We start from the raw sequence: 288358 nt of genomic DNA, 5'->3' as shown, positions 1-288358 counted from the left end.
TTGCAGTTATTCTAACTGGACTGCCTTGTTGGCAAACAAGGTTTTGGTTTGCTATGTGGCAGTAGGATGAACCTTTAGGACACTGCTAGGACTTTATCCACTAGGTTTGTCTGTAGTAAACAACAACACAAAAAAATCTTCTTGTGATGAAATCTCCTTCAGCTGCCCTTTATGTGCCATGCTCTCTTCAGGAAAATACATAGTAGAACATGTGAAGATCTTAAGGTATTATGGTTTATATGTTGTATCTTAGGATATTATGGTTTATATGCTGTATGTACAGCTCCAGAATGAACTGGGACTGTGCTTGAAGATGTAGAGATAACTTCACACCTAAAGGACTGTCCCTTTTCTGAGTTCCACTGAGTAGAGCACCTGAGTTGTCAGGCTGAGTGTGGTAGTGTGAAGGTTTAATCCTCCCACCACATAAAGCACAGATAAACTCAGTCAGAGAAGCGAATGAAAAGCTGTATTTTACAAGCAGAATGAAATGCAATGAATATATATGAAATATACAGTATTTACAATATATACAAAAATATACAGGAAAGAACATAACACAGAAAGACCCTCCTGAGGAGAATCCCCCCCTTGGGTTCCCCTCAAAACTCCTCTCCCTCCCCCCTTTCTTGTCCAAGCTAATTGGAGGAAAGAGGAGTAAAAAAGAGAAATGGATATTAAGTGAAAATCATTAGTTCAAAGCAGTTGTTAAGAAAGTTAGTTTTCTTATCTCATATGTTTCAGTCCAAGGTCAGTTACATGCAGGCTGGCCAAGAACAGAAAGAAAAAGACAGAACAGACTGAAGACAGACTGTAAGTTCTTAAAGCTACATTCTACTGATCTACCAATGAAATTTATTTAGAGTTATCTTTGTCTTCCTTTTTACACCTAAACATTCAGCTAGAGAATTCTGTAGCTGTCCTTTTCTTAAAGGTACAGCCTAAAACTGTCACACTGAACAAATTGTTTATGCACATACAGGAATGCACAGGTCTGACATGACTGGTGATCACCAGATGTTTTTCTCAGTTGCACACTAGGAGCTGGAGTGGAATGTGTAACTTGTCAGTGGGACCCATAAATATGCACTGTATGATGAGAGAATTCAGGGAAATCTCGTGACCTGTACTCCACCAGCAGTTGGTTGATCATTGTTGTGGCTTTTACAGTCTGTGCATAGACAATGGCTCTGAAAGTACTAAAAGGGGTGAAATACAGATGAATAACTCCAGTGTAGAAGGTCTTGCTGTTTTCCCACCAAAATAGTGTAAGTCACACCATTTGGAGAATCTCTGAATGGTGGTGTCACAGGGAGCACAAAATCTGTTCCATACCACCCAGCTGCTGCTCTTTTTTTAAATTCTCTTTCATAAAATGAATAAATTGTACTCATGAGTTTCACTTAACATTACCATTTCTTGTCTTCTTCTAAAGTCTTTGATAAGCAGCTTAATACAAAAGTATTGTGGGGTTGAGGTTGTTTTTTCTTTTCTTTAAATTTTTTGAACAGAGGCCCAAAGGAAAGAATTTATAAAGCTTGAAAATCTCACTTTAGTCAGCTGTTCAATTAAATATTTTTTTTCAGTTGCTCAATTTCAAGCAATCTAAGGTGATTTGCAGGAAGAAATAGAAAATGGAAGCACTGTGAATTCTGTTTTAAAAGAAAAGAAGTCATGAAAACAAGCCTCCTAGGAGAGCAATGCCTCCATTCACAATGAAAACTTTTTATCCAAGTTTCTTTTAATGAAAAACATTGAACTTGGTTGTGCATTTGTTACTCTGATAGATGGACAGTTTGAATGCTGTGCAGGACCAATGGGTCTTGTACAAAGCACAGAGTCAGTGCACTTGGCTGCAGGGAGCTGGAACCTGAGTTTTATCATCATTGAAATGTCCTTATCCACTGCATTTGCTTGAACCAGAGAAACACAGGGCAAAATCCAACCAGCAAAACACCTCTTTGTTACCTATAAATAATTAATGTGTCCCCAGATGTTTCTTCTCTAGATCATAATTCCTAATTAGTAAGAAATTACTCTACTAATTATTTCCAAGTGACTGAAATGGCCATTATCTGACTACTATTGAACTGAAAGGAATAAGAGGCTCAGTTCCTGGATCAGCTCTGTTGCTTGGAAAATGGTGAACAAAACAGAAAGAAGGCTTTCTGCCTTCTCATGTCACAGTATAACTTAGGTTGGAAGAGATCTCGAGGATCATCGAGTCCAACCTATCAACACAGACCTCATGACTAGACCATGGCACCAAGTGGTCTGCTGTGTGCAAAATGTGAAAGATTAACTTTTATGCTCTCTCTTCCTTCTCCTAAGTTGTTCAGTCTTTCTTCTCTTGACTTTCTGTGCTGATATAAGATGTGGTAATTGATGGAAAGTTCCATGTCATAGGGGCACAGAGGCACCCAGGCAGGTTCAGGTATAAGCCGCCTTCACCGTCCCACCTTGCTGCTGGAGGTAGGGTTTGTGGGAAGGCAGACAAGGGAACCAGATGCCAGCCTTTCTGGAGAACTGGATATGGCCAGGGGTCCTCCAGACACCTCTGGCCAAATAATCAAAAGCACAACTCCAGGTAGCACATTATCCAATATTTTTGTGAGCAACTTGCTAATTTAACTAATTATTTTTAAAGGCTTTAAATCTTAGCCTCATCCATTGCTTGGCTCTTTTTCTAATCTGAGGTGTCCATCTCTGGAACCAAGTTGGCATTGCAGTTTGGTTTTGCACATATATATATAGATGTGTGTGTGTGTATGTGTATATATATTTCCTGTTTGTTCCTTTTAATTCCAAGTTTCTGATTCTTTGTAGACTGTTATCCTACTGTGTTATTGATACCTTCTGTGTGTAATTAACCTGCCATTGACCAGGCAAATGATCCTGATTAATTAGTTTGGGATAATAATTTTTCCATATTTAATAAATAATATTTTATCTTTCATAATATTCCTAGCTTATTAATATTCATAAACTGTAAACCAGCATGCTGATGGCTCCATACGCAGCAGTGCAGCTGGAAATAAGCCTGTACACAACCTGCCTGCCTAATTCTCTTGTATACCCTGCAGCTTATCCTGCACTGTTCCTGGCACTGTACTCAGCACAGTACCAGGCTGTTTACCCAGTGGTTTATCCATCAAGCCTGCCAGACCAGTCTGAACCAACCATTTGCCGTGGGAAAGGCAAATCAGGGAAAGGGACTGTGGATTCTAAACCTGACAGGAACTCCCTGGCAAATAGTGACACAGACTCAAGCTCAGATGAGAACACAACAAGACAGTGGTATATTCATCTGGTGCTTAAGCAGGAGATCATACAAGGTCACCACGGCAGAACATCCACAGTAACATGTACTTGGCTCTACTCCATCTCAAACCTGACTGAGCTATAGGAAAGGTATGGCCGGCAGATGGATGAAACTGTTACGGATTTTGTGTACAGGGTCTCAACTGCAAGGGGTCACCAAAATTTCCTGAGTGCCCAGGAAGTGAAAGGGGACTGGGGCCATGAGGTTTATTTAAGCCTAGGGCCAGAAAGGAACTATTCTTTGACATCATGAGTTGCTTATTGGGCCAGAGGACTCAATATGCTTGGTAGGCCAGAAGCAAGGGAAGTGACAGTGAGCAACTTGGCCATCAAGAAATTAGAGTGCATACAAGCTATGTATAACAAAGCACTCCTTGCTTCTCTTCTGGATGCTCCAATCAAGCCAAAGCAGCTCAAACTGCTTATCAAGGCCCTGCCAGTAGGTTTGCAAGGATGCACCAGTGAGATAAAAAAGCAGATTGAGGTGGTGACTGAATGAAATCAGGAACAAAAGCAGGATGGGAACACGATTTGAGAGCGTGTCATGACCTGGCAAGAGCTGCTAGTGGACCTATTCCATCATAGCAGACTCGCTGCTCTGACCTTGGTGGATTGTACAAAGACAGCCACATGGCTCCACCATGTGGCAAGAAATGGGAAGTGTAACAAATAACAATCTCAGGCAAGCCCTCATGACAGCCCAGGGCAAAGTCAGTACTATCCTGGAAATCCTTGAGGAATGGACAGTAACTGCAGAAGAGATAATTTTCCCTGTAACCTCAGACAGTCTCATTCAGCAATGGTGAGCTGGTTCCAACAAGAACTGCCAGAACACCTTGCAAGGTGTATGCATAAATGGCAAATTAAAGGCCTAGTGCTTACAGCTTTGAATCAAATTAGGGAATGGAACCAGACTGGAAGCAGCTGTAGTGGGAATCGTAGTGGCAGCTGTGGCAAAAGCAAAGGCCACAACAGTCCCTCCAAAATAGCTTCACCCATTATTCTGACCAATACTTACACACCTCATCACCAGAGCTCCCAAGACCCCCAAAAAAACTAAATGTGGCAGTGACTGACTCAGGTCACTCTTACCGCTTTGTACATGCCTTGCAATGGTGTGATGACTTGGAACCCTTAATCCTGATTCCAACTGGTCCACCCAACACCTGCCATCTGGCCAAGACCAGACTATGGCTTCCAGGAGACAAACATAGCATCATAGTGGAGTTTGCACTAAGTGACTCTCCAGGGAAAAGCTTGGGCTTTGATGTTTTGGCAAGGAAAAGTTAGTGGCTCCCTGATGGTGCATGATAGTATTTTAGCTCCTGCAGGGCAGAAGCTAGCACTGCTCAGGTTAACCTTTTACAGACAGCCCCAGCTTTACCCCAAACCAGCACTACCTGCATCTGCCAGTACCCTGCAGCCAAGCAAGGCATCTCCAAGATAAGAGCGGACATGGAGAAGAGGCAAATCATCACCCAAACACACTCCATATACAACTCTCCACTTTGCCCAGTGAAGAATCCAGATGGGCGATGGAGACTCACCATTGACTACAGATGACTGAATACCAATACAGCTCCTCTCACATTGGCAGTCCCACGCCTGACCTCCATGGTGACAGCCATTCTAGCAGCATCACACACCTGGATGGTGGCAATAGATGTCAAGAACATGTTCTTCATGATCCCACTGCAAGAGGAGGACAAGGCCCAGTGTGCCTTCACCTGGCAAGGTATTCAATACACCTTCAATTGCTTTCCATAGGGATACAAACACACACCTACCACTGCACACAACACCTTGTCAGCTTTACTAGACACTATCACAGTCCTGAAGGGTATCATTGTCTATCAGTATAGACATATCTTAACTGGTGGGGATGACAAGGACCAGGTTGGATTAATTGCAACAGCCATCTAAGGACTGCTAACCAACTGAAAACTGTGAATTGCAAACTAACTGCTAACCAAAAATGGGTTACCTACTAAGTGTCAGGGCCCAAGCCAGGAAGTCAAATTTCTTGGTTCTTGGTGGGTAGCAGGTGCAGTAGCAGTGCCAGAGGATGCTCTGGAATCCATTGAAAAGGGCTAAATACCCAACAACAAGAAAGAATCGAAGAAGTTTTTGGGTACCTTGGGCTACTGGAGAAAGCATATTCCAGGCTTCTCTGTAATAGCCCATCCCCTTTATGTCTCGCTCAAAAAGAATAAAATCTGGGACTGGACACCAAGACATCTTAAAGGATGAGCTCAAAGCTTTTCAGAAATTGGGCCCTTTACACCCACAAGATACCCTCAGGTTTGAATGGGGCTTTTCAGAACACGCCTCTTATTGCGGGATATTCCAAAAGGGACCCAATGGCCCAAAGGATACAGAGCAAAGATACTTGGAGTGGGAAAAGGAACTCCTTTCTCTTACTAGAACTGTTAAAGTGGCAAAGAAGCTGTGCACTACACAAGATGTGCTAGTGCAAGGCCCTTTCCCTCTGTTCAAAGCAATCCTAAAGGGAACTCCCTCACCTGAGGGAGAACCCAGAAGGCCACTGTGAGAAAATGGTATGCTTATTTGTCAGGGATTGGACAGGTCATGTCATTGAAAGAAGGCCTGACCAAAGTTTCCAAATTGCAACAGCCTATCAGTCCAGACATAACTCTGCTAGGCCAACCCTAGAAGCCATCTCCAATTCAGGTAGCACCAGAAGTGACCACAGACACCGGTATCAACAGGCCATTGTTCACGGATGCATCCTTCCACCATGTGGGAGAGAAATGGCATTACAAAGCCACAGTCTTGGAGATTGGCACAGGCTGAACTGTCACCAAAGAGGGTGAGCGGAGTCCTGAATTAGGGTAAGTGCATGCTCTCATGATGGCCACAGAGAATGGTGCAGAGACTATCTACACTGATTCTTACACAACCTTTAAGAGTGCCACTGAGTGGATTTGCCAGTGGGAAGTGAATCAGGGTGAGACAGGCCACACCAAAGTATGGAGGGCTGAAGATTGGCAAAGGCTGCTGGAAATCAGGCACATCAAGGTGTGATGGGTCAAGGGACACTCTAAAAGGGACACTCCTGCTGCTATATGGAATCATCAGGTGGATTATCTGGTCAAAATCAATGTGGTTAGCAATGAGGGGAAAACCTGGGAAAGGTTGGCAAAGTGTCTTCATATTAAAAGAGGGCACTCAGGATTATTGGACCTCTATTATGAGTGTTGATCTCGTGGTTGGTTTGTCTCTATGACAGCATGTGAAGCAGTTATTTCAGCTTGTCTGCAGTGCTGGATAAGATAATCATCCTAACCTTGCCGCAGCTCAACATATCAAGCAGAAGAAGACTCTGTGGAGTACCTGCGCCTCTAAAACCATCCCACAGCAAAAGGTATATACTGCTGGGGATTGAGGTAGTCTCAGGTTTGGCCATGGCTACAGCCACCAGTACTGCTACTAGAGTGCAGATGATAGCCACTCTAAAACACTGGTTCGGCATCCTGCCAATGCCTGAATGCATCCAAAGTGACAACGGGTCACACTTCACTGCCACCTCAGTGCAATATTTGGCCTGAGGTGAAGGGGTCACATGGGTATTTCATACTCCATATTACCCCAAGGCAAATGGTATTGTGTAGCAGGTTGAGAGAGAAGGGCCCACTCTCCTTCCCCCACAAAGAGGGAAAAAACCCACAGCTAACTCAGTCGGAGAAGCAAAGGAATGCTATATTTACAAGCAATATATGGAATGCAGGTTGTACATACACAATATATGCAGTATTTACAATATACATACAGAAATATACAGCAAAGAAAAATACAGGAACAAAACTCCCTCCTCCAGACAGAGGAGGGTTCCCTCCCTGTACCCTGCTCTCTCCCCCTACCTCCCTTTTTTCCCAAAAAGGGTTAGAGAGAGAAAAGGCAGTTATTAAGGGAGAAAGGTCTTAGTAGGCCTCATGCGAATTAATGCTTATCTGTTATCCAAGGTCAGAACTCTGGCTAGTTGCCCAGAAGCAAACAAGCTGGAAAGGGAGAAGGAAAGGAACCGAGGAAAATTCCAACTGCACTAAAACTTAAAGCTGTGTTCTACCAATCTACCAATGAAATTCATTTAGACCTGTCTTTGTTTACAAAATATTCAGCCAGAGTGTCCCAGCATTGTCCCTTTCTTAAAGGCACAGCCTCAAACGGTCACACATTGTGAAGCAGAAAAATGGCCTCAACAAAAAGCATGCAAATGTCTCCAAAAGTGATTGGGACAGTCGATTGGCTCATGAGGTTTTTACAGTTAATAACTGTAATAACTGGGGTAATTATGGAAGCCCCAAAATTAAGGCCTTCTGTCCTACTGAATCAATGATAGATGCTAACCACGTGCCAGATGGATCAAAGGGCAAATCACTATACTCACTGCTACACATCCAGCAAGGCCAACCAGTGCTAGTAAAGTTGCCAACAATTGGTGTTAATTCCCCCAACACTGGCCAAACTGAGAGGGTTATAAGATTGGGAGGCAACAGACAACAAAGACACACCGTATTAGTGCCAGATGGATTGTGCCAGATTATTGATTCAAAAGCCTGGGTTTCACAACTGTGGCCAGTGTGTTTTCCTGCAGGTCCTAGTTCCAGAAGAACAGCAAGTATCTATAAAGGGAAGATCCATGCTTCAGCAATACCAACCTAAGTACAGGTTGGATAGCCAGAAGAGTCATTCAAATGCAGACTGGTTGGATGCGCACAATTGGAGTGCTGCACTGGGGGGTTACAGGCTCTTTAGGAGAGACAGGAGATAGAGAAGAGGGGAAGGGGTGGCTTCATATATTAGGGAGTCACTCTCTGCTACAGAACTTGAGGTATAGGGATTAAGAACCTGTGGGTTAAAATCGGAGGGCAGCCTAACAAATCTGACATCCTGGTTGGAGTCTGTTATAGACGAGTGGCCTCCTGAGCCGGGTGATGGGGTCAGGGAGCAGTGTAATGCCCTGGAAATCCATGAGGAAATAGTTCAGGACCTGCTGAACCACTTGTACACTCACAAGTCCATGGGACCAGATGGGATCCATCCTAGGATGCTGAGAGAGCTGGCAGATGAGCTGGCCAAGCCGCTCTCCATCATTTTCCTCCAGTTCTGGGTCACCAGTGAGGTCCCAGGTGACTCCCCAACCCCATCCCAGGTGACTCCCCAACCCCATCGCCCAACTCAGGAGGCCACTCATCCTGAACTCCTGCCTTGCTGTTAAAAATTGAGGCAAAGAAGGTGTTCAGGACCTCAGCCTTTTTCTCATGTTCAGTAACCGTGTTCCCCTCCAGGTCCAATAAGGAGTGGACCTTTTTTTTAGTGTTAATGTATTTGTAAAAATGCTTTTTATTGTCTTTGACAGAGGTGTTCAGCTTCAGTTCCAACTGGGCCTTTGCCTCCCTAATTTTATTCCTACATAATCTAACAACTTCATTAAACATACCTCAAGAAGCCTTCCCCTCCTTCCAAAGGTGATACAGCCTCTTTTTTTCCCCTTTTCCAGGAGCTGCTTGCTCATCCAGGCCGGTTGCCTTCCCCGCCAACTCGTCTTTCAGCACGTGGGAACTGCCAGTTCCTGTGCCTTCAAGAGCTCCTGTTTGAAGTAGGTCCAACCCTCCTGGACCCCTTGGTTCATGAGGGCTGGTACCCAGGGGACTTTACAAATAAGTTTCTTAAACAGGCTGAAGTTTGCCCTCCGGCAGTCCAAGTTGAAGGTTCTGTTGGTGCTCCTCCCTATCTCCCTGCATATTGAAAACTTCACTATCTCGTGGTCACTGCACCCTAGCCAGCCTCCCACGATCATGTCTCCCACTGGCCCTTCCCTATTGGAGAACAGCAGGTCAAGCAGAGCCTGTCCACTGGTAGGCTCGCTTAACAGCTGTGTCAGGAAGCAGTCCTCCATTCGCTCCAGGAATCTTCTGCACTGCCTCCTCTCTGCTGAATTAAGTTCCCAGCAGATATCTGGGAGGTTGAAGTCACTGACAAGGACAAGATCTGATGATCTTGAGACAGCCTCCAGTTGTTTGTAGAACAATTCATCAGCCTCCTCATCCTGGTTGGGTGGTCTGTAACAGATTCCAACCAGGATGTCAGACTTGTTAGGCTGCCCTTTGATTCTAACCCACAGGCTCTCAATTCCCTCATCTTCCACCTCGAGTTCTGTAGCAGAGAGTGACTCCCTATTATACAGAGCCACCCCTCCTCCTCTTCTCCCTCGCCTGTCTCTCCTAAAGAGCCTGTATCAACCCAGTGTAGCACTCACATTGTGCGTGTTGCCCCACCAAGTTTCTGAGATGGCGACTATATCATAGTCACCCTGATGGATCAGGACCTCCAACTCCTCTTGCTTATTGCCCAGGCTGTGTGCATTGGTGTACATGCATCGCAGCTGGGTTCCTGACTTCTCAATTGACCCTACCTTGTGCCCTGCTCTTTCCTCTGCAGAGGGACCGATATCCTCACCCACCCCATTCAGACCTAGTTTAAAGCCTTCCTAATGAGCCCTGCCAACTCCAGTGCTAGGACTCTCTTACCCCTTCTAGATAAATGCACCCCATCAGGACCCAGCAGGTTGGGTGCAGTGAAAGTTGTCCCATGATCAAAGAAACCAAAGTTCTGCCGCTGACACCATCCCCTAGGCCAATTGTTGATGGTGTGGGTTCTCCCATTCCTCTCAGTGTACACCCCTGCCACTGAGGGAACTGAGCAGAACATCACTTGAGCTCCTGCCCCATCAATCAATTGTCCAAGGGCCCTGAACTCCTTCTTAATTGCCCTGGTGCCCTTCTTGTCAATCTCATCACTCCCAGCCTGTATTACCAGCAGAGGGTAATAGTCAGTGGGCTGGATTAATTTAGGGAGTCTCCTAGCAATGTCCCTAACCCGCACCCTGGGTAGGGAGCAGACCTCCCTGTGGGATGGGTCGGGACGACATACGGGTCCCTCAGTACCCCCCAGGAGAGAGTCCCCAACAACTACAACCCTTCTCCTTTTCTTTGTGGAGCTGGTCATTATAGCTGGTGGGGACCCGCTTGGCCTTAGGCTCCTTCCTGGAGCTGGTCGTTATAGCTGGTGGGGACCGCTTGGCCTTAGGCTCCCCTCTGGATGGCTGCTCCTCAGCCTCAGCCCTCTCTTCCCCACTGCCCTCAGCCTGCAGGGCCTCATACTTATTATGCAAGGGCAGCGGAGGAGGAGGAGATGGTCGGAGTGGATTTCTTTTGCCACCCCTTGCAGGGCCCTGTATCCATCCCTCTCCGTTTCCAGGGACCCTTCCCTCAGCAGGGGAGATCTGCAGAGCCTTCTTCCACAAATCTAACGCCCTTTCACTTTCCCTTATTGTCCTTAGCCTAGATACCTCCTCCTTCAGCTCAGCCACTTCGTCCTTCAGCTCTGCCACCAGGCTGAGGAGAAAGTTCACCTGGTCACACCTGACACAGGTGTCCTCTCCCTCCCCTTCTATTCCAAGTGCCAGGCTGAAGCACTCTCTGCAGCTGGCAGCCTGGACTCCAGCATGCTGGTGAAACAACTCTGTCTGGGTAGATGCTGTTTTTCTACCCTTCATCCGAGTGACAACCATGGTGCAACGTTTGAGTGAAAACAAAACAAAACAAAACAACATATATTTTTTTTTTCCTTTTTGCAAGCAGCCGATTGGCTAGTGAACCAAACTGGCACCGCATGCACAGCCCGCGCGGTATTTAAAACTGCCATGGCTGACGTCAGGCTTCCGTTCCCATGCAGGTTTGCATGAGCATGATCCTGCCGGCTCCCCCCTACCAGGAGTCCTCCCGACCCGCGAAACCCCGAAAGGAAGGCAAAAAAACCCAAGCAGAAACTCACATTTCAAGCGGAGAGGTCCCAAAGCAGTGGTCCTGATTGGCTATTGAACCAAAATGGCCAGAACCTTTAAAAGTGCAATTGTAAATAGTTTGACTGAATTTTTTGGATTATATTTTTATGATGTTTCATATTCATAACTCATGTATTCCATGACAGAGCAAAGTGATGAAAAAGGGCTGCATGAACCATTGAAGATGTTTAAGAATGTAATTTGTACTATCATTTTCCAGAGCTTCTAAAAAGAGTATGGTACATTCCATTAATAAATGCTACCAAAGACTTACCCCAGTATGAAAAAGATACCAAAGATTGATAATTCTTCCTATGTTTTGCATGTCAGAGGAGCAGAATTAGGGCAGTGATTACCCTCCTATACTTGGCACTGGTGTAGCCACACCTTGAATAGTGTTCAGTTTTGGGCCGCTCACTACAAGAAGGACATTGAGGGGCTGGAGTGTGTCCAGAGAAGGGCAATGAAGATGGTGAAAGGTCTAGAGCACAAGCCTTGTGAGGAGCACTTCAGGGAACTGGAGATGATTGGCCTGGAGAAAAGGAGGCTGACCTTTTTGCTCTCCCTGAAAGGAGGTGGGACTGAGGTGGGGATCAGTGCCTTCTACCAGGTGACAAGTTACAGGAAAAGAGGAAATGGCCTCAGTTTGTACCAAGGGACGTCTAGGTTGGGATTTAGGAAAAATTTCATCTCAAGGCCTGGAACAGGCTGCCTCCAAGGAAGTGGTGGAGTTTCAAAGCTGTGCAGAAGAACATGGTTTAGGGGTGACCTGTCAGTATCACAGTATCACAGTATCACTTAGGTTGGAAAGGACCTCGAGGATCATCGAGTCCAACCTGACACCACAGACCCCATGACTAGACCATGGCACCAAGTGCCACGTCCAATCTCCCCTTGAACGCCTCCAGGGTCGATGACTCAACCACCTCCCTGGGCAACCCATTCCAATGCCGAATGACTCGCTCGGTGAAGAACTTCCTCCTCACCTCGAGTCTGAACCTCCCCTGGCGCAGCTTGAGACTGTGTCCCCTTGTTCTGGTGCTGGTTGCCTGGGAGAAGAGGCCAACTCCCTCCTGGCTACAACCACCCTTCAGGTAGTTGTAGAGGGCAATAAGGTCACCTCTGAGCCTCCTCTTCTCCAGGCTAAACAATCCCAGCTCCCTCAGCCTCTCCTCATAGGGCTTGTGTTCAAGGCCTCTCACCAGCCTTGTTGCCCTTCTCTGGACACGCTCAAGTGTCTCAATGTCCTTCTTAAACTGAGGAGCCCAGAACTGGACACAGTACTCAAGGTGCGGCCTAACCAGAGCAGAGTACAGGGGCACTATGACCTCCCTGCTCCTGCTGGCCACACTATTCCTAATGCAGGCCAGAATGCTATTGGCCCTCCTGGCCACCTGAGCACACTGCTGGCTCATATTCAGGTGGCTGTCGATCAGCACACCCAGGTCCCTCTCTGTCTGGGAGCTCTCCAGCCACTCCGACCCCAGCCTATAGCTCTGCATGGGATTGCCGTAGCCAAAGTGCAGCACTCGGCACTTGGACTTGTTGAAAGCCATCCCATTGGACTCTGCCCATCTTTCCAGTCGGTCGAGGTCCCTCTGCAGAGCCTTTCTACCCTCTAATTGACTAACATCTGCCCCTAACTTTGTGTCATCTGCAAACTTGCTGATGACTGACTCTACCCCTTCATCCAGATCATCAACGAATATGTTGAAGAGGACAGGGCCCAGCACTGATCCCTGGGGGACACCACTGGTGACTGGCCTCCAGCTGGATGTGGCACCGTTCACGACCACTCTCTGGGCCCGGCCCTCCAGCCAGTTCCTAACCCAGCACAGAGTGTAGTGGTCCAAGCCACGGGCTGACAGCTTAGTCAGCAGTTTGCTGTGGGGGACGGTGTCAAAGGCCTTGCTGAAGTCTAGGTAGACCACATCCACAGGCCTCCCCACATCCACCAGGCGGGTCACCTGATCATAGAAGGAGATCAGGTTGGAGAGGCAGGATCTGCCCTTCCTGAATCCATGTTGGCTGGACCTGAGCCCTTGGCCATCCTTCAGGTGCGCAGTTATTGCTGCCAGGATAATCTGCTCCATCACTTTCCCTGGCACTGAGGTCAGGCTGACCGGCCTGTAGTTTCCAGGTTCCTCCATCCGACCCTTCTTGTGGATGGGGACCACGTTGGCCAGTTTCCAGTCATCTGGGACCTCGCCAGTGAGCCAGGACTGGAGGAAAATGATGGAGAGTGGCCTAGCTAGCACATCCGCCAGCTCTCTCAGCACCCTAGGATGGATCCCATCTGGTCCCACGGACTTGTGGATATCCAAGTGGCTCAGCAGGTCCCGAACTAACTCCTCATGGATTTCCAGGGTATTACTCTGCTCCCCGACCCCAACGCCCAGCTCCGGAGACCACTCGTCCTGAACTCCTGCCTTGCTGTTAAAAATTGAGGCAAAGAAGGTGTTCAGGACCTCAGCTTTATCCTCATCCTCAGTAACTGTGTTCCCCTCCAGGTCCACTAGGGAGTGCAGGTTCTTCCTGCCCTTCTTCTTATTGTTAATATATTTATAAAAATGCTTTTTATTATCTTTGACTGAGGTGGCCAGCTTCAGTTCCAGCTGGGCCTTAGCCTCCCTAATTTTATTCCTACATAATCTAACAGCTTCCTTGAACATACCTCGAGAAGCCTTCCCCTCCTTCCAAAGGTGATACAGCCTCTTTTTTCCCCTTAAATCCTCCAGGAGCTGCTTGCTCATCCAGGCCGGTCGCCTTCCCCGCCGTCTTGCCTTCCGGCACAGCTTCACAGTACTGAGCTAATGATTGGGCTTGATCTTAAAGGCCTCTTTGAACCAAGCCAATTCTCTGATTCTAGATCTGAAACTAAAACAGTGCTCAGAAGTACCTGATAGGCTGAGTAACAATGAATCACAGAACGCATCTGGTTGGAAGAAATCCCCAAGCTCATTCAGTCCAACCTTTAACCCATCACTGAAGGGGTCAACACTAAACCAGGTCCCTAAATTCCAGCTCCACATGCTGCTTGAACAATCCCAGGGATGGTGACTCCAACACTGCCCTGGGCAGACCATTCCAATGTTTGAGAACCCTTCCAGTGAAGAAGTATCTCCTAGCATCCAGTCTGAACCTCTCCTGGTGAAGCTCAAAACCATTTCCTCTGGTCCTGTCACTTGCCACCAAGGAGCAGAGGCTGCCCCTTCCTCACTCCAATTCCCTGAAGGGAACTTCAGGGAGCAGTATCACAGTATCACAGTATCACAGTATAACTAAGGTTGGAAGAGACCTCAAGGATCATCGAGTCCAACCTGTCACCACAGACCTCATGACTAGACCATGGCACCATGTGCCACATCCAATCCCCTCTTGAACACCTCCAGGGATGGCGACTCCACCACCTCCCTGGGCAGCACATTCCAATGAAGAACGACTCGCTTGGTGAAGAACTTTCTCCTCACCTCGAGCCTAAACTTCCCCTGACACAGCTTGAGACTGTGTCCTCTTGTTCTGGTGCTGGTTGCCTGGGAGGAGAGACCAACCCCTTCCTGGCTACAACCACCTTTCAGGTAGTTGTAGAGGGCAATGAGGTCTCCCCTGAGCCTCCTCTTCTCCAGGCTAAACAATCCCAGCTCCCTCAGCCTCTCCTCATAGGGCTTGTGCTCAAGGCCTCTCCCCAGCCTTTAGAAAGCAATGAGGTCTCCCTTCAGCCTTGTCTTCTCCAGACTGAACACCCCCAGCTCCCTCAGACCCTCTTCACAGCCCAGGTGCTCCAGGCTTGCTGCCCTTCTTTGGACCTGCTCCAGCCCCAAAATGTCCTTCCTGGAGTGAGGAGCCCAGAGCTGAACACAACACTCGAGGTGTGGCCTTCCCAGTACTGATCACCCCTCTGTCCCTGCTGGCCACCCTAACACAATCCAGGATGCCATTGGCTTTCTTGGCCACCTGGGCACTGCTGACTTGTACTTAATCAACTGCCAACCAGAACTGACAGATCCCTCTCCTAGTTGAAGCTTTCCAACCACACATTCCAAAGTCTGTAGCTCACCGTGGGGTTGTTGGGACTCAGATGTAGGACTTGGCACATGGTCTTACTAAGCTTCACACAATTAGCCTCCAAAAAAGCCCCAACACTGCCTACAGATGTATAAATTTTAGTTTATTTATTTGAAAGTATGGTTAATGCAGTTTAGACGTGTATAGCTACAGCTTAACTTCAATAACCTGCTTACATTCTGAAGCCCATTATTCAAATAATTATTCAAATCTGAGAAGAAGCTGTTCTATAAATGGTGTTAGTCCTTTTTCTCCCCTTTTTTTCCTTCCCCGACAGGCATTTTCTACCTGTATCCTTGCAGCTGACAAGATTTTGATCCACGCTTTAATGTGTCAAGGGATAGGCTAATGATGGACAGCTCTTGTGTTCTGAATGGTCTTGTATCCCTTTTCTAAATGCTTCAGGGACACCAGGTAGGTTTATCATCCTTACAGAGCCATGTAATTTATTTTTTTTTTTTGTAGGAAAAGCAGAGTCACTTGCTGGGAATATCCTTGATGGCCCCTAGTTTCATAACTAGATCTGCAAATTTCCTTAACTAGCTGAAGGAATCCTCTCTTGAACATGTAAATCACCTGGTGGTGTGATGATTACATTAAGAACTGAGAAGTGTCTCAACAAAGGTGAGATTATTGTGAACTGATGTATCAGCTCTGTTCACAGAGACAGGACCTGCCTGGGGGGCGTGGTGGACAGTGGATGGCAAAGAGTGGGGGAGGATGCTCAGCACCAGCCCCTGCAGGAAGACCACCTGGAAGTTCACATATGCATTGTTAATATGGGTCATGTGGAACTAGCAATATAAAAACCCTGGTCTATGCTGGCTTACTGTTGGGGAACATTACTGGGGACATCTCAGGCTGTAAGCAGCAGCCCAGGAATGTCTCTCCTCTCCCCCCACCAAAGAAGGACCATGGGGTGGTAATTATCTCTCCTGCTCTCTCTTTCTCCATTCTCTCTCTCACTCTCCCTTTTCTTTCTCTGTTTCATTTGCTCTATTCTCTTTCTTTAATAGTCTAATTTTGATATGTGATCTCATTTGTGTTTTAATTTCACTCACAGGAATGTTCAAAAGAATGGTGTCTCCCTCCCAACTTTTGGATCAACACATGAGTCCAAAGTACCCTGACAGGAGGAACACAGGCAGGAGACAGGGAAAAATATGAAGCTTTCTTGCACTGTTTGGGCAGGGCTCCTGTCACCTTTTTTAGTCTTCCCTGTTTAATTTCTGTCTCTTTCTGTCTTTGCTTCTTCATTACAGGTTCCTTTTCTGTAGGGGAGCTGTAGACCACAATATGAAGTGATTCATGCATTCAGAGTGGAGTGACTGATCTCAGTGGCTACACTGGGAGTTCCAGATTGGGAGAGTTTGTTCTTGTGTCAGTAACTGCAACTGGAGTGGTGTGAATGAGGATGAGGCAGGTTAAGCAGACATGTTTAGCTTTCCCGGAGAAAAGCCCCAAATTAAAGCTTCAATCCAAACCCCTTTGAGTCCTCACTATAAAACATCTTAGTCTCAGTGGGAAAGGTGTATAAAGTCTGCTCCCTGGCAGTGGTGCATGCTGTCAGCATCATTCCTATGTAGAAAAGATTGGATAAATGGGCTGATGGAATGTTAATGTGGGAATAACAAACCCATCATTAAGGGCTGCAGCAAGTGGTTTGTGAATTATGGCACAGCCAAAGGTGCCTTTGGCAGAATGATGAGCTGTAGATGAGGATGTTCAGGTAGGACCCAGTAATCCATCAGCAAGACATGTTTGCTAATCCCCAGTGCCAGGAGGCCTGGCATTGTGCAGCTAGTAAAATGAGAGACAAGTGTATGTGAATGCACACAAAGCAAAGGGTACTGTGCAGAAGGACAGTAAATGATGCTTGTGTGGGGTGGAGTGATGACAAACACCATCTCTGTCACAATGGAGACCAGAGGGTTCATTCTGGGCACCCAGAATAAATTATGTTTTTATGGACTCATTAAATGGTTTGTGTGGAAAGGGACCTTAAAGATCGTCTTGTTCCAACCCCATGCCATGGGCAGGGACACCTTCCACAAGGCCAGGTTGCTCAAAGGTCCATCCAGCCTGGCCTAGAATGCTTCCAGGGATGACACATCCACAACTTCTCTGGGCAACTTGTTCCAGTGCCTCACCACCCTTCTACACAACTCCTTAGATCTTCTTAGCCAATGGCCTCAGGCAATTAAATAAGCCCAAACCTGAGCTTTCCAGAAGCAGTAAAATAGCAACTGTTCACATGCATGCACAAGCAATTGCTTGGTGCTGAAATAAGAAAATTGAATATGAAATATGTTGGCTAGGGAACAAAAGTATATTTTAGTTTCCTAGTCAGTTAGGAACTTTGCTGAGCACAATTTCAAGGTTCATATAAAAGTTGGACAAAGAATAACTTGAACACAGTAAGTTCCATCTAACCATAAGGAGGGGGTTAGTTATGTCTCTGCTCCTCCCTGGGTCACAGCTTCTGAATACCTGTAGAGATTTGAATCTTTAAATGGAAACCTGCTAATCTCAAACCATCCTGCTCTATAATTTATTTTTATTTTTAATGAACCAAAACACTTCATGAAATTTAAAATGCAATTAGATCCCAATAAATTCCATAAAGTGTAGACATCTAGCCGGGTTCCAGTTTGTAATGAAAGGTCTTAAAAGGTCTGGTTCTAGTGAGGTGTGGACCAGTGTTTCAGGAAGAATAATCTTTTTATTTTTTATTTTATTTCCATTATATGGTGATCTCTTCTCACAAGCTAATAAATGATGTTGGCATCCAGAGCATTGTTGTTTCCCACCCCTCCGCACCTTTTCTCAATTGTGATAACGGATGGTATAAAGGTATCTAAAAAAACTTCAAACCTGTAACATGCTGGATCAGCACCTGGTATTTGCATTGACTCACTTCCATGATTACCCATTTGCAACTGGTAATGCGACTTGGTTGGCAGCACATGGTGTTCCCAGCAGGCACATCCACAAACCTTCCTTCCCTTTGGGTTTCATTTTTGGTTCTCATTTTGCCGTTTGGTGCTGGGTTTTTTTTTAGTCTAAAATAAGACTATGAACACAAGTGCATATTTGCTTTTTATACAGAGACAAGGTGTTCTAGTCTGCTGATGAATGTTTTATAAAGTGGTAAGCAAGATACCTTCTAAGTTGTTTTTTAAAGAAAAAATACTTTGAATTATGATCTGTAAGGTTGCAGACTTTGAACTGATGCATAAAATGGCAGGTTCTTGCTGTTCTTCAAACTTGTGTAGTTAGCTGTACTGAAGCATTTGCAGTATTGTTGATTTTGGCAGTGTCAACAAGACACTGCAGAGATGCCGCTGAAGAGATGTGCTGGTGCATTAAAGAACCTTTTCTTCTCAGAGAGTTTAAATTCAGTGATATACAAGGCCCCAAGTGTTTCCCTGGCTCAAACAGCACCACTGAGGGGTAGGGGCGCACATGGTCTGTGGGCACTGCCCTCAGCCTGGGGCCTGCCATGCAGAGGGTGAGGGGGAAATGGTGGAACAACCTGGGAAGCAGGAGGGAGCAGGGGGGTAGATGAAGCTTCAATGCCACTGTTTTGCTCTGCCTACTCTTTGCTCTGCCTACTATTTGCTCTGCCTCTTCCTGGCCCCACAGCTCTCCGCTTCTGCCAGTGCCTGCATGCCTAAAGGCCTCCATGGCCGGCAGCCCCATGACACAGCCCGGCATCCCCATGGCACAGCCCAGCATCCCCATGGCACAGCCCAGTGTCCCTGCTACTCCACTTGGCCCTGCACTGTTAGGCTTCTCCATTGTTGTCTGTGTCTTGGATTCTAGCCATGGGGCACAGTCCTGCTTCAACACTTCGCTCGCTGCTGGTGTCCAGAGACAAGTCACGGGGCACAGTCCTGCTTCATGCTGCCTGTGACCTGGTGTGGTGGGTTAACACCTTTTTCTGAAAACAAAAGAAGAAAGCAGGGTGGAGGGCTTGCGGGTACTTTACACGCCCTGAAGGGCGTCTCCCCCCTGGGAAAGCTGAGTCCGTTCCACTCCCCCCTCCCTGCCCAGCAAGGGTATAAAAAGCAGGACCTCATAGCTGTTGGATCTCCTTTTTGGCTCCTGCCTCTGCTGGATGAGAGTTACTGCAGCTGCTCTCCTGATCCTCAGCCACGTGGCTGGACCTGATCCTTCTCCCTGCTGCCTCTGCGCCTCTTCAGAGACAGACTGGTTTTGTATTACTTTTTTTTTCTATTCCACTCCCATCCATTCTTGTTCCTTGCCCTTGTGAACCTTATTCCCTGTTATTGCTATATATATATATATTTGAAGAAAAAAAAAAATTATTTGCCTCTCTACTTCCAAGCTGACTCCAGATTGTTGATTAGTGGATTTGCTCCTTACTCTTTTTTTTTTCCCTCCTCTCCCTGTTTGGAGGGAGGAGGTGGGGGGGAAGTGGGGAAGAGATTCTCAGCCTTTTCCCCATTTGAGCTTTTAACTCTCAGTTAAGGCTCAAACCACTACAATTTTTGGTGCCTCCAATGTGGGGCTTGGAAATTAATCTTGTATTGGGAAAGCAATACCTTTTCTTTTTTTTCTGAAAAAGGAGCTTGAAGTAGAAATGGCAATTTTAAAGAACCTGATGGCCCAAGCCTTTGCATGGGCTTTTGGCTGGATCTTTTGGACCCACATCTACAAATTAATAACTTACCACGTGGTGTGGTTAATGATAGAGATGCTGATCAAGTGGATAAAAACTTTACCAATTAAGTTAGGCATGTATCTCTTGAATTCATTGAATTTCACTGTCAGTGGTAACTTTTCTAACATAGGAAACTTTCCTGAAGCAAGTTATGAAACCAATGGTGTAGATAAAAGTGCCTGTGATGGAAAATTGCTCTACGTTGCAATATGCTCCATATGCCTAAATGTAACCCTTATAGTGGCATTTGCTGGGACCGTGTTGGGTGGAGGACTAGCTAACCCATTAAGAGCTGTTTGGAGGGTGATAACACACTCCTTTGTGCTCTTTAATGACTGGGGGCGTGTCTGCTGTGGGCATTGTAAGCACTCTGTAGACACAAAGAGGGAGGGGTCGGGTTGTAATGACTGTGCCAGCTCTCAGCCTGAGCCCCAGGCACAAGGGTTTGCCCCACCACCAGCAGTCCCACAGTTGACCCCTGATGCTCCTGCCAATGCAGTCTCTCTAGCACCGGTCACCACACGCAGGAAAAGAAATCAAAAATCATCGCCAAGCACAGATGGTGAGGAAGGAACCTCAGCAGGCCCCAGCAGCTCACAGAACCCAGCGGTGGATGAAGATGATTCAGACCAGGAAATAACTGTTACATCGCTGCCCAGAAAGGAACTAAGGCAAACTCGTCTGGACTACGCCAGGAAAGAGGGTGAGCCAATACTAAGCTGGGCCCTGAGATGCTGGGACGAGGGGGTGGACACAGTGGACCTGGATAAGAGGGAGGCAAAGCTTTTAGGCTCCCTGACTCGTGATGCTGGTCTGGACAAGGAGTTAGCCAAACTTGATGGAACACACACTCTCTGGGCCTGGATTCTCAATGCCATCAAGAGCCGGTACCGCTCAAGAGATGACCTGCCCTGGGCCCCAGTTAGATGGACAACTATGGAACAGGACATTCGGTATCTGAGGCAGATGGCCATGATGGAAATAATTTATGGGGATGGCCAGCTCCCTTCGGACCCAGATGAGGTGCCCATGAGACGGCCCTTCGTAAAGAAACTCACCCAGGGTGCTCCTCAGAAATATGCTCACACATTAGGAGGGATACTCTTGACTGGACAGGATGGAAGTCCTAAAACTGTCTGTGAGTTTGCCAATGATTTAAGGGAATATGAGGACAGCGTAAATCAGAAACCCCTGATCTCAGCCATAGAAACTATGGCTAAAGACATTGTCAAAGAGATCAAGACCTCCATGTCTGAACTGAAAAAGGGGAGCGATGCCTCCTTTTCCCCTTCTCCTTCAGAATGGGTCCAGGTTTCAGCAATCAGGAACAGCCGACCTTCCCCTAGGAGATCACCCCAAGCCAATCGAGGAATGTCAAGGGGGTCTCTGTGGAGGTTCCTTTTAGACCATGGAGAGGACATGGACACCTGGCATGGCCAACCCACCTCTGCCCTCTGGAACAGGGTGCGGGAACTGCAAGGTGGGCACCACGGGGATAACTCATCCAGGAGAAGAGCTGCCCCAGTTTCCTGGAGTGGTCCCTCTCGCTCAAGAGACCCTTCCCCTAGTAACACAGGACCATGTGACAAGTGTGGACATTGCCGGTAGCATTAGAGGTGCCCTACCTCCAGCCAGGTGGAGGCCAGGGATAACAGAGTATACTGGGATGTGTACGTGAAATGGCCTGGCACTTCAGAAGCCCTGAAGTACCAAGCTCTGGTGGACACAGGGGCCCAATGCACCCTGATACCATCGGGGTACAAAGGGGCTGAGTCCATAAGCATTCAAGGAGTCACAGGAGGCTCACAAGACTTGACTGTACTGCAAGCTGAGATAAGCCTGACCGGGAATGAATGGGGAAAGCACGACATAGTGACTGGTCCAGAGGCACCTTGCATTCTTGGCATTGACTTTCTGCGGGAGGGATGCTTCAAGGACCCTAGGGGGCACAAGTGGGCGTTTGGGGTGGCAGCTGTGGAGACTGCAGGCAGAGAACAGCTGTCCACCATGCCCGAGCTTTCAGATGACCCCTCCGTAGTGGGCAGCCATAAGGTGCAGGATTTGAAGTTACCTATTGCCTCTCACATAGTACATCGCAGGCAATACAGGACCAACAGAGACTCTCTGCACCCCATACACTAACTGATTCGACGACTGGAGAGCCAGAGCGTGATCAGCAAGGCTCACTCCCCCTTCAACAGCCCGATATGGCCAGTGCGGAAGGCAAATGGGGAATGGAGACTGACTGTGGACTACCGTGGCCTGAATGAAGTGACTCCTCCGATCAGCGCTGCGGTGCCGGACATGCTGGAGCTCCAGTACGAGCTGGAATCGAAGGCGGCCAAGTGGTATGCCACAATTGACATTGCTAATGCCTTTTTCTCCATTCCCATTGCAGAAGAATGCTGGCCACAGTTTGCTTTCACCTGGAGGGGAGTACAGTATCAATGGAATCGGTTACCTCAGGGCTGGGTCCATAGCTCAACCATCTGCCATGAGGTGATCCAGACTGCCTTGGAAAAAAGTGGAGCTCCTGAGCATCTGCAGTTCATTGATGACATCATTGTATGGGGTGAGACAGCAGAGGAAGTTTACCAGAAGGGTAAGAGGATAATCGACATCCTGCTGGAGGCTGGCTTTGCCATCAAGAGAAGCAAGGCAAAAGGGCCTGCCAGGGAGATCCAGTTCCTGGGTGTTCAATGGCAGGATGGCCGTCGCCACATCCCTCAGGAGGTGGTGAACAGGGTAGCCACTATGGTGCAGCCCACAAACAAGAAAGAGACATAGTCATTTTTGGGGCTTGTGGGCTTCTGGAAAATGCACATTCCCGGGTACAGTCAAATTGTGAAGCCTCTCTTCCATGTAACAAGGAAGAAAAATGATTTTGTGTGGGGACCTGAGCAGCAGGTGGCATTTGACCAGATCAAACGAGAGGTGGTCCATGCTATGGCTCTGGGAACTCTCTGAACTGGGCCAGAGATCAAGAATGTTCTGTACACTGCGGCCGGTGAGAATGGTCCTACATGGAGCTTGTGGCAGAAGGCTCCTGGTGAAACCAGGGGCAGGCCCCTAGGTTTCTGGAGTAAGGGGTACAGAGGCTCTGAGGCCAACTACACCGCGACAGAGAAGGAAATCCTAGCTGCCTATGAGGGTGTCCGGGCTGCCTCTGAGGTAATTGGGACTGAGTCACCTCTATTTCTAGCTCCGAGACTTCCAGTCCTGACCTGGATGTTCAAAGGGAGAGGCTCAACCCCACATCATTCCACAGATGCTACCTGGAGTAAGTGGATGGCCCTGATAACTCAGCGAGCTCGGATGGGGAACTTCAAACACCCTGGCATAGTGGAAGTGATCACCAACTGGCCAGGGGGTGCTGACTTTGGAATGCCACCAGAGCAGACAGTGACCCGTGCTGAGGAGGCTCCCCCATATAACGATCTCCCTGACAACGAGAAGAGCTGTGCTCTATTTACAGATGGGTCCTGCCGGCTTGTAGGAAGCAAGCGGAGATGGAAGGCAGCTGTCTGGAGCCCAACAAGGCAAGTGGCAGAAGCAAGGGATGGAGAAGGTGAATCCAGTCAGTACGCAGAGGTAAAAGCTGTCCAGCTGGCCCTGGATATAGCAGAACGAGAGAACTGGCCAGTGCTGTACCTCTACACTGACTCCTGGATGGTAGCCAATGCCTCGTGGGGGTGGCTGAAGGAATGGAGGAGGAACGGGTGGCAGAGAAAAGGGAAGCCTATTTGGGCCGCTGACCTGTGGCAAGACATCGCTGCCCACCTGGACAGGCTGCCAACCAAGGTACGGCACATCGATGCACACATCCCCAAGAGCAGAGCCACAGAGGAGCACAAGCACAACCACCAAGCAGACCTGGCTGCTAAGATCTCCCAAATAGACTTGGACTGGGAACACAAGGGTGAGCTGTTCTTAGCTCGCTGGGCCCATGACACTTCTGGCCACCAAGGGAGAGATGCCACATACCGGTGGGCTTGGGACAGATCCGTGGACATCTCTATGGAGGCCATCTCACAGGTCATCCATGAGTGTGACATCTGTGCTGCCATCAAGCAGGCCAAGCACATGAAGCCTCTGTGGTATGGGGGAAGATAGTCGAAATATAAATACGGAGAGGCCTGGCAGATCGACTACATCACCCTTCCTCGGTCTCACAGTGGCAAGCAGTACGTACTGACCATGGTGGAGGCAAGTACAGGGTGGCTGGAGACCTACCCAGTACCTCATGCCACTGCTCGCAACACCATCCTGGGCCTAGAGAGACATATCCTGTGGAGACACGGCACCCCCGGGAGGATTGAATCAGACAATGGAACCCACTTCAGGAACCATCTCATAAGGGACTGGGCAAAGGAACATGGGATTGAGTGGATTTACCACATCCCATACCATGCACCAGCTGCAGAGAAGGTCGAGCGCTACAATGGCTTGCTAAAGACCACCCTAAAAGCCATGGGGGGTGGAACCTTCAGGAACTGGGAAAAGCACCTAGCTCAAGCCACTTGGTTAGTGAACAGCAGAGGATCTGTGAACTGAGCTGGTCCTGCCCAGTCCGACCTGCTGCAAACAGTGGATGGAGATGGAGTTCCTGTGATTGCTGAGAAGAACCTGCTGGGGAAGTCAGTGTGGTTTTTTCCTGCTGCTGGTGGGGGCAAACCAACCCGAGGGGTGGTCTTGGCTGAGGGTCCTGGTCACACGTACTGGGTCATGTTAGAAACTGGGGACATTCAGTGTATCCCACAGCAGAACGTGACTCTGGCTGAGAGAGGATGAACTCAGAGGAGGCAACCCTCATCAATGTAATTATGTGAATAGTTATAAGTTGTTCTAAGTTTCTCCATCCTAGTTTAATACCAGCCCAGCATCCAGGACCCAACGTACCCACTGCACACCAACCCAAAGAGCATCATCTCACCTGTACCCGTTCCTGATGTCCCTACAGCAACAGACTGTTCCCTATGTCCATACAGCAACAGACTGTTCCTGACCTTTTCCTTTCCCTTTCAAAGACAGACTGATTCCTGATTCTTCTCCACATGCCTGCCCAGTTCAAGCACCACCTACAGTGACCATCAGCAGAGAGAGAGACTGCCCTGGGAGAGAGCAAGCCGGGATAGCAAGAGACTTGCACCAAGGATTCAAATACCATGTGTCAAAATCACATGAAGGGGCTGTGGCAGGAGAGAGGAAGTGGAACAGAGGGGTGGATTGTGGTGGGTTAACACCTTTTTCTGAAAACAAAAGAAGAAAGCAGGGTGGAGGGCTTGCGGGTACTTTACACTCCCTGAAGGGCGTCTCCCCCCTGGGAAAGCTGAGTCTGTTCCACTCCCCCCTCCCTGCCCAGCAAGGGTATAAAAAGCAGGACCTCATAGCTGTTGGATCTCCTTTTTGGCTCCTGCCTCTGCTGGATGAGAGCTACTGCAGCTGCTCTCCTGATCCTCAGCCACGTGGCTGGACTTGATCCTTCTCCCTGCTGCCTCTGCGCCTCTTCAGAGACAGACTGGTTTTGTATTATTTTTTTTTCTATTCCACTCCCATCCATTCTTGTTCCTTGCCCTTGTGAACCTTATTCCCTGTTATTGCTATATATATATATATTTGAAGAAAAAAAAAATTATTTGCCTCTCTACTTCCAAGCTGACTCCAGATTGTTGATTAGTGGATTTGCTCCTTACCTTTTTTTTTTCCCTCCTCTCCCTGTTTGGAGGGAGGAGGTGGGGGGGAAGTGGGGAAGAGATTCTCAGCCTTTTCCCCATTTGAGCTTTTAACTCTCAGTTAAGGCTCAAACCACTACACCTGGAGAAGAACACGTGGCATGCCCCTGCTCTCCTGCTGCCACCAAGAAACTTGGAACTGACTCTGTGACAATGTCACCATTCTCAAGCCAGGAAAATTGTGATATCCCTTCTCTTTGATCTGGATTTTTCCTTCCCATTTCCCCTCTGCTCTGGTCCAATCTAATAACCCCAGTTCAGCAGCCGTTTGGCATAATTTTTGCCTTCATGTACCTTATCATGGCCACCCCCAGCTTCTGCTGAGCAGGGTTGCTAATGGGAGGACCAGTTCTTAACAGTCAATAACATTTTTTATAAGATGCAATTAAAAGTCAATCAATGATATTCTGTGTACACAGTTGTGGTGGGTTGAAGTTTCCCCCCCAGCTTTTACTTTGCCAGACCAACTGAGTCAGAAGCAAATGAAGCTGTATTTACAAGCAAGAACTACACTCTACAATGGAATGCAATAAATGTGTACAAAATATCCAGGAGTTACAATATTATGCAGGTATTTACAATTAGCAAATGACACAAACCCCCCAAGGTCAGAGACCAGGGAAGCCATTCCGCTGCCCCTATCCTCTACCCCCTGTTCAAGAGAGAAAGAGGAGTGGAGAGAGAAGCAGTAGGTTAGACTTAGCCAAAGCCAGCCAACAAGCAGGTTCTCTCCCCTGAGTGAAGCAAAACAGCAGAGATCAGAAGAGAAGAGAAGAGAGAGAATTGTTATGGTACAGTCTGTATTATTCTAGATATTTATCCAATGAATTTGTTTAGAATAATATTTTGTTTTACTTTTTACACCCAATAGTGATTTATTTATATTTTTCTACTTTTCTGCTCAAAATCTTTTAGGCATAGCCTAAAAGCACCACAACAGTGCTGATTTCTGGAGATGTAAGTAAATGGCTGGTGTATTTAACATGTGAGCAGCTTCCCTTAGCATAGCTGCTTTGTGACTTGCCAACTGCAGAATCAATAAAGATGTTTAATGTGTGTTTCAGAATGTGCAAACCAGCAAAAAGCAGTTAAACACCTAATTTTTACAGCTACTGTACTCCAAGAGCTTGCTGATGTTCACTGAGGTTTTCCTCTCTCTCTGTGTTCCTGAAGGATGCTGTTCTTACAGAGGTGGCTATCTAGGGGAAGGCAAGGTGATGTGTGGGTGTTGTATCACTCTGAGCAGCAATAAGGAAGGGGATTGGAAATAAGCATGAAAGTAACAAAATATTATTGTGGATGGTATATCAATTACTTATCTTCCAACCCAAATGATTCTGAGGTAGTGATAGGACTAGGGGGAATGGAATGAAGCTGGAGGTGGGGAGATTCAGGCTGGATATGAGGAGGAGGTTCTTCCCCATGAGAGTGGTGAAGCCCTGGAATGGGTTGTCCAGGGAGGTGGTTGAGGCCCCATCCCTGGAGGTGTTTAAGCCCAGGCTGGCTGAGGCTCTGGCCAGGCTGATCTAGTGTGGGGTGTCTCTGCCCATGGCAGGGGGGGTGGAACAAGCTGATCCTTGTGGTCCCTTCCAACCCTGACTGATACTATGATACTATACTATACTGAGATTACACAATGACCTTGAGAAAATGTTTTCCCTGTTATGGGCTTGGAGTGATTCCTTGTGTGCATGGCCATGGCTACACTGGAAAACAACTCAATATTGGGGTGTTTGTTTTTGAAGAGTGTTACTATTTTTTGGATACATTTTTTTTAAATTGAGCTGCAGCTCATCAAATGTATGTGGCTGCTGGTGGTCTCCTCTCACTTGTATACTCTGGCACCACTGCACAATGTCACCAAGATGAAATGTAGAGTGACAATTGCAGCCATTACGTTTCCATTCAGTGACCTTAAAATAATTTAAAGCAGCAGTTTCTGCCATTACAGAATGTAGTGTGCTCTGCTACTGGGGAGGAACAGCACATCCACTGAGCACAGCACTATAAAAATCAGTACACAAGTATCCTCATAATAATCCAGAGAATTCTCTTACGTTACCCCTTTTATTTTCCTGCCACAACAATGGAGAACACGCCTTAAATCTCACTGAACTAAAATGCAAAAACTGAGCAACTGTCTTTTTAGTTTGGCTTGCTTCTCTGTAGAATAATTCTTGAGGGAAACCAAAGGGCCACCATGTGGGAAGTATGGAGAGTTCAAGGGCTCCTTTTATGTCTCCTGAAGTTACTGAAGTCTAAATGCACCCTAATTCCATTCAGTCATTTTCACTGTAATGCTATTTTTGAACTATCATACATATGTATGGTGTGCTGCATAGGTGCTGTGAAGGTTAACAGAGCTTCAGGAGGTGTATGGTGCCAGAAGAATAATGCTCCTATATGGGAAAATACATTTGAAACTAATTTTGGTTTATTTTGGTTTCAGCAGCTCTTTTAACTTTTTTTTTTCCTTTTTTCTTTCTTTCTTTCTTTTTTGCTATTCCTCATCTGGTAGGAGTGCTTCTCTGTTGTTATGGTCAAAGGAAGCAAGAGGATGTCTGATAATGTGAGGATATTCAATGTGCTGACATTTGGCATTTAATAAAGAAAAAGAGAAGGAGGAAGAAAAAAGATTTGAAAAGTATTTTCACTTCAAGAAAAAACAGTTTGCTTCAAGAGGCCATGGGTGTGCATTTGAATTGAGGAGCCAAATGCTCTGAAATCACACTCTTGTGCTTTTATGCTATGAGAAGGTAGACAGGAGGTTGTAGACAGGAGGAGGTTGGTCTCTTCTCCCAGTCAACCAGCACCAGAACAAGAGGACACAGTCTCAGGATGCACCAGGGGAGGTTTAGGCTGGAGGTTAGGAGGAAGTTCTACACAGAGAGAGTGATTGCCCATTGGAATGGGTTGCCCGAGGAGGTAGTGGAGTCACCATCATTGGAGGTGTTTAGGAGAAGACTTGATAGGGTGCTTGGTGCCATGGTTTAGTTGATTAGGTGTTGTTGGATGATAGGTTGGATGCAATGATCTTGAAGGTCTCTTCCAACCTGGTCTGGTCTATTCTATTCTATTCTATTCTATTCTATTCTATTCTATTCTATTCTATTCTATTCTAATTGTGCTTTCACAGTGATCTTTTTTTTTATAAACTCCAGTGTTTGTCAGAATAGTTTCTCTGGTTTCCATTGTTTTGCTTAGGAATTCAATGGCATAAAATGGAGAAGAAAAAATGGGGAGGATAAAAATTCTTGGGAAATAACTGATTAAAGATGGCAAACCTTATCCTTGAGAGCAGGAGGTGTCAGTGACACACAGAAGTGATTTTACTCCTCTACTAGTGAAGCTCAGAAGAGGAGGCTCAGATTTTAAGATTCATACTATCTGCCTTGAAAGATTGGGCTCGCCACTGTTAGATTTTACAGGTAGATTTTACCCAATTCCCTAACCCAGACAGGATAAAGAGCTGGACTTTGCTGCTCATGCTTATCTCAATAAGGAAAAAATGGTAAATCAAAATCTTGAGTGTTTTCTAGGAGTTCAAAGAAACAGCAGGTCATTCCTGATCTGCAGAAGAATTCTGACACATAGCAAAAACTTCCTGCTTCATAGCAAAAAGTTTGTTTCTCACCATCTTTGAGAGGCCTAAGAAAATGACACTGAGAATAGTGGGTTTTTTGTTGATGATGTCATTTCATAAAGATAAGACTATTCCTTTTTGACCTGGAGGACAGCATTAGAGATTTTAGATTTCCTTTTAAACTCCCTTTTATTAAAAAATATCGAATGTCTTTCCCTGTTTTTTCCATATGTACAGAAGAGCTTACAAATGCCTAAGTCTCTTGGGGAAACAGCAGCATTTATATGTGAAGAGTAGAAAGATGGATGAAAAATTATTCAACATTTACTGATTTTATTTTTTGTGTGTGTGTGTGAAAACAAAGCCTATTGTGTGGGTTGCTTTCCTATGTCTCTTCTCCTGTGTCCCTGCAAGTGAGATTAATTATGGAGCAATATGTGCTCAAACTTTTAAGTTGTTGCTGACTTCTAAGGAGGGGTCTTTCCAAGGGACTATAGTAAAGCTCCTACTTCTGTAGAGCTCAAGGCAATTCCTCCTTTCATCCACAATGCTTACAGCTTTTGGGTATGAAACCATGTGATTACACTGAGCTCCTCTTTTAAGTGAGATTCAGACATGGAGAAATTACTTTATGGAACATTCAAAGCTTGATTCTAAGTAATTTGCTTTTTCTTTTCTTTGTTTCCAATTGCATTGAAACGTGTGAGGTCTGCAGTCACGACTGAGGTGCTGGAGAAGGGGCTGTTCAGAAGGTGATTTGGATCACCTTGCCTGACAGCCATCTCACAACAGGATTAGTTTGATTCTGCTGCAGCCGAGTGCCCTCTGTTCATTCCTCAATGATATGCCCAACTTGTTGCTATTTTTCCGCTATACCAAAGAAATGTGGGAGTATTTGAGCTCTTTTAGAACACAGCTCAAATGTCTACCTCTGAAATGTATTTGAATAGAAGCATTTCTACATGCTTTCAGGTTGCAATAAATTATTGTGTTCTTAGCTGAGGTGTTCTAAGTCACTTGCTTACCTCAGAAAAGCATGGTATCTAATTAACTATGTCAGTTCTGTCTGCTGTATTTGTCACTTCTTACCACAGAGGGGCCAAAGAGTGGGATATAATGTAGTAGACATCACCCTTTGGGTTTAACTCAACACCTCTGACTTGAGAGATGAGGCGTGACTGTGTGGCACAGGCTGTTTCTCTTGATTATCTCTGGAGAAATTATGTGCTAGTCAAATCGTTAACAAAACCATGGATTTCAGAAGTAGTGGCTGTCACCAATGTAGTGCCAATCAAACAGATAACAAAGACAGGATGAGAGGGAGCACGTAGATGCTGGGAGTGCAGGCAATCAGTCTTTACATCATCTGCTTTATGCCTTTCATGTATCTGGCTTGTCTCTCTGGGATATCAGAAATTAGGTGAAATTAGGTTTCGCCAGAAGCTGTCTACATGCTTAGAGCAGCCTATTATTCAGAATAACCTTTTCAAACAACTTAGTTGCTTTCCATCCTTTGTAAAGAAGTCTGTGGAGACCAGCAGGTGAGCTAAGTTAGGTGCTGAGTGAGTTAGATCGAATCAGTCTGCTTAAAACTATAATGATGCAACTCTGCAAGTGTGGACGAGGAGTCCTTGAGGATGCCATATGCCCAGAGGACTAACAAGAGGTGAAACAGGCCATAGTCAAAGTTTCCCCTTTGGCAATTGTAGTGTGACAGACTGCTTCAGGGACCTTGAAGTCTGTCAGTTGTATTGCAGTTTGTTTGACACAGAACAGCAGAACTGTGGGCTCTGCATGTACTTTATGTTTTGCTTTTAAATTTTGATGTTGGAATGCATGCTGATTTTTGTTAAAGTATCAAAATAGATTGCTGTTTTAATTCTGTATACTGAAAATAACAGAATCTTAGAGTGGTTTGGGTTGTAAAGGACCTTAAAAATCATCTATTTCCAAACCTTTGCCCATGGGCAGGGATGCCTCATACCAGATCAAGTTGCTTAAGCCCCCATCCAACCTGTCTTTGAATATCTCTAGGGCTGGAGACTCCACAACTTCTCTGGGCAAACTGTTCTAGTGCTTCACCAGTCTTGTGGGGAAGAATTTCTACCTAAAGTATTGAAATTTATTCCTAAGGATGATAGAATTTAGAAAGATGAATACTTCTTTAGCATCAGTTTGCTGACAGGTAGTACTTACAAGATTTTTTTCTTTGCGCTTTTTTTTTTTTTTTCCCAAGTGTAATTAAAAAAAAACAAAACAAAACAGAATTGCACTCAGATTCTAAAGCAACTGAACCCAAATGTTATGAAAGCTGAAAATATGATCAACAGACAACCCAAAACTTGTTATACAAAAGTCCCCCAACATATGTCAAAAAATGAAACAACTCTTGTTGATGTTAAACCAGTGTAGGTCACGGCTTCAACTGTTGTTCTGTAAATAAGTTGGATTGCTTTTTGAGAAGGCAAGAAGTGACTGATTCACTCCAATGGCAATAAACAACAGCTACACATAGGGTATCTTTTTGCATGCAGAATAACTTGTGTTAGATGTAAAGGGGCGGGGGGAACCTCCTAAATATGCCACAACCTCAAAAATACTGTCAATCTGATAAGCTGCAGCAGTTTTGCTGTTTGGTTTTATTAAATGCACTTCATTAGGTTCTTCATGACTCGGAGATATGTAAAACAATATATTTGTAGTTTCAGTCTTCTAATTGATTTTTTTTTTCTCCTCGAGAAGTCTTCATTAAAGGGAAACAATTTTGCAGGCAATACCTTATGATCCGTTATAATGCAAATAGCAATTAGCACATCTTGTAGACTGGCTGAAGAATTCCCACAAGCTTCTCAGCAAATGTCATCTTACTTCTGAATCAAGTGAAGCTCTGCGTTCCTTTTGCTTTCCTGCAATTTGTTATGCTTCATACTTGGCTAAAGCTGCCAATTTTGATTGTCCTCACTGACAACAGCCGTCAGTGTGCCATCTATGTCTTCAAAACTCTTGGTGGCAGCATCTTCTAAGTTACAGGACTGAAATACAACCAGAGCAATTTCAAGATGAAGACCTGTGTGACTTTTGTACCATGCTCAGAAATTGCACCACAAAATCCCTTAATTGCCCTTGAAAGGAAGAACACAGCTGGGTGCAATTAGCCAGCAGGTCGCCATTATCTCCTACACTGCTTTGAAGAACATTTACTGACAGTGACAGAGTTAAAATCATTTGGAGGAATGTACGCTGAATCACAGAATCTTAGGATGCTAGGGGTTGGAAGGGATCTCCAGAGATCATTGAGTTCAATCCCTCTGCAAAGCAGGACCACCTAGGGGAGGTCACACAGGAGCACATACAAGCAGGCTTTGAAGATCTCTTGAGAAGAAGTCTCCACAGCCTCTCTGGGAAGCCTGACAGCTGTTAAGGAGCTGGTGAGAGTTTAGTGACAGTATGAAATATTTTCTGGCACTTCTTCTGGCACAGATGCTTTGGTTTGTCTTGTGTGCTAAGAAACCCATGGATAGCTCTTGCTGGTTCTACAGAGAATCATTAGTAGTCCATGTTCTCTTAAACCTATATTTCCATGGGTATTTTTAAAGAAGAGGAAGGGAAAGGGGGGGATTGCACATTAATGTGGCTTGATGGATTTATTATTGGGTGTTCTGGTCCTCCAGAGCTGATTGTGATTATTATTAGATGCTCTGTGCAGAAGAGTTTTATTATGTCTGACCATTATGTTGGCACTCTACACTAAGCTTCCCTTTAGAGACTGAAAAAAGGAGTTATAAAGTGACTATAGCTTGAACCAGTGAACCCCCCCATCAGTGAGACTGGATGCCTGGAGATGGCAGCCCTGAAGCTATTAGCTCAGCCTGCTAGTGATCTTGCTGCAGGGTTGTGATTTAGCAGCACTTTCCTTGGATGAAGAGTTTATAGTGCTGTTGGGCTCCAGTTGCTCTGGGCTACAGGTGCAAATCCACCCTTAGGCAATCTATTTTGTTGTGCAACTTTCTTTTCTGATGAAAGGTATTTGGAGGACTTTCTTTGCCAGTGTAGCTGTGGAGGGTGATGGTCACCAGAATTGGTCACGCATGGTGCAAGGGGTCTGTGGCTCCTGAGAATGGGAGGACCTAGGAAGTGGTGTTGGATTGTATTAAGAAACTATGGGTTTTCCCTGAGCAGGGTAGGTAGCTTTGCTCATAGCCATAGGTACAGAATTCTCCCCATCAGACTGCCTGTAACCTTTCAGAGCTGTCCCTGTGGATTTTGGGTATGGTTTCTAACATGGCAGTGCTGTTTTTGTCAAGTAGTTTGACAGTGGATCTCCCTTTGATCACGTCTGCGTAGCAGAACAGATCTACAATGGGTATCTCTCTAACATCTGCTGCAGAGCTTTCTGACTGTGTCTGTAGGAACACCTTCCCTTCCATGTCCATATAGACATAGCTATATTTCAGTGACTGTCACCTGGGCTAACTTCTAACTCATTACCCAGATGTAGCTTTGCTCAAAATGTTCTGAGAGCTGCTGCTTAGTTGCTTGTTTCCTTCGTTTTGAAGCAGGTTTCAAGCCTTGCTGTTGAAACCTGTTACAAATACCCAAGATAGCAAATTCAGGAGTGCTCAGGTGCTTCCATCCAAACTGCCTGTGGTAACTGCACTCTGAAGTGCTGGTGTACATGATAATAAATGGAACTGTCCTATTGTTGGTGCTTGGGTAAGAGCAGAACTACAGCATTACTTTTTCAGCAATGCAGCAATGAAAAGAATGTGTTTTATCTCTGAGCAGTGTCTGTTAACTGCAGATGATCTGGGGTTTTGTGTGTTTTTAGCAGAGCCTGTTACAACAGGACAGGGGTCCTAGACTGAAAGAGAAGAGACTTGGACTAGATAGCAGGAAGAAATATTTTATGCTGGAGAAACACTGTCACATTCCAGGTCAAGTTGAATGAGGCTCTGAGCAACCTGCTCTAGTTGAAGATGTCCCTGCTCACTAGATGACCTTCTAAGGTCCCTTCCATCATAGAGTGTTCTGTGACCTGTCACCTCAGATGAATATCAGTAGCTCACGTGACAGCATCCTACCCTTCTGCTTTTTGATGCTTCCAGTTTGTCAGCCAAGATGAGAATGACCATGCACTGTTGTTCTTATTCCTGATTCAGGCCACCATTGGGTGATGAATGAAGGCACAAACCTCATTGCTGTATAGCAACAAGATTCCAGAAATATAGAGTACAGAGAGTCTCCGAAGTCCTCTCAGAAGTCCTTTATTGCTGTGTTGTGGAATCCCCAGCATTACACAGTCTCAGAGTCCCACTAACAGCAGAAGTCCTGGAAGCCTTTAAGGGATAAAGCAGCTAACAGAAGTCCTGAGCATATCCCTAGCAGCGACCCTACACTGAAGCCTCAGACAAAAGTGGTGAACTAACAGAAGTTGAAGTCTCTAACCAAAAATCCCTAACCAAAGCGACTCTTGCTCAGAGTGGCTGTTTTTTATACTCTTTGTTATCAATCCCTTAACCAGTAAAATCCAATCACATATATAAGCTAAAATCAGAGATGCCAGCATGTCAAGGAGGTGGCTTCTGCAGTATGTTCCAGTCCAAGGGTGGTAGCATGAGGATGTTTCTCTTGGCACTTTTGCTCTATGCAGCTAAGGAATCAGTCAGATAAGGAATCCTGCACTCTGCATGCAGCCAGCAACTGCCCGCAGAGCAGTGGCTGCAACAATGCACAATCCAGTGCATCAGGTGCAGGCCAAATACAAAGTTACCCAAAATCACTATGTGTCCTCTGTAGCCTTCCATTACTGCTGTTAAAAGAGAGGTGATATCTTCCTTGTCTCAGGGACTGAGGTGACAGGGACTTACTGCCTTGGAATTTGTGTCCTGCTGTGCATCCCAGAGCATATAAATCTCTGGATTTAGCTCTTCTTTCATATGCATTTATGAAGGAGCTTTGCACATTTCTTGGTGGTTTAGTGTAGTTACTCAGGAGGAGTAATTGTTTCCATCAATAGGATTGTGACAGCTGCCACATATTATGGGAATTTTCTTCACTGAAATGTAAACTCCCCCCCCTCCCCCCCCCCCATCTTGTTTGATTCTCATGGCAATACAAAGAATAGTTTAGGAATATAATTGCACTCTCTAGAAGAAAACATAACTAGAGTGGCTGAATCACATTAGAGCACTGGAGCTAGAGTTACCTATAAAATAAAATGAGCAGAAAGGAAATCACAGCTTGAGCAGTTGACATTTGTCAAGAAAGGGGAATCTGTGATGAACCACCACCAACTGGCCACCCAGGAGAACAGTCATTTTGACAGTGATGCCTTGTAGCCTGCCAGCACTGGAAAACTCATGAGGTGGTGCTTTAACAGCAATTACTTCATTATTGAGCACATGGTTGTTGTGAATATGCCCTCAGAAATGAATGGCAGATATATCAATGAAAATATATGTTAAGTTTATTTATATATATATATAGTTTCATAGTTTCATAGTTTCATTCAGGGTTGGAAGGGACCACACGGATCATCTAGTTCCAACCCCCCTGCCATGGGCAGGGACACCCCACACTAGATTAGCCTGGCCAGAGCCTCAGCCAGCCTGCTCTTAAACACCTCCAGGGATGGGGCCTCGACCACCTCCCTTGACAACACATTCCAGGGTTTCAGCACTCTCATGGTGAAGAACCTCCTCCTCACATCTAGCCTGAATCTCCCCACCTCCAGCTTCATTCCATTCCCCCTAGTCCTGTCACTACCTGAGATCCTGAGAAGTCCTTCCCCAGCCTTCCTGTAGGCATCCTTCAGATACTGGAAGGCCACAACTGGGTCACCTCGGAGCCTTCTCTTCTGCAGACTGAACAGCCCCAACTCCTTCAGTCTGCCCTCATAGGAGAGGTGCTCCAGCCCTCTGATCATCCTTGTGGCCCTTCTCTGGACACGTTCCAGCACCTCCACATCCCTCTTGTAATAGGGACTCCAGAACTGGACACAGTACTCCAGGTGGGGTCTCACCAGGGCTGAGTAGAGGGGGAGAATCACCTCCCTTGCCCTGCTAGCCACACTTCTCCTGCTGCAGCCCAGGATCTGATTGGCTTTGCGGGCTGCAAGTGCACACTGAGAGCTCATGTTGAGCTTTTTGTCCACCAGCACCCCCAAGTCTCTCTCCTCAGGGCTACTTTCCAGCCAGTCACTGCCCAGCCTGGATTTGTGCCTGGGATTGCCTCGACCCAGATGCAGGACCTGCACTTGCTCTTCTTGAACTTCATGAGGTTGGCCTGTGCCCACCTCTCCAGCCTGTCAAGGTCCCTCTGGATGGATCCCTTCCCTCCAGCGTGTCTGCTGCACCACACAGCTTGGTGTCATCAGCTGACTTGCTGAGGGTGCACTCAATGCCACTGTCCATGTCCCCCACAAAGATGTTGAATAAGACAGGTCCCAGGACTGATCCCTGAGGGACTCCGCTTATCCCTGGCCTCCACTGGGACATGGAGCCATTGACAGCCACTCTTTGGGTGCGGCCATCAAGCCAGTTCCTTATCCATCTAGTGGTCCACCCATCACACCCATGTGTCACCAGTTTGGAGACCAGGATGTGGTGTGGGACAGTGTCGAAGGCTTTGCTCAGGTCCAGGTAAATGACATCAGTTGCTCGCCCCTCATCTATTAATTTTGTCACCTGCTCATAGAAGGCCACCAGGTTGATCAGGCAGGATTTGCCCTTGGCAAAGCCATGCTGACTGTTCCAAATCACCTCTTCACTATTCTTTTGAGCGAGTAGTGACTCCAGGAGGATCTGCTCCATGATCTTTCCAGGCACAGAGGTGAGACTGACTGGCCTGGAGTTGCCTGGTTCCTCCTTCTTACCCTTTTTGAAGATGGGGGCAATGTTTCCCCTTTTCCAGTCTGTGGGGACTTCCCCAGATTGCCATGACTTTTGAAATAGAATAGAGAGGGGTTTAGCAACCTCATCTGCCAGTTCTCTCAGTACCCGTGGGTGTATCCCGTCTGGTCCCATGGACTTGAACACTTTCAGGTTCTTCAGATGATCACGAACCTGATCTGCACTTACAATGGGCAGTTCTTCCTCCCCATCCCTGGCTTTGACTTCCATGCCATCAGGAGTGTGGCTAGAGGCCCTTGCAGTGAAGACTGAGGTAAAGAAGTTATTAAGTACCTCAGCCTTTTCCTCATCACTTGTGACCATGTCACCATTTTCCTTTCTGAGGGGGCCCACACCTTCCCTAGGCTTCTTCTTCCCATTAATATACCTGTAAAAGTTCTTAGTGTTCCCTTTAATCTCCCTTTTTTTAATCTCCTTTTTATATATATATATATATATATATATACAAACTCTGTAAAGGGGTATTTACAGTCACCCTTCACAGGTATCAATATTCAGTTAGTGGAACTATCTTTACACAATGGTTATGTATGAGCACTTAAATCAAATGATTCACAGAACTTAGAATCAAAACTGATTCAGAAAGCAGCGGGTGAGGGGTTCGTCAGTGACTGGCAACCCTCCACCCGGAGCAATTTAAACGCTACCCTAACTGAAACTCTATAAAGAAGGGCTTGGCTTACTCACGAGCTGAGAACTTCATGAAGTCTTCCCTTAATAATGTTTATAGTCCAGAGAACGTGGCACGGATGTGCCGTGATAAGGAGACAGGAAATGGCGCTGACCACGTGGCTGCACTGCGTGGCTGCTGCTTCTCCCAGGATACAAAGTTTCCCCGCTCGGGAGGGCTGGGGCAGGTCAGCAACGCTGGTTCACACGGGCTACCAGGGTTTCTCCTGCGGCGATGGATCACGCAGCGGTTGATCCCATGGGGTACTGTCCATGCCACCGCATGCAGCTGGGGGATGGTGGCAAAGGACCGCAAGGCCTCTTGGAGCACTGGTTTGAGTCCCGGACAAGGTGGATCACAACAGCACTGGCATGCACACAGACACAGGCTCCCACATGAATGTGGGGGGCTCATTTACCCCTAATTACCATTTGCCCCAGTGAATACTGGTCCAATGAGCATCTGTTGCTAACACAAAGATTAACCAATGAACCGACACCTACTAAATACAGCATAAGTATATGCTATACCCAGGGAAACAAACATATAGCCTGGCCCTTGTGTACCACAGGGGTGAGACCACGCCCAGCCAGGCTGTTTACCTGGACTCAGTGGCACCAGGATCCCCCCCTGCCACCTACAGAAAGGAGGGGGTACAAAGGAGGGTTAACACACAGAGAAGTATATCCTAGAAATGTTTGGGGCACAATCCTGACCATAAGCATCATTCACTACAATGGTGTGTAGTCATACTGCTTCATTTCCTCTGGTATGGGACTGGGTTAACCAGTTGTGCAGGGTACCAATGCACTCAGATTCTCAGTTTGGACCTTGGACAAGCTGGTAGAACTTTTCCTAAACTAAAGAGGCTGACTTGTGAAACATCTGTGCTTGTTGCCAAATAAGAAACCCGGATGCTTGTAAGGGTGGCAGACGAAATACTGGTAGGGTGATAATGCACTCCAGAAAATCTTTGTAAAAGTTCAAGTTACTTTATTTAATGAATGCATGGATTTATGACACAAATCTTTTAATGTCTCATCCTTTCTCAACATTGTGCTTGTTGAGTTGCAGGAATATATATTACACCCTCAGGTATTTTTTATTGTCCTTTTTGGTTTTGCATACATGTAATCGCTATATCTAGTAATAATAGTTTGGAGTTTTTAGTGGGTTTTTTGTTTGTTCAACCTCATAAAAAACTTGTGAGAAATGCTCATTAGCATTTTACTGGATTGAAACACAAACAAGTTCAGTTTTGAATCCTATTCTTCACAAATGCTTTATAAACCTTAAACTTCTAATATTGACTAACCCTCATTAACCCAGCAACTCAGAGAATCATGGAATGGGTTGGGTTGGATGGGACCTTTAAAGGTTAGCTAGTCCAAGCCCTCTGCAGTGAGCAGGGACATCTTCAACTGGATCGGGTTTCTCAGAGTTCTATCGCAACCTGACCTGAAATGGTTCCAAGGGTGGGACATCTACCACCTCTCCAGACAATCTGAGCCAGTGTCTCACCACCCTCAGTATAAAAAGTATCTACCTTCTATCTAGTTTAAATCTTCCTCTTATAGTTTCAAACCCTCACCCCTTGTCCCATCACAATGGGCCCTAGTAAAAAGTCTGTCTCCGTCTAAAAGGCCTTTTTAAGTGCTGAGAGGACACAAGAAAGTCTTTGTGGAGCCTTCCCTTCTCCAGGCTGAATAGGCCCAACTCTCTCAGCCTGGCCTCACAGCAGAGTGGTTCCAGCCCTTGGATCATTTTTGTAGCCACCTCTGGACCCACTCCAACATGTCTCTGTTTTGTTGTGCTGAGGAGTCCAGAGCTGGACACAACACATTTGTGTCTTCATATCTTTCTCCACCCTCCAATGTGCAGAAATCTGATAGTCATATAAGGTGTCTGGGTTTTAGCTTTGTTTTCTTTTCAAAAATATGAGATAAAAATGAATGTCTTCAATATAGGATAGGAGAATTTGGGTGTGGTCATGTTCCAGTATTGCTGCAGGATGCAAATATTAGTTCAGAAATAGGTGTAGATCATCATAAACATTTAAATGCAAACCATATTTTAGACTGAAAAAGGGAGATGTAACCTTCTGATATTTGAGACTGGGATAATTATCTTTTATTAGTATTTAATTGTAGCGCAGGAGCATGGAGACACTGCCTGGAACTAATTGCTGGCTAAAAACAGAGACATGGCTTGTTGAATGCTTTTACATCTGTAAACTGAAAATACTTGGCTTATTGACAAAAAATATTCATTTGCCTATCAAGTAGAACAGAACTTAAATCTTCATCCCTTTAGTAAGTATTGCTTTAAAAATTACTTCAATGTTAGATTTTTTTCCTTGTAAGATTTTGCGTGCATGATCAAACCCTTAATGTTGAAAGGACTACACTGAAAGGATAGCCTCTGCATTTATGTTTATGTCAGGAATATCAATAAGGTTTTCAAATTAAGAAATCCTTTCCTAATTTTGTTTGTCTTGAAATCATTCACACTGTGAGATACAGCTGGTGAGGAGCACTTTTACCATGTTTCACATTTCCACCACCCTGTTGGTGAGCTCTCTAATGCCAAGATGGAGGGGGTGAATTTTTTTTCACCTAAACATCAAGTGAATGTTTTTAACCCAGATAACTGATGTAGAACTTCATGGAGAAGGACAGTTCATGTGGAGCTGTCCCATGCTAAACCCAGCTGCTGCTATTTCTGCTCATATTGGTTCATTGTCATTGTTTTCATGTTTGCTGTAGAGACACTGTGTCTGTGGGTGGGAAAGGTGAGAAAATTTATTATGAGAGGTAGGGAGGTGACCTCATAGCAGCTCATAACCTTGTGGATCATACTGTGGGAGTTTGGGACCATTGGGAAGTGATGATATTACAGAGTGAGAGCAGCCATATTATTTGTAACAATCATACATTTTATGTACCCCAAGAGGCAAAACTAGACATACAGGGTTTGTATGGAGGCGTACTATATTTTTTTTACTGAGAATGGCTGACATGAATACCTTTTATTTCTGTCTGTGTGTGATGATAGAGCTTGATTTATTTGGAGTGAATTACAAGAATCATAAATTCTGTACCTGATCTGAAATGCTGTCATGGCATAGCTTATCTAATTTTCAAACTGTAAATTAAGACTTAAATTAATCATTGCATCATGTAATTATTTTAGGAATTGTATCTTCATGAAGTGCTGAGGCCTTGTCTTAGACAAGTTTGATGATAGCTCCTGTTAAGACAAAGAATGGTGGTTTCAGGCTAGAAGAGGGTAGATTTGGATTAGATATTAAGAGGAAATTCTTTACAATGAGAGTGATGAGACACTGGAACAGGTTGTCCAGGGAGGGTGTAGATGCCTTATCCCTGGAGGTGTTCAAGGCCAGATTGGATGGGGCTTTAAGAAACCTGATCTTGTGGAAAGTGTCCCTGCCCATGGAAGAGTGATTGGAACTATATGATTTTTATGGCCCCTCCAACCTAAACTTCTATGATTCCATGATGATCAATTTTCTTTGACTCTAAAGCACAGAAGCAGGGAGTAGCACGGGTAGAAAGAGGTGACAGTGACATTTCTCTCTGAACCAGTCTCCGTTTGCATGAGATGCAGCAAGCCATGTGTTCACCTCTAACCTCCCCGTATATCAAGGCAAACTTCTCAGGTTTGATCTTTTCTTGGTCAAGTTTGTGCCCTTCACTCTACTGGTGATGCTTAGTTCTGTGTAAGAACTTCTAAGATGTCCTGGGTATGTGGGGTCTGACTCTTTCTCTTTTCAGGCAGAGGCTGGCGAAGGAAGTAGATAAGTGGCTGCATCTCTAAAGTCCATTACAGATGGCACAAATTGTTGGCCTCCAACCTTCTCTTGCCATTGTGGCATACATTGGCAAGTAGTAAAATTGTGTATTTTGTTACCATATGGGGACATGGAATCATGTTCTTTTCAGTGGACTGGGGAAAACCTGGTTTTAAGCTTCTATTAACTCAGGCAGAAGCTATTACACTGCCATCATTGTCACTTAGGGGGCTGGAACATCTCTCTGATAAGGAGACATTGAGACCTGTAGTTGTTGAGGCTGGAGAAAAGCAGACTGAGAAGCAACCTTCTTAAGGCTCACCAGTATCTAAAGGGCAGGGGCCAAGAGAATGGCACCATACTCTTTTCAGTGGTGCCCAGTAACAGTATAAGGGGCAATGAGCACAAACTGGAACACAGGAGATTCCATCTGATCATGATAATTCTGTGTTGTGCGGGTGCTGGAGTCCTGGAGCAGGCTGCTCAGAGAGGTTGTGGAGTCTTTAGCTCTAGAGAGCTTCCAAACACACCTAGCCATTGTGATCCTGGGCAGGCTGCTGTGGGTGACCCTGCTTTAGCAGGAGGGTTGGACTGGATGGTCTCCAGAGGTCCCTTCCAACCCCTACCATTCTGTGGTTGTTGTTCATATTTTATGACTTTTGCAGCCATTTGTTGTTGTTTGTTTGCTTTTAGTTAAAAAGTCTTTAAGAAATACCTAAAACTAACCCTTCCAACCCCTACCATTCTGTGGTTGTTGTTGATATTTTAAGACTGTTGCAACCATTTGTTGTTGTTTGTTTGTTTTTAGTTAAAAAGTATTTAAGAAATACCTAAAACTAAGGTTTTTAATCTAGAAAGCAGGTAAGTAATTTTTAAGAGGTCTTAAGTACTCTCAAATACAGTATGTGATGTTGAAACAGAGCTGGACTGAATTGGCCTGATGTTATTCAAGAAAAGTGATGATGCCCAGAAAGTCACGGTTGGTTTGGTTTTGTTTCATGGTATTTGTTTGTTTAGTTGTTTTTTGTTTTTTTTTTAAAGCCCTGTTACCTGTGTTCAAGTGACACGAAAAGTTCAGTATATTCAAAATCCAGCCTTTTGAAATATGAGTATCATTAAAAGTCAATTTTAAAATTAGGGCAGCTTGTTTTGAAAAATTTACCTTGGAACAAGTGTCAGGAGAAATTAAGTGTCACAAGAAAGCATGCTGAGACACACAGTCACTTTGGGAAACACTTTTCTTTGGTAACACAGAAAATGCAGACACAGAGATAACAGTTGATTGCTCCTCACTGTGGGATAAAGTTTTTCAGATTCCTTGGTAGTTTCAAGCTCCATTAAAGATCTTGAGTGAGAAAATGTGGCTAACAGTGCTTTGGCTCTTAGGTAAGTGGAAGTTGTTAAAACAGTTGTCTTGAAGTTTCTGTAGAAAACAAAAGATATGAATAATTGAGGTTTTATATAATTTAGGGGTTGTAAGGCAATAAATAACTTCTAATTACTAGTCTTGTCAATTATATGCTTCCACATTGTATGGTTCCCAGTTGCATCCTAAAGTCAGGCTGCTTTTGAAATGAGGTTGCTTTCTTTCATTTCCCATTCTGTGGGATGTGTCACTGCAGAAAAACATTTGTGTCCATTGCAGTCACTGCCTTGCTTTTTGGATTGCCATCGACAATAGCTTGAAATAGATGGAGGGCTTTCTACAGCCACCTGGAATATTGCTGTTGTAGGACTGGTTGCAGTTCTTCTAGAGGGAAAAAACCCAGAGAAAATGGATTCCTGGTGCAGTCAGTCTACCAAATTAAATGTTGATTGCTTGTATTTGGCTGAAAGTCTGTCATTGCATTTCCATATTTAAAAAGGGGATTATTGAGAAGTTAAATCTTTGAGGTAATGTTGCTGAAAGATGATTATCCAATGATTTTAGGACCTAGTACACAAAGCTAAATAAATAATAATAAGTTTCCTGAAAATTAAGTTGGGTCTGTTATTTTTATCTAGCCACATGGACCAGTGAATCACCAGAGGAAGAGCGCTGGAGACCACAATTCGGCAAGAGAGCAACTCCAGGACCAGCTCTGGTGGACTCTAGCTGAGTGGTGCTTTATTTTGGTTTATTTCTGGGGCTTTCCCAGGGTGGGTGGACCTGAACAGACAGTGAGGACTGGCAGGGTTTTCCTCTTGTCCCTCTGCTTGGGAAGGTGTTCTAGCTAGGGGCAACCATGAGAAATTTCAATGTGGAAAGAAACAGGAAAAAACACACGACTGCAATTTGGCAAGAGAGCTCTCACTGGAATGCAGCAAGCAACACAGGCTGGGTCAGGTGACAGAGTGCAGAAGCCTCAGCAGTAGCCTGAGTAAAACAGAGAGAGCAGTCAGGCAGGATAAAAAACCAAACCAAACCAAAACCACATGCCCCCCCCCCCCCCCCCCCCCCCGCACTGCTTTTCACCATCTAAGTCAAAATATAATAGTCTCTACCCAGCAGAAGAAGATCATGCTCTTGATGCCATCCAAGATGGAGGTGGGTACCCAGCCAGAGCTCCCACAGGAGGAACTGGGGAGTTGTGCACACTGTGAGCAGATGAAATTTCTGCTCATCCATGCAACACAGCTTCAAAGTGAGGCTGACAGATTGAAAGTTGATAGGCATTAGGGAAACTGAGGATGAGATTGACTGGTGGAGCCAGGCTCTGCCTTGAAGAGTCAAGAACACCTGTTAAAAAGTACTGAAGGGCAAGTACCCCCCCTGCAGCCTTCCCACACTAGACTGAAGGCAGTAACCTAAGGGACAGGAAGGAGTGGAGGCAAGTCCATGGTCAAAGCAGTAAACAAACTCGTGCCTTGCCCACTTCCCCCCTCCCCCTCAACAGGGGCAAGTGGCAACAAGTTCCTGCCCTGCATGGCAGGAGTGTTGCTTCAGCTATTCCCCCAGCCCCTCAGGTGCCTTTGCAGAGAAGGTATGATGTCCTGCAAGTGCAGCAAGCCAATAAGAAAGATGAATCATCTGTCTTGGAAGTATTCCCAAGATTAAGAAAGCCAAGGCCTAGCATACAAACATCTATCAAAAAAAACCAGAAGAGTCATTAATATAGGTGACTCATTTCTGATGGGTCTTTTGCAACTGCTTCTAGATGTAATTGTGTGGCTAAACACATGAAGATGCACTAACAGTGATGACATGCACACACATATATCTACTTTGCTGTGACACAGAGATGGTTATAAGACAGAATTCTCCAAGGGTCTTGCCATTGGTGGTTTTTTTCTTAGAATCCTGGAATCATTAGGATTGCAAAAAAACTCAAGTCCAACCATCAAACCAACACTATTGTGACTGCTAAACCATGTGCCAGACTGGCATGTGTACATGGGTTTTTGAACCTTCAAGCTTCCCTGAGCAGCTTGTTTGAGATTTTTTTTATTATTATTGGAATATCACAAGCATCCAGTTTGAGTTTAACAAAATGTACTGGCATGTTGGAGCACAAAGACATCACACAGAATGACAGGTTGGGAATGACCTCAAGGATCGGCGTGGTCCAACCTTTCTGGGTGATAGTTTATAGTTAAGGAGGTGAGGCTGGTGATAATCCTAGACCAAATATCCTTCAGTATCTTTCAACTATTCTGTTGCCTTATAGTTTGAGTGTAAATACATTCATACCCAAAGAATGAACATCAACTATGAATAAAGGTTGAATAAGGCTTCAGATGGGTTTGAAAGAAAGATAAATCAGAGAAGGGGAGAGGAAATAGAAGCAACCTCATATCTCTGTATTACAATGCTCTTAGATTTCTTTACCTTTCTCTGCAGGTTTCTTGGTTCCCTTTTACTTTTTTTTTTTTTTTTTCCTCACTCCGAATTGTATGTTTATGTTTAATGTGTGCTTTCAGATTTTCCTGAGATACCATTTTAAAAATGAAAGTCCCAGCAGTGGAATGTGGTTCTATATTTCCCCTCTGGAAATGCAACATGAGCCCAGCAACTTGCAACATGCACAGAGGTAATCTCATTAACAGGTGATTTCATGGCTGGGAGACACAGAAGTAGTTTGAGGATGTGATCTTCATGGATGGGAGGTTATGTCCTTGGTTCTGTTCTAAGGAAAGTAGTTTTTATTGGATGCATGAGATCAGGGCATGATGTTTTAACTGAAGGTTGGCTCCACTTATTTTTTCTCAATTTTGTTAGAGTTTTTGAGAAGATTTTTGTTTGATGTTTTTTGCTTGATTGTTTTTTTGTTGTTGTTGTTTTCCCAACCAGAATGCAATCTGATAGAAAAGGTGTCTTTAATATCTAGAAGTATTTCATAGGAAAATAAGTATCAGAATAAAATCAGAGATTAAATAAGTCTTTATTATGTGAACCAGTTCAATACTTTCTAAATAGTTCTTCTAGCACTGAAATAGAGACCTTGATTAATTGACCCATGCTGATTAAATATGTATAAAAGTAGAAACCTCCACCTGACTTAAAACTTGAAAAGCTAGTTTTCTAAAATTAATAAATAAGCATGCATGTATCCTAGAATCACAGAATGCAAAGAGGTATATATTTTATATAATTGATTCTGTTCTCTTTGCATTAAGAAATACCTGGTTCTGCAGTATCGCAAGACAGTAGTAAAGAAGACTACTATCAGGGTTCAAACACAGGACTCTTCTCTCCATGCCATCACAGCTTCTCTAGAATGGCTTTAGCCCTTCACAGATAACTTCTGGGTTTCTTTATAAAATTCATGCTCCTTGTAGGAGCCTTGCTCAGGAACTAGGATGGCCTGGCCTTGGTTTCGTCTTTGTCGGCTGCTACTAAAGAGTGATCATACTGTTTCAGCGGTAAGCTCCACCGGGAACACACCGAGACCAGGAGCCTTGGCAAAGCATGAACTGCTGCCTTTTCAACCTGAGGGACCCATGTGGAATCTCTACGCTCGGCTAGGATCGGCTCTTGCTGTTTCTCCACGTGCTTGGGATCGTTCGGGTCCCTGCGTGCTGCGGCAGCCTAAAAACCCGCGGCAGCTTGTGGGCGGTTCCGTTTCAACCTGGCTTCTCGCTCGGACGCGCGTGCTGCCACACTTTTTTTTGAAACTTTCTCCAGTAGGTCCCATGGGCAGGGCTAGCCATAGTGGTAACTCACAGTATCACAGTATAACTTAGGTTGGAAAGGACCTCGAGGATCATCGAGTCCAACCTATCAACACAGAGCCCATGACTAGACCATGGCACCAAGTGCCACGTCCAGTCCCCTCTTGAACACCTCCAGGGATGGTGACTCAACCACCTCCCTGGGCAGCACATTCCAATGACGAATGACTCGCTTGGTGAAGAACTTCCTCCTCACCTCAAGTCTAAACCTCCCCTGGCGCAGCTTGAGACCGTGTCCCCTTGTTCTGGTGCTGGTCGCCTGGGAGAAGAGACCAACCCCTTCCTGGATACAACCACCTTTCAGGTAGTTGTAGAGGGCAATGAGGTCACCCCTGAGCCTCCTCTTCTCCAGGCTAAACAATCCCAGCTCCCTCAGCCTCTCCTCACAGAGCTTGTGTTCAAGGCCTCTCACCAGCCTTGTTGCCCTTCTCTGGACATGCTGAAGTGTTTCGATGTCCTTCTTAAACTGAGGGGCCCAGCACTGGACACAGTACTCAAGGTGTGGCCTAATCAAAGCAGAGTACAGGGGCACGATGACTTCCCTGCTCCTGCTGGCCACACTATTCCTAATGCAGGCCAGGATGCCATTGGCCCTCTTGGCCACCTGGGCACACTGCTGGCTCATATTCAGGCAGCTGTCAATCAGCACCCCCAGGTCCCTCCCTGTTTGGGAGCTCTCTAGCCACTCCGACCCCAGCCTGTAGCTCTGCATGGGATTGCCGTAGCCAAAGTGCAGCACTCGGCACTTGGGCTTGTTAAATGCCATCATATTGGATTTTGCCCATCTGTCCAGTCTGTCCAGGTCCCTCTGCAGAGCCTTTCCACCCTCTATCTAACTAACATCTGCTCGTAACTTGGTGTCATCTGCAAACTTGCTGATGACTGACTTGACCCCCTCATCCAGATCATCAATGAAGATGTTAAAGAGGACGGGGCCCAGCACTGATCCCTGGGGGATGCCACTGGTGACTGGCCACCAGCTGGATGTGGCACAATTCACCACCACTCTCTGGGCTTGGTCCTCCAACCAGTTCCTAACCCAGCACAGAGTGTAGTGGTCCAAGCCATGAGCTGAAAGCTTAGCCAGCAGTTTGCTGTGGGGGACGGTGTCAAAGGCCTTGCTGAAGTCCAGGTAGACCACATCCACAGGCCTCCCCATGTCCACCAGGTGGGTCACCTGATTATAGAAGGAGATCAGGTTGGAGAGGCAGGACCTGGCCTTCCTAAATCCATGTTGGCTGGACCTGAGCCCTTGCAGAGTTCAGATGCCTTTGAGATGATTTGGCTTTCAGAGTGCTCTCTGCTTTTACATTGTGCCCAGAAATTCAGAATTGATTTGACTTATCATCAGATCCTTACCTCTTCCAGGTGCAATTATATTTCCAGTCTTTGCAAATGCAAGAAAATCCCAAATATTTATCTTTTTTCAATCTTGGAATCAAGCTGCCTTATGCAGCAACAAAACAAACAATCTTGAAAGCCATTGCATTAATCTGACAATCAGGGAAAGGAAATTAAATATGGCTGTTATTATCTGTTTCCCAGATCTTCAATATAAAGATGTGTTTCCAGGGAGGAATACTACTGGCACACAGTCAAGCTCATGCAGTTATTATTTGGGGGTTTGGGGTTTGGTTTGTTTTTTGGTTGGTTGGTTGGTTTGTTTTGGGGTTGTTGTGGGGGTTTTTGGTGCGTTTTTTGGTGGTGGTGTTTTTTGGTTTTTTTTTTTTTTTAATATATATGGGGCTCTTCATTGAGAGCATTGTGTGAATTACAAGCTGTGGATAGTAGCTTGACTACTGCATTAATGGAGCTCTGGAGTTGAGATCTGAAATTTATGGAGAGTGTTAATAAAGGGAAGGGGCCAGCTGTGGAGCAGCTCAGGCATGCGTAAATCCTTTCCTGGGAGGGTCAAGATGTGACCTATGCTGGTAAAAATCCATCTGTGATAGAAGGTCTGAGAGAGGAACAATCTGGAACCATGGAGGTGCCCTGCTTTTTTTTTTTTTTTTTTTTTTTTTTTTTCCACCTGAGTGAGGTAAGCATGGAGGGAACAGATGGATCCAGAAGCAGGAGAGGAAGAAAATTCTCTAATCCCAATGAAGGTTTCTAAGTCCTTTGAAACTGGCAATTTAGGACCTAAGAGCAGTATAGCAGATATTAAGGAAAAGATGGCTGTGACGAGGAATTGTCTTTGTAAACATGAAAAAAATGGAAAAAGTTAACAAAACCAAGCCTAGGGCATTTAAAAGGCTTCAGAGTCTCTTGCAAGATACTACTGGGTTTTGGACAGTGCATCCACATTTGAGAATGTTTAATTTTGCCTCTTCACCAAATGGCAAACACTGCCCATGCTCATTTGAAGAATACTCTGATCAAAGACTAAAAATGACAATAGAACATTTTGTCTTCTCCAAATTTTACAGGACACCAAGATATTTTCACTTAACTACCATGGCTTTTATGTAAGACTGAATCTGCATATGGTTTAAGCAGGATTGTGTTGATGTCTTTTGTGTTGAAATTAATCAATTTCCAACCTCTGGAGACAAAACCCTAATTGTACTGAAACTCCTAAAATGTGGATGCACAATAACAAAATCTAAATGAAGTTGCTATGTTTACAAGGTGCTGGGTATGATGTGGTTACTGCCTGAGATCTGTGGGTCTTTCAATACTAGCAAGAGTAAATGTCTTCCAGTTTTGTGTGCCTTTTTTATTTACATAATTATTTTACTTTAAACCCTGAGAATTAATAAGGTTAACAGAAAAAGCAGTCAGCTAGTGATGTTTTTCTTTTCTAGTCCAATGCATTTTCAGAGAGCACAAACTTTAAGGATAAATATTGTAGTGCCTTAAGAGAATTTGAACAGCTAGCAAGCACAAGAGAGCATTTAGACAATTATTTGGAGTCCTAGAGGAGGGAGTCAGGAAGGAAAGAAGTTCCCCATTCAGTGTTTTGACAGGGATAGGAAGCAGACCTGAGGTCTGAACACAGAATCAACAAACACAAGGTTCATTGGTGCCTGCAACTTAAGTGCTAGAAGGGACAATCTGTTTTAGTCATGCTTTTGCACACACTTTACATCTAATTTTAGCACACAATAAAAATGAATGCTCTGTTTTCCCAATGCATCTTGCTGAGCCTGACTTTCCATACCAGATGGCTTTAAAGCTTAATGTACAATACGCCAATGTTCACTGGATCTGCTGAAAGTGACCTTGTATTTTTTTTCTGTCTGAGCACAAAATATGTTTATTAATTTTGGCATGCAAAAATGTTTGTCTTTCTAGCTTGTTGTCATATTCTGTTTTACCTGGTTTTAAGGGTTTGTTGATTGTTATGGTCAGAAGTGTGTGGTGTTTCTGCGTTAAGGATTGACTCAGGTACAAGAAATAGCATCTTGTAGTATGTATCCATTACTAAATACTGTGCACAAGTCACATGTAGACCTACAGTTATGGCTCTGAATTTTGATTTTTTGAATTTATATCTGGCTGTCGACCATGCTTTATCTTTTGTTTATTTCTGAGCTTCCTGTGCCCATGTGCTTTGTCTTTGCACCTGTGCAAGCTCTGACCTGAAGGCATTGCCACGCTGACATTAAACCAGTGCAGCTATGCTTTTGGGTGGGAGTCAGCTGGTGTCCCTGGAGCTCTGACAGCTTGACCCCTTTTTATTATTTTTTTTTCCTGAAAGATTCTGTGAACAGAAATGTGCCTAAAGTTAGACTGTGAGTAAAGCCTGGGCTCCACCTTACAGGTGAAACCTTGATGAAAAAATGAAATGCCACTGTGTCATAGACATTCGTCTGATTTGGTCCACTTCCTGCACTGAAAACTCTGTGGTCCTGCAGAGCTGTAGCCACAAAGTGTCTTGAAATTGTTCCCTTTTTGGATGTTTTATTTGTATGTGCTTTAAAATGGCAAATGACTATTCAAGATGGATGGCAGCTGTGAATCTCTCTATATTTATTTTCATGGTCCTGTCCTCTAAGTCTTGACCCTTTCCTAAAAGCAGGGTGAGGTCACGAGTATGATAACATGCTAAGGGCAGGAGATGCTTCTGAGCAGATGGGACAATGGAGCTGGTTGTCTTTGCATTCCTTTGTGGCTACCAGAGGCTGGTAACCATCTATTTTACCTGATTCTTAGGCAGTAAATATGCAGTGCAAGGATGAAGTGCTGTGCTGGTTTTCCTTTGATTCTTCTATTACTAGAATCATGTTTCCCACCTACAGATGATGCAGACTACCTGTTGAGTTACCTTGCACTTAATTGGCCTGGCTGCCTATTAATATGAAGCTTTATGTGGTTTCCATCCTCTTTCTTTCTTAGTTATCAACAGTCATTGGTATGTTAATCCTCAGAGCATTTCTGAGAGGTGGAGTAATACTTCATACTAAGGTCTGAAAGATAAAACATCCTCAATTGCCACCAAGTGCAGGGGAATCTGGTGGGAATAGATTACCAAAATTCTAGGATAGTTTCCTAGCCCCTGAATCATCTTTTTTTTCCCCTTCTAGCAGCAGACTATTATGTTATATAGGAATATCATGTACCTAAACCATGTACATTTTAATATTATTTAAGAATTTGGTGTGACCAAAACTTATTATTTCTTTAATGGTCTCTATAAAGATCCCTTTCAAGCCAAAGCATTCTGTGCTTCCATGATTTTTTTTTCAAGTGTTTCTGCACTAAGGCAATGCTTGCTCACAATGAAAGCACTGTGATCATATTTGAGCTACTGAAATGATCCCCTTACCTTAAAAATAATTATATTTTCTAAAATACACTTCTAAGTAGAAGTATCATCCAAAAAAAATGGGGAACAGCTACATGCAGAGACTCATTAAATGTTGTTTCCACACACATTAAACATTTGGACCCAAATGATTAGTTTCCTCCATGTCCTTTTGCAAGTTCCTATGATAGCATTTGCTTTTGCCTTTCCTTGGTGAGCTCCACTGACTGAGCAGGTGAGCTACAGGTGGTCTCCTGACATTAAGCAGAAGTGAAAAAGAGACAGGAGTGATTGAGAGTAGCGGTTTGTTGGCTGGATGTTAGTCATGTTTCACTGATGTCAGTGTCATTTGATAGCTTTGAATGCCTTTTAGCCAGGAACTTTTGTGTTAGTTTTGGCAACAACTTGGCTTTTTCATCTTGCACCTTACTGTGATGGGTTACACACACCCTGAAAGCTGGGGGTGGGAGGGCTTGTGAGAGCCTTCCCAGGGGGTTTTCCCCCTGGGAAACTGAGTTAGTCTGTTCCACTCCCCCTCCCTGTCCAGCAAGCCTATAAAAAGGAAGCCACTGCAGCCATTTGCTCTCTTTCACTTTTGCCTCACAGGAACTAAGAGAGTTGATGCTCACTTCCTGGTTCTATGTGGTTGGGCCTGGTCCTCCTCCTCCCTGCTACATCCACTCTCCAATGGACTTCAAAGGACTGGTTTTATATATATTTTCCCCATCCATCCTTATTCCTTACTGTTGTGAACCCTTCCTGTTATTGTTTTTTAGATATATATATTGTTTAAAGAAATTTTTTACCTCTCTACTTCCAAACCAACTCCAAATTATTTCTCAGTAGATTTGCTCCTTCCCTTTCTTTTTTTCCCTCTCATTGGGAAAGAGGAGGGGGGAGCAGGGGAGGGATTCTCAGCCTTGCCCCCCATCTAAGCTATTAAATCCCAGTTAAGGCTCAAACCACCACACTTACCTATGTTGTGTCACTGTTACTTGTTTAGTAACTTATTTACAGGCTGGCACGCACAGGTACTCTGACTGCTGACATTGCCTGCCATGCCTTAGTCACAGTGATGCACATAGAGGTAGACATCTCTAGTAGTTCCATTTTCTTTTTCTTGTTTTGATCTGTTAAACTGCTTTTAAAATACTGAGAGATGCACAAAGTAGTTTTCTTTGTAAGAAATCCTCACCTTCCTACAGGCCACCTGCTAAGTTACAACAGCAGATACTATAGAAGTTCTTGCTCTTTGAGTGAAAGATGTTGAGCACCCCCCATTGTAAGTCAGGATATGGTAATTCTGTATTTGGACTAATTAAAAAGTTTGTTTCTCTCCATCACATGTGTAAATTTTGTTCCCAAAAATCTTGTCCACACAGCATTCTGACAGAGCAGGAAGAGTGGAATCAGTGACAAGAGACAGTAGGCACAAACTGGAACATAGGTTCCATGTAAACATAAGGAAAAAATTCTTTATGTCAAGGTAGCAGTGCACTGGAACAGGCTTCTCAGAGAGGTTGTGGAGTCTCTGTCTCTGGCAGCATTCAAAACCTGTTTGGACGTGATCCTGTTCTAGCGGAGGGTTGCACTAGAAGATCTTCAGAGGTCCCTTCAAACCTCTACCATCTGTGATTCTGTGAATGGTGGTGCCTATTGAGTGTAAGCCTTTTTAGACTTACAACAACAACAAAAAGAAAGAAACTGCAATTTGTTAGATGATAGCAGTGATCATGTTCAGTTTTAGGCTCAACTTGTTTTTTAAGAAACCTACTGAGTGCAAGTACATTTTGGTAAAAATTATGGCAAAAAGAAAGACAAGGTAAGAGGAAAAAGTGGTTTAACTGGTTTGCAGCATTATTACTAATACATCAGAAAACTATCCAGCAGTAACTCAGCACTAATCCATATCCTGGCAGAGAACTACATTTAGGGTCTTGTCTTCTCTGGACATTATTGATAGAAGCTCACTGAGCATGAGAAGGACCAGAAAGAAAAAGCTCCTGTTTTACAGGCTTTTAGGAACCGTGGGAGTTTTCATTCACCTTCTACAAATGCTGCTTTCTGTTAAGCTTTCCCCAGTGTACCTTGCAGAATCACAGAAAACATCAATTTGGAAAAGAACTCCAAGATCATCCAGTACAACCTTTGACCCAGCACTGGAGGTTCAGCACCAAACCATGTCCCAAAGTGCCAGCTCTACACACTGCTTGAACATCTCCAGGGATGGTGATTCTAGCACTGCCCTGGGCAAACTATTCCAATGGCTGAGAGCCCTCTCTGGGAAGAAATATTTCCTAGCATCCAGCCTGAGCCTCCTCTGGCACAGATTGGAGCCATTTCCTCTGTTCCTGTCTCTTGCCACTAAGGAACAGAGGCTGTCCTCCCTCACTCCAACCTCCCTTCAGGGAGCTGTAGAGAGCAATGAGGTCTCCCTCAGCCTCCTCTTCTCCAGCCTGAACATTCCCAGCTCCCTCAGCCCCTCCTCTAGCCCAGGGGCTCCAGGCCCTTCTCCAGCCTCACTGCCCTGCTCCGGACAGGCTCCAGCCCCTCAATGTCCTTCCTGGAGTGAGGGACCCAGAGCTGAACACAATACTCGAGGTGTGTGCTGAGCACAGGGGCATGGTCACCTCTTGTCCCTGCTGGCCACCCTGTTTCTAACCCAACCCAGGATGTCCTTGGCTTTCTTGGCCACCTGGGCACTGCTGGCTCATACTTAATCAACTGTCAACCAGAACCCCCAGGTCCCTCTCCAAGCTGCACCTTTCCAATTACACATCCCCAAATGTGTGTGTAAATGTTTATGTGCTCAGGAAGATGAGGCTATGTCTGAGACTCAAATATAGAACTATTTCTCTGACTGGTAAAAATGGTTAAAATTGCAAATTTTGGATTATTTTTTCCCCCCAATGGTATTTGTTATTTTCAGTTTTGGAAAGGGAACTGTTGCAGTGTTCTTACACCTGTGTGCCTGGGTGTCTCATTTCAAATGAAACTTGAAGCAATTAACTGGTGTGTTGGAGATCCATATTCTGATGACACTCCAACTGTTCCTCTGTGGTGAAATTAAATGTGATACTGCAGTGTTTTCTGCAGCAGTACTTGGTTTGGTTATTTTCAATCAGTCCCTCTAGAGAAATGTTGTATGTGACAGGGAATCTGCCATTTTGTCAGCTTGCGGCACCTCACTTCTCTTCTGGTTTTGGTCTCACTTATAGAGAGGTGATGGCAAGGTTTTTGTGATTCCATGGAGTAAGAAAACCTGGAGAATGAAATCATCACTCTGTCTCTCTTGCTCCAGTGAGTGGTTGAAAGGGGACAGAGTGAGACCGAGGCCCTGCATCCCCTCCTGATACAGCACAGTCATCCACAAGTGATATCAGAGATGGCTCAGGGCTCCTCAGCAGTGTAATCCAAATGGAGTTTTGATGCCATGTGACTGTGGGGATGTGTCCAGGCTATTTCAGCTGCAGGAAGGAGGGGTAGGGGAAAGATGGATCTGTGATGCATCTTACTGGGAATAACTTCCTGCTGGCTATAGTTGCCTGGGTAGATATGAGGTGTAGCAGCATTGATTGGTGGTGTAGAGATAAACTGCTTCTCCAGCAGTTAACAGTTGCCTGAAGCTATAATTATTTTCAGTGACAGCATCCATGGTCTTCTGGGGGACTGGAGTAGGCAAAGTCACCAACTGAGACATTAGAATTCTGCAGCTGACTGTAAATTGATATCTAGGGCTGCGCTTGGCCCTGCATGGCCAAGTTCTTGCTCTGGGATTTCTGAAAGCCTCCTGGCTGGCACTGGGAGCTTTCCCTGAGGTGTAAGTAGGAGCTAGTCATTCTATTAGCTGAATCCAGCAGACAGAGAAGCTAGAGCAAAAGCTATGCTGTTGTACTCTTAATTGACGTTGGTCTTCATCTGCTTCTTGCAGCCTTAAATAAGCTTCTTGTGGAGGCATTCAACTCTGTCAAGTCTAAATTTAGTCTAAAAGACTCCTGTTAGATACCCTTTGGAAATCTTGTGACAATTCAAGATACATTTAATTTATTCCATTTTTTTCTTGACACAGAAAACCATTTTATTCTATGTTTTTAAGATCAGATGTGGAAGTTTTGACCCTTTTTATAGATTCTTCTGTCACAGAATGGTGTTTTTGACTGCTCTGTATATTCTGATGTGTTTTTTTTTCTTCCTCCTGATACGGGCCTCCATTGGGTGAGGAATGAAGACAGGAACCCTGTTGCCATACAGCAATGAGATTCCAGAAATGCAGAGAGCAGAGAAGCTCAGAAGTCCTCTCAGAAGTCCTTTATTGCTGCGTTGTGGAATCCCCAGCAATACAGAATCTCAGAGTCCCACTAACAGCAGAAGTCCTGGAAGCCCTTAAGAGACAAAGCAGCCAACAGAAGTCCTGAGCATATCCCTTGCAGTTTCTCCACACAGAAGACCCAGCCAGAAATGGCAAACTAACAGAAGTTCCCAGTGGCTCTAAATGAAGCCATTCCTAGCTCAGTCCCTAACCCAAGAGAGAGAATAACTCTGCACAGAGTGGTTGTATTTTATACTCTTTGTTATTGATCCCTTATCCAGTAAAATCCAACAACATAGATAAGCTATAATCTTTTCCCAATCAGAGATGCCGGCATGCCAAGGAGGTGGCTTCTGCAGCCTGTGCCAATCCCAGGGTGCCAGGGTGAGGATGTTGTTCTTGGTGCCCATGGAATGTGATTGTTTTGCTCTAGGCAGCTAGGGAATTGGGCAGCTAAGGAATCCTGGACATTTACTGTGCTTTGTCCATATGGAATGCAGGTTGTGAAAATTCCTATGTGTGGCTGTGAAACATTAAAAAGCCATCTTATTATTGATGTGCTACTATTAATATTGATGTCATAACACCCCCTTGCATCAATTGTAATAAATTGCTCAGATAATGAAAGTAAACAGAAGCTGTTCCCAGTAAAGCAATTCAAAGCTTAGACAGAGTAGCCCTGGCAAGGTCAAGCAAGGAGACTTTACCCTGGTGTTTTACTGAATAACTGAAATGTTATTGACTTACGTTCCACATGATGAAGCATTAAGCAGTCCCCCACACCCTGATTCCTTTCTCAATGTCCATGGGAATGACCTGCAATTCCCATCAAATTTTGGTTCCTCAGTACTGCAGCTCTCACTCTTTGTGTTGCTTTTTAACATGACTGCCTTTTCTTTATTTTCCTCTTTCTTTTTTCTTTTTTTTTCTTTTTTATTCCTCAAGCCCATCTCTAGAGTTAAGGAGTTAAGGATTTTCTTTAGAGGAGGTTTTTTTAATGCATTTTGAAAGACAGAATTTTCACAAGGTTTGCCTCTTTGGAAATGCAAATTTCCTCTGTAACAACTTCATATTGATAACAAAAGGCATCCTTACATCTCAGTAGAAATTTTTACCGCAGACCACACGTTGGAAAGCCTTGATTCATTTCCTCAAACCACGACTGAGCTGAAATGTGACAATATGCTGTGTCTTTAGACTGCACTAGCACTTTGAAAAGGAAACTGCTGATGTGAGGGCTCAGAACTTGTCTTTTAAGTGAGTGTTTTCCAGATTCTTTCATGGTTGTGTGTGGTTATGTAGCATAATGCATTTCCAGCCTCATACTGAGGCACATATGAGTCTGTGCAGACCATCTTATGTTTTTAAGTTTAGGTTGCTCTCACGTGCACTGCAATCACAGAATCACAGAAAATATTCATTTGGAAGAGACCTCCAAGCTCATCCAGACCAACCTTTGACCCAGCACTGAAGGTCAGCACTAAACCATGTCCCTAAGCACCAGCTCCACACACTGCTTGAACGCCTCCAGGGATGGTGACTCCAGCACTGCTCTGGGCAGCCTGTTCCAATGTCTGAGGAGCTTCTCTGTGGAGAAATATTTCCTAGTATCCAGCTTGTCCTTGAAAACAGCATAGTCTGTTTTCAAGCAGGAATAAAATGCTGGTGTCCCAAGCAAGTACTCTGCTTGTTAGGCCCAAACCAAGTGATGGCTTTACTGCCACCATCTTAAAGGGAAATATTTATTATGCAAGCAAGTTCTGTATGTTCAAGAACCCTGCTCTGGTCTTTTGTATGAAAATACAACACAGAAATCTGAAAAACTAGGATTTATGACTGTGAATCACTCCTCTGCCCAGGTGAGGGAAGGATATAATCTGAGGACTTGTTTGGAGGTGGAAACTGTCTCATTGGTGCCTTTTATTTTTTTTCCTAGACATGGACTGAGAGGACTTTCCTTGGAAGGCAGTACTGATGGTATCTAGTATCACACTGCTCCTGGAAGTGAGGACATACAGTCCTGCCCTGAGTCATCCAGTCTCATGGCTAATTACAGCTATGCTAAGGAGCTGCATTCTCTTTATGTATCCGTTCTTCAGCATGCAAACAATGATTTACTTCTCATATGCGTGTTAAAGAAATCATCTTAATATTTTTTGGATTAAACTTGACAAGTTTAGTCTGGCAAATAATCCTTGATTACAACATCAGAAGAAGTTTTGAAAAAATACAAACGTGTTTGCTTCTAACACTGAAGTTTTTTTCATCAATCAGAATTCTTACAGCATGTCTCAGATTCTGGGACTGTAAGAAGTGATGCAGCTGTGTTTTAGCTTCCAGTTTCCCAAAGGAATGAGCTATAAGGTTATGCACTCCTGTACTCTGATGTCAACTAGGGGCCATGTAGAATAATTGCCTTCTGAGCTGCTTCTTCCTTTGTGGAACTTTGCATCTTCTTTGGGCTTCTGGATTGGTATCCATGCTTTCATCCTCAAGTTCCTTGTTCTGGTGTGTTTTGTAATACAGTGATTTATATTCATTTTTTACATCCCTGACTGTTGTTGAAATGACATCTGTCATAGAACATTGGCATTGAGGAAGCCAGATGTGCATATGGGACTCAGGTGATCAATCAAATGAGCTGTAAATTATAATCCTGTTCAGACTGTCAGTGTCCCCAATTTATTTGTCTGGATATTGCCTGTGGAATGGCTGTGGCTAACTTTATTGCAATGGTTAATCAAGCCCTGTGCTGTGCTTGCTACCCTTTTGCTGGGTCAAAATTTTTCCCTAGTAGTCTTAAATCTCTTTATTCTTATGTGATTCTTTTTCTCCCTTCTTACCCTGAAGTTCTGCAATTGCTATTCTCCTTTCTGTGCGCTTCCTCTCTTTTCAAAGTCTTTCCTGTTCTTCAGCGACCTTTTCTACACTTGACATCTGACTTTAGAGGATAGTGCTGATGACTCTTGCAGGGATTTTCTGTTTAACATGCAAGAAATCTATGCTGCAGTTTCTGGAAGCACTTCTGGCCTAGCCAGCTTGCATTGAACTGTTTAATACTTTCCCTGTCAAGAATATCTGAGACATGACAAGGGGGCACTTTCAGAGATTCACTTTTGTGGTCCAAATTTGATACATAAGATATGAACAGGTTGAGAATTCCTTGCTTGAATTGCCCATTCTGAATTAGAGATTTCATCCTTTTAAAGGTGTTTAAAACATTATAATTTGGTTTCCCACAGACTTAATCACAATAAAGTGAGTTAAATTTCCATTGTCTTCTTGCTGCTGAAAAGAATGTTCCTAACACTTAGGAAGTAGTTTAAAGGTGTGGTGGTGAGAGAAAGTTTCTCCCTCCCCCACAAAGAAACCACAGCTAACTCAGTCAGAGAAGCAAAATGGATATGAGCTATATTTACAAACAGGATGAAATGCAGTTAATATATACACAATATACAGTATTTACAATATATATAGAAATATACAGCAAAGAAAGTAATACAGCACAAAACTCCCTCCTCTGGCCAGAGGAGGGTTCCCCCCCTGTACCTCCTCTCTCCCCCTACCTCCCTTTTTTTCCCAAAAAGGGTTAGAGAGAGAGAAAAGGTAATTATTAAGGAAGAAATTCCTGTTAGGCTCAAAGCGCATGCAAGGATTAGTTTTCTTATCTCAAGGTCAACAGGTCCTGCAGCTGTTTGCTCAGAAGCAGACAGGCTGAAAAGACAGAACAGACTGGAACTGAGAGAGACTCAAACTGAACTAAAACTTAAAGTTGCATTTTACCTATCTACCAATGAAATTCATTTAGACTTTATCTTTGTTTTTCATTCTACACCAAAACATTCAGCCAGAGTGTTCCAGTAACTGTCCCTTTCTTAAAGGCACAGCCTAAAACAGTCACAAAAGGTTAAACACAATAGAAGCTGTTGAGTAAACTTTTTTACCTCAGGATAGAAATGATAATATTTCTTCCTGAGTCATCTTATTTGTGAGGAGCCACTCTTTTCACTTAGGCTGTTACATTTTCAAGGACATTTTCTAGAAGCAGCCTGTACTTCTGGAGACAAAATTAGCTTCAGATGTTCTTGCATTATACGATGCAACTGCAAATGGCCAAGCTTCTCTTACAGTTGGCTTCCTGCAAGCATTTGGCCTTAAAACATCCTACCTAGTGCTGGAGTGATTGCCTGAGAGATTTTCCATGCACAGTATGCACAGAGAAGTGTTTGTAAACTGTATGTGTACTGTGAAAACTAGATGCAGTTCCAGTGGAAGATGCAACTTGTAATCACTTACTGGATGCATTCCATGTTTTGAAGTGCTGGAAGCAGAGAATACCACAGCAGGTCTTTAATATTTCCTGTGTTGCTTAATCTTTGTGATGTCATGACAGAAGCATTGAAAAGATTCTATATATCTTCCTTGTTTGTAATTTGTATTAATATCCTTTTGAGACATTCTATTGTCTGTTAATGATAGTAGTCTTGGTAGTTCAATTTAAAGGAGTGATTTACAAAACAAGGACAAGACAGTTTGGTGAATAAATGCGAAAATATGTTCTATGTGCTGAAGATGTCTGAGCTCCTTAGGCCATCAAGATCCCTGTCTTTGCAAGTGCATGTGTTTCAATTTGGGAAGACCAACATTTGCATAGTTTTATTTGCACAGTGTAGTCGGATGACCAATTAATCCCTCAATGCGCAGCAACAATCTTGTCTGTGTAAAAATCGTCTGGTGGTGGTGGCTGTTGCACATCTCCTGTCTTTCGTGTCAGTTCTGTGAAGTTGTGCCTGGCTGTGGTTACAATCTGTGTCAAAAGTAAAGGATTTTTGCAGTTAAGCATTTGCAGTGAGCTAGGTAGACTCTAAAATCTCCAAACAGCAATATATTTAGATTTTATTTAAGTTCATAGATCATAATGTAGCTCTTCTACTTTGGACTTTTCATTAAAAATAACATTGAAAAATTCTATTGAAAAATATAGGCCTGAGATTAAAAATATTTAGAACAAATCTGAGGGTTTGACATTTTCTGTGAAGTGCAAAATCTAGTATCAATGTAAAAAAGCATGTTTTTAAAGTTAACAAGCTGTGCTTTGTCTAATGCTGCCTGCCTATGCCTGTTGCCTCTTTCCATCTCTGCCTGTTGAGAGAAAGTACCCATTTCTGTTGTCAAAAGCTACAGAGGATAATTTTTACGTAGAGGCAGACTTATTTTGGTCATCTCCAAGTTTAGCTTGGATTTTTGTGGTTGAATCCCTAAGAGGACATAGATACATAAACCCCAACTATCACCTTGTGTGCTCAAACTAAATGTAATGACAATCCCCTCCCTGACCTGTGACAAATTAACTTGAAACTCTCCAGTTTTCACCCATGAAGTCCCCTAGGTGTTGAAAGATTAGTTTTGGGGCATGCCAAACTCCGTGGTCTTGATAGTGTAGCAAAAATGGACACTAAGATCATGCAGTTGCAGCAGGAGCCACACAAATATGCCTTGATCTGATAGCATTTCCCAGAAAAGAGAGTTCAGAAAACAAAAAATTGGTGATGCAAGGATGCAGTGGCTTCCTTATGAAGAGCTTGGAAGCCAGAATACAGGAGACAGAAGCTTGTTTCATACCTTCTTGCAGGCATTCAGATTCCTCTTTTCATTGAGAAACTGGGCAGTCTCACAGATGTGGTCAGCTCCTCTATTTGAGAAAATTAACTCTCCAGAAAACAGTAGGGCATTTTGAAGGGAGAGATTTTAGGTGTGTGTCAGAGAGAGACCCAGAGAGCTATTAATCTCATCTGCTTTTTGTGCCAGACAGAAGAACGGCAAAAATAAGCCTGAATTCTTAGCCTAATACAAGAGCAGTCATTGAGGGTGATTAAGTTCTGGAGCCTTCACTAGTGAGGGTGCCAATCATTAGGTGAAGTCATGAAACTGTCATGGGAGCTTTTGTCTTCCCCTCTTGGGTATGGACTTTATCCATCAGGAAAGATTTTTTCCCCCCTGCCTTTGGAAATGAGAACGATCAGGCAAACGATCTATAAAAGACACAATTACTAGCTAGTGGAACATCACAGTTCAGATGGGACAGAAAGATGCTCCTGTCTGAAATGTGACTGCTGGAGGAGGCAGCCACAATGGAATATAAGATTGGATAGTTGTTGATGAAGTTATGAGAGGTCATAGGGAGTTTGTGCGTGTGAATGCTTATGAGAAGCTTGGATTAGTGGGAGCCAGGGTATACCCTGTGCTGAGCCTGGATTTTACAAGCCATATTGAAGCAAACCGAACACATTTATGTGATACAAATTAGAAATGTCCCAGGTTTAGTTTTCTGAATATCTATTTAGTCAGCCTGGCAGGGAGAGTGAGTTCTAACTGAAATGAATTTGACCTACAGATATTGGAAAATGGTTCTGAGGTGTAGGAAGTGTGTGATGTATCAGGAACAAATGTCAGTGCCCCAATGTAGAGAAGGGAACCACCAAAGAAAGACCCTCTTGACTGATTCTCTTCTCACATGAATCACTTCTGGATTAACATTGTTCTCCAGGAAGAGCTTATTACCTTCACTCTGTCAACAGAGTCATGTTCCAGGTCCAGACTGTTATAATGAAAAGTATTAGTTTACATTTCTTTGGGGTGTGTAGTTGGTATTCTCTACCATCACAGCATTTCTGGCAGTTTAATAAATTTAATTTGGATTCATTTTAGCCTTAACCATTTTTGCAAGCTGCAGAACTTGGGTGATACTGTAAGCAATGTGGTGAATTAGAGAGACCATAGGAGGTGTTCTCTCTTGCTTGTAGTAGGCTTGGTTCTCTGTCTTCCCAGCTTCTGGTAGATATTAATTTCCATCAGGTCCACAGGTAGCACATCTGGGGATCTGTACTCTGAAGCCACAGTCTTAGTGTGGCCATCCCTACAAAAAAAAAAAAAAAACAAAGGCAGCTGGAGTAGAGGGTCTGTAAGGACAGGCAGACTTTATTAGAATTATTAATAATATCCATTATAAGGGTCTTTAACATATATTATTAAAAAGTTGACTTCTTCCCTCTCACCCACACTCACCTTCACTGAAAGGTAAATACTACAAGGGGACCTGTACTATTTAATATTTTTATCAGTGCCATAGACAGGGGGATCAAGGCACCATCAGCAGGTTTGTAGATGACCCCAAGCTGAGTGGTGCTGTTGATACACCAGAGGGACAGGATGGCATCCAGAGGAAACTGGACAGGCTGCAGAGGTGGTGCCCAGGTGAACCTCATGAGGTTCAACAAGAGCAAGTGCAGGGTCCTGCACCTGGGCTGGAACAATCCTCACTATCAGTGCAGGCTTGGAGATGAGGGGATAGAAAGCAGCCCTGAGGAAAAGGACTTGGGGGTGCTGGTAGGTGAGAAGCTGGACAGGACCAGACAGTGTGAGCTTGCAGCACAGAAGGCCAAGGGCAGCCTGGGCTGCATCCAAAGCAGTGTGGCCAGAGATGGAGAGAGGGATCCTGCCCCTCTGCTCTGCTGAGACCTCACCTGGAGTACTGTGTCCACTTCTGGAGCTCTCAACACAGGAAGGACCTGTACCTGATGGAGAAGGTCCACAGAAAGCAATGAAAATGATCAGGGGGATGGAGCAGCTCTGCTATGGGGACAGGCTGAGGGAGCTAGGGGTGTTCAGCCTGGAGAAAAGAAGGCTCCAGGGAGACCTAACAGTGACCTTCCAGTACCTCAAGGGGATTACAAGAAGGCTGCAGAGAGACTGCTTATACAGGCCTGCAGTGACAGGACCAGGGGCAATGGCTTCAAACTAGAGCAGAGCAGATTTAGATTGGATGTGAGGAACAAATTCCGCACCAGGAAGCTGCTAGAACACTGGAACAGGTTGCCCAGGGAGGTGGTTGAGGCCTCATCCCTGGAGATATTCAAGGTGAGGCTGGACACGGCTCTGGGCAGCCTTATCTAGTTGAGGGTGTCCCTTCAGACTGTAGAGCGGGTTGGACTGGATGGCCTTTGGAGATCCCTTCCAACCCAGACCATTCTGTGATTTTGAGATCCTGACAGAAAAAGAATATCATGCAGAACATTTTGATACTTCACTTAACCACACAGCCTGCAACACTATGCAGAGCTGCGCCAGCTTAATCAAAAGCAGAATGAGTGACCTCTATTATGGAGATTGTTGGACTAATAATGAAACACAGTTTTTGGATTAATGGTTGTGATCATGGCTATGTGTCTGAAATTAAGATTTCATTAAATATTTGTGTATTCATAGTATCATAGTATCAGTCAGGGTTGGAAGGGACCAAAAGGATCATCTAGTTCCAACCCCCCTGCCATGGGCAGGGACACCCCACACTAGATCAGGCTGGACAGAGCCTTGTCCAGCCTGGTCTTAAACACTTCCAGGGATGGGGCCTCAACCACCTCCCTGGACAACCCATTCCAGTGCTTCACCACTCTTATGGTGAAGAACCTCCTCCTCACGTCCAGCCTGAATCTCCCCACATCCAGCTTCATTCCATTCCCCCTAGTCCTATCACTGCCTGAGATCCTGAGAAGTCCTTCCCCAGCCTTCTTGTAGGCCCCCTTCAGATACTGGAAGCTCACAGGCAATAGACATTTGTTTATTGCTGGCCAATTAACCACAACACAATATATCTACTAATGGCATCTTTTCTCCTGTGTGGTAGCTTTATCCTTTCTCTGCCCTTGATTTTACTTGTCTTTTTAGCCACTCAATAATGTTGTCTGGAGAAAGCAATACTGATACAGGAGAAGCATTTATTTCAATGGGAAGTGGAGAGAACAGAGGGAAGGGAGACATGCTGATAGACTGTGTTGCCTGGCTTTTACTGCAGGCCAAAGCTGAAGAAGATCTTCTAGATTTGCTCCACTCACAACTGGACAGTCTGTGTTTCTAGCTCCATTTTGGTCTTTTCTGCATCTAATTTCCAACATTTTATGAGGGAGAGAAATTGTGTGAAATGCCTATTGCTGGAAGTGTTTAAGAACAGGTGTGATGCATATCTATCAGGAAGGATGTGAATACAGTGATGAGTTTAGATAACCTCCTGATTTCCTGATTTAGTCATTCAACCTCATTTGATGCATACCGAGTCCCATATCACTTGGATACCCTTCAATCACTCCTAAGCAAAGTCTTTGAAGAGAGCAGTTATTATCTGGGATGAAGTTAGATTTCAGCCCAGGGTGCTTGATGAGTTTTAAATATTCTGTCGTGTCCCCCCCCCATGACTGACCATATATCGGTCTTTTTATTTCTGTAATTGTAATTCAATTTGTTACAATGTATATTTTGATATAATGAAGTGCAAGATGTAAAATGTTAATAGGGAAAAAAAATAGAAAAGACCTGTTTATACATGCAGCAAGGTGTTTTTTATCGACGCTTTTCTTTACACAAGAGGAAGATGTTGATTAGAGTTCTCATGGTATCTTGATATACTTAGTTATTCCTCACATGAAGTCAATATCTGATTTGGAGCATCAGACTAGTCTCACAGAGATTTGTTGTGTTCCTGAAGTGAACTTGCTGACTTCAGTGGAAACTCCATAAAAGGTGCTGGATTTCCTCACTGTGCACTTCCAAGAGCAGCATGTGTTTAGAGATTTAGAATAAACTTTATTTAGAATAAACCAAGATGGTAATCAATTAAATAAACACAGCACATGTGCTGGGAAAATGGAATATCTTATTAGTTCAGGGGACAGAGGTTATGAAAACTTCATCCCAGACACCAGTTCACAGCTGGAGTTATATGGCAAGAAGAAGGTGGACAGGCTGTGCCATTCTCTGTACCTCATCCGGACTTGCACACATCCGTAACATCTTGTCCATCAAAGAATGTGTCCTTCATACCGAATATCAAAACATCATTTGCATCGCAAACATGCAGCACTGAACTATTTGAAGGCTGAAATGCAGATGTCTATATGTAGATTGATAAATTAGGTTGAGGTAGGCTGGAGTGGCTGACAATATAAGGGACAACGATGAATGAAAAGAACTTTACCTTGAAACAAAAAGTCTAAACATTGATGGAAGTGACCATGAATTGCCACCAGCAGTTTATTGCTGACAAAATACTGATCCCAAAATTCCTTTGAAAATCTTTCAGCGTTTGACTGATTGTGGGACTGATTGTGGGTGATGCTGCAGTTTTATTGTCAGGGTTGTTCTTGGGCTTGACATAGCCTTTATCAATCTGTTAATGAAGATAATGCTTACGTAAAGTGTTAGAATGAATTCCTGCTTTAGAGCCAGAGATGGTGGCAGTGATGCTCTGTAGTGTAGGATGTTACAGAAAGGTTTTGTTTAGTTTCTTTTGTAAGTGAGCACTGAAGAGTGAAAGATTTGGGCAATAGAGTCATATTTAAAAAACTGTTCTGAAGTAAGTAGTGAATCCACCCAAACTGCCTTTCAGATTTGAAAAACATCAGCATAAAAAAGTGATAAAAAGACCCTAGGAAGGCCAAGTTTGATATAGTGCCACTGCCTTTTTCAAACTGGAGATCCCTTTCTAACATCTTTACAAAATAAATGCGTGTTTGTGTGTCATTGCAGCTCTGCCTGTGCTTGTGAAATCTTTCGGGGAAAGCAAATAAATTGCTGTTAAATTCCTAATCTCTCTTAGTGCTGGTTGTGTTATGCCTCTCAAAATAGGGCAAAGCTTCACATTGCATGCCCACAGGAGCATTATTTCCTGACTACTTCATTTTGTTTGGAATCATAAGTTTAGACAGATTGCAGCAATATTTTGTTTGCTAGTTCTGTAGAAGCTGGAAGGCTGAGAAGAGGCCTGTGCTTGTGCTGCTGTACTCTTTGTCCCTGCTGGGTGATTCCGCAGGTCTTCTTCTGGGAGGTTGCTGCTATATCTCAGCTGCTGTGCAAGCAGGTTGTAAATTGGAAATCTAGGTCATTGTAAATACAAAATAAAGCAGCTGCCAATAAAACTGAAATATAATTCAGTATTCCCTGTACATGCAAGAAAAGAAACAAATCCAAGACATGCGCAGTCACAGCTGACAGTCTCTGCTCAGTTTATGATGTGTTTTTACACTCACTGAACAACGTCAGGTGCTGCAAGGACAAAGATAGAACATGGACAAGGCATAAAAAAGTTTCAGATCCTGTGACGTGTTGTAAAGGCTCTTACTTTGAAGCTAAGCACCTGGCTTCAAGTCAATCTGCTTGCGGGATAAGATGTTGCCAAAAGTGACTAAGGGCATGTAATGGGTTTGGGGCAGACCCCCTCCCCACCACGCGCAGAAATAATGACTCAAACAAACGGATTGCAAAGGTGATGGAAAGTTTAAATAGAACAGTGAGTGCGTGCAGAAAAAAAAAATAAAACTAAAAATACAGTGAGAGAGAGAGAGAGAGAGAGAAAAACAGACCCAGAGAAAACCCATCCCTACCTGAGGGTACACCCGAGACCCCCAGGGCTCCTTCTTCCCCCTCCCATTGCTAGGCTAGTCTCAGCTGGCCAGATCTGAGACTGCCCATCCCCCCGTGGCCTTGGGCCTAGCCAGGCCCAAAGCCAGGAGATCTCTCCCCCATGTTACCGGCTGACGGAGGAGGAAGAAAAAGAGCAAGTGCCAGACCCCGCCACAAAACTTATAGTGGTGCAAGGGATCATGGTAGGAAATAACCTAATTTCCTGTGTCCACCCACTGGGCTGGACTTCTGGACACAGGAAACACCCCTGTAGCAGAAGGCAGCCAGCCCAAACTACGACAGAAGCCACCCCTTTATTTCAAACCATGATGCCTGCACCCAAACACATCATCAAATCAGAAAACTGATGACATGTCCGGCGAAGTCCGTGTCTTCATCTGGGCGTCCACTCAGTCTCTCAGTCATGCTCAAGTGTCTGTCCATTCCAGTTCTTCTTCCTTCATCCAATGGAACCTCCCGGCGATGCAGAACTCATTCTCCTGCGGTGCAAGTTCTCCATGGATCCGTTGGGCATCCTGGTCACCTGGAACAGCCTCACGACTTCTCAGCCAAGCCTCTACTTTTCACGGATCATCACTCGGCGGCATATTCTCCACCCCTGGGGCAGGCCAGTCGAAACCATCCAACCCACGACTGCCTTTTTCAATCCATCCAGGGTGCCGCAATCAACTGCTTCCAACTGCGGTCCAAAACCACACGGATGCTTGTCCAAGGCACTCCGCCCCCCCACTAGGCGTACCCGTACCAAAGCAAGACAGCATCCGGCTGCACACCCCCCCCTTGGAAAGGGAGGGGCTGCACCACAGCTCACTGAGAAGAAGGGAGGTGGAGCCAGGTGCTCGGCACCAGTTTCGGAACTCGTCCGAAAAAGTCGGGGAAGAGACTAGGGCCGGGCCCGCCGCAGCCCGAGCGTACGGCCGGGTCCGCCGGCGCCGCTCGCCCGCAGCAGGGCTCCGCCCACCTCTGCCGCCACGGCGCAGAATCAAAATCACCTCCACCCCTCGGACACTCAAACGGCTTCTCCAGCGAAAGCCATGCGCGCGTTCTCAGAGCCCTTGAAAACGGCTTTCCAGCTGGAGTCCCCGTCGACCCCCGGGGCTTCGGGAGCTGGCTCGCCCGCTCGCAGCGGCTGGCTCTATCCCCGCAGCGAGAACGGACCTGACTCTGATCTGCTCGCCGCTGCCCCTCCCCCACTTCACTGCCCGCCGCGGAGGAGGGGCAGGTTCCGCGTTCTCAAGCGGTACCCCGATGCCGATGGTCGAGAACCACCCCTGCCTGAAATAGCAGAAGGTCCGTGCCACCGGCAGCGCACCAGTCATCCCCCCACAATCCACAAGAGCTTACACGGCCGCCCCGGCAACATCACTTGAGCCCCCAACTGCCAAACCCAAACCGACGCCCAGAACTGAATTTAAACTCTCCATCCTTTGCAATCGATCTGCAGAGTGGGCACAACAGCCAGCCCCACATTGGTGCGCCAAAATGTAATGGGTTGGGGCAGGCCCCCTCCCCACCACGTGCAGAAATAATGACTCAAACAAACGGATTGCAAAGGTGATGGAAAGTTTAAATAGAACAGTGAGTGCGTGCAGAAAAAAAATAAAACTAAAAATACAGTGAGAGAGAGAGAGAGAGAGAAAAACAGACCCAGAGAAAACCCATCCCTACCTGAGGGTACACCCGAGACCCCCAGGGCTCCTTCTTCCCCCTCCCATTGCTAGGCTAGTCTCAGCTGGCCAGATCTGAGACTGCCCATCCCCCCGTGGCCTTGGGCCTAGCCAGGCCCAAAGCCAGGAGATCTCTCCCCCATGTTACCGGCTGACGGAGGAGGAAGAAAAAGAGCAAGTGCCAGACCCCGCCACAAAACTTATAGTGGTGCAAGGGATCATGGTAGGAAATAACCTAATTTCCTGTGTCCACCCACTGGGCTGGACTTCTGGACACAGGAAACACCCCTGTAGCAGAAGGCAGCCAGCCCAAACTACGACAGGGCAGCAAAATTAGCAACTACACTTATTTTGAAAGAGGCACAAGGTTTGCGGTGGTGTTTGGCAGCCGAAGGTACTAACAATGTTGTGAGCTCTGTTAACATCCATGGGATATAAAAGATCAGGTGGGTATTTAGCTTTTAAAAAATGGGTCTCATGACCACTTGCTAGAAGCTGGGGGCAGGAGTTGATCTGCTGGAGGGTAGAGAGGCTTTGCAGAGGGACCTTGACATGCTGGACAGATGGGTAGAGTCCAAGGGCAGGAGATTGAACACATCCAAGTGCCGGGTTCTGCACATTGGCCACAACAACCCCATGCAGTGCTACAGGCTGGGGTCAGAGTGGCTGGAGGGCGGCCAGGCAGAGAGGGACCTGGGGGTACTGGTCTATGGTAGGCTGAACATGAGCCTGTAGTGTGCCCAGGCAGCCAAGAGGGCCGATGGCATCCTGGCCTGCATCAAGAACAGTGTGGCCAGCAGGAGCAGGGAGATCATTCTGCCCCTGTACACTGCACTGGTTAGGCTGCACCTCAAGTACTGTGTCCAGTTCTGGCCCTCCTCAGTTTAGGAAGGATGTTGACTTGCTGGAAGGTGTCCAGAGAAGGGCAACAAAGTTGGAGAGGGGTTTGGAACACAGCCCTGTGAGGAGAGGCTGAGGGAGCTGGGGTTGCTTAGTCTGGAGAGGAGGAGACTCAGGGGTGACCTTATTGCTCTCTACAACTACCTGAAGATAGGTTGTAGCCAGGTGGAGGTTGGTCTCTTCTCCCAGGCAGCCAACACCAGAACAAGAGGACACAGTCTCAGGCTGCACCAGGGACGTTTAGGTTGGATGTCAGGAAGAAGTTCTATACAGAGAGAGTGATTGCCCATTGGAGTGGGCTGCCTGGGGAGGTGGTGGAGTCGCCGTCATTGGAGGTGTTCAGGAGGAGACTTGATAGGGTGCTTGGTGCCATGGTTTAGTTGTTTGGGTGGGTTGGATTGGTTGATGGGTTGGACTTGATGATCTTGAACGTCTCTTCCAACCTGGTTGTTTATTATTATTATTATTATTATTATTATTATTATTATTATTATTATTATTATTATTATTATTATCTGCATTCATTTCACCAGCAGACAAAAATATAAATACACAGGGATTTCAGCAATACTTATGTGGACTAAAATATTTTCTAGACGTAGCTGGTGAAACACACAGAGTACAAATATTTACCTACACCATTGGGCTGGCTTGCAGGTTTTCAAGCTGATTTGAGGTATGGGGGTTTTGTTTTGTTTGTTTGTTTTACAAACCTTCCTGCTCTGCTTCTAGCATCTAAAATTGTAGAAAGGCTCCCTTGCAGGCAGGTTGTTATTTATTTGAAAGAGTGAAAATGTAGAACGAAGGATAGATTGCCCCAAAAATGAACCTACATGTGAAATCTCAGGGATATGTGGGACATCACAGTATCACAGTATCACTTAGGTTGGAAAGGACCTCGAGGATCATCGAGTCCAACCTGACACCACAGACCCCATGACTAGACCATGGCACCAAGTGCCACGTCCAATCTCCCCTTGAACACCTCCAGGGTCGATGACTCAACCACCTCCCTGGGCAACCCATTCCAATGCCGAATGACTCGCTCGGTGAAGAACTTCCTCCTCACCTCGAGTCTGAACCTCTCCTGGCGCAGCTTGAGACTGTGTCCCCTTGTTCTGGTGCTGGTTGCCTGGGAGAAGAGGCCAACTCCCTCCTGGCTACAACCACCCTTCAGGTAGTTGTAGAGGGCAATGAGGTCACCCCTGAGCCTCCTCTTCTCCAGGTTAAACAATCCCAGCTCCCTCAGCCTCTCCTCATAGGGCTTGTGTTCAAGGCCTCTCACCAGCCTTGTTGCCCTTCTCTGGACACGCTCAAGTGTCTCAATGTCCTTCTTAAACTGAGGAGCCCAGAACTGGACACAGTACTCAAGGTGCGGCCTAACCAGAGCAGAGTACAGGGGCACTATGACCTCCCTGCTCCTGCTGGCCACACTATTCCTAATGCAGGCCAGAATGCTATTGGCCCTCCTGGCCACCTGAGCACACTGCTGGCTCATATTCAGGTGGCTGTCGATCAGCACACCCAGGTCCCTCTCTGTCTGGGAGCTCTCCAGCCACTCCGACCCCAGCCTATAGCTCTGCATGGGATTGCCGTAGCCAAAGTGCAGCACTCGGCACTTGGACTTGTTGAAAGCCATCCCATTGGACTCTGCCCATCTTTCCAGTCGGTCGAGGTCCCTCTGCAGAGCCTTTCTACCCTCTAATTGACTAACATCTGCCCCTAACTTTGTGTCATCTGCAAACTTGCTGATGACTGACTCTACCCCTTCATCCAGATCATCAACGAATATGTTGAAGAGGACAGGGCCCAGCACTGATCCCTGGGGGACACCACTGGTGACTGGCCTCCAGCTGGATGCGGCACCATTCACCACCACTCTCTGGGCCCGGCCCTCCAGCCAGTTCCTAACCCAGAACAGAGTGTAGTGGTCCAAGCCACGGGCTGACAGCTTAGTCAGCAGTTTGCTGTGGGGGACGGTGTCAAAGGCCTTGCTGAAGTCTAGGTAGACCACATCCACAGGCCTCCCCACATCCACCAGGCGGGTCACCTGATCATAGAAGGAGATCAGGTTGGAGAGGCAGGATCTGCCCTTCCTGAATCCATGTTGGCTGGACCTGAGCCCTTGGCCATCCTTCAGGTGCGCAGTTATTGCTGCCAGGATAATCTGCTCCATCACTTTCCCTGGCACTGAGGTCAGGCTGACTGGCCTGTAGTTTCCAGGTTCCTCCATCCGACCCTTCTTGTGGATGGGGACCACATTGGCCAGTTTCCAGTCATCTGGGACCTCACCAGTGAGCCAGGACTGGAGGAAAATGATGGAGAGTGGCCTAGCTAGCACATCTGCCAGCTCTCTCAGCACCCTAGGATGGATCCCATCTGGTCCCATGGACTTGTGGATATCCAAGTGGCTCAGCAGGTCCCGAACTAACTCCTCATGGATTTCCAGGGTATTACTCTGCTCCCCGACCCCAACGCCCAGCTCCGGAGACCACTCGTCCTGAACTCCTGCCTTGCTGTTAAAAATTGAGGCAAAGAAGGTGTTCAGGACCTCAGCTTTATCCTCATCCTCAGTAACTATGTTCCCCTCCAGGTCCACTAGGGAGTTCAGGTTCTTCCTGCCCTTCTTCTTATTGTTAATATATTTATAAAAATGCTTTTTATTATCTTTGACTGAGGTGGCCAGCTTCAGTTCCAGCTGGGCCTTAGCCTCCCTAATTTTATTCCTACATAATCTAACAGCTTCCTTGAACAGCTTCCTTGAACAGCTTCCTTGAACATACCTCTGAGGTTGCCCGTTGCCTCTCTGTCCCCATCTACACACAGCACACAAGGAATCACACACATGTACATAAATGTAGCTCTTCACTCTAAAATCAACTTTTTCTGATCTTTGCCTTGAACTGTAATTCAGCCCTAGCTTCTTGTTTCCACAGATGTTGCCTCTACTTTGTCAGTCACACAAACTGTGTCACTAACTGGGACTCTAAATATTTCCCAGTGTCATCAAACATTGTTTAATTGACCCTCCTTGTCCTGGGATTGTGGACAAAGTCAGAATATCAGTGAGGACTGGGGGTATTGGTGGTGGTACAAGCTTGTGCTCTGTCTACCACAGAATAACAATTGCCATGCCATGGTATATTTTGTCCAGCAGGAAATCAGTCTGAATACTGCATTTTGCTGGGTTGATGTTCATGTGCTGGACTGTGCTTTCGACAAACCTAGGGCATGAATTCTCAGACATTTCTCACATAGGCATCTCCTGTCTGTGCCAAATCTGAGATTTGGGGTTATGGTGATCCTCTGTTGTCACAGGAAGTGACATCATTTCCCCACTGCAGTAATGTCAGATTTATAATCTGATTTATAATGGATTCAAAATTTTATTTATGGGTATAGCTTATGGATTTTCTGAGTTTTCTAAGATATGAAATTGAGGATTCACTCTCTCTGATGTTTTCATTGACCTGAATCTTGGCCTGATTCTCGGCCTGATTCTCATTAAAAATGCTGCCTGTGTGAAGTAAATCTTTGCAGTTTTTAGGGATGAGATACAGATTTATCTGTTTTCCTGAGTTTATTTTCACTGTAATATTGAACTGGAAAGAATGAAAGACCTGTTCTGACAGATTATGACAACAACAAAATAATCTGATGACATGTCATGGACTTCACTGGAGTCAGTTCTAGTTGCATTAATCTGAGATAAGACAAACAGAATTTCTGGGTCTTAAAAACACCTGTATATTCTGGGCAGAGTTCCCTGTCTCTTAGTTTTAGTTACTTTACTTGCCAAGTTTCTCTCATAGCTGGATTAAGATAAAGTTTAACAATTTTCTTTCCTACTCTCCCTCAGATCAGTCATGCGCCCGTGGGAGATATACATGGCTTTGGAGCATAGCCTGTATCTGTTCCAACCCAGGCATGGCTCATGTTAATGCTGCTTTGATCAAAACTGCATTCAGGCACAATGGCACAGGCATTTCTAAACCAGTGAAACCCTGACAGTCACAGCCATATACATTTTACACCAGATAAATCCTAGAGTTTGGAAAGGAAGATCATGTAAACAGCCTGAGTCAAAGAAAGCTGGAACATTTCAATTGAAAATAGCCTGAAAGACAAATTATGAGGAAGCTCTAGAAGTGGGGGAAAAACAACCATGAACAGTTTTTTTTTAAATATAGAAAGAGATCCTTTTTATTGTGATTTAAAAAGGTAAACACCTATTTTTTGTTTGTCTCTTTTACTCCAATGTCATCATGTGATGTTCCAGAGGTATACTGAAAAAAACTAAGTGGATCATTAATAAATGAATCCTCTCGAAGACTTGGCTGAAAAGATGTCCTGTTCTGCCTTTTGCACTGTCCCTCATTCAGAAGTGGTTCCAGGCTTCACTGGAGTAAATGCAAGGATTTTTGCTGGCAGTAGTTTGCTTTCTGGTGAGACAATTTATAAGAGACAAAGGTTCAAATCCAATATTGTGAGTGGTATTTTATCACTGGGTTCAGAGAGCTGGAGCATTACTGTAAAGATTTCTCTATATTTCTGCTAACATTGATATTATTTCCACATATGGTTTATTGAAATCAACAAACCCTGTTGTTGTAAATGAAGTTTCGGATATGCAGCTAATCTTAAGTCTATACATATCTGTGTGTCACACCAGGCCAGTCCATAAGTTCACTCTGTTGACGCAGTTATTTTGAGAAAAGAAAAAAAAAAAAAAGATGAAAAAGAAAGGGAAAAAAATCCCCAGGATTTATAAAACAGAGAATGAGATGTCTGATTTCTCTTCCAAACTCTACCAGTGTGACCTTGCACAACCACTTTTCTGTGTTTCAGCACCCACAACTATAAAATGTGAGTAATGAGGTTACAAAGGCATCATTTTTATTGAGTAATGATGCTGCATGGTGCTGTTTTGTTCTTTATTTCTGTTTGCTGTGTAGTTTAATATTTCAGACAAAAAGCATGTAAGTAGCTAATTACATTTCAGAGTGCTCAAACGTCTGTTCATTGAAAATTGTGTATTTATTTGTGTCTGCACAAAGGTGGTATTTATAATTTGAAAATAGCTACAGCCAAGTTAACTAAACCAAGAAAACCAAATATGTAGTGCTTGCAGGCTGCAGGTGCAAGGCAACACCAGAGAATTTAAGTCTAAAGCATTAGAAACTTTTCAGCTCACTTATCCTCTAAAACCCAACATACACATGTCAACCTTCCTGCCTTATACAAATCTGTGCAGTAGAACTAATCTCCTTTCTCTTAAAACAGTTTGCGCACAACTGAAAGCACTTGTTAAGGTTTAGTCTTGCCATACCCAGGGTAGTCTGTTAATTTGTTCCTGTTTCATGTAGTTTCTTTTCTTTCATAGAACCTCAGAAAACATCCATTTGGAAGAAACCTCCAAGTTCATGCAGTGCAACCTCCAACCCAGCCCTGCAGGGTATTATGATCATAAGGAGGTTATTAATATTCAATAGATGGAACAATTAATAAAAATAGTAATAAGTTTATTAATAAAAATTCCAGTGGAAAATATTAATAAAACCTATTTACTGGTTTGAAATATTCAGTTATGGAACAGATCTCTCAACAGCAGAAACACGTAACAAATTAAACAATATGAGCAAAAATCCAGAAGCAACAAACAGCAATTTAAACTGTAAAGAAAAATAAAAAGGGAACATCAGCAACAGAGCCGGAGATTGCCCACAAGGAGGGGGGTGGAGGTACAACTCTAGAATTCTCTAGGGCAACAGACCTTTAACAGATGCTTACAAAAATCAGACTTCATAATTCATCACTGATCGTGGTACCCCATGGTACACGTGGGGATTTAAACAAAACCAAAATGTCATCGACCACGTGAGAGCTGCAAGTATACAGCTTCAGCTTCTGTTGGCTTCTGCAGCTTATTGAGGAGGCACATACAGGATTTATCTCTGAAGGCTTTGTAGTTGAAGGCTTTGTAGCGGAAAGCTTTGTAGCAAAGAGGTTGCTGATGAAGATTGCAGGGCTTGTTGGCTTTGTAGCTTTGCCTATTTGGAAAGGTTCTTCAGCTGCAATCTTTGCAGCAGTGCTCGTTGCTTCTTCCAATAAAACGAAACTGTCCTGGGGACTCTCAACTCTTCCTGGGGGTCATCTCTTGGCCTGGCAAAACGCATCTGCTCTGCTGCAAAGCGGTGACTCTTTGGGCTGGTCTTTATAGATTTCCTGAGACAATAATGGCCAGTGACAACAAAGATTGAAAGATATAAACCTGACACTGTAACCTATAGAATGAGTTTTCTCCAAACATGGCCAAAGGCAAACACACCTGGCCCACTTGGACTCCAGGGCATGTTCAGACAAGCCTGGGTAATGTGGGCATTTTCCTGAAAACCCAGAGCTGCTGGCTTCTGCCCCATTGTCTGATTCAGAGCTTTTTTGGAGCTTTTTGTGCCCTAAGGACACAGGGTCAACAATAAACTGCGCCCCTAAGTGCCAAATCCACAGCTGCTTGAACATCCCTAGGGATGGTGACTCCAGCACTGTCCTGGGCAGACCATTCCAATGGCTGAGAGGCCTCTCTGGGAAGAAATATTTCCTAGCATCCAGCCTGAACCTGCCCTGCTGCAGCTTGGAAACATTTCCTCTATTCCTGTCTCTTGCCACCAAGGAGCAGAAGCTGGCTCCTCCTCAGTCCAACCTCCCTTAAGGGAGCTGTAGAGAGCAATGAGATCTCCCTCAGCCTCCTCTTCTCCAGCCTGAGCACCACCAGCTCCCTCTGCCCCTCCTCTAGCCCAGGGGCTCCAGGCCCTTCTCCAGCCTCGCTGCTCTTCTCTGGACACGCTTCAGCCACGCAGTGTCCCCAGGAAGGAGCTGCTTTGTCTCTGCCTTGTCTCCTGTTATCTATACATTGTCTTCAGATTCTCATTCATCTAAACATTATATTGTTTGACAGCTTTTTTTTCCTGCATGGTAAGCAGGCCCTGAGCTTGCAATTACAAAGTTGAAGATTCTCATATTGCCCTCTTTCAATTCACAAATTAAAAGCACGTTGCGATGTATGGTTGATCTTTCCCTCAAACATCCTGGCTTCCATACACTGGTTTAGTTCCTGTTACTCTGGCTTCCATACATAGATTTGCAATAGGTAAATGTACAATTATTCTAAACAGATTAATATTAACCAAATTAATATAGAAACTCTTCTTCAGTTACCTGGGTCTTCCTTTAACATTCTAACCAAAAGGAAAGCTGCAAGAAGCTTACAGCCTTAGAGATCTGTAGAAATACAGACACTATATTTGTCCAAGCTGAATATGTTATCTAAATGTAAACAAGATCTGCTGGGCCTTTTATAGAATTTTTTTTAAGTGTTGAAGCTTCAATGGAAATTTAAAGTGGCAAAGTGTATTTCAGAGTGATTCTTGTAATGAATGATTTGTGGTGCAGTAATTAAAAAAAAAAATGGGGTTGTCTTTTCTCTCTGTTATAAACTTTGTTAGTGCATTTATCATGAAAACCCTTGACAGTAAATGTAGCTACACTTTCGTATTCCAAATCATAAAATTATTCTGCAATATGTTACAAATATTTAATATAAGTTTCAAATGAAATTGCTTTAATGATAGTTCTAAGACTTTCAGCATATTTCTTGAAAATTGTGCTTCACCTGCCACGTTTATTCATTAAGTGAAGCTGAATGGAAGTATACCTCATGTCAACCTACTGTTAGCAGGGAGTATCCAAAGTCTTTTTTTGTCTCTGTTGCTTGACCTGTGAAGAGAAGTTCATATTTCTTTATAGGAAACAAATAGGTGGATTGTATTTCTCACCAAAAAGAGTTCATGGCTTCTGTCTAAATTACGGGTGCAGCCTTTTTGAAGTGATGCTGGATGTTTAAATATCTCCTTGCTAGTGAGCAGAGTCTGGATCTCTTACTGGCGAACACTGGAAGAGCTTGTCTTAGCATATTTTACAACAATGCAATTTCTGATTCCTAGCTTTAAACTATTCCTTCTCTCTTGTCTATTTTAGTCATTCTTTAACTAAAAGTCTTTGATTTTAGTCACTTAATCACCATTTGCCTCAGGCAAGCAGTGTGTCTTCTTCTGAATGGCCATTTGTTTCTGAACTTCTAATAAGCATCATAATAAGGAAGCCAGAGTTTTAAAACAATTGCAAGATGCCTTTGTAAGGTCTTACAGTGTATGAAATTCCTTCATTTATATAAGTGGGAATGCTCAGTTTTTGAGACTTTGCCATTGATGTATACAATACAGGTAGGCAAATTGAGAGTTAGGAGCTGACAGTGCCCTCAGCACTGCAGCAGTACTGAAAGATACACAAGGGGGTAATATACAACTTTATTAGTTCAGTGGACTCATGTCCATGTATCTGAGATCCAGTACACTTTCTTCCAGCTTTATCAATTAATCTAATATAATTTATCGCCCATGGCCACTTAAAATGAAATTAAGCAACGCCTGCAGCTGCTGCCTCAGGGAGCAGTCACTGCAGTGGTTACAGCCCTGCTGGGAAATGGGAGCAGCTGGTAGGAAGCTGATGGTTCAGTCTCTCAAAAGAGTATTGCTGAAGGATAGGTGGACCTGTGCCACTGGAAGACACTGCCCTGCACAAAAGAGAGCTCCTTTGGGATCTGCTGATGGAGGTGTCTGGTTTGATTTTTTCACCATGCTGAGAAACCTTTTCCAGTTGCTTCCAACAGGTTCTGGATTCAATGCATGGTCTTAATGATGAAGGATGCCACATCCCATTAGCAATCTTCTGAGCCATGCACTTCTCCTGAGAGCCTGTTTCAGTAAGCTGGTTGATGCTTCTGTGTGATGTATACAAAATGTATTTTACAATTAAAGTGTTTTTTCCATTCATCGTTTAAATCAAATTACAAGGCACTTGAACATTGAATAATTTATATTCACCAAAAAAGATGTTAGGATATTAAACAGCAGGAATAATGTTAGGCAGACTGTTGCAAAGAACTCTTTTCTATCTTTGGTACTGGCTCAAACTCTTCACTTCTATCAAATACTTGTTCCTATCTTTGTCTTGATTGCAAGGTTATTTCACAGGATTGGTTTGATTTTTTGTTTAATGTTTACTGGGCAAATCTTTTCTGTTCAGACATTCCCCAGCTGGCTCATCCAGACAGTGAATTCTGCAAAAGAAGGTTCTTCTCGAGATCATGTCCCCATGTGCTCTGCATTTGGAGACAGATGCACAACTTCTCTCCCAGATCTGTATTTTTCTCCCTTGCAAAGGGCTACATATTGTCTCTATGACTGTCTTGGTGATGTGTTAACATATTTATATAAATGGATGGATGGCTCACACTAAAAAGTTTTCAAGAAGAGGAGGCATGCAGTGGGACGTTGAATTGTGTGTGGGTGATTCGTTGGCAAGCCTCAGGTGTGGATGCTGACTATCTGAGAATAACACCAGAAATATCAGGGTTGGGTTTGCTCCTGAATTTCAGCAGGATGATTTCAAGACTCCCCAGGCTGTTTCAAGGCTGAGGCGGTATGCATAAGAATGGGAATTTGCCCTTGAGGGAGTTACATTCATAGATAGAATTGTGTAAACAGTTGTTGCAGTCCAAAAAGAAAATAAGGAAAGAAAATTCCATTGTGATCAGGCAAGTTAATGCTCTGTTTGAGAGAAGAGTTAAAACCCTAATGCAGGGATCATATATAAACCTTCCTTGCCTCAGAACCACTGAGATGAAGAAAAGGAAGCACTTGGAGGATGATAACAAGGATATTATGATGGGTAACACTGCATTTAAGTGCCAATGGAATAGGCAATTCCGTAAGCCCTCAGGAAGACAAGTGGACTTGAAACATGACACTTTATCGAATGAGTTTCCTAACTCACCTGTTCCCATATATTTTCCCCTGCAGTACCACAGTGAATTCTGCCCTGTCTTTTGGCACAAAAATAAAGGGAACAAAATGTCATCCAGCAGCAGGGTGCTGGAGCCCAAAGTCTGTCTTCTCCAATGAAGAGGCTGAAGAAGTGGCTTGCTTGTCTCTGCAGAATATGGATAACTTCTCCCCAGAAGATGGAAGAGCCAGACTGACAAAGGGACTGATGGTAAAGTCTAGCTTGTCTCACTTAAAAAGATTGGAGGTGGTAGTAGGATATATATATATATGGGGGGTTGGGGTGTAATAATCCTCTTACAGAAATTAGATGGGGTAGGGTAGGTTTTATATGGAGGGAAATCAAAGAGGGGGGATAATCAAGGTAGAGAAATAACATGGCTGGATTCATAATGACTTTTAAGTGGACATTCTATTTCTGGATTTCAAATAGTGAAAATGCACACAAAGCAAATTGAAACATAGTTTAATTTTGACCCATCCTGCCCAAACTGTTTTGGTTTATAGCATGATGATATTGGTGGGTTCTGAGTATGAAGGCTGGCATCTGTTCCACTGGTCTCAGTCCATATTAACCAGTGACCACCTAAGTCAGCTGTTTCTCATCTCAACAAATGCCCTGTAGTCATACAGCTGCAGAGCAGAGTATTGAAATAAACAGTAATTAATCCAGTTTAACTGCAGTTTCTACTTACTGTTATATGGCATAGTTTGTCTGTGTCTAGCTGCAGCAGGTGACATCAATACAGAGTCCAGCAGGTGGCCTGTCTAGACACTGTGTACAGGAGACTGAAAATGATGGTGCAAATGAAACACTCCTTCAGGGAGGATAATCAGTTGAGCTGATAAGTGAAAACAGTCTGTACACCCTTCAATAGTACAGGAAACTGGAGCAGCTGGGAGTGAGGGTTTCTGTGTTTCTACAAAGCACTCCTAACTGCTGCCACAGAGGAGTCACACTAAAATGTCATGGGTTGGCCAAACAGCCCCAGTACAAACCCAGACAGACACTAAGGTGTCTATAGACATTGTCCCCCTCTTCCCCCTTGTTCCTGCAGAAAACCAGGGTAATGTGGCAAAAGGAACAAAGGGGACAATACCGTGCATGTCTGGCAAACAACCCTGTACCTATGGTAAGGGCATGTCTGCTGGCCACAGCCTGGCACAACCCCTTCCCATTCGGTAACTGTGCTGGCTTCAGTGCCCTATTGGCCCAATCAGTCTCGGGCAAGATTTATATACAGGCTGATTTCTAGGTGCCTGTGCCTTGATCAATCCTTGCTTAGTCTTGCTGAAGCCTGGTGTGCTTGGACCTTTTCTGGCTTGAAACTGCCTCGAGTTGTGTTGTCTCGAGTTGCCCGGTCCAGTGCCTGGAATAAAGCCACGAGCATACACACTGCAAGCTACAAGACAAGCCACAAGCTTAGGAGTCAGAGCCAAGTCTGCTTCCCATTGTGACCAGGATTTTGCCATGCCTCAGTTTCCCCAGGGCAAAGCCAGCACCTGTTGTGATAGTGTTGTTAACAGCCTGCTGTCCGCTGAAGCCAGACCAGCCATTGAAGACCGCATAGCCTTCCAGCCGGCAACCTACCCTGCCTGGCACATGAGAACTCCCTAAAGTCTCTAATACACAGCAGCAGTTTCACCTACTTTGGGTACAACCAGCTGTGAGTAATTAATTCACTCTCTCTTTGGTTTAACAGTTCTGGTCGAGTTTCGCCCCCAAGTCGTGAACGCCATTTCGCTCCCAGGGTATTCTCTTTCTGTTATATTCCTCCTGGTTTGCATAAAATAGTTAAATTGCTATAGTTGCCCAAATACTATACATTCCCATTGTAAATATATTGTAACCATACATTGAACCTTTTGATATGTTTTGGCAATTTTCATATTAATAAAAGGTTATTAATATTTTGATCAATATTGCCATATACTTTATAGATAAAGGAAATATTTTATCCCTTTTGACATAAACCTATGGGTTTGGGCTGGAAAGGGAAAATGGCACCAATTCAGCTCCAATGAGTTCTGTCTTTTCCTCTGAAATGATGTCTGGATTTAATCACTCAATACAATACATGGTATTTTCTGTGCAGAACCAGTAAATACGAGGGACATTTTTACGGTGTGCTTGAAACCCCCGTTCCCTCTTCTCCATCAGGGGAGGTTTGAAGGGGGAAAGAAAAAGGCATGAAATTGCCTTCCAAGGTGTTAAATTGCCTTCCCCTTTGCCTGGGGACAGGTGATTAGCGCACAGTCTTCCTACCAGGGTGGAAGTTCCTTCCCCGTGGGGGATGTCCACTGGGTTTAGGAGCTATGTTTAACAGGGTGCTCCATGTCCATTGTACATTGGCCTTGGACACTTTGTCTGGAAATTCCTTAAATAGAGTGGCCAGAAAGCAACTGGGGCTCTAGCCATCTTTCTGCTCCTGCTTTCGCTCCTGCTCTCACTCTGGCCTTCATCTTGCTTGCTCCACTCAGACCTGACTCCTGCCCTGACCATGCCTGCCATGGAGCGACCCTGCCTGCCGTGGAGCAACCCTGCCTGCCATGAAACCTGTGGCTTTCTTGGAGTGCTGCTGCTCACAAGTTTCCCCTCGTGGCAGCCGTGTCTATGAACACTTTGATTCTGGGGGTCCTGTTCCTTTGGATCGTGCTGCATTATTCACATGTTGGATTGTAAACCTGCAGTCCCTGTAGCCTGCCACCGAGACCCTAAAGACCATCACCAAATTCCTGCTCTGTGCTGGTGAGTACAACCAGGCATTCTCATCAGCTTTCCCAAGGTTCCTGGCTTACCTCTCTTTATAAGTGGGGTGAAAGTGTTTTGTGGCTTAGCCTTTTTGATTTTCTGAATTCTCTAAATTATACTAAAGTTACCCATAAGCATCCTGGTAGAATTCACAACCAAATAGAACCTGTAAGCAATCAAATCAGTTTTACACTGAATTTTGGGGCAGGGTTGTAGGAAAAAATAAAGATAACTATATTTTTATAATTCCCACCTCTTTAATTCAGCCTCTATCAAATAATATGTGAAGTCTTTCCTGTCTGCAATACAAAGGGAATATCTTGTCTGAACTATAATTGAGACTTGAAATCCTTTGGAAAGAAATGTGGTATTTCTGGATGCTTATCTAAACCAAACAAAAATCTTTGCAAGTTTATACAGCAATATGCAGGAACATTGAGTTAACTCAGGTGATAATCTCTGTTTCTCATTTTTTGCCTAAATATTCTGCTTGTAAATTTTCCAGGGAAATAGAAATGGCTCATCAGAAAATAGCTATTTTTCATCTCAAAATGTTACCAAAAATACCTTCGTTTCAGCAAGCTTCAGACAGACTAGTTGTAATTTATCCTAGGAGAGCTCCTTGGGTGTCTGTGCCCTCTGATGTGATACTAGAGGTGTTGCTATTAGTATTAATTACTCCAGGTTATAGCTTTAGCCACTGCTGATTAATATTTCAGTGGTATGGCTTAAACTAAGGCTAAAATATTTCATGCCCAGTATCTGTAAACTGGTCTAATTTCACTCAGATGAGTAAATGGATGTGGTCACACTGTCACTTTTAGTTCCAGATATAGTCTTCTCTGTGTTTTCAAATTACTAGGGATCTGCTAGCTAGGAAGGAAGAGTTCAGTTTAAAAACGAGATGACGAGAAAGAGGAAGAGGCTGAGAGATCTCATTGTCCTCTGTAACTCCCTGAAGGGAGGTTGGATTGAGGAAGAGGCAGCCTCTTCTTGGTGGCAAGGGACAGGAGCAGAGGAAAGGGTTTCAAGCTGTGCCCGGGGAGGTTCAGGCTGGATGCTAGGAAATATTTCCTTATTGGAAGGGCTGTCAGCCATTGGAATGTTCTGCCCAGAGCAGTGCTGGAGTCACCATCCCTGGAGGTGTTCCAGCAGCTGTGGAGGTGGTGTTTAGGGACATTGTTTGATTTTGACCCTTCAGTGCTGGGTCAAAGGTTGGACTGGATGGAGATCTCTTCCAAACAGATGTTTTCTGTGATTCTGTGCGTAAAAAGAAGTACCTTGTGGAGATGAAAACAGAGAACTATTTACTAGAGTATGAAACAGTGAACCAAGGTAGAAACCCAGCACCTTCACTACTTCACAGTGAGTCAGTTAACCTCTCTATGTTAATGAGTTATTTAATACAATCCATATAATTGCCTGCCTGAAAGAGAAGTTGTAAGTCTAATTAACATTTGCAAAGTGCTGCAGAACAGGAACATGCAGTAGTAAGTGGTGAGAGTTGTTACTACTCTCTTGGAGGCAGACACAGTATGAACAGTATCTGCTGCTGTAAACCGTTGTGGAGGACTCTAGCCTATTTCAGACTTTCCTGCCTGATTTCATTGATTGCCACAGTTATGGTAACCCAAAACATAACAACTTTTACCAGAAAGCTAAACCCTGGAATGCTTTACCCCTACCACTTTTTTCTTGTTCACACTTCCTGTCAGGGATGGTCTCACACAAACTATGTCCTTCATTGCAGGTGCCTAGAAAAAAAGTGTTTCTTCTTATGTTGAGAAAACTTCCATGGAATTTTCCTGTTTCAAATTTTGTCTCAATCACCCACCCTTTCTTTATCCTTTTATTTCTAGCATTTGGTGCTATATGCCAGCAGGTTGCTGCTTCAAAAATTGCAGACAAAGTAAGGCAGATGTGCCAAATGCAAAGATATTAAGAGACCAGTTTCCATAGCAATTGTAACTATGGTCTAAGATCTTCATTCCTAGGTTTGGAGTAATGTTATAACAGCTGAGCAGATAGAAAATGGTACATCATAGAATCATTTAGGTGAAAAAAGACCTTTATGATTGTAAAATCTGACCATTAACTTAATGCTACCAAGTTCACTGCTAACCCATGTCCCAAGGCACCAGGTATACACATTTTTTTCAATGCTTCCAGGGGTGGATTCCACCATTTTCCTGGGCAGCCTGTTCCAGGGCTTAACATCCCTTTATGGGAAGCAATTTTTCTTAATATCCAACCTAAACCTTCCCTGACACAACTCAAGGCCATTTCCTCTAGTCATGTTGCTTGGTACTGGGGAAAACAGTCCAACACCCACCTCGCTACTGTGACCATTTGAGGCTGTGCCTTTAAGAAAGGGACAGTGCTGGGACAATCTGGCTGAATGTTTTGGAATAATAATGAAAACATTGATGTTCTAAACGGATTTCATTGGTAGATTGGTAGAAAGCAACTTTAAGTTTTGAGTTCAGGAGGAACTTTCCTCAATTGTTTGTCCCATTCCTTCCTTCTTCCAGCTTGCCTGCTTCTGGGTTCCTTGCCAGAGCGACCCTGAACAGATAAGCAACTAATTCGCATGAGGTCTACTAAGATTCTGCTTTATTAATTCCTGCCTTTTTCTCTCTTTCTAACCCTCTTTGGGAAAAAAGGGAGGTAGGGGAAGAGAAGGGGGATACAGGGGGGAACCCTCCTCTGTCACGGAGGAGGGAATTTCATTCCTGTATTCTTGTTTTGTTTTTTGTTTACTTTGCTGTATATTTCTGTATATATTGTAAATACTGTGTATTGTGTACATATCTTGCATTTTCCACATTGCTTGTAAAATATAGCATTCCCTTTTGCTTCTCCGGCTGGGTTAGCTGTGGTTTTTCTTCCTCTTTGTGGGGCAGAGAAAGCTTAGGCCTTCTCTCTCAACCCACTACAGCTACATCCTCCTTTTGGGGAGTTGTGGAGAGAGTGAAGGTCTCCCCTGAGCCTGCTTTTCTTCAGGGTGAACAACTCTAGTTCACTCAGCTGCTCCTCATAGAACCTGTTCTCTAAATCTTTCACCAGCTTCCTTGCACCTCAATGTTCTTCTTGTAGTAAGGGGATACTGATGAAACAATAATTGTAAGGTATTTACTGGCTGCCTTCTTGTCCCGGTGGAGATGACCAAGTGCAGAGTTCTGGAATTTCCACTATTTTTTTATATAATTTATTTACATTACAAAGTCTGTGGTACTGACTCTGAAATTGTCTCTATAGAAGTACCCTTGCATACATCCACCTTCTGTCATGGGGATGTTGCATAAATAAAAGTATTAATAGATAAAAGTAACAGCCTCTTCACTGTAGCCAAGTCTGGGAGCAGATGAACTGTTAATGCAAATTAAATTGCTTTTATGAACTTCTTGTTCATTTATATTAATTGCTTGTATTGACCTGACCTAACCTACTTAGGTGGAACTGCAGAAATTAAAGATGCTTCCATTTTGCATGCTCAAAATGCACAGAGAATTACTTACCAAAAGGCACTCCCCTATGCTTGCCACATAAAAACTCATGAAACTCATTGATATTGTGGATCAGTAGGAGCAGATGTATCTTTGAGGTTTCTTTCTATCAAGATTTGGGTTGTACTTCGTAATGGGATGCAGTGGGATGTTATTGCCTTGAGGTTTGATTGTCTGATGGATTCAGAAGCATTCCCATTACTTGTCCCTGGTGTGTTGGAGGAAAGACAGAACTCACAATGTGGTTTATTCAGATTGTCACTTTATTAACTTGGCTCAGTAAGGAGTTGTGCAGCAATAACTCATGCAGGTTTAATTCTCATCCTTCCTCACCTTCATATATTTATTTGAAGGCTTTCATTATTGCTCTCAAATTTGATTCATGCTGTTTGGTGTCATGATACTTCAGGAAGAAGTGTAGCTCTTCAGTATGGTTAGTCTGAGGAGGGAGTGGAAGAATTAGCCAAAGGCACAGAGACTCAATGTATTATAGGAATAACCAAGGCTAAGTCAGGAGCTTGGAAGTATTTATCTCAGCTTCTCCACTTCTCTCTCTCCTTTCTCATTTCTCTAAAGCTGGGGCCATAGTATCCACTTGTTTTACATACCAAGGTTGTATGCTTTTGAGATTTGTAGAAGACAATAAATTCCTTGAGAATGGACTGTCTATAATATACTAGGAAATCCCTAGTGCTACCATGGCAAAATGTGCACAGCATCTTTTACATCCTTTTTGTGATCCAGCAAAGTGAACATAACCTTGTCTCTGTGAGTGTGTGCTTCTGAACTTCTTCAGCCAAAATTTAAACGCTGGGAATCTGGCAATGGAGATATTTCTTCCAGTAATAGTGCTTAACATGACCCAGAGCTCTGGACAGGTTTGCCATAGCTGCCTAGGACATAAAGAATGGGTGGAAACTATCATGTATTTTGCTTGGTTATATAAACTAAAAAAAAATGAAGTTAAGAATATTGTGAGGTACTGAAAGCAGGCAGGAGAGGGAGCACACACTGCAGCAAAGCCCAGCATCCTGAGGAGTTCTGTATTTTCACATCTGCAGTTAGAATTGTTCTTGTTTTTTAACAAGCATAAGTATTATACCAAGCACATGTGTTGTCATTCCTTAATTGTGAATCCAGTCAATTCCATGATAACTTCAAGAGAATAGAGATTGAATGGCTTCTGTAAGTGGGCCAGAAAAAAAATAACAGATATTTTGTATTTTGCTTTTGTATCCTCTCTCTCTTTTGGACCTGTATTCAATGTGAAACTAAAAAGAAGATGTGAAAAATATATACTTGTGTTTCATCAAATATCTCAAAAATACTTGTAAGATCTCAGAATACCTTAAGGCAGCATTTAAGGAACAAAATTGTTATTACTAATGCCTTACTGAGCCATATCCTGAGTGATTGCTGGCTATTTTCTCAAATTGTAGGGCCTCATGCACAGACCCATGAAACACTTTTTTTTTACATTGAAATATACTTCTAGTCATTTTGGCTTCAGAATGGCTGTGGAGGCCTTCATCCCTTGAAGGATCAGAAAGCTTTTTTCCCCCTAAAAATATATTAAGTACAGAAGAGTCTTTTAGTTCCAGGAAACAGACTTCTCAGTTGGAACACGTCATATCCTGTAAGGGGGTTTTCTATTAGTCAGAAAATACTTCAAATTAAGAGCATGATGAGAGAGTTGGGATTACTCAGCCTGGGGAAGAAAAGACTCCAAGAGGACTTTATGATGGAGTTTCAGTATTTAAAGGGGCTTAAAAGTAAGATGGGGACAGACCTTTTAGCAGAGCCTGTTGTGACAAGACAAGGGGTGAGGGTTTGAAACTGAAAGGGGGAGATTCAGACAAGAGATAAGGCATTATTTATTTATTTTTAAACTCTGAGAGTGGTGAAACACTGTGCCAGGTTTCCCAGAGAGGTGGGAGAAGCTCTATCCCTAGAAACATTCAAGATTAGCTTGGATAGGCTCCAAAGAACTACTCTATTTGAAGATGTCTGCTTACTGTAGGGATGTTGGACTAAATGACTTTTAAAGGTCCCTTCCAACCCAAAACATTCTGGGATTCTATGAGGTGCTGAGTTGATAGGGACCTGCTAGAGGGTTGTGGTGGGTTGAGATTTCCCCCAGCATTAACTTTTAAGCCAGGCCAACTCAGTCAGAAGCAAATGAAGCTGTATTTACAAGCAAAAACTACACTCTATAATGGAATGCAATGAATGTGTACAAAATACACAGGCATTACAATATTGTATAGATAATTACAATTATCAAACAACATGGAAACCCCCCTGGTCCAAAAGACCAGGGAAGCTGCTCCACTTCCCTCCCAAACCCCCCTGTACAAAGAGAGAGAGAGAGTTGAGAGAAAGCAGTCAGGCTTATCTCAAGACCAGCCAGAAGCAGCACGTTACCTTCTCTCCAGCGAAGAAAAACAGCCAAGATCAGAAGAGAAGATAGAAGAAATGGGAATGGAAGTGAAGAATTGTTATGATACAGCTTCTCTTATCCCAGATATTTATCCAATGAATTTGGTTAGAATAATCTTTCTGTTTTCCTTTTTACACCCAACAGTGATTTATTTATATTTTTCTACCTCTCTGTTCAAAATCTGCAGCTAAATTTTAAAGACATTGCCTAAAACAATCCCAAGGGTTTAGCAAGCAAAACTGACAGCTCTAAACGCATGTCATCCTTTGTGCTTATGAGCCAGTAGGTGCTCTTAGTATTTTTTTCTGGTAGACACTGTGGTTTTTGATTCTGTTATGAAAGCCCTCTGTTGTGTTTTGTTGCCCTCTGCTTGGGTAACAGCTCTTTGCCATTGTGTCCAGCAGGACAAAGTTGTTCTTCTAAAGCCATCTCCAGAGACTGCTGAGCAGTGTAGAGGAAAGACCATCACTGCACTTTATTCCAGTTACTCAAATGCCTTCAAATAATGCAAATTCTTGGCTGGGATCTGGATTCTAAATAGCAAACCAGCATCAGAGAGTATTTCTTACTCCACAATCTGGAAGGATTTCCAGAGTTTGGCATTTGGGAGTCAGTACCTTGGAAATGGAGAGAGCTCTGCCATGTTGTATAATTGATGAACTCAACAGATCAGGTGCATGCTAATTTGAGGGCTGCTCTTTTCTTTTCATGTAACTCTGGACACAGATAATTAGCCAAAGCATACACTTAAAGACTGCAGTAATCCAAAGGTGTTAGCTGGTTTTGCCTCAGCCAGCAATATAGCAAACTAACAAGTAGATGGCATTCTATCTCTATTTTTAGATTAAGAAACAGCTGTCAGGATGTCATATCTGTGCCTTTCATGTTTGTTACATTACATTCTTAGTCTGAATGAAGAAACACTTATTTAATTTACCAGTTACAGCCTCTGATCCTAAAAATATAATGATCAATATAAACATTGAATTAAAATTGATTCAGTGCAAAATAAATTCACTTTTCTGTTGAAGAACTCTGGTTTTGATAAAGTATCTGACAAGAAATGACCTTGTGTAGGAAATGGCCGTGTAATGAATTACCAATTTCCTGAAAATAAGAAGTATCTGATAGTAATCAGTGGAGCTTTGAACTGAAAAAGAAGGAGAAAAGACCGATCTTTTGGGGTTGTAGTTTGCATCTTCAGGTTTATCAGCAATTAAACAATTTTGAGAGATGTTGAATAAACTCATCACAGGAAATAAGGGAAAGGAAAGAAAAAGAAAGGAAACCAGAATCTTTCTCCTTTCAACAGTCAAGGAAAATGTAAGCTAAAACAAGAACATGAATTGATCAGAAGGCTTCAGTTAACAACAGCTTGTGTCTATTTGTGGCTTGAAATAAATAAGTATTAGAAGAAAAAAAAATGTATTTGAAAAAAATTATTCTTGTGAGTCAGCAAGACATCAAATAGCTACAGTTCGTGGTAAAACTTCAGCAAACCCAAAGTGCAAATGTTCTCTTTCCACTTTCATTGTTCAGATTATTTTCTTCTCTCTTTGGAAATGTTTAGCTCATCAGTTATATTATAATTTTCCAGTCATTTTTCCTTTTTAAAACATTCCATCCCACTGACCATTTGAATGTGTCTTGATTTGTAATAAAGGGCTACTTAAATAAAATTCCATTCTAGTTCCCAAAAGCTACCTGATACATGCACAGATTCTGGTTGCTTCCTTTTTCTTTCCTTTCCCTTATTTCCTGTGATGAGTTTATTCAGCATCTCTCAAGAGGTTACTTCTTTATTCATGATATTTATTCCTATTGTACTGAAACTAGAAATCTTGCATCAGGAGAGAGGGAAAATAAACCTGGAAGTAGAGTAATTGAATGCAGGTGCCTTCAGGTAGGAGTGCCACATGATCCCATTTATTTATCTGCTTAATTTTGTCTTAAAACTCACTCCTCAAACTTTCCCGGCTAATCCTACTTGTAATTTTATCTATTGTTTACCATCATTGCTGACCTGTAAGGATTTTAACTGAGAACTCCTATTTCTTTAGGAAGCTGAACTCATCTTTTTGATCTCTGTCACTTGAGTTATCTTTGTTTCCTGCTGATTTAGCCAGGGAAGCAGCTGCATGTTTTCTTACTAGAAGAGAAAACAGATGAGATATACAAACTGACTGATGTCATCAGTGCAGTTGCCTTAGTGACACAAACTGACATGAGAAGTGACTGTTATGTAGCCTAAAGCACAACTGCCCACACAAGGTGTGACAGATCTGCATGGCTGGCAGCCAAGTGTATTTGTGCAGTATAGACACTTGGAGTGGGTGTGGGGCCAGGTATGCGTTCTATGAACTTTTCATTTTGCATATCTGCTCTTCTGAATCTGATTCTCAAGCATGAGGAATGTTAAATCTCTGAGCAGATCCTGATTGATATTCTTAGAACATGGCATTTCTCTTGAGCATTTGGTCCTAATATTTGGTCCTTAGCATTTTTTTATCTAGTGCAGAGAACACTACCAGAGTCATCACTCTCTGTAACACCAGGATGGACTTTCATGGTTGTATACAGTATCAATCACACAGTAGCTTCTACTTACTCACCAGGAAAGTGAATGGACAATTAGCCCAATTGTGTAATTAATATTTCTATATAGAGATGTTTTGCTTCTCTGAAACCCTTTCTTCTACACAAGTAGCACAGTGGTTAACTCCAAAGGGTTTCTGTGTCTGCTGACTAGGAAAGAACTTTTTATTTTTTTCTTGCCAAGGTTTATGCTCCATTCAAGAAGGTTCAATGTTCCTGGAGTTTGTTTGAACTTTGACGCAAGAAGTAACTTAGATATTGAACTGTGTTACACCAGAGAAATATCTCATGTGCCTTCCACTATTTCATGTTTATGACCAAGAAACAAAACAAAGTCTTTTTTATAAGATTCCTCTTATTGTTGTTTTTTAATCCACTGTTTGTGAAGAAACAGGGAAGAAGAAGATAGTGTGTTGTAGGACTTTAATACTTTGCTTCTCGCTTGCTGCTAACACTATGCTCTCTCTGACACCTTGGAATAAAAACCTGAGAATAAATAATCCCAAATTGTCCTAGATCAAATTCCTGACTTGCCAGAAACGTTTTGTGTGTGTGGTGTGTCCAGGTGTGTGGTGGGTCCAGGACTCGGCTGTGTCTGAGGAGTGCTGCAGTGTTGCTAGATGATGCTGGTTGCTGTTACCAGCTAAGTTTTGAAGAGAACATTTTCATCCTCTAACCAAATCACTTCACCCAAGCCATTTATTTTGGCTTTTCAATAATGGTGTTCTCAGTTTTGTGGAGCTTTTGAGTAGGACTGTGCCTTTTACAACAATGGTTGTAAAAGGGTAGGGTCATCGTGATAGGAGACTCCCTACTGAAGGGAACAGAGGGCCCAATATGCAAGTTTGCTGATGACACCAAGCTGTGTGGTGCAGCAGACACACTGGAGGGAAGGGAGGCCATCCAGAGGGACCTGGACAGACTGGAGAGGTGGGCACAAGCCAACCTCAGGAGGTTCAACAAGACCAAGGGCAGGGTCCTGTATCTGGGTGGAGGCAATCCCAGGCACAAATCCAGGCTGGGCAGTGACTGGCTGGAAAGCAGCCCTGAGGAGAGAGACTTGGGGGTGCTGGTGGACAAGAAGCTCAACAGGAGCAATCAGTGTGCACTTGCAGCCTGGAAAGCCAATCAGATCCTGGGCTGCATCACGAGAAGTGTGGCCAGCAGGTCAAGGGAGGTGATTCTCCCCCTCTACTCAGCCCTGGTGAGATGCCGCCTGGAGTACTGCCTCCAGTTCTGGAGCCCCTATTGCAAGAGGGATCTGGAGGTGCTGGAAGGTGTCCAGAGAAGGGCCAGGAGGATGTTCAGAGGGCTGGCACACCTCTCCTATGAGGACAGACTGAAGGAGTTGGGGCTGTTCAGTCTGGAGAAGAGAAGGCTCCCAGGTGACCTCATTGTGGCCTTCCAGGATCTGAAGGGGGCCTACAGAAAGGCTGGGGAGGGACTGCTCAGGATCTCAGGTAGTGATAGGACTAGGGGGAATGGAATGAAGCTGGAGGTGGGGAGATTCAGGCTGGATGTGAGGAGGAGGTTCTTCACCATAAGAGTGGTGAAACCCTGGAATGGGTTGTGCAGGGAGGTGGTCGAGGCCCTGTCCCTGGAGGTGTTTAAGCCCAGGCTGGATGAGGCTCTGGCCAGGCTGATCTAGTGTGGGGTGTCCCTGCCCATGGCAGGGGGGTTGGAACTAGATGATCCGTGTGGTCCCTTCCAACCCTTACTGATACTATGATTGGTAACTGCAATGGCAAACAAAGAAAACCCCCCACAACGTAAATAAAACTGTTAGGAAAAAAAAACAACCTTAGTCTTAAAAAAGGGGGGGGGGAGGGGAATCAGTTAAATTTTGCTTTTTCATGGTCAAACTTTTCTTGGGTGTTGGTTTGTGGGGTTTTTTTTTTTAAGATTGGCTTGCCAGAAAGAGGACTGCAATTTAAGAGTCTGGCAGCTCTTGCCTGAGAGCTTTTGAGGAACTACCTCACTTTAAAGTTTGTTTTGGAACAGAGGCTAAAAATGTAGCTTAAACTTAATGACTAACAATGGAGTGTTTAAAGGCAAGGTTTCTAAATGAGAAACAAAAATGTTTCTGAACTATAGTCCCATAGTTTCATTCAAATAATATTAGAGATACCTCTCTGAGATTGTCCAGACTACATGAATGTTTGCAACACTGATAGCCATAACTGCATCTCTGAATTTGATTGAAAATCTCTGCCTGGGTACCTATGTGCTACCATGCCCTCTTCGGAAAGGCAGACCCCAGTGTTCAGAAGGGAATGCTGAGGAACTTTCAGCTGCAGCTGAAAGTTGCAAGATGTTTCCCTGCACAGGAGGAAACAGACACTTTTGTGCATTTCATAAAACATGTTCACTGTCCTCCTTTCTAAGCAGTGAGGTTTGTAGAGCAGCAATGGGACTGTAGCATCAATAGGAAGAGAAAGGAGAAAGGTGCAGCACAGTGTTTGGACAGAGAGAGGGTACTTTGCTGAGAAGTCAAACAGCTCCTCAGCCTTTCTGGTAAATGAGAGTACAGATTACTAGCTTTACTAAGACAGCCTTTAATAATATTAAGTGCAAAACTTTTATGAGCTTCACCAGACTATACAGGCCCTGAAGAATGATATTCTTTGCTAGGTGAGATGTTTATCTGTATTGGAACTACAGCTGGAATACTGCACTGTTGGTTTCCATTGTCCAGAGCTTCAGCAAGTGTAAAATGAGGCAGCTCTTCCCTAGGACATGATGTGTAGAAATTTGTGGCAGTCACACAGATCTACAGCTTTCATTGCAGGGAAAAAAAGAAAAATCATCAAAAGGCACACAAAGGGATTACAAAATGCTATATCATTAGTAAACAAAGTGATATATTTCAGTTCATTCCTGCAGCCTGTGTCTGTAAGCAAAATGAGAAAATACTTTTAAAATAAAATTTGCATCCCTATAATGATTTTCAAGTAAGTATAATAAAATGTTCAGTAACCTTCAGAAACGTGATGAATTTTGGATTAAGAAAAGCATGTGGTGGGTGAGTGTCAACATTCTGGCATTGTTAGACAGCAGTCAATTTATTTTAAACTTGTAAATCCTTAGTAGATGTTTACTATTAGCAGTAAGGCAGAGAAATGGTGGCTGCAGGTTTATTAAAGTAACACTTTGATTTATTGCTTCAGTAAATCTCCAAGATCATCAAGATAAATGAAGAAATTAATTAAAACCCACAACAGCTGTATTCCCTGTGATTCTAGCTGTTGTACAGATGAGTGGTGGTACTGACATAAAAGAGCCCACAAGTTGAAGGTTTCAGTACAACTTGTTAGGAAATTAGAATAGAATAGAATAGAATAGAATAGAATAGAATAGAATAGAATAGAATAGAATAGACCAGACCAGGTTGGAAGAGACCTTCAAGGTCATCACGTCCAACCCATCAACCAATCCAACACCACCTAAACAACTAACCCCTGGCACCAAGCACCCCATCAAGTCTCCTCCTGAACACCTCATGTGATGGTGACTCCACCACCTCCCTGGGCAGCCCATTCCAATGGGCAATCACTCTCTCTGTATAGAACTTCTTCCTGAAATCCAGCCTAAACCTCCCCTGGTGCAGCCTGAGACTGTGTTCTCTTGTTCTGGCTGCCTGGTAGAAGAGACCTTTATTCTCCTTTATTCAGATACTTTATTCAGATACTTATCCCAGGGGTTGTTATTTTCTTACACAACTATCAGCAACTATTCTAAAATTAACATTAGCCAACAGCTACACTCATTGCTATCTGAGACGGAAAAAAAGCAGCAGGGTGTTAAATTAAAGGAAGATTAAAACAGCTCAGATCACCTTGCATGATAAAGGCAGAAGAAAAATCTTAGCAATAATGGCTGCACCCACATTAGCAGCGGTCAATATCTCCTCTAGATGGATGTTTTTCCAAATGTTATAACTGCACCAGTGCAACAGGCACAGTTCGATAAGTCAAATAGCACATTACATAAATTCAACAGTTCTGGTTTGTGCTCCAAATGCCGCAACCCAGACTGTGTGTGACCGTTTTAGGCTGTGCCTTTAAGAAAGGGACAGTTGCTAGAACACTCTGGCTGAATGTTTTGGTGGAATGCAAACAAGATATTCTAAACGAATTTCATTGGTAGATAGGTAGAATGCAACTTTAAGTTTTAGTTCAGTTTGAATCTCAGTCAGTTCTGTCTGTCTTTTTCAGCCTGTCTGTTTCAGTCTCTCTCTGAGCAGCAGCTGTGCGGGATGGAGTTAACCTTCAAATAACAGATAAGAAACTAATTCTTGCATATGCTTTGAGCTAACAAAATTTCCTCCTTAATAATTACCTTTTCTCTCTCTCTAACCCTTTTTGGGAAAAAAGGGAGGTAGGGGGACAGAGGGGGTACAGGGAGGGGGACCCTCCTGGCTGGAGGAGGGAGTTTTGTTCTGTATTACTTTCTTTGCTGTGTATTTCTGTATCTATTATAAATACTGTATATTGTGTATATTGTGTTTATATTCACTGCATCTCATCCTGCTTGTAAATATAGCTCATATTAATTTCTGCTTCTCAGACTCAGTTAGCCATGGTTTCTTTGTGTGTGAGGGAGAACTGAACTTTCTCTCACCACCACACTGCGTCCCTGCAGATCCTATCTCTCTGTGCCCGATTTTACCAGACGCTCATGTTGCTGCAGAAATGGGACGGCAGCTTTTGAACTAGTGTACTTCAATGTTTTGACTCTGCTGCTAACTGGCAATTTCTCATGTTTGATCAATTTGTGTTTGACATTTAACAGTCATACAGCAGCTACTCTTTGTGCACATACAAACTCACTCCTAAGGTAACTTCACAGAATCACAGAGTGGTTTGGGTTGGAAGGCACCTCCAAAACTCATCCAGTCCAAGCCCTCTGCAGTCAGCAGGAACATCCTCAGCGAGATCAGGCTGCCTCGAGCCCTGTTGAGCCTTACCTTGAATATCTCCAGGGATGGGGCCTCAACCACCTCCCTGGGCAACCTGTTCCAGTGTTCCAGCGTTCCAGTGTTCCAGAATCCTAAGGGTGCAGAACTTTTTTCTCACATTTAATCTAAATCTTCTCTGATGTAGTTTGAAGCCATTCCCCCTGATCCTGTCCCTGCCGACCTTTTTAAACAGTCTCTCTCCATCCTTCTTGTAGTCCTTTCAAGTACGGACAGGTTGCTATTAGGTCTGCCTGGAGCCTTCTCTTCTTCAGGCTGAACACCCCCAGCTCCCTCAGCCTGTCCTCATAGCAGAGGATCAAGAACAGTGTGGCCAGCAGGAGCAGGGAGGTCATTCTGCCCCTGTACACTGCACTGGTTAGGCTGCACCTCAAGTACTGTGTCCAGTTCTGGGCCCCTCAGTTTAGGAAGGAGGTTGACTTGCTGGAAGGAGTCCAGAGAAGGGCAACGAAATTGGTGAGGGGTTTGGAACACAGCCCTGTGAGGAGAGACTGAGGGAGCTGGGATTGCTTAGCCTGGAGAAGAGGAGACTCAGGGGTGACCTTATCACTCTCTACAACTACCTGAAGGTAGGTTGTAGACAGGCGGATGATAGTCTCTTCTCCCAGGCAGCCAGTACCAGAACAAGAGGACACAGTCTCAGGGTGCACCAGGGGAGGTTCAGGTTGGAGGTTAGGAGGAAATTCTATACAGAGAGAGTGATTGCCCATTGGATTGGGCTGCCTGGGGAGGTGGTGAAGTCGCCGTCATTGGAAGTTTTCAGGAGGAGACTTGATGGAGTGCTTGGTGCCATGGGTTTGTTGTTTAGGGGGGTTGAATTGGTTGATAGGTTGGACATGATGATCTTGAAGGTCTCTTCCAACCTGGTCTGGTCTATTCTATTCTATTCTATTCTATTCTATTCTATTCTATTCTATTCTATTCTATTCTATTCTGAGGTGCTCCAACACCCTGATCCTCCTCTGGACCCACTCCATCAGGTCAATGTCCCTCCTGCACTTTCAAAATAAGTCTTAGCTCATCTCATCTGAGAAGCATGCCCACATGGTCACATCTGCCGCATCTGGATGTGTAAGTCACTGCAGTGTCTGAGCCTTTCTTAGATCACACCTTTGTCATGGTCAGAAACACAATAGCTTCAATATATAATACTTGCTTACTCAAATAGAAATGGAATCAAAGAATGTGAGCCGCATCACTACATGGATCATCAAACATGTTCCTCTGCTGTTTGCTTTCTATGAATTTAAATATAGAAAATATTCTTCATGGAATTATCTATAGAAAATATCTTACTTGGATCTTATAAAGGTCTCAACCAAGTCTAAATCTTGTTAGATTCAGTCTACCTCAATCTGCCTAAAATTACCTGTTTAAGATCAGGCCTGTGGAGCCTACTCAGTGACAAATCACACAGATACCTTTGTCAGGAAATTGAAAGTCACGCCTCATTTCATGGCAACATTAGAACATTGTGATGGTTTAACCCACCCACATCAAACAAAAGCTCGGCTGAAGTCAGTCAATCCCTGACCTTCTTGGAAAACCTGTTCCACTGTCTCACCACCCTCACTGTAAAGAATGTTTTCCTAGTCTCAAGTCTAAATCTCCCCTCCTCAAGCTTTAACCCATTCCCTCTCATCCTGTCACTCCCAGCTCTTGTCAAAAGTTCCAACCCTTCCAGGTATTCTGTAGCCCTTTCAGCTAGTGGAAGGCTGCTTTAAGGTCTCCCTGGAGCCTTCTCTTCTCCATGCTGAACAGCTCCAACTCTCCCAGCCTGTCCCCATAGGGAGATCATCCATAGATCATCTGTAGAACACCAAAATATTTTATATTTCAGCTGGACAAACTGGTTTGAAATTATCTGGGCAAGGTTTCTTGGCCTGCTGTGGAAGTGGGGAGAGTAGAATGCATTATGATATTTCATTTTAGTTTGTGTGTGTGCACGTGTGAGCAGACTTCCATGTGTGCTGAATTTGTAGCCAAGCCGTTCAAGGAAGGGCCAGAGCAGTTAAGGCAGACCATGTTAGTTTTGGCTGTTGTTGGGACAAATATTACTAGATCATTAAAGTCCATCCAGTAACCCAGAAGTTTGGTTTAGATTTCATGATATTTTGGGTGGCATTTACAACAGTAGCACACCAACGCTGTTAGAATCAAATAATTTTTTGTGTTGGAAGGGACCTTTCAAGGTCACCTAGTCCAGTCTCCCCACAACGAGCAGATAAGGCACCTCCCATCTCTCTAGCAACCTGGGCCAGTGTTTCAACACCTTCAGTATAAAAATTCCTTCATATATCTAGTCTTAATCACTCCTCTTTTATTTTATAGCCATGACCCCTTGTCCTGTCACAACAGGCCCTGATAAAAGACTGTCCCTGTCTTTCTTCTAGGTCCCATTTAAGTCCTGAAAGGATGTAGTAAGGCTCCCCTCAAGCCTTCTCTTCTCTGGACTGAACAACCCCATCTCTCTCAGCCTGTCCTCATAGGAGAGATGTTCTAGCCCTTGGAACAATTTTGGATCATTTTTGTGGCCTCCTCTGGACCTGCTCCAACTGCTTAATATCCTTCTTGTGCTGAGTTAGGTAGCCATTTATCCCAAATATGTGCCAAAAGTTTGGGAAGATCAGTTGAGGGTTAGATCATTAAGGCATAGTGCAATGGATCTTTTCATATGCCAATAGATCACTTTTTGCTTTTAATTTTTCTGGTTTATAATCTGTACTTAGATTATATCTGTGTCCTCTCACCTCCTTTTAGATTTGTTTTCTTTGTTTAATATTCTTTGAGCCCTGATCATTAGAGGGACCTGGGGGTGCTGATTGACAGCTGCCTAAACATGAGCCATCAGTGTGCCCAAGTGGCCAAGAAGGCCAATGGCATCCTGGCCAGCATTAGGAATAGTGTGGCCAGCAGGAGCAGGGAAGTCATTGTGCCCCTGTACTCTGCATTGGTTAGGCCGCACCTTGAGTCCTGTGTCCAGTTCTGGGCCCCTCAGTTTAAGAAGGACATCAAGACACTTGAAGGTGTCCAGAGAAGGGGAACAAAGCTGGTGAGAGGCCTTGAGCACAAGCCCTATGAGGTGAGGGTGAGGGAGCTGGGATTGTTTAACCTGGAGAAGAGGAGGCTCAGGGGTGACCTCATTGCCCTCTACAACTACCTGAAGGGGCGTTGTATCCAGGAAGAGGTTGGTCTCTTCTCCCAGGCAACCAGCACCATTACAAGGGGACACAGTCTCAGGCTGAGCCAGGGGAAGTTTAGGCTGGAGGTGAGGAGAAAGTTCTTCACCGAGAGAGTCATTCATCATTGGAATGTGCTGCCCAGGGAGGTGGTAGAGTCACCATCCCTTGAGGTGTTCAAGAGGAGATTGGACGTGGCACTTGGTGCCATGGTCTAGTCTGTGGTGACAGGTTGGACTTGATGATCCTTGAGGTTTTTTCCAACCTTGGCAATACTGTGATATTGTGATCATATTTGTCCCCCATAGGTGAGTGTCTTATTTTCTGGCAGTTAACAATTCAGAGGTTTTAGTACCTATGCAAGCTATGCAGATGCAAGGTTGAGGCCCAAATGTTTCACTTGGCCTGGAGTGGTCCCATAGAATATTTTTTGTTAAATGTTTAGTTATGAACTAGAAAAGGGAAGAAGGAGAAAAACAAAAAAGGTGCAAATGACAAGATCAAGCTAAGTTCAAAGCTATACTGGATTGTCCTGTACTTAAGGTATTTAGGCTGAGGTAAAGCTCCTTTTAATGCAAATTGGAAATGCAGTTTGGTACTTCATCTGCCTAATTGTAGTGGTTTTAGTCTATGCCTTTATAATTTGTTACAGACTTTGAGCAGAAAAGTAGGGAAAATATAAATAAATCACTATTGAGTGTAAAAAGGGAAACTAAAGATTATGCGAAACAATTTCATTGGATGAAATATCTAGTATAAGATTTGCTGCACCAAAAAAAAATCTTTCTTCTTTCTGATCTCTTCTCTGCTTGCTTTGCTTGGGAGAGATTAACCTGCTTTCAGTTGACCTTGACTGCATTATTTTGGTTAAGTTTAACCACTGCTTTCTCTCTGTTCCTTTCTTCCTGTTGTGGGGGTGGGGGAGGTGGGAGCAGAGGAATGTCTTCCCTGGTCTCTGACCAGGGTGGGGGTTTGTGTTGTTTGTTAATTGTAAACATCTATATAATACTGTAAATCCTGGATATTTTGTACATACTCATTGTATTCCATTGGAGAGTGTAGATTTGCTTGTAAATACAGCTTGCATTTGCTTCCCAGCTGAGCTGGCCTGGCAAAGTTAATGTTGGGGAGAAAATCCAACCCACCACACTAATGTAATTTCCTCTATAAGGACTCCTTTGTCCAGGTTATTCTCCTGCTGTACTTTAAGCATGCACACCAGCCTTTTTCTCTTGCTACTTTAGCTATTGTGACTTTATAAAATCCTTTCTAATATCACTTGATACTATGATACTATGATACTTGTTCTTTTCAATCTTGACAGGTGGTCTTCCTTACCCTGTACCCTCTGCATGCTTTGAGTACTGAGAGATGTGCTAGGATTTACCTGGTATATAAAGGAGAGCAAAATCTAACTCCTTGTTATAATTGTTATTGATATTAAGGGCTACAAAATTCTCCAGTCTGTGAGGAGGATTCTTCAACAAGCTGCAGTAAAGTAATGCCTCAAGCCTTGACCCTCTATTTAGAATTTATCAGCACATGTTGCTATTCAGTGCAGACATTCAATCATATTTTGTATTTCAGTAACAGGAAGGTGTAACTTTCTGACCTGAAGATGCCTAGAGTTTTACCTGGAACTCTTTTGGATTTGCTATGAATTTCAGCATGCTGCTCTTCACGCATTTTAATTGCTAACTGAGGTTGCAATGTGCCTCTAACCCCTTTTTGAGCCCTAATAATCATCTTTGAAATGTAAGTCTCTAGAATAGTCAGCTGGTTGCCTGGGCTGCACAGGTAAAAACCTTACCATGGGATTTTTTTATTCACTCCTCTTACAGTGTCTCTGGAAACCTCCATCACTCACTTTGCCTGGCAAGCTTCTAATGTAATAGACTATGCTTGTCAGGATTGTATATCAAACGCTGTAGACAATAAGTTAAGCCCTTAGTCATCTGTCAAATAATGGGGTCTTTGGTGCACTGAGTATAAGCTGACAAAGTAGGGTATGTTGCATTCTGAAGTTTAAACCTAGCCCTGTTTACTCATAATACAAAAAGAGCATTAAGAGATTGATAGTCTGCTTGAAATTCCTTTGAAAATATGTCCCAGACTGGATCTTTTTTGCTGCTTGTCTCTTGTGAGCCTCTTCTTTAAAAATCCTCATTCTTTAGAACCACACTTCTATAAAACCAGACAGCTGTCAGAGTCCTGCTGATCTAATTACAACTTTAAAACTTTTAAGCTTTGGATTTACAGTAAGCTCATTCCAGTTAAATACAAAGGAATCATTTTCTTCAGCTCTCCATTGTTTAACAGTGCATCTAACAGTGTTTCACACCTCTTTTCCCTTCACTGATTTGGAAAACGAAATCATCATAGAATGGTTTGAGACATAAAGGACTTTTAGTGATCATCTAGGTCCAAGTTCCTTCTGTCAGCAGGAACATCTCTCACTAGATCAGGTTTCTCAGAGCCTCATCTAATGTGGCTTTAAACATTTCCAGTGATGGAGTATCTACAACTGCTCTGGCCAGGCTGTTCCAGTGTCTTACCACCCTCATAGTACAGGATTTCTTCCTTATATGTAGTCTAAATTATTACCTCTTTGTTTGAAATTATTATTCCTTGTCCTGTCCCTACAGCCCGTGGTAAAAACCACTCCATTTTTCTTATAGGCAACCTTTAAGTACTGAAAAACCTCAAATGGTCTCAACTTTTTTTTTGTAGGAGCAGTTTTCCAGCCCAAGGATCAGCTTCATGGCCTCCTCTGGACTGTGAGCCACGTGTTGTTCTTCTGTTGAGTTAACCACTGACTGTAGGATAAAAGAAAAAAATGTTTTTCCCTTTGTTTTCACTTTTTTTGCTTTTGTTATGTGAAAACAGCAGTGGGATGCTGGTAAAGACCATGTAGGACTGTGTAGTGCAGCAGACCAATTTTGCTGTAGGTGCTGTTAATATTTCCTTAAGTTTTATTTACATAAGATGCAACTTTGAGACAAAAATATTTAAGATGTCTTAGGCTTGTGCTGCTGTAACTGAGCTATGTCATTAATCTCTCTTTGTATGCTGTCTATAGTTCTCCTAAGAGAATTCCTTGGCTTCCCAGACATGCATGCAGAGGTTTCTTGGTAAGAGAATGCTAGGAAATTCACAGAATCACAGAATCACCAAGGTTGGAAGAGACCTCAAAGATCATCCAGTCCAACCTGTCACTACAGACCTCATGACTAAACCATGGCACCAAGTGCCACGTCCAATCCCTTCTTGAACACCTCCAGGGATGGTGACTCCATCACCTCCCTGGGCACCCCTTTCCAATGGCAAACAACTCTCTCAGTGAAGAACTTTCTCCTCTCCTCGAGCCTAAACTTCCCCTGGTGCAGCTTGAGACTGTGTCCCCTTGAACCTCCTCTTCTCCAAGTTAAACAATCCCAGCTTCTCCAGTCTCAGCCTCTCCTCATAGGGCTGTGCTCAAGGCCTCTCACCAGCCTCGTTGCCTTTCTCTGGACACTTTCAAGTGTCTCAATGTCCTTCTTAAACTGAGGGGCCCAGAACTGGACACAGGACTCAAGGTGTGGCCTAACCAGTGCAGAGTACAGGGGCAGAATGACCTCCCTGCTCCTGCTGGCCACATTATTCTTAATGCATACCAGGATGCCATTGGCCTTCTTGGCCATCTGGGCACACTGCTGGCTTGTGTTCAGCCAGCTCTCAATCAGCACCCCCAGATCCTTTTCTGTTTGGCAGCTCCCCAGCTACTCCGACCCCAGCCTGTAGCATTGCATGGGGTTATTGTGGCTAATGTAGATATTCCATTTTTTTTCCAACACTCCTCAGCCCACCAGGAACTACAGAGCCATGAAGTGTGGAGATGTTGTGAAAGGGTTTCTTTTGGTGAAGTCTGCCGGAGATATTTTTGTGTGAACAGTTAGTCCAGTTGCAGGTAGCTGCCTTTCAAAAGCAATTAAATTTCATTTGGAAAAGTATATGTTTGACTATATCAACCTCCCAGTACCCAAAAAAAAAAAAAAAAAACCAAAAAAGAAAGGAGGGGAAGAGGCTCCAACGTGTGAAATGCTTTGAGATTCTTCAGACATCGGAACTTAGGCTGACTAGAGGTAGCCAGCATCATTATTTCCAAGCAATTCTGTAATCACTGTGGAGAGGCAGTATTTTACAAAGAAAAATCAATAATTTAATGGTATCTTTTTAATCCTTTACAATAGTTCTGTCACATAGCCTGAGATCTAACAGAACTTGTATAATTGGATATATGCACTCACTGAAACTCACAGCTGGGAATTATCTTTGTGCACAGATGCCGCATACTTAAAATGGTATTTTGGATTTCCTGAGTAGTTGTTCTTGATTCTGCAGCAAACTTGTGCAAAGGGTAGGCTTTTTTTTTCTGCTTGATCTCTCAGTGGAAGAGTTGGGACTGAGCATGGAAGGAAAACTTCAGTTCATTACTATAGTTGGTGTGGCTTGGAAAGAATCCTGTCAAGCAGAGAGTAAAAGTGCCTTTTCTTTTAGTGAGTTTTAGATTAGGAATTAGAGGAATTGACTGCAGAAAGTATGCCATGGTTTAGTTGTTTAGGTGGGTTGGATTGGTTGATAGGTTGGATGTGATGATCTTGAAGGTCTCTTCCAACCTGGTCTATTCCTATTCTATTCTATTCTATTCTATTCTATTCTATTCTATTCTAAAGGAGTAATGCTGAGCAAACTTACACAGGTATGTTATGATGACAGAAATGTATTAGATGAACTACCATCACCAGATACACTTCACTATTCATTAGCAAATAACAAGAAATTTCCAAGTAGGGACAGAATTGGCCTTCTTCCTTATGCTGAGTTGTTACAATTACCAAATCTTCAAGAAGGCTGTGATCTCCTTAGCACAGTGCTTAAAATGACATGACTTAAAATGACCAACTTTATAAAAACAAAGGCTAAATCATCCACTTCGATAATCTTAACATTCACTTTGCAATAACAGATTGGGCAGTTACTTGTTGAAAGTGATCATTATTTAATCCAATAATGATCCCTATCAGCCCCTCAATTTGCAAATCTCTTTGCTTGTAATTTAATAAGAATTAAGATTTAAAATGGAACGTTGAAGATAAATATTGCCAGAGATTCTCTGGTGAAGGTTTCTGTCCACGATGCAAAGCTGTGTGTACATAGTTAATGAACGCAATCAGCTAGGATCTTATAACACATTTACCTTCTCTGTTTATACTGAATTTCTGAGAAATGTCATTTTTAGGTACTGAAATATTTTTCTTCTTAACAGTTATGATGATTATTTCCAATTCCAATTTTCTAAAAGATGTTCTGTAAAGGCTTTATGCTGGAAACACTTCTCTGTGTGAATAATTGTCTTGAAATTGATTTAATACACAGAAAATGAAAACAACAAGACCACCCACGTGAATTTCTTTACTCATATTTGTAACATTTTACACATTCAAAGCTGTACTTCCCCTGGTGGCACAGGAGTTGCCCTTTGCCCTGAATTACAGCTGTGCCAGCTGGTTGATCTATGAGGTAAGATAGTGCATAGCTAAAAGTGCACAGCATTTGATTCCCAGATTTAGGAGGCTGAACCCCTATCAAATGTTATATGGTTAAATAAGAGGGGAAATGTCTTAATTCTAAATTTTTACTGAGGCTCAGGCTGGGTCTCAGTAGATGTCCCTCATTACCCCTCAGATATGTTTTTTAAACTTCTATGGGCTGGGCAGTAGGCACTTGTCCTGCTTCTTCGCTTTCAAAGCTCTAGCTGGATAAATCACAGCCCATTCTTTTCTCTCTGCAATACAGCTTTTAGCTTATTTCTGAAAATTAACTTACATTTAGCAAAGGAAAAATGACTGTTCCTGAAGTGATGGAGGAGTGCTCTCACAGATTTCATACCTGCTGTTTATGTGGTTTAGATGTAAATGTCAGCGTGGATTCTTAACGTGTAGAGCATCTGCTCAGTTTCTCTTAAAATATGATGTTGTTCTCCAAAGAAACATTCAGGAAGGTGCTTTTTGCTGCCTCTCATTTATGGAGGTAAATTTAATGAATGAATCCCACAGAGTGATTGTGGCTACTTACCTATAGAGAGTGCCAAAGCTTTAAGTGAAAGGTGTCTGAAGTGACAGCTCCCCCCCGAGCACCAAGGAGGCCTCCATGAAAGGCTGTCTGTACTAATCACTTTTGTGATTGTGGAGAAGCTGCTGACTAACCATCTCTGAATCTCAAGAGTTGTTCTAAAGCTCAAAGTGTTTACTTGACCGATGCATTTTGTTTGTTTGTATTGACATCCATCAGCGGTTATTTTCCTACATTAGACACATCACAGAGGGAACATGGTGTAGTGACAGACTTGGTGGAGTGGGCGAAATGGCTCAGATGCCCTTTCCAGCCTGGATGATTTTGTGATTCTATGATCCTTCCGTCTGGAACAGCCTTTCAGAATCTCCTATATTCCATCTCTTCCATTAAAAGCTATTTAATTTAGTGATTACATTACTATAATCTGTAAAGCTCTTGGAAAGAAAACTGGCCTGTGTTACAATGTAATGCTATATTGCATATTTTACAGGGGAAAATCCCCACATTGCAACTTACTAATCACACACACAAGAAAAGGTTTTTTTAAATTTATTTTTTTAGAGTTTTCTTGAGTAATTGTTGTCTGCTAGTAAAAATGCAAGTAACGTTGACTTTTTAAGGTTATTTGAAGGTGTCTAGGCAATGGTAACAAAAGATGAGGAAAAGCCAGAGGTACTTAACATCTTCTTTACCTCAAATTTTAATGGCAGGATAGGTTGTCTGCAGGACAAGTGGCCCTCTGAGCTGGCAGATGGAGGCAGGGAGCAGTATAGTTCCCCTACGATCCAGGAGGAAGTAGTTAGAGACATCCTTAGTTGCTTGGATCCTCACAAGTCCATGGGACCAGATGGGATCCATCCTAGGGTGCTGAGAGAGCTGGCAGATGAGCTGCCAAGCCACTCTCCATCATTTTCCTCCAGTCCTGGCTCACTGCAGAGGTCTCAGAAGACTGGAAGCTGCCAAGGTGATGCTCATCCACAAGAAGGGCCAGTTGGATGAGCCAGGGAATTATAGGCCTGTCAGCCTGACCTCAGTGCCAGGCAAGATCATGGAACAGGTCATCTTGGGTGCAATCACACAGCCCTTACAGGATGGCCAAGGGATCAGGCCTAGCCAGCATGGATTCAGGGAGGGCAGGTCCTGCCTGACCAACCTGATCTCCTTCCATGCCCAGGTGACTGCCTGGTGGATGTGGGGCAGGCTGTGGATGTGGTCTACCTGGACCTCAGCAAGGCCTTGGACACTGTCCCCCACAGCTAACTCCCGGCCAAGCTGTCAGCCCCTGGCTTGGACGGGGGCACACTGCGATGGGTTAGGAACTGGCTGGATGGCCGAGCCCAGAGAGTGGTGGTGAATGGTGCCACATTCAGCTGGCAGCCAGGCACTAATGGTGTGCCCCAAGGATCAGTGCTGAGCCCCATCCTGTTCAATATCTTCATTGATGATCTGGATGAGGGGATTGAGTCCATCATCAGCAAATTTGCAGATGACACCAAGCTGGAGGCAGGAGTTGATCTGTTAGAGGGCAGGAGAGATCTGCAGAGGGACCTTGCCACACTGGACAGATGGACAGAGTCAATGGCCAGGAGATAGATCACATCTAAGTGCCAGGTTCTACACATTGGCCACAGCAACCCCATGCAGTGCTACAGGCTGGGGTCAGAGTGGCTGGAGAGCAGGCAGGCAGAGAGGGACCTGTGGGAACTGGTTGATAGTAGGCTGAACATGAGCCAGCAGTGTGCCCAGGTGGCCAAGAAGGCCAATGGCATCCTGGCCTGCATCAGGAAGAGTGTGGCCAGCAGGAGCAGGGAGGTCATTGTACCCCTGTACTCCACACTGGTTAGGGCACACCTTGAGTCCTGTGTCCAGTTCTGGGCCCCTCAGTTCAGGAAAGATGTTGAGATTCTAGAAGGTGTCCAGAGAAGGGCAACAAAGCTGGGGAGGGGTCTGGAGCACAGCCCTGTGAGGAGTGGCTGAGGGAGCTGGGGTTGCTTAGCCTGGAGAAGAGGAGGCTCAGGGGAGACCTTCTTGTTCTCTGCAACTACCTGAAGGGAGGTTGTAGACAGGAGGGTGTTGGACTCTTCTCCCAGGCAACCAGCAGCAGAACAAGAGGACACAGTCTCAAGCTGTGAGAGGAGGTTTAGGAGGGATGTTAGGAAGAAGTTAGGAAGAAGTTAGGAAGAAGTTCTTCATAGAGATTGGCCATTGGAATGTGCTGCCCAGGGAGGTGGTGGAGTCACCATCACTGGAGGTGTTTAAGAAGAGACTGGATGGGGTGCTTGGTGCCATGGTTTAGTTGATTAGATGGTGTTGGGTGATAGGTTGGACTTAATCTTGAAGGTCTTTTCCAACCTGACCTGGTTAATTCTATTCTATTCTATTCTATTCTATTCTATTCTATTCTATTCTATTCTATTCTATTCTATTCTATTCTATTCTATTCTATTCTATTCTATTCTATTCTATTCTATTCTATTCTATTCTATTCTATTCTATTCTAAATACATAAGTCTAGTAGAAGGAACATTGGTATTCAAAGACCCATTTATATGGCAGGAGCACAGCAATATATCTGGTGGAACTCTCATACACAAAGGTGTAGCTCAAAAGAATCAAACAATTGGAGAATTGGCAGTGGGGATATCAGATGTATCACTATCTCTTCCATGAATCGTCTCCCTGAAAGCTGAAGGGCTGTGCAAAATTATCCTGTAATGATGTTGATGACTTGGTTACATTCAATTTGATAGTTATCAGAAATGATTGATTGGAGTCCTGCTGCACATGGATATAGTGAGCAAAATATCCTTGCAAATTAGTAATCCCTAAAAGATTTTAACTTCCTAGCACTACAGTTTGCTGGCAAATGCTCTCTTGTTGATGTCAGACTCCTCACTGTTACACACCATGCTGTTTCTTTGTAGCTATGTGATGGGACTACTGGACTATGTTGTGAAAAGCAATTTACAAATCTTCACTTATTGTTTGTTGCCTCTCTTTGAAGCTGTCTTTGTTTACCAGCTTGTGGAAAATGTACTACTGGTAGCCTCAAACCTTTGGAGTGACCTAGTGCCACAAAATTTTCTAGGATAGTTGGACTAGGTGATCTCCTAATGTCCCTTCCAACCCATACCTTCTATGACTTGTCCTTTGTCAAGCTGCACTCAGTTAAGTAAGATAATTACCTATTTTTGTGAAGTCTCAGTTTCCCCCAAGCTCAGAAGGAGACAAGCACATAGATTCTGGTTTGGTTTGTTGCAGTGAGACACCTGAGACAGAAAGCTTAGGTTCCGATTAATTTCCATATCCAAACTTCTTTGAAGCTTCAGGTTTTGGACCCATTATCATAATGCATTATGTTAATGCTATAGATGAAATTTCAATTCCATCTTCTTCTAAGAAAGACTTTGACATGATATATTAACCATCAGATTAGAAGGTGACTGACTAATTATCATTTAATGCAGCTGAATGCCAGGGTTTGTCATTTGATGAGGCTGGCTGGGTGAGGAATATAAATCTGTTCATATCGATGTTGTTATGAGCTTGAGATGGAAGGGAGATTAGGATCCCCTGAATGCAATATTTATTCACAGTCATTGCTCATGGAGTGACATGCCACAATGTTATAAAAATGCTAGCATCTGCCTTTTAATTCATGTGTAATTTTGGAAGAAAGACCAACACAATCCCAGTCTTAGTCTCTATGGACCTACAGGCTGTTCTTTATCAGTAATTCCTGGGCAAATGTGTCTGCATCTTGCAGGTGAGCAGTGGTTCCCTATGACTAGGGCATAAAGAATGACAAAGGAATAAACCCTCTGAGTCATTTAGTCGAGATCCTTGTTACCACAGGGAAATGTAGCCTAAACTCACTGCTCCACACCAGGATGGATGTGGCCTTGAGCAATCTGGTCTATCAGGAGGTGTCCCTACACATGGCAGCAGGATGTTGGAATTAGATGCTATTTAAGGTCCCTTCCAACCCCAACCATTCTCTGATTCAATGACAGATTATGATTTTTCTAACTGCCTAAAAGCCATACATGGCTATCTATATTTGTGGACACTTGTGTCTAAGTTTGTGTACTGTAACATCACCCAGTGGATTAGGTTCTGTCAAAAGAAAAGGAAAGATAAAAATACTGTTATTCACTCAGTGCACAGTGACTTATATTTTCATCAGCCTGCCTTGAACACTTTAATTTCTGGTAATTAGAGTGGTTGAAGTCTTTCAGATTAGAAGGGTTTAGTGTTTATTAAGAAGTTACCTTCTGTGTTGTAAGATGGTTATCAGCATGAGTCCAGTCTGGTATTACCAAAGACATAATATTCAGGGGGATAGCTTCTTTCTACCTCTTGCCTTTTTTAACCTGAAGGAAGAAGTTAGATATGTAAGAACCTCTGATCTTATTCATGCTCTGTTGATCACAGATTTCCTCTACAACTTGAATAAGAACGTAGTGACATATTTTATGGCAACTCAGGCCAGATCACCCCAAATTGGCATTCTCCCTCTTTTAACAAAAAGCAAGCCAGTTCTGGGAAGCAAGCCAGGTTCATGAGGGGATTTCACAAGCTGGGGTGGGGGAGCACAAGGGCTTAACAGAAGGAAGGAAATGGCAGGTTGTGATGTAATCTCTTCTCATAGCATTTTGACAGTGGAAAAATTGAGTATATGAGCTCAAGGTGCCCTCAGGCATCTTGACTTGCCAGTGGTACTTACTCAGCACATCACTGACCTTGGCGTCATTACAGAATCACATTTGTTCACAGATGAACTGCTCTTGAAGAGTTTATCCAAATTCCAAGGCACAAGGTCATCTGGGTGCCTCGCTTTTCCCAACTTCCCAAGCTGATCAGAGTTGACAGTGCTCTGCAGAATATTTGTTTTCAGCAGTCTGGCATTTTACTTTGAAAACCCAGCAGGTACAGAAAACTCACATAGCTTCCAGAACTTGCTGTCTAACTTTACTTGCCTTTTTTAAGGTGGGCTTTGGCAATCAGAGAATTGATTGTAAGGCTCCCAGGCCTAAGGCTGGCTCCCTGTCCATGGGCAGTTTGTCCTATCTTCTCACAACCTTTGGTAGGTTATTTGACTTTAACAACATTACAATGTTCTGAGAAGGACATCTCTTGTGCTTTGGTCCAAAAAAAAACCCCAAACAAATCAAAGAGATTATTTGAAAAGTCCTCTACCTCTAAGCGCATATTTCAGTTATCACTGTGCGGTGGTTTAGGCTGGGTGCTGCTGCACAAGCCACACCTGGGATGTCCCAAAAGGGATCCGGCCCAGTGGGTAGTTACAGGAAGCCAGGTTTTCATTCCATAATGCTCTGCTCCCCTATAAAATATCATTGGGGGGGTCTTCTTTTCCTTTTTCTTCCCGCGCCGCTGCCTAGATAATGGGCTGAGCTGCCTCCCTTGGCCCTGGTCAGGCCCAAGGCTGGGTTGGGGGGGAGTAAAGAGCCCGGGGAGGGGGGGGGGGGGGGGGGGGGGTTGGGTGTACCCCCAAGTGGGGGTGGGATGTTCTTGGGTATGTTTTGGGATATCTCTCTCTTTTGTCACGGTGCTTGTGGTTTTCTGTAAAACTTTCGTTGTTTTTCCATTTAAACTTTCCACCATTATTGCAATCCGTTTGTCTTTCTTTTGCCTGTGGTGGGAGAACTGGTTTCTCAACCTACCACACACTGTAAGGAAACTTCACATTGTTTGATGAGAGGCTGGGAAAGTCCTATGGCTGCTGGTATATGCCAAGTGGTTTAGGACTGACCATGTATGTGCATAGATATTTGACTGCTGCTCAGCATAATGTCTGTGAATTTGATCACTTTTACAGTATCCAAATTTGTGGCTATGGAGTCAGGCAAGAATCTAAAATGCATTTGAAAATATGTGTTTAAAACCAGGATTTGTATTTCTCAAAATCAGTTTTGTTTTTATATCTAAAATATTTTGAAAGCTTGGGATGATACCTGGGCACACTTGTTGACATCCTCATCACTATGGGACTGTTACAATGAGGTCTCTTTAGATGATATTTTAATAGTATATGATGGTAGTACTTTCTGTCTTACATCACCAAAAGCAGACCTCTGTCATTTCAGGTTTCAGAAGATCCAAAACAAGACAGCATCCTAAAAGTATTTTCAAATTGTCCTTTCAGATTCAGTTCCCAAGACCTTTTTCTAATGGTAATTTGTTTCTTCTGTTCTTGCTGCTAAAGTATGATTTTTTTATTTGATGCTGGTTATGATCTGAGAATTCCAGATACATAATATCTAAGACACTGATCTAAAACTACTGAGTGAAGATATGTCCTGCACAGAGCAAGCTAGAGAAGTCTGAGGCACCTCAGGTGCCCCTCCAGCAGGTTTTTTAGACTCACTGCATGCAGAATCTCATCTGTGTGGGCATCCTGCAGGGTTGATGCCATGAGGTCTGTGATTCTAATGGTTGTAAGATGCTACCAAAGCTCTGCTCTTTGTGGTGAAAGTCTTTGTCATTCTTCAGGAAAGAACAAGATGTCTCAAGATTTGTGATGGAGGGGCAGAGTTAACATCAGCCTGTGTTAGCTGACCCCTAAGCCATCATGGCAGATGTTGGTTTATATTTTGAAACAATGAAAAAAACCAGTTGACACAGTAAATTAAGATATTGCTTAGTATTTTAATTTGGTCTCTTAATACTTTAGGTCAACTATTTTTGCTTAAGTCATGATTGCTGCTTAGATTTGGTGGTCTTAGAGGTCTTTTCCAAGGAAAACAATTCTATGATGCTATTTCTCTCCCACCTCCCAGTGGTCTGGGTGCTGTGTCTCTGGTTTATTTCCTTTTCTTTCTCTCTGTTTTCTCTTGTCACAAAGTCAACTGAAATGCTAGATAATATTAAGCATCTCATTAGCATTCAAGAGGCTGTCTCAGCACTCACCTAGGGATTCAATTCCAGGCCAGGAGTCACTGACAATACATTCTCTACAGTCTCCTGACTTACTGCTCCCTTTGTTTCACCTGGCAGCTTTAAACATCTCACGTTTCTGTTCTTTGAATGATATTTGCAGCATCTCAAGCTTTTGCCATGCATAATGTTCCATTCCCCATCTCTGTGCTTTAGTATGAAAATGTTTCTTGGGTCACAGTTGGCTTTTTAGTTAAGGAGTGAGTAAACTGCTTTAGGAAGAAAACAGTGTCAGGTTGAACCAGCTGAAATCAAAGTGGGGAATGAGCCGTTTCAAAGAAAGGTAGAGAAAATATATGTAAGCTTTGAAATAAAGCAGTGAGCTCACAGGAGGTCCATGCTTTTGGTCAGTCATCCATGCTGCTGAAGAAGAGATACCCAGTGAATGGTGCCTGTTTGTCTGAATGCACTGCAGTATTTTGATTTTCCCAGTGGACCTTTGTCCAGAAAAATGCCTCTTGCCTGTCTAATTACCGAGGTTGGCATCCGAAGAGGTAGATGCAGGCTTCTAAAAAGTGAGACTCTTCTTAATCATCTGTACATATTTTTATTCCTTGAGTATCTGTCATTGCTATTTTTTAAATTCTTTCAAGTCTCCTTCTCTTTGCTATCCATTTAGATAGCAAACCTCCAAGTGTGGCATGTTGAACAGTGAGGATCCAATGTACCAGGAATGCCAACATGCTTGCCGGATCCTGTCTGGGGTCTTAGTCTGACATCAGAAGAGCCTAGTCAGGGACTCTGGGAGTCTACCAGATTTCTCCTAGCTACTGAACTGCATCCTAAGAGACACAGGTAAGAGTTAACCCAGGAATTGTCAAATTGGATGGGGAATTGAGCTGCCTTTGCACAACCAATTGGCTTTTTTTATTATTGGTATTTTTATATTTGTAATAACTTTTTTTTCCCTGTTTTTGTTTCAGGTTTTCTCTGTGTCCTTAATATGAATGTGGAATTCTTCCTGATGGACTGTAGTTTTTGTGTACATTTTCTGCCCAGATGAATATGTTATAAAAATGATGTATTCAGTATCAGCACATACACTTTTATTGGGACAAGTGTCTGTAGGGAGATTCCTGCATGGCATTCAGCATTGTCAATTCCATTCTGAGTGATGTGTGTGATTACAGGCACTGTGTATATGCAGTGTCTGCCTGCATCTGACACCCTGGGCACTATGTTTGCTAGTGAATTAAGTGTCCTGTTCCTTAGAATGATGTGATACAGTGCAGAAGATCTGTCTGATAGTGATGGGCTCTCATATTAACCAGTATGTTATGGCAACTGGGCTTTGCTAACCCTCCACAGTATTTCATTACTGTTGTTGCTGTTTAGGTGTGCCCAATCTTTACTGGTGGGAGCTTTGCAGAATAGCTTTAGAGAATTGTTCTAATTGTTCTCTACTAATAAGTTCCAGAAAATATTGCAAGTCCAAAGCACAGAAGTTAAGAACTTAAGGTTTTATGTTTGCAGAACTTGTAAGCTCAGAGTAAGGATCCTGTGAACAGAAACATTATCAGTTTTTCTTCTGCACATCTGTCCATTGGGTGTTTAAATAGGTGCCAGAAATATTTACTCTTTTATTAGAATAAACCTTTGTTAGAATAAACCAAACCAGGTTGGAAGAGACCTTCAAGATCATCGTGTCCAACCCATCAACCAACCCAACCCACCCAAACAGCTAACATTTCCAGCTTCAACATTTACTGTTTATTTTTCTCTGGAAGTACAAAAACATTGACAGCGATAATATCACTTGCTAAGCAGATCTGGAGGCTCAGTGCATTACAAAAATAAAATAAAATAAAATAAAAAATCCAAAACAGAAAAAGGAGAAATTATTTTAAGAAACTTTCTTTATAACTGTCAGTCTTCTGTCTTCCCTGTAGGCCTGATGTTTTCAAAGCTTAGGAATGCAGGGTCATTACTGATGTCATCAGATTAGATATTAATAAGTTAGAGGATCTGTTCTCTGCTATCAGCCACAACATGAAAGAAAGAGAAAAATCCATCTTTTATTTTCTCCAAATCTAATTGTTAACACCTCCGGATCCATAACATCATAGAATGGCTTAGGCTGGTGTTAAGATTATGATTTAGAAATAAAATAAATAAATAAACAATTTTAAGCAAAATGGAAAAATAACTGGGAAACTCTGGTGCAATATGGTGCTTGACCACTAGGGGAGCATCGAGAAGACCCTGGCCACAACAGCGATTCAGACACATAGAACCATTAAGAAAGAGTCAAGGTAAACTAATTACTCACTAAATCATTTCTCCAGAATTCTCTCCAGAGTTGCAATATAGTCCAGATTGCACAGAACAACAGGAGGGGTGGAGGGGTGCTGCTGCTGTGTGTTAGCCAGCAAGGCTTTCGAGGTATTCTCAGGCATCTGGCACAGCAAGAGCCTGGTGTTGGTTGCTGGCAGGGATGCCCGGCTGCCTCAATGGCAGAAATCTATGTGAGGTCAAGGGGTTACGATCTAGTGGCAATTGCAGAGCCATGGTGGGACACCTCCCATGGCTGGAATGTGGTCATGGATGGCTCTTTCCTTTTTAGGAAAGACAAATCAGCTAAGCAAGGTGGTGGTGGTGCTCTCTGTGTGAGAGGGCACCTAGAATGTGTTGAGTTCAGCCCAGCGGTGGCTGAGGGGCAAAGTGAGAGTTTGTGGGTGTGGATTAAGGGGCAGGCTGACATGGGTGACACTGTTGTGGGTATTTATTACAGACCACCTGATCAGGAGGATGAAGTCATGGAGGCCTTCTATAGACAGCTGACAGCAGCCTCACAATCACAGACCCTGGTTGTCATGGGGGACTTTAACTACTCAGACATTTGCTGGTAGGCCTCCTCAGGCAGCAATCCACCATCTAGGAGGATCCTTCACTGCATTGATGATAATTTCTTGATGCAAATGTTGGAGGAACCAAATAGGAGAGGAGCATTAGTGGACCTGATACCAAAAAATGGAGGGACTGGCTGAAGCAGTGAAGGTTGGGGACAGCTTTGGCTGCAGTGAGCGGGAGATGGCTGAGTTCAGGGTTGTGTGTGTTAGGAACAAAGTATCAAGCAGGATTACAATGCTGGATTTCAGCAGGGACAACTTTGGCCTTTTCGGGCAATTGCTAAGGGCAATCTCATGGGACAGGGTACTAGAAGGAAAAGGGGCCCTAGGTATTCAATGACCTCTTTTTCCAAGCTCAAGATCAGAGCATCCCAAAGAGTAGGAAATTGAGAAAGGGAGCCAGAAGACTTCAATGGTTAAGTAGGGAACTGCTGAGCAAACTGAGGTGGAAGAAGAGAACCCACAAGTCATGGAAGGAGGGGTTGGCCGCTTGGGAGGAATACATGACAGTTGTCAGAGGATGTATGGAGGTTACTAGGAAGGCTAAGGCCTCCTTGGAACTCAGCCTTGTGAGGGAGGTCAGTGACAAAAGAAAAGGCTTCTTCAAATATGTCGCAAGAAAAGCCAAGACCAGAGGCAATGCAGGCCCAGTGCTATGTGGGGTGGTGCTTTGGTGACAGAGGACACAGGGAAGGCAGAGTTGCTAAACACCTTCTTTGCCTCTGCCTATACTGCTGGATGCTGTTCTCAGCAGCCTGAGGCCCCCAAGGCCCCAGAGAAAGGCAGGAGAAATGAGAAATTTTCCTTGGTTGATGAGGACTGCATTAGGAAACAGTAAGTCATCTGGACATCCATAAATCCATGGGTCCTGATAGGATGCACCCAAGGGTGCTGAGGGAGCTGGCAGAGGTCATTTATAGACCACTCTCCATCATCACAAGTCATGGCAAGACAGGATAGGTGCCTGGTGACTGAAGGAAGGCAAATGTCACTCCAATCTTCAAAAAGGGTAAGAAGGAGGACCCACGTAACGCTAGATCAGCCAGCCTCACCTCCATCACCTGAAAGGTGATGGAGCAACTTATCCTTGGTGCTGTCCTTAAGCATAGCAAGGACAAGAGGGTCATTAGAAGCAGTAAGCATGGTATTTTCAAGGGGAAGTCATGTCTCACCCACCTCATAGCCTTTGATGAGGACATAACCAGGTGGATAGGTGATGGTAGAGCAGTGGATGTGGTTTATCTTGATTTCAGTAAAGCATTTGACACTGTCTGCCACAGCATCCTCACAGCTAGACTGAGGGAGTGTGCTCTGGAGGATCAGGAAGTCAGGTGGATGGGAAGTGGTTGAAGGAAAGAAGTCAGACGCTTGTGGTCAATGGGATGGAGTCTAGTTGGAGGCCTGTGTCTGGTGGAGTACCTCATGGGTCAGTACTGGGACCAGAGCTGTTCAATATATTCATCAAACACCTGGCTGAGGACACAGAGGGAACTGTTGGCAAGTTTGCTGATGGCACAGTCACAGTATCACAGCATCACAGCATCACCAAGGTTGGAAGAGATCTCAAAGATCATCAAGTCCAACCTGTCACCACAGACCTCATGACTAGACCATGGCACCAAGTGCCACGTCCAATCCCCTCTTCAACACCTCCAGGGATGGGGACTTCACCACCTCCCTGGGCAGCACATTCCAATGGAGAATGACTCTCTCAGTGAAGAACTTTCTCCTCACCTCCAGCCTAAACTTCCTCTGGCACAGCTCGAGACTGTGTCCCCTTGTTCTGGTGCTGGTTGCCTAGGAGAAGAGACCAACTCTCTCCTGGCTACAATGCCCCTTCAGGTAGTTGTAGACAGCAATGAGGTCACCCCTGAGCATCCTCTTCTCCAAACTAAACAATCCCAGTTCCCTCAGCCTCTCCTCATAGGGCTTGTGCTCAAGGCCTCTCCCCAGCCTTGTTGCCCTTCTCTGGACATGTTCAAGTGTCTCAATGTCCTTCTTAAACTGAGGGGCCCAGAACTGGACACAGGACTCAAGGTGCGGCCTAACCAGTGCAGAGTACAGCGGCACAATGACTTCCCTGCTCCTGCTGGCCACACTATTCCTAATGCTGGCCAGGATGCCATTGGCCTTCTTGGCCACCTGGGCACACTGCTGGCTAATGTTTAGGCAGCTGTCAATCAGCACCCCCAGGTCCCTCTCTGTTTGGCAGCTCTCCAGCCACTCCGACCCCAGCCTGTGGCTCTGCATGGGGTTGCTGCGGCCAAAGTGCAGCCCCTGGCACTTGGACTTGTTGAATGCCGTCATATTGGACTCTGCCCATCTGTCCAGTCGGTCGAGGTCCCTCTGCAGAGCCCTTCTGCCCTCTAAGTGATCAACAACTGCTCCCAAATTGATGTCATCTGCAAATGTGCTGATGACTGACTCAGTGCCCTCATCCAGATCATCAATGAAGATATTAAAGAGGATGGGGCCCAGCACTGATCCCTGGGTGACGCCACTGGTGCCTGGCTGCCAGCTGGCTGTGGCACCATTCACCACCACTCTCTGGGCTCAGCCTCCAGCCAGTTCCTAACCCAGCTCAGAGTGCTGATGTCCAAGCCACGAGCTGACAGCTTGGCCAGCAGTTTGCTGTGGGGGGCGGTGTCAAAGGCCTTGCTGAAGTCCAGGCAGACCACATCCACAGCCTGCCCTACATCCACCAGGTGAGTCACCTGATTATAGAAGGAGATCAGGTTGGAGAGGCAGGACCTGCCCCTCCTAAATCCATGCTGGCTGGACCTGAGCCCTTGGCCATCCTTCAGGTGCGCAGTTATTGCCGCCAGGATAATCTGCTCCATCACTTTCCCTGGCACTGAGGTCAGGCTGACTGGCCTGGAGTTTCTTGTAGATGGGGACCACATTGGCCAGTTTCCAGTCATCTGGGACCTCACCGGTGAGCCAGGACTGGAGGAAAATGATGGAGAGCAGCTTGGCAGCTCATCTGCCAGCTCTCTCAGCACTCTAGGATGGATCCCATCTGGTCCCATGCACTTGTGAGTGTCCAAGTGGCTCAGCAGGTCCCCAACTAATTCCTCATGGATTTCCAGGGCACTACACTGCTCCCTGACCCCATCACCCAGCTCCGGAGGCCACTCATCCTGAACTCCTCCTGCCTTGCTGTTAAACATTGAGGCAAAGAAGGTGTTCAGGACTTCAACCTTTTCCTCCTCTCTAGTCACCATGTTCCCCTCCAGGTCCAATAAGGAGTGCAGGTTCTTCCTGCCCTTCTTTTTAGTGTTAATATATTTGTAAAAATGCTTTTCATTGTCTTTCACAGAGGTGTTCAGCTTCAGTTCCAACTGGGCCTTTGCCTCCCTAATTCTTTTCCTACATAATCTGACAACATCCTTAAACATACCTCAAGAAGCCTTCCCCTCCTTCCAAAGGTGATACAGCCTCTTTTTTCCCCTTAAATCATCCAGGAGCTGCTTGCTCATCCAGGCCAGTCGCTTCCCCGCCGGCTCATCTTTCGGCACGTGGGAACCGCCAGTTCCTGTGCCTTCAAGAGCTCCTGTTTGAAGTAGGTCCAACCCTCCTGGACCCCTTGGTTCTTGAGGGTTGCTACCCAGGTAATTTTACAAATAAGTTTCTTAAACAGGCTGAAGTTTGCCCTCCGGAATTCCAAGTTGAAGGTTCTGTTGGTGCTCCTCCCTATCTCCCTGCATATTGAAAACTTCACTATCTCGTGGTCACTGCACCCTAGGCAGCCTCCCACGATCTCCTCTCCCACCAGCCCTTCCCTATTGGAGAACAGCAGGTCAAGCAGAGCCTGTCCCCTGGTAGGCTCGTTTAACAGCTGTGTGAGGAAGCAGTCCTCCATTCGCTCCAGGAATCTTCTGGACTATCTCCTCTCTGATGAATTAAGTTCCCAGCAGATATCTGGCAGGTTGAAGTCACCTACTAGGACAAGATCTGATGATCTTGAGAGAGCTTCCAATAGCTTGTAGAACGTTTCATCTACCTCCTCATCCTGATTGGGTGCTCTATAACAGACTCCAACCAGGATGTCAGATTTGTTAGGCTTTCCTCTGATTTTAACCCACAGGCTCTCAATCCCTTCATCTTCCACCTCAAGTTGTGTGGCAGAGTGATTCCCTAATATACAAAGCCACCCCTCCTCCTCTTCTCCCACGCCTGTCTCTCCTAAAGAGCCTGTAACCCCCCAGTGCAGCACTCCAATAGTGCGTATTATCCCACCATGTATCTGAGATGGCAACTCTATCATAGTCACCCTGGTGGGCCAGGACTTCCAGCTCCTCTTGCTTATTGCCCATGCTGCATGCATTGGTGTACATGCACTTCAGCTGGGCTCCCTACTTCTCAATTGCCCCTAATTTGTGCCCTACTCTTTCCTCTTCAGAGAGACTGGTTTCCTTACCCACCCCCTTCAGATCTAGTTTAAAGCCCTCTTAATGAGCCCTGCCAACTCCAGTGCTAGGACTCTCTTGCCCTTTCTAGATAATTTCACCCCACCAGGACCCAGCAGGTTGGGTGCAGTAAAAGTTGCCCCATGATCAAAGAACCCAAAATTCCGTTGCTGGCACCATCCCCTGTGCCAATTGTTGATTGCATGTGTTCTCCTGTTCCTCTCAGTGTACACCCCTGCCACTGAGGGAACTGAGTGGAGCACCACTTGAGCTCCTGCTCCATCAATCAATTGTCCCAGGGCCTTGAATTCTTTATTAATTGCCCTGGTGCCCTTCTTATCAATTTCATCACTTCCAGCTTGTATTACCAGCAGAGGGTAATAGTCAGAGGGCTGGATTAACTTTGGGATTCTCCTTGTGATGTCCCTAACCCATGCCCTGGGTAGGGAGCAGACTTCCCTGTGGGATGGGTCAGGACGACATATGGGTCCCTCAGTACCCCTCAGGAGAGAGTCCCCAACAACTATAACCCTTCTCCTTTTCTTTGTGGAGCTGGTCATTGTAGTTGGTGGGGACTGCTTTGCCTTAGGCACCTCCCCAGAAGGCAGTTCCTTGGCCCTCTCATCCCCATTGTCCTCGGCCTGCAGGGCCTCGTACTTATTAGGCAAGGGCAGTGGAGGAGGAGGAGAGGGCCGGGATGGATTTCTCTTGCCACCCCTGGCAGGGACCTGTATCCATGCCTCCCTGTTTCTAGGGACACTTTCCTCAGCAGGGGAGATTTGCAGGGCCTGCTCCCACATATCTCACTCCCATTTGCTTTCCCTTATTGACCTGAGCCTAGATACATCCTCCTTCATCTTGGCCACTTCATCCTTCAGCTCAGCCACTTCATCCTTCAGCTCTGCCACCAGGTTGAGGAGAAAGTTCACCTGGTCACACTTGACACAGGTGTTCTCTCCTTCCCCCTCCATTGCAAGTGCCAGGCTCAAGCACTCTCTGCAGCCAGCAGCCTGGACTCCTGCATGCTGTTGCAACAAATCTGTCTGGGTATACATTGTTTTCCTAGCCTTCGTCTGAGTGACAACCATGGTTCAGTGTTTGATTGATAGTTTGAAAATAAAATAATACATTATGTGAGCAGCAGTAGGCTCTGCAGCCACAATGGCCTCGCACGCACAGCCCCAGCGGGTTTTAAACCTCCCGCGGCTGACATCCAGATCCCGGGTAGGCTCATGAGAGGATGATCCTGCCGGACCACACTACCAACCAGGGGTCCTCCCAACCCGCATAGTGCCAAAAAGAAAGCAGAAAGCAAGGCAGAAAGCTCTCGGTTCCAAGCGGAGCTGTCCTGGGTGCTGGTCCTTATCGGCTCTGCAGCCAAAATGGCACCAAACTGGATGGAGTGGCTGCCAGAGGAGGGCTGTGCTGCCATCCAGCCAGACCTGGACAGGCTGAGAGCTGGCCAGGGAGAAACTGAAGTAAATTCAACAATGGCAAGGGAAGAGTCTTGCACCTGGAAAAGAGCAACCCCATGGAGCAGGATAGGTTGGGGACTGACCTGTTGGAGAGTAGTGAAGGTGAAAAGGACCTGGGGTCTTAGTGAATGCCAGGTTGAACATGAGCCAGCAATGTGCCAAGAAGGACAATGGTTTTATTAGAAGGGGTGTGGTCAGTATGTTGAGAGAGGTTCTCCTTCCCTTCTGCTCTGCCCTGCTGAGGCCACATCTGGAATATTGTGCCCAGTTCTGGGCTCCTCAGTTTAAGAAGGACCTCAGGGAACTGCTTAAAAGAGTCCAGCACAGAGCCACAAAAATGATTAAGGGTGTGGAACGTCTTCTTTATGAGGAGAGCCTGAGGGAGCTGAGTGCTCTTCAGCTTGGAGAAGAGTAGACTAAGGTTGACCTCATTCATGTTTATAAATACATAAAGGGTGAGTGCCCAGAGGATGGAACCAGGCTGTGCTGGGTGATGCCCAATGCCAGCACAAGGAGCAATGGTGGAAGTTGAGGCGTAAGAAGTTCCATGGAAGTAGGAGGAAGAATTGTTTCCCTATGAAAGTGACAGAGCACTGGAACAGGCTGCCTGGGGTGGGTTGTGGAGTCTCCCTCTCTGGAGATTTCAAGACCTGCCTCCTGGTCCTAACCCTGTTCAATATCTTTACTGATGATCTGGAGGAGGGGATTGAGTCCATCACCAGTAAATTTGCATATGACACCAAGCTCAGGGCAGGAGTTGATCTGTTAGAGGGCAGGAGAGATCTGCAGAGGGACCTTGCCAGGCTGGACAGATGGGCAGAGTCCAAGGGCATGAGATTTAACACATCTGAGTGTCGGGTTCTACACATTGGCCACAACAACCCCATGCAGTGCTACAGGCTGGGGTCAGAGTGGCTGGAGAGCAGCCAGGCAGAGAGGGAGCTGGGGGTACTGGTTGATAGTAGGCTGAACGTGAGCCTGCAGTGTGCCCAGGTGGCCAAGAAGACCAAGGGCTTCCTGGCTTGCATCAGGAAGAGTGTGGCCAGCAGGAGCAGGGAAGTCATTCTGCCATGTGCTCAGCACTGCTGAGGCTGCACCTTGAGCCCTGTGTCCAGTTCTGGGGTCCTCAGTTTAAGAAGGACGTTGAGACACTTGAAGGTGTCCAGACAAGGGCAAAAAGGCTGAGGAGAGGCCTTGAGCACAACCCTGTGAGGAGAGGCTGAGGGAGCTGGGATTGCTCAGCCTGGAGAAGAGGAGGTTCAGGGGAGACCTTCTTGCTGTAGTTACCTGAAGGGAGGTTGTAGCCAGGTGGGGGTTGGTGTCTTCTCCCAGGCAACCAGCACCAGAACAAGAGGACACAGTCTCAAGCTGTGCCAGGGGAGGTTCAGCCTGGATGTTAGGAAGTTCTTCACTGAGAGAGATTGGCCATTGGAATGGGCTGCCCAGGGAGGTGGTGGAGTCACCATCACTGGAGGTGTTTAGGAAGAGACTGGATGGGGTGCGTGGTGCCATGGTTTAGTTGATTAGATGGTGTTGGGTGATAGGTTGGACTTGATCTTGAAGGTCTTTTCCAACCTGATCTGGTCTATTCTATATTCTATTCTATTCTATTCTATTCTATTCTATTCTATTCTATTCTATTCTATTCTATTCTATTCTATATTCTGTGTGATCTAGTATAGGTGATCCTGCTCTGGCAGGGGATTGGACTGGATGATCTCTCAATGTCCCTTCCACCCCTCGACATTCTGTGATTCTGTGAGCAGGAAAGCATGAAGGAGATGAGGACTTGTTCAGTCTGTCTTTGACAAAAGAACAAAATGCTGTACCTCACTAGGAGAGGCATAGGAATTGCTGCACAGGAGTGATTCACCTTTCCTGTGGCAAACTGCTTGCCAAGCTTGTCTAATGACTTCTGTATCTTATGCAGTCTTCTTGGTGGTCTTCTAAAGACTTCTGTGTCTTACTACTGTTCTTTCACAAAATGGCTATCCAGTACTGATGCAGTTTACCCTAAGGCCCAATAATAAGCAAAATCCAGTATTTTTTTGGCACATAGACTAAATTCCTTTTTTCTGGATAGTATTATAGTATTTCTGTGTGTATGGACTTATGCATCAACAGCTGGTGCACAAACTGCTGAAATAACAACCATTAAATCACAGAAAGTCTGATGAGAAAGCCTAGATAGTGAGGCAGCTTGGATAGTGAAAGGTCAAGTGACCTGAGGACCTGAAAAACAAATGAACACAGCTTACTTCTGGAGCTGCTAGATATAATGGAAAGGACTTGGAGAAAAAGCTTGTCCTGGCAATTCTGCCAGCTGTTGTAAGCCTCTGACTTCTAACTTTTTATAGAATCACTAGAGAAAACTGGCCAACCTGCCCTCATTTTTTTACCCACACTACTGTTACTGTTTCCACCAAGACTTCTTTCCAGCAGGGACTCTTGAAACCTCCTCTCTTATTGCTCATCCATCTGTGTTTTTCTAGCAACTTCATTGTCTTCGATCCTTTTCATCTTGGCCAGGACTACCTCCTCCTCTCCATGGCTACAGAAACCACAGCTGAAATCTCAGTTTGACCCAAACTGAGTGTACCCAGAGCCTGGTATCCTTCGTTTATTCCCCCCAGGGATCTTAGTCTTTGTGCTCTTGGCTGTTGTTTTGCTCTTTCTTGGCCCCTCATCTTAGCTGTGTATTAAGTTTCATACTCTGAGAATGAAAGCCAAGATCTGGGCTTGTCTGTTGAGAGTAGAAATAGATAATGGACTCTACAGTGCATTTCTTTCAATGCAAAACCAGCTGAGCTAACTGTTCCCATAAAAGTCTATTTGATTGCTGTAGGCATTGTGTTCTTTCTGACAATGATAAAATGATTGCTTTAGTATCTGGCTGTGTAACCCACTTACAGCCTGTGCACCAGTGTTATGAGAACGTTTCAATTGTGGAAGTCATTGAGATGTAAATGTCACAATCATAATTTATCTTCATTAAATGTTCCATTGGAAGGAGGAAAATAAATACATGTGCTGTATAGAGTTTGAGCTACTAAAAACTAGTATGTTAGACTGTATATAGGGAGTTAGGAATGGAAGTACCACAGAAAAGAACCCAGAAACACATTCTGGTGATGTGACAGGTGGTTATCTCAAGGGCATTGCCAGAAATATTTTATTGGCTCTCAGTTCATCTGGAGTGGTTAACATTTCATCCTTCTCTAACAGCAATCCTAACACCTCCCTCCTCTCCCTGCCCCTTCAACACAGACAAGTAGCCAAACAGAAGGGGCTGTCATTACTGAGGTTTAATTATGGGAAATGATGATATTACCTAAAGCTGCCATCATCTTCGAACGCAACAGTCAGATCCAAATTTATTCATGTCACTGGAATGGCTGGCATTAAAATCAGGATTATTGATTACATTGTTTCTCCTGTAGTCATTCATGGTTATTTTGTATTTCACACTGTCATTATGTTATTTACTTGCTGATATATTGACTGACTAAATATTTAATTGGATTTTTTTCTCTTTTAGCATAGATGACTTGATGTATTACCTTCTTATACACATGGGTTTGGGGTGGGTTTTTCCTTCATTCACTGGTTGTGTGGTGGGGAGAGTCTCTGTTTGCTGTTGTTTTAATTTAGTCCATATAAAAAATTTGATTTGTGTTCCTTTTCATTTGACTCCTCTTCTTAAAATTAATTGTGTTTGGTTGTTTTAAAACCAAATATTCTAATTGGAAAACATTGGGTGTCTGCTGACTATTCATAGGTTTATGTCATTTGAGTGTAATATGTTCTGTTGCTCTGAGATTTTCTCTAGGTTTTGTCTTTTAATAGCATGTGAGCTCCTTCTCTGTGTTTCTCTTATAGATGAAATGTTTCATCTCAGTGAATTTCTTGTCTGCCAGATTAAAAAATAAAAAAAATAGTAGTCATTCATGTTACATGTTCCATAATTGCTGAATCCCTGTGTCACAGAATAGCTATTGTATTTATGTCACCATTTAATTGGTTTTCAGTTTTAAGGAGTTCTAATGATTGTCCTAGGATGAACTTTCTTTAGTTGTCTCTTCTATTTATACAACTGTAGTACTGTTGCTAGTGCATAGTCTGCTCTTATTGCCATGACTGATAGCAAAGCTCTGTGACCTGGTAAAAGACATTTATCACTTGAGAAGCCATATTCCACAGATTTAAAAGCTATGCTTCTTCCTGATCTCAGCTGTACTCTGGTTTGCTTCTCTCTTGCACTGGTTCCTTACAGTGAAGAGCAGTGGTGAAAGATGTGTTGAAGCAGGAGAGGGAGCTCTCAGCCTGGCTATGAGGGAGGGAAGGGTGAGGGAGGGCACCACTTCCCAGGTGTGAGTGGGAAAGGAAGCTCCCCTATGTCTTTACAGCACAGGGAGGAAGGGTTATTTTTACCTGCTTTAGCCGTAGTTATCTCTTATGCTGAAAGGATGGAGAGTGTCTGACTTTGAAAGTGACCTGAAAAGAAATAAAGGGTGAGGATTAGGCTAACTATGCATGGCATGGAACAGCTTCCAGTTCAGTCTACTCTCTGTCCAACGTAAAATTGGAAAGTGCCTGAAGATGAGTGATGGAGAGAAAACATATTTTGAATGAGTGCTATGAAGAGCCTTGACCTTTCAAGTTTTAATTAACAGAACTTTTTCATATTACTGCTGCCAGTGATGCAGGACTTGAATTTCCTTCAAGTGGTCTTGCTGTAGCTGTCACCTTCTATTTCTTACACGCACATGCTCACACACACAGGGATGTGAGCCTTTCTTAGAGGCAGGCAAACAAACCCTAGTGGTTGCTGGCATAAACTGAGAGTACTTTTCTCAGCCAAAAGCACAGTGGAAAAGAAAAAGAAATACAGAAAGATTTAGGCTTGCTCCATCAGGGCTTCTGCTCAAACACCTTCTATGAGGTAGTTTGTCTTCAGCTCTCATTGTCTTTAATTCAGAAGGTGGGGAAACATTTGTTTGACTTGAAGAGATTGTAAAGGAATCATTTCAAAATTGAATATTTTACTCATAAAGACTGTGAAGTTTTGGAAGATTCCCATAAAAATATGCCAAATAAGAAGAATAAACTGCTTCCACTGTGTTTCAAGTAGAAATGTTTGTAAACTGTTAATTTTTTTGTTTCTTTTTATGTGCTGAAAACCAAAATGCCCAGAAGAAGAGTGGTCTTTTACAACCAGGATGGGTACTGTGTAACTTCATAGAATCCATCACCTTGAGTGCAAACAAATCCCACCCAAATATAAACCATTACTGATATTTGAGTGGGTTTCATAAATTGGTTTATAAGTTCCCTAAGAGAATCTGCAGTGTAATACCACAATGCTGTTGCATACAGCCTGGGTTGTGCTGGCTGGGTCATATGCATGTCTGGGCTGATGATGTGGGTGCCTTTGTATTCCGCTGTTGGGAAAAAGACTTGGGCAGACAGGCTCCCTGAGAATCAAGAACAGAGCTGAGGAACCACTGCTTTTCAATTTGATGGTGCTTCTACTGTATACCAAGGAGACTGTCTGCAGCTCTGGCAGCAGCCCCGTGCTTGCAGACTTGGTGTACCACAGACAAGCAGTTTTGTTTGATTAACTCTGAGACAACTATTTCAGATTCCAACTGCATAGTATGCTGACATGTTTAAGGTTTTCTCTTTTATGTCAGACAAAGAAATAGGAGACGAATAGTGTGAAAATTAGTGAGGATGTAATAACTGTTGGAATTCTGATACAGAAATGTGCTTTTTTCATTTGCATCCATGTAGATGAGAAGGAAATCTACCAAAGTCAGTCAAGTTACACAATTGGAAGCCTCGTGTAGGTATTTGTCACTTAATCTTCATGAAAGAATGCTAAAAGACTGGTATTCTGCATCAAATCTTGTGCATGGAACATGTCCTGAAAATTTCGCTTGAGGGGCAAGTGAGGTCATGGTCATGCATCAGTCTTTATGGTGGCAAACGTTTGAGACATGTCAACACGCTGCAGATGTACACAAAGTCACATTCTCTGCTTCTGCTAGTCTGTGGCTCACATTCATATCTGACAATTGTGTGAGAGGTAGCTGTCAAGTACACCAAACTGAGAACCTAAACCAATGCTGCCTCAGTCAATATGCAATGTTTTAGAGGGACTCCTAATGATCTGCTTGATCTTTACGGGAAAAGTCTCCAAGGATCCCCTTGTGCAGTCAAAAATTCAACTTGATTTTTAGAAATGTTGCTGCATTGTGTTTTTTCCCAAGGATAGATAAAACAGTTCTTTTTTGGTTGTTTTGGGTTTTTTTTCTGACATTGGTATATGAGAAAAGTGTGTCAAGGTACTGTATTCAGCTTAGTGGAAATACACATTATTAAAGCTTTAATGGAATATGGCAGCAAGTAATAACATCTGTGCCTCTCAGCCTTGTCTCACAACATACCTCAGGCACATTTTCAGAAAACGGAAGCTCACAAAAGTCTGTTTCAAAGGAAAAACATTCGATAATGTGAAGTACCAGTAGTAGTGACAACCAAATCTAGGGACTGACTGATAGGTTACTGCAGTCCTTGTGAAAAGCTTTACACACAACATGGAAGAACAGAAGATGTGCCTGATTAAGACTCGAAAGCTAGATCAAGGTCCTGAATCAACCAATACAAATGTAGTTCAGAATGGTACCACAACTCCAGTGTCTAGTCCCAGACTCCCAGGATGTGCTGCTCTCTGAGCAAAGCTGCTTTACATCCTCTTGTCTGTTCTGTTGAATTCACCACCTGGAATCCAAGATTTGCAGTAAGATCCATGGATGACCCTCAGAGCTCAATAAGTGGGATGTTTGACAGAGCTTGATATGATGGAGCTACATTCAGAGCATTCTAGATATTGCCAGTTTTTCCCCAGGTAAGAAAACATAAATAAGAATGCATTAAAATGCACTCTAACAACTTTTAGTTGTTATTGTCATGAACAGGTTAATTCTCCACTGATATATAATGGAAAATAGGAAGAAAACCCAAATCAGGACTAGTCTGCATATGCACAAAAATGTGTCTTTTGAATCAGTTGCACAAAGTGAATGCTGCAGTCATTTATACTTATTTTGTCTCTGCTGATTGGGCTGTCTGCTCGTGCCATTCATTACAGCATCTCCATGTGAGATCACACTAAGCTTCAACATAAATTTAAGTTCTATCTCTGCCTGCTTTGGATTAAGGTTTAATCACTCTTTAAGGTTAATGATCCAAATGGAACCCTTGTATAAATGTGCTCGATTACTTGTGAAGTAGTAAAAACTAACCCTATTTTCCTGGCTGTGTTTTGTCTACTTTGGGTTAAAATCCTGTTTTGGTATTCTCTTACAATCTCCTACAAGGAAAATGAGTTGCTAGCAAAATTCTAACCTTGTCTGTGGAAGTTTGACCACTTACAGTACAGCCTGTAACAGCCTGTAATTACCTTTTTTTTTTTTTTTTTTTTTTTAATCATAATTTTTTGGTAATAAAACCAGGGGTTGTCCTTGAATAAGGAGAAATACAGATTTGAGGAATGGTGGACAGCTTAGAGAGTGAATTCTTTCAGAACTCAGTTAGTGAAGAAGTGTGTTGCAAAGTTCTGTGCTGTCCTTCAACAACGAACCTTTTGGTCATGATTAGGCCGTAGCTGTTGCTACCAGCAAAAGAGAAGCTTTTATGAATTGATGATTTTGCAACACTGACACTATACTTGAAAAATAGTATTTTAATAAATTTTGAGGTCTTAATCTCACTTTCATAGAATCAAAAATAATTAAATTATTAAAAATTAATTTGGTGATACTTTGTACCGTGGCCCATTGTGAATATATAGGGAGTATTTTATACAACTATCCTGTAATAAGTTAGAAATTTCCCTGGTGCTCTTATGTGTTAAAAAGCAACAAACAGAAAGCAGGCTCAAGAAGTGAAGGACCTGTGAGATTTCCATAGTTTCATAGTTTCATAGTTTCATTCAGGGTTGGAAGGGACCACAAGGATCATCTAGTTCCAACCCCCCTGCCATGGGCAGGGACACCCCACACTACATCAGGCTGGACAGAGCCTCATCCAGCCTGCTCTTAAACACCCCCAGGGACGGGGCCTCGACCACCTCCCTGGACAACCCATTCCAGGGTTTCACCACTCTCATGGTGAAGAACCTCCTCCTCACATCCAGCCTGAATCTCCCCACCTCCAGCTTCATTCCATTCCCCCTAGTCCTGTCACTACCTGAGATCCTGAGAAGTCCTTCCCCAGCCTTCCTGTAGGCCCCTTTCAGATACTGGAAGGCCACAATGAGGTCACCTCGGAGCCTTCTCTTCTCCACACTGAACAGCCCCAACTCCTTCAGTCTGCCCTCATAGGAGAGGTGCTCCAGCCCTCTGATCATCCTTGTGGCCCTTCTCTGGACACGTTCCAGCACCTCCACATCCCTCTTGTAATAGGGGCTCCAGAACTGGACACAGTACTCCAGGTGGGGTCTCACCAGGGCTGAGTAGAGGGGGAGGATCACCTCCCTCGACCTGCTGGCCACACTTCTCCTGATGCAGCCCAGGATCTGATTGGCTTTGCGGGCTGCAAGTGCACATTGAGAGCTCATGTTGAGCTTTTTGTCCACCAGCACCCCCAAGTCTCTCTCTTCAGGGCTACTTTCCAGCCAGTCACTGCCCAGCCTGGATTTGTGCCTGGGATTGCCTCGACCCAGATGCAGGACCCTGCACTTGCTCTTATTGAACTTCATGAGGTTGGCTTGTGCCCACCTCTCCAGCCTGTCAAGGTCCCTCTGGATGGCCTCCCTTCCCTCCAGCGTGTCTGCTGCACCACACAGCTTGGGGTCATCAGCAAACTTGCTGAGGGTGCACTCAATGCCACTGTCCATGTCCCCCACAAAGATGTTGAATAAGATAGGTCCCAGGACTGATCCCTGAGGGACTCCGCTTGTCCCTGGCCTCCACTGGGACATGGAGCCATTGACAGCCACTCTTTGGGTGCGGCCATCAAGCCAGTTCCTTATCCATCTAGTGGTCCACCCATCAAACCCATGTGTCACCAGCCTGGAGACCAGGATGTGGTGTGGGACAGTGTCGAAGGCTTTGCTCAGGTCCAGGTAAACGACTATAGTTTGGCCAGACATCTTTTTCGATGCATATAAAAATTAATAATATCTAAGGGAACTACACTGATGTGCATGTAGATTCATTTGAACAGGCATATCTGAAGTTATCACATTGCTGGACACCATAATAATTACTGTAACACTGATTTTTCAGATCTGTCTGCTGATTGACCTTTCTGCTGATTTAGAACTACAGCATTTTGTATTTATATAAGGAACATGAACATGTTGGCATCCACAACCTCCATTAATATTGAGAGATGTTTGCATAGTAAATATCAGAACCCTTTGTGTGTAAGAGGCAGCTGAAGTACTAGGAAGAAGCAAAATTTATGTCTTGAGGAAAGCCAAGTACAGGAGCTATGATTTGCTGACTAGCTGGCTTAATGTCACTTCTCCATAGTATCTCTAAGAGCACAGCAGGGTAAGAAACAGCACATATGATTTCTTTGTATACAACAGAAGGTATATATTGTGGGTGGAGTACAATCTCTAGCTATATTTTGATACAGTTACAAGTAAATATTAAAAAAAAAATTGCTGAAGAAACATTAATTAGGGAGCTGTGATAGAGCAGTTGTGGTGGGTTGGAATTTCCCACTACATTGACTAAGCATGACCAGCTCAATTGGAAGCAAATGGAAGCTGTATTTACAAAGAGAAAGCCACACTCTACAATGGAATGCAATGAATAAGTACAAATATGCAGGATTTACAATATCATACAGGTATTTACAGGCAGAAAACAGCACAGAAACCCCCCTGGTCAAAACTACTAAGGAAGCTGCTCTACTCCCCCCAAAACCACCTCCTTTCCCCCTATAATTAGATGAAAAGAGAAGCCATTAGGAGAAATGTTAGTTCAAAGAAGCAATGTTAACATCCTTATCTGCAAGGTCAGAAGCGCTATCATCCTCAGCAGAACAGCCAGACCAGAGAAGGAAAAAAAAGGAATGGGAATGAAGTGGAATGTTCAAGATTGTTAGGGTACATCTGCCTCCATCCCACACATTCTAGCCAATGAAATTCCTTTAGAATAATATTTTGTTTTCCTTTTTACACCCAGTTGTGAATTGTTTATATTTTTCTACTTTTCTGCTCAAAATTTGAAGCTAACTTTTAAAGGCATAGCCTCAAACTGCCACAGCAGTCTAAATGGATGAGAACACACACAGATCTTGACCAACTATAAAACAAACAGGCAGGCGTGCCTAGGCAGAATTAACTCCCTGTGCAGGGACAGTATGGAAAACATAGAAGAGACTGCAGTGTACAGAGTACAGAGTCTGTGCTGGGTCATATAACTTAAATGTTAGATAACTGTGTCAAAATATGCAAGAAAGGGCAAATGTAGAATTCTCAGAATGTAATAAATTCTATTTCAAGAAGCTATACATAAGCACAAATTGATGTGTAAACTTGTTCTGTTCAACACACAGTTCTCAGGTTGCACCCAGTTTCAAGCACTTCCTTTCAAGAATTGATTAGAAAGCCTAGCATAGAGAAGTAAGAATATCAGATTCTACAAAATATTTCACATTTTGTTTGTTTGTTTTAAATAAAAGGGCTGAAGGGATCCCTGGTTACAATTTTAAAGTGTATGGAATAAGGATATAGAAAAGAAGATTGTAAAAGTATTCTTTGCTTAAATAGGATGTAATGGGCTCCAGTTGCTGCCAGGAGATTTGGATTGCAAGGATACCCCAATGTGGTGCACTAGATGTAGCAGTGACCTTAGTGTCTATAGAAGCAAGTCTGAGCAAGGGTGTTCCCTTGGTAGTAACCCAACATCAGTGTTCCCCCTGCTAGAAGCAGCCCCTGGCTATGCAGACCTGCCCTGAGTTTCAGAAAGTGCCCTCACTGAGCAAAGACTGAGCTGAGAAGTCAAATCACCGAACAGAATCAGTTCTGGTCTAGCTCAGTCCAGTGCACAGAGTCACCACCACTTAAGGGCAGACAAATGTGCAAGACCAAACAAATGTCTGCCATGATAGATGAAGTTATAGTTCATCCTTCCTTTGGGAATGGGAGCTGGACCAGAGGACCTCTGAGTGCCTTCGCTCTTTGTGTTCTATGATTACACGTAAAATGTGTCTAGGACCTTAATAGAAACAAAGAAAACTGCTTATTAAGATGGCAGTGGTTGTTAGCATTAACTAGATTTAATCAGGCCCACTGTCCCTGTCTGCAGAGTACTAATGACATGATACAAGCCCTGTCTGCAATGCTTACTTCTCTTTAAAAAGAGGAGGAATATGATCGTGTCATCTACAAAGCATGTGATTAAGTGTTTAATGAAGACTAGACATCAAATTGTCAGTGGAGTTTAATTTGAAACCCCCCAGAAAAGGATATAATACACTTTCAGGTAATAAACAGGATTAGGGAAGTCTGTGTTTTTTGACTCAGACGCTGGCTGAATGGGGCAGGAGCTGATAGTAGTACAGTGAGAGGTGGAATGATCTCATGTGTTTGCTTTGTAGAGGAATAGAGCAGTAACAGCAGTTTGAAACTCTCAAGTATGAAATCTGGCCTTGAGAAAACAGCTGGATTTAATAAAAAATAAACTTTAACTATTCTAATCTATCAAATTACTTAATGGAAACCAATCCTCATTCAATTCCATCTTAACATTGCTAATAAAAAATAATATATTCTGTTATCTTCAATAATACAATGACCCCTTTGTCTCACATGGGAAACTGTTGCTTTGCTCCACATTAACAAAAAGTCATTGAAAAAAGTCATCAAAATGCAGGATGTTTTTATTAAGCTTTTTTGTTTGCTTGTAGTGTTACACAGTGTCATGGTATGGCCAAACAAGCCCCAGCACAAACCCAGACAGACCCTGGTGTGTCTAGACATGGTCGCCCTAACCCCCCTCCTTCCTGCAGACAGTCAGGGTAATGTGGGAAAAAAGGACCAGGTGTGTCTGGTAAAGAACCCTGCTTCTGGGGTAAGGACACGTGTGCTGGCCACTGCTCCTGCCTGACCAGGCCTATCTTGCTGCCTTTGATGGCCACAGCCTGGCACAACCACTTCCCATTGGGTAACTGTGCGCTGGCTTAAGTTGCCCTATTGGCCCAATTGGATCTCGGGCAAGATTTATATACAGGCTGATTTCTAGTCACCTTTGCCTTGACTTGGCCTGCTCAGACCTATCTGGCTTGAAGTTGCCTCCAGTTGCCTCTGTCTCGAGTGCCCAGCCCAGAGCCTGGGATTAAGCCATGAGCCTAAACACTGAAAGCTAGAGAATTCACAAACCATGGAGATGGAGCCAAGCCTTGCTTCCTCTTGCAAGTAGAATTTTGCAGTGCCTCAGTTTACCCAGGACAAAGAACACATCACCTGTCATCCTGCTGGAGCCAGACCAGCCCCGAGACCACATGGCCTTCCTGATGGCAACCTGTTGTGCCAGCGCAGCATGAGAGCACCCCAAAAGCCTCAGCAGCCAATACACAGCAGCAGCACTCCCCACTTGGGTGGAACCAGCTGTGAGTAACTAATGCATTGGCTCTTTGGCTTAACAGTTCTTGTTGAGTCTTCCCCCATGTGGTTGAGTGCCGTTTCACTCCCAGGCTTTCTCTCTTTCTGTTATTTCCTCCTGGTTTGCATAAAATTGCTAAAATTGTTGTGCTGCCTAAATACTGTACATTCCCACTGTAAATACATATTCTAACTGTACCTTGAACCTATGTAATGTGCTTTTTGGCACATTCCCATATTAATAAAAATTATTAGTATTTGTAATATCCATATCCATATTTGCCATGTCCTTTATAAATTAAATACATTTCCGTAACACACAAATGCACCCAAACTGCATTTGCTATTAAATGGACTTAGTCTCTCTCTCTCTTATTCTTGTCCATACCTAAAACACTGTGAAGCCAAAAATGTTTTAAAAGCAGTATGAAATAGAGACTTTCCCCCACTTTGTTAGCTTAGTGTCGTAGTTTGGGCTGGGTGCCCTCTGCTACAGGGGTGTTTCCTGTGTCCAGAAGTCCAGCCCAGTGGGTGGACACAGGAAATTAGGTTATTTCCTACCATGATCCCTTGCACCACTACAAATTTTACGGCGGGGTCTGGCACTTCTTCCTTTTCCTCTCCGAAACCTGGTAACTGGGGGAGAGATCTCCCAGCCATGGGCCTGATTAGGCCCAAGGACACGGGGGGATGAGCAGTCTCAGATCTGGCCAGCTGAGACTAGCCTAGCAGTGGGTGGGGAAGGAGGAGCCCTGGGAGTTTTGGGTGCACCCTCAGGTGGGGATGGGATCTTTCTGGGTCTGTTTTGGGGTTCTTCTTGTCACTGTGTTTCTAGCTTTTTTTGAAATCACTTTGTCTGACATGGAAAAATGCAATAGAAAAGCTCAGTTTTATCTCATTCAGCTCTTACAGTTTGACTGTAGTTGTGATATTTTATTGCAATATAAATGTCACATTTATGTTATAATTTTTTCCTCTGTGGGTATAATACATGGTAAATACGAACCCCTTTTATTGGAATTTTCCATAGAAATTTCTTAAGCCAAAAACCACCACCAAAACTCGAAGTTCCTCAACCTGTTTCTCCGGACAGTCTGAGTTACTTGTCCTCATCAGACAGATGCCTCTGCTAAGGGTAATCATGATGCAGCACAGCTGTTCTGCTTTGAGAAAATGAAAACTTCTGCTTTGAGAAAATGATCCACTTTGTTGAAGGAACAATATTCTCCATGAGCAAATTTATTTAGAATAAACCAAACCAGGTTGGAAGAGGCCTTCAAGATCATTGCATCCAACCCATCAACCAATCCAACCCACCCAAACAGCTAACCCATGGCACCAAGTAGCCCATCAAGTCTCCTCCTGAACACCTCCAACGACAGCGACTCCACCACCTCCCTGGGCAGCCCATTCCAATGGGCAATCACTCTCTCTGTATAGAACTTCTTCCTAACATCCAACCTGAACCTCCCCTGGTGCAGCCTGAGACTGTGTCCTCTTGTTCTGGTACTGGGTGCCTGGGAGAAGAGACCATCATCCGCCTGTCTACAACCTCCCTTCAGGTAGTTGTAGAGAGTGATAAGGTCTCCCCTGAGTCTCCTCTTCTCCAGGATGAGCAACCCCAGCTCCCTCAGTCTTTCCTCATAGGGCTTGTGTTCCAAACCCCTCACCAACTTTGTTGCTCTTGTCTGGACTCATTCTGGCAAGTCATCCTTCCTAAACTGAGGGGCCCAGAACTGGACACAGTACTTGAGGTGTGGCCTAACCAGTGCAGTGTACAGGGGCAGAATGACCTCCCTGCTCCTGCTGGCCACACTCTTCCTGATGCAGGCCAGGATGCCATTGGCCATCTTGGCTGCCTGGGCACACTGCAGGCTCATGTTCAGCCTGCCATCGACCAGCACCCCCAGGTCCCTCTCTGCCTGGCTGCTCTCCAGCCACTCTGACCCCAGCCTGTAGCACTGCATGGGGTTGTTGTGGCCAATGTGCAGAACCCAGAACTTAGATGTGTTAAATCTCATGCTGTTGGATTCTGCCCATCTGTCCAGCCTGTCGAGGTCCCTCTGCAGAGCCTCTCCACCCTCCAGCAGATCAACTCCTGCCCCCAGCTTGGTGTCATCAGCAAATTTACTGATGATGGACTCAATGCCCTCATCCAGATCATCAATATAGATGTTAAAGAGCATGGGGCCCAGCACTGATCCTTGGGGCACACCACTAGTGACTGGCCGCCAGCTGGATGTGGTACCATTCACCACCACTCTCTGGGCTCGGCCCTCTAGCCAGTTCCTAACCCATCGCAGTGTGCTCCCGTCCAAGCCATGGGCTGACAGCTTGGCCAGGAGTTTACTATGGGGGATGGTGTCAAAGGCCTTGCTGAGGTCCAGGTAGACTACATCAGCAGGCCTCCCCACATCCACCAGGCGGGTCACCTGATCATAGAAGGAGATCAGGTTGGTCAGGCAGGACCTGCCCTTCCTAAATCCATGCTGGCTAGGCCTGATCCCTTGGCCATCCTCTAAGTGCTGTGTTATTGCACTCAGGATGACCTGTTCCATAATCTTGCCTGGCACTGAGGTCAGGCTGACAGGCCTGTAATTTCCTGGCTCATCCAACCGGCCCTTCTTGTGGATGGGCACAATGTTGGCCAGTTTCCAGTCCTCTGGGACCTCTCCAGTGAGCCAGGACTGCTGGAAAGTGATGGAGAGAGGCTTGGCCCCCTCATCTGCCAGCTCTCTCAGCACCCTAGGATGGATCCCATCTGGTCCCATGGACTTGTGGGGATCCAAGCTGCTGAGGAGAGTTCCAACCACCTACTCATGGAACACAGGGAAACTGTGCAGCTCCCTGGCTCCTTCTGCCAGCTCTGCAGGCCAGCTGTCAGGAAGACGTTCTGTCCTTCTAGTAAAAATTGAGGCAAAGAAGGTGTTAAGTATCTCTGCCTTTTCCTCGTCCCTTGATATAACATTTCCCTCCATGTCAACCAAGGAGTGGAGGTTGTCCTTTCCCTTCCTCTTGCTATTAATATATTTATAGAAGGACTTTTTGTTGTCCGTCACAGTAGAGGCCAGTTTAAGGTCCAAATGTGCTTTTGCCTCCCTAATTTTCTTCCTACACGATTTGGCAACATCCTTAAACATTCCATGGGTTGCTTCCCCTCTCTTCCAAAGGTGATACACCCTCTTTTTTTCCCTTAGTTCCATTAAAAGTTCTTTAACCATCCAGGCTGGCCGTCTGCCCTGGTGGCTCATCTTCTGGCACATTGGCACAGCCTGTCCCTGAGCCTTCAACAATTCTTCCTTGAAGTAGGTCCAGCTCTCCTGGACCCCTTTATTATTAAGGGCTTTATCCCAAGGAACCCTCTGAATTAGTTCCTTGAGTAACCCAAAGTCTGCCCTCCGGCAGTCCAGAGTGGAGGTCTTCTTGACACCCCTCTTGGCTTGACCAAAAACCGAGAATTCAATTATCTCGTGGTCACTGGACCCCAAACACCCTCCGACCACCACATCACCCACCAGCCCTTCCCTGTTGTTGAAGAGGAGGTCAAGCACAGCCTTGCCCCTGGTAGGCTCTCGCAGCATCTGGGATAAGAAGCTGTCCTCCATGCATTCTAAGAACCTCCTAGACTGTCTCCTCTCTGCTGTGTTGAGATCCCAGCAGATGTCAGGCAAGTTGAAGTCGCCCATGAGAAGAAGGTCAGGCGATCCTGAGACAGCCTTAAGCTGCCTATAGAATGCTTCATCAACATCTTCCTTCTGGTTGGGTGGTCTATAACAGACTCCAACCAGGGTGTCTGCCCTGCCTGTCTTCCCTCTAATTCTTACCCACAGGCCACCCCTCCACCCCTTCTTCCTTGCCTGTCTCTCCTGAAGAGCTTGTAGCTGTCAATTGCAGCGCTCCAGTCATGTGAGTCGTCTCACCACGTCTCTGTGATGGCAACTACATCATAACTTTCCTGCTGCAACAAGGCTTCCAGCTCCTCCTGTTTGTTACCCATGCTTTGTGCATTAGTGTACATGCACTTCAGCTGGGCTGCTGGTTTCACCTCCTACTCTAGCTTGTCGCTCCCTGACTCTTGCCTGAGGGGACTAGTTTCAGCCTCTTCCCCCTTCGAAACAAGTTTAACGCCCTGTCGATGAGACTTTATACACTTCCCTTTTAGATAGCAAAGTTAGATGTCTTTTCTTTCTAGAAAATCCTTTCTCTGAAAAGAGGCAGTCCAGGGACCCCACAATAGCACAATCTCATGCCAAAATATTAAAAACATCTCCCCAGTTTGAGCATCTCCCCTATGAAAGGAGACTGAAGAGCCCTGGGGCTGTTTAGTCTTGAGAAGAGTTAGAAGGGATCTGATCAATGTCTTTCAATGTCTGAGGGGTGGGGGTCAAGTGGAAGGGACAAATCACTTTTGGCTGGTGCACAGGAATAAGACAAGGACCAATGGATTCAAATTGGAACACAGAAAGTTTCACTTCAACATGAAGAGAAACTTCTTTACAGTGAAGGTGATGGAGCCCTGGAACAGGCTGCCCAGAGAGATTGTAGAGTCTCCTTCTCTGGAGACTTTCAAAACCCACCTGGATGTGTTGTGGTGGTTTTAGGCTATGCCTTTAAAAATTTGTTGCAGATTTTGAACAGAAAAGTAGAAAAAATATAAATAACTCACTATTGGGTGTAAAAAGGAAAACAAAATATTATTCTAAACAAATTCATTGGATAAATAGCTAGAATAATATAGACTGGACCTTGTTCTCACCAACAGGGAAGGGCTGGTAAGCAATGCGAGGCTCATAGACGGCCTTGGCTGCAGTGACCATGAAGCAGTTGAATTTAACATCCTCAGGGCAATCAGGAGGAAGTATTCCAAGCTCACGACCCTAGACTTTAAGCGTGCAGATTTTGATCGCTTCAGGGATCTGCTAGCCAAAGTGTCGTGGGACAAAGCCCTGGAGGGAAGAGGGACCCAGGACAGCTGGTCAGTATTCAAGGACCACCTCCTCTGTGTCCAGGAGCTCTGTGTACCAACAAAGAGAAAAGCAGGTAAGAATGCTAGGAGGCCTGCCTGGATGGGCAAGGAGCTACTGGACACACTAGCACTTAAAAGGAAACTCTACAGGAAGTGGAGGGAAGGACAGGTAGAACAGGGGGAATATAAGGAAGCTGCCCGAGCAGCAAGAGTCCTGGTTAGGAAAGCCAAAGCAGAGTTTGAATTGAATCTAGCCAGGGAGATTAAAGGGAACACTAAGAACTTCTACAAGTATATTAATGGGAAGAAGAAGACTAGGGAAGGTGTGGGCCCCCTCAGAAAGGAAACTGGTGACATGGTCACAAGTGATGAGGAAAAGTCTGAGGTACTTAATAACTTCTTTACCTCAGTCTTCACTGCAAGGGCCTCTAGCCACACTCCTGATGGCATGGAATTCAAAGCCAGGGACGGGGAGGAAGAACTGCCCATTGTAAGTGCAGATCAGGTTCGTGATCATCTGAAGAACCTGAAAGTGTTCAAGTCCATGGGACCCGACGGGTTACACCCATGGGTGCTGAGAGAACTGGCAGATGAGGTTGCTAAACCCCTCTCTATTATATTTCAAAAGTCATGGCAATCTGGTGAAGTCCCCACAGACTGGAAAAGGGGAAACATTGCCCCCATCTTCAAAAAGGGTAAGAAGGAGGAACCAGAGAACTACAGGCCAGTCAGTCTCACCTCTGTGCCTGGAAAGATCATGGAGCAGATCCTCCTGGAGTCACTACTCACTCAAAAGAATAGTGAAGAGGTGATTGGGAACAGTCAGCATGGCTTTGCCAAGGGCAAATCCTGCCTGACCAACCTGGTGGCCTTCTATGAGCAGGTGACAAAATTAATAGATGAGGGGCGAGCAACTGATGTCATCTACCTGGACCTGAGCAAAGCCTTCGACACTGTCCCGCACCACATCCTGGTCTCCAAACTGGTGACACATGGGTTTGATGGGTGGACCACTAGATGGATAAGGAATTGGCTTGATGGCCGCACCCAAAGAGTGGCTGTCAATGGCTCCATGTCCCAGTGGAGGCCAGTGACAAGCGCAGTCCCTCAGGGATCAGTCCTGGGACCTGTCTTATTCAACATCTTTGACAGTGACATGGACAGTGGCATTGAGTGCACCCTCAGCAAGTTTGCTGATGACACCAAGCTGTGTGGTGCAGCAGACAGGCTGGAGGGAAGGGAGGCCATCCAGAGGGACCTTGACAGGCTGGAGAGGTGGGCACAAGCCAACCTCATGAAGTTCAATAAGAGCAAGTGCAGGGTCCTGCAGCTGGGTCGAGGCAATCCCAGGCACAAATACAGGCTGGGCAGTGACTGGCTGGAAAGTAGCCCTGAAGAGAGAGACTTGAGGGTGCTGGTGGACAAAAAGCTCAACATGAGCTCTCAGTGTGCACTTGCAGCCCGCAAAGCCAATCAGATCCTGGGCTGCATCAGGAGAAGTGTGGCTAGCAGGTCGAGGGAGGTGATCCTCCCCCTCTACTCAGCCCTGGTGAGATCCCACCTGGAGTACTGTGTCCAGTTCTGGAGCCCCTATTACAAGAGGGATGTGGAGGTGCTGGAACGTGTCCAGAGAAGGGCCACAAGGATGATCAGAGGGCTGGAGCACCTCTCCTATGAGGACAGACTGAAGGAGTTGGGGCTGTTCAGTCTGCAGAAGAGAAGGCTCCCAGGTGACCTAGTTGTGGCCTTCCAGTATCTGAAAGGGGCCTACAGGAAGGCTGGGGAAGGACTTCTCAGGATCTCAGGTAGTGATAGGACTAGGGGGAATGGAATGAAGCTGGAGGTGGGGAGATTCAGGCTAGATGTGAGGAGGAGGTTCTTCCCCATGAGAGTGGTGAAACCCTGGAATGGGTTGTCCAGGGAGGTGGTCGAGGCCCCGTCCCTGGGGGTGTTTAAGAGCAGGCTGGATGAGGCTCTGTCCAGCCTGATGTAGTGTGGGGTGTCCCTGCCCATGGCAGGGGGGTTGGAACTAGATGATCCTTGTGGTCCCTTCCAACCCTGAATGAAACTATGAAATGAATGAAATGAAATAACAATTATCTCCTCTTCTGATCTCTGCTGTTTTCGCTTTGCTCAGGAGAGATTAACCTACTTGTTGGTTGGCCTTGGCTGAGCTGTTTAGTTGAGTCTAACTCACTGCTTTCTCTCTGCTCCTTTTCTCTCTTGGGACAGGGGGAGGCGGGGCAGTGGAACAGCTTCCCTGGTCTCTGACCAGGGTTTCTTCCTGTTGTTTGCTAATTGTAAATACCTGTATAACATTGTAACTCCTGGATATTTTGTGCACATTTATTGCATTCCCTTGTAGAGTGTAGTTCTTGCTTGTAAATGCAGCTTTATTTGCTTCTGACTGAGTTGGTCTGGCAAAGGTAATGCTGGGGAGACACTTCAACCTACCACAATGTGTTCCTGTGCAGACTACCCTGGGTGTCCCTGTCTTGGTGGGGGGTTGGTGTTGGTGATTTCAAACCTATGAGTCTATAAATCTGCTTAATGTGGGACATCGAGACCTGTTTTGAAGTAACTTTGCATGGCCAGGATGGTATAAATGGACCTTAACATAGCTGAAAGTGCAGCTTTGATCTCTATAAATTCATGCGTCCTATCAGGAAGTTGTTCCTTATATAATTGGAAATAATTAACAGTGCAGCACCCAAGAGAAACCCATATACATTTTATGGAGGTCAGGAAGAAGCAGTATGCTGCTGCTGAGAGGCGCAGTGCAGTGCTTCATCTTGTGCAGACACATGAGCAGAGGAATGTTGCAATGAGGTATCACAGAAGCAGCCACCCTGAGCCTGTATAATCCAGAATGTCTGTTGGGATGGGTAAGAGGCAATGATGTATTAGAAATGATAGAACAATGAGGCCCCTTTTGAGAAGGGTTCTTGTGGTGATTCACAAGTTAAAAGCCTGATGTTGCACAAAACACGAGGAAAAGAAAGGGATTAAAAGATTCTGTTGCATCATGCAGCAGGATTTCTGAAATGTGGCTAATTGCTCCCCGCTCTGTCATCTAGTTCATGACATCAGAGCAAAAGTCTGCAGTATCTAATATTCAGAAAAAAAAATCTGCACTAGTAGTACTTGTGCAGGAAAAATGACCAAGTCCCCAAAAGAGCAACAAAGAATCCAGGCAAATGTTGTGAAAGTTATTATTGTTGCCAAAGTGAAAATAAATAAATAAAATAAAATTAGAACTGCAGAAATGTGGCTGCCCTTGGGACTGGGATAATTCTGTGGTATGTCTAAATGAGAAAGACAAGCAAAGTATTTCAATGTCAAATAATAGAAATGCACCAACCCCCCCGAGTTACCCTTCAGTGCTTGCTGGCATCACTGGAAGGCAGCTGCTGCACAAATTTTTTCTGGTTTTAGTGGCTCTGTCCTTATGGAAGAAAGGAAAGTCCTTTTGCTTGTTTCTGCCAGTAATGGGATGTCTGAGTTTTGCAAAGTCATGTCCTCTTTCTTACCCATGTTTCAAGGCATCATTTACAATACCAAATCAATCACAAGCTCTTTCTTCCTAAGAATTTTCAAAATATTTAGGTAAATGCCAGGTTTGTGATATATCCAAATAATAGTCACTTACAGACTTACAGTGTAAGCTTAAATCCTAAATAAGCACTGTAGGATTTGGCCTCATTACCCAATTCTCTCTCCCTGACAGTCAGCAAAATCTTTGTCTCAGACTTTAATTGGAATGAAGCTCCAGCTGTAAGTCTTTGTGGGTCTGCCTGGGTTCCTCTACACAGATATAAATCCCCAAATCAGATACATTATATTCAACTGGCAACAGAACAGATTTACTTTCACACTAAAAATGTCCCTTCATTTATAGAGTTTTCAGGAATATATTTCATTCCATCTAAACAATTTCTAAAGGAAAATCTATTTCAGTAATTTTGAGTGGATTTGATGCTGAGGAGAATTCATGCTGATTTCAGACTGAACTACCCAATGGCTCATTAAAAACATTATATTCCTACTCCATAATTTTCATCTGCAAGTGCAACAGAGGGATGCCATCTCTGAATTCAGGTAAGTTTGAAAAAACTCCTGATGTTATCCATTGTTAATTCCAGTTCTACTGAGTGCTGGATTCCTTTCCTACTGATTGATGCCTGAGTGACTATTTTTCATTAGAAGAAGCATGCTGTGTCTTTTCTCCACAGTAAGTCAAAGGAATGGTCACCAGGAGCATGCCGGTATATCTCCAAGAGTAATTCTGATTGAGTTTGGAAGTAGTTAATAAATTTTATTTATTTCAACAACATTGAATTTAGTTTCCAAGTCCTTGAACATGGATCAAAATAAGGTGGTTTAAAGTCAATATAAATCAAAACATGGTCTGAGATGTTAATATACTACCTGTGTCAATGGTAGCAACTCTGTCAGAAATTCTCTTAGATATCAAAAGAAAAAAATCTGTTCGTGAGTACATTTCTGGGTGAAAAACATAAATTTGATGCAAGGTAGAAGTTCTTCTATGTATCACTATCCTGCAGGTCATTATGAAGTTAATTTAGTGTTGGACACCCTCACAGTGGAATTATCAAGTTGTGGTAGTGAGAAAGGTTCAGCTCTCCCACACACACACAAACCACAGCTAACTCAGTCAGAGGAGCAAATGGAAAGGCTGTATTTTTACAAACAAAATGAAATGCAATGAATATATACACAATATACAGTATTTACAGTATGTACAAAAACATCCAGGCAAAGGTCATAACACAGAAAACTCCCTCCTCATGGAGGAGGGTTCCCCCCAAAACCTCCTTTCCCCCTGCCTCCTTTTTTTTTCCCCGAAAAGGATTATAGAGTAAATGGATATTAAGGGAAATTTTGTTAGTTCAAAGCAGCTGTTAAGGGAGGAAAAAAGTTAGTTTTCTTATCTCACTAGACCAAGGTCAGTACCGCCAGGAACAGAAGAAAGACAGCAGTTGTCCAGACTGACTGAAAAGACAGAACTCAGAGTAAAAACCTTAAAGTTACATTCCTACTGATCTGGCAAGGAAATTTGTTTAGAATTATATTTGTTTTCCTTTTTACACCAAAACATTCAGGTAGAGTGTTCAGTAGCTGTCCTTTCCTTAAAGGCACGGCCTAAAATTCTCACAAGTTAAAGTTTGGTGTTGGACACCCTCGCAGTGGAATTATCAAGTATTGCTTTTAAGAAAATAGTCTTGTGACTTTCAGCAAAGCTGTCTATTACTGTCTGCTGATATCATGGAAAGAAAGCCACCTGGAGCATAAGAAAGGCACAGTGCTCACCCGTGGTGTGCTTCACTTAAATCAGTGAGAGGTGCTTGTTGGAGCCATGATTAAATATGTTTATTTGCAATGGGGCTTAGTGTCTTGGCCACTTTGGGTTTGTATTTGGAAGATACTGACAAAACTGGAAAATGAAACAATACTTGAGGAGGATAAAACAATGCTTAAATGAACAGTAGCAATGTAGAAGGCTTTTCCCAAGCCGTATTCCAAGATTCAGTGATTGTCTTTTCAAAGACAATTCAGGAGACTGTATTTCCATGGAGTGGCTCAGACTGACTCTTGCGCACTCTCTTTTTTGAGCAGAGGCCTGCCATTGTTTGAGCTGGGTTTTTTATTTCTGTGAGGTTTCTGTGCTCAGGAGCCTCAGGTGGGTGCTAATACTCAGAGTGGAATTTCATAAAGATTTTCTTCCATTGTTCCCAGTTCCATTTGTTGAGGTTTCTTTCTGGTTTTGAGCCTGTTTGGGGGGAAAAGGTTGGATATCTAGGGTGATTTTTTATTTTCATACTTCTGGAATGTAGAGGACTGACAGGAAAAAAAAAAAGGAAACAATAAATTATCCAAATTTCTTACAAAAAGGGGATGGCTCTCTTGGAGTGTACTTAAAGTTCTCCACCTCCTGAAGTTGCTGTGGTTGGATAAATAACTTCTCTTTCAGGTATGTAATATACTAAGAAGTGTCCAAGATGATTTATTCCTGTTTTACTGACAGAATTGGTTGTTGGACTTGTGCTCAGCTTTATTGCAATTGTTTCTCCAGCTATACAATGTAAAAAAATAAATAGCCACCATATGGGGATGCAGGGGGGGTTAATTCGTTAATATTTATGTAGCACGTTTAGACAATTTTATAGACTATAAAAATGCTCATACAGCTGAGGCTATAAAAATGGGAAATTGTATTCCTGCTACTTAGTATTTTTTGGCAGAATAGCACACACCTTGTTCTCTGTATTGGCTCTGTTCTTTTATGCAAAGTCTACATCTAGAACAGGGTAAATTTAATCTAGTTTCAGTCTCCTGACATTTAGGTATGTAGTCTAAAATAGTAATTGGTATTCCTGCTAGAGCTAGAGGAGAGAAGACAGGCTGAGTTACCACTGTCTAATTCGGCAAATCTAGGAGGCTAGCTTGATGTTGAATTTTTAGATTCTGAACAATTCTTGAGCTGAATCACAACTTTCCAGTAGGAATGTGTGGCTGTGTCTGTGGGCAACAAGCAGCATTAAAGTCTGCCTTCACATAAGTGTTTGAGCTAGTCAAAATCTAGTCTGACTTTCTATAGATGGTACAAAATTGAAAGCTTGAGACCAGCCTAGCAGTAGGGGCCAGAAGAAAGAGCCCTGAGGGTTTTGAGTGCACCCTCAGGTGGGGAGAAGGGAAGCTTTTGGCTTTTTGGTGTGGTGTAAGGGAACTCTATGTGCTTTGGGATATGCTCACCACTATGCTTTGTAACTTTTTGTAGAATATTAATTGCTTTTCCATTTAAACTTTCGATCACTATCCAATCCATTTGTGTGAGCATCATCCTTTTGCTTGCTAGCAAGGCAGTCTAGAAATCATAGAGTTGCAGCACTTGGCAGGCTGAGGACAGAATTCAGGCAGTCTGTGGCTCATATTGACAAAGCAAACTGGCATGAGAAACCCAGATAGACCTAATTATGAAATGCCCATCAACCAGCACAGCCTGGTTATGGCTCGGACACTCTTCTGGTGTATTGCAGTTTGCTGCCTGTTTTTGGAATGAAACTGCTCAATCCATCGGTTTGGCACCATTTCCCTTTTACACTTCTGGTTATCTGAGGAGGATTTTCTCCTGTTCTGTTTATTTAGTTTTGAAGACAATCTAATTCCCAGCAACACAAATAAAAATGTTTCCTTTATGCAGATAACAGCAGTATGCTATGTTTCTCATCCCCTCATATACAGAAAATAGCCACATCCCTGTTATGTAGATAATGGCAGCATCTCTTGTTTCACATTGCTCTTTGTAAAGAACTCATGAATGGATGCTGGTTATCTCCCAGAGTTTTAAAAATAGTGTCTTTGTTGCCACATGAAAATACAGACCAGAGCCTGCCTGCAGAGAAACCTGAGGAAACCTCACTCCAAGTTGGAGTGTGCTAGCAATATTAAACCCCTTAACTGGCACATTCATCACTGAAATGCTTTATAGTGCAGCCTTTTGCATGGATGCTAGCTGAAAGACTTGGTTCTAAATCTGTGAGTCGGGAGATGCAGAGGGATGAATTCCAACCTGTGGCCTGGCTGACAAGTATTTTATAATCGTTTGCACTTGGCTGAATGGCAGAAGTGAAGAATCTGACAATTACATTTTCAGATAGTTCCAACAGAATTTTACTTCTGCTTATTCACAAAATATCTCATCAGTGTCACAGAACTGAAGAGCTCTCTGGGAGTGGTGTACAAGAAGTGAATATGAACTATACCAAAAGAAAAACATACTTTTTTTATGTCTGATCTTATGGAGTTGCCTGAGTACTTATCTGGTAAAACAAGTATAGAATATTCTCAGTACAGTAGGTTCATAAGGGGAATTCCCTCAGGTGTGGGGTACAACTGGTTTTAGCTAAAGAACTGTTCCATCAGCAATTCTAGCACATGATTTATTTCTTGGGGGGGTGTTCAGGTTTCCAGTATGATAATGACCTAACTGTAATGAAGTATGTCTCCTTGTTATGAGAAAGAATCAACCACAGCAGTAGCACAGACCTCCTGTGTATCTTTGTCTGACAGCAGGCCTTTATCCACTCCCCACCCCCCCTAGATGCACGGATATACCTGTGGGGAAATGATGAAGCATATCTGCAGCATTGGTGTCATAATGTAATAAACATGTTTCCTTTATGCACAGTAGACATGTCTGCATTTCTGCTTTTAGCTTGCTCCAAAAGGATTCCAGCTTTATAGCAGTTCTGTATCTCTTGGACATTGATAAGCATTTTCCATGAAAAAGTGAACTCCACACCTGCTTTGCTACATTCTGTACCTCTGCTAGGTGAGCCTTGCTTGTGTTATTCACATTCCCAGATGCTTTCAGGATTGCTCATGATACTGATCTCTCCACTTCAAATTGCTTTGGATAATTGCTGTATGTATGATGAATGCTGTTTATTTGTAATGCAGGGGGGAAAAAAAAGAAAAAAAAAAAAAAAAGGAGGCATATTTATATCCCTGAAACTCTGGCACAGAATTTGGTCTCAGTATTAGCTTCTGGTAACTCTTTTATGAGTGTACTCTGATTGCATTTGCTCTGTAAAACACTTTTTATTCATAAAGAATTTACGAACATACTGTATTTAGTAGTCTGAATTGATGAACAAAGCAATTTACTATTGATTCCCAACCATAGAATCTCAGTCAGTCGTCTAGTTCACCACTTCTCAGTATTGACAGGAACGCTGTTGTCAGTAGCAGCCAGCTCGTAGAAATACCTGTGGTACAACAGCAGCTTAGCATAGCTGAGGTATAGACAGAAGAAGTGACAGCACTGTGACCTCTACATTACACCAGTGTGGGTGAAATTTGGGAACAGGGAGGGTGCAGGATGGGGAACAGAAGTATGAAGAGTTTATATGCAAGTATTTGCTGAAAATACAAAGCATGGCTCAAGCTAATGTCTTTCAGCTCATGATGTGATTTACAAAACCATGGGTGGTATGGACTGCAGCAGGAATAGTTTCCATCCTCTAAGAAAGAGCATACCTTTGGTAGAGTCACCCTTCCTGGAGGCATTGAAAAGGCTTGTGGTGCTGAGGAGCATGGTTTAATGGTGTCATAGCAGTGCTAGATTAATGGTTGGATTTGATGATTCTTTGATAGCTTTGCTTTAACTCTTCAAATAACATTTAATATCAGAGGATAATTAAATACTTTCAACAGATTGAATCACACAGCTCACAGGCCAAGAATTTCTAGCGTTCAGTGAAAAAATGTTGAAAAATGAATACATTTAGATGATCAGATTTGATCATCTAATCATAATTTGCTCATCAATCATGATTGATCATGGTCAATTCTGAAAATAAGGTGAAATTTTCATCAACTGTATTATCCCTGTAGATTATTTACCATAGCCAGAAATAACGTTTCTTGGCTTTCTCTAAAATTAAAACATGTAGTGCTGAGAAGTAATGAGCACATCAGTTATGTGCTGACACGAGACTGTCACTCTGTAGTGACACAAGCGGAGGCTCTCCCTCTCACTACTGATTGCAACTATTCACATGCCAGCATCAACAAGAGTTGCGAGGAGTCCTCAAATTAGCCTTTTATATTGATAACTGCAGGAAAACAGTCTCTGTATGAAAATATTCACCAGGTGGCACAGGAGCTTTGCTTATGCCAAGGCAAAACAAGTTGTGGCTGATTTCACTTCTGTGGTCCTCAGCTCACCAATGCCACATAGAAGTACTATTGGTTACAGTATGAAATTTGCTTTCAGAGCTAGTGCCAACATTTAGGATTCCAATAACTTTTTTTCCCCTTCTTGATTCCCTCTTTGTTGCACTATTCTGAACAGTGATGCATTTTTGGACATCTTCACAAGAGGTTCTGCACTCAAGCTCAGGCACTCAAGCCTGTGGATGTGGTCTACCTGGACTTCAGCAAGGCCTTTGACACCGTCCCCCACAGCAAACTGCTGACTAAGCTGTCAGCCTGTGGATTGGACCACTACACTCTGTGCTGGGTTAGGAACTGGCTGGAGGGCCGGGCCCAGAGAGTGGTCGTGAACGGTGCCGCATCCAGCTGGAGGCCAGTCACCAGTGGTGTCCCCCAGGGATCGGTGCTGGGCCCTGTCCTCTTCAACATATTCGTTGATGATCTGGATGAAGGGGTAGAGTCAGTCATCAGCAAGTTTGCAGATGACACAAAGTTAGGGGCAGATGTTAGTCAATTAGAGGGTAGAAAGGCTCTGCAGAGGGACCTCGACCGACTGGAAAGATGGGCAGAGTCCAATGGGATGGCTTTCAACAAGTCCAAGTGCCGAGTGCTGCACTTTGGCTATGGCAATCCCATGCAGAGGTATAGGCTGGGGTCGGAGTGGCTGGAGAGCTCCCAGACAGAGAGGGACCTGGGTGTGCTGATCGACAGCCACCTGAATATGAGCCAGCAGTGTGCTCAGGTGGCCAGGAGGGCCAATAGCATTCTGGCCTGCATTAGGAATAGTGTGGCCAGCAGGAGCAGGGAGGTCATAGTGCCCCTGTACTCTGCTCTGGTTAGGCCGCACCTTGAGTACTGTGTCCAGTTCTGGGCTCCTCAGTTTAAGAAGGACATTGAGACACTTGAGCGTGTCCAGAGAAGGGCAACAAGGCTGGGGAGAGGCCTTGAACACAAGCCCTATGAGGAGAGGCTGAGGGAGCTGGGATTGTTTAGCCTGGAGAAGAGGAGGCTCAGGGGTGACCTTATTGCCCTCTACAACTACCTGAAGGGTGGTTGTAGCCAGGAGGGAGTTGGCCTCTTCTCCCAGGCAACCAGCACCAGAACAAGGGGACACAGTCTCAAGCTGCGCCAGGGGAGGTTCAGACTCGAGGTGAGGAGGAAGTTCTTCACCGAGCGAGTCATTCGGCATTGGAATGGGTTGCCCAGGGAGGTGGTTGAGTCATCGACCCTGGAGGCGTTCAAGGGGAGATTGGACGTGGCACTTGGTGCCATGGTCTAGTCATGGGGTCTGCGGTGTCAGGTTGGACTCGATGATCCTCGAGGTCCTTTCCAACCTAAGTGATACTGTGATACTGTGATACTGTGATAAGCAATGAGTTATAATTCAGAGCTTGAAATTTAGGTCCTTGGTATTCTTGGTTTACTGAGTCATCTCTGCCTTTGTTTCTTTACCTTCAGCAATCATCCCTGTTGCTTACACAGATATGTAAACATAACCCCACCCCAAAAATACATGGAAACAGACAAAACAGAGGAATTGCATTGAAAGCAGCTAAACCAGGCTCGTGACAGGTTAGTTTTGCAAGAGAAATACATTATTGTAGTCCCACTATGACACCATTGCCAGTGATATTTAGCAGTTCTTAGCAACTGTTTAAACCACCCGTCCTGTTTTTATGGCACACTTTTAGATGAAAAGGATATTAATTAGGCTGATAGCCTGCAACTGAGACTCCGCTTTGCTTCTCTGAGTAAATCCAGTCTAAGAACCCACGACTCTTATGACATAATTAACTTCTTATTGCAGTCCTAATATCTGCAGGTGTTTGTATGATGCAAAATATACAGAAAGCAAAGTGTCTTTTTGTGGACAATCCAGTAGCAAAATGCAGTAAGACATTAGGAGATTTCATAGTGAAGTGTAGTTTTGCAGTCCATTATGTGTTGAAAGGGTGGTGATGCTCTGGAGTCATTGCAACCCTTGGAGTTCTGTCAACTTCTCTGCTAGAAGTTCTGTCCTGTTTAGGGCTTCTATGACTTCACTGTTAGTTTTGCATTGAAGAAAGCCTCCTATCTTATGATTTTTTGTTTTTAATTAATTTTAATTAATTTTATCAATTTGCTGAGCCAGTTATACCTTTTTCTACTGTGATGGAGAATCCATAACAGGAAAACCTGCAGCTTGACCTACTTTCATTTTTTAGCTACAGGAGAAGAAGAAAAGGATTAAAACATCATCAGCAAGGGTAACATTTGTTTGGGTGGACTTTCCTGTTGTGTAGCCCAATCTGGACTTGAATGTAAATAACCATATGAACAAGCGAATATATATTGAGAAAATTAAATTAAAACACTTTCAGCTAACAGTCAATATTATCTTTTCTCTCCCTCTCCAGTTTAAGTTTAACCTTTCCCTCAGCCAGGTACACTGCTGAAACAGTTGTTCTCTAAGCTATTTGGAACTAAAAGGTTAACATGTATGTGATTTGGAAATGTGTAAAAAACTGATTTCTCCTAAAGTATGTGAAAGTGAGTACAGAATAGAATAGAAATAAATTAGAAATGTATATATCCCCCCCTGCTGGGAGCAAAAAAAATATTAGAACTGAGAGTTACAGTCCTCTCTTCTTCTCAGTTCTCAAATATAATGAGAAGGGTGGTGGTGTTGGAAATAGTTCAGACGCCCAAAGTGTGCTGAGCTGGCTTTTTGAAGTGATGAATAGCCAACAGTTCTGAGCAACTGAGCACAGACACAGAGCCAGCAAATGTTTGAAATGGCAGCTCTGGGTGGTGTACATCACACATTGTTCAAAGAATGGGAGGAAACCATACCCAAGGAAAAGTTGCTCTGCACCTGTATACTGCAAAGTGTTTTGTATGTTTGCCTGAAGTGGCAAGGAAACCTTTCTGAAACCTGAGCTGCTGCACAACCAAACTGCTCATCTCATCAGCTTGGTAATTCATAACTCACTCTGGGAAAAAATGCTGGCTCAAGTAATTGTGTAATTAAGTAAAATGGTTTCCCATACAATCTGAAAGAAAACTATGTCTAGCTTCCCCACCTTTCCTTCAGAACAATTCTGCAGTTCTTATTAAACTCTTTCTCATTTAAATGCAAATATGATGTAGTAGCTAATGCTGGTTTTGCTCTTGAACAATGAATGGCTTTTCCCTAGCCTGTGCACTGCGTGCCAGAACACAAGCTCAGTCCTCCAAAGACATTCAAGTACATGAACCACTTCTCTTAACACTGAAGAGAAGGACTTGGGGGTGTCGATAGATGAGAAGTTCACCATGAGCCAGCAGTGCACTCATGCAGCTCAGGTGGCCAACCATATCCTGGGATATGTTGGGAGGAGTGTGGCCAACAGGGCAAGAGAGGGGATTCTCCCCACTTACTCTGCTCTTGTGAGACCCCACCTTGAATTCTGGGTCCAGTTCTGGTGTCCCCACCATAAGAGGCATATAGATCTGTTGGAATAAGTCCAGAGGAGAGCCACAAAGATGACCCAGGGGCTGGAACACCTCTGCTGTGAGGAAAGACTAAGGGAACTTAGAGCTGCCTTCTAACATCTGAAAGGAACCTACAACAAGGCTACAGAGGGACTTCTTACAGGAGTGTCCACCAAGAATAGGTTTAGATTGGATCTTAGGAAGAAATTCCTCACTACAAGGGTGTCAAGACTATGGATGTATTGTCCAGAGAGGTTGTGGATGCCCCCTCCCTGGAGATGTTTGAGGCCAGGCTGGATGGGACCTTGAGTAACCTGGGCTAGTTGAGAGGCATCCTGCCCATGATAGGAACGTTGGATCAGATTATCTTCAAGGGCTCTTCCAGCCTAAGTCATTCTATGATTCTATGACACTGTTTCATATTAGTGCTTTATGAGCCTTGTTTTGTCTTGGCTTATGCATCAATGAATTTTTTAGTTAAATTAAAACAATCAAACAAACAAAGAAGCAGCAAACAAACAAAGAAAAAAAAAACAAAAAAAAAAAAACCAAACCAGATAAATCCAGGTGTTAATTTCTTCAGTTAATAGTACCTTGCTGGAAATTAAAATCTGGAGACTTAATAGTTCTAAAGTAAGACTGGTGCTGGTTTCCTGAACAGACTTGCTATTCTGAGATTACATTCCTGCCTACAAAGTAGTGGTAAAAGTGAAGTAAGAAAGACACTGGCTACTAATGATCTCAGATGACTCCTAATGATTCTCTACATTAATGATTTTATAATATAAAATGGATCTAAAAATACTTTTTACAGCAGCAAATTATTATTATGACGTAGGATACCTTTCTGTATTTAGCATTAAGATTCCAGTCATTGCATTTCTGGTTTCTACAAAGCCTCTACATTAGTAGTTGGGTTTCTGTGTTTAAGTGAATCTTGCCTTTTCAGTGAAAAGAAAAAAAATTAAAAAAGGAAGCCAGAAAGAATAGAGTGGAATGGTTAATGTTTTCTAGTGATATGAAACTGATACCTCTTGTTCTCAAAAGCAAACCATCTGTTGCAGCAATGAGTGTAATGGGAAAGAGGCTCAATTATGACTGGCAGAACCATCAGCCACAGACTTGCTGTCAGAGCTGACTAAAAAGAATACGTACAAAATCTGGAATGCCACATAAACAGGGATATTTAAGGTATTGCTGGTTGTTAATTGCCTCTTTAATTAAATCCTGTCCTTTTTAATTGTAAAAATATTTCAAAGGGCAATAATTGTAATTATTGATGCGCAGACACAGATGGTGAATAAAAATGCCTGTCAGGATGTTTCCTATTTACACACAGTTAGTAGTTACAAGTGTAAAGAAAATGTACTGTTAGAAGTTGTGTTTATCAGTTTCTATTTGTATGATGTTAATTTATTGAATTCTATATATGCATTTTTAGCACTGTAGTGGGTTGAAAATTGCCCCCAACATTGAATTTCCAGAGCATCTCAGCTGGAAGCAAATTAAGCTGTGTTTACAAGCAAAACTACAGTCTACAATGGAATGCAATGAATGTGTACAAAATATACAATATTTACAGGTCTCTAAAGATATTTACAATTTATAAACAGCACAGGGACCCCCCTGGACAAAACCAGGCAGCTAATAATAGTTTCCCCACTCCCTGTACCATTTCCTCTATCTCCCTTTTACACTAGAGACAAGAGAAAGAGCAGAGAGTTGTTTGCTAGTACTTAGCCACAATAAAGAACACAGCCAAGGTCAGCAAAGCCAGGAGAAGCCTCAGCCAGAGTGGAGGAGGTAAAAAAAGGGAAAGTTAGTCTATACAAACCAACTTTGTTAGTAATCTATCAAATGGGATTGTTTAGAACTTACCATTATTTTCACACCCAGTGGTGATTTATTTACATTCTACTACCTTCTGTTCAAGATCTGTGGAAAATTTTCCAGGCACAGCCTGAAACTAGCACAAGCACGCAGAGCTTTATTCCTCACTTACCTCACAAAACCAGTCAGGTCCTGTGCTCTCCACACAGTAGAGCAGAGAAATCAACAGATCTCCAGCCATATGCGATACCAAATATTGTTAAGCTGCATTGAGTATATCACAGAAAGTTCACAGGCAGAAAGCTAATTGTTGTCACTAATTTCATTGTGAGAGGTTTTTCATTTAATCACATTAACTACAATGACTTATTCCTATATTTCATTGATGTTTGTATCAACACACACATGCATAGAAGGCAGAAATCAATAGATGCACAATTATCCATTTAAAGAACTTTATTACATGTTAATTGGACAAAGTGCCATTCAGATTGCATCTTGATTTCCCAGGATGTTTAGATTTTCTTTATTGCAAATCTTTACTAACTGGATGACATTTAATAAAGCAGCAAACCACTACTCATCTGAACCAGCCTGAGCAAACCTATTACACATTGTAGTGAATAGGCACTTAGCTCTATTTGCATTTGGTTTTCTTTCAAAATAGACTTGCCAAACCCCCAAACCCTGAACACTTCACTGGAAGCAGGACAAACATCTGGAAAATGAAATTCCTTTCCTTGTCTCCACTTTAAGAAGAGGTCACCCCTTAAAAGGCACATTGAGGTATTTCAAAAGGTAAGCCTTGGTAATGGCAATGCTTTTCCTTTTTCATAGGTATCTGTTTTCTCCTTTCTCTCTTCAGTTGCACACAGAGTCAACAAAAAAATCAGGGTCAGAGCCTTATCTGGTTTATAGTGAGGGTAGCTTAGTCTTGTTAAGGCTGCACCAGTAAATCAGGAATGCAAATATTCCAGTGCTTAAAATGTACAAAGAGATCACACAGAATTTGCAATGAAGCTGTTGTAAGTTGGTCCTGTGAACCTTCAACTGCAAAAGGAATTTCTAATTATGATCTCTACCTATGCAACTTTTTAAATGGAGAACTGAGAATGTTCTGCCTCTATTAACTTGCTTCCAACCAATGTGGACATGAAAAACATGGCTTTCTCTAGGAGAAGCCCATAGTGCTGTTTGTCTCAAAAGTGCAGATGTACTGCAACATGTATGATGTATCTTCAAGATACCATCTTGAAAAGAAAACACAGATAATTAAATTATCACAAAGTGCAGTGCAATTAGAAGACTTTAATGGAAGATGCAATTTAAGTCATACAAGTTTTAATGGCAAAAAGAGCAGTTCTCCACTCAAATGCATATTAATCATCACAGTATGGGTACTTTCTTTGCTGCTGCTAAACTTATTATTTCTTTCTTCTTGTTCTCTTTGAATAAACATCTATTCTCAAATGCCACCAATAGCACTCAGTGGAAAGATTGAGACATTCTACAGGCTGATGGATTGGCATCCTGTACTCAGCACAGACACAGACTCAGAGAAAATCATCAGCATCACTGAGTCCAGCTGTTAACACTGCCAAGCCTATCACTAAACCACGTCCCTCAGCACCAGATCTACAGGTTTTTTTGAACGCTTCTAAGGATGATGACTCCACCACTTCCCTGGGCAGCCTGCTGCAGGGCTTAACCACTTTCAGTGAAGAATTTTTTCCTAAGCCTCCCCTGGTGCAAATTTGAGGCAATTTATTCTGTTGCTTGTTTCCTGGGAGACCAATCCCAACCTTGCTACCTTTTCTTTGAGGTAGTTGTAGAGAGTGAGATGGTCTTCCCTAATCCTTCTTTTCTCCAGACTAAACAACCCCAGTTTCCTCAGCCACTCCTGAGTAAACTAGTGCTCTGGACTCTTCACCAGCTTCATTGCCTTTCTTTGGACCTGCTCCAGCACCTTAATGTCTTTCTTGTAGCAAGGGACCAAAAAATGAACAGTAGTATCTCTTCTTAGAGAATATTTTCTAGTAAGGAAAGGTTTTGCAATGTTTGGGATCAGCATACAAAGCTGAGAAATTTCTGATCATGGTGATTGCATCTGAGTGCAGACTTAAGACATTTCCTTGGAGTCCAGCATCTATTATCTATAGACCTATATTATCTATTTGTTTGTTTGTTTACCTGTAGAAATGTGCTAAGCAAAATAATGTTGTTGTTACTGGTATTCCAGCACACTGCAAGTCTCAGAGCAGGGTGACTTTGCAAGAAGAGACATCCTTGGTAAGAGGCAGGACTCAACAGTGGAGGTAGAGCTGGATGCTAGTGCACTGAAGTGCTCTTGGCAGAAAAGCTGATCTGAAACCACTAAGTTGGAACAGATACAATACAGACCTGAGCTGTAGATTTTTCTCCCGAATCTTGAATGCTTGGCTGCTGCACTTTTGAGTTTAGACTAAACAAGGAGGTTCCATTCTATCCCCTATTGTCACGGTCTGTGAGGAGAACTTCAAAGTCACCTGCAGACAATTCTCTGAAGATACTTTTTTCCCTGGTTTTCCACATTTTCTGAAATTACATTTTACTTCACATTTCCTTTCTAGCTGCTGAAAGGACTGTTTTGAATTAAGGCCTCAGTCAACAGTATGTGTTTGAAAGTAAATGTTCCATAGAAATGTAAAAAAAAAGTATTTATTAACTGCCCATAACAAGTGAATTTCTTAGATCTGGAGGCTGATATTGCAGCCATTACACTGTAGCAGGGAACAGTCTTAGCTGTGGGGAAAAGACAGAGACATCTGCAGTCTAAAACAAGTAGCAGAATTAAACACAATGGGAACATAGAGGAACTGGTAAAAATGATGCTGCTCTATGGCTCAGTGGAAATAAATGTTGCATAACGTGTTTTGTGGTTTTCATTTTTGCAGTTCTTTACTATTCTAATTAATTAAAGAATCTTCCAGAATGAGGTGCAATGTTGCCTTGGAAAACACTCCTTTAGCAAGCTGTAATTGGGACCTCAGCAGACTCGTGTAAAATAATCTGTAAACTTGTACCAATTATAGTTGTTATGCCATCAATGAGTTTTTAAAGTTCCATATTCCTAAAAGCCATTTTTAATTCCCCTCATCATTACTGCTTTTGCATGCAGTTAGTAGCACATCAGTGAAGTACATTTCAGTTTGTTTCAAAGGTTATGAAGAAATAGATGATCATCTTTTCCAATTCACAGTGGAAAGAATCTATTTTATCTTAGCCCGACCATCAGAAGAAAAGACATAAAGTCTGCAAGCAGCATCATATCTGTAGCTGATGCAAACAGCCATTTCATTGAAGCTAACATCTCACTCCAAACTTTAAGGTGCTCTGATTACCAATCATTACAAGCCGTGTGTGCAAACATAATGTAGATGGAGTCAGGAAAGTGTCTTGACTCAGGAGCAGAAGAGATCAGATGAAGTTACAGCAGCCACTTTGTACCTAGTAAATACATACACTAAAACAAATGCAAGAGCAATGTGCCAATAATTTAACATGAGCTGGGATAAGCATGGTGTTGTGTCATCAGATTATTTGTTCCAATGAAGAAATAAATTATAGCCTTCATGAGGGGAAGGCTCTTTGCTCATTTAGTTTGCCAACGACTCTCACTTTACTGAAATAAAAATGTGTTACATTCCATCTTAGTATCAGCTATCAGATTTATACTGGTGTCCTCACCTCATTATTGGTGGGGAACAAGTAGAGGAAAGAAGGAATGAAAAAACAGAAAGCTACAATTTGTGGACTGAATTGGCAGACACATGCTTACCTCAGATAATTGCAGTATCTCAGTAAAGAGAGGCTAACACCATGAATAATCAAGGGAAAAAATACATTCTTAAGCATTTCAACATGATTCATTTGAGCATTCTTAAGTGACTACCTACAAATATTGAGAAAAGGAGCGGAAAAGGAAAGGCTTCTTGACTGAAAAATGCTCAGTTGCAGTGGCAGCTGCTGTTGGATAAGAGATGCATAAGCCAAATTATTTCACCAATGACCTTGGGTTTATTACATAAGTAAAATCATACTCAATGTATATGAACTGCACGTGTAAGTCAAAAGCCCCTGCTGCCAGACTTCTTTTGAAATTATTTAGCCCAAACCCAAGCTAGTGTCCTGAGAAACCTAACTACAACCAAAAATGTGCTGAATGGTGGTAAATCCACTGTTTGAAGGCTGAGCTTTGTCTTGGCAGGGTAACAATTACACCTCTAGTTACCAAAAATCCAAGCACATCTTTTGCTCTTTGAATGTGTGTAGCACAGATTTCCTGTCTGACATTCCGTTTTCCCTCAGAATTGTCAGAAAAGTGCTAAATGAAGTGGCTCCAAAACCTTGGAACTGTAAATTGTACCTTGTCCCTGCAAAACAAAGCCTAGCTGACCTCCATTTCTTAAAGGTTAATTTCAAGATATAGTTGATGGCAAGTCACCGAATCTTAGCTGAGCTGTGTTAACAATTTTATGTATCTTTAAACCATGACAAATAGTGCCAGCTACTTCATCTTGGTCACACTGCAATGTAAAATAAGTTTTCTTATGTGGAATGAAACAGGGCACAAAGAAATCCATTGCTGAGGAGCCTAATGTATGTTACCCTTCTAACAGCTGAGGAGAGGATTTGTGCTTCATTCTTACTTACTTAAGTGCTGTTATTTAACATGAAATGTGTGGTGTTGAACTGCCTGTACCAGTGCCTGTACCAGTTCTAGTGTGGCTTTTTATTTGGTAGCTCCACAGAAATATGGGACAAATTTATTCTTTATAAATGAACGGACTTTTCTGAGGGCTTTTCGTATACAGTAAACTTACAACAGACTTTGTTGTGCTATGAGGATAGGGTAAGGGAATGGGGATTGTTCAGCCCAGAGAAATGAGGACTCTAGAGCAACCATTTACATGCCTTCCAATACCTGAAGGGATCCTGCAGGAGGGCCTCAGAGGGACTTTTTACAAGAATGTCCACCCACAGGACAATGGGAAATGGATTTAAATTGAAGGAAAACAGACTGAGATTGGATCTTAGGAGATGTTCAAGTCAGGTTGGATGGGGCCTTGAGTAACCTGGTCTAGTTTAGAAACATCCCTGCCCATGGCACGGAGGTTGGATGAGATAACCTCTAAGGTCTCTTCCAGCCTAAGCCATTCTATGATTCTATGTTCTATGATTCTGTGTCAGTCTAGATATAAATAAGCAGGCTTGGGAGAACGGAAAATAACAGACTTGATTATTTCTCAAATGTCAGATGCCATTTCTTATCTACTGATACATTCAGTTCATATTGGTGATGTGTACCTCTGAAGAGTTGATAAATAACTTGGAAAGTTTCAGAAACTACAGACAAAAGTTTCCATAACAATCTTACTGTGCAAATGTGTCCAAATCTTTTTACCCAGCCTCATGTGGTGTGGCAGTTTTAGACTATGCCTTTTAAAAGTTAGCTGCCGATTTCAAGCAGAAAAATAGAAAAATATAAACAATTAACAATTGGGTGTAAAAAGGAAAACAAAATATTATTCTAAATTAGATTGGCCAGATGTGCGAGATGTACCCCTAGCAATCACACACATTCCACTTCATTCCTTTCATTCTTCTCTACCTGCTTTGGCTGCTCTGCTTGGCTGGGGAGAATCTTATCGCTGTTAGCTAACCTTGCAGGTAAGACTAACATACCTTCTAGCAGCGCCTTTTCTTTCTTCTCTTACAAGGGGAAGGGAAAAATGGGGTTTTTGGGGGAGTGGGATAGCTTTCCCTGGTCATTTTGACTGGGGGGTGTGTGTCTTTGCTGTTTTCTGATTCTAAATACCTGTATAATATTGTAACTCCTGCATATTTGCACCTATTCATTGCATTCTATTGTAGAGTGCCACTTTTGCTTTGTAAATACAGCTTCCATTTGCTTCCCAACTGAGTGAGCTGTTCTTTACTTAATGTGGTGGGAAATTCCAAACCACCACATTGCACAAAATAATTGGCACCTATTCAATGTGTGGTATTCCTGCTTAGACCAAGGAAGCAAAATGAAGCTGTTTTGGATTCTGTGGCATTTGATACATTCTGCTCTGACCGTGGTCATTTACAAATACATTATTGGTTTAGTGTTTGATAAGCTGGAAAGATATCTGATATATAAGTTGTACCTTTGGTTTAAGTATAAACTCCAGCTCTTATACGATTGATTTTTAGGGGTTTTTTAGCTTAAGAGATATGGCAATGTGACAGCAACCACTTTGCCCACTGAGATTTATGAATTCAGTATTCCTGTGGGTGAGAGTATCATCTGCAGTAAAAACTGGGATTCCAAAGTGATTTATTTGCTGTGTGTAATCCTGCTGCCAGTAATAATTAATGTGTGCTTGTTAATGGCTCTGCTTCAGGAAAGACAAGCGGCTAAGACATGTTTCATTTTTAAACGCAGACATAGATGTAGGAGAAATAATTCTAACTCAAATCCAGAGATTTCTAGTAACGAAGAGATAAGAGAAGCAGCTAGAGACAGGCAGGGAGAAGTTATCGGTAAGGCAGCTCTCAATGGGACCACTGGCAGTTCTGGCATTCAGCCAGTGGCAGTGGCAGCACCTAATATGGTGGCTGCAGTTTCATCAGCAGCCATTGGAGAGGCAAAATCATTTCCTTCTGCAGCAGCAGGACCAGAGGTGACCTCTGCAACAGCTGCTGGATCTCAAAACTTGTCTGCCGGCACTGAATCCTTGCAAACTCCCACTGCTTCTGCTAAGCTTGCTGTAAATTCAAACAGAGCCCCAGTGTGGTGGGTTGAGGCAGCCCGCTTCCCCACCCCTGGCAACAATAAATACTCAGACAAACGGATTGCAAAAGTGATGGAAAGTTTAAATAGAAAGCAGTGAACTTTTACAGAAAGCCAAAAGCATAGTGACAAAGAAAGATCCCAAAACAGACCCAGAGAGATCCCATCCCCACCTGAGGGTACACCCAAGACCCCCCGGGCTCCTTCTTCCCCCTCCCAATGCTAGGCTAGTCTCAGCTGGCCAGATCTGAGACTGCCCATCCCCCCACGGCCTTGGGCCTAGCCAGGCCCAAAGCCAGGAGACATCTCCCCCAGCTACCGGCTGACAGAGGAAGAAGAAAAGAGACAGTGCTAGACTCCGCACTGCATCTTAGAGTGGTGCAAAGGATTGTGGTAGGAAATACTACATAATTGCCTGTGTCCACCCCTCTGGGCTGGACTTCTGGATACAGGAAGTAAACATTGCAGGGGGGCACCCAGCTCAAACTGTAACACCCAGTTAAACAAATTGCAGCTTTAGATAGGAGAAGCAGGCACAAGGCAGATGCAGGAGCCAACGCAGGGGAGCAGCAAGATCCTTCTGCTGGTGAGGGACCTTCTGTTAAAAAAGATCCTTCTGAGAATGAAGAGAAGATTTGTCCTAAAGACATAGCAGAATTATTGAGACCATCACTGGATAGTGGAGATGCAGGACAGGATGCGGGTTCTGATAGGACAGCAGTTTATGGAGGTGCTTCTGAACTTAAAGAAGTACTTAAGAGAGTGGCAGCAGGAGCATGGGGACTGCCACTTCAGGAAGATGAGACAGACAAGGAAGATGATGACATCCAAACAGCAAATGCCCCCAGACAGGAAATTAGGCATGTGATAAAGGATTACATCAGAGGAGAGAATAAGCCAGTTCTAGCCTGGCTTGGCAGGTGTTTTGATGCAGGTGCACCAGCTTTAACAGTGGGAGACAAGTCAGCATCTCAGCTTGGAACCATGGAATAGATAGACAAATAGGCAGGTGTCTTGGTAAGGTTTCTCTGTGGACATACGTTTTGTTTTACTGGCAGCTTCTATGAGATACCCATCCAGAGATGACCTTCCATGGACTCCTAAACCCTGGTCACCATGGATGAGGGAATGAAGTGTTTGAGAGAATTTGCTGTGAGAGAGATGATGTATGGTGATCACGATACTCTGAATCCTGATGAAATTCCTGTAAGAACTGGTGTTGCTAAAAAGCTCATCAAACTTACTCCTCCTAATTATACAACTATTCTGGCAAGCAGAATTGTGGCAAGAAATTATGGTGGAGCTCCTCCTACAGCTGGCCATTTTACTGATCAAATGAGACAACTGGAGGATAGTCTCACACATGTTTCTTTGGTTTCAGCCATTGAAATTCTGTCTAGTGAGATAAAGAATTGCATGAAAGAGCAGAAGGAAGAATTTAAAAATTCCATATCCCAACTGACACAAGAAAACAATTCCAATTCTTCTTTCCCCAAATGGATACAAATTTCAGCTGTTAGAAACAGATGTCCTCCAAGGAGGTCATTCCAAAACAGGTCAAACCAAAACAGACCACAGAGGCAATCACATGGGAGTATTTGGATAACTCTGTGTGGTGAGTTTGGTGAGAACATGAACAGGTGGGATAGCCTACCAACTTCTAATCTTTTCAGGTGACTGAGGGAACTGCAGAGTGGCAAATCCTGAGGTAGCAATACCGGAAGGATAGCTGTTACTTTCTCAGATTCCCAGAACAACTCTAAGAGCTCCAGGAGTGATTCCAGTTCTAACACTGGACACTGTGCTAACTGCACATGTGGACATATTACCCGTAACTAGGGGTGCCCTGCCTCCCGCCAGGGGGAGGAGAGGGATAACAGAGAGAATAGAATCTATTGGGATGTGTACATCCAGTGGCCTGGCACTTCACAATTTCAGAAGTACAGGGCCTTGGTTGACACTGGAGCTCAGTGCACCATAATGCCATCAAATTACCAGAGATCAAAGCCTATAACTATTCTGGGAGTCACTGGTGGATCTCAAGAGTTAACTAAGATAAAGTTTGATATAAGTTCAACTGGTAAACAGTGGAAGAAGCATACAGTTGTTACCGGACCTGACGCACCTTGTGTTTTGGGAATTGATTTTCTGAGAGGAGGGCGTTTCAAAGACCCTAAGGGCTACAAATGGGCTTTTGGAGTAGCATCTGTAGAAACTAATGGACAAGAATTGAAGCTGTCTATTAGGCCTGAGCTTTCTGATGAATCTGCAATTGTGGGACAACTTAAGATAGAGCACAATAAGTTGCCGGTTGCTTCTCAGACTGTGCATCACAGACAATACAGACCCAACCATGACTCCTTGGTGCCTATTCAGAATCTGATTCATCAGTTGGAAAGTCAGAAAGTCGTCAGCAAAACTCATTCACCTTTCAACAGTCCAGTGTGGCCTGTGCGAAAGCAGAATGGAGACTGGTGTCTGACAGTTGACTTCCATGCCCTGAATGAAGTGACACCACCTATGAGTGCAGCAGTACCAGACATGATGGAACTTCAGTATGAGCTGGAATCCAAAGAGGCCAAGTGGTTATGCTACCATAGACATTGCTAATGCATTTTTCTCTATTCCCATAGTAGAGGAATGCAGGCCTCAGCTTGCTTTCACCTGGAGAGGAATCCAGTACACTTTCAACAGATTGCCAATGGGCTGGATCCACAGCTCAAGCATGTGTCATGCAGTTATCCATGATGCTCTGGAGAAAGGCGGTGCTCCAGAACACATCCAATTCATCGATGATATCATCGTCTGGGGTAAAACTGCTGAGGAAGTCTTCGAGAAAGGTATCAAAATCATTGACATTCTCTTGAGAGCTGTTTTGCCATCAAGCGAGACAAGGTGAAAGGACCTAGCAGGGAGATACAGTTTCTGGGAGTGCGGTGGCAGGATGGACGCCGACACATTCCAGTGGATGTGGTAGAGTCTCTACCATGGCAAATCCCATGAATAAGCAAGAAACTCCACGTTTCTTGGGGATAGTGGGATTTTGGAGACTGCACATTCCTGGATACAGTCAGATTGTGAAACCTCTGTATGATGTGACTCGAAAGTGAAACAGTTTCCACTGGGGACCCGAACAACAAGCAGCCTTTGACCAGGTAAAACAAGAGGTAGTTCAAGCAGTGGGTCTGGGACCTGTCTGAGATGGTCCAGACGTTAAGAACATTTTGTACATGGATGCAAGTGACAATGGTCCAACCTGGTGCTTGTGGCAAAAAGCTCCAGGTGAGACACGTGGACTACCTCTTGGTGTCTGGAGTAGAGGTTACAGAGGTTCAGAGGCTAATTATACTCCAAGAGAGAAAGAGATTCTAGCTGCCTATGAAGGAGTGAAAGCAGCTTCTGAAGTAATTGGAACTGAGTCACAACTTCTCTTAGCTCCCAGATTACCAGTTTTGAATTGGATGTTCAAAGGCAAAGGTTCTACACCACATCATGCCACAGATGCCACATGGTCCAAGTGGATGGCTCTGATAACACAGAGAGCTCGAATGGGAAATCTTGAAAGACCTGGTCTAGTGGAGGTGATCTCAAGTTGGCCTGAAGGAATCAACTGTGCTAAACCTCCAGAGGAGGTAGTAACTCGTGCTGAGGAAGCTCCTCCTTACAATGACCTTTCTGATGATGAAAAGAAATATGCTTTGTTCACAGACGGTTCCTGTCGTCTTGTTGGGAACAAGCGAAGGTGGAAGTCTGCAGTGTGGAGTCCAACACACCGAGTTGCAGAGGTGAAGGATGGAGAAGGAGAATCCAGTCAGTTCACAGAGGTAAAAGCTGTCCAGCTAGCTCTCGACGTGGCTGAACGTGAGAGATGGCCAAAGCTTTATCTCTACACCGACTCATGGATGGTAGCCAATGCTCTATGGGGTTGGCTAAAGGACTGGAAAAAGAATGGTTGGCAGAGGCCTATTTGGGTGGCTGAACTGTGGCAGGACATTGCTGATCAAATTGAGAGAATTCCAGTGAAGGTGAGACACATTGATGCTCACATTCCTAAGAGCAAAGCTACTGAGGAGCAGCAACACAACCATCAGGCAGATCTAGCTGCAAGAGTTGCTCAAGGAGACATGGACTTTAATCTTGATCTTGACTGGAAACACCAAGGTGAGATGTTCTGAGCTCAGTGGGCTCACGATTCGTCAGGTCATCAAGGCAGAGATGTAACATACCAATGGGATCGTGACAGATCCATAGGCATTTCCATGGATCCTATCACACAAGTCATCCATGACTGTGACATTTGTGCTGCTATCAAGCAGGCAAAATGACTTAAGCCCTTGTGGTATGGTGACAGATGGTCCAAGTACAAGTATGGTGAGGCCTGGCAGATCGACTACATTGCTCTACCACGTTCTCCTCCTAGTAAGCAATATGTGCTTGCTATGGTAAAGGCAAACACTGGATGGTTGGAAACTTATCCAGTTCCACATGCAACTGCACACAACACCATTCTTGGTCTGGAGAGACAGATCTTGTGGAGACACAGAACTCCAGAGAGGATTGAGTCAGACAACAGAACTCATTTCAAAAACAATCTTGTGAAGAACTGGGCCAAAGAGCATGGCATGGAGTGGATATTCCACATCCCCTACCATGCACCAGCTTCAGGGAAGATTGAACACTACAACGATTTGCTGAAGACCACTCTCAAAGCCATGAGGGGTGGATCTTTGAAAAACTGGGAGAAGCAGCTAGCGCCAGCAACCTGGATGGTAAATAGTAGAGGCTCAGTGAATCAAGCTGGACCTGCACACTCAGATCTGCTACAAAAAGTGGAAGGTGATAGAGCTGCTGTTTTTAGAGAAAAGAATCTGTTAGGCAGAACTGTTTGGGTATTTTTTCCTCCACAAGAGGCCAAACCTGTCCAAGGGGTGGTTTCTGCTGAAGGTCCTGGTTGCACTTACTGGGTAATGCAAGAGAATGGTGAAATTCAGTGTATTCCACAAAGAAATCTAACTTTAGCTGAGTGCTGTACAGACACAACATTGTGCCCAAAAGAAGAACCCATGAGGAATCTACGGAGCACAAAACCCTGAGAACCCTGAGTCACCTGGATGTCCCTGTTCCTTTTCTTTGGTTCGTCTGCAGAGAGACAAACTTTTTTCTTTTTTTTTTTTTGTTTTTTTTTTTTCTTGTCTCCTGGTTTTTGACTTCTGAATCATCTATATCTGAAGACAACCAGAATGGGCTGTGGACTTCAATTACAAATTGTAGATATTGTTTTAGATTCGATGAATAGTATCAACAGCCAATGAAATTGTTTAGAATGGGTGGATTGTGGCAGTTTTAGGCTATGCCTTTTAAAAGTTAGCTGCCGATTTCAAGCAGAAAAGTAGAAAAATATAAACAAATCACAGCAGGGTGTAAAAGGAAAGCAAAAGATTATTCTAAATTAATTTGATTGGCCAGATGTGCGAGATGTACCCCTAGCAATCACACACATTCCACTTCATTCTTTTCATTCTTCTCTACCTGCTTTGGCTGCTCTGCTTGGCTGGGGAGAATCTTATCGCTGTTAGCTGACCTTGCAGGTAAGACTAACATACCTTCTAGCAGCGCCTTTTCTTTCTTCTCTTACAAGGGGAAGGGAAAAAAGGGGTTTTGAGGGGAGTGGGATAGCTTTCCCTGGTTGTTTTGACTTGGGGTGGGGGGAGGTTCCATGCTGTTTTCTGATTCTAAATACCTGTATAATATTGTAACTCCTGCATATTTGCACCTATTCATTGCATTCTATTGTAGAGTGCCACTTTTGCTTTGTAAATACAGCTTCCATTTGCTTCCCAACTGAGTGAGCTGTTCTTTACTTAATGTAGTGGGAAATTCCGAACCACCACATGTAGACATAGCACTATGGAACATGGTTTAAGGGTCAGGGTGATGTTAGGTCAGTGGTTAGACTCAATGAACTTAGAGGTCTTTTCCAAACAAAAGGATTCTATAACAAGGATTTAATTTAAATTTAAGAATGCACATTTGCTTTATAATGTAAATTATTCTTATTTAAGTTAGAGTTATGCAGTTAAACTCTTGTTATGTTTGAACAGGTAATACAGTGATTATAGAGACTGAATCCAAATTTATGCTAACAGAAACAATTGAATCAATTTTCTTCATGTATATTCATTTTATGGTAAGCATCATAACTCTGGAGTCAATCTGTCATTTCTAACAAAAATGCAGCCCCTGACTGTTTGTGCTCCAAGCATGCTGAATGATGCAGAAACTTGCCCTGCATCTGCAGGCCAGTATCATCTATAACATTAAATCCTGAAATAAATAGAGATGCTACTTCATTGTCTGCATTTAAACCTAGTACTAAATATAGTCTCAGGTGCTGCAGGCAGCAAGTGCACAGAAGATGTAAAAGAACAAAATACTTATTTAAATGTCAGAAAATTATCAGTAAGTTGAACACAACTTCATGGAATATCTTTGGAGTCCATTAATCAGGAAGTTAGACTTTGTGACAGATGCAGTCATATGAGATAAAACAAAAAAAGAAGAAGTTGCATTGGTTGATATTTTATGTCCTTTACACTAGAAAGTGCACTAAAGGTTACTGAATAAGAAATACTTCAGTGTCCACAAAGCACAGTGTCTGGAACACTGGTCTCATTGTAGAGTAAACTTTATTTCTGTATAATCTTACTGCCTCCTGGGCTGCCACAGCTACATCCCCAGTGTCCAGAGTGTGCAGCCCAGTAGGTGGACACAGGAAATAATGTATTTCCACCCATAAATCATGCACCCGTGTAGCAGTTTGGGCTGGATGCCCTCCTGCTGCTGCCACATAAGACACACCCCTGGTGTCCCAAGGATCCAGCCCAGTGGGTGGACACAGGAAGCTGTGTATTTCATCCCATAATGTCCTGCTCCAAATAAAATGACCTGCAAAGTCCTACACTTCCTCTTTCTTCCCTCACTGCTCCTATGGCAATGTTCCCTATTTGGTAATGGAGGGGGAGTTGTCTTGAGGCCTCTTGGGGCCTGACCAGGCCTCATGCCTGGAGGAGAAGGGGGAAGGGCAATCTCAGGTCTGGCCAGCTGAGATTAGCCGAACGGTGGAAGGGGTGTGTGAGAGACCAAAAGTTTGTCTCACTTGATGTGAGTCAAGTGAGTCAACAAAGATAAACTGATAAACTGATAAACTGATAGCAGAGCCACTGGAAAGAAGGTGGAAAGAATCCTGTCTACCAATCCTGGATGCAAATCAGTTTGTGATTGCATCGTGATAACACAGGCCTACAACAATGACCCAGCCATTCATGCCTTCAGGGCAAGACAATCTCCACCCATCAAGTACCCTGGGCAGGGTGACACAATGGTTTTTACCACCTGTTTCCTGATGTGTAAGGAATGTGGGGGGATTGTCTGAATGGAGACGGGGGAGACGGAGATTCCCCCCCGCCTCCATCCAAAATCTTGCCCAAACACACAGCAATACACAGAAAGATTTCCGGGGAAACGACCTAAGGATTATTTCCTGCCCCTGGAATTCCTGAGGGACAATATTTGAATACATACCTAAAGACTAAAAACTGTATAAAAGACTGGAGTAACTACTGGTTTGTAGAGAGAGAAACAGAGGAGAAAAACGGGGAGAAAAACGGAGATGAAGGAAAACACAGGAGACGTGCCATGCCGCTGAGAAGAGAAAGCCGGGACAATGCTGCTCTGGAGAAAAGAAGCTCCCCGGAGGACCACAGCTCCAGCCAAAGCCTCAGCACCCTTTCTCTACAGACCCAGGCTGCCCAGAGGAGCTTCAGCACTGTTGCTGTACCAACCCAACATCTCCCCAGAGGACCACAGCTCTTCTCCAGCAAAAGCCTCAGCACCATTTCTCTACAGACCCAACAACTCCTGCAGCACCTTTCCTCCACAGACTTTAACTGTCTTTGGGGGGGATGAGGGGTGTGGTAATATAATTCCTTTCCTCTTCTCTCTCTCTTCTCTCTCTCCCTCTCTCTTTTCTCCCTCTCCCCTTCTTATGTCCACTTTATTTATGTAATAAATAGTCTAGCTGTTGATACTTTGGCCTCGTTTGTGCCTCTAATTTCACAACACGGGAATACTTAAAAGAACTGTGTCTCCGGACCGAGACATTTAGTGTCTCTGGACCTTGACAGGGTGGGGGGGAGAAAGGGCCCCGGGAGCTTTGGGTATGCCCTCAGGTGGGGAAAAAGAGGAGTGTTGGGATGCTTCTGGGTATGCTTTGGGATCTCTTTTGTCACTGTGCTTGTGGTTCTCTGTAAAATATTCACTGCTTTTCCATTTAAACTTTCCACCACTTCTGCAATCTATTTGTCAGAGTCTCATTTTTTCTGCCCTGATGGGAGGGAAGGAAGGATCAGCCTTTCAACCCACCACAACCCTATAAATCTGCCTGCAAAGTCATTCTCTTTCTCTTTCTTCCCTCTCTGCTCCTGTGGAAGATGCTTCTCTATCAGGTAAATGGTGGGGGAGTATCTCAGGCCTCTTGGGCCTGTTTCGGGCTAATGCCAGGAAGAAAAAGTGTGTGTGTGTGGCACACACAGTCTCAGGCCTGAACAGCCTGAGATCAGCTTAGCAGTGGGGGGGCCCTGGGGGTTTTGGGGTTTTGGGCGCACCCTCAGGTAGGGAAAAGGGAAACTTTGGGCTTTTGGGTGTGGTGTAAGGGAACTCTGTGTGCTTTGGGATATGCTCACCACTGTGCTTTGTAGCTTTTTGTAGAATATTAAGTGCTTATCCATTTAAACTTTCCATCACTATCCAATCCATTTGTGTGAGCATCATCCTTTTTCCCCTCTTGGGGCAATAGATCACCTGTCCCGCTCTAAACTAGGACAAGTTCCCACCTCACGTTCAAAACTTCTTTTCTCTAGCAATGATGAAGTTCATGGCTGAGAATGACCCAGGACAGTCTAAACTACAGAAAGGGAGTTATTTGAATTTCCTAATCTTGCTACAATTAGATCCATGCTTGGAGGATAAATAGATAACCATTGAGGAGTTATGGTAGCTACCAGTTAATGTGTGGCTGAATGGTCAAAGGAACCTGTTTCTCTCAGCACAGGCAGTTAAAAGACTGCTTTGTGTGACACCTCTCATTGTGTTCTCTTGTATCACCCAAGCAATTTAACCTCATTGTTCTCTACAACTCCCTGTTGGAGTGAGGAGGGGGCAGCCTCTGTTCCTTGGTGGCAAGGGACAGGAGCAGAGGACCAGGGGAGGTTCAGGCTGGATGTTAGGAAATATTTCTTCCCAGAAGGGGTTCTCAATCATTTGAATGGTCTGTCCAGTGCAGTGCTGGAGTCACCATTCTTGGGGGTTTTCAAGCAGTGTATGGAGATGGCACTTAGGGACACAGTTTAGTGTTGATGCTTCAATGGTGGGTTGAAGGTTGTCCTGGATGAGCTTGGACATCTCTTCCAACCAGATTTTCTCTGTGATTCTGTGATTCTTCACTTAGTCTCCTTTACTGGTAAAGGTCAGGATAGTCAGTGGGACTTTGTAGTCACCAGGGAATCAGGTGGACCTCCTACAAAAGTGTGTGCTTCAACCTTAGGCTTAAGATTTGTGATGATTTCAATGTCTTTCACTACGCCTCTATCAATGTTTTATGTAATTTTCTTATCCTTTCTATGCAGTGACCTACCCACAGGGTCTCATTTTGTATAACTATCACTACAGCTAAATATTGCTGTCCCTGGATTACCTCAATGCTTTCATCTGCCACTGAAGGTAAGTGCACAATGTGTTTGGTACTGTAAGTTATGGTATTTACAGTCTCTCAAGGCAAGAGGAAACAAAACTTTGTTCAGCAGAACAACACCAGTAAGTCATCATGCTAGTTTTGCTTTTCAGTCACATTAGCTATTTCCCTTCATCAGGCTGCTTCATATTTCTTTGTACTAAACACCTTTCAAGTGTGAATGGCAACAACTGTTGGAAAGAATCCTTTTCTTCACCTAGATGAAGTTTACTTCAATTTTGTCAGAGTGGAGGTTGCTGATGTACACCTAAGACCACTTCTTGCTTGAAATAATCTGACACATTGGTTGTGGGCCTGCAGAGTGCTACAACAAGCCCTTGCATTCTCTTGGTTTATTACAGCTGAAGTGCAGGAAAAGAGCACAGCTTTTACAATGGTAGTTTCATTATACTGCCTGTGAAAGACTGAGTGAAAAAATATTATGTAGAAGATAAACAAATAGACAACACAAAACATGCCAGTTCTGATAGCCTGGAGCAGAAACTTCAGAGTGGTGTAACAAAGTACAGATCATACTGGTCCTGTGAAGACAGTACAGGCAAGTTTTTTCTGATCAGTCCATATATCTGTTGTGAAATTCATGTGTTACTAAATGAGGAGAGGGTTCTTCTTGACAGTAAAATGTGTTTTCTGCTTTGCCTACTGTCTATACAATTTGACTTAGAGAAAGACAAGAGTCTCAGTAAGTTTCTTGTATTATGCTTCTATTTTGGTGCCCGACACAAGTTGGATTTTTCCTAAAGACTTGTGTACCTTCAGAGAGTTTTGTGCAGGCTTTTATACAAAAAGTTGTCCATCCAAAATGACAATGGCATGTTAACTATTTCACAGAAAAGCCCAGATATTTTCTATCTATACGAAGTTTATCTACCTAAAAGCAACAGAAGTCCAGATGTCTTCTATCGATACAAAAGATACAAAAGAAGCAAACTACAGAAAAATCCTGTTATTTCTTATCTATGCAAAAGCTATCTGTCTATTCCTCTCCCCCTTCCTTCATTCCAGCTAACTATGAGGAGTTCCTTATTAGCTCTGTTACTCTGTTAAACTCGATAAGATTTTTAAAAGAAATTCCTGCTCATCAGTTCCCCCCTTTCTTACATCCAATAGTATATTCCTATACTATATTTGCTTAAAATAATGTCCTGTTTCCAGCTCATGCCTAAGTTTATCAGTTTTATCCTTCTGGTATGATTCCACACCACTTTTTCCAGCACTCATAACTATCTTAATCAAAACTAACAGTAATATTATTAATAAAATAATCATTGCAATTCCCAGCAACAACTATTTAAGCCAGGAAATGTTGGATATCCATGAGGTTAATTCTTCTCAGAGGTTTGAAGATCCATATGATGTATCATCCTTGTTCACCTCATGTAATACTTTCCCTTGTTCCCATATTTTTGTACATCAGTTTTAATTTGTCCTTACTTATCTATATAAGTGCAACAAGTGCTGTTACTCAAGGCACACACCCCTCCCATTTCAGCTGTAATCATAACCAAAGCCAGATTCTGCACCATGTCAGATACCGAATGTAATGGGTTGGGGCAGATCCCCTCACCAGCACAGGCAGAAAAAACAGCTAAAACGGATTGCAAAAGTGATGGAAAGTTTAAATAGAAAGACAACAAAAAAACAACAATGAAAGTTTTACAGAGAACCACAAGCACCGTGACAAAGAGAGAAATCCCACAACATACCCAAGAACATCCCATCCCCACCTGGGGGTACACCCAAACCCCCAGGGCTCTTTCCTCCCCCCCCAACCCAGCCTTGGGCCTGGGCAGGCCCAAGGGAGGCAGCTCACGCCATTTTACCTAGGCAACAGCTGGAGACGAAAGAGGAAGTGAAGACTCCGCATGGACATTTTATAGGGGAGCAGGGCATTATGGGAATAGAATACCTGGTTTCCTGTGACCATCCCCTGGGCTGGGCCCACCCCTTGGGACCTCCCAGGTGTGGTCTGTGCAGTGGCATCCGGGCCAGCACCCAGCCTAAACCACCACACTGAGCAATGATATCTGAATCATCTGTCCCATACTGACCATTTTGGAAACCATTATCAGATGTAGTCACCCAGAGCAGTGGTCCCCAAGTACTACAGTTAGAAAGGTTAGTTTGCAAAGCCAATTCTTGACTAATATTTAAATACATACTTCCTTCCCATCCTGCAATAGTATTAACCAACAAACAGGCCACAGTTATCCATAGAGCTTGAGCTTCAGGGGTCCCTGGGATTCCAGTTTCCATTCTCCCACTGAGGTGTTCTTGACTCGGGTGTGGTGAATTCAGGCAGCTTGTTCCTTGATTTTGATGGCTGTTAAGGATGTCATTAACCCCTGATATGGTCCTGTCCACTTGGGCTCCAGAGGGTGCTCTGAAAAAGATCTTACATAGACATAGTCTCCAGGTTCGACATCATGGGCTGGTCTGTCTAATCCTCTCACGTTAGTTCCAATCACCCTTTTGTTAACGATGCTCAGGTTCTTCTAAATCTGGTGAACATATTTGTTCAATTTCCTCTCTGAATTGCCCTGGTTCAGAAGGGTCCATAGTTCCTACTACACAAGGTCTTCCAAACAGGATTTCAAATGGGCTCAAATCTTCCTTTATCCTTTCCTTAGTTCGAATTCGCAACAAGGCATATGCTTCTGACCAATTTTTTACTATCTGATTTTTTATTGAGTGGTTCATTTTCTCCACTTGCCCACTTGAATATGGATAATAGGGGGTGTGGAGTTGCCAATCAACCCCTAAAATTTTACTTCTTGTACCACCGTGGCCACAACATGAGGTCCCCTGTCTGAGGAAATAGCAGCAGGCACCCCCAAACAAGGTATTCTCTTTTGTAACACTGTTTTAGTATCCTCCTGTGCTTTGTTTGTGTGACAGGGAAATGCTTCTGGCCAACCAGAGAAGGTGTCAGTGAGTACCAACAGGTACCTGGATCCTCCCTTTCTTGGGAGCTCAGTAAAATCAATTTGCCATTGTTGTCCTGGGTAATTTACTTTGCTAACCTGTCCCTACCTAACTCCTCGCCTTACCTTAGGGTTAGCCTTAAGACACACCTCACATTGTTGGGTTGTCTGTTCTGTGCTGTATACCTTTCATGCTATACACTCCTGAACCAATTTTCCATACAGGGCTTCTGTTTCCCAATGAGAATTTGCATGTTCCATCTGAACAAATGCCCAGAGAAGGTTAGTGGGTATGATTAACTTCCCATCCGGTGTCCTGGCCCATCCCTAAGCCCTATGAGGTCTTTAATTAATTTCTGATCCTCTGTGCTATACACAGGTTCTGGCTCTTTTTGCTCAATTGAGAGTTTACCATCTGGGATCAAAGCAAACTCTCCCACCTTCCTCCCCTCCCTGGCCACCCTTTTAGCTGTTTCATCTGCAGGTCGGTTGCCTCTTTCTTGACTGGTGTTCCCTTTTTGGTGTACTTCGCAGTGCATTGTGGCTACCTTGCTTGGGTCTTGCACTGCTGCCAGCAGCCTCAGTATTTCTTTTGCATGTTTAATACCTTTTCCTTGAGATGTCAACAGTCCTCTTTCTTTCCAAAAGGCTCCATGGGCATGTGCCACCCCAAAGGCATACTTGGAATCAGTCCGTATGTTTGCACATTTCCCTTGGGAAAGCTCAAGGGCTCCGGTCAATGCTATCATCTCTGCCTTTTGAGTGGAGGTGTTACTTGGTAGGGCTGAAAGCCTCTGCATCGTGAGAAGCAGTCGTGAGGATCATCTCCAGAGGGAGGACCTTCGCTGAGCCTGAGAAGCCCAGCGTCGTCACAGCCAGTCATACCACACGGGAGAGCCCACCATGCCACTGGAGGACTGGACCAGCCCCCAAGGGTAAGATCTGCCCAGTTGCCAGGGAGAAAGGACTTGATCGAGACCGAGTCCACATATGCCTAGCCCCACCGTAGTGGGAGAGGAGCCGCCACGTGTGCCACTCTGAGCCCTGTAAACTTCAGGGAAGACTAAAGCACTGTTCGTGCCTATACTGCACTAAACCTGGGACCACTCTGAACGTCCTGCTATTTCTTTAAGCCCAGTAAACGATAAGTTGCCGCTTGATGCAGCCACATTCTCTCCCCGAGGCCATTTACATCAGGCCCAAGAATCGCCATAGCCAGGCTGACCCCATAGCCTTTGTCTGCTGTCATCTGATTGGAAGCATCCAAGCCTGCCTATCAGCAACCATTGCCCTGCCCTGTTGTGTGAGCCGACTCTGAGGGCCGACCCCACGGGCCGACCCCAACCAGGACCTATCCCTGTTGTCTGGAGGGAATTGACTGAGTCCTGAAGGGAACCTGCTTCTGCGCTAAGCCCAGGTTCCATTATTCCCCTCTCCGCTGCTGCGGAGAGAAGAGACAGTAATCCAACGCTGCCGTCCAACTCGACTAGGAACCAGTCCAGCAACAGTAGTCTGCCAGACCTCCACCTTGCTACAAACAACAGCTACAGAGCATCTCCCACGTGCTTTCCATCCACTAGCACTCAGTTCAAAGTATCCGCATCTAGCAGAGTAATTGCTGATGCATAGAAAGATTATAATATTGCTGTATATACCCAGAAGCCACCTGCGTTCTGCCGAGTCGTCACCTAGTGGCTAAGCAGTGGAACTGCACTCTTCATTATATAAATATAGAAATAGTCTGTAGATAGTTCAATGAAGTTCTAATCATGACACTAAGCCACTTATGGAATGTATTTCACAAACGTGCACTAGAACATGTATACAAGTTAGTGATTCATTGGTTATTAATAACTTTATAATTAATAAAAATAATATTTTCATAATTCATATTTCATATTAATAAATTTAATAACCTCTTCATCACAGATTGAAACTAAAAATGTGGGTTTTTTTCTGGCAAGATCTGTCTATTAAGAGGTTTTGGCTGGTTGGTTGGTTTGGTTGTGGGTTTTAGGTTGATGTTTTGCTTTTGGATTTTGGGGTTTGTGTGTGTGTGTTTGTTTGTTTGTTTTAATGAAAAAAAAAAACCACCAGATTTTAAAAGCTATTTTCTTTTACATACTCTCAGATTCTTTTCCTAATCACCCCCATGCTGTCACACTGATGTAGCTAAATTGTGTAAGTGATAGTCTAATTAGCAGACAGCACTAGGCCACTATGTCAATTGACATTTATTAGCTGAACGAAGGCAGGAGAGACATGTGAGGTGTTCTTCCCTCTGGGGGAATCATCCAGCCAGCCATGGACGATCCCTTATCTAGGCACAATAGAAAAGAACTAAGTGAAAAGAAGGATTAGTTGTGGCACTTAGTTTTGAATACCTTCACTGAAGTGTTCAATCTAACTATATGTGTAATATTGAAGCCTAGGAGGACTTCTGTTTTCCTGCATGAGAAGACTGATGTTAGAGGACTGAAGAGAAAGAAGCTTTGAACTAAAAAACCATCTTGTGAAGGGCAAGATGAGGAGACATTGCATGGTCTGGACTAATTTTCTGAAAAGGGAAAACCTCATCATTTTCATTCAATATTGCAGCTACCAGTAGCTTTCCATGTGCAGTATTTAAGAAGGGCTATAACTGTCTGTTGCTGTAAAAAAACCCCTATTTCTAGTCTCACTTCTCATCATGTATGATTATTCAGCACATAAAAGAAATCAGCATGTATGGGTTTGCATTACTATTAGTCATTTAGGCTGCAGAAACACAAAGAATGCAGGAAAAGGCAACAAAAAAGGGAGTTCTTGTCTTTTTCCTTCCCTCACAATAATATACCTGCAGACTTCACAGTTTTTGCAGTTCATACTTTCCTGATGTTTCTGCTGCTAAATTACTGTAACTTCACCCAGAGTCCCTATGATTACAAATGGGCTCCATTCCCTTCCTGAGCCACTGATTAGCTGTTAATTTTTTAGTGAAGTGGAAATTATTAACCTCTGGTGTTGACAGATCTTAGTCCTCAGTTTGATTATGTAGACAGTAAAATTTTCTTTCTCTGTGTTTGATCAGTTCCCGTTAGTGCCTTGAAACAATCAACATCACACTGTGTTTAAAATTATCTTTTAAGGGATGCAAAGTAGTCAGGTGGAAAAATTCTCAAGAGACCAGCATGAAACTAATAAGATTTACTAATAGCTTTTGCTTTTTTAATTTGAAGAGAAACCAAAGAGAAGACTGTGAATAGCTAGGCTTTAATTGGATATTGATCTAAGCAAATATTCTCTTCCTAAGTACCTGTTAAAATCAGTTATCACTATTCATTAGGACACATTATATTTATCCTTATTTCTGTAGCAGTAGTACTGCTCTTCTAAGTTATAGAAAGATGCATTAGCAGTACACTTTTAATAGACTTATTAAATTCACTTTGCTTTGATTTACTCAGTATTGGAGCATCAGTAGGCTGAGCATTCTGTACATCTGCAGAAAGAAGAGTACTGAAAATAATGTAATTATCACCGGTTTTGCTACTACTTACTTTGTTAATTTGCATGGAGCTGTGGTTTATGGAGCACTTGTGCTGTATCCACTTTCAAACATGCCTTATAGGTGGTTTAATATGACTTACCCTCCAGTTTCACTGAAAGATTCTACTCTCATTGGCATTTTCTGGTTTAGGTTTCACTTGCTTGCTTGTTTTTCATTGTAACAAGACGGTACAGCAGTATTTCAGGAGCTCTATGCCATTCTTTTTTCAGACAAACTCCCTTGAAGTTAAAATCATACAATCACACAAGCAGAACTGTGCAACGCAGGCAGAACAAACCAGTGGCCTTTTCCTTTGCCAATTTTCCTAACAATTAAAGGAAATAAAACAACTCCAAAACTCCAACCCAAACCCCAGAAAAACCTTGAATTAAATAAATTACTTCCCAGAAGTATTAATGGAATGTGACAATAAATACAGATCTTTAGGGATTTGGCTGTGGTTCTTTATAGTGTAAATCTAGAAAGCATCTTTCAAATCACACCAATCTAATGACTTGTAATTTTGTGACTAATTCTTCTTCTATGTCAGGTGAATCCAAAGCACATTTCTAGCTTTTTGTGGCTAAAGGTCCTGATGTGGAAGACAAAGGCAGCTACAGCTAGATGTAGCTTTGGGGTGATAAGAGATCTTCAAGCCAGCTCTGTTTCTGTTGTTGATGTACTGACTGCAGAAACATCTTTCAGAAGCACACAATAACATGCTGATGTCTATCAGCACCACGAGTTGAGATAAGTACCAGTCCGATCTCCATCTACCTGTGTAGGAAGCTGTAGACAGGAAGGTTTTCAATGAGCAGTGTGTAGATAGACACTGTCTGATGTCATCCCAGTTTGTCACTACACTACAAAGTGCAGACAGATCTTTGCAACATCACTGAAAGGCAGCATCACACCAGCAGTTTTCTCTTTGAAAATCTTGGTGGCTTTGTGTAATATTGGGATTTCAGAACAAATACATAGAAATATATAACAGGAGGCCAGAGCCACCATCTGGGTTTGTTGCAGAGTGGGATTTTTGGCATATATTCTGTTTATGGCTAAAATGTCTCTGTTCTAGAAATGAAATTTTGTGTTTAGTTTTTCTTCTTCTGATTCTAGACTTTTTATATGATGGTAACATTTAGGTTAAAATAATGGAGCTTGTGCAGACTACATGCCTGTAACTGTGTCTGTGTATGCCTGAGTCATTTGTGCTTTGAATAACTGTTTTCTTAAAAACCAGGAACACAAGAATAGCAGCAGTGACAGTGACTAATTAGAGTCACCTGAGGAGATTGCTCAATCTCCCTGTTCTGACATAGGTTTCATAGCTGTAATTCTACATTTTATCTCATGAATATCTAATGTTCTTAAAGACCAGGATGTGATGTTGCCTCATTACCTTTTCTATAAGAAAGCTGTTTTCTAATATCATCCTATGGTGTTTTTTTTCTCTCTATTGTCTCTATTGAATCCAGCCTTAGATGTATATCTTGAGGATACTTTCCCTGTTTTTTAGTATTATGTCACCCGCTTTGGTCTTCTACAACCAGTGACTGCAACTGGTGAGTCTCTGTAAGTCACAAAAGCTGAAATCCCCAGTAGCTGTGCAGGCTGTTGTTAAACCAGCTGTGCCTTTGTATGGATGATTATTCTTGTCTGAGAGTCTGTCCTGTGCTTGGATCTACTTGTTACCAGGTATATCAGATCCTACCTCAGATCTGCTTGAAGCAGCCTGCCTTCTGTTTACTCTGTTGTCTAGTGTGTGGTCTCCTAACTGGATTTACCTACCTAAGGACACATATTGCAATTCCTGCATCAACACCGGCTCCAGCTCCATGAAAGTTTAATAGATACTTCTACAAATTGACTACAGTGTGATAACTAACCACAGACCATGACAAACTCACTCTCTCAGTGAAACAGGGAATGCAATTTTTTCACTCTCTCTTAAGTTTTTTTTCTTCAAAGTAGTTTGTTTCCCCTGGCTTACAGCTCTTCAAATGCTGTGGTGTTTGCCAGTGGCCAATGGTGCTGGCTTGCTTCTGGAGCAGCCTGGGACACTGCTGCTCAGGGAATCCTGTCTGTTTCATTTCCCAAGGTACTTGCTGGCCTGGCACTGGAGTTTCTTGCTACCAGAAGATTCCTCTCCTGCTGCACTCCTATAGATAGTTACGCAGCTTCTAAAGTTTCTTTGACTTTATGCAATGGGTTGGGGCAGACCCCCCTCCCCACCACGTGCAGAAATGACGACTCAGACAAACGGATTGCAAAAGTGATGGAAAGTTTAAATAGAGAACAGTGAGTGCATGCAGAGAACTAGAAGCACAGTGACAAAAAAGAAGCCCAAAACAGACCCAGAAAGATCCCATCCCCACCTGAGGGTGCACCCAAAACCCCCAGGGCTCCTCCTTCCCCCCCCACTGCTAGGCTATTCTCAGCTGGCCAGATCTGAGACTGCCCATCCCCCCATGGCCTTGGGCCTAGCCAGGCCCATGGCCGGGAGATTTCTCCCCCAGTTACCAGGTGGCGGAGAGGAAGGAAAGAGGAAGTGCCAGACCCTGCCATAAAACTTATAGTGGTGCAAGGGATCATGGTAGGAAATAACCTAATTTCCTGTGTCTACCCACTGGGCTGGACTTCTGGACACAGGAAACACCCCTGTAGCAGAGGGCACCCAGCCCAAACTACAACACTTTACAAGACACAGGCACAACTTCAGGACAGATTGTTGGCTGTAGTTACGTAAATCATGATGAATCTTCTGAATTAAATAAGTGAATTATTTCTCAGTTTAGAGAGAGGGGAGAAACAAGTCCCCCTTGACCTCCTCTGAAAAGAAGAAAATAGCAAGTGGTCTACTGGCTGTTTGTGGACCAGTGTTGTTAGAGCCTTCACAGAAATCAGAGGCTTTGAATTCCTTTATTGTTCTGTAGAACAACAACCAAACAGGAGAAGGAATACAAAATACAGCACAATCAAGATATTGCATTCCTATCCCAATGTGAATGCCAGTGAGAAAGGAATAATCTCTTCTTTCATAAGTGAGGCTTCCCTCCAACTCGTAAGGAGAGAATTTCTGGTACTGAAGAAAGGATCATAACAAAAGTATCTTGGAGTTCTGGGTCCATCTACTGGCAAAAGTATTCTTTTGATATTTTGTAGGGTGAGCCAGATGACATTGACAGTTTGCAGACAACCTCCTTACCTCTGCCAACTGTCAGAGTTGCTAAAACCAGTGAAATTACCTGAGTTCACATTAGCAGGAATTGGGGTTGACTGTTTTAACAACTTTTTTCTCCATCAACATATCCTGAACCAGCTTTGGTAATAACTGAGTTGTTTTGTTTTGTTTTTTTTTCATGAAACTTTCCTCAGAAAAGTTTTCAGGAGCTGTGATCCATGAGGACTAACAAGAGCACCACCTCCACACAGCAGGGATGTGCAAGTTCACATGAAAGGTTACAGAAGACAAAAAAGCAGCATCAGGAAGAGATCTTTCCTGCTGTTTCCAATCTTGATTTGGGCTATTTGCATGGTTTCAGAAGTGACTTTTTGTTAAATTTTTTCTGGGAAATATTCTTTCTTTTTCACATTTGAGGTAGGAAAAGGCATTTGTGTTCCAATTTCAGCTGCTTTTCAAGTTATTATTTAGTTGGGGGAGGGGGTGTTTGGGTTTTTTATTTTTTTTTTGTTGATTGGAGTTTTTTTGTTTGTTTTTGTGAAGACTACTTTAAGGTGAATGACTAAAGAAAAAATTAGAAGAAAGCAATTATTTCTCCTCAGCCACTTACACAGAAAGATGCAAGAACAAGTCTAATGAGTAAGAAAATACACAGGGTACAGACATATCCTATGAGACATAAATCAGCTTGATTTGAACAGAAGAAATAGCACCCCCATCATTACAGTCTGTTTAGCCAAGTGTGTGATTCATCATTTATTTTTGAGAATGATACATGTAGTTAGAAAGCCCCCTAGGAAATCTCCTTGGCAGACAGTAGAGTTGTGAGACTTCCTCTGGTGCGTTCTGATTCAAGTCACCTGATTTATCTTAAGGAACTTTACAGAGGAGAGCTAGTAAAGCTCATGCAGGCTGGAAGATTAAAGAATGGTTTGGTCAGTTCTGCATAGAGTTTGCATCAGGGTCAAAGTCTGCATCTTCTTGTCATTATTTTATTGGCCTTCTCTGCACCACATAAATTCTTTGCAAAGGCATTATTGCATAGCACCACTGGCTTACACTGCCATTAATTCAGTATTTGCATGTCTCTGGCACACATCATAACTGATTGTTCTGACGAATTTTTGCCTTCCTTATTGAAACTGTCAGGACAGCCCAGCACACAAGGGCTCTGCCTCATCTTCAGTTCAAAGACCAAGGTAAATTAGAAAGTTGCAAGAGTAACACTGGAGAGGAAGTGAGTTTTGCAGTCATCTGGAAGCACTACACAGAGCAAAGCTAAAGAGAACTCATGTCTTTGCAGAGCTGGATCAGGGTACCCAAGGGATTTCCACGCTTCTATTGAATAATGAAAAATGTTTCTCAAGAGAAGAGATGGTGCTTGCCAAACATACATCTGTATGTGCCTCGATGATCTTGGTCTTCATGACTGGATGACCACAATGACTGAATATCAAACTCCAAGGAAACAGAAAATATCACACACACACACTTCTCTCTGTATATGCACTGTAGGAAGCTAAATGCTTTCAAATGTTGAAATTATAACAAAATACAAAATATGGCTCAGGATCAAAATTTTAGTCTGTGTTCTTCTAAAGAAAGGAAATTCTCACAAAATTTAATACAGTTTTTGGTTCTTCAGCAGCTCATAGAATAATGCCTAGGAATCTCTTCTATTGCTCAGCTGGTTAGAGGATGTAATTTATACAGAAGGCCATGCAATAAGGCTATTTAACAGAGGATCTGGAATTTGATAATTAGCCACCACAGACACTTAAGAACAGAATCATGCACAGACTATATCTGCTAAAATACCCATGCAAGACAAGGAAAGCTATATACAGAGCAGATTGTATATCACTATTTCAGTATATCACTAGCAAGTTCAATGAAAGCTGCAAATTGTGTCGAGGGGGAACAGCTAATTTATTGATATATTAAATATATCTAGTAATTATAATTACTCTCATGTGAACTTTAGAGATATAATATGGGAAATATCAGGTATAACCAGCCTGTGCAGATTCAGTGTTGAGTCGTTACTGTTTATTCCATTAGCCTTCTGCTACTTAGGTTTGTGCAAAGCAGGCCTTCTGCTGAGGAACTAATTTAACAATACCCCTTCATTGGTCCCAGAGGTGTAAGTCATACATGTGTTTGTCATTAAAGTACTTGAATACCCAAAGTCAGATTCATGAGACTAGAATTTTCAGGATATCTAAGTATGCAGATGTGGTGAAGGCACTTTGTGTCCAGATATTGAAACTTGTCCCACAGTATCACAGTCTCACAGTATCACCAAGGTTGGAAAAGACCTCAAAGATCACCAAGTCCAACCTGTCACCACAGACTTCATGACTAGACCATGGCACCAAGTGCCACATCCAATCCCCTCTTGAACACCTCCAGGGATGGAGACTCCACCACCTCCCTGGGCAGCACATTCCAATGATGAATGACTCTCTCCATGATGAACTTTCTCCTCACCTCCAGCCTAAACTTCCTCTGGCACAGCTTGAGACTGTGTCCTCTTGTTCTGGTGCTGGTCGCCTGGGAGAAGAGACCAACCCCTTCCTGGCTACAACCTCACTTTAGGTAGTTGTAGAGAGCAATAAGGTCACCCCTGAGCCTCCTCTTCTCCAGGCTAAGCAACCCCAGCTCTCTCAGCCTCTCCTCACAGGGCTGTGCTCAAGGCGTCTCCCCAGCCTTGTTGCCCTTCTCTGGACACCTTCAAGTCTCTCAATGTCCTTCTTAAACTGAGGGGCCTAGAATTGGACACACTCAAGGTGTGGCCTAACCAGTGTGGAGTACAGGGGCACAATGACTTCCCTGCTCCTGCTGGCCACACTATTCTTAATGCAGACCAGGATGCCGTTGGCCTTCTTGGCCACCTGGGCACACTGCTGGCTCATGTTTAAGTGGCTGTCAATCAACACCCCCAGGTCCCTCCCTGTTTGGCAGCTCTCCAGCCACTCTGACCCCAGCCTGTAGCACTGCATGGGGTTGCTGTGGCCAAAGTGCAGCACTTGGCACTTGGATTTGTTGAATGCCATCATATTGGACTCTGCCTATCTGTCCAGTCAGGTGAGGTCCCTCTGCAGAGCCCTTCTATCCTCTATCTGATAAACATCTGCTCCCAACTTGGCGTCATCTGCAAATTTGCTGATGACTGACTCAATGCCCTCATCCAGATCATCAATGAAAATATTAAAGAGGATGGGGCCCAGCACTGATCCCTGGGGGATGCCACTGGTGCCTGGCCACCAGCTGGATGTGGCACCATTCACCACCACTCTCTGGGCTCAGCCCTCCAGCCAGTTCCTAACCCAGCATAGAGTGTTATGGTCCAAGCCAGGGACTGACAGCTTAGCCAGCAGTTTGCTGTGGGGGATGGTGTCAAAGGCCTTGCTGAAGTCCAGGTAGACCACATCCACAGCCTGCCCTACATCCACCAGGTGGGTCACCTGATTATAGAAGGAGATCAGATTGGAGAGGCAGGACCTGCCCTTCCTAAATACATGATGGTTTGACCCAGATCATGGACAAGTTTCTCCGCATTTCATGAGGGAAACAAAGGCTAAGTCATTAGCCAGGCTGGCTATGGACACAATTCTAGCTTCACGCTTCCTATGTGCTGAAGCTGGTTGTTTGCAAGAGTGCCTGTGGTGGGTGAAAGGGTAAGGCCAAGAAGCCTCCTCCCTTCCCCCTTGTAAGGTAAAAGGGAAAAAAAATTGAAGGGAAAGGAAAAAAAAACTCGCAAGCTGAATTAGCAAAGCAGTGGAGCTATATTTACAAAGCGATGTAGGGAATGCAGGGGAATATTTACAAATTTACAATATCTACAATATATACAAAGATATACAACAAAGCAACACAGAAATGAGAGTAATCCCCCCTCGGCAGAGGGGTCCCCCACCTCCGCTCTCCCCTCTCTCCCCCCCCTTTCCCCAGAGTGGGATAGAAAGAGAAAGAGAGGAAAAAAAAGTTAGAAGCAGTTCGTGTTAATTGGAAGGGAGTTAGTATACAGGCCTGGTGTCTGGATTTCAAGGACGAGGCCTTGGCAGAAAGCCCAGCACAGAGATAGCTGCAGAGCTGCTGCACCGTAGAAAGGCGGAAGCAAGACTGATAGAAAAGTCGTGGAAATGTCCAGTTCACTCCCAGTTCCGAAAAGTGCTTCCTCCCACTTCACCAATGAAATAGTTTAGACTATTCCTTCCGTTTACCAACTTCCGTCCACCATATTCCCTTTCTTAAGGGGGCAACGTCAACCGGCCACAGTCCACCCCTTCTAAACAATTTCATTGGCTGTTCATACTGTCCATCCAATCCAAAACGATATTTACAGTTCGTGAGTAAAGTTCATAGTCCATTCCGGCTATGCTCAGATGTAGATGATTCAAAAGTCCAAGAAAATCAGAAAACGAGAAAAATGGAAAACAGTTCATTTCTTCGCCGACGAAGCAAAGAAAAGGGAAACAGGGATTCTCAGGGTCTCTTAGTTGACTCAGGGCTCTCAGGGATCTTAGGGTTCGTGCATCGTAGACTCCTCGTTGATTCTTCCTTTGGGCGCGATGTAGCTGTACAACAGTTCAAAATTAACCTCTTTCAGCTAAAGTTAAATTTCTTTGTGGAATACACTGAATTTCACCATTCTCTTGCATTACCCAATAAGTGTGACCCGGACCTTCAGCTGAAACCACCCCTCGGACAGGTTTAGCCTCTCCTGAGGGTGAAAATACCCAAACAGTTTTACCTAACAGATTCTTTTCTCTAACAACAGGAACTCTATCACCTTCTACTTTCTGTAGCAAATCTGAATGTGCAGGTCCAGCTCGGTTCACTGAACCTCTACTATTTACCAGCCAGGTTGCTTGTGCTAAATGTTTTTCCCAGTTTTTCAAAGATCCACCTCCCATGGCTTTGAGAGTGGTCTTCAACAAACCGTTGTAGCGTTCAATCTTCCCTGAAGCTGGTGCATAGTAGGGAATGTGGAATATCCACTCAATACCGTGCTCTTTTGCCCAGTTCTTTACAAGGTTGTTCTTGAAATGGGTTCCGTTGTCTGACTCAATCCTCTCTGGAGTTCCGTGTCTCCACAGGATTTGTCTCTCCAGACCGAGAATGGTGTTGCGTGCAGTTGCATGTGGAACTGGATAAGTTTCCAACCATCCAGTGTTTGCCTCTACCATAGTAAGCACGTATTGCTTACCAGAACGAGAACGTGGTAGAGTGATGTAGTCAATCTGCCAAGCTTCACCATACTTGTACTTGGACCATCTGTCACCATACCACAAGGGCTTAAGTCGTTTTGCCTGCTTAATAGCAGCACAAATGTCACAGTCATGGATGACTTGTGTGATAGCATCCATGGAAATGTCTATGGATCTGTCACGAGCCCATTGGTATGTTGCATCTCTGCCTTGATGTCCTGACGAATCGTGAGCCCACCGAGCTAAGAATATCTCACCTCGGTGTTTCCAGTCGAGATCAAGATTAGAGTCCATGTCTACTTGAGAAACTCTTGCAGCTAGATCTGCCTGATGGTTGTGTTGCTGTTCCTCAGTAGCTTTGCTCTTAGGAATGTGAGCATCGATGTGTCTCACTTTCACTGGAATTCTCTCGATTCGATCAGCAATGTCCTGCCACAGGTTGGCTGCCCAAATGGGTTTTCCTTTTCTCTGCCAACCACTCTTCTTCCAGTTCTTTAGCCAACCCCATAGAGCATTGGCTACCATCCATGAGTCGGTGTAGAGATAAAGCTTTGGCCATCTCTCACGTTCAGCCACGTCGAGAGCTAGCTGGACAGCTTTTACCTCTGCGAACTGACTGGATTCTCCTTCTCCATCTTTTGCTTCTGCAACTCGGCGTGTTGGACTCCACACTGCAGACTTCCACCTTCGCTTGTTCCCAACAAGACGACAGGAACCGTCTGTGAACAAAGCATATTTCTTTTCATCATCAGAAAGGTCATTGTAAGGAGGAGCTTCCTCAGCACGAGTTACTTTCTCCTCTGGAGGTTTAGCACAGTTGATACCTTCAGGCCAACTTGAGATCACCTCCACTAGACCAGGTCTTTCAAGATTTCCCATTCGAGCTCTCTGTGTTATCAGAGCCATCCACTTAGACCAGGTTGAGTCTGTGGCATGATGTGGTGTGGATCCTTTGCCTTTGAACATCCAATTCAAAACTGGTAATCTGGGAGCTAAGAGAAGTTGTGATTCAGTTCCAATCACTTCAGAAGATGCTTTTACTCCTTCATAGGCAGCTAAAATTTCTTTCTCTGTTGGAGTATAGTTAGCCTCTGAACCTCTGTAACCTCGACTCCAGAAACCAAGAGGTCGTCCACGTGTCTCACCTGGAGCCTTTTGCCACAAGCACCAGGTTGGACCATTGTCACTTGCAGCCGTGTACAAAATGTTCTTAATGTCTGGACCATCTCGGACAGGTCCCAGACCCATTGCTTGAATTACCTCTTGCTTTATCTGGTCAAAGGCTGCTTGTTGTTCAGGTCCCCAGTGGAAATGGTTTCTCTTTCGAGTTACATCATACAGAGGTTTCACAATCTGACTGTATCCAGGAATGTGTAGTCTCCAAAATCCCACTATCCCCAAGAAACGTAGGGTCTCTTGCTTGTTTGTGGGACTTGCCATGGTAGAGACTCTATTTACCACATCTACTGGAATGTGTCGGCGTCCATCCTGCCACTTCACTCCCAGAAACTGAATCTCTGTGGTAGGTCCTTTCACCTTGTCTCTTTTGATGGCAAAACCTGCATTCAGAAGAATGTCAATAATTTTGTTACCTTTCTCGAAGACTTCCTCAGCAGTTTTACCCCAGACGATGATATCATCGATGAACTGGATGTGTTCTGGAGCACCTCCTTTCTCCAGAGCATCGTGGATCACTGCATGACAGATGCTTGAGCTGTGGATCCAGCCCATTGGCAGCCTGTTGAAAGTGTACTGGATTCCTCTCCAGGTGAAAGCAAACTGAGGCCTGCATTCCTCTGCTATGGGAATAGAGAAAAATGCATTAGCAATGTCTATGGTAGCATACCATTTGGCCTCTTTGGATTCCAGCTCATACTGTAGCTCCATCATGTCTGGTACTGCTGCACTCATAGGTGGTGTCACTTCATTTAGGGCTCGGTAGTCTACTGTCAGACGCCAGTCTCCATTCTGCTTCCGCACAGGCCACACTGGACTGTTGAAAGGTGAATGAGTTTTGCTGACGACTTTCTGACTTTCCAACTGACGAATCAGATTCTGAATGGGCAACAAAGAGTCACGGTTGGTTCTGTATTGTCTGTGATGCACAGTCTGAGAAGCAACCGGCAATTTAATGTCCTGTATCTTATGTTGTCCCACAACTGCAGATTCATCAGAAAGTTCAGGTCTGGCAGACAGCTTCAATTTTTGTCCATCAATTTCTATTGAAGCTACTCCAAAAGCCCATTTGTAACCTCTAGGGTCTTTGAAACGCCCTTCTCTCAGAAAATCAATTCCCAAAATACAAGGTGCGTCAGGTCCGGTCACAACTGTATGCTTCCTCCATTGTTTACCAGTTAAACTTATATTAACCTCTACCTTACTTAACTCTTGAGATCCACCAGTGACTCCCAGAATAGTTATAGACTCCGATCCCTGATAATTTGATGGTATTATGGTGCACTGAGCTCCTGTGTCAACCAAGGCCCTGTACTTCCGAAATTGTGAAGTGCCAGGCCACTGGATGTACACATCCCAATAGATTCTGTTATCTCTGTTATCCCTCTCCTCCCCCTGGCGGGAGGCAGGGCACCCCTAGTTATGGGGAACATGTGCACATGTGCATTGCACATATTGTGCAGGGTTATAACTTTGCATGTTATAACTGGAGCCACTGTTGGAGCCATAAGAGTCGTTCTGGGGAACTGTGGAAGTAACAGCTACCCTTCTGGTATTGCTACCTCGGGTTCTGCCACTTTGCAATTCCCTCAGTCTCCTGAAAAGATTAGAAGTTGGTTGGCCATCCCAACGGTTCATGTTCTCACCAAACTGATCACGCAGAGTTATCCAAATAGTTCTACGTGATTGCCTCGGTGGTCTATTTTGGAATGACCTGTTTTGGAATGTCCTGTTTTGGAATGACCTCCTTGGAGGACGTGTATTCCTCACAGATGAAACTTGTATCCACCTGGAGGAAGAATTGAAATTATCCCTTTGTGCCAATTGGGATATGGAATTTCTAAATTCATTTTTCAGATCCTTCATGCAATTCTCAATTTTTCCAGACAGAGTTTCAATGGCTGAAACCAAAGAACCACGTGTCATGCTATCCTCCAATTGTCTCATTTGATCACTGAATTGGCCAACCGTAGGAGAAGCTCCACCATAACTTCTTGACACAATTCTGCTTGCCAGAATGTTTGCATAATTAGAAGGAGCAAGTTTGATGATCTTTTTAGCAAGACCAATACCCACAGGAATGTCATCAGGATTCAGAGTTTCATGTTCACCATAGAGTAGCTCTCTAACAGCAAATTCTCTCAAGCGCTTAATTCCCTCATCTATGGTAGTCCAGGGTTTAGGATTCCAGGGAAGATCATCTCGGGAAGGGTATCTCAGGGCAACCGCTATTAAAAGGCGTATCCACAGATTAACCTTACCGAGAGCTTCGCCTAGATGTCTATCTATTCCATTGTCCCTTGAGAGAGTTCCTAACTGAGCTGCTGACTTGTCTCCAACTGTTAGAGCTGAAGCACCTGTATCATAACACCTACTAAGCCAAGCTAGAACTGGCTCCTTATCTGCCCTGGTGAAATCTTTACGGACATTTCTCAATTCTTCCCGTGGTGACGAACAGTCCGTAATATCATCTTCATCTTCATCTCCCTGAATTCTTTGCCCATAAAATCCTGCTGTCATTCTCCTAAGGATCTCTTTAAGCTGAGAACCACCTTTGCCAGCTGCTTTCCTAGCTTCATCTCTATCCTGCTTTGATCTCACTAGGTTAGCTAGATCTTTAAAACAAACCTTCTCTTCCTCCTGAGCAGGATCTTTTAGAGCAGAGGGCCCCTCACCAGGATCAGTCTCCTCCTCTTCTTCTCCATCTTTGCCCTTTCCAGCTCTAGTCTTTAAAGGAGCCACCTTAACTGGAGCTGTGTTTGAATTTACAGCCACCTTAATGGAAGCTGACAGGTCCTGAGATAAATCAGCTGCTGGGGCAGTGACTTCCGGTCCCACTGAGGGAGTGGGTGGAAGTGACGTTGCTCCGTTAATGGCCGACGGAGAAGAAGAAGGAGAAGGAGTAGGAGAAGGAGTAGGTGCCATGTTGATACCAGCCGATGCCCTTGGCTGCTTGCCAGAATCAGCAAAGTCATTTAGAGCTGCTTTACCAATTAACTTTTTAGCCTTCTTTTTGACTGACACGGGTTCTCCACAGTCCTCATCACTAGATGACTCTGGGACTGATCGAGAGCCACGGCGTTTTCTTTTTGATCTAGTTTTAATAACAAAACACGCCCTGGACACCTTTCTCTCTCGCCGTAAAGAGAACAGTAAATATGCGATTACCATCACCAGCAACAGATTTATACACATCAAATAAATCACTTTTGGATCCCAGGCATCACCTAAAGTTACTGTCTCCTCAGGCGGAATCTTAAAACCCTTTATCTCAATTGGGAGAGTGGTGGAGGTAACATTCCTGTATCTCACTGGCCATAGGAAATTAATACATTTTCCATACCATAATTTAACTCTATACATAACCCACATATAAATTGTCCGCACCAAATATTTGCCCAGGTAATCCAAAATCAAACCCAAACAATACCTGTAAATCAGAGCCCCAAAAATTGAAAAGAATAATCGCTCCACAAACCACAATACCTTCATGTTTGCTAATTCAGCTGGAAAACACTAAATCAATCAAATAATAAATTAAACTAATTATCTGCCGCACGTTGGGTACGCCAATAAAAAAAAATGTGGTGGGTGAAAGGGTAAGGCCAAGAAGCCTCCTCCCTTCCCCCTTGTAAGGTAAAAGGGAAAAAAAATTGAAGGGAAAGGAAAAAAAAACTCGCAAGCTGAATTAGCAAAGCAGTGGAGCTATATTTACAAAGCGATGTAGGGAATGCAGGGGAATATTTACAAATTTACAATATCTACAATATATACAAAGATATACAACAAAGCAACACAGAAATGAGAGTAATCCCCCCTCGGCAGAGGGGTCCCCCACCTCCGCTCTCCCCTCTCTCCCCCCCCTTTCCCCAGAGTGGGATAGAAAGAGAAAGAGAGGAAAAAAAAGTTAGAAGCAGTTCGTGTTAATTGGAAGGGAGTTAGTATACAGGCCTGGTGTCTGGATTTCAAGGACGAGGCCTTGGCAGAAAGCCCAGCACAGAGATAGCTGCAGAGCTGCTGCACCGTAGAAAGGCGGAAGCAAGACTGATAGAAAAGTCGTGGAAATGTCCAGTTCACTCCCAGTTCCGAAAAGTGCTTCCTCCCACTTCACCAATGAAATAGTTTAGACTATTCCTTCCGTTTACCAACTTCCGTCCACCATATTCCCTTTCTTAAGGGGGCAACGTCAACCGGCCACAGTGCCCATTGGCCAAATCCAGCCTCGAGAAACCTATAAATATTACCCCAATTTGTAAACACGTTGCCTTCTTTCTCTTTGTCCTCTATCCTTGCTTAAGCAAGGAAAGCTCATTGCCTACAGCCATACCTTTGCATACAGTCAAACCCTGGGATTATCTCTAGAGGAGGGACCTCGCTGAGCCTGAGAAGCTTTAGCATTGTACTGCCAGTCTCACCTGTTGGAAGAGCCCAGCATGTCTTTAGAAGGACTGGACCCCCAACGATAAGGTCTGCCCAGTTGCCAGGGAAGGAACTTGGCCGAGTCTGGCAGTCCAAATATCTGCGTTAGCTGTAAGCAGCGGAACGATGAGTGGGCATAACCTGCGTGTCAGCTCAGAAAGCAGGATCATCACTTAATCGCATGCCTGTGTGAACCCACCATCGCGGGAGAGAGGTCACCACTTCTGCCGAATCTCAGGGAAACCTAGAGCACTGTCTGTGGCAGTGCTCCAAAGCCGGGACCGCTCAGAGAGGGTCCCACCGCTCCTTCAAGGCAAGTAAAGGGGAAGCCGCTGCTCTGCGCAGCCGTGCTTCTTCCCCGGGGGCTATCCACGCCAGCCTCAAAGCTTGTTGCTGCAGGGCCAACCCCCGCTGGGTCCAGCCCCGTCTGCTACCGTGCCAGATCAGAAACCTTCAAGCCTGCCTACCAGGAACCATCACCCTGCCCTGCCATGCTGGATGATTCTGTGAGGACTGACCTTGTCCCAGGACCAGCCCTACTGGCCCTGCTGGGCTGATTCTGCAGGACCACTCCCTGCCATCTGGACCAGTCTAGGAATCAGCCCAGCGACAGCAGTCTGCTTGAACCTCACCTTGCTACAAACAAAGGACACAGGGTATCTCCCACGTGCTTTCCACTCACTAACGTTCAGTTCAAAGGACCCACATCTACCAGCATAATCTTTGTGGTCCAATCCTCTGATACACAATGTCGAGTCGCCATCTGATGGACAAGCAGGGGAATTGCACCCTTTGTTATATAAATAGAAAGTAATTATACAAATATTCCAATGGAGTCCTAATTATAAATACTAAACCACTTATGGGATGTATTTCACAATCGTGCACTAGAACATGTATATAAAATAGTGATAAATTGGTTATTAATAATTTTAGTAATTAATAAAATTAATATTTATGTAATTAATATTAATACCTTAATAACCTCGTCATCACAGCAAAGAGCTGCCCTGCTGCAGCCTGGAACCATTTCCTCTGCTCCTGTCACTTGCCACCAAGGAGCAGAGACTGTCCCTTCTCACTCCAACCTCCCTTCAGTGGGCAGTAGAGAATAATGAGGTCTCCCCTTAGCCTCCTCTTCTCCAGCCTGAACACCCCTCACCCCTCCTCTAGTCCTGGAGCTCCAGGCCCTTCTTCAGCCTCATTGCCCTTCTCTGCACAGCCTCTCAACATTCTTCCTGGAGTGAGGGCCCAGAGCTGAACACAGCACTCGTGGTGTGGCCTCCCCCATGCTGAGACTTTACTTTTTTTTATATGCAAAGCAGTTTGTTTGGGTTCATGTTTTTTTAATGAAGCGTCTGAACCCAATAGTTGTCTACTTCATGTTTATTTCACATGTGAAGCCAATTATTAAATATTTAATCATTTACATGTTTCACTGGAAGTCTTTCCCACAAGTCATTTCTTGGGGAAAATACCCTGAATTCAGTGTGGTGATTTATTCTTTTATCTCTCCCCACCACAGTATAAAACCATTTGATGTCTAGGGAATTATATTTCATATACAGCTGCTGTAGTCTGTTTTCAAACATACCTGAAGTTAAAGAAGCTTTTTTGTTCCCTTTCTTTTTGTCCAGAACCCCTATGCATTTTTAGAAAATGCACTTTGCAGTAAATATGATAATATTTTAACCTTCTAAATGATGAGAAATGTGCCATAGAGTAGAGACACAAGATAAATCTAGGTTTATAAATCAGTGGGTATTTACTGGGGTGAATATAAATTCCATCTAGCAAATATTGTATGTTCTTGTGAAGGCAGCTTAGATTACATTCTCAGGTGGACTCCCTTGGCATCTTTATCAATGCCAAAGGCCATACAAAGAATAACAGTGGCAAAAGGTAGAAGTTTTAAAGCAGACAATTGGATTCCCAACATTTTTAGTTAGCAGAGAGCTTTTTCTAAGGGTTGGAAATGCCCAAAAGCACTGAGCAATTAAACATCTTTATACTGCTTGCCATATTTATATGTCAATGAATTATTAATTATCTGAGATTAAACTGAGGAACAAATAGTGAGGTTTTATTTACAAATGGAAATATTACTGGAGTGGAAATAAAGATGACAAACATACTAATGACAGTATTTAGCACTCAGGAACCTGTTTATACTCTCCAGCAAAACTGACTAGTAATCTTAAACAATAAATTCTTAATATTGGAGAGGCACTGAATGAAGCATAACCATCCCTAGCTGGCATCTTTTATTGAAATCCATAAAATATTAAAGTTCCTTTAGCTCTGTGGTGTGAATCTGTTGTAATCAATCAATGAGTGTTAATGTATCCTACTTTAACAGACAACTTGTGTTCTGCAAGCTTCTCCACAGGTAAGAAGAGTCATCTGACAGAGATGCTGTGCTCCTGGTCTGAACTATTCAGTCCTGGTAACCCTGGAGCTGAAGTACTTTAGTTCTGTTAAGAGTTGGCTGTATTTTACCTTTTCAGTACAGCACTAAAATATGCACTAATATGCACTGATCCTTTACCAGAGTTGAAAATGGGAAAAAAAAAATGTCCCCACATTTTCCACATGCTGCAGCTGTTTTATTTAACTTCAGAAGCTGAAACTACAGATTAACATTTCCAGTCTAAGGCCCTTCCTTGCTCTGATAGGAGCATGGTCCCCGGCAGGATGTTGCCATGTTTAACCATACTGCAGCAAGTTAGGTGACTTACCAGTGGAGAGTTTAATGTTATTTCAATAGGCAATTCCTCCTGAGCCGAGGTTTTGGACAGTGGGCTACACTCTGGGTAAGTATCACTTGCTCTATGCTCATGAATTTTCCCTGACCAATTCAGACTGGCCTCTGTGAGAGACAGGGCTACGACTTAGAGTCATGTTTTTAAAATGTCCAGATTAGTCTCATGGGATAAGAAGAGGAAAAGCATTGCCAGCACTAGATAGGCAAATCATTTATAAAAGAGCTGCAACTTCCAGTTTTTATTTTACAGACTATGGTTCCCTTCAGTTCTCTAATAAAGAACACATCATTAAAGAACAGCAGGCACAGATTGTCAGAGCAGTCTCACTTGGAATCTTATGGCGGCTCTTGTTCTCTCCAAAAAGAGACTGATCCTTTGCTAGCTTGCAGATACCAAGGGTCTACAATCTACAATGATGATTGTTGTTCAGTGACAGGAATGTATGTGTGAATGAGGCTTAACTTGCTCTTAACAAAGTGGAGAGCAATCACTTCCCTGCACAAAGATGAGTAGTTGAGCATGCTCTCATATGGAGCACTTTCAGAAGGGGTAAGCAGTAGTAAAAAATCTATCTAGTACGTGTTACTGTATGGCATCTGGAGAGGTTCAAACTGGCCTGGTACCATTCCTGTGTTTTGCAGTGACTGCATGTGAATCTGAAAAGACTGAGTCAAAAAATGCTACATTGGGCAAATTTGGATGTTTCTGGAAAGATTCCTCTTCAACAAGGCCAAGTGCTGGGTCCTGCACCTGGAACACAACCACCCCACGAATGCTACAAGCTTGGGGAAGAATGGCAGGAGATCTGTGTGGGAGAAAACAGCCTGCAGGTGCTGATTGACAGGAGGACAAACATGAGCCGGCAGTGTGCCCAGGATGCCGAGAAGGAGCAAGGAGGAGATTGTCCATTTGTGCCTAGCATTCGTGAGGCCACACCTTGAGTGCTGTGCTCAGTGTTGGGACACAGGAAGGACATGGAGAGGCTGGAGTGGGGACAGAGAAGGGCACTGAGGTGGTGAGAGGCTGGAGAACATGGCTGTGAGGAGCAGCTCTCTACAACTACGTGAAGGGAGGTTGTAGCCGGGGGGTTGGTCTCATCTCCCAGGCAACCAGCACCAGAACAAGAGGACACAGTCTCAAGCTGTGTCAGGGGAGATTTAGGCTGGAGGTGAGGAGAAAGTTCTTCATAGAAAGAGTAATTGGTCATTGGAATGTGCTGCCCAGGGAGATGGTGAAGTCACCCTCCCTGGAGGTGTTCAAGAGGGGATTGGATGTGGCATTGAAGCCATGGTTTAGTTAGTCATGCAGTGTTGGGTTACAGGTTAGACTTGATGATCTCTGAGGACTTTTCCAACCTTATTGATGCTATGATTCTATGATATTCCCATTTCTTCACTTTATTTGCTAAGTTGTTTGAAATACCTCTCTTTCTGTGTTTAAAATATATTAATTTTTGTTCTTCCCCTTTCCTTCCCAAGTTTTGTAGTTAGATAAATATAGACAAATGTAACTCTTTCCTGAACATGTTAGGTGACAAGCATTTTGTGATTATCATACCAAGCCAGGCTCATTGTGATCTGTCTTCCAAGTCTGCCAAACCTGATGGAGGCCTTCTGTTGCATTTCATCTATTGCAGGTGACAAGCAGGCTGCTGTCTGTGCAGCAGACCTGACGGTATCACAAAATACCACCCCTTGTGTCTGTGCTCTGAGGTATTTATATTTCCTTTGATTTTTCTTCTTTTCATTCATGCTTATTTTAGGATTATTTGAAAGAAACTAGCAAACTTTTTTTTTTTTTTTTTTTAGTTTCCCCAGGATGCTCAACTTCCCTTCAACACAATCAAGACAGAGCACACATTCTGTCTTGAAAAACACTGGATACTGAGCTTTTCACTGTAACAGCCCTCCTGGTGTCCAGCAGCCACGAAGTGGGGATGGTATAACCCTGGAGTGGAAGCCAGGTTTTTCAGTGACTCCTAGCTTCAGCTCTACAAAAAGCTGTGGAGACTGCAGTTCTGAAGTCTCTTAGGTACCACTGTTTTCTATGCCTTGGATAAGAGCATATAAATGATTTGTACTAAGATGAAGAAGTTAGTTAGTAGAATTGAAGACCTTCTATAATTTTCTTTTGAAAAATTCTGTAGACGAGTACGAGTAACAGACCAGGATGAAAGGATGCTCTAAAGAAAACAATTTATTAATGTTCCACAGCAGTTTGCTGTGTTTATAATTACTGCTACTAGAAAAAAAATGCCTTTAAGTTTTGTGGGTTTGGTGAATTTGTTATTGTAACTTAGATTATTTCAATTATTGTAAAGCTACTTAAATCTTAAATGCATCTCTGGAATATGCCTACATTTTATAGGAAGGCTTTGTTGCATGTCCTGAGTTTGTAGACTTATTATACCAGTATTAGGTTGTGACTGCAGAAGACTCTAGATTGCCTCATTCCACTAAAATGCAAACTAAATATTCATATCTTTGGCAGCTGTCTGTGGGAAGTCTTGCCACATTGAATGCGCTTTTTGGTTTAATTCCTTCTGGTGTAGCATTAAAATTCATGAACATCTATCTAAACAGAAAGTTTCCTTCCACCATTCATTAAAATAAACAGAAAGCAGCCAAACAACTGAACTTCTAATACCGCATTAAATGTTCTCATTGGGGGTGCTGGTTGACAAAAAGCTCAACAGGAGCTCTCAGTGTGCACTTGCAGCCTGGAAAGCCAATCAGATCCTGGACTGCATCAGGAGAAGTGTGGCCAGCAGGGCAAGGGAGGTGATCCTCCCCCTCTACTCAGCTCTGGTGAGACCCCACCTGGAGTATTGCCTCCAGTTCTGGAGCCCCTATTACAAGAGGGATATGGAGGTGCCGGAATGTGTCCAGAGAAGGGCCACAAGGATGATCAGAGGGCTGGAGGATGATCAGAGGGCTGGAGGATGATCAGAGAGCTGGAGCACCTCTCCTGTGAGGACAGATTGAAGGAGTTGGGGCTGTTCAGTCTGCAGAAGAAAAGGCTCCAGGGTGACCTCATTGTGGCCTTCCAGTATCTGAAGGGGGCCTACAGGAAGGCTGGGGAAGGACTGCTCAGGATCTCAGGTAGTGATAGGACTAGGGGGAATGGAATGAAGCTGGAGGTGGGGAGATTCAGGCTGGCTGTGAGGAGGAGGTTCTTCCCCATGAGAGTGGTGAAACCCTGGAATGGGTTGTCCAGGGAGGTGGTTGAGGCCCCATCCCTGGAGGTGTTTAAGGCCAGGCTGGATGAGGCTCTGTCCAGCCTGATCTAGTGTGGGGTGTCCCTGCCCATGGCAGGGGGATTGGAACGAGATGATCCTTGTGGTCCCTTCCAACCCTGACTGATACTATGACACTATGTATGTATACATTTACAGATGGGTACCACAAGTGGTTTTGTTTCAGATCTAGATACAAAGTTTTTTGCTATTATTAAATAGAGGCCAGCTGAATACCAAAATAATGAGACGGTGAATCAATTAATAAACTCAGTTTAACTAATGAGCATTGCTTCTTTGCATGAGTTAAACCTTCCATGCTCTGTCACAGCGTCCCTACAAATAACTCCTCCCAGATGGCACTTGTTTGAGGAGCACACAAAACAAAGCATGATAATAAAAATACCATCTCTGATACAGACAGCAGAAATCTGAAGAGGTTTTGGGCTTTTTTTTTCCCCTAGGGATCCTCAGTAAGTGCAGGTTTTGTCTATAGTTGCAACCCGTCCGTGAGCACTTAGCTCATTAGAGATACTTAGCTAGATCACGTTAATTTTGATGAGGTATCAAAGTAAATGAACATCAAACTTGCCCAGATAGTCTCACTCAGGGAAAAGTAAGACTTCGGGAGAACTGAGATGCAAATATCTGTTTGACTTTTGAGGGAAGCATATGCTTCAAATGTTGTGTTTTGTGTGCTGTGACATATTCAGCACTTCATGCTTCCAGGTGGTTTGCATAAACTTTCTGATTCATCAGAACCTCATGGTGCAGGCAGTAGTTCTGTTGAAATCAGACTAGATGGAAAAACTAGCAGGGGAAAAGAGGCTCTGTAATTGTGTGATGGCCAAGAGACAGAACCAAAGTATCCTCAGTAATTATTGACAGCAGTTAGTGTAGGAGGATACACCCTGAGTAGGAGTTTTATCTGACTTTCAGGAGAACAGGAGGTAGTGTTGAGTGCTTTTAGAAAATCTCCTTCCTGGTGAGTCAAGGTTTGCCTTTTCAGAATGAGTAAATAGTTGTATTTATTTTCTCTGCTTCCAAATTATTCTCTGCCCTGAAATGCAGCTCCAGTTACCCTGCCAATTTCTTATGAACCTGGATCCGAATTTTCATGCATAAATAAAGATAATGAAGTGTAACTAGTATTTAAGGCTCCTCTAAGGAACCATTTCATACCTTATTATGGCAGATGTGTTATATGATGTTTTTAGATTTCCCACAGCCCAGAGCCCTACTGCCATGCTGATTTCAGGTTAATTTGCAGTCAGCTCATGCTTTTTGTTGCATTTAGTTGAACCCTCTGTTCAGGATTCATCTCTGGTTTATGTATTCCTCCAAATCTGGAAGCTCATTTTGAGGAGCTTCAATAGACAGCTGATTTGACTATATTGGAAAGAAGTCAAGCATTCCAGATCCCTGCCTCTCTTAACTGAGTCAGAGCCTTCTAGACCATGGAACAGTTACAAGTGCACTGGAGATTAGAGGTACAACATTATTGTTAACAGGAGTGGTACATTAAATCCACTGTGTGCAGTGATTGTAATAATAAAATGAATTACTTGGAGTTTTAAATCTTCAGACTAGAAATTAAATTAATTTCCAGGGATTTCAATTTTGAAATGCAAGAACTTTGCTCATCCACTGTCACCTTGTAAAGCTTCAGCATCTCACGCTGTGGTAGAATGAATTTTGTATACAAACATGCCATGAAAATCCTGGCTTAAAACTCCTGCTTGTAATTTCTGAAGCAGGAGTGTGGCCTTGTTTAAAGAAAGAGTGCAAACTAGAAGTTCCACACCCCAGCTCCCACCACAGCATTACGCCTATCTCAGAAAGGCTGGCAGAACTTCATCCTCCATTCATTTTAGATACAGACTCTTTTCTTGAAATTTCAGTGATCTAAATGCATGTTTTCATCAGTGATGCCTTATTGTACACCAGTGAATTTCTATGGCATTCTTTGATTTTTTTTTGATTCAATCCATTGCCTGCACATCTGCACAAAACACGAGGCACAGGCTCTTAGTAACTGAAAATAGACCCATGGACTTATAAACCTCGCTGAGCCAGGACCTAAACTAGAGCAGTTCAAGCCCACTGTATTTTAGATATTTTATCAGAGTTAACTCTAGTCTGTAATAATTTTGTTAGGGGTGGAAGTTCCAAATACTTTAGAAAATAATAATAATAAAAGCTTATTTCAGCAAAAGAATTCTAATGGCTAGAGCCTGTGAGAAAACAGTTTTGTTTGATTCAGAGAAGAAAGAAAGGCAGGAAAATCCATTTTAACACATGAAAAGTACAATATTTCAGACATTTAAATAAAATTTAAATTTTAAATTGTCTTAAATGACTCCTAAGCTTTTCTGTCTAATGTATAAAAGCCCTCAAGAAATAGTTTTGGTTTCAACGCAGGAAGATGGAAAGATGGACAAAAAGCATCTGAATGCTTTTATTAGCTGCCTGTCATTCTTGGAGTGATAATCAATGAAAAATATTTCTCATAAAATAAATTTAATATTTCACCAGTGAAAAGTGATTATAGCTTTTTCCCTGGGACTGACCTTAATAACTCCCAAACTCTGAAGGCATTTGTGATGGCTATGAGGTATGAAATTTTACTACTCATGGGAGAAATACAGTGATCACCTTCCAGTGCTGAGCTATACTATAGTACAGGTTTTGAGTCAGCAAAAGACACCAATTCTCTTGTGACTTCAGTCCTTGGTGAGTTTACTGTGGCAAAAAGCTGAGATAATTGTTTTCACTCTGCTTTTAGCTCAGCACAAGGCAAGGAGAGCATTTAACTCTGAAAGAAAATTACAGAGACCTTGTAGTGAAGATAGTGTCAGAGCCGTGTGATGACATTTAGATAGGAATATTGTCTGAGGACACTATTGGACCTGTGTTACCTTTTGCTCAGAAGAATAATGTAATACCAGGCTCACATTTATCCAGGAGATTTCCTGCCTGATTACTTTTAGTTTCAGAGTGGCCAACATTCCATGCTATGCTTTCTCACAAGAGCAAGGGTCTTCTGGGAGTACCTGGGTATGATCCCAGTCATACATGATTTATGAGGCTCACATAGCAGCACACTGTGGTTTAAAACATTATTCAGCAGATAGCAGAATGATATTCAGTGTGCAGGTTTTCACAGTATCACAGTATCACAGTATCACTTAGGTTGGAAAGGACCTCGAGGATCATCGAGTCCAACCTGACACCGCAGACCCCATGACTAGACCATGGCACCAAGTGCCACGTCCAATCTCCCCTTGAACGCCTCCAGGGTCGATGACTCAACCACCTCCCTGGGCAACCCATTCCAATGCCGAATGACTCGCTCGGTGAAGAACTTCCTCCTCACCTCGAGTCTGAACCTCCCCTGGCGCAGCTTGAGACTGTGTCCCCTTGTTCTGGTGCTGGTTGCCTGGGAGAAGAGGCCAACTCCCTCCTGGCTACAACCACCCTTCAGGTAGTTGTAGAGGGCAATAAGGTCACCCCTGAGCCTCCTCTTCTCCAGGCTAAACAATCCCAGCTCCCTCAGCCTCTCCTCATAGGGCTTGTGTTCAAGGCCTCTCCCCAGCCTTGTTGCCCTTCTCTGGACACGCTCAAGTGTCTCAATGTCCTTCTTAAACTGAGGAGCCCAGAACTGGACACAGTACTCAAGGTGCGGCCTAACCAGAGCAGAGTACAGGGGCACTATGACCTCCCTGCTCCTGCTGGCCACACTATTCCTAATGCAGGCCAGAATGCTATTGGCCCTCCTGGCCACCTGAGCACACTGCTGGCTCATATTCAGGTGGCTGTCGATCAGCACACCCAGGTCCCTCTCTGTCTGGGAGCTCTCCAGCCACTCCGACCCCAGCCTATACCTCTGCATGGGATTGCCATAGCCAAAGTGCAGCACTCGGCACTTGGACTTGTTGAAAGCCATCCCATTGGACTCTGCCCATCTTTCCAGTCGGTCGAGGTCCCTCTGCAGAGCCTTTCTACCCTCTAATTGACTAACATCTGCCCCTAACTTTGTGTCATCTGCAAACTTGCTGATGACTGACTCTACCCCTTCATCCAGATCATCAACGAATATGTTGAAGAGCACAGGGCCCAGCACTGATCCCTGGGGGACACCACTGGTGACTGGCCTCCAGCTGGATGCGGCACCGTTCACGACCACTCTCTGGGCCCGGCCCTCCAGCCAGTTCCTAACCCAGCACAGAGTGTAGTGGTCCAATCCACAGGCTGACAGCTTAGTCAGCAGTTTGCTGTGGGGGACGGTGTCAAAGGCCTTGCTGAAGTCTAGGTAGACCACATCCACAGGCCTCCCCACATCCACCAGGCGGGTCACCTGATCATAGAAAGAGATCAGGTTGGAGAGGCAGGATCTGCCCTTCCTGAATCCATGTTGGCTGGACCTGAGCCCTTGGCCATCCTTCAGGTGCGCAGTTATTGCTGCCAGGATAATCTGCTCCATCACTTTCCCTGGCACTGAGGTCAGGCTGACTGGCCTGTAGTTTCCAGGTTCCTCCATCCGACCCTTCTTGTGGATGGGGACCACGTTGGCCAGTTTCCAGTCATCTGGGACCTCACCAGTGAGCCAGGACTGGAGGAAAATGATGGAGAGTGGCCTAGCTAGCACATCCGCCAGCTCTCTCAGCACCCTAGGATGGATCCCATCTGGTCCCATGGACTTGTGGATATCCAAGTGGCTCAGCAGGTCCCGAACTAACTCCTCATGGATTTCCAGGGTATTACTCTGCTCCCCGACCCCAACGCCCAGCTCCGGAGACCACTCGTCCTGAACTCCTGCCTTGCTGTTAAACATTGAGGTAAAGAAGGTGTTCAGGACCTCAGCTTTATCCTCATCCTCAGTAACTGTGTTCCCCTCCAGGTCCACTAGGGAGTTCAGGTTCTTCCTGCCCTTCTTCTTATTGTTAATATATTTATAAAAATGCTTTTTATTATCTTTGACTGAGGTGGCCAGCTTCAGTTCCAGCTGGGCCTTAGCCTCCCTAATTTTATTCCTACATAATCTAACAGCTTCCTTGAACATACCTCGAGAAGCCTTCCCCTCCTTCCAAAGGTGATACAGCCTCCTCTTCCCCCTTAAATCCTCCAGGAGCTGCTTGCTCATCCAGGCTGGTCGCCTTCCCCGCCGGCTTGCCTTCCGGCACATGGGAACCGCCAATTCCTGTGCCTTCAAGAGCTCCTGTTTGAAGTAGGTCCAACCCTCCTGAACCCCTTGGTTCATGAGGGCTGGTACCCAGGGGACTCTGCAGACAAGTTTTTTAAATAGGCTGAAGTTCGCCCTTCGGAAGTCCAAGGTGGAGGTTCTGTTGGTGCTCCTCCCAATCTCCCTGCATAATGAAAACTTCACTATCTCGTGGTCACTGCACCCTAGGCAGCCTCCCACGATCACATCTCCCACCAGCCCTTCCCTATTGCAGAACAGCAGGTCAAGCAGAGCCTGTCCCCTGGTAGGCTCGCTTAACAGCTGTGTCAGGAAGCAGTCCTCCATTCGCTCCAGGAATCTTCTTGACTGCCTCCTCCCTGCTGAATTAAGTTCCCAGCAGATATCTGGGAGGTTGAAGTCACCAACAAGGACAAGATCAGATGATCTTGAGACAGCCTCCAGTTGCTTGTAGAACAACTCATCAGCCGCCTCATCCTGGTTGGGTGGTCTGTAACAGATTCCAGATTTTGTTGAGCTGAGAGTGCAGTATGCAATAAAGATCAGTGCAGACACATAATTTTTTTGCTTCTTTTTTTTCTTTTCTGGTTGCTGTTGATTGAATGCAGTTTTCTGGTGGTTCATAGAGAAGCTACTGCATTGTACCCTCAAACTTCCACAAGACATCATAGAATTGTTAGGGTTGGAAGGGATTTCAAGGATCATCTAGTTCCAAACGCCCCTCACACTAGATCATGTTGTTCACAGCCACATCCAGCCTGGCCTTAAAAACTGCCAGGCATGAGGCTTCCACCACCTCCCTGGGCAACTTGTGCCAGTCTCTCACCACCCTCGTGGGGAAGAACTTCTTCCTAACATCCAATCTGAATCTCCCCATTTCTAGTTTTTTCCACTCCTCGCAGTCCTATCACTCCCTGACACCCAAAACGTCCCTCCCTAGCTTTCTTGTAGTCCCCTTCAGACACTGGAAAGCCACAATATGGTCTCCTCAGAGCCTTCTTTTCTCCAGACTGAATAGCCCCAACTCCCTCAGTCTGTCCTCATAGGTACCCCAGGCCTCTAATCATCCTTATGGCCCTTCTCTAGATACCTTCCAGCACCTCCAGATCCTTCCTGGAACAGAGGCTCCCAAATTGGACACAGAGCTCCAGGTGTGGTCTCAGCAGGGTGGAACAAAGGGGGAGAATCCCCCTCCCTGCCCCTGTGTAGTGGTTTGAACCTTAACTGGGACGGAGGTTTTCAGGAGGAGACTTGATGGGGTGCTTGGTGCCATGGTTTAGTTGTTCAGGTGGGTTGGATTGGTTGATGGGTTGGACATGATGATCTTGAAGGTCTTTTCCAACCTGGTTTGGTTTATTCTAAATAAATTATTTCAAAGAGCTCAGATGGGGGCAAGGCTGAGAATCCCTCCCCTGCTCCCCCCTCCTCCCTCCCAGCAGAGAGGAAAAAAAAGAAAGGGAGGGAGCAAATCCACCAGGAAATAATTTGGAGTCAGCTTGGAGGTAGAGAGGTAAGGAGTTTTCTTTAAACAATACATACATACATATATATATATATGTATGTATGTATAGCAGGTAAGGTTCACAAGGGCAAGGAACAAGGATGGATGGGAGGGGGGAAAAAAAAGCAAAAATACAAAACCAGTCTCTCTCTGAAGAGGCATGGAGGCAGCAGGGAGAAGGATCAGGCCCAACCACATGGCAGAGGAGCAGAAAGACAGCTGCAGTAGCTCTCGTCCAGGAAAGGCAGGAGCCAAAAAGAGAGCTAATGGCTGCAGTGTCCTCCTTTTTATAATAGCTGGGCTGGGAGGGGGAGTGGAGCAGACTCAGTTTCCCAGGGGGAAAACACCCTGCAGGGAGGTAAAAGCACTCGCAAGCCCTCCCTCCCTGCTTCCAGGATGGGCATTAACCCATCACACCTTGCTGGCCACTCTTCTCTTGCTGCAGCCCAGGCTCTGCTTGGCTCTCTGGGCTGCAAGTGCTCACTGCTGACTCCTGTTGATCTTCTCCTCCACCAGCACCCACAAGGCCTTTTCTTCAGGGCTGCTCTCCAGCCAGTCCCTGCCCAACCTATATCGGTGCCTGGGATTGCTGCAACTCAGCTGCAGGACCTTGCCCTTGGTCTTCTTGAACCTCATAAGGTCGTCATGGCCTCACCTCTCCAGCTTGTCAAGGTCCCTGTGGATGGATCCCTTCCCTCCAGCTGTCAGCTGCACCACACAGCTTGGTGTCATCAGCAAACCTGCTGAGGGTGCAGTCGGTACCACTGTCCATGGCACTAACAATGTTAAATAAGACTGGTCCCAGGACTGATCCCTGAGGGACTCTGCTTGTCACTGGCCTCCACTTGGACATGGACCATTGACAGCCACCCTTTGGGTGCAGCCATCAAGCCAGTTCTGTATCCACTGAATGGTCCATCCATGAAACCCATCCTGCACCAGCTTGGAGACCAGGATGTGGTGCAGGGCAGTGTTGAAGGCTTTACTCTGGCCCAGGTCAATGACCTCAGTTGGTCAGCCTTCATCAATTAATGCTGTGACCTTGTCATAGAAGGCCACCAGGTTCATCAGGCAGGATTTGGTCTTGGTGAAACCATGCTGATTGTGCCAATTAAGTAATAAAGGTGGAGGTATGAGTCATTAACTTACTAAATTTGTAGTGCTGCTGAACTGGAGAGAGCCTTAAAAACAAGAGTTCACTGTAGATGAAGTAAGTCTTAGATTATTAATGAGATATTTAGAATAGTGCTGAATGCTGTTGATAGATCTGATGATGGCTTTGGGACTGTAATGAAAACTGCTGAAAGTTATCACAAGAAAATGTGAAGCATTGATAACAAGGGTGATAGTTGGTGAGAATCTGAGAGGCCATCCATGTGCTGGATGCCCAGGATATGTCTTTCACAGAAAACGTCTTTCCTCAGATGCCTCACAAAACATCTAAGAAAAACAAAAAAGCTTGGGTTTAAATCTAATTTAAAGTTCTTTTTCGACTTTCCTCTTTAGAAGTGAGAGCCTAACTCTCTTTAGCTAAAGAAAAACTAAACCTCTACACACACAATCATGGAATCATAGAACGGTCTGGATTGGAAGTGACCTCCAAAGCTCATCCAGCCCAACCCCTCTGCATTCAGCAGGGACATCCTCAACTAGATCAGGTTGCCTTGAGCCGTGCCTAGCCTCACCTTGAATATCTCCAGTGATGGGGTCCCAACCACCTCCCTGGGCAACCTGTTCCAGTGTTCCACCACCCTCATGGTGCAGAACTTGTTCCTAACATTCAATCTAAATCTGCTCTTCTCTATTCTGAAGCCTTTGCCCCTGGTCCTATCACTGCACACCTTTGTAAACAGTCTCTCTCCATCTTTCTTGTATGCCCCTTCAGGTACTGGAGGGTCGCTATTAGGTCTGTTAGGCACAGAACAGATCTTGCTTTACACCTAAGGAATTTTACTGACCTAAGGCAGAATTTTCACCTGAGGATCAACCATGTGCAGCCTAACTAGTTCCCAGCCCAGACAGCTATTGTGACCAAGAATCTGGATATTAATACCCTGTATGAGCACTCCCTGCATATGCTGCTTGTTATGGTTATTTGTCTTTGAGCAGTTAGAGTTTTTCAAACAAGGGTAATGGTATTGAACATCTTCTAGCAGCTGGCAGTACATGCTAGAAGAGATCTGTAGAGGTGGCTACAGGATCTAAATTTTATTGTGAAACCTCTGGTGGAGGGAAGTATAGAATAGCTTAAATCAGACACTTTAGAAATGTCCTCCAACAGCACTTAAATTCTTCTGAGTAGCCTCTGTTACCAGACTCTGTCTACTTTCAGCACTGGAAAATTCCAGCAACTAGTTCCAGACACTTGACCCCAAAAAATCACAAATAAGTGAACTAAATGTATTTTAAGCTCAGATTTTCCTGTGAAGTTCAAATTCCATTTGAACACTAAAATAAGTTCCAAACTGCAATACTTCATGTCAGTGAGAAAAAATCATGTCCTCATGGCTGGGAGAGCTCCATGTCCTCAGACTGCACTCATTGACAACAGCTACAAATAGGAGCTCAGGTCCATTGTACTTTAAAACTCCATTTGTTCTTTAGGTACCTGTGCTGGGTTACACCCCTCCTGGATGAGGGCTGAAAGAACCCAGCCGCCTGGCTGGACAAAAGATACTTCATCCAGGTGAGCAGAGAAAGGGTTGTTTTCCCCCTCTCAGGAGGAGGGGGTCCCCTGGGTCAAAGGTGGTCTATTCCAGTTAAGGCTCAAACCAGCACAGTGCCTAATTAGAGGAAAATCTCTTTAGGGCAGAAGAATGTCAAAGCAGAAACATCTTTCCTGAGCATCTAACCAAAAGTTTATGGCTCTAGGGTTATATGCTTGCCTCCTTCTCTTAATGAGACTTCAATTCTTTACCTTATGCCATGTGCTGAGTCAAATCTGCTGCTGTCATTCACCCCATGCTATAGCCATGCCAGCTGCAAGAATGAAAGTGCTGGAGGGAGCAACGTGTGATGGGGCTGCAAGTTCAGGTTGCAGCATGGGAGGCTTCCTGCTCTGGTTGCTGCTTCTGGGTTCCTGGTTCTTGGGCGTTGTCTTCTCTGGGATGGCAGCAGGACAAAGAAGGTTGGGGGAGCAGTTTTCTGGCCTGGGCTTTTGTCTTGCTTATTCTGCTCTGTGTTGTTCTTTTTCTGCACTCAGGCTGAGGGAACTGTGCATTTTGTACCATGAGTATCTGATTTTGCTCAGTAAATTCTATTCTCATCTCACTTCTGTTTGTCTCAATCCCGAGTTTCTGTGTGTTACTTTTCCCTCCCTTCTGTGCTGGGACAATAGCCAGGTTACCCAGAGGCTGGCTTGGCCTGGTCTGTTCTCATTTAAAGCATTGCCTTATTAAAAGACACCAAACACTAGGAATTTTTTTGTAAGACTGAATTTAGATTTGTAAAGATTAGATAAACATAGAAGCTCAACTGGTTTGTTATTGAAATCTTCCACTCAGAGCTGGAAACCCTTTTTTTGTTGCTCAAGATTTTGTTGCTCAGTTTCACTTTGCCTTAAGACTTGGTCCTTATCCTCAGCAAAAGTATTTTCACTGTGGAATGTTATATTGCGTTGGAATTGTTAACAATTTGTACCCAACAGAAAACGGAGGTTTCTAAGCTTCCATTTTAAGAGACTTCAAGTTCTCCCAGCTGTGTTAATGACTTCATTTAAATTAGAGCAATATACTGCTAGTGTGTAAGCCAGGACTGCAGGGAGCTGTCTAGAGGGCAAGCAAGTGTCATGACATCGCTAACCGATGTACCATGGCACTGTTGTTTGCTTTCCAGGGCACTGGATTCTGAATCTCACCATTACAAGGGATACCCTTTTAACTGACAAATTTCCTATCTATCAGAACCCACCTACTTCCTGCTTCCATGTGTGGTTCTGCACTTTCATTTTTCTAAGGTCTTGTGGCAGCTTATAAAAAGAATTATTATCAATATCCTTTCATGGAGAATACAGCTTGATATCTACATGGGCTTTATGGAAGAAGCCAAACACAACTAAGAGAAGGAGCATTTATTATTAACACACTCCTCCTTTTTGTAAACAAGCAGCTCATAGCTTCCAAAGAGCTTGCGAAGAAACTCAGGCCATTATAGTTAGGATAAGAAAAAATAATAGACCATGCCTTTTGCAACAATACATGAAATAAGTTTTCTTTATGAAATAAGATGGAGTAGCCAAGAAATTTAGCCTCAAATTGCACCTTTTAAGCTTATGCATTTTTTCTCATGGTTTAATTCTGCCACCTTTTGTTTAGCTGGACACCTTTATTATGCAAGCATATTTCCTTAGGACTGAGCAGTGTGATAATGCTCAGAGGACTCAATATTCACCTGTGCCTCTACATATGTTTCAATCAAAACATAGATTAGACTCAGATCTGCGCAGAGTTACATCTGTGCCAGCCACAGTCCTAATGCAGAAACATGCTCTGTCCTTTTAACAGTCTGACCCTTCTCTGATGATGTTCCTTTAATTGTATTTCTTACATTCCATTTTTCTGGAAAAGAGTCAAAGGAAATAGAGTTTATTATGAGCTCTAGAAGTCAATACTTCCTATTTTGATGTAAGAAGGGAGAGAAAAATAGAATACACAAGACACACGCACCCCACCCACCCCCAGTTATCAAAATTTAACCGTGCTGCAGTTCACACTGCACTGCTGAAAAGGGCTTTTCACTTGACACAGGGCAATGGCTTTGAAATGCAGGAACTAAATGAAGCATAGACTGGGGACAGCTACCATTCTCATCACAGCTGCCACCACATCATGGAGAGGATTGCTAACAATGGAAAAAGAAATTAGCTGCCCCATCTGTTCCATGTGGACTCTTTGGTCTGCTCACAGTTGATCAGTGAGAGGAAATGGATGTGGAAGACCCTCCTCTGTCTGATGAAGGGAAAAGATTTTACTGTTATTTCAGTATATTTCAGCCTTTCATTCCTATTTCAGTGCCACTCCACAGCTGCACTGCTTTCAGTTACCCAGACTGGTGTTTGCCCTCATCAAGCCAAGTGGTTTGGAGCACTGAACCCATGCCATGAGATGAACTTCATCTCTGCAACTTATATTAGTCACATCCACCCTTTAACAGCAGTGTGCCAAGGCTTGCTAGCAGTCTGCCATGCTTTTTAACTCCACTAGTACAGATCCTTTTATTATATATATTTCACCAAATTCATTTTTGTGCCCTTCACTACACATTCTCCTTCAAAAGAACCTTAGAGGCTCTGATCTTTCACATAGGTTCTGCATTCATTAAATGACCTGCAACTTTGATGACGGAAAACAGAAGTCTGTATTTCATGAGTTCAGGAGCCTTTGTCGCTTCTAAATAAGTTTGTTGTTGTTTGGATTTTTTTTTTTTTTAATTACTTTTCCTTTCTGCTTCTTTCTAAGAGAAAGAATGAATGGGAGGGGAGAGAGGGAACACAGATTGGGTTTTTACTCGTATAAAATAAAGAACACATGAAATTGTTCACAATTCACCTGAAGGTACCCATTTCAAGAGCCTTTCCCACTCTGTACAATTTTGTTTCCTTCAAAATATTTTAATGTGTTTCATTTGGTGATGGATGAAACAAAAGCCTAAAGCCTGAATTGCCATTTTGTTTTCAGTATTTACAGGGAGTTGTAAGAGGAGACGTCCCCCACATACTGCAGAAGCAGACAGTACTGAAAGGTCTTTTCAGACTAAAGGTGGGAGTTAGAGAAATCATGTGAAATCTTGAAGCTGTGTCTGTGAATCAGTGTAAGTTACTGGTCTCAGAGCACAAAATTTGGCTGGGTTGAGTCACAGACAAGGGAAAGAGTTGTCCTTGCTTCTCTTCAACCCTAATTTCACTCTGCATTAGCCCACTGTCCTTGGGGCTTCTAAGAAACATTCTGGTTTTGACATTTCACTCTGCCAGGAACAAGACTGTGGGACTGTGCTTCCTCAGGTACAGAATCCATCTAAACACTGCTTCTGGGCCACTGCTCTCCACTTCTAAAGCCTCAGTTTATCATTCTAGTTTCAAATCTGCTTCTTTAAGACCACGTGATGCATTAGTTGCTTCAGGAGATTGGGTAAAAAAACTGCAAACAAAAAAACCTCCAATCCACAATAACACCTCCCCCCTATATATATAGATACACACACACCCCAAAAGAAGTCCATTTGAGTTGATCACAATTGTTTAAGTTTTCAGTTAAAGCTCTGTTGAAGACACTTTTAGTATTATAAAAATCGAGCAGCCAGCTAATGAAAGAGTAATAGAACAAATTAGAATGAAAATGGATTGAATTTTTTGGTTGCAACACCTTTCCAAGTTAAAAGCACAATATCCCAAGGGCAAATGAGGTTAAACTAGGTCTTTTGGAGTTGACTATTAATCATTTGGAATTTGTTCTTGGAATGGTCAAGAATCATTTTCTGTAGATTATGTGATTAAAGAGATGAAAGAGTTTATTATTGCTTTAAATAAAGGCTAGCAAGTTCTATTATCCTGCATGTAAAGAGAACAGGTCTCCAGTCATCTCCCACCATTTGAAGACCTATCCAGAAAGTGCCCTCTGAACCTTAATTAGTTATGTGTGTCTCGGTCTGGAGATGGAAAGAGCCTCAGTCCTTTTGAATATTCCCATGTGGTGAAATGAGAGGCACAAACCAGGCCACAATATCAACAGCCAGGCTATTGATTACATCAATAAAGTGGATGGATCAGAAGGAGAGAGAGAGAAAATAGAGAGGGAGAGACAGAAGAGAGAGAGGAGGAAAGGAATTATATTCCCACACCCCTCACCCCCCCAAGACAGTTTGAGTCTGTGGAGGAAAGGTGCTGCAGGAGATGTTGGGTCTGTAGAGAAAGGGTGCTGAGGCGTTGGCTGGAGAAGCGAGGTGGTCCTCTGGGCAGCCTCTTCAGCTCCATGAGTTGCAGCAGGTGGAACTTAGGGCAAGGGGGTGCTGCTTCTTTCAGGCTCCATGATGATGTCTCTATCATTTTTCCTCTCCTGTTATTCTATCCGTTTTCCTTCTCAGCAGCATTGTCCTTCTCCTGTGGTTTTTCTTCATCTGAGTTTTCCTTCTGTGTTTTTCTTCTTCTTTGTTTTTGGTTCTGTGTTTTTCTTCTTCTGAGCCAGTAGTTGCTCAAGTCTTTTATACAGTTCTTAGTCCTTAGGTATGTGTCCTCAGGAAATCAGGGGCCAGGTGGTGAATCCATTGTCTCACCATCCTCCCTTTCTGGGGTTCTTGATGGGTGGAGATCATCTTGGCTTATGCATATTCCCGAAGGTGGCCTCGGTCATTGATTTTACCTTTGTGGAGTCAGGAAAGACAAGCTTTTAGCCTCTCACAATGTGTCAAAGTAATTTTTCTCTAGTAGTAAGGAAAAAAAAAAAAAAAGGCAAAGGAGCGCACTTTGCTCTTGGCTATGCAAATGATGACTTGGAAAAATTAGCAGGGTTGTTCAGCTCTGTCTAGGGACAGAATTGAGGACACTTTTTGGCACTTGGGATTGCTTTGGTTTAATTCTGTTACTCCCTGAACGTAGAAGATTGGCATTTTACCTCTTTTTCTGGCTTGTGTCTCCTGATTTTGATTCAGCTCCTTGTTTCCACTGGCAGCCATGAAAGGAAGTTGGTAGTGTCCTTGTAAGATGCTGAGAATGAAGCGGTCCCTCTCAAGTGCCTGCAGCTCCAGAGGGACCTCTTCTAGCCCATGGGCTGTATAAGCACCCATCTTATTTTTGGGAATTACTCCAGCCTCCAGTTATAATCTACAGAAACAGAGATTCTTCCCTTGCAGTTTTGATTACAACTGCCAAGTTGTTGCTTATTATGTGTTCGGCTGGACAGAAGGCCTCAGGATTATGTTCTTCATGGTGATTTGTCTTGGATCACAAAGGGTTATTCCAAGCTGTTGCAGTAAAAAAGAAATTGAAAGAACTGCTCAGAGTTTGGGGGTTTTACTTTTTTTTTTTTTTCTTTTTCTTTTTTTTTAAGGGCTAACATTATAATAAAATCAAAAAGAAAATTGATCTTAGCCAGCTTCTTACATTGTACACAATGTGTTAGGAGATATTTCTATTTCTGACGTACGTTTAGAGAACACAGATTCACAGATTCATAGTTCTAAAGTTGTTTTACTTTGATCCTTCAAGAATTTGTGGAACTCACTTTTTCTCCTTCCTGCTTCTCTGTGACCAGCTACATCCCACCCCCCTTCATGTGTCTTGTCCAAGGCATTACTACTGGCAGCTGCAGGCTTTAATGATTGCCCCTAAATTTAAAGTGCCTCCCAGGGCAATTTGCTAAGGTAGCTGTGGTGGCTTTCCTTAACAGAACAAAGCCTTGTATCAAGGGGGTTATCAGGCCACTTAAAAACCCAGTCGGAACTGCTGGTGAGCCAGTTCTTACAGGCACAGGCTTGATAACACACGGCTCTGACTAGACCTCGGCACAGCCTTGATAAGGCTCTTAGCCACTCCAGAGGCTTATGTGTTCAGACAGAAGCTGGAGGTTTTTGTTAAATGAGGAATGTAAAAGATTCCGACAAAGGGACCATGCCCTGGCTCAAAATATGAAGTACCACAGCACTTTCTGTGTTAGAGAGAGCTTTGTCTTGTGAAGCCATCACTTCCGTTGTATAAAGAAGATTCAGTGTCCTGGGCTAGGAAGACATTCAGATAAATGTCCTGTCAATTATGGCAATGCAAAGAAACCCAAATAAAAAATAAAAAACCTGAGAGCATAATTTACTGTGGATTATGCTGCAAAACAGTAGAGATATAATGCCTTGCATTTCACAGGCTGAGGAAAGGAAGCCTAGAAAAATGATGGTGCAAGAATGTGCTTAGTCTCTTTAAAAAATGGCTTTTCTGTACTCGGTGTCTACAGCAACACTAAAGCTGGGAAGCCCAAGATTCCTTCTCCTTCCAGTATTACCCTGTGCTGTCTATGCAAATTATTTTCTTCTACTTCTAAGAATGTTGTTGTTCCAGCTGTACTGCAAACACTTTCTTTCCTGTTACGCCAGTCACTCTCTCTCTTAAGAAGTCATTATGCATATGTGTTAATTAAGCTAGTCTGAGTTCATATATGAGTGCATCTTTGCTCTTTTTAGGCACTCCAGTGCTTCTGGTAAAAGAAACTTTGTTTAAAGGAACAAGAAACCAATGGGCACAGGCATCTTATGGTGTATGCATTTAAATAAGTATATCATGAATAGAGTCAGCTTTTTCAGCATGCATTCAGTGCAGGTTGAACACAATCCCATGGCTTCATTGTTTACTCCACTGAACAAAACATTTGAAATATGAGAGAGTTTTGCTGTTTTCTCAATGTTAACTTCCCCTTGTTTGTCATTTTTAGAAATGCAATTGACTTTTATTGCCAGTCTCTCTGAGTATCACTGAGAATTCTTTTAGGTCTATTCCCCTAGTACGCATTGCAAATTTTCCAAACCTGTTCTAAACTGTCTGGATTTCCCATATCACATTCTGGGACTGCAGTGTTCATGCATCTCTAATTTATCAAGGTTCAATCTCTTTCATATTTCTGGAAAGCAAATGTGTGTCCCCAGTGGCATGTGGCACAAACACCAGTGATGTTCTCAGGGTCATTGTACAAAGCTTCACCTTTGGCTGCAGAGACAGTTCTGTTTAGGAAGGAGAAAATAAAACTATCCATGGTAGTGCAAGGTAGGATTTGCTTGAATCCCCTTATATTTGCTTGAATATCTTAATGGTTATCAAAACCTAGGCAACTGTGAGTTAATTTCACAGCAAGATAGGTGATTTGAGCTCCACCTAAGCTGACATCTTTAGAGATTTGACTAACATTTTTCATACTCTAAAGCATTTGATTTAAACAGAAAGGATTTTGTCAAACCTCATGAAGTACAATGCAAGTATGCTCTTGCAGGTCGGCTGAGGTAGCTGGCTATATCTTTATCAGCTTTTCTCTGCTACAATGATGACCTTGGCTCCTTTTCTGAGGATTGTGGTGATCATCCTTCAATGGCCTGTTAAAAGAGGTCCATTTTCAAAGAATTCAAAGAGAAGACAGAGATGAAATGGTGATTTTCACTGCTAGAGATTATATGCACCCTATAGAAAGTGTGTGAAAATCTGTCCTTTGTTCATTGAAACATTACTGTCTGATCTCTCCCTCCCAGCTCCAGGGTAGCCTCAGCATTTTTCATAGAAATATCTGAAAATGCTGCTCTGAGCAACAGCTAAAGAGAGGACAGAAGCCCCAAGTCGTGATTAAACGATGCCAGGCTTTACAATACAAGTAGAATCAGTATAACCTTCTATTTCTATTGCAACTAAATTTACTTTTTTTTGGGGTTTGTTTTTTTTTTTCCTGCTTAAGTAGGTCCATGGCAATTTTGTTTTTGTTTGCTTGGTTTTGGGTTTTGTTTGGTTGGAATTTTTCCATTTGCCTTTCTCTCAATATTTATGGTACAAAATGTCCCCTTGTACATAGTGGAAATTTAGCCAGAATTGAGCTGGCAATCGTTTCTGAATAGGTTATGCAGTAGCTGTTAAATGTGAAGGCAATGCTGAGAGGACATTGTAAGATGTGAAGAAAAAAGCACCTGCCATGGTGTATGCAGTTAGAAGTTGAAGCTGGAATCTACTTCTGCCATCCTGCAGCAAAGTGTGGAATCACCATCCCTGGATATGTTCCAGAGGGGATTGGACGTGGCACTTGGTGCCATGGTTTAGTCATGAGGTCTGTGGTGACAGGTTGGACTTGGTGATCTTTGGGGTCTCTTCCAACCTTGGTGATACTGTGATACTGTGCGATTCTGTGAAAGTCATTAGTGAAACATTTGTCTCTGGTACAGTTTGAACTTCACAACCAGTTTTCTAGGAGGGTGTTAGAAACCAGGATAGTTTCTAGTGAAACAAAAGAGAGCACTCTGTAACTATATCCTACGATGATGTATTTTGTGCAAGCTTGATTGCCTGTTTTAATTGCTCTATAATCATTAAGCATATCTGCTTGGTATAATTTATTTTTTTTTAATTAAATCCAAGTTCTTGGTATTAGACATGAATTCTGATGTCACATTTACAGTTCATTAGATTTGTAATTAAAATTGCAACTAGCCTAGAGAATGAAAGAATATTTAATTTGGAGAAGGATTTTATTTCATTGCTTCTGTAACAGACTGGGCTAGGTTTCTGCAAATGTGTACAAAAGCTCATTGCAAGAGGAGGATTTCATTCCATTGCTGACATAGTCATGGATGCCATAGTCAACAATCCATATAGCAGGAGTGGCACAGACGTGCCTTCACTGCAGCCTCACAGTGTGGCAGCAAACAAAGTGCAGGCAGAATAAAACAGTGAGGTGCCTCAGTGTTTCCTGATAGCTTGTACGACTTCAGGCAGTGAAACAGGACAGTGCTCACTTGTCCATGTTTGGTGATTGTTTATCCTAAATCACAACATATATTTTGCCCTGGTACTCCTACTCTAGAAATAAAAGTGAATAAATAATGACAAAAGGTGTTTGGGATGGGTAGTGGGGAGTACATGTTCTGCATAAAAGGAATTTTGTCTCTAGAGAAGATGTGTGACTACCAGGAAATAAGGAAAGACTTCTTTGCTCTGAGGGTGACAGCCCCAAAAGCAGGCTGCCTGGAGAGGTTGTGGAGTCTTACATTTAGAGAACACAGATTCACAGATTCATAGTTCTAAAATTGTTTTACTTTGATCCTTCAAGAATTAGTGGAACTGATTTTTTCTCCTTCCTGCTTCTCTGTGACCAGCTACACCCCACCCCTCTTCATGTGTCTTGTCCAAGGCATTACTACTGGCAGCTGCAGTAGTTTCCAAAATGAAGGATATATGTTGAGGAGGTCATTTTAGGAATGAGAGCATTCTATTGCCACCTAGGATTTGAACATAAGTTCCCTCTTTTCAATACAGCTAACAATTTTACAGTTTAGTAAGTTCAGTTTCATTCTTTTATTAGCAAATTTTGAAGAACTCAGCAGTTATAAAATCATAAAATCATAAAATCATTACCTTTAAACCTTTTATTAGAATAGAAAAGGAATACAAATCCACCCCTTCCCTGTGTGTCGCACCTCTCGTGTAACACTATGTTTGACTCCATCAGGAAGAAAACCCTCTAGCCTCTTTTTTCCTAAAATAGGTGATAAACAGATGTTCAGCACAAATGGGTTTAAAATCTTTTATCACTTAGTTTCAGCTATAAGTTATCAATTGCATGTAGACGTGAAGTTGAACAACTTATATATAATTATATTTTTCTAGACAGGTGATACACACCTCAAGTATTTTGTTCAGCTCTGGGCCTTCCCTCCAGGAAGGACATTGAGGGGCTGGAGCCTGTCCAGTGAAGGATAACAAGACTGGAGAAGGGCCTGGAGATCCTGGGCCATGAGGAGGGGCTGAGGGAGCTGGAGGTGTTGAGGCTGGAGAAGAGGAGGCTTAGGGGAGACCCCATTGTCTCTACATCTCCCTGAAGGGAGGTTGGAGTGAGGAGGGGACAGCCTCTGCTCCTTGGTGGCAAGGGACAGGAGAAGAGGCAATGGTTCCAGGCTGCAGCAGGGCAGGTTCAGGCTAGGTGATAGGAAATATTTCTTCATAGAGAAGTCTCTCAGACAGACACTGCCCAGGGCAGGGCTGGAATGGCTGTCCCTGGAGGTGTTTAAGCAGTTGTGGAGCTAGTTTAGTGTAGACCCTGCAGTTCTCAGAGTCTGAGGTTGGACTGGGAGGTCTCCTCCAACCAGATACTTTCTGTGTTTTCTGTTTTCTGAAGGGTAGAAAATGAAATTATGATAGAGGAGCAAAACAAGTGCATGCCATATCAGATGTGTAAAGTTTCTCACCAGCCTGCCTGGTTCCAGTAAGTGCCTGCTCACATCTCTGCTTCATTTTACTCATTAGCGATTTCTTATATCTGTTTACTTTTAGTTTGTACTCATGACATTTCCTTTCAATTTGTACTTCCGACATATTTTGAATTGGTAACTTTTCAGAGCTTTATGTTTTTCTGTTTGCAGAAGCTTAATTAGCTTTGGTTTGGGTTGGGTTTTGGGGGGGTTTTGGGGGTTTTGTTTTCTTTTTATTTCAACTTGGAGGGAAAGCCAGAAATGCATCTTTTAATGAAATGTATATGCAACAGCCCCACTTTCAGTTTGTCTGCTGCAGTCTGGCTTTGGACCTCTCTCAGCCACTGTCTGTATCCTCTGCCACCAATATTTACAGTCCTAGTGGTTCTTTCATTTCAGGTTCTGATGCCAAAAGACAACAAATGCCTGACACTCAGTGCATTGGTAAATTGTCAGCATAATTTTAAAATCTAATGGAAAATTAACCATAAAAATATTATATATATTTATTTTTTTTCTGTTGGATTTCAATATATGGTCTATAAAATAAGAAAACTAAAACAGTCCTATGGTAAACATAAGGCACCTCAGGTCCTGTTACTAATGGCAGTTTGAGTTTTTACAGAGGCAGTGTCCACATTCCGTTTCCATTACATCTTTTGAAAAAGTCTCTTGTAGTGGCAGAGAAGACTGAGCAAATTGTCTTCTAAATATCATATCCAAAAGCCAGTGTTAGTAAATATCTGTAGCAGTTCTAAGTGCCCATTTCCTGACAGAACACTGAATCTGATTATTTTTCTTACTGTTCTCTCTAGTCCTTAATAGTCATCTATCAGCTTTGAGAGAACGATTTCCAGTGAAAGACAAAGGCCAGCTTGCAGAAGTGTATCCTAAGACATGGAAGATGCAACTGACTCTATAAATAGAAAATCAACTTTTGCTTTTGAAGTGAGAAACAGTGGAATAATTTCCAGTGTAGAGGATATTTTTTTTTTATTATTTCTATGAGATAGGTCCTATTTTTATTCCACTGAAATTAATGCAATAAAAATATCAATACCAAGGACTTTGATCAGAGATAGGTTAACTCTCTGAATATTGATAGTGGAAATAATATTTGGACCATAGCTTGGAACACAAATCCTTATATAATGAAAAGAATGTGTGTTGCTGTTGCTATCATCAGTTTAAAATCAATGATACCTCTCTGTAGATCTGCTCTGCCTGGCCTTTTCTGATTTTTCACTGATGCTCTACTCTGAGCTGGACTACCACCAATTCTGCTCCGTTCTGTGATTTCCCAGCTCAGGCTCTGCTCACTGACACACATGGGCTGCTTCTAGCAGGCAGAAGATGATGGGGAAAGTTCCTGCCTAGGACTGGAGTACAGACCAAAGTCACTGCTGAATCTTGGACCCCACATTGAGGTGCAGTGACTCAGAGATGGCACCTGCAGGGAGGAGGGGACAGGACACATGACCCTAAACTGACCAGCAAGGGATTCCACCCCAAGGGCATAATATTCAGGATAAAGCTGAGTGATCACAAAAACAAAGCTTCTTCTTCAATAGCCAAAATTGATCATGATCCATGAGTTCCTGAATTCAGTTCTTGAATCCAGCTCCTGAATCCAGTTCCTGTCTACTGCTGAATGAAGGCTGAGACTTGCCCAGTGCCTGTCCCCAGCATCAGTGGTGCCAGTAGTGCCATCTTTGCCATAAGGGTTGGATTCCATGTTGGTTTGTGTCTCTGTCTCTATCCCATAGAATTGTTCTTCTGTCCATCACAGCTGGTTGAGTTTCTTTCTCAGCCCATCAGAAGTTTAGGCTGGAGGTGAGGAGAAAGTCCTTCACAGAGAGAGTCATTCGTCATTGGGATGTGCTGCCCAGGGAGGTGGTGGAGTCCCCATCCCTGGAGGTGTTCAAGAGGGGATTGGATGTGGCACTTGGTCTAGTCATGAAGTCTGTGGTGACAGGTTGGACTCGATGATCTTTGAGGTCTCTTCCAACCTTAGTGATACTGTGATACTGTGACTCTCCCTTCTTCACTTTCTCTTCCCTTTGGGAAGGCAGAGGGGTTCATGGAGAGCCTCTGGCACTCATCTGGTGACCAGCACAGCCCTAATCCCTGATAACTGGGAAATCATTAATATTTGGTTTAGTTTCTGAATTACCTCAGAATTTCAAATAGATTGGAAAGTGTCACAAGATTTCCCTCTATATTAACTAATGTGAGAGAGCATTCAGAAGAACAGAATAATATGCCTGGCATTAATAAATTTCAGTTTAGAGTAAGACTTCAGGGTCACTTAATGTCCATGTCTAATAGGAATAATTCCAGAGAGGACAGCAGAGTAGACATAATTCAGCACATCTCAGAGTCTGGCTGTTATGTGAGCTGTTCAGTCAGTGCATCCTATCGTGGAGCTGGATGGAAAATCACACAGTGCCCCAGGACATGCCCATAGGCTCTCTCGCATGAGGACATTTCAATGACACTTGCCAAACTCATTGCAGTCAGAGCTCGTGAATCATGAAGAGAGAGAATAGGCCCACTCTGCCCTAGGCCTTCTGTCCACATGTTGCTTTTAAATACAGTCTGTGCAAAATCGATTTTCAGCATTTGAAGAATCCCTGGAAAACATAACAAGTAAAGTGTATTAAACATTGCAGTAAATGGGCAGAAGTAAAGATGTGGCCTGCCCATGCACAGCCATTGGCTGTGTCCAGCTCTTTCTGGATCAAGCCATGAGAGAAACACAAATACAAAAGAACAAGGCATACAATGTTTGGAGGGTCTGGATATGCATGGAAGGAAAAGAAAGGAGGATTGTTATTTCACAAAGGTGAGATTCCTGGTAAAATACAAGGTGACAGATCTAAATTTGATTTGGTGACAACATCAGCATTTACCGTCGTAAAGACATTTGTGAGCATAAACTGAACATATGGATGAAGGATTATAGAATGACAGAATCATTTAGGCTGGGAAAGATCTTGATGGTCACCAAGTCCATAGCTTAACCGTGTTCCTCATCACCACATCTACTCATCTTTCAAATCCCTCCAGAGATAGGGACTCCACAGCTTCCTTGGGTAGCCTGTTCCAGGGCTTGGCAGTCCTTTGTAAATTTGGAAAAAATCATCCCCTGAATCTAAACTTTCCCTGATGCAACTTGGGATAATTTCCTCTCATCCAGTCACTTGCTATTTGGGAGTACAGATCATCACCCACCTCACTCTAGCCTCTTTTCAGGAGGTTGGAGAAAGCCAGAAGGTCTCCCCTGAGCCTTCTTTTGTTCATTCTAAACAACCACAGTTCCCTCATCTGCTCTTCATAGGACTTGTGCTCTAGACTCTTCACCAGCTTCTTTGCACTTCTCTGGACCTCACCTGCACCAGTACTTCAATGCCCCTCTGGAGCGAGGGGCCCAAATCTGAACCCAGTATCAGAGATGTGGCCCCACCAGTGGGGGATAATCACATCTCTGGTCCTGCAAGGCATACTGCTGGCTCACATTCAAAATTTCAATATAAGCTTATGAATTAAAAGTTTTGAGACTGCAAGGTGATACACACCCATTTATACTTGAAGGGAGCAGAATATTCATTTTTTAAAGACAAGACAGCAGAATTTCCATGTTGTGTGCAATGATGTCATGCAAATGTTGTAACTGAAGCTCATAACTAAAAATTGCACTGTCAGGAGAAGGGGATTTGGAACCTAACTGATCACAGAGTCACAAAATGTTAAGTGTTGGAAAGGACAGAAAGCCGAGTGCTGCACTTTGGCTACGGCAATCCCATGCAGAGCTACAGGCTGGGGTCGGAGTTGCTGGAGAGCTCCCAAACAGAGAGGGACCTGGGGGTGCTGATCGACAGCCACCTGAATATGAGCCAGCAGTGTGCCCAGGTGGCCAGGAGGGCCAATGGCATCCTGGCCTGCATTGGGAATAGTGTGGCCAGCAGGAGCAGGGAGGTCATAGTGCCCCTGTGCTCTGCTTTGGTTAGGCTGCACCTTGAGTACTGTGTCCAGTTCTGATCCCCTCAGTTTAAGAAGGACATTGAAACACTTGAACGTGTCCAGAGAAGGGCAACAAGGCTGAGGAGAGGCCTTGAACACAAGCCCTATGAGGAGAGGCTGAGGGAGCTGGGATTGTTTAGCCTGAAGAAGAGGAGGCTCAGGGGTGACCTCGTTGCCCTCTACAGCTACCTGAAAGGTGGTTGTGTCCAGGAAGGAGTTGGCCTCTTCTCCCAGGCAACCAGCGCTGGAGTGGGGGGACACAGTCTCAAGCTGTGCCAGGGGAGGTTTAGACTCGAGGTGAGGAGGAAATTCTTCACCGAGTGAGTCATTTGTCATTGGAACAGGTTGCCCGGGGAGGTGGTTGAGTCATCGTCCCTGGAGGCATTCAAGAGGACATTGGACGTGGCACTTGGTGCCATGGTCTAGTCATGGGGTCTGTGTTGATAGGTTGGACTTGATGATCCTCGAAGTCCTTTCCAACCTAAGTTATACTGTGATACTGTGACCTCAAAAGATCACCTAGTCCAACCCTCCTACCACAGCAGGATTAAATCCTTAGGATTGTTCTCACACACACTTTCATTAATGGCAACTAATACAACTATGGATTACTTTCAATACACATAGTTCCTGTCCTTGGCAATTCTGACTCTTCTGCAGAAGCCAGTTAGTGGACCAGTTCAGGGACCTAAACAGGCAAAGAGGTCACTGTGGGAGCTGGTCAGTATCCATAAAAAAATGCTTTAAACTGGTTTAGCTGCCCGGGTCTGTTCAGGTTAGATTCATCAAGCACCAAGTGCAAGGCAAATCGTTGGACTATCTTGTTCTCTATTAAGTTACTGATGCTTAGCTTTCCACCATTTGGAGCACTGCTGTCTTAAAATAATTAGGCTAGCATTAAAGATAGAAGATATTTGCCATGGTGCTACAAGCTGTTTCAATTTCCTAGATGCACAAGGGATTAATAGATTATTAAAAGAGCTTTAGAGTGCATTTCCCCGCTCGCAGCTCAAACTCATCTGGTATTTTCTGTGTTTGTCACAGTCACAGATAAAACCATCTGCCACAGGGAAGTGATTCTATACTCGAAGAACTCCTTTGATAAGAATGGTGATAATTGAGTTTTCTCATTTACCTTGATGGAATTTTTGAAAAGGTGTAACAAAATCTCTACAGAGCTTTGTCTGCGTAATCAGAGTTTAAATTGTTGACGAAGCATTAATATTTCCTTTATTGTCTTTGTGTCATTAACATAAATGTTAATATAGCATTAATTAAAGATAAAAGCCTGAAAGGTAGAAGGTTACTGATTACATATCCTCATTAGGCATTTCTTAATTCAGGCAGCTGCTTTTCACAGTGAAGACCTCTGAAGATGGAAGGACAAAATATTTTCTTGTTGCAGTTTAACAACTTTAATTCAACTCCAAAGGTAAAAAGTGGATAACATTAATACTTTGAAATTTTGTCCAGAGAGGATAATTTAGTGATAGATGGCAGGGAAAAAAAGGAATCACAGTTGGAAAATGTATGCAGAAGGAGGAGTTACTGAGGAACAGGCTACTTTATTTACAGTGTGTTTGTTTCCTGCATTTTCCTCTTACTGGCTATAGGGAGACCTTAAAGTAGGACCAAAGTGTTCTAGATGACCACAGCAGTAGAAGTTAATGAGTTACTGGTTTTCAATTAAGTCTCAGTAAGCAACACTGTTGTTGTGTAGGTTTATTTCAAGAGCAGAATTAAATGTTTGACCTGATGTTTATAATTAGCCCATAACTAATAGAAGAAGTTTTAGAAGAGCTAGAGAATCTCACTGAGGAGAAAATTCATCTGGAATGAATGTATACAAATAGTGCATGCTGAAATCACTGGATACTCTATTTTGCACTGCTGCAATGGTAGCTATTCCTACAAGAATTTCTCTTTCACTGTCCTGTGAAGAATCAAATAGTAATTGAGATAGTTGGACTTAGATTTGCTGCTGTAATGGGTTGGGGCAAACCCCCTCCCCACCACGTGCAGAAATGACGACTCAGACAAACAGATTGCAAAAGTGATGGAAAGTTTAAATAGAGAACAGTGAGTGTGTGCAAAGAACTAGAAACACAGTGACAAGAAGAACCCTAAAACAGACCCAGAAAGATCCCATCCCCACCTGAGGGTGCACCCAAAACCCCCAGGGCTCCTCCTTCCCCCCCCACTGCTAGGCTAGTCCCAGCTGGCCAGATCTGAGACTGCCCATCCCCCCGTGGCCTTGGGCCTAGCCAGGCCCATGGCCGGGAGATCTCTTCCCCAGAACCAGGTGGCGAAGAGGAAGGAAAGAGGAAGTGCCAGACCCCACCATAAAACTTATAGTGGTGCAAGGGATCATGGTAGGAAATAACCTAATTTCCTATGTCCACCCACTGGGCTGGACTTCTGGACACAGGAAACACCCCTGTAGCAGAGGGCACCCAGCCCAAACTACGACAGCTGCCCAGACTTTGTGGTGATAATCACTGAATCACACTGCTTGAACATCTCTGGAGATGGTGACTCCACCACTGCCTCAGGCAGCCTGTTCCAATGTTTGAGAACTCTCTGGACAGGCTTCAGCCACTCAGTGTCCTTCCTGGAGTTAGGGGCCTAGAGCTGAACACAACATTCAAGGTGTGGCCTCCCCAGTGCTGAGCACAGGGGGATGATCCCCTCCCTGTCCCTGCTGCACACCCTGTTTCTAACCCAAGCCAGGATGCCATTTGCTTTCTTGGCCTGGGCACTGCTTTCTCATATGTAATCAACTGCCAACCAACACACCCTGATGCCTCCAAGTTGAGACTTTCCAACCACACATCCCTAAGTCTGTAGCTCACCATGGGGTTAGAAATCCTGTTAGATTTCAGACAACATTTTCACCTTGGGCCACATGCTTCTCTTGTTGAAAGCATACTATTGATGTACAAACAGATGTTTACCTATGAGAGTGAGACTTCGCATTAGGTGCATTTTGGTCTTCAAAGATTCAGGATAGAGTCTTTAATTCTCAGTAGTAGCATCTCAAAATCATGGAAGCTGGGTGTTAAAGAACCAGATTTTATGGCAGCGTAATGGAGGAATAAGGTAACACAGAAACAGCGGCTGAGCTCTATGAAGGTTTCCTATTTACTTTCCTGACAGTAGGCAGCTGAAAAAAAGAGCAGAAGTGGTAATATTGTTAGAAGTGTAAGAAATCCGTGGGGCTCTGTGCTTTCCTTTTCCTTCCTCTGCTTGCTGACTCCCCAAATGCTGAGTCTTCATTTCTGCTGTTTGTCCATAATATCAAAGGCATTATTGAAGTAACTGCACTCATCTTCTAGAATGATAGGCTTGAAAAGAGTGCACTTTAGCTTCTTATGTGGTATATCTTTTTGGCTGTAATTTGGAACTGTAATAGTACAAATTGCTGAAAGTAAAAATGAGTACTGCTTGAATAGCGCGGACGTGATGAGAGTCATGAAGCTGTCGTTAGATTCCTCAGGAGAAATTTTGACTTTGTTTTCTCTACAATGGAAACAATTGATGAGCTTCTCAAGCCCGTGGTGTTCATGTTAGACAAATAGTTTATTAGCTCTGCTGAGTTGTTTAAGACTCCTGTGAAGGTGACATCCTAATTATTGTCAAACCACTGCAATTGCATGGTGACACTTTTGCTGTTGTATTCTCCTCAGGCATGACCTCACGTTCTGCAAGGTCTCTCCAAAAGTTGACTGATTTGGTCATTTATTGATCATTCCTTCATACTAATGAAGTGCAACATTTCACATGCAATTGAGAAGCTTATTAATTCAGAGGCAAGGTGGCAGAGAGATTCCCACAGGATCCTGCTGAAATACGCATTAAGTTACCAGAAGCAAGCATGTTGAAAAGAAAGAAGTGTTGAACTTTGTATTTTGAGAAGGCATAGACTCTATTTATAGCCCTTGGACCACAACAGCTTCTGTAACTGCATCAGTATTGAAAAAACCCTATACACAGAATCACAGAACAGTCTGGGTTGGAAGGGACTTCAAAAGGTCATCCAGTCCAACCCCATGTGCTGTACACATTGCATACAGCAATTTCAGGTACGTTCAGATGGTCAGAACACAACACATAACAACATACGCGATTAGATGCAATTCTGTGAAGATGGACAAGTTCCGCATGGGACAACAATGTGCCCTGGGGGCCAAGAAGGCAATGGGGTCCTGGGGTGCATTTAGAGGAGTGTGTCCAGAAGATCCAGGGAAGTTATCTTCCCCTCTACTCTGCCCTAGTGAGACCTCACCTGGAATATTGCATCCAGTTCTGGGCTCTTCAGTTCAAGAGGGACAGGGATCTGCTGGAGTCCAAGGGAAGGCTACAAGGATGCTGAAGGGACTGCAGTACAGCTTGGTGAGGAGAGGCTGAGGGCCCTGGGACGGTTTAGTCTGCAGAGAAGAAGACTGAAAGGGTTTCTGAGCAATGTCTAAAAATATCTGAGGGATGGGGGTCAGGAAGGAAGGGATAGGGATAGCTTCTTCTCACTTGTGCCCTGGGATAGGACAAAGAGCAATGGATGTAAGCTGTGGCAGAGGAGGTTCCACCTCAACATGAGAAAGAACTTCTTCACCGTGAGGGGCACAGAGCATTGGAGCAGACTGCCCAGAGAGGTTGTGGAATGTCCTTCTCTGGAGACTTTCAAGCCCTGTCTGGATGTATTCCTGTGGGACCTGCTCTAGAGTCTATGGTCCCACTCTGGCAGGGGGTTGGACTCAAAGATCTCCAGATGTCCCTTCCAACCCCTAACATCCTGTGACCCTGCAATAGGAGATACACTGAGCTATGAAAGCCTGCTTCTCTCTGAGCATTAACAGAATGTGAGTTTGTGGGGTTTTGTTGTACTTGCTGTGGTGAAAATACAGCCCGCGTACAAACGATTTCCAAGGCAGCAGTATTGCATGAAGAGAAGTTTAGCATGCAGTGCAGAGTTTTTGATGAATTGCCTTCTGCTTTGTTTAGGAAATGTTCTTCTGTGCTTCTCCAATAAAATTATTTTACTATCTGTTTTACTGGTTTAATTGAACTCTAGAGATACAGGGACCCAAATTCCAATATACTGTGTCATTAAGTAGAAAGAAATGCAAAATCTTCTATATCTACCATATTTGGTTATTGTAAAGTAAACTCTCTGTTACTTCTTCAGACAGACTGTCAAATATCAACTCACCAATACACAGGACATAATTCTATAGACTTTTAAAATCAAATTCCATAAGCCAGAGTTCTTTATACTGTGGGTTTATTTCCATAGCTAGTGATTTATGCAGAGGTCTCAGCAGTCCGTTAGGAGCGAGTTGGGAAGGGTGCAAAGTGAAAAGGCTCTGGGTTTCCAAACTGATAATCTGTGCAGTGCTGCTTCACTGGAGCTTCACCGTAGCTGCGAGCAGCTAACATGTGTGCCATGCCTCTTTTTTTTTGGGGGGGGGAGGGATGGTGTTTAAGTGTGTGAATTGACATTTATTTGAATACAATTATATCTGGAAGAACAGTCAATGTTCAACTTTCCTTCATGTTGGCTGTGTTTTGGAACATGTGTTCTTAAGAAAGGTTACTAAAAGTGTTGAGATTTTCATTCAAATTATATTCACACAGAAAACTAGGTTTAAAACCATGCAAGTTCAGGAATTTCTACACAGGAAAGCAGATGCACTTCATATTTGAATTTCCACCAGAAACTAATAGAAATTCAGCTCTACACATGCCAGCTATTAAGGATATTCATTTGACTTTAATTATTTTTCTTGAAATTAATCAGACTGAAAATATATTAAGTGTGAAATACAAAGCAAAATTGCATATGTTCATAGAGCTGTACTAATTAAATCCAGAGTTTTATGTGATTTATATGCTGATCATTGAATTAATCCCTATCTTTTTCTCTTTGCTGAACTCACATTTTAAAAGCTTCTAGAGATCTTGTAGCATGACCTCTCAGAAGTCCTAAACATGTGGTAATAAGATGCTTTCAAGGCAAGAAATGTGACTATAAATGAACTGTGGCTAAACCTGAAGATTGCTGAGATCGAGGACATTATGTCTCATTATTATATAGAGGGATTCATGTGAGATTTAGATGTGGGCTCACAGTAAATGCTCGGCAGCTTCAAAGAATGTGTTCTTATCTTCCTCTCCACTTTTAAACAAATTGAGAAATAGCTGTTTGCAGTAGCCACACTGTTAAAAGTAACTCTAATCTTAAATCTACCTCTAGCCATATTCTTAGGGTAGGATGACAACTGCAATTTGAATATTTTATGCAGGATCTGTGGGGGATGCTTAACTGGAGTGGAAATAGAAGTCTAACTTTTATTTTTACTGAGGAGTGCTGCAGTCTTTACACTCATTTTCAGCTTCAGATCCACCAGGCCTTAACTTTGCAGTGGAGACTTCTGCTTATCTGGCTTGGAAAATGTGACCATATCTGACTTGAGCTTCAATACTCTAACTTAGATATTTTGGGTTTTTTCACAGATGGGGGATTGTCTCCTGCCTGGACAGAACAGAACATTATTTTGAGGACTGACTGTTCTCACCCTGGTCCAGGTATCAAGTAGTGTTTGCAGCACTGCAGGTCCAGACGAGATCCCCAGTTTCAGTTATGTACTCTCACAGATATCCATGCTGCACAGCCACTTCCATTCATTTCTCCAATGATGTCTTTTTCTCTTTTCTGCTTTTGGTCCTAATAGAATCCTGGTCTCAGAATTGCACGTTTTGCTTGTTCAGGCAGGAGGCAAGGCTTAGTCTTCAACCACAGCACAGCACAGCTTTACAGCTACAGATAAAATATATGCACAGGGAGGAAGGAAGGGGCAGGAGTTTAGGTCATGATATATCACTGCTTAAGCAGGCTGTAAGCCTTCTTGTTTATGATTTCATTTGTGGTTCTCTGGGCTTTCAGGTCACTTGTACAAAAGATCTCTTACTGTCCAACATCGGGCTGGCTCCATCATGGAAAGACAAAAAGGCAACCAGTAAATAACAAGCAGTTGCTTTTATTGCCAAAAGTTAGCTTGGACAGCTGAAAGTTTCTTTCCAACAAATAATCCCAGCAATGGTCTGGGTAGGGAAGGATTTCATCCCTGAACCCTAGTGGTTGGGGAGTATTTGTCACATGGATCTCAAAGGTATTTCCTCTTCTCCCAAATCAGTCTTCTGACATCACAGGCACTTGTGTCATGAAGCACCATTCAAAATTTAAGCTCCCTTAGGCCTGAAGCACAGTAAAATTGAATAGACAACTACAAAAACTACAACTACAAAGAGTGGCTGTCAATGGGTCCATGTCCCAGTGGAGGCCAGGGACAAGCGGAGTCCCTCAGGGATCAGTCCTGGGACCAGGCTTGTTCAACATCTTTGTCAGTGACATGGACAGTGGCATTGAGTGCACCCTCAGCAAGTTTGCTGATGACACCAAGCTGTGTGGTGCAGCAGACATGCTGGAGGGAAGGGAGGCCATCCAGAGGGACCTTGACAGGCTGGAGAGGTGGGCACAAGCCAACCTCATGAAGTTCAATAAGAGCAAGTGCAGGGTCCTGCATCTGGGTGGAGGCAATCCCAGGCACAAATCCAGGCTGGGCAGGAACTGGCTGGAAAGCAGCCCTGAGGAGAGAGACTTGGGGGTGCTGGTGGACAAAAAGCTCAACAGGATCTCTCAGTGTGCACTTGCAGCCCGCAAAGCCAATCAGATCCTGGGCTGCATCAGGAGAAGTGTGGCCAGCAGGTCAAGGGAGGTGATCCTCCTCCTCTGCTCAGCTCTGGTGAGACCCCACCTGGAGTACTGCCTCCAGCTCTGGAGCCCCTATTCCAAGAGGGATCTGGAGGTGTCCAGAGAAGGGTCACGAGGATGGTCAGAGGGCTGGAGCAGCTCTCCTGTGAGGACAGACTGAAGGAGTTGGGGCTGTTCAGTCTGCAGAAGAAAAGGCTCCAAGGTGACCTAATTGTGGCCTTCCAGTATCTGAAGGGGGCCTACAGGAAGGCTGGGGAGGGACTTCTCAGGATCTCAGGTAGTGATAGGACTAGGGGGAATGGAATGAAGCTGGAGGTGGGGAGATTCAGGCTAGATGTGAGGAGGAGGTTCTTCCCCATGAGAGTGGTGAAGCCCTGGAATGGGTTGTCCAAGGAGGTGGTTGAGGCCCCGTCCCTGGAGGTGTTTAAGCCCAGGCTGGATGAGGCTCTGGCCAGGCTGATCTAGTGTGGGGTGTTCCTGTCCATGGCAGGGGGGTTGGAACTAGATGATCCTTGTGGTCCCTTCCAACCCTGAATGATACTATGATACTATGAAATTTCCAGATGATGTGTAACCTAGAAAGCTTCTTTATCAGGAATGCTGGTGGGCTCCCTTTAACCATGGTGAGGTGGTCACTGCTCTTCTCAGAGAACACAAGCCAAGTGAAGTGTGATGGGATCTACAGCTGGCCACAGTGCTGAGGTGTACTGTGGGTCTGTACATCACTTCAGCAAGTTCCTCAAAGATGGCCCAGATGCTTTTTAACTCAGAATGAGATTTTCCTAGTATCTGAACTGTCATTGTCACATGTCAAATAGAAACTCTCAGTTTAGAGAATGTATTTTCACAGTGTAACTGGAGGAAGGTTCCTATCAAGGTATCCTGCCTGATAACTGAGATGTACCTGGCAAGTGCAAGATGGCTCAACACCACAATTACAAGATTTATCTGCAAGGTGTTTTATGTCTGTGAGATATGTAGCCACAAGTACAAGTGCAATCTCAGGCACAATTCTGACAGCAGATCTTTAACTGCCTGGGATTTCCTACCCTTTATATTCATTCATTCAAACTCAAAATAAACCCAAAAGCACTGGAGGCTTTTTTTTTTTGACAAGTATGTGGAGAATTACCAGTGGCCTAGAAATTTTGAAGTTGGTTGTTTTGTTATTGTTGGTTGATGAGCAAAGAGTTGGAAAAAAGATTTGTACTTGTTTATTTGTGGCCATGTTTCTTACTACAGGATATGAGTAACCACACCCCTTGAAAGGTGAGATTCTGCACATGTATTTATGTCATTCCTTAGAATTATTTTGCAGGCAGCAGACTGCACAAGTATCTTGTTATGAAGGGAAAAGACAATTGTTTAATTAGATACATTTTGTGTGTGCTATTCTGAAGTAATGATAGCCTAATTTGCCTCATAAGTCACCTTTAAAAGACCAGGTTAAAGTTGTATTCATTTGGAACTAAAGCTAATCTTCAGACTTGAATGCCATAAAATCAAGTGCCTAAAGGAGTATCAAATATTTACCTATGTTTGAAGTTATTAGTACTCATGCATTGCATTAACAATTCAAGGATCTGAACTCTGATCAATTAAAGCACAATTAACACAGAAAATAAAAAGTAGTTTTGTTTAAATGAAACAGAATGTGGCTCAGTTTGTAGTGCATAAGACCCTTAATGGGAAGGTCTTGAGTTCAAGCCTGCAGTGGGCAGTAGTGTCCTCCCTACTCGAGTCATGGGGTCTGTGGTGACAGGTTGGACTCGATGAGCTTTGAGGTCTCTTCCAACCTTAGTGATACTGAAAACGTCAATGCCAAAGCTGGTAGTCAGGTGTTCACAGTTCTGAAGATGTCTCAGCAGTGGCTGCTCTCAAATGTAAAGAAATGCCACAGGAATTAAAAAGAAATGGACTGTGGCACCTTTTGGCTTTAATATGCATGCATATGTACTATGAAACTTCTTTTACTGATGGGTTTGCTAGAAATGACCATTCTTTTGGTGTTATTTTCATAGTGATATCCCCTGCAAGCTTGGGCCTTGAACAGCTCCTAAAATGAAGGAAGGCAAAGGATCACTTTGACCAGAATCTGAAAACTCTTTACTGTCCTCTTTTGTGGTGCTGTGCAAACCTGGGTTTTATGGCAAGTGAAACAGCAGCCACACATCTGGGAGAAGAAAGGGAATAAACAAATGTATGTGCAAAATGTTGATGAATGCACCAGTTAGTTGTCCAGTGGCTTATCATTATTTATTAATTCCTTATTACAATTACACACTGCTTGGAGTGATTTATTACTCTATATTTGTAAAACACACTGTATGCCTGAGTATCCAGGGAGGATGTGTGTCTGTCTTGGATATATAGAGCTCTGCACTGCAAGCTACAGCTGCAGTTACATGTGGCCTGAGGGACCATGGTTTTTCATCATGAACCATTCCTCCTTGGTTCAGTTGGGGAACTTGAATCGGGGCAGACTTTTTTATGGGACATGCAATCTCAGTGAATTCTACCTGTGAATAAAATAAGGAGTAAGTTCTCACATTTCTCTCAAGTAAAAAGTGAATCGAAATAATTTTTACATCACTTCTTTAGAACACTTCTTTTAGTTTATATAAATTTATTGACTGGAAATATGATAAAATATGAATATGATTTATTAAACATCAAAAGTTGTTTTCCTGAGCCAATTTGATTGAGTTTCGTTTGCCTGGTTGATGACGGGTTGCTTACACACGGTAGAAGGCTGATAAACAGTAGATCAACAGTCTAGAACAATCAGAACTTGGAATACAGAGGAACAAACTGGAATCTCCCTATGTGCACAAAACTAAAGAGCACTGCTGCCTTGGGTGGCATAGACGAACCACCATTGAGTTCACAACAGAGCTAACAGAGGGGGAACAAGCTATAAACCTCAGAAATAACCAGGTAAAATAGTGTGTTTTACTCACAAAGTGCCAAGCTACTAACTACCAAAACCTTTGCTGAACGAAGAGGTGTTTGAGTTCATAGTTACAGTCCAAAGGGCAGTAAGCAAAGATTAGCGGAAATGAGAGAGCACGCTGCTGTAGTGGAGGCCCAACTCCAGCTCTATGCCACTAAAACAAAAGAAGCTACTTGCTCTGAAGACAGGAGAAAGTAGGGTGCTTGTCACCACCTTGAATCCCATTAACAAATGAGGGCGAGAGATGAGAGAGTAGCCAGCATGCAAGCTATGAGTGTAAGGAGCAATGAGCATAGGAGGTCTTCCCCTATCAATTCCCTTTTTTGCAAAGGGAATGGCCCAATGGCACATCAGCCATTCAAATCCTGCCAATCAAGTCAAAATGTTTATGTGGTGAATAAACTGCACATGCCTTCTCCCATGGCATCTGATATGTGCAGTCATCTCTCTGAAACGTGAACCTCAGAGTTCGGGTTCAGCTTCCACTCCACCTCAGGCAGCCTTAACAGCACCTGCCTATTAGGCTCCTTGACCTTAATTCAGACCCTGCAACAGAGAAGGAGAGAGCGGCAGTGGCTCAAAACAAATTTAGCTGTCTTGTTAATGCCTCTTCCAGGACAACACTTTGAGTCAAATGTATATTTCTCCTCTGTTATTAGCAGAATTATACGAAGGGTGTATTTTCTTAAGATGTTATCTTTTATTAAGCCATATGTTCTGTCCTCTTTCAGTTCTTCCCTGTTCAGGATCTAGAGACTAGGCAGATCAGTCAGGTCTTTTTATACTTGATAGTGGTCATTTCTACTAGTGGAGGAAGTGTTGGTGCCATCTGATCTCAGCTAAGAGCCAAAACATGCAGACGTTGTTGCAATTGGAGAAGAGATGCCCACAGGCCACCCAATTGTTGCTGTCTGATTTATGTGAAAATATCAGCTAGATATTCATTAGCCTGGGGTGAAAAGTTTTGCAGTTCCTTTACACACACTGCTCTTAAATATTTCACTTTGTTGCTGGAGTAACTATCTGTAAAAGTTTTAAGCTATGCTTGACTGCAAATAAGAATTTTCCAGAGGCTTCTAACCCTGGGCTGGACAAAATGACTGAGAGGCACTGGACAGAATATTAAAGATAGAATTATTTCATTTCATTGGCTCTGTGAATTTCTATGCCTCTGAAAGCACAGATAGTGCTTTCCTCTTTTCTCTCTGTTGCTTCTGCCTTCTTACTGCTTTCTCTTTTTCTGTGGCCTTCCCAAAATAATCTTTGACTGCTGTGTGAGCTACCAGGGAGGGCTTTTGGGGCAGGCAAGAGCAGGCTAGCTGTATGCAGCCTCCTTTGGGGCCTTTATGCCCAGGAGGAGAGAGAGAGAGGAACTATTTTGCAAGGGAGATATTCTGACTGTTGTTGAACTGTAATTATATGTAAATATATTTCATATATATTTATTGCCTTTTATACTTTTATATTTAGTCCACTTTGTTAATGCAATTTCATTTTTGCTTCTGAGTTCTGAGTTTGGTAATTTACTCCTGGGGTAAATCTCCAATTTGCTGGGTTCAAATCCAACCCACAACACTGGCCCAAGAAATTTTAAGCACTAGAGTGCTTTGTTATTGTTTTTGAATTGTCCTACATATCAAGAGGCACGGTGTGTAGTCTGAAATGGCCTGATGATAGTGGCAGTAACCCCCTTTCCTTCCTTCATTTTCTAATTATCAGTTCAGATCCAGTGGCAGAAGAACTGAGGCAGAGGTTTTAAGCCACAGTACACTTTGACAGGCCCTAATTAAAACTGTCACACAAACCATTGTCCTGTGGTTTGCACTTGAACTGATGTTCATAAAGCTTCTAGGCCCTGCAAGTAACACTACCTGATGTGTACTGCAAAATAATTTATTTCTATTTATTTACAATGTGGAAATGAAACTAAAAGCACACACACACATATATATACACATACATGACCTTAGATAAGGAAAAGCTTTTTCACTCTGAGAGTGGTAAAGCCCTGGAGCAGGCTGCCCAGAGAGGTTGTGGAATTTCCTCTGGAGACTTTCAAAGCCTCCCTGGCTTTTTTCCTGTGTGACCTGCTCTGTGCTCTGGCAGGGGGGTTGGACTAAATGATCTCCAGAGGTCACTTTATTAGAATAAATAAACCTTTATTAGAATAAACCAAACCAGGTTGGAAGAGACCTTCAAGATCATCGTGTCCAACCCATCAACCAATCCAACCCACCCAAACAGCTAACCCATGGCACCAAGCACCCTATCAAGTCTCCTCCTGAACACCTTCAATGACGGCGACTCCACCACCTCTAGCACCTAATATTCTGTGATTAATATAAAACCAATAAAGATGACAAAGCAGAGAAACCATATCCCAGGAAACATTTACTTCTTCTGATTTGACATTGAATTAATGCTAATATCTTTGCTTTTAATTTGAAATACAAAGTTAAAAAAAAAAAAAAACAACCAAACAAACAGAAAAAGTCACCCAAATCAAGAAGACGAAGTTTATTACTGAAATTTATTTTAGCATTTAATACTTAAGACATTGGCCCTGACCTTTCTCACTTAGACCCCATTTTATTTTATTCTCATACCATAATGTGTCTAATAATACTAAACACACTTTTGGCTGTTTGTACAGGCTCCACAAATTATACTGTTATAAGCAAAGAGATTAAACTGTTGTTTCTCTACCTTCTACAATATGTTTACTGGTTGTTTTTTTTTTTAATATTAGGTACAAGTTATAGCTTACATTTCCTTCCTCACTTTCCAAGCCTAGTGTTATATGAAAAAAATCACAACCCAGACACATATGCTTTGAAAGTAATTTTCTGTCTTTTCCCCACATCCCTTCTCTATTTACATTTTCATTTTGATACAGTTAAATCCATAACATAAAAAATTGCTTCTAAACCCACTTGAATCTGGTGGTAGCTAGCAGTAAATTTAGCTACTTCTCACAAAACCCCTGAATTCTGACAATTTTCTCATTTACCTCTAGCCTGGCTGGAGTTCAGAAATATGTTTTCTACTGGAAAATTGCTTCAAAAAGAACACTTAAAAACAACACCAAAACCCACAAACAAACAAAAACACCCAACAACTTTTTCTAGAATATTTGATTGAAATACTATTTGGAGGCCAAGGTGCAAATTCAATTATGTGGTTTTGCAACTCAGAACTGATTAGGGCAGATTCATGAACCGATTACATCAATTGCCCTGTGGCTGCTTTTAGATTTAGTAAATGCTTTCAATTTTTATTTTCTGCTTGAGCCATAATGAAGTAGATGAATTTCAGTTGCTGTGAACCAGTGGTTGATTTTCACAGGCTTTTTCCTTTTTGTCTCAGTAAACTAAGCAGGGAGGGCTATTAGCCAGTTGTATAAAGTACCAGCACATCTTTCAAATGAAATGAGTACTTGGTCACTGCAAATGCCTGGTGATAAATTTTCAGGCTGTGTATGAGCCACTTTAAATTAAGTCAGGATTGGTAGCATCAATTGGCAATCTTCAGTATTTCATATGACCCTTGTATGTGTAGCTATTTGTTGCATATTGAATTGGGTTTAGTCAGGCAATTTGCTCAATTTGAGCAACAGCAGGAACATAAGGGGCAAAAGCTTAGGTATATTTGGTGTCCTTTAGTGCTGTTTCTAAAGGTAGTGCTTGGGTAGCACAGAAGACAGCGGTTCCATGTCTATAGATAAGGTGTCAATCATTTTATTGTTTATCATTTTTCTGCAAGAAAACTGAAATCTAAGAACGAGAACTGGTTATTTGCTCTTGCATAGCAATTTCTGTTCTTCCAGAGAACAGAAATCATCATTCCTGTAGTAAAATTATTTCAAGATATGCTGCTTGTGCTTAACTTGCAAACCCTGCATTAAGGTTGAGCACTAAGGAAAATGTAACGTGCAGTTGTAGTTAAGTGGTGGCCCTACATCAGCAGGGGGATTCCACAAGATGAGATCCAAAGGTACCTTCCAACTCTCAGCCATTCTGTGAAATAGTGGGTAATGAACAGCTTCTGTGGTTTTCCTCTCTGGGAAATGGAAGTTATCTATGATTCCTAATTTTGGAGCTTGTACAATGCACCAGTTCTACACATGATGCTTAAACTGCTGGAAGTCAACATTGTGAAAAAGCCAGACTAGCCAGATCTTAGACTCAGAAGGTAAGATTTAGTTAAGAGTGCTCATGTGTGCTCTCTTGCATTGTATTTGACTGCTGAGCGCTTGTGAAATTATTATCATCCAAATTACATCAAAGAAGGCTCCAAATGATAAACTGTACCCCACTGTCCTTGGTTATACCGACAGAACTATGCGGCCCAGTGGCTTTTGCATGTATATAATACAAGGATGGGGGTTGCCTCTTTCTTCTCAATTAAACAGCAGTAAGCAATGACTTTGATGGCTCCTGGTAATGTTCCTACCACATAATTATGTACTGAGTTTCAAGGGATAATGCACTTAGCTAGAATGTCCCTGATGGCATCTGAAATGTTTGCATTTCTTAAAAATGACAAATTTGGCTAGAAAGTCTACCTTTTGTAAATACAACAAAATGTGGTGACAAGGGAAAGAACAAGAAACTAGGAGCAATTTCTGTTGATGGGTGCATGTGGAAAACAAGTGCATGTCAGATGTGCATCTCATGTACAGTGCAGAGTCATTGCACAATTGTCACTGGTGGAACAGTTTCTTTTCGAAACTGTGCTTGTTTAGCTAAAGAAATCAATTGTGGTTCCCAAATAGCTTAGTTCCTGGATACCTGCTGTGTGTGAGTATGGTGGAATATACTTTATTGTGCACCAAACTCTTCTTCATTGCTTTTAGTCTCTGTGCAAACACGTGTGGAAGATGCACAATGATATGCAGTTTCTATTTCCCACTACGCTGTTGGAATGATCAAGCTTTGTTTATTTGAGTTTATGATTATAAATTATCTACTCATAACCAAAGTAATTTGTGCAAGAAAATTATCTTCCATCAAGTGTGATTTTACCACATGTGTTTTAATACCATAACAGCCTGTTAGCATTTGGATAATGAAAGGAATACTGTTAACTCTCATTTAGCCTGGAAATTTGTCCCTAAAATACCCCTCACACTCACTGTTATGGAACTTGCCATTACAGCTAAATATCCTCATAAACTAATGAGGAAAAAAACCTGTGTGAATTTAAAACTAAAATAACTAAACCCAGTTACTGCCTCACAGACACTGTGAAGATGAGCAGAGATAGAAGTTGCTAGTATCAGTAACAGAACTGAAACTGAAGTCCCTGGCATTATACTGTTCAAGCTCAGAGAAAAGCAATGAATAAATGTTATACAAACAGTAAACTCACAGACACAGGTTTTCCTAGGAGTTTCTTGCTGATCTAAAGAGTGTGCTCATGGCTCTCCCTCAACTAAGAGGAAGCTTGCAGTTAAGGTGAAGCACAAAGTGATTTTGATACCACACCTGCAAGTGCCTTCTTCCATGGGTATCAGATGCCTGGTTTACCCCTGTGCCAATGATGTAAATGTGCTTTAGCCTGCTAATATTTCTGCCTCATAAGAGGATAAAGACTGAATTGTTTGTGGGCTGAGCCACCAAGACATTGCGTGACACTGCATGATACTGCATGATCCCACTGCAGCCTTTGAATTACACCAGGAGAACTGGGAGGGTTGGGAGCTCAACTCAGAGCAACAGTTTCTGAAATCATTCTCACGTGATTTTGACAGTCTCTCTACTCATGCACTTTGTGAAGGAACAAGATTAACTGAATTCAGTGGCCTTTACACATTGTTATGCTGCATCAAAGTATTTTCATGAATTAAGTCCTAAACCCCACAATTTTTTCCCAGGGGGTGCCCAGTTGAGAGAGGAAACTTCACTTTATAAAATTGGAAAATGTTTACTTTTTACCTCAACGTATTTTTTTAAAACTTAAAAAATAAATAAATCCTTCTTTGAAGAGCTAATAAAGCCTACTAGCTGGAGCAAAAAAAACCCAAAAACATTTTATTGCTTTTTTCTCCTTGGTTGTTTATTTTTGTCTTGCAGGAAGGGAGGATATCTTCATCTTATTGCTATGGTATCTGTCTGGAAATAAATTAATCTTTGAGCTTCGCCCCTCCACCCTCTCTTGAAAAAGTCTTTAATCCATGTACCAGCCCCGTGCTATGGTACATGTAAAAGAGACTTCCTATCAGGTTAGTGAGGGTCTTCCAGCATCAGCCATCTAAAGGAAGTACAGTACAGGAAGCCCAGCGATTAACTCTTTGTTGCCGAGTGCAATTATTGCACAGGAGAAGTAGCTTCACAGAGCAAATGCCTGTTCCTACGTGATTAACTATTCTATCAGAACAGCATCGCTCTAGCAACAGCTCCTTATTTCTGGAGTTATTACTGTAACTGCTTTCAAGGAGTTTCTTTGCCATGAGCTGGGTGAACACAAGAGTAACAACTGGGCGAGCCCTGCAACTGCTTTAGTCTGCTTGGGTGCTGCTTGTGGTGCCTGTGCAGGGACAATGCAGAATGTGCACTGAGATTCAGAGTTTGTGAGGTGGTTTTTAGCTACAGAACAAACACTTCTAAGTTGTGCTTTTACATGTCTGACTCACTTGTGTCATGGGCTGAGTTGAAACTGCTGCTGTCATTTGCCCCATGCTGCAGCCATGCCAGCTGCAAAACTCAAAGTTCTGGATGGAGCAAAGTGTGATAGGGCTGCAAGTTCAGATTGCAGCATGGGAGGCTTCCTGCCCCAGTTGCCGCTTCTGGGCTCCAGGTCTTGGGTGCTGGCTCCTTTCTGCAGGCATGGCGGTGAGAGAGGTGGCAGCTGGGGAGCTGCTGAGTTTGGTTTATGCTTTATGCTGTTTGGTTTTTGTTTCCTGTATCTCACTGGTCTTCTGCCAACAGGCTGAGCTAAGGTAATCCTGCATTGCAGTATTAGATTAATTAGATTATTAGCTAAGGTAATTATGCATTGTGATTATGATATCTCATGTTATATTAAACTCTTCTCTCTTTTTCACCCCCCCCCCCCCCCCCCCCGAGTTGTGAGTGTTACTTTTCCCCTCACTTCTGTGCTGTGGGAGCAGTCAGCTTAGCCCTTGTTCTAAACCATCACAATGTGCAAAATATACCACCTAAGTCTCTTCCCAGTGTAGTGAGAGGAGGAGACAGTAAATGAAACAGCCCTCAGGCTGTGGGAGTGAAAGGATTTTTAGCTTTTAAGAGTAGTAACTTCATAAAAATAATTTCATTTCCTTCCATTTCTAAATTAACTTCTTTTGACAATTCTTTTTCAAAATGCTCACCAAAATATTGCACAGCGGGTAAATGCCATTGGTGCCTTCTTCTTCTTGGTTTAATAATGCTGCATGCCACGAAGTGAGTGCTAGTGTCCGTAGTGTGGCGTGGATGATGTGCATGCAGTCGTTACTGCAAACAGTGCTCCGTGCCTGGCGTAAAGGTTGCTGAAAAAACAAACAGGAAGGCATGCAGGGGGATTTCAGACAGGTGAGTGAGAATGGAACAGGGATTTACATAGAAACAGCCCCACTTGGTGGTCAGTATCCTTGCTTGTAAAAAGCAGGGTTACAAACATTACTTAGGTAAAAGCAGAGCTGCCTCTTTCTGTGCATGCTGAAGTGAAATAAGCATTATGGACAGGGAAGAAAAGTGATATAAAAGGTGACAATGTAGCTGATCTGAAAGGGAGATGTAATATTCTATGCAAGATGTTACAATCTTCTCTTATTTTATTCCTAGCGTGAAAAAGCATCAGAGGTTCATGCTAATAATGCAGTGAATAGAAATTTGTGTGCTAGCTGTGTGTGATCACCTGAGCAGTCTTTCTGAGTCTCTGAAAATGCTGGTGCTGGGGGTCCCATCCTGCCCATCTGTGTGCAGTGTGGAAGGCCCAGCTTCATATCTTAATTTCTGGTTGCAGATTTTCTTTCAGTCCAAGTAACTGATCTTCAAAATCAGATTGAAAGCAGGAAATGGTTTTGCTGGAGGTTACACAGATCTTTATTGATCATGGTACAAACATGATGCTGTTCAGTCAAGTCACATCTCACGTGTTTGGGCTTTTTATCACTCAGACTTCTGCATATGTTCCCCAGTAAAGAGGGAAAACCACAGAAATATATTATTTTCTGGGGCGTTTTTAAGACTTTTTTTAAAGTTTATTTCTAATTTAATTAGTGTAAGTCCATCTAATCAATGGAGATGTTCAGAGTTTGACTTTAGCTGTATATTTAAGTATTTCAATAGTGCTATCTACTTTCCAAGCTCTGTATTTTACAACAGTGAGATTAAAAACTCAGGCTGCTCTAAAATTTGCTCAGACAAAGGCAGTTAAATCTACAAAGAGTCCTTGAAAGCACATTCAGAAGTGACAGAATTATTTGTGAGTGCCCTGTGATGATGTAAGTTGGTCTAGTGTAACCTGAAAAACAAAACCAGAGCACCATTGGGAAGCTTCCTGCTGAACTTTAGAGCACAAATTTCCATCTTCACAGCAAAACACAGGTTTTGATTTTACTTATTTAGGTACCTGAAAGCAGAATTTAGCCTTGGAAAGTTTTCACTGTATCATCTGCAAGAAAAACTCCCCGTGATTTAGTTGAACCACATGACCTCCAGAGGTCCATTCCAACCCCAAGCATTCTGTGGTTCTGTGAAAGGGACAAGGAAAAGAAATTTGGATGAGAGTGGCTTTTATTGCTCAGCTGTGAATGCTCTACCATAACGATGCACCAGCAACCATTAAGGTGCAGGCACTCCCTGGCCCTCTAAAGGCTTTTGGTTAAAGGCTAAAGGATAAAAGGGCCAAAAAGAGAAAGAAATAAATTTCTCCAAATTCCATGGCAATGCATTTTATTGGATGTTTAACCTGATCAATAATTTTGACGTCTCTATTGTAACCTCAGCGCTATTCTCTCTTTATTCATGTATTCCAAAGAAGGTTTTCTGAATATTTTGGGTTTTGTAGGCTTTCAAAATGTTGATTTTGCCTTTCACTAACTCTTTAATTCTCCACTCAACTGAATTATTTCAGTATTTTCTCTTCATTGTAAACCTGATAATTTTTTCCACTACCCTCTGCTGCTGCGTTCATCTGTTCACATCAGAGGTCACCACTTGGACCTTGTCATCATTGTATTTTCTAGGTTTCCTTCTGCCATTTGATCATTGATCACTTATGCCCCTATTTTACAATAGATGTGCCAATACTAATTAGTCCTGAACTGCTTGTTATTTTGTGACCTTTATAAAGGCCATGGTGTGTGGTTTATTTGTTTCTGCTGTGTGTGCTCAGGTCTTGTTTTCTGTGGTACAATCATGGACCTTCTCTGATTTGATAATTCATTTCCTTTTCTCTAAATGAAAGTCCATCAAGCAATATTGACATTCTCACTCCAGTGGAGGCTAGTAAATGTTATCTGGAGAGCTGTTTTGTTTGATTTCCTGATTTTAATTGCTTGAGGCAATTCCTCCAGCACTTTAATTACAGAGAAAGTGACTTCTAGATATAGGGTGAACATGGTTCTGCTGCAGAGAGTAGCATCTGGGCTGCAGAAGTAGGAGGAGGTAGGTATCACAGGGTGGCAATGAGCAGTGCAGCACTGAAGAAAGTAGGGGAGGTGGAAGAGAAGGAACGGAAAAAGAGATGGTAGATGTCAAGTGGAGAATCAACAATGGTTTTAAATGGTGAGAAGCTGGGGGCTGCTTTTGTGGGAGTTTGGGGGAGGTATTCTAATCCCCCCCCCTCCCCAAATCTAGCTTCATGAATATCACAGAACAACACAGAATGGCACATGTTGGAAGGGACCTCAGAGATCATCTACTCCAACCCCCTGCCACGGGTGGAGACACCTTTCAACTAGACTTGGTTATTTTACTGTATTTGCTTAATATTTTAAAATTCCCAGTTTAATAGTTTTCTAGAGTTTCCTCTTTTTCCTTTTTTTGTTTTTCTCTTTTCCCAGATTTCAGTAGTCATGTTCTTCCTCTATATAACTCAAATAGACTTCACAGATATTTGCCTGGAGAGGCTGGAGTATGATGGACTCTTGGCAACTGCATCTGTTTGACCCTCTGGTAAGTTCTAGCCTCCCTTTTATGTGGGATCTCGAGTCCATATTTCTGACTGATTCACAGAAAATTAAAATTTAATATCAGTCCAAGAAACAGAGCCTGGGTTGAAAAATCAGAGTTGTCATTTGTTTCAGATCTCATATATTTATCTTAGTATAAGGTGTCTTGTTTTAAGGATTGCTTTTCTGATTTTTTTTTTTTTTTATTATTTTCTGGAAGCAAATGAAGCATTACATAGTGAGCCAAATGCCAGGGGCCAAAATCTGGAGTTTTATCCCAAAGGACAATTTATAAATGAAAATAAATTATTTGGGACAACAACATTGTTCCATCTACAATGGATTCAAGAAATGGTGAAGTTTATATTTAATTTTTCAAGACCAAAATACAAAATTTTCCTACTCGAGCTAAATAAAAACTTCTCCTGTAAAGGCTTTTTTACTTGCTGGGTTTAGACCAGATCAATGTATTCCAGGTTCCAGCCAAGTGCCTCATTGACTGACAGGCAGGAGTCACCTAAGTAAAATGAAATACATCCAGGCTAATGAAATCCTTGCCTTTTGGTTATACCCATGGAGAGCTACATTTGTGAGGTTACACGTGTCAAACTATTTTGTACTGAACTAAGATCACTCGTAATTTACCACATCCTTACAACCTTCTACCAAAAAAAGATGAAAATGAAAAATATTGGTTCCTATTTCATTTCCCTGAATCCAAAAGCTGAAAATCTTAAGCCAATATTCACAAGTGAAAAAAAGTATGTACTGAGCTCAATTTGTGAGCCTTTGCTACCTGTCCAGGCAAGGATGAAAGTACTTCTCTGTTTAGCTTGTTTCTCACATAGCAAGTAGGCAGAGTTGCCTGAGAGGAGTGAATAAGCCATCAGGAAAACATGGGCCTGAAGTAATAAAGGAAGGCAGGTAAAACAAAAACTCTGTTCCTTCAGCTGTGCAGAAGTTACTGGTGTTATCATGCTATTATGGGTGAGCATTAGTAGACACATACAGCAAGTTACTTTAACTTCTGTTCCACACTGGCTCCCCTATCATAGCTGCTCATGTGCACACTCTTAACTTCAGAGAAAGATGAGGGAATGCTCCAGCCTGAAGTCACCAACTTTAAATTAAACTAAACAACTTCACGTGTCTTGTGAACTAGAAGCACACACATGGACAGAAATGAAGGAATCAGTGTCATTTAGTGGGATAACTCAGGGGAGGGAATGACTGGCCCCTGTATCTTCCTATAAAGAGGAAAGGTTGAAGGAAAGCATGGGCTGAATGCCACAAAAGTGAGGGGAAAAGTAACACTCACAATTCAGGGGGGAGAAAAAGAGACAAGAGTTTAGTATAGCATGAGATATCATATTCACAAGGCATAATTACCTTAGATAATAATCTAATTAATCTAATACTACAATGCAGATTTACCTTATCTCAGCCTCTTTGCAGAAGCAGCACAGTGAAATACAGGATAAAAACAAACCAAACCCAGCAGCTCCCCAGCTGCCACCTGTCTCACTGCCATGCCTGCAGGAAGGAGCCAGCACGCAAGACCTGGAGCCCAGAAGCAGCAACTGGGGCAGGAAGCCTCCCATGCTGCAATCTGAACTTGCAGCCCCATCACACTTTGCTCCCTCCATCACTTTCATTCTTGCAGCTGGCATGGCTGCAGCATGGGGTGAATGACAGCAGCAGCCCATGACACTCTGAGAAGAGAGGCTCATACCTTGCTTCTGAATGTCTCTGGCTCTGTGAGGTAGCTTAGAGCTCTTATTCTCAGACCAGATTTCCAAGAAAGAAGAATCCTAATGGCACAATCCTAGAAAGTGTTTTGCAGAAAAATATGCACAGTGTGGTTTAATGGCAGGTACCTTAAGTACCACTTTCTGTACTGACATTCTTCAGGACTCAGAGGTTCTAGTCAGAGTTAAGAGCACAGCATTGACAATGCCGAGCACAGGATTAGCCCTTGGATCATAGAGAATATGTGAGAATTGCTTAAAGGCAAATGCTGTATCATCTGAGCTCTCCAGACTGAAAGAGCTGTCATTTAATTCAGGAGCAACTGTCACTAAATTGAAAGAGATGACATAGGCATCTCTAACAGGCAGAACGGACTTCTGTGGCGTGAAGCAGAGAAGTTTTCTGTGTGTATAGAGTCTGAAGATCTAGGATTTCTGAGTCTAGATTTTGCTAATAACTGGAATGAAGTTTGAAAATGTCCTACAGCTAAAAGAAAGTTCTCAAAATTCCTTACAGACTTTGTTGGAGGGACCTGTAAGTACACATTCATCAGAAATCTAGGTCCTGAGGGGGTTTTCTTCTACCTAATAACTTCAGTGTGAGATATGAGCATAGTAACTACCAGAGAGTTCCAACCCTCTGCCATGGGCATGTCCACCTCCTGCCAGATTAGGTTGCTCAAGGCCCCATGTTCAAATAAATAATCACAAAGAGGTCTTGTTCTACAGCCTTCTCCCTGTGAGTGAGAAGTTTACTCCAGGGGCCTTGCAGTGTGTTTCCTTGCAATAGCAACATTTAGTAGATGAAATAACACCTTACCCTATTTTCCCAATTAAATTAACCCTTAAGCATTTCTGGGAATCAAATTTATACCAAAGCTGGTCCTGGAATAGCTGTGCTGTGCTTTTCCAAGTCATGCCCTAGAAGCTGAGTCTTTGTGGGGTTTTATTTTATTTATGGATTCAACAATTCCAGGAGGAAGACAAAGTGCATTAAAGCCCTTCCCTCCATCTATAAGTTTATTTGGGAACAGAGTACTTTGCCTTCCCAGAGGAGACCTCTGGAGAATCCATTTTGTAAAGCATGCACATCTTGGTACAAGAGGCTGTACAGATTGAGTTTTCAGTTCTGATGGTTTGCCAAAAGGTAACAAAATTAAAAGTGCTGAGGGAAGGTTTGGGTACATGTGTATGAAAGAGACAAAACCCCAGAGATTTTAGTTACATTTATCCCCAGTGCAAAAGCAGAAGATTTCCATCTGAAAGTAAGACTGAAAATATTTAATATGTGGTAACAAGAAGGGCTTATTTAGTACCAGTTCTCATCTTACATTTCACAGGTGTAAGCTGGGTACTTTGCTTTGTGCCAAACCTTCACCATGGCTCCGTCCTTGCCTAGCCCTCATGGGTGGAGCTTTGCTTGAGTTACACTTGGTGCTGGAGCCAGAGTGTCCCTGTGGTCTCAGGGGAAGCTTCCCAAAAAGGGAGAGGGTGTTGATGCAGAGCAGGAACATCTTCTCTTTTCTTCCTGTCCATTGAAACTGAAGGCAGTTTTATTCCACTGGAGTGCATGGCAAGATTTCCCTAGGTGCTCATGTCATTGAGTCAGACTTGGATCATGTTCAGGCTATCACAAGTGTCTCCTGAAGTGGCCTGTGGCCTGTGAAGTCCTAGATATATAGATATGCTCTTTCTTGAGATGACACAGGTGTCAAACAGAGCACAGTTATGCTCCCATCTTAGGAGAAGCAGCAATGTTAAACTGCCCAAGGAGCTTGCAGGCTAATCTGTGTCATCACTTGTTTGTCATCTCTGACAATAATGAATGTAAGGCCTTGATACAAGGACAGGAGCCTATCTCAGCTGTGGGTTTGGTTTTTTTTCCCTTTTGTTCCAAGTTAACATTCCTCTCCCTCTCTCATTTATCTCTGACAAGTACAATGTGTAAGAGTCAGAGCCTGGTGGACCTTTGCAAGAAGGTCTGATCTCTAGATCAATAGTGTCCTTCCAATACACCAATATAATCTATTCTCCACCATTAGGTTATCATAAGTCAGAAATGTGACAATACAGCCTAAGCCCTTTGTTACCTTTGGTAATTCATCCTGCAGTTTGGGGTCATTTCTTCTTTTGATGTCTCAGTTTTTTCATGTAACTTCACAGCAAACACATTTTTGGTGATGTGCCCAGAATCTTAAAAAATCCCCCAAAAACAATAAGGAAGAGGAAAAAAATAATCTTACATTTCCCAGACCTTCAATGTGAATGAACTGTGAAAACTTCCAACTGTTACTGTCCTTCTAAAAGCAGGACAGTTGTCACCTTTCTTTAAGCAGTGGTTCAAGCAACACAGCTTTGTAGTTCTGTGGTGTTTTACATTTCATGTGCAACAAATATCGACTCCAACATTCCCTTGACAGAGCACAAAAAATTTGTGTTGTGAATTCTATTGACAGCCTAAGTGGGTTCTTTCTTTTTCACTTGAATAGGCTGCTCTAACTTATTAACTCAGTCTTGAGGGTTTTGAATACTTACTTCTAAGGTCTAGATATATTTACAGCACGTATCTTGCATATTTTGATATGCAACAGACACAGGATGAAGGTTAATGTGCAATCCAGTGATTGTAAAACTGCACAGAACATCCCAGTGTTAATGAGCTGTCTTCATCCAATAGCCTCTAGGTCATAAAATGGATAGATCAACTTCTGGCAGACCCTAAAGTGCCGCATTCCTGAGCATGCGGCTTTAATTTGCCATGACTTCCAGTGTGTGCGAGTCTGCTGCGTGGCACTGAGGTATAGAAAGGGGATTTTTAGAAACTCATTTTGGTGACAGAGAAGGACAAGAGAAATCTCCAGGAATATTATGTAATGAATTATAATTTTATTAAAACCACTTTTTGATACTATCTTTAACAGCTCCTCTGGAATATATCAGCACTCCCAATATGACAAGTTGTCTAAACAATATAGCAGTGAGCTAGGTTTCACATCTGATGAGCCAGACTTCAGAGGACTACATCTCAGCTCATTTGGATCTCATATCCTAAGCAGACAAAGATAAGTTTGTTTAACTTGTGGAGTCATCCATATTTGCCTAGATGAATGAAAATGAACATTGACTCCCTTCTTCAGAGACAAATTCAAGAAACTTCAGCAGTCTTCCTCTCTGCCTACTGATCCATTGACATGTTCATGAGCCATAGCTGATTCAATCACTTAGGACAAATCTGTTCAGATGCTTTATAACTGGGAGAAGGTTTGTTTACAGTCACTTTGGTGAATGCTGCAGCTGCAGCAGCCAGGTCAGCTAATTAAACCCTACCCATAATTTTGAGTATACAGACTTAGGTCAAATGTTTATCTTCTAATATGCTACCTACTGAAAATTTCTGCTCTGACACCTAAGTCTGCAACAGAAATGAAACTTTTGGGGTGTCCCTTGGCACCCCAGTTCTTTGGCCCAAAATTACTCTGATCAAGGCTTTGAGTTTATGGTGCAGTTTCCTAGTTATGGTGGCGCTGGAGAGGTTCCCTAGGAATAGATGTTCTCTCCTACCACCTCTGCTTTGCCTCTCCAGTTGATTCTCTGTCTCATGCTTTATGCTGTATGTATGAAGTAGAAATATTCTACCCTAATGATACAAACATACGATGAAAATGAGGTCCTTTAGTAACTAATGGTGGACTTTAATACTGACTGTGTTTCTCAGCCTTTTTCTGAGAGTTCAGTTCCCTTTTGCTCCATTTAGGTTCATCTGTCAGAGAAGGGTCTTGGGTCCTCAAGAGCTGGGGAATGAGCAGTTGCTTAGCTGGAAGTATACATGCTCCCTCCTCTGCCCTAAAGGTAGGGAACTGCAGGTAGCAGCAGTGTGCAGTTAGTTTCCTGGCTAGCATGACCAATTGCTGCTGGCAACTGCAAACTCTTCTCTCTTCCTGCACACTGGGATTGCTATTACCATCCTTCTGAGCAGGAGTCACAGTTTAAAAGTAAGTCCACACAGTCCTAAGGTTACAGAATTAAAACAATGACAACATTAAGCCTCTGCAGTAATTGTCTGCTGTGAATCAGTCAAAATCCTGTAGCATTCTTTGGCATCCTGTAGCATTCTATTCTACAGAATATGTGATGTTAAATACATCTGTGGGTCACGAACTTCAAAGAATATTGGCTTTTTGTTTCTAACCACCTCTAATGTAAATTCCATCATGCAGACAGTCTCTTGCAGTTGTATGGGGGTTTGATGTTCTCTCTACAAGTTTCCAGGAATCAAAACAAGCAATGGTCTGAGCATCAGTGAAGAAATAAAAGCCTTCTGTGCCAAAGGCAGGCCATAAGGAGTCCATCTTAGAGGCACCATGAGAAACAATGCATGTGTGTTTACATACCTAAAAGTGTGATACTGGAGTCCTGCCATGATAACCCAGGAGAATCTGAGAATAAAACCAGTGCACAGATACTGCAGTCAGTGTTGATAGCTTACAAACAAGCACTGCGGGGCTAAGGGAGTTCAGTTCTGAATATCTGTCAGCACAAGGCAAATGCTCTGTGGCAAAACTGCCAGAACAGTAGCTGCAGGAGTCAGTCAGGAGGATCAGAATGGGAGTTTGCTGCTTTGCCTTTGAAATGCTGATAGGAAAACACTAGGAGAGCATTTCAGGCATTCCAGGAAAATTTAATCTTTTGCCTTTTTTTCTTTTTCAAGTTTCCCAATACCAGGTTGCTAGGAAACATTTGCAGTCTAACTAAAGAGGAATGAAGTGCATCACAGAGATGTAAAATACTCCAGTGCTGACTGAAGAGCACGATAGTTTAAAAGCTTTCATTAACGCCAAGAACAGAAAATACAGCAACATCCTCAATTAATTTTAACTTTTAATGACTTTCATCTAGAGTTTAAGTCTCATTTCTCTGGCCAACCAGAGAGCTCAAAACAGCTCAGTGACAGCTATAGAATGATCAATGGCTTTGTTTTCAGTTACAAAGGAAATCTATGTTGAGGGCAGTCATAATTTCTACTCTACAGCAGCATGTGTTATTTATTGGTAATGTTAACTGTAAATAAAAGTAATAAATGTTAATTTTAGTGTTGCTTCAAGAAAAATGAGAAATAATGCACTAGCTGAAGTAAAATAAATACATATATTATGTTAAGTCAAGTGAAAAAAATCACTAATTAATCTTTAATTTTCTAGTACTGAATGTATTTTAAATGCAAGATAGAGCTAGAAACTGATCAGAAATGTTAGAAGCAGCTTTATCAAAACATGCACTTTTAATTTTGGGGTGGGACAGTACCTGATATATGCCCTCATTTCCCTCTAATTATCTCACTAATTGCTTGTCTTAATGTCTTCAGATTTACCCTGTAATTCCTTGTTTGTTGGGAAGGAATTTCACAGTGAATTTCAGATGTCCCACTTTCATTCTAGCAAGGTTAATATCAACAACCTAACTTGTAATGCCAAGTTCAGATGGAGACAGTCTTTACTGAGTTCCTAGGGAACACACATTTGTGCTACAAAGGAGCCTGTGGAAAGCACTGCAAGATAGTTTTAATACCACAGCTTTCCATCAGCTTCAATGTGGCTGCAAGTGTGGAGTCACCCATATCCAAGACAGTTGTTCATTTTCTCTCTGGATTTGTGAGTGTGCTAGAATCCATTCTTGAATGAGGCAGAGAAGTGGTTTAATGACAGGAAGTTGTTCCTAGAGCTTGACTGCGTCTTTCACTTAATTACGTGTTTGTCTCCACTGAGAATGAAAAGGTCTGCCTGAGATGATAAATGACAGTTATCAGCCTCTAATACACAAAGGATGGAATTCAACTTCAGATTTTAAACACTAGAATTAGGGTACCCAAATGTAGGCATCTACATGTGAATTTGATGCTTCAGCTTCTGAAAGTATCCATGGACACAAAGTGACTACAGTCAGTCTGGAGAAATACTGAGCTGACCTTGCAGTAGAGAGATCTACCTGGGCTGTTGGATAACCCCAGGTTTCATTAGCTTGCACTGACTGACTTTGATTCAGCTTCCTCCTTTGAGTTTGGTTTAGCTGTATCGCCTGCTCCTGGGGGTTCTCTGGGTAGCTTGTCTGGAGCCCACCTGCAGCTTAAACAAGACATTGATGTTTCTTGTGTCTAGTGTCACAGTTGTTGGACACAAACATAGGAGTGGAGAAACCAGAGTTTATAAATGGTGCTAAAATAACTACGGGCAACTGATCAGGGCCTTCAATTACTGTAGGTTCTGAGGAGATCTTAAATACCTGGTTCCTATGAAGGTATCTACATTTAGCTCTCCCAGTCTGTCAAATGGATCCCTCCTTCTTTTAAAAGATGATAAATGCCATCGTATTTATATCACTTTAGAGCAATAGAAATAATCACACAAAGAGCAAACCTACTGCAGTTGAAAACAACTAAAACTTGCAAAGCAAACTTTCCCACTAGTCCTCCTCCTTAGTCTTCAGCCCTATCTAGATAAAAACTCAGTGCAACCTTGTCACATCCTTTTTTTACTCTCCTTGTTTCTATCAGCTTCATTGTGTAAATAAAGCAAATAAATTATTTCCAGTTAGTAAGATAAAAATCCCACAATTTAACTCACTCTAATTACCCTAAAGTGAAAGTACAAATTAGCATGGAAAGTGAGGATTTGTCTCTTTCAGTCATTGTTCTTTCTTTGATTATCTTCCATATTTCAGTTTTTCCTTTCAAGAAATCATATCATAATGCCATCATTTCCTTTTCTTAGCTCCTCTTAGCTCTTAGTTCTAGTACGTGGAACAGTTTCAGTTTGACAGATCAGATCTGATGAGTGGTAATAAGCTAAAGTCAATAAAATATCTGTCCAAATAATTTCTCACAAGAGTAGCATTGTTATGGAGGTTTAGATGCTATTGGATGCTGTTACACAGGTTAAATTGCAACTACTCTGCAATATTTGAACATTTTTTATCGACTGGGTTTGACAGAATTTTGAATGCTGCCATTTATATCAGATAATCAGACACCAGATTTGTTGTGCTGTGAGAATTTTTTCACATGTCTTCTATAATAGTCATTTAAAGTGGATGTGGGTTAGAATTAGGGTTATGGTTAGAGGTTAGGTTTAGAGTTGGGCTAAGTGTTAGCTTAGGTTAGATTTAAGGTGAGCAAACTCCTCTATGAAAGAGAAGACCACCCATCTGTTCCTGTCTTCAGCTTCACACTGCTATGTGCATTATACTTTTTTCATATTGTATACTCTTGTAAGCATAACTGTCTGTGTTGGTCACACCTAAGCATAACTGTCTGTGTTGGTCACACCTAAGGTATGAACAGTTTGTTATTTTATCAGCAGTGGTGGTCAATAATTGGTGCCAAGGAAATAAAACCCACTTAGTTTACAGTCACCTCCTGCTCAGAGGCCTTTCACTAGTGCATTTTTATATCCCATGCCTCTAGACTGTTTGTTAGTCTGTTTCTTGTATGATCCAGGAGAAACCTAAGACAACTTTGCCAATCTACTGTTTAAAGAAGGTAGTTCATCTGTCTTAAATTTGGGGGTCACTTAGCATCCCTATTGTGGTGAAAATTTTTTCTCTTAAGAGTTCAACCAAAGCCACAGAGTAACATCTCCAGATCACTTGCATCTGATTTTTGATGACATTGAGTGCAGAGAAGGTATATCAGTGTTGATTAACATTGCAACCATCCAGAGGCAAAATCCCAGTGCAGTCAGAAGGTGGTAGGGATTTTGGGTGGGGTTTTGGTTGTTTTGGGGGGGGGGGTTAGTTTTGGTTTTTAATGTAACAAGCTTCAGTCTGCAATTTGAAAGAGGATCTCCGGAAGTTCCTGGCACTCCAATAAATGGCAAAAGACTTGAAGAGAGATGACTATGGTCTCTTCTCCCAGGCAACCAGCACCAGAACAAGAGGACATGGTCTCAAGCTGTGCCAGGGGAGGTTTAGGCTGGAGGTTAGAAAGAAGTTCTTCCCAGAAAGAGAGATTGGCCACTGGGATGTGCTGCCCAGAGTAGTGGTGGAGTCACCATCACTGAAGGTGTTTAAGAAGAGACTGGATGAGGCCCTTGGTGCCATGGTTTAATTGATTAGATGGTGTTGGGTGATAGGTTGGACTTGAGGGTCTTGGAGGTCTTTTCCAACCTGGTTTATTCTATTCTATTCTATTCTATTCCATTCTATTCTATTCTATTCTATTCTATTCTATTCTATTCTATTCTATTCTATTCTATTCTATTCTATTCTATTCTATTCCATTCTATTCTATCCTATTCTATTCTATGGCTTTGAATCTGGTAGCTAAAGCAATTCTTCATGTCATTTGTTGACCATCCCACAGGGGAATTTAAGCACGCGGGAATCAAATAAAAATAGCAAACAAGACAAATACTGCAATCTCAGCACTGCAGGTTGATTTATTGCTGCTCTTGCTCTCATTAGTCTGAAGTTAACAAGGTAGATTTTAAACTTCTTATCACCTGATCATTTGATAGTGATATTTCTATTAAGCCAAGCAAACAAGGGACCATCAGCTTTCCTTTGTCTGGTAGGAAACTGCATCCTGTGAACCTGTTAAAAGTCAAGAACAGAGAATCCTCCAGGAGTCAAACCTTTGCAGGGACTGGGAACAGTCTGGAGGAAAATAAAACTCAAAGCAGAGATTCCTGGCCCTCTTTAACTTGGTTGTCATCTCTGTGCACTGTTCAGCTCCCCTGGGAGGAGAACACTGAGTTGCAGGTTGTAAGAATGTGTATTGCACCTGACAGATCAAGAAAATTACTCTGTCCTAATTGCCTCTGTTATTTGTTTCTTGGGAGTTTTCAGTTGTTTTAATTTGCTTCAGAAAAATACATTTTATGTCAATGTTTAACTATCTTCAGCCAAAATGAGGTTGCCTCAGCCAAAGGAAATATTTATTAGGATGATTTCTTTTATTTGCTTAAACTTCAGTAGATGATTTACCACCTGAACAGCTCTTTCTTGGAGCATTGCTTTTCCTCAGAAAAGTACTTCTCAAGGACTCAAAAGATCTCTGAACTCAGTGAATTACACAACTGTATGGGCTATGGAAAAGCAAATATGTCTAAAAAGCTGTTGCAGTTTGAGCTAGGTGCCCTCCTGCAATGTTTACTTCCTGTGTCCAGAAGTCCAGCCCAGAGGGGTGGACACAGGAAATTATGTAGTATTTCCTACCACAATTCTTTGCACCACTATAAGATGCAGTGCGGAGTCTAGCACTATCTCTTCTCTTCCTCCTCTGTCAGCTGGTAACTGGGGGAGATGCCTCCTGGCTTTGGGCCTGGCTAGGTCCAAGGCCACGGGGGGATGGGCAGTCTCAGATCTGGCCAGCTGAGACTAGCCTAGCAGTGGGAGGTGAAAGAAGGAGCCCGGGGGGTCTTGGGTGTACCCTCAGGTGGGGATGGGATCTCTCTGGGTCTGCTTTGGGATCTTTCTTTGTCACTGTGCATTTGCTTCTCTGTAAAAGTTCACTGCTTTCTATTTAAACTTTCCATCACTTTTGCAATCCGTTTGTCTGAGTGTTTATTATTGCCAGTGGTGGGGAAGGGGGCTGCCTCAACCCAGCACAAAAGCTCATTGTATACAGGGAAAAAAAGCAGGTAAATGAGGGAAATCTTGCTTGATTTTGAAGTCGTTGTGCAAGAACCTCATTTGTCCCTATTTCGAGCAACTTCTCTAGGGCTTTTCAGATTAAAATCCAGAAATCTCACTCCCCCTCACCTGAACTTTATGACACTTTCCTTTTGAACACATTGGGAATAGATGGCACATATAGTATTCCAATAATACCGTTCTCCAACATTGTAATGGGAGAGCTGAAAAAGCACTTTTTAGAGGGATCAGATGTTTTATTTTATGACTTCCATTTTGGCTCAAACCATAATTTTTGGTAAGTAGTAGCCAAATTTCCTATAAAAAATTCCTATCCAAGAAATCTGTTGGACTTTTGTGAAAACACAAAATGCCAACTTGTAAGAATTTCAGTAAGCCACTGAGTATCTGCAGCAAACAAGAAATCCTGGAGTGATGGGTATTTTGATAGGAATCCCTCCATAGGAATATGTTTTACTCTCTTCTCTGATGACCAGTGGTTAGAGATTGGGAGGGATGTTTCATTAGGCACTTTCCACAAAATTGAAGTGCTAGAGGGAAATAGCTGAGAACAGCAGAAATAAAGCAAACACTATGAAACATCAGAAAACCTCTGAGCTGTCAAATAGCAGAAGGGGAGCAGCAGATCCCTAAAACCAAGCAACGTTTAGACAAGCATCTGGGTAAACAGCAAAAGAAGCAGCTATCTAGATCTAGCGAAGAACATCATGGGAAACAAGAGATGAAAATAGCACACTAACAAAGCAGCAGGATGAGATTGAGAAGAAATTCCCAGAAACTCTCCAAACCAGAAATTCTGCAGGTTCTCAGCTGAGGCTGCAGTAGATTTGTTGCAGGACCAGACCATTCTTAGGATTTTTGAAAACATTTTAGGGAATCTGCTGTAAGCATAGAAGACTCCTGAGCTAAGAGACTGTCTCCTTTACAAGATCCGTTCCAGCAATTTCTTATCATGACTAAGGCTAGAAAAAGGAGGTCACTTTACTTGAACTCTCAAGTTCCATATTGTGCCAAAATGCTGAGAAATCAGTCTGAATCCTAATGAGTTAAATGTCATCCATTTGAAGCTAGTGAAAACAAAATTTCTTAATGATGGAGTGTCTAGAAAATGCGCACCCTAAATGATGCACATGGAGCTTCAGAGGAAATTGCCTTGCAACAAATGATGCCTTTCACTTGTCCAAGATGTCACACTTGAGTTATGATACTTTGAACTCTGCATATTTTTGTTGAAGAAGGTCAAATATGTGAGAATCAAACACACAGCACTTACTAACGCAGCTGAAATTTTAGTGCAGACGCTAATTAACATCAGAAATGCGACTGGTGACATCTTCTGCAGGATTTGTCCACTTAAAGAAAACAACTTAAAACCAGCAAAGAACACAAAAGAGTGGTTGCTTTTCCAGCTCATCTGGGCCTCTGCTTTCTTGTAGGCTGGGATTTGCAGCTGGCTGGTGCTAGGAGAGAGCCTTTTCTGATTGGTCTGAGTAGACAGGAAATCTGTGGTGGGTTCTGTTTGTTTCTTTGCGTTTAGAGCTGTTCAGTGTATTTCAGTTGCTATGGTTTCCTTTCCTGAAGTCTCTTAACACACTGGCTCTTACAAACCTTCTCATCCTGACCATTGAGGTCATTTCTTCTTTGGAATGGGGTCAGCTGCTGGTGTCATTCTGAGCCAGCACACCTTTTAAGATTGATGAAGGCAGATGCCTCTTCTTTGGCAGCATTAATAGTGAGGGGAGTAAAAGAAAAGATACCATTATACAGCCTGGTTTTGATGGTGTCACCCAAGTTCTCCAGAATTCTTTTGATACTGTTACGGTATTTCCTATGGAGGCAGACATTTGTGTTCAGTATTAAAAGCTGCAGCTCAGTATTTGCATTATATTTAAAGAGGAGAGAAACGTGATTGCAGTTATTGAAGAAATTACCAGGTGATCACCTTGAACTTTTTCTTCTTTATCTCCTGGCTTAGCACACCATATAAGGTAAAACTGCACTATATGCTGATCTCGTGGCTTTTCTCTAGCATGCATCTCTTTTTTCCCTTCCTGGTTAGTATGCTGTACATACATAGAGGTTCAAATCTGAACCTTTGAGAATACTAGTGTTTGTTTTCCTCCAAAGAAGCTACTTCTGTTAGCTGTCTTGTTGGAAAGAGATCTTAGCTTTTGATGCACTTCTGATAAGGCAGCTCTGTCTGTCTAGACAATGACATATTCTTCAGCAGTGTACCATTCATAAATGATGTAATATGCAACTGTTGAAAACTAAGAATTTGCAGCATAAGTACTGTCAGCTTAAGCAAAGTTTTGAAAGAGCAGGTAGTTTAAAGCACACATAGATTTAAAGAAGACACTCGCTCCTCTAACTGCCAACGTTAAAACCATTCTGTTGTCTGCAGCTGGGTTGCGTATTTAACTTCTGGGGAGTTAGGAAATATGTAATGATGATTGCAGTTGGCCTGCATGAAGATTTACAGAGTAGGCCATAAAGACTTACAGATTAGAACACTCAAGAGATTTAAACTTTAACATTTTACATTACGTTCATCATATTCAATTAAATATTACATTCTTCCATGACGTTTCATTGGTGTGCGCAACTGCATTATCAATGACTTCTAGACACAACTACGGGTGTGTAATGTTTTAAATCACACTGCTGCTGAGGGAAGGTTTTTTTTCATACCTTCCTTAATCTTCTCACTGGATTTCACAATTCCAAATCCCCAAGGAAATTATTGGAAAACAATTTAACAATGTTTTAGGAATAAAAGGTACATGGAAGGATATCACAGCTTTATTGGGTAAAAATCCTGACATGTTCATTGCAGTATGTGAAACTAAAACAGTGAGAGAAAATCATATTAGCACAGAGTCATAGAATGATTTGGGCTGGAAAGAACCTCCAAGGGTCATTTAGTTTAACCACCCTGCAGCGTTTAGGGACATCTTCAACTAGAAAAGGTTGGTCAGGGTTCTGATATCCCTTTGGTAAATCCATGCTGACTACTCCTGATCATCTTCTCTTCCAAGTGCCAAGAGAATGAGCTACTCCATCATTTTTCCAGGGATGGAGGTGAGGCTCACTGTTCTATTGTTTCCTGGAACCTCTTTCTTGCGCTTTTTGAAGACTGGAGTGACACTGGCTTTCCTCCAGCCCTCAGCACCTCTCCTGTTTGACAGGATTTTGCAAAAATAATAGAGAGCGGTAGAGCAACAACACCAGGCAGTTCTCAACACTCTTGGATGCATCTCATCAGGGCCCATGGACTTTTGCATGCTCAGCTTGTGCAACTGATCCCTAACCATGTCTTCATTGACTAGTGGAGAGTCTTCCCTCCTCCAGGCTTTCTCTCCTTCATCCAGGGTCTGGAGTTCACAGAGGCTGGTCTTAAGAGTGAAGGCATTCAGCAACTCTGCCTTCTCTGCATCCTCAGTTCTCAGGGCTGCCTCCTCATGCAGCACTAGGCCCACACCCTCCCTATTCTTCCTAGCATGTCTACCACATTGTTTTTACTCAAGGGAATGCACCTACCTTCACAGAATCACAGAATGCTAGGGGCTGGAAGGGACCTTGAAAGATCACAGAATCGATCATCCAGTCCAATTGACCAGCCAGAGCAGGAGCACCTAGAGCAGATCACACACGAACACATCCAGGCAGGTTTTGAATATCTCCAGAGAGGAAAACTCCAACCCTGCCCTGGGCAGCCTGTTCCAGGGCTCTGTCACCTTCAGAGGGAAAAAAATTTTCCTCATGTTTCCATGGCATTTACTCTGCCTCAGCTTCCACCACTGCCCCCTGTCCTGGCATTGGGCATCACCCAGCAGAGCCTGGCTCCAGCCTCTGGGCACTCCCCCTGCACAGCTTTACCAACAGCAATGAGATCACCCTCAAGGCTCCTCCTCTCCAAGCTACAGAGGCCTCAGCTCCCTCAGGCTCTCCTCACGAGGAAGATGTTCCACTGCCTTCAGCATCTTTGTATCTCTGTGCTGGACTCCTTCAAGCAGTTCCCTGAGGTCCTTCTTGACCTAAAGGGCCCAGAATTGGACACAATATTCCAGATGTGGTCTCACCAAGGCAGAGTAGAAGGGGAGGAGAACCTATCTCAACCTACTTGCCACAGCCCTTCTAATCCACCCCAGAATGGCATCCTAGCCACAAGACCACATTGCTGCCTCATGGTCAACCTCCCATCCACCAGGACACCCAGGTCCTTTGCCCCTTCCCTGCTGTCCAGTAGGCCAGTCCCCAACCTATCCTGCTCCGTGGGGTTGTTCTTTCCCAGGAGTCAGACTCTTCCCTTGCCCTTGTTGGATTTCATTCAGGTGCATCCCATCAGGACCCATGGATTTATGGGTGTCCAGATGAGTTAACTGTTCCTTAACCCAGTCCTCATCCACCAAGAAAAACTCCTCCTTTTTCCTGTCTTTCCTTGGGGCCTTGGGGGCCTCAGGCTTTTTGAGGACAGTCTCCAGCAGTACAGACAGAGACAAAGAAGGCATTCAGTAACTCTGCCTTCTTTGCTTTCTTTGTCACCAAGGCACTCACCTCATTCAGCACTGGGCCTGCATTGCCTCTGATAGTTTTCCCTGCAATGTACTTGAAGAAGCCTTTTATGTTGTCTTTGACCTCCCTTCAAGGTTCAATTCCAAGGAGGCCTTAGCCTTCCTAGTTGTCTCCCTACATCCTCTGGCAACAATCTTATACTCCTCCCAAGTACCCAGCCCCTCCTCCCATGATCTGTAGATTCTCTTCTTCCTCTTGAGTTTGCTCAGCAGTTCTCTACTTGACCATGCAAGCCTTCTGGTTCCCTTTTTCAATTTTCTGCTTGTTGGAATGCTCTGATCTTGGGCTTGACAGAAGTGACATTTAAAAATTGACCAACTTTCTTGGGCTCCTTTACTTTCCTGACTCTAAGACCATGGGATCCCTGCAAGCATATCTCTGAAAAGTAAAAAGTTAGCCCTGCAGAAGTCTAGGGTTGTAATCTTAATTATTGCCCTGCTTCTACCCTACTAAATTCCACCATGTCATGATCACTGTCACCAAGGCTGTTCCTGACTGTAATGTCCCTAACCAGTCCTTCTCTCTTAGTTAATACAAAGTCCAGCAGTGGCTCTCCTTGTTGGCTCCTCCACTGCCTGTGGAGACTGCAGAATTACAGGTTGCAGTGATTACAGAATTACCTCTAAATGGTGTCTGTAACTCATGACTACATGTCAAATGGATGCGTTGGGGACAACAGAGGAATGATTTGGCATGACTGGCAATATGAGTCAGCTTAGTTAGCATGACAGCTGCACTTGGATCTCTGAAGCAGTCCCTGAACAGTGCAGAAATGTCCTCTGGTTGATATTCCTTGAATACCTTAGTTTATTTGGTTAGTTTATCTCAGGCTGCAAGATGAGGTAAAGCTGTATTTGAATTCTGAGAACTGTAATTGATTTGAACTTGGCTGACTTCTGGGGTTTAGCTGCACATATTTTCAAGACTTACAGACATGCTTGTTTATGTGAAAAATCTGCCTCTCTGCTGGCTCCTCAGCTGGGCTTTCCAAACAAGTGGCTCTTGTTTTGCGTCATTATGATGTAGCCTGTCTGCTGTATTCATGTTGTTGGTGTCTTTACAGCTCTGGAGTGTGGGTATGAACACATACTGTTTGAACTTGCAGGGTTGTTTGGAATGTGTTGTTTTATTAAGTCATATTTTAGCTGGGTGGATATTTTTATTTCTTCCAGCAAGGAAATAAAATAAAGCAAATTGATCAGAGCAGCTGAGAATTATTCTTTACCTGATGAAAAGGTGAAGAGAACCTAGATGCCACTCAGCATCACTAGCTGTGAAGAATTCTCACAAAAGTCAGTAGGAATTTTGAATAAACATGGACAGCAGGGTAAAGTCCTTAGAGGTTATTTCTGTTTCAGATGAATCTTCCTGTTCTGCATTGCCACCTGTGCTGTCCTTTGTTTGACAAATTATAAAGAAGCATCACAGATATTCTACATAAAAGCACAGAGTGCTGCCAATATTTAAAAGGACAAGGCAGTGCCACAGATTTTTTGGAATTTAGAGTAATGAGTAACAGCTTTAAAATATTGCAGTCCCTGTGTCTGTTAAACAATGTAATCCATCCCCCTAAAACCAAATTGATAAATGAAAAGCAAAGTAAAATAACTTCTTTAAAAGCAATAGCAGAGCTGTAGCATTTACTGGAGAAAGGATTGAAGAGCAAATGCTATACTTGGATGTTCATCCATCACTTGTTACAATACTGAAAAGTGCTCAGGCTGAGCAAGTACGGACAGAAAGTATCATGAACAAAACTTTGTTCAGTAGTTACTTTGCCACCAGTTCAATAAATACACCACTAATCCTGACCTCTTGTACAATTGTGTTGACAGCCTTTACCATATTCCCATGAAGCACTGAGTGATGTCGACTGGAAGGATTCAGGCATGTTTTTGTTACTCTTCTGCCAGACATGTATTAGTGCTTTAATACGAGAGCTTATGAAAAGATCAGTTTTATAGACACAGACTTTTGAGCTTGCCCCATTCCCTTGCAACACTGAGAGAGTCCTTTTTGTGTGTACAACTGGGACTTTCTTTTTTTTTTTTAATCAGGTGAGTCCTTTCTAAGTACACTCTTGGCATCTGCTGTCAGCTGTGATCTGCTTCCCAATTAATAATCCAGATTTAAACTCAAAGTTATCTAAGAACAATCGGTTTATTGTTTGATGTTCCTAGGTGAACCTTGCAACTTCTTTACTCCCATGTCTCAGAAAGCAGCGTGTTAACTTCCAGTGACTGAAGTGAATCCCATTACTGATGTGTGATCAGCATATACTGACTTGTTGACAACCAGTGTTTCACCCTTTCTTGTCCTTCTTTTCCTTCTCTTGTTGTATACTGCTGCCTTCTTGTTCAGACATGGCATTAGCCCAGAGGGCCTGGATGCCAGAGTTAGATAGTTCAATCTTTCTTTTCCTGCCTGCATAGGGCAAACAATACAATTGATTCCCAAACTCCTTTTTATAACTATCTCCAACACCTTCTTCTGTCTGTCTCACCTAAATTATCCTTGCTCTGCCAACCATCCTGATAACTTCAACCTCTTCTTGGCCCACCAGACACTTCCATGCACTCTGATATGGATCTGGATATCCCTTAAACATGATCCTTAGGTGAGTAACTAGAAACCAGTTAAATAAGGTTAATTTTTTAAGATGTATGTCTTGCAGTGGATGACACTTCCTGTGGTGCTGAACTACAGTTGAAAAGCAGGATTTATATAAAACTGTAGGAAATAGAGTTAGAGGAGAGCTTCAGCTGTATCTCCTCTGCTGCCTTACCTTTAAAATGCCATTCCCTATATGTTTTCTCCATGTGTCTTGTCTTTTCCTGTTAGAGGGAGATGTTTCAGGGCATATGTATTTGTTTTTCCTGTAGAAGCCTATCTAGTAGTTTCCTGAACTGCTGACATTTTTTTTCTTGGAATAAACTATCCTGATTTTGCTGTACTATTTCCTCTCTCAATTAAAGATTGACTAAAAAATGTAAAATCTTCAATTTTATGGTAATTCCCCTGCAAGTTGCAAGCTTTCTTTTCTAAAGAGCAAGAGAGGAAGATACACCTTCCTGTATCCTATAATCAATATCAATGATAGTGAGCAAATAACTAAACTTTAACTCCATTAGAAGATACCGACTGTCTGAATTTGAACCACACAGACCGGAGGCTGGACTCTTATTTCTCCCAAGTGCTTTGACTGCACCTTAAAGTCCTTGCAGTGCTTTTCCTCATATACCAAGACAGTTCAGTTGTTGTGACGTCCTCTGAACTTCTTGTGTGCTAGTATAGAATTCTAAATAACAAAAAAGGTAACATTGTTGACTTTCTGCACATCCATAGCTGTGTTCTTTCCTTGGAAAGACAGAAATAAAATCAGCAGTCAACCAACTATCTGCAGAGGACACCTGTGAGACCCTGAGCACTTTGGTTGTCTCAAACAGTGCCACTGAAGTGCAAGGGTGTTCTAGGGGCTGTGCCCTCGGCCTACACCTGCCACCTGGGGACAACACCTTACAAAACCTTCCCGCAACCAGGCCAAACACCAGACCTCAAAGCCCCACCCCCCATGCCTCCCTGCTTCCCCCTCAACCTAGGCCCGAATTGCACAGATAAAAATCAGCTTTGCCAAGGCTCCAGAAGGCTGCAAACATCCCCTGCAAGAGATAACAGCCTGTGCTGGGAATGGAGAGGGGGAGAAAAGGGCAGAACAAATTGTGAACCCCCTTTGAATAGGGAACATGCAGCATGATGGGAATGAAATAACAAAGATTGCACTTTCCTGTGTCCACCTTTCAGGCTGTCTAGTCCCTTGGAGGACTTCTATCTCTATGGTTAAGACATCCCCGTCTTAAACCCGTAACATTATTCTTTACAACCTCATTTTTGTATCTGTTTTATTCACTGTGTGGCAGATACCTGATTTAAAAATGTTGTAAAGAGAGCCTGTGATCCTTGTTTTCCTGGTGTACATATCTACTAAAGAAAGTGAATTCAAATTAACAGCTACTTGTTCATGGGTTACCAAACAACAAGTGGCTTTCAACAAAGGATTTAAATTTACACTGCAGTCAATGAGTATTGATGGAAAATTGAAAGTGCTCACAGACGTTTCCTGGTGCTCAGTATTACATTTTCTGTGCCCTTCGGAGTGTGTGGTTTTGATGCAGGTGCTAGAAGTCTTTCTTGATTCTTTTCAAAATAGGAACTGAAAATATTTTCTAATTAACAGATGTGTCACAGTTTGGAACTCTTTGATTAGAACACATCATCTGTCAAAGCACAAGGTGGTGGCTTCTGGCTAGGAGAGGAAGTTGATGTTTTGCAGTAAGAAGGTAGCTGTGGAGATGTCAGTAGAAGTTGCTCATTGAAGATGAATATGCAAATGAAGAGTTGAAAAAGAAAAGAAATATTGTGCCTTGGGAATACTTCTTTTGTTGTTTTCTTCCCTCTTTTCTTTCAGGGAGAAAGCTGTTAGGAGGCTAGGAATGCTAATTATTATGATAAGAGCAGGAAACCATATTTCTTAGTAACATCTATTGTAAAAAGAACATTTTCCTGAGATTACAAACTGGTGAGCATGCTGCAGTATAATTAAAAGAATAATTAAAAATTGAATCAAATGTGGGGGTTTTAACCTATTTTTGGTTTAGGACTGTATTTTCTCCTTATTTTTATGAAGGAATCTGAAGCCCTCACTTTATAAAAACAGCTTTGAATAATTTATGTAATGAACTGATGGAAACAAAAATGGAATTTACAACTCAGTGATATCTCCTTGCTTATTGTGCAAACGGAGGAGAAGAGTTGTGTGATAAATTAACTGTAGAAAGGAGAAGTAACTTGCTTCATAAGGAGTAAGTAAATCACAACGGAATTTAGTGCAATATCTGTTTCATGAGAAGCATCAATAGAAGCAAAATTTCATTGCATGGAAAATCCATTGCCATTTAACATTTGGATTACAGTTCCTGGTAAAATCTGTTTGATAGCAGAGACATTTGCTGATGTATTTGGAATGCTCTCTTTCCTACAACAGGCCTGAATCATTTCTCCTACTGAATTTGTCTTTTGCGTAAGGTTGGGGCTTTGCTTGGTTGGTTGTTGTTTTTCCCATTTGTGTTCAAAAGAACAATTCATTCTCTGACAAAAAGTATTCTACTTCAATCGCCATTGAGTTTAGGCAACAGCTATCAGAATGGGCCCAGTGTTCAAGATCTGCCTAATGCAAGCTGGTAAGATTTTCCCTGACCTGTACAGTGACTAGCAAATATTTATCTTCCAGTTTCATCTTTCTGCCCACTACATGCTGTCAAGGTCTGGAGACATTAGATGTCTCGGTCTGGAGACACAGTTCTTTTAAATATTCCCGTGCTGTGAAATTAGAGGCACAAACGAGGCCAAAGTATCAACAGCTAGACTATTTATTAGATAAATAAAGTGGACATAAGAAGGGGAGAGGGAGAAAAGAGAGAGGGAGAGAGAGAAGAGAGGGAAAGTGGACATTGGACATAAGAAGGGAAGAGGGAGAAAAGAGAGAGGGAGAGACAGAAGAGAGGGAGAAGAGGAAAGGAATTATATTACCACACCCCTCATCCCCCCCAAGACAGTTAAAGTCTGTGGAGGAAAGGTGCTGCAGGAGATGTTGGGTTTGTAGGGAAACGGTGCTGAGGCTTTTGCTGGAGTACAGCTGTGGTCCTCTGGGGAGATGTTGGGTTGATACAGGAATGGTGCTGAGGCTTCTCTGGGCAGCCTGGGTCTGTAGAGAAATGGTGCTGAGGCTTTGGCTGGAGTTGTGGTCCTCCAGGCAGCTTCTTTTCTCTGGAGCAGCATTGTCCCGGCTTTCTCTTCTCAGCGGCCTGGCACGTCTCCTGTGTTTTCCTTCATCTCCTTTTTTCTCCTCTGTTTCTCTCTCCCATTTCTCTCTACAAACCAGTAGTTGCTCAAGTCTTTTATACAGTTTTTAGTCCTTAGGTATGTATTCAAATATTCGTTTCCCTGGAAATCTTTCTGTGTATTGCTGTGTGTTTGGGCAAGGCTTTTGGGTGGAGGGGGTGCGGGAATCTCCGTCTCCCCTGTCTCCATTCAGACAATCCCCCCACATTCCTTCACCCTGCCCAGGGTACATGATGGGTGGAGATTGTCTTGCCCTGAAGGCATGAATGGCTGGGTCATTGTTGTAGGCCAGCTGTGGCCCAGTGAGCAATGTTATCTTTGCACCTTCCAAGAGTCCTTAGTGGCTCTGCCCAATACATATTGTCTGGGCAAACAGCAAGTGATTTTATCTTTGTTGAGTACACCGAGAGAGACAAACTTATTAGTCTCTCACACACACCTCCACCTTTATCCTATTTGTTGCACAACATTTACTAGAAGTAAATACAGTGTGAGCAGACACTGCATTTTCTTTTGATGACGTGGTTCAGAACTGACCTTCACTTCTCCTGTAATCTCATTGCAGAGTGTATCTTCAGCAGAAGATACCAAATTCTAATAGGTTATACTGAGCTGTGGTGGTCTGGAGATAGCAACAAGCTGAACAAGTGAGTGTTTGCAGCTTTCTTGCAACTTTCTAACCAAACCTCCACCTGGTCTCTAGGGATCTCAGTTTGCAGTTCTGCAGGTATTTTGCTGCATAACTAGGTGTTCAAGAGGGTATTGGACATGGCACTTGGTGCCATGGTTTAGTCATGAGGTCTGTGGTGACAGCTTGGACTTGATGATCTTTGAGGTCTCTTCCAACCTTGGTGATTCTGTGATTCTGTGATAACTTCATGGCATGAAGATGAAAAAACACTATAACATAACAGGGTTTTATGTTGTTATTAATTACTTAATGCAATTTGTTTATTTGTTTGTTTTTCTTTGGTTGTATTTTATTCATTTGTGCCTGGAATTGGTTTTATCCCTGAATAAAATCCTGAGACCTGAAACTATGTTTTAATATTACTGTAGGAAAGGAAGCTGGAACCATGTGTGAAGTGGGCTATCTGCTGCAATAAGAGTGTAACTCAGGTGCTAGGGCTGGAATCAGTGGGAAAAGTGACTCTTCAGCAGTTCTTGAGATTTTTTCCACTGTGCTTTTATGTTGGCTTCAAATTTATACTAGAAATATTTGTTGGCCATAGGTGCTGTTGATTTGACAGCTGGGTTTGGTGATCTTGGAGGTCATTTCCAACCAAAGCAGTTCTAGGACTGTATGCAGTCACTAAAAATAATTTAATATCTACTGTTACAGTTTAATAGTAAATCACATGGTTCTATGTAAATCACATGGAAGCCCATCACATACCCTGTTCAAGAGGGACAGACATACACTAGAGAGAGTCCAATAGAGTCTAAAAGAATGATTAAGGGTCTGAAACATCTGTCTGTGAGGAAAGGCTGTGAGACCTGTGGATGTTTAGCCTGGGAAAAGGACTAAGAAGGAATCTTATCAATATTTGTAAATATCTGAAGGGTGAGTGTTGAGAAGAAGGTGCCAGGCTCTTCTCATTGGCAATGGACACAAACTAGAACACAGGAAGTTCTACCTCAACATGAGGAGACACTTCTTTACTGTGAGGGTGATGGAGCCCTGGAGCAGGCCAACCAGTGAGGTTGTGGAGTCTCCTTCTCTGGAGACTTTTACGACCCATCTGGTTGGACTTGCTGATCTTCAGAGGTCCCTTCCAACCCCTACCATCCCATGATTTTGTGATTCTACTATATTAAGCTCCTAGTCTGTCATATTTGTCTGGTGGTCTAGGCATATTCATAACCATTAAATGTGCTGGAATTCTAAGTGCAGGCAACATTGACACTCATCTTTATGTGACACTAAGAAATGTAATGCTAAGTTATTATTTGAGGAATCCATGTGGTCTTTCTAGCATCACCCTGTAGTAGCAGAGGAACATAAGGGAAGATACAACATAGCCTGTGGAGTATTCCAGATATTTGTCATCTTTGTAGCTAGAAATGTGTAATAATAACATAGTAAAGTTTAATTTCAGAGCAGCTGCTAAGTATTAAGCTGTAATCAGCACACACTTACTGTTGAAAATGTCTTTTTAAGGCAAACTGTTCAGAATGAATTTTGATGCTGCAGCCTGCTTCTAGCAGGGCTTACTTCAGAAAGGACAGAAAAGACCATGGGACAATTCTCATCTCTGTTTCTAAGCTCCTACCAAACTAAATATGCAGTTTTGTTATCAAGCAGGACTTCAGACACAATTATGGGGTCAAATCACAGGCACTATCATAAAGAATCTCAGTGACAGTATTTTTGAATATAGAATGCAGTTTTTACCCCTGCTTTTTATAGTTAACTAGGGCGGAGTTCTTACGACCTCATTCTCACAATGGCAGCTTTCATAATGAAATGTGGTCAGGATTTTAGATTCTTACAAACCTAAAGAAGTCCTTAAGAGACTAGTAAATCTCAAGTTAATAAACCAGTCAGCCTGATAATAGAATAGAGTAGAATAGAATAGAATTAACCAAGTTGGAAATGACCTTTGAGATCATCGAGTCCAACCTATCACCCAGCACCATCTAATCAACTAAACCATGGCACCAACGGCTTCATCCAGGCTCTTCTTAAACACCTCCAGTGATGGTGACTCCACCACCTCCCTGGGCAGCCCATTCCAATGGGCAATCACTCTTTCTGTGAAGAACTTCTTCCTAACATAAGATGCACGCTGGAGAATGCCTTCAGTACAGATTCACTTAAGACATTTACCTTCTGAGTCACTGACTGTCTGCACCTTGAGCACTGCCTCTTAGAAATAAGTACGTGTGAAAGTACATGAGAAGCCTTTGATTTTAAAAATGTTCACAGCTCACTTGATTACAGTGAATCACACACAAGCACTATTTAAAGAAAAAGAGGAAAAACAGAAAATGACAGAGACTAGCAGAGGTCTCCTACAGAAACACTCATTCAAGCTTGACAGCAAGTATAAGGCAGGCCAGTGGTCACAACAGGAGCTTCATAGGTAACTGTTGAGATTTCTACTAGAAGGAAGGAAAGGTGTTTCATTTTTATTGGTTTGCACGAGACAAAATAGTTTATCAGTAGAAAGTGAAAGGTAGGTTTGGTGCTAGCTGGAATTTTTATTCAAATCCCAAGCAAGGTTTGCAAGGTCTGACAGCAAACAGGCAATGCAAGTACCAACTCCCCCTGTGCTGTCTGGATCTCGCCAGCACAGGGTTTGCTATGCTGGAGTATACCCTCACACTGACCTCATTTGTAGTTAAATGGCAGAGAAACACACACCCTTGCATGGAAATAGTATTGGAGCAGTTGAATGATTTGTAACCTCCTCATGTGTCAGAGTTAATCAGCAAGGCCTAATTTACGCTCAGTCACAGGACGATTTGTGAAAGGCATTGCTATCAAACATGATTTTTCAGACCATTTGTACCTTTGCGTGCTGCAGTCTTCCCATTATATTGCAAAATAATTATCTTCTTCAGGCTCCCTTTTTACTAAATATAGAATTTGTTATATAATAATGGGCATAAATCAGATCTGTGTTGCTGGCAAACCATCCTCATGCCATATTTCTTGAATCTTTTTTATTCTCTTCTGGAGGTAGCTTGAAAAGTAGAGAAATACACAGCTGGTTTCTTTTAACTTCCCTGTCCTTTGGCAATAAATAATGGCATTATTTAATAAGCTGTTCGTGAATCCATCAAATCAGCATTATTGAGCACAAATATTATGTCTTCTGAATCATTAATTATTAACAAGCTCTTTGCTGATTCAGAGAAGATGAGCTTCTCTGTGAAGCTCCTGTCTACAACAGACAGAGCCATATGCTTAAAAGAATAGATGTTCTAACCATATAGATCGTCCCAGATGGCAGGTTCAAAAGCACTTCTGGTTCAAAGGCTGCACTTGCAAAGAGTTCTTGAAACACCTAAATCATAATTTTAGGAATCAGTGACACCCCCACAGCTAATGGAAGTCTTGAGGTATTTGAGATTTGCTAATAAAATCCTCACTGCTTCTGTTTGCCTTTCTCTCAGTGCACACGTGGACCATGAAGCTGAGGCATTTCCAACTCCCTTGATGGTTTGCTCTGTATGAATTCACAGATTAGATCTTCTGACTGACCTTTCTTTAGGCCTGACACAGTACACATTTCAGCACCCTGATAAGGTAAACATAAAACAGTGGAGAAAATGTTGGCTTCCCCATCACTAATAATGTTCAGCTGTAGTGTGGTGATGAATGTAATTTCTGTTTTTACCTGAATAATCTGAGCTGAACAGAAACCTTCCTCCCATAGGAGGACCTTAGTGGCTGGATTTCAATTTTGCAGTGGCAAAGCCCTCTGTCATCCCTGTCTGAGTTATCCCCTTTATTAACTTAACATATTCATTTTAAGAGACACTGTTTTAGATTGCCCAAATCAATACTTTCTAGTGAGCATTTTAAAGTAATTGTTACTCTGTTTCTGATTATATTACAGTTATGCTAAATAGGACAAGTTAATTTCATCTGAAATAGCAAGGATAAAGATTGAGGAAAATATTTACTGCTGAAAAAGTTACAAGCTCTTTAGAAGAGACAGGGCAGGGAGAAGAGGAGGAGGGGTAGACCTGGGTATTAGGGAATCACTTAATACTGCAGAACTTGAGGTTGCAGATGAAAGGATTGAGAGCCTGTGGGTTAAAATCAGAGGGAGGGCTAACAAATATGACATGCTGTTTGGAGTCTGTTATAGACCACCCAACCAGGATGAGGAGGCAGGTGAAACATTCTATAAGCAATTGGAGGCTCTCTCAAGATCATCAGATCTTGTCCTTGTGGGTGACTTTAACCTGCCAGACATCTGCTGGGAACTTAACTCAGCAGAGAGAAGGCAGTCCAGAAGGTTCCTAGAGCGTATGGAGGAGAGCTTCCTGACACAGCTGTTAAGCGAGCCTACCAGGGGCCAGGCTCTGCTTGTCCTGCTGTTTGCCAATAGGGAAGGGCTGGTGGGAGATATGATGGTGGGAGGCTGTCTAGGGTGCAGTGACCATGAGATAGTGAAGTTTTCAATATGCAGGGAGATAGGGAGGAGCACCAACAGAACCTTCACCTTGGACTGCAGGAGGGCAAACTTCAGTCTGTTTAAGAAACTTATTCAGAAAGTACCCTGGGCAGCAGGGGTCCAGGAGGGTTGGACCTACTTCAAACAGGAGCTCTTGAAGGCACAGGAACAGGCTGTGCCCATGTGCTGGAAGATGAGCTGAGGGGAAGGATCTGAGCCTGGATGAGCAAGCAGATCTTGAAGGAATTAAGGGACAAAAAGAGGGAGTATTGCCTTTGGAAAGGGAGGGAGGCAACTAGTGATATGTTTAAGGATGTTGTTAGATCATGTTGGAGAAAAATTAGAGAGGCAAAAGCTCAGTTAGAACTCAAGCAGCACACTGCTGTGAAAGATAACAGAAAGCATTTTTATAAATCTATTAATGTTAAAAAGAGGGCAAGAAGAACCTCCACTCCTTATTGGATCTGGAGGGGAACACTGTAACTAAAGATGAGGAAAATATGAGGTCCTGAACACCTTCTTTGCCTCCATTATCTACAGTACGGCAGGAGGAGGTCAGGACAAGTGGCCTCCTGAAAGGGTAGGTGGGGTCAGGGAGCAGTGAAGTGCCCCAGAAATCCATGAGGAAGTAGGTAGGGACTTGCTGAGCCATTTGGACACTCACAAGTGCATGAGACCAGATGGGGTCCATCCTAGGGTGCTGAGAGAGCTGGCAGATGAGCTCCAAGCCACTCTCCATCATTTTCCAACAGTCCTGGCTCACCGGAGAGGTCTCAGATGACTGGAAACTGCCAAGGTGATGCCCATTCACAAGAAGGGTTGGATGGAGGAAGCTGGAAACTCCAGGCCTGTCAGCCTGACCTCAGTGCCAGGGAAAATTATGGAGCAGATTATCCTGGTAGCAATAACTGCACACCTGAAGGATGGCCAAGGGCTTGTGTCCAGCCAGCATGGATTTAGGAAGGGCAGGTCCTGCCTCTCCAACCTGATCTCCTTCTATACCCAGGTGACTGTCTGGTGGATGTGGGGCAGGCTGTGGATGTGGTCTACCTGGACTTCAGCAAGGACTTTGACACTGTCCCCCACAGCAAACTGTTGACCAAGCTGTCAGTCCCTGGCTTGGACTGCAGAACTCTGAGCTGGGTTAGGAACTGGCTGGAGACTGAGCCCAGAGAGTGGGGGTGAATGGTGCCACATCCATCTGGAGGCCAGTCACTAGTGGTGCCCCCCAGGGATCAGTGCTGGGCCCCATCCTGTTCAATATCTTCATTGATGATCTGGAGGAGGGGATTGAGTCAGTCGTCAGTAAATTTGCAGATGACACTAAGCTGGGAGCAGATGTTGGTCAGTTAGAGGACAGAAGGGCTCTCCAAATGGACCTTGACAAGCTGGACAGATGGACAGAGTCCAACAGGATGACATTCAACAAATCCAAGTGCTGGGTGCTGTACTTTGGCCACAGCAACCCCATGCAGAGCTACAGGCTGGGGTCGGAGTGGCTGGAGAGCAGGCAGGCAGAGAGGGACCTGGGGGTACTGGTTGATAGTAGGCTGAACATGAGCCAGCAGTGTGCCCAGGGGGCCAAGAAGGCCAATGGCATCCTGGCCTGCATCAGGAAGAGTGTGGCCAGCAGGAGCAGGGAAGTCATTGTGCCCCTGTACTCTGCATTGGTTAGGCCACACCTTGAGTCCTGTGTCCAGTTCTGGGCCCCTCAGTTTAAGAAGGACTTTGAGACTCTTGAACATGTCCAGAGCAGAACAACAAGGCTGGGGAGAGGCCTCAAGCACAGCCCTGTGAGGAGAGGCTGAGGGAGCTGGGGTTGCTTAGCCTGGAGAAGAGGATGCTCAGGGGAGACCTTCTTGCTCTCTCCAACTCCCTGAAGGGAGGTTGTAGCCAGGTGGGGGTTGGTCTCTTCTTCCAGGCAAGCAGCACCAGAACAAGAGGACACAGTCTCAAGCTGCACCAGGGGAAGCTTAGGCTCAAGGTGAAGAGCAAGTTCTTCACTGAGAGAGTTGTTAGCCATTGGAATGTGCTGCCCAAAGAGGTGGTGGAGTCACTGTGCCTAGAGTTGTTCAAGAGGGGATTGGATGTGGCACTTGGTGCCATGTTTTAGTAGTCATGAGGGGTTGTGTTACAGGTCGGTCTTGATGATCTTTGAGGTCTTTTCCAACCTTATTGATGCCATGATTCTATGATTCTATGAAAATTGCAGGTTGAAGGACATTTGGATTTGGATCCAATTGTCCTGGAAAAGACATTAACAAACCAGCTAAACCTGCCTGGCCACTGCGCTTTCTCCTCCCTCCCTGTTGCCGGGTCCAGGTTTGAGGCTGAGAAGCCAATAGGCAGGATGGAGTCTGGTTCCAACCAGCACTAGGAACAGGGAGTCCAAGATAGGGAATGAGGAAGGCCAGTCATTCAGGGGCTAATGACCATCATCGGGGTGCACAACCAGAGAGAACACTTCTCCAGAGACTCATCGATGATGGACACCTGGAAAAGAAAACTCCCCATCAGAGACCCATTCATTGTTGGACAAAACCTGATTGGACTCAGAGTCACATTGCTCTAATTAAACCCTGCTATAGACTTAGTGGTGGTTGTGTGGTTGTGTAACATTGTTTGAAAAATGTCTGTATAGCTAAGTAAGCTGCTGTCTGCTATAGGGAGCACACATAAAGGCAGTTAAGTAATAATCATTCCCAGCTTATTAAACACAGAACTGTCCAATGCCATCGGGGTGGAATGTCCTGGAAGAGGCATTAACAAGCCAGCTACACCTGTCTGGCCACCACCCTTTCTCCTCCCTCCCCATTTGCAGGGTTCGGGGTCGAGGAGCCAAGAGGCAGGTGCTTTTGCAGCTGCCTGGAGGGAGTGGAAGCTGGACCCCGAGCCTCATGTTTCAGAGAGGCAACTGCACATGTCAGAGGCTGTGAGAGAAGGTGTGTGCAGTTCTGCCCACCAGACAACATTTGGAACTGATTGGCAGGATTTGAATGGGTGATCTGCCATTGGGCTGTTCCATTTGCAATAGGGGAATTTATAGGGGAATATTTCAGAGCTCACAGCTCTTTCCACAGTATCACAGTATAACTAAAGTTGGAAGAGACCTTGAGGATCATCAAGTCCAACCTATCAACACAGACCCCATGACTAGACCATGGCACCAAATGCCACATCCAATCTCCTCTTGAACACCTCCAGGGACGGTGACTCCATCACCTCCCTGGGCAGCACATTCCAATGACGAACGACTCGCTCGGTGAAGAACTTTCTCCTCACCTCCAGCCTAAACCTCCCTTGGTGCAGCTTGAGACTGTGTCCCTTTGTTCTGGTGCTGGTTGCCTGGGAAAAGAAACCAACCCCTTCCTGGCTACAACCACCTTTCAGGTAGTTGTAGAGGGCAATGAGGTCACCCATGAGCCTCCTCTTCTCCAGGCTAAACAATCCCAGCTCCCTCAGCCTCTCCTCACAGGGCTGTGCTCAAGGCCTCTCCCCAGCCTTGTTGCCCTTCTCTGGACACCTTCAAGTCTCTCAATGTCCTTCCTAAACTGAGGAGCCCAGAACTGGACACAGGACTCAAGGTGTGGCCTAACCAGTGCAGAGTACAGGGGCACAATGACTTCCCTGCTCCTGCTGGCCACACTATTCCTAATGCAGGCCAGATGCCATTGGCCCTCTTGGCCACCTGGGCACACTGCTGGCTCATATTCAGGTGGCTGTCGATCAGTACCCCCAGGTCTCCACCCTCCAGGTGACTCAGCCACCTCCCTGGGCAGCCCGTTCCAATGACGAACGACTCACTCAGTGAAGAACTTTCTCCTCACCTTGAGTCTAAACCTCCCCTGGCGCAGCTTGAGACTGTGTCCCCTTGTTCTGGTGCTTGTTCTTCCCAGAGCCCTCTCTGGGAAGCAGTATTTCCTAGCATCCAGCCTGAACCTGCCCTGCTGCAGCCTGGAACCATTTCCTCTGCTCCTGTCCCTCACCACCAAGGATCAGAAGCTGGCTCCTCCTCACTCCAACAGCCCTTCAGGGAGCTGGAGAGAGCAATGAGGTCTCCCTCACCCTCCTCTTCTCCAGCCTGAACACCCCCAGCTCCCTCAGCCCCTCCTCATATCCCAGGTGCTCCAGGCCCTTCTCCAGCCTTGTTGCCCTTCTCTGGACAGGCTTCAGTCCCTCAATGTCCTTCCTGAACACAGCTCAAGGTGTGGCCTCCCCAGTGCTGAGCACAGGGGGATGGTCACCTCCTGTCCCTGCTGGCCACCATGTCAGAAGCAGACTCTGCAATCAGCAGTGCTCAGCCCATAACAATAATGCTGAAGGAGCTGCAAGTCTTGGCTGTTACTGTGGGCAGTGATTTTGTTAAATGGAAGGCAGGCCATTGGTGAGCTCTACTCAGGCAAACTGGCATGTACAGAACATGTGCCATCATATCTCTTGCCTTGTCTTCTGAGCTCCATCACCACACTGTTCCATCAGTGCCTGGAATGGCAGCAGACCATGTGAGACTGCATGCATTTTTGAATTGCATATTACACTTCTTCTAATTATCTTTTTGAGAGCCCATTAGGGTGCCTGGGTTATGGGGTTTGTTAGCTTCTCTCTTCAGCACTAGAGAATTGAGTTCTATAACCACTAATAAAAAGTTGTAAAAATAGCACATGAATAACCTTTGAAGATTCTGCCACAGATGCCAGGTTCAAGATGAGGATACAAGAGCAGTGCAGGATTTCCGAGTCTCATTCCAATCAAGGAAGTTTATTAGAAGAGAGCAATTTGGTTTATCTTCCAGTTAACCATACAGGATTGTTTCCCTTCATTTTCTCTATTCATCAGCCTCTGATTTCTTCACGGCTAACCTGCAGTGCAGTGGGTTTTAGTGTTTGTAAACACGGTAATGAAGGTAACAAATAAAAGAAACCTGGGCCTGCTGCTCTGGGTTATTTCAATGTCCCCTCAGAAAAACCTCCTGATTCATTAGCAGAGACTGTTGAATTGCTAGACCTTTTAAACTCAGTGCAGTGTGCTCATGTCTGCTCATCTGGAGGGAAGGGTGCTTGATCTAGTTATTGCACATGGTAGTGTATGTCACTTGATAATTTCCCTTAGCTTTCACAGATTACATTTCACCTTACATTTACATTTGATTTGCTGGCACATATCAGCATTCAGGAGCTTGTTGATTATATATAGAGTGTGCTGCTTGCCAGTCTGTTTCCAGTGAATTAATAGCTAAGTGTGAATTACAACAATCACTCCCTAGGAAGGTTACAGTATCTGGGTAAATCTGAGGAGAAGACATTTTCACTTTATGTGATGTTTTCACAGTTTTCCCTGTAGGTCACCAAGCTTTGCAGGTAAGCTGGGGCACAGACACAGGGAAATATTCAGGAGCTCATAAGCAGATTTGACTATGCCTGTACCACAGTCCAGAAGCAGAACTTCAAGCCAACTATATATAATTCAACCAGCTCTAACTAAAATGCAAGTACAGAGTGCTATGACAGTGACAGCATGTAGTTTCAGTTCAGACTGACTGAAAACCCATCTTGGATGCCAGAAAAATAATTGGCTAAATAGCCTAGAGGGAAAAGGCTGCATACTGCCTACTCTCGTCTCCAGAGATGAGTTAGTTTAAAAACCAGCTTCTTTGGTAGGTATGCCATCAGGGGAACCATTGGAAGTGCATTAGACTTGTGCTTAGGTTTTTTAGCCTACAGACAAGGAATCAGTTGGAATTAATTGGCAGCATCCCAGAGAGGTGAACTGCAGCTTCTGAAGATCAGAGCTTGTTGATGGTAAAGTATTAATGCAATGGTTGTACCTTCAGTCACTCCCAGTTAATGCAGCTATGGTGTGGCTTTGTGCCTTGAGGAAGTAAATGTGCTGCCTTATTGCTAACATTTGAAATGGTAGCTAATGGGTGAGCAGGAGAACAAGTGCACTGCCTGACATCTCCTATATTTCCCTCCCAATATTGGTAAGTTCCTGGACAAAAAAAAGAAAACTGATTACTCCAAACAGGAGCACTGATACCCTTTGCATGACTGCTTATAAGAGGCCTTGCATTTCCCCCAGTCCCATGGACTTGTACTGCAAATAGCCTTCACCAATAGGTTCACAGAGCTGTGCTTGCCTACGGAGTACTTACAACATTAGGAAAAGGTTGTGTTCACAATATGCTCAATGTAGTAGTGCCAGAGACTGTGTGTAGTGAGCAGGGCAGTTGAATTCTAGAATGCACTTTGTGGTTTATGGGCACTGTGTGGTTTGGGTTTCTTCCCCAAAATACTACTCTTGGGTTTATTCTGATGTGAGTTATCACTCGGACTTGTGTGGGAACTGCCTTAGGATGCCCCAGCTTAGGCATAGCTGGCCGGCCAGTGAATCTCTGGGGCTGTCATTTTAGTGCTCCTTTTGGCATCCACATAATCTGAGCCACACTTCACATCTCTGCTTTTCATGTCACATCAGCTGTGTGTCGTCTGGGCACTACCAGTGCTGTAGCACATGGCCAGCTGCTGCGGATCGTTTCCACACATGAACTCTCTGCCAGGCTGAGTTTAAAATATTAATCTACAACTTCCTGTTAGCCTTGCCAGGTGCTATCCACAGCTTGCAGAGCTCATTTAGGAGATTTTCTTCCAAAGCTGCCATCTTTACAGTTCTGAGAGGTAAACATCTTCAAGAATTTTGTCAGACAGCTCAGATTCTTTTCTGTTGTGTTAACCTCATCAGTGGTTACTAGCTGGATACCATCTTTGTGTTACAATTCATTATTTTCTTTCTTTGTTTTTAATTTAAGATAAGGCAGTGCTAGCACCACCCAGCTAAAGTTTTTTGATCCTGCGGTGCTGTCCCAAAGGGACAAAAAGCCTCAAAAATGCTCTGAACCAGACAATGGGGCAGGAGCCAGCAGGTCCGTTTTTTCAGGCTAATGGCCACGTTGCCCAGGCTTGTCTGAACATATCCTCGAGCTCAAGTGGGCCAGGTGTGTGTGCCTTTGGCCACATTTGGAGAAAAACCTTTCTATAGGTTACAGTGTCAGGGTTTTTTCCCTCAATCTGTGTTGCTACTGGCCATTATTGTCTCAGGAAATCTAGAAGTACCAGCCCAAAGAGCCAGAGCCTTGCCTTGCAATTGTCCAAGCTCTGGGAGAAATCACAAGCCTCGCTTAGGAGCTGAGCTGTGTTTCAGTTTACCCAGAGAGGACTGCAAAGACCCTTACTCTTTTTAGCATTGTAAAGTCCAGGAACAGACAGACACATCTTGCTGGCCCAAGAGGCGAACCCCTGAAAGAGCTGAGCCCCCAGGACAGTTTCATTTGATTGGAAGAAGGAATGAGTGGCACTGCAGAGGATTGCAGCAGAAGAACCTCTTTTCTACAAGGCTTTCAGCTACAAATCCATAGGGAGTAAATCCTCTCTCAGCAATAAGCTGCAGACACCAACAGAAAGTGAAACCGTGCTCCTGCAGCTTCCACGTAGTCGACGCCATTTTGGTTTTGTTTAAATCCCCATGTGTGCCAAGGAATGCCAGGATCAGTGAGGAATTATGAAATCTGATTTTTATAAGCATCTGTTGCAGGTCTGTTGCCCCAGGGAACTCTGGAGCTCCCCCCCCACCTTGTGGGCAATCTCTGGCTTTGTTGCCATGTTCCCTTTTTTTTCTCTACAGTTTAAAGTGCAGTTTGCTGTTTCTGGATTTGTGTACATATTGGTTAAATGGTTACTTGTTCCTGCTGGTGAGATATTGTTCCACAACCAAATATTTCGAACCAGTAAATAGGTTTTATTCATATTTTGTGGGACTTTTATGATTAATAAAGTTATTAATATATTTTATTAACTGTTCTGCTTATTGAACATTAATAGCCTGTTTATGATCATAGCAGGTGCTTAGGGCACGTTGTTCCATGCCTAGTAAGTGATGGACTCCGACCTCTGTAGTAGCATCACTGTAAATTAAGGGCTGCTGGGTTTGTGTGTTATGCCTTGCAGCTTTGGAAGAAACACAGAAGGCTGGTGTTAACCCTTCCAAAGGTTATCTGAATGCACTGGGAGGAGTAACTTCAGCTTCACTCCTTGCTTCAGTGAAACACTGGTTTTGGCAACAAAATACTCAGTTCTTCTGACATGCTTTTTGCATCAATTGAAAGACTTCTCCAGTTAGTTTTATTCACACTGACTTCTTGTCATCTTGATTGTTGTTAGAAGCAAATAAGCAACCCACACAACACTGACCCCAGGCCACCCACTCGTGAAGAAGCTTTGTTGTCAAGAAAAATCATTGCTGTTAATTATGCCTTTTGCTTTAGGACAACTTCTGTGACAAAATTTAATACCCTGAGTACTGACTATTCTCTTTTTAGACATCTATGAGTATTATTACATTTGAAACTATTCTGATATCTTGAGTATCTTAAATCAAGATATATCTTAGTCTAAATGTCTTTTGCACAGAATATTTTGGAGCATTTGAATACATAGTCTGCAAGTGTAAGACAAATGATTGTACACTTAACATGTCACTCACAAAGTCTCCACTCACAAAACGAGTGACTTGGAGGGAACTGCCTGTGTGCGTGCACCAGCCATGCCCCACTTTGCCCCACAAGAAAAAATAGCCTCGTTGGCTTGCAGGGCCCCATGGAGAAAGAAGAACTCATTTAGGCAATCACTGTCTAAGTATCAGAGATATGACAGAGACAGCTTTGTAGGAAATGTTCTCATTTCCATGCTGTATATCTTACCAGCTTGTCTCCTGCTACTATGGTTCATATACAGATAATAATGAACCCACTGCTTTTAAAACTAAACTCACTCCATCACAAGCACCATATACAGAGAGCAACTACTGGCAGTTCAAAGGTTGCCTGTCTCCTAAAACTTCCAGTAAGGTCAGTCAGATTTTAAAGGAAATTGAAACATCTAAGGAAGGAAGGAGGGCAGGGAGCAGGCATCAATAAGCTCTTCAGGATGTGCAGAGCAGACGGTCAGTATGCCCACTGATTAGTCACATCACCTCTGTCCCTGTGCTACTGCTCAGACATTCCAGGAAAATCAATGCAGGGCTACTTTATTTATTTATTTATTTAAACAGAGATTTATCAGAAAGTAGTTTCTTGAAAGCTGTCTAGGATAAAGCAGGGGCTGAGGCTCTGTGTTGAGCTGTAACACACAATTCACTCCATTTTACTTCCTTCTTCCTTAGTTTTTTTGACCTTATTACTAATGCATTACTAGTGTAGCTCAGATTGATTTCCTGTTTTTTGCTATCATTTCTTGCACATTTTAAAGGCTCTGCTGTATTTCTTTGTTGTGTCTCATATTTTCAGGTTTCACAAGACAAAAATGTCCCAGCATTAAAACAAAGGTCTTGGCCAATGTGCTGAACGCAAGCACCTTCAGAAGTGGTCCAGGAAGAGCTGCTCCGTGTTTGAATCCCATGCACTTTATTGTGATTCAGTGATGCTAATTTTGGGCTTTTACTGAGCTCTTCTAAAGTTGTCCTAGACTTTGGAACATGGATTAGCGTTTTCAGTAGACTGGGTTACCTCCTGCATATGCAGAGGGGTCGGACTCAATGATCTCCACAGGTCCCTTCCAGCCCCTATCATTCTATGATTCTGTCAGAAATCATTAGGGGAAAAAAAAGGTGAAGCAAACAGTTACACAACTTTATAACCAAGCCAACTTTATAACCAAGTAAGTGGTTCTTGTAGCTTTCTTGTAATTGACCTTCTGCTTATTTTTCATAGCATCACATCAATCCCTGAGGCTTCTGCCAAGAATCTAGGATCTTATTTAATATATGTTATCATTGGAAGAGGTGAGCTTAGAGTGCATCTTACATAATTATAAGTCAAATACTTTTCATTTTTTTTGGTTATCATATTTTAGAGATTCTTCAGGCTATGTAGCAGTCCTTGGGAAAATACAGCAGCTACCATAGCAGTGGCTGCAATGGCTGTGCTTGCATAATGCCAGCAGCCAAAAACCTTAAGAGCTAAATAATACAAAACATTAATGGCTGTTCCTTTTCATGCAACACAGCTACTTCAGCAGATGCAATATTATTAGCTGCTTCTGTTCACAGTAAATTGGATATGCAATGGGGAGGGGTAGGAGACAGATTTACAGAATATGAAAATGGCCTGTAAAAGTTTATTCACAACAGCAATTACCCAGTGCTGAATCTTGGGGCAGGCGAAGTGTTTGGTAAACAGCACGAGCGAGGGTTTGTTTCTAGAAGGCAATTCAGGCAAAGGGTTTTATTTCTGAATGTTGAGGTTGTTTTCCATTTTGTGGGTGGGATCATGGCTGTGGCAGGCAGTTAGTAGCAGGGACTGTTGCTTGCTTTTTGCAGCCAAAGGAGTTTTCCTGATATTTCAAGTAGCAGGAATCTGTGTTGCATGAAGGGTTTATAACTGGCAAGCTTTAGAAACAGTTGAGTGCAAACTGGTTCAGCATGGCAAGGCCTTATCTATGCTGCAGTTCCAGCTGGCTGCAAACCATTTAAATCAGTTGTATGGCTGCATGCTCTGGAAGCAGCATTCTGTACTTTTCTCTCCTTGGTTTGGCAGACATCTTTGATTCAGCCAGACTCCATTTGGTTGATGCTTTGTTTTCTAACTTAGCTGCAGTTGGTTAAACCTTTGCCATGGGATTGCTAGAAAGTGCTAAGAATGTCATTTAGGCTATGACATTTTTAATGACATGATGATGATGAGTCTCTCTCTAAACACTCATGCTTTACTTAGCTTTACTTAGAAACCTGCAGCTGCTTTGCATGTTTTTTGGTGTTTTTTTCCAGACATCTCAAAGAATACTTATTATGTCCTCGTGTGATATCCTTGTACCATAAAGCAAAACAGTGAGATCGTGCCAGCAAGTTGGTCCTGAGTTGGGAACAGAATCTAACATTTTCTTTTTCTCAGTCCTGCATTGTAATTATTAAAATGGTCTCTGAAATGTAAGAGAAATTGAGGTCTGGCTTTGCACTTGACAGAAAAACAACCAGTTTCAGAAGCTATTAGGAAAGCTGAAGCCAGAGAGACTGTAGTCACTTAGAATATCAGAGCAGATGGTTCTGATTTCTTTCTTAAGATTCTTCATTACAGTGCCTAAACTCGGTGCTATTTTAAACAAAACCAAGTAGTTGTAACTCTGGGTTTCCTCTTTTTTTTTGCTCCTTTTAGTTTGCAAACAAGCTGAAGTATAATGGCGTGATAAATCAGGTGATTTGGATTTGGCAGAATGAAATTAGCATTGCCATTACTTCATAATAGGGCATGGCTATGACTATGGAATTGATTTCAGAGTAAGGCTAATCCATTACAATTTTCTTAATATTGAATTTTAAGTAGAATAATGAATTGCTACCAATGCAGTTAAAGCAGCAACTCAGGGGAAAAGACATTAACTATTGTTTACCTTTGTTTGATGGTATCCTTTTACTGGTCTCCCGTATGAGGAAACTCATCTAAATGATGTTGGAGTTATACTATGGGCACTTGTGCGATTTAAGGGATTGGCTGAATTCACTCCTTTGCATTCCCTGTAAACTCCCAACATTTTTGATGCACTGTGGGCTTGCTCTCTAAGGATGGACCAATGTTGTTCGCCTGTTTCATCTGCTAGCTAAAATAATTATCAACAAAGGCAAGGAAGCTTTGGTTAGTTCTTCCTTTGTACAAAATGTCCTCTACTTGTTTTTCTTAATTGTGTGTAATTCTCTTTCTATCTTAGAGTTTAGATGTATGAGTTTCTCCTGAACTTGAAGAAGGTTTTGTCAGAGGAATTTGGCTCTGTTTCTTACTTTCAACTTCTGTCTCTTTTGGTAGAGAGACACCATACTGCCAGGGATGCCTCCACTGTATCTGACCCCAAGTACATGTTTAATTGAATGGTTGCAGCCAAGGTCTGCACATTCTTGGCTAAGAAATCTCTGCAGTGACTTCACCTGCCCACAGGCTGGGAATAGAGAGCACTTATCCTGTGTCTGTGCTCTTGGAAATCCCTCTCCCAAATCCACACTTTTTAGAAGAGAAAGGGAATTTCAGTAATGCAATGACATTTTCTTCTGTGACCGGCTTCTTTCTTTTGAGGGAAAAAGAGTGAGAGTGGAGAAGGAGTTTCAATTGACAAATAAATACTTGGAGAAAGCTACTTTCCATTTACCTTTATTTCAGCTGTTGTTTTCACAATTTCTGTAATCAAAGACCAACCACAAGTGACAAGGAAATGACATCTAGCAAAATTTCCAGCAAATGTACAGGAAATCACCAGCTAAATCAGGCTGCATTCATTAAGGTGTAACTTGCAGGAGGGCATGCAATCTTCTTCACCTACAAAAGCCTCTTTAACATGGACAGGATGATCATTATTAATCAGGTCTCTACAATGAAACGCTGATGCAAAGTGAACTGAGTATGTTCAGCTCTTGGAAAGTAAGTTGAATGAGACTAAACAAGCCCTTTGCTTATGCTGTGCAGTTTCATTAATAGAAGTGGAGTCTCGAAGATGTTCAGTGACAACTGCTGGAGTGCTCTCCTGGGAAATACCCACGCTCCTCAGAGAAGTGCTCTGAAAACCTTTTGCTTGGGCAATTTTCCATAACCACTGAGCTATTCCACAAGCATTCTTCTGAAATCAGTTGAAGCATTCAACACATGTGAAAATAGACATGCCACCGTCCTTTGTCAAATGTTCTTGAACTGCTTCCAGCAAGCAGGCTTACCAAAATAAGGTACTGCTCAGCCTGAATAGGGATGACAAGATTTGGCTCCAGTGTCGTGGAAATATATTTGTCATTCTGATCTGCCACCACATGAGAAAAAGTCTATTGCTGCCAAGGAGAAGATCCATTTCACTGTGAACAATTTGGGCATTTGAACAATTCAGTGTGTTTTCAACCATTTTCTACAGAGATTTCCTTCCCTTTTTCCTCTCCCTCACCCCAGTTTCACAACAATTTCTTTTTTTAATGGAATATGTTCTTTATTTATAAAGCACTGAAATAAATAAGCTTAAATCAGTGCAAAAAGAACATGAAAACCCTAGAAAGTGTTTTTATTCTGTTCTGGAAATTATTGTCTGCTGATTCAGATTTGGAAAAAAAAATTCCTACCATAACAACCTCCAACTTGTGCAAATATCTATTTCTGTATCATAATGGTCCTCTGAGTGTACCAAAATATTTATGATTATAACAACCAGGTATCATTTTCCGCTCCTTCTACCTTCTGTCTTTCAGGTCCTGCCATTTCATGTTTGAAGAGTTCACGTTGGGATCAGTTGAAATTGCAGTCACTTCATTGTGTCTGTATGTGTGTCTCTAGATAGAAATGCATAAATCTAAACATTACAAGTATATTCACAAAATACTCTGAGCTGCACTTCAGTGCATTATAGGAAAACAGCTTCTGTCTTGCTCCTGAAATCTGTCCTCATTCATTGAGGGGATCACACAGAAGCTCTTTCTACCTGGGAAAATCTCATCACGGCTTTTTTTAAGTGCTCTAAGTGTTTTCTAATAGTTGAGGTACTGAAGATCTACTGGTTCCCAGGTTTATCATAGTATCATAGTATCATTCAGGGTTGGAAGGGACCACAAGGATCATCTAGCTCCAACCCCCCTGCCATGGGCAGGGACACCCCACACTAGATAAGGCTGGCCAGAGCCTCATCCAGCCTGGTCTTAAACACCCCCAGGGATGGGGCCCCAACCACCTCCCGGGACAACACATTCCAGGGTTTCACCACTCTCATCGTGAAGAACCTCCTCCTCACATCTAGCCTGAATCTCCCCACCTCCAGCTTCATTCCATTCCCCCTAGTCCTATCACTACCTGAGATCCTATCTCAGCAAAGAAGAAATATCTGAATGCCCCTTTGTAGCCAAGCTCCAATCAGGCAGTGTAAATGACAATGGGATGATAACGGTCCCAGAACTGCTAAGGCACTTCTCCATCAGGGATCTGCAAACTCTTACTGGGTTACTTAGCCACTCAGCCTCTTCATAACTTGTCACAAAACATGTCTGTCACTTCATCTTCCCATTAAGACTAGGCTCAGACAAAGCTCCTGGGAGGTGCTTTGATTTTTCTTCCCATGTATTTGAAGATAATATTCTGGGTTTGTATGAAAAAATTGCAAATACCTGGAAATCAGACACGAATGTTTTCAGCTGCACTTAACTGGGAGTGAATGGATTTTATCCTGTGGCACAGACTTTCTTTTTGCTGCCCACAGGTAAGGAGATTTGCCCCCCACCTCCCCCCCCCCACAATTAAACTGGGAGGGATGCATAGACAGAGAGATACGTTATCCTATCTCCCCATTCTCCTGGTGTCTATCAAAGAACTGTCCAGTCCCTTTAGTCAGGTAAGTCAAGAGCAGCAGATCAGCTGGCCTTTACACCTCAAAAGATGTCCAGGTAGCATTTTTAATGGGAAAAGTGATTTTTTTCTCTAACAGAAAGGGGTGGAGCACTGCTTGAGGGACAGTGTATGAAGTAACACATTCTTGGCATACAGAGTGAAAGGATTAATGGGCACATCAAACATTTCCCAAGGCTGGCAATGGTTAAAACAGAGAAACAAATGTTTATTCTTTAGTTTGAATTTATTTGTCATTGTTCCTCACTTTCCTGGATGAGCTGTAAAGGTACAAAATCTCTGTGTAACTAATTAAAACAGGAGTGCACTACAAGTCTGTCCCTTTGGATTACTCTCCAGTGGAGGTTCCTTCTTTCTTAGATAAGTCCTGTGTTATACCACGAAGGTCAAGCAGGTATCCAGAAGGAGGTTTCTTCAGTGAGAGCTTTAGAAATTCTGCTCTCCTAGCCACACACAGTTATGCCTGGTGCCATGTATGGCACTTTCTGTGCTTTTCATTACAGGAAATCCTGACTTTCAGCATCACAGGGATTAGACTATTAAAAGAGGTCCTAAAAGTTCCTGAGAATTATACAGCCTGGGACTTCAGGCCATTCAAAGTCTGCAAAGACCTCCTAATGAAATTTTGTGATGCACCTTTGTCATGCAGGGTAACAGGTGGGTGACTTTTTTTTCCTCACAAAGTCTGTGCTCTCTGCCCATCTTTGGGAAGGAAAGGGATAACAAGGCTGCACTTGCACTTCCTGGAAACTGATAGTTTGCATTTTTTTCCAGCTCTTTTTTTTTTCAATAATTGGTCTGCACATCAAGGCCACATGACTCTAATTTGTGCTGTGGAGGAACTGGCTAAAGATGTCTGCATAGATGCACACAAAAGAGGACATTTGCAGTTCACTTTATTATGCACCATGGAGTGGGAGATCTGCTGAGGCCAGAGATTTTATCAGCCTTTATTCCTTGAAGCTGAAGGTTCAGACCTGCAGGATTAGCCTGTTTCAGTGGTATTTTGGAACCTGCACTGTTGGCTGCAATTCCAAGTGGGTAAGTGCAAAAGGATACAGAAATGGGAGATAGTAATAGAATAATATTCAGGTTTTCTAACCTTCTCCTGAGGGGCAGAAACTTATGTCAGGAAAGCTTCCTTACAAAGCACAGATCATGCTTAGAGAAAATGGACTGTCTACTTTGGCTGCACATATCTGGAAAACTGATGTCTACATGAAACAAGCAAAGACTTACAGACAGGGACAATTCTTATGCCAGTTTGAGGAAATAATTTTTTTATTTGGCAAGTATTTTTTACACTTGAGGTGTCCCCCACTGCTGAAGCGTCGAGAATTACACCAGGAATGTCAAATGAGAAACTTAGACTGTGCGGTACCACTCAATGCTTTCTCCAGGGGCTGCAGTAGTATTGCAGACGAGTGAAACAGAGTAACATCCTTTTGTTTGGAAAGTCATCAAAACCAGGGAACTTGTGATCTTGATCAGCACATTATTTGCGTGTCTTTTGCTGCGGTATCAGAGAGGGGAAAGAGAGACAGAAAATGGCATACACACACACACACAAGAGTAGAGTCATTTGGCAGAGGTTCTAAAGTGCAGCCTGAAGTATATTTATGGTTATAATTTTGCACAGATCACTTGGTGCTCTAACACCGTGCTGCTGATCACCACATAAATCACACTTTAATTTTAACCTTTGCAATTCATCAATAGTTTCAATATCAAATATAATTCAGCACCGGCAGTATTGGTTTACAGGTAAGTGGAATAAGAATGGAGGAGACTTGTTAATGGATTAGTTGACCTGTCAACAGAGGCAGAAAGATTCATGTTGTCTTCTCTATGTTTCTATCATGCATGAAGCTATAAATAATGGCAACAGCTAATCAGACATGAGAAATATCTCTGCTGTCATTGAAAATCAGGTCTTGGCACCATCTAAGCTTTGAAAATTTAACCACTGCAAGGGAATCTATTTAAGAAAAGAGCATTTTGCTGTTTATATATATAAAGGACTATCTTTTAAACTACAATATTACTTTCTTTGGTCATGGTACAATAGTTCTGCTTCTGAACAAGTGTTGATGCAACTCTGGAGACTTAGCAATGTTTTTTGGACAAGCACATCTTATTTGAGCAAACAGTTGTTGTGATCTTTGAACACGTTAAGGCTGCCGTTTCGGTTTTGTTTCCTAGTAAATGTAACAGTAGGAGGATTGTCCTCTGTGAGCTTTCTCAGTCTAGAATTTTTCAGTCTGCTGCTAGGATATTGAAAAATTAATTAGTACCCTCTAAGACGTTCAAGTTTACAACAACCCCATGCAGAGCTACAGGCTGGGGTCAGAGTGGCTGGAGAGCAGACAGGCAGAGAGGGACCTGGGGGTGCTGGTTGATGGTAGGATGAACATGAGCTTGCAGTGTGCCCAGGTGGCCAGGAGGGCCAAGGGCATCCTGGCCTGCATCAAGAACAGTGTGGACAGCAGGAGCAGGGAGGTCATTCTGCCCCTGTACACTGCACTGGTTAGGCCACACCTCGAGTCCTGTGTCCAGTTCTGGGCCCCTCAGTTGAGGAAGGAGGTTGACTTGCTGGAACGAGTCCAGCGAAGGGCAACGAAGTTGGTGAGGGGCTTGGAACACAGCCCTGTGAGGAGAGGCTGAGGGAGCTGGGGCTGCTTAGCCTGGAGAGGAGGAGACTCAGGGGTGACCTTATTGCTGTCTACAACTACCTGAAGGGGGGTTGTAAACAGGCAGAGGTTGGTCTCTTCTCCCAGGCAGCCAGCACCAGAACAAGAGGACACAGTCTCAAGCTGTGCCAGGGGAAGTTCAGGCTGGAGGTCAGGAGGAAGTTTTACACAGAGAGAGTGATTGCCCATTGGAATGTGCTGCCCAGGGAGGTGGTGGAGTCGCCATCACTGGAGGTGTTCAGGAGGAGACTTGATAGGGTGCTTGGTGCCATGGTTTAGTTGATTAGGTGGTGTTGGATGCTAGGTTGGACACAATGATCTTGAAGGTCTCTTCCAACCTGGTCTATTCTATTCTATTCTATTCTATTCTATTCTATTCTATTCTATTCTATTCTATTCTATTCTATTCTATTCTATTCTATTCTAATTCCCTGCATGTGGTCCTCCACTCCTAACCCAGTAACCCCATGGAATGAAGAGGCAACTCACCCTGTGCTCTGGTGGTGCTGATGGAAGAGAAGGCTGAAGCAGCTTAATCTCCAACTTTGCAGACATTAAAACTGTTCCTGAATGTGACCACAGGTAAGCCTGATTCAACTTTGAAGTCAACCCTGCTTTGAGACAGTGGATCAGATGACCTGCAGCAATTCCTTCCTACCTAAATTATTCTACATGATGGTCTGTAGCTCTTAACAAGATCTTTCCTGTTATCTCCTCCTTTTCCCTCTCCTTTTACCCTAAATCAGTAGGGTTTTTTGTTGTTTATTTTGTTTTGTTTTTCATCATATCCAAGGGAAGTGCAAATTTCCTTGAAGACTCTGCTTGGGATGACTCCTCAGACTTCTTGTTTTTCCTTTTTTTTCCCTGCTGACTGAATTATTTCCATCATACTAAATAGTATATAGAGTTACTAATTCAATATTGCTAGTGCTATGAATCTCCCTTTATACCCAGATATTGACAGGTACCTTCCAATGATTTTGTGGTTTGTGGTATAATGTACATGTGGTGGAATGTAAACCACAATGACAACTTGTTCTGCATTGATGAGTCTGTAAGCAAACCTTCCTCCCTTTCCTTCCTCTTCCTGGGGGGTTACAGGCATTCTTGAGCAGGTGCTAAAAGTGCTCAGTAGCAGACTGATGCACACCCTTCAAAACAACCTGAGATCTTGTAAGAAGTTGGAAAGGTGCCAGCGCTGGGGATGCTAGTCTGCATGGAGGAGACTGCAGAGTGCTAGCACTATGGAGTGCATGATGTGTTAGAATTTTCCTCCGATTGAAGTTCTGTAGACACTCAGAGCAGAATCATAGAATCATAGAATCAACAAGGTTGGAAAAGACCTCAAAGATCATCAAGTCCAACCTGTCACCCAACACCTCATGACTACTAAAACATGGCACCAAGTGCCACGTCCAATCCCCTCTTGAACACCTCCAGGGACAGTGACTCCACCACCTCCCTGGGTAGCCCATTCCAATGGTGAACAACTCTCTCAGTGAAGGACTTTCTCCTCACCTCCAGCCTAAACTTCCACTGGCACTACTTGAGACTGTGTCCTCTTGTTCTGGTGCTGCTTGCCTGGAAGAAGAGACCAACCTCCACCTGGCTACAACCTCCCTTGAGATAGTTGTACAGAGCAATAAGGTCACCCCTGAACCTCCTTCTCTGCAGGCTAAGCAACCCCAGCTCCCTCAGCCTCTCCTCACAGGGCTGTGCTCAAGGCCTCTCCCCAGCCTTGTTGTTCTTCTCTGGACACATTCAGGAGTCTCAATGTCATTCTTAAACTGAGGGGCCCAGATCTGGACACAGGACTCAAGGTGTGGCCTAACCAGTGCTGAGCACAGGGCACAATGACTTCCCTGCTCCTGCTGGCCACACTATTCCTAATGCAGGCCAGGATGCCCTTGGCCTTCTTGGCCCCCTGGGCACACTGCTGGCTCATGTTCAACTGCTGTCAACCGGTACCCTCAGGTCCTTTTCTGTTTGGCAGCTCTCCAGCTACTCTGACCCCAGCCTGTAACTCAGCATGGGGTTGTTGTGGCCAAAGTGCAGTACCTGGCACTTGGATTTGTTGAATGCCATCCTGCTGGACTCTGCCCACCTATCCAGTTGGTCAAGGTCACTCTGGAGAGTTCTCTAACCCTCCAACTGACCAACATCTGCTCCCAGCTTGGTGTCATCTGCAAATTTACTGCTGATGGACTCAATCCCCACATCCAGATCATCAATGAAGATATTGAACAGGATGGGGCCCAGCACTGATCCCTGGGGGATGCCACTAGTGCCTGGCTGCCAGCTGGCTGTGGCACCATTCACCAGCACTCTCTGGGCACAGCCCTCCATCCAGCTCCTAACCCAGCTCAGAGTGCTGCTGTCCAAGCCATGGGCTGACAGCTTGGCTTCTCTGATTTATGTTATTCATATAGATTGTGTGCTACTCTCAGGTGAACACTGAGAAGGCTTTGAGTCTCCAGCAACGTCTTCATCTCTGGGAGAAGGGTGTGTTTTTTTATTTTCTGAGAAGGTGGTGGTGGGGTGGTGGGTTTTTTGCTACACATCAACATATATTTTATTAATGAATGAGGACTGCTCTATAAAATATCAGTGCTACCCTTCAGGAAAATCAGGGTTCCTAAGAATGCTTGTGTGTTCATGAAGCACATTGGAGCACCAAGGTCATATACTGACTGAAGAAAGCAAAAGGACTCTTTCCAAGACCTCCTGCTCTTGTGGGAGGACATCACATGACATTGGTGTATATAATGAATTTTCATTTAACCAGAATAATTGTTGTTCTTTTCCTTCCTCTCTTCCTGAAACCCTATGTGAAAGGAAGGTTTATGTGTAACATTTTGGGGTCTGAGGACATAGTGTCAACATGGCCTTTGCATTTCCCCAGTGTCTTTGTCTTGTGTCACAGAATGGAATTAACCCAGATGTTTGCCAGATTTTCTCCTGAATTGTTAGGTTTGGAAGGGACCTCAAGGATCAGCCAGGTCCAACCCCCCTGCCATAGCAAGGGACACCTCACACTACAGCAGGTTGCTCACAGCCACATCCAGCCTGAC

The sequence above is a fragment of the Melanerpes formicivorus genome, unplaced genomic scaffold (genome assembly GCF_026170545.1).
Source record: "Melanerpes formicivorus ecotype bairdi unplaced genomic scaffold, bMelFor1.0.p_v2 SCAF_78, whole genome shotgun sequence".
Classification (NCBI taxonomy): domain Eukaryota; kingdom Metazoa; phylum Chordata; class Aves; order Piciformes; family Picidae; genus Melanerpes; species Melanerpes formicivorus.
Note: the sequence above shows the minus strand (reverse complement) of the source record.